This window comes from Lepisosteus oculatus, chromosome 20 (assembly GCF_040954835.1).
Source record: "Lepisosteus oculatus isolate fLepOcu1 chromosome 20, fLepOcu1.hap2, whole genome shotgun sequence".
In the NCBI taxonomy this organism is placed as follows: Eukaryota; Metazoa; Chordata; class Actinopteri; order Semionotiformes; family Lepisosteidae; genus Lepisosteus; species Lepisosteus oculatus.
Window position 1 is genome coordinate 4,850,646 of NC_090715.1, and position 221,059 is coordinate 5,071,704.

Here is a 221,059-nt window from a genome sequence, read left to right on the forward strand (position 1 = left end):
TTGCAAAAAAAAAAAGAAGACATTTTCCTACAAATGTGAAAGCGTCTTTGTTTTTCCCCTGACTGTATTTGAAGAAATCTGGTGAACCCCCTCTGTGTGGAAAGAAGCAGAACTTGGCCCTGAGACATTGTGAAATTTTCCTCCCATTACTTGTAACCACCTCATGACTCTGCTTTTGAAATTGAGCTGAATCATGTCGCTAGTACTGCTGATGGCTCTCTCCTCCCTTTGTTACAAACAGCACATTTACAGATGAAACATGACTCTGCAAAGGCAATAATATATATTTATTATTTAAAAAAACATTTGAGACACAAAAAACACTTAAATATTTATTGACCATTTTAATAGGAAAATACATCTATTATTACTAAGATACTTAGAGATAAATGCTTTATAAAGGATCCTGCAAAAGTTCATCTTAGGAAGACAAGAATACAAAATGTGAACTTTTAACAGAAAAAATATAACAATTTCTTAGCAACTATGGTAGCTAAAGATCAATTTACAGGACTTGGTTCCAGTTTGTGCCAGTTTTTTGGTTGTGATTGTAAAGCATAACTCATGAAGGTAAAAATAATTTCAGTTTAGCCTGGCAAAGCAGAAGGTGACACCAACACCACACTATTGAATTTGAAGACACCAGTGTTACTAACTTCTAGCTGAAGCGAGGCTGGGCCTAGTTAGTACTGGGATAGGACATCTCTAAGGAAGTCCAGGTTGCTGTTGTAAGTGGTGTTGGTGGACTGACAGAATGACTAAGAACACTTTGATTTTTGAAAACTTGAAGTCAGATTTGAAACCGGGCATTTGTGCTTATAATACAGCAGTTGAGCCCATTGAGCTGCCATGGAGAGGTGCTGTCCTTTGAATGAGAAATTAAACCGAGATCCTTACTACTTGCTCATTAAAGATTCTGTGACACTTTGTAAGAGTAGGGGTACAGTCCCAGTGTCCTGGCTAAAATGCATGCTGGGCTTGTGCAATCTTCTTTACTTAAAATTCCCTGCTAATCCAGTCGAACTCACTTCTTGCTTCTGCTGTGCTGTCGAGCGACTAGCCCCTTCACATCACCCAAGCGAATAATCTACAGTGGTGATGCTTAAAGTCAAGTGAAACTTCACATTTTTACTTAAGTGTCGGTTGCCACCTGGTGGTGACAGCTATATTTAAAAAATATTTTTTGAAACATCACTGCAAGCTCAAGAGGGCTTTTAAATAAAATCTTAGAAAATATCCTAGCATAAAAATATATATTTTTAAATACTCTAGAATTGCACTTGAAATTAAAAAAGCTGCATTTGAAGTAATATGAGTAGAAAACTACGACAAACACACAGGAAAAAAATAAAATTCAAATTCACAGGTTTCCAGAAATAGCTTGGTGAGCATGAATGGAATGCTATGCAAAATATTAGGCTGGAAATCTGTTTTTCTAGCCATTTCATTTCTTGTGCCAAGCTCCAGACTGCAAGTTATGTCTTCACCATATCCCTGAGATGCAGTCTTATTTTTCTCCACTCTTCCCCCAGAACGAGGCAGAAGAACTTGACACTGACTTGAACTGCTCTTTGAAGGCAGACTCTGCGGTGTCCTGTGGACATCACTCCCCAGTGGACTCTGGGCCTGACAGCATGCTTTGCTTCACAGATCCCGAGGTGCTGTCCTGTAACGAACGGGTCCTCATGGTGTGTCGTAACAAGAAGAATCGCACACAGAGGAAAAAACCTGAGGAACAAACAGGGGTGGGTCTTAACAAAGAGTCCTGCCAAAACATCATGCCGCTAAACGTTTTTAAAGATGAGCTCCTCAATGTTTTGCTTTCTAGTAGCGTTACAAAATCGTTTTCAAACAGACGGATGTGAAGCTAATAAAAGAGTCAATTTAGTCCATCTTGGACATTTGGCAGATCGCAATTTACTGATTCAAGGATCTCATCCCATCCAGCTTTTTTTCAACATGGATGAATCTCAAAAGTCATTGAAAGCCAAGATTGTAGATTTTCTCAGCACCACAGCCCCTCTAGTGTTTTCACAACCCAATCTACTTTCTCTTCTTGTACATGTAGTGGAGTAATGTCCATCCACCCCTTTTCTAACCACTTCATTCAATTCAGGGGCGCAGGGGAATCAGAGCTGTGAGGTAGCAATGCTTAATGTACTTGTACACTTCCTAATTAAAGGCTCGTTTCCAGAAGATCACTTTATTGGCCATATACAATTTCTTGTATTAGGAATTTGTCTTTTTTGCATACCTCAACTTGGTCTCCATGAGTCACACAGACAGGGAGAGAAGCTTGGGGTCAGAACACAGGGTCAGCCATTTACTGTATACAGCACCCCTGGAGCAATTGGGGTTAAGGGCCTTGCTCAGGGGCCCAAAGGAGTAGGATTCCTCTGCCGGCCGCATGATATGAACCAGCAACCTTCCAGCCACAGGCGCAGATCCTTAGCCACAGAGCCACCCGCCACCCCGATGGCAGGACCAGTTGAAGTTCGCTACTATAATGCATGTACTCTGCACCTACCTTGAAGGGAGTTTATTATACAAAACGCAATCTGGGCCAACACACGTAAGGCCCCAAAATTTAAGAAGGCCAGCCCCCAGGTGGTTCCAAACAGGCAGGTGAGCCCCCAGACGCTGATGAGCATGATCCGATTTTCCTTCCAGGGTCCCCTTTTCTGAATAGTATTAGTAATGTACACCAGCATGGCCAGGTTAAGGATGAAGATCACCAAGAAGAAGGAGACGTTTGTGATGTAGTGCACCAGAGGCGTCGTAATCCAGCACCTGCAGCAATACATTAAGACAGTATGTTTGTGTAAAACTGAAATAAAAGGAGGCACTTTTTTATAATGAGGGTTGTAGGAGAGATACCCAGCTATGCTAATGATGCAGCTACCCTGTCTTCTTTCAAGAAAGCTCTGGGTGAGTTCCTCCAATCAGGGCAGGTGGCACATCAGGTTGGTGGGGGTCTGGAACAAGCTGCCCAGCTACATTTGTTAAGCCAGTATCGTATTTCAAGAAAGATCTAGATAACATCCTTGTTTCCAATTCGCAACCAAGCCAGCTGGGTACAGCGACTTCTCCTTTGTAACCTGTCTTGTGTTTTTTATTTATATTGTATTTAATATTTAATGTATTTAATATTGTGCATTTCAAAGCCACTATAAACTGACACACTCGAGATAGAGCCTGAAGACAGCAAATAGACACTTTCATTTACAAAGTTAAATCTTAGCAAACTGTTATTTCCTGGGTCACAATGACAAGGTCTTAGGCCATACTGGCTTCCTCGAACTGAAGAATCTGGGATCCTCTTTCATTAGTGCTTTTGCACGGTGCTCCACTTACATCAGGGTTTCAGTGTTTTCAGCAGAACGGATGCGGTGCAGGCCATAGACATCCGGAATCGAAACGAGCACGAGAACCACCACCAATGGCAATCCTGAAAAGCACGGTACATTCAGAGTCTTGATACTCAAGAATTTGTTAAATTATAGCCCACAGCAGCAGAGCAGTAATATAAAGTGAAATTAATGCTTCCTTATGCAGAGGAAGGGTGAGTTAAGAGATCTACAGTATATCACATTAATTTGCTCAACACATCTTAAAGCCTTTTGCTTTGTACTTCTGAAGGTAACCTAGATAATATTTTACAAAGTTTTTTCGTATATGGCATATGGTTTGAAATACAGCACCCTTTTATGTGAACAGTACATACCGTATCCCACCAGGCAAAGTATTGGAATGTAGTTTTTTACGTAGAAGTTCAGCACATTATACACCAGCCTAAAGGCGTTGTAGGCCTCGATGCTCATCCAGGTGAAAGAACAGAGCAGGGAGTAATGCTGGGTAAAAGCCACAAAGGTGCACAAGCTCTTGTTCTCCAGCGTAGCTAATGGCCAGTTCAATAGGAAGAGCACGTTGAGAAGAAGCAGGGCCACTGTGAAATTACAGTGGACCAGTGCGGACGTGTCACTGGAACTTGTCCTGCAAACAAAAAGAGATCTTGGTGATTCTCGCAGCACTGGGTTTTTTTATTAAGGCTCAGTTTCCATGCAGGTGACAGGGGGGCTGGGCACAAGTACAGATAACAGAGACTCGAATTTGAAATGCATCAGTGCACTGCCGTTCATCTGTGACACTCAGCCTGTCGCTCAGAAACACTGGCCAGCGTACAGTACTAGCTGGTAACATGTGTTAACATGACACCAACAAAGACTACCTTTAATTTTTCTTTAAGTTGATCATTTTAAGCCAGCAGCCATATCACCCTGAAACTCACAGCTGGCAGCCCACTGAAGCTCAGCAGGTGTGAGCCTGGTCAGTACCTGGATGGGAGACCTCCTGGGAAAAGCTAAGGTTGCTGCTGGAAGAGGTGTGAGTGGGGCTGGCAGGGGGTGCTCACCCTGCGGTCTGTGTGGGTCCTAATGCCCCATTATAGGAACTGAAAAAAGGGATTGTCCTTTGGATGAGATGTAAAAGGGAGGTTCTGACTCTAATTAAAAATCCCAAGGTGTTTCTCAAAAGGAGTAGCGGTGTTACCCCAACATCTTGGCCAAATTTCCAATGAGCTGTACCAATCATGGCCTCCTAATAATCCCCATCTATGAACTGGCTTCATCACTCTGTTCTCCTCCCCAGTTATAGCTAGTGTGTGGTGAGCGTTCCGGAGCACTATGGCTGCCGTCCCATCATCCAGGTGGGGGGACACACTGGTGGTGGTGGTGGAGGGGATCCCCATTACCTGTAAAGTGCTTTGAGTGGAGTGTCCAGAAAAGTGCTATGTAAGTGTAAGTAATTATTATTATTGATATGGAAAGAAAAGAGTTAAAGAGGAAGACAGTAACAGTCAGCAGGGAGATATACCTTTGTCGTGCGTAGAGGACAATGAGGATGACACAGCTGATGGAGGTGACAGCACAGCCAAAGTACGTCACCCAAGTCAAGGCCACAAGATGCTGCACCGGCCCCTCGTTTATTTCCTGTCAGACATGAAAAAATGACAGTCGGAAAAGAAAATTGAATATTTTGTGCGGTTCGGGATGAGTGTTCATCCAGAGACCTCAAGATCCTTCTACTGTTACGGAAATTGTTGATTTGTTTTCAGACAAACAAACTCACATAAGGATGAAATCTCTTTAGAGATTTTAAGGAAGATCACTTTATTGGATATATATATAATTTCTTGAATAAGGAATTTGTCTTTTCGCATATCCCAGCTTGCTCTCCATGAGACACACAGACAGGGAGAGAAGCTTGGGGTCAGAGCGCAGGGTCAGCCATTTATAGGGTGTCCCTGGAGCAGTTGGGGTGAAGGGCTTTGCTCAGGGGCCCAAGACAGTAGGATTCCTCTGCCGGCTGCAAGATACGAACCAGCAACCTTCCAGCCACAGGCGCAGATCCTTAGCCACAGAGCCACCCCATTTTAAAGGGTCTTTCAGTGTTAGTGGGTTACACAGGTAAAGAACTGTGTACTGACCAGCAGAACTGCAAAATAGGTGAGATGATTGCAATGGCATTCAGTTTCCTCCTTGGACTTCTCTTTTGTTACACACCCAAAATCATTCCAGGTGTCTTCTTTTACTGTGTTAGGAAACAGAATTATTATTATTTATTATTAATATTATTATTATTATTATTATTATTATTATTACTACTACTACTACTACTTCAAACCTGAGTATCACATGCCTTTGAACCATTTCCATGGCTGAAGTGTCATGATCATTTTCTTTCATCTAAAATGAATAATGTGGTAAATAATTATTATTATTTAACTAACTCATTTTCTTTCATCTAAAATTAATAATGTGGTAAATAATTATTATTATTTAACTAAGCTCCCCACAATTGTGAGGCGCTCTAAGAGATTTGGTAGGAGCAGGCAGTGAAAGCCATTGATACTATATTGAATAGAATAGAAGTTTCACCTCAAATAATCTGCATTTTAAAATGTATTAGGTCCGATCAGGCCACCAGATTGTCATGAAGCACATACAGTATAATGCACTGCATAGCTCAGCACAATTCACTTTCCACATGAATCATGAGTAAATTCAAAATAAATGGAGAACTAAAAGACAAGATGACAGTCCCCAAAATTCCCAGAAAAAGACCTAAAAGGAAATTTGGCATGGCCAAGATATAAATAATTGCTTACAAAAATTAAATGCCATTTTATTTTTATTATTACAATGATTGTGATAATGATGCAGTATTTTAAAAAAATCAGTAATGTTACATTTGCTCTATCGAATCTCTTCAGCATCATTCCAACTTTTTATGGATTCTGGAATTCTATGTTTAATTCATATTATTAAATGATTATTAAATACGTTTTTTACCTTTCGTCATGTCCCAGAATACACATTTCCGTGACATATTTGTCTAGAAAAAAAAGTTTGTTAAAATAAGATTGACACCACTAGATGGCTGTCTGGTACTTGCAGTTTCAGCACAAAGCATCAACTGAGGGCCGAGCTTTTAAATGTTTTTAATTTATTTTTTTTGCAAAAATAAGTAAAATAAAACCAACTTGTTTATTTTGTTTTAAAAATGTCTTGTAAATAAAACTAAATGTTGAGCAATAGAAAAGATATGTAACGATATAACTCTTACACATAACAGTAGTGATCAATTGGTAAATCAGTTTATGCATAGACGGTAAGTCAGAAATGGTCACTGGGGGTCTTTGAGAACAACAAAGCATTGGTACTTTCATTTCAAATGAACTCTTAATCAACTAAAGTTTACAAAGAACCTAAATTAAATTGCTTGAAGTGCTTGACAGAAATCAGTGAGTTTATTGTGGCGGATCCAACCTGCTGGAGGGTGATTCTTCAGAACCGGGGTTCGTCGCTCACTTTTTAATCCTCATGCATGAAAATGATGTTTGTCATTCCGTCAACCAGAAAAAATATTTCTTTCCATAATGCATACTGACTGACTTTCTTTATTCTTGTTCTCAGCTCTCAGTTTATCATGATAGTGGGGGGTTTTACTGATAGTGCAGATGGCTGCATCTTATTTGCTAAGTCCAGTTAGTAGACTTTGATCCATAAATGATGTGGGAACATGGCCATTCCTCATAAAATGAGAGTTGCACTCTGGATGGTGATCTTAAGTAAAAGTTGCTTCAATGTTTCAGGAACTATGATGTTTCCAGTCGGCACCTGAAACCAGGACCAACTTAGCCCAGATCTGTACAATCGCTGGTGAAAGCTTAATCTGATAATGTCGCTTGTGAAGGTAGGAAAAGATGATGTTGGTATACAGTATGTCACTTCCTCCAAATAAAAAGATGTGCCAAGATTTCTCACGTGTAAGGGTTGCTGTAATAATTACACAAAAACACAAAAAGTGCTAATTTCACACAAGAGCTGAGGAAGTAGCATGAGTCTTTGTCATCAGAAACACATGTGTGAATCTCTTTAGTGAAAACACTAAAAGTCTTCAAAGAGTGTTGACCTAAAAACTCACGGGCACTGGCTCATAGTGATGAAAGGTGATGATAACCGGGTCATGTAGATCAGAGATGACTTCATTTTCCACTGTGATTCCCACAACCTCGCTGTTGAGAATCTTGCTCTTGTTGGTGCCCTGCAGAAAACAGAAATTGCACCTTTTATTTCCATATAAAATAGTGAATGATACAACAATCGTGAATGATAAGTTGAGAATTTAAGACTAAAAAGCCGTGGGGGTGTTTTTCTCAACATTCTGTTTCTGCTACTATTGCTGACAATAATCAACAGTACTACTCTAATTTTCATCAGTTAAGCCTAATGCAAGTAGAAATAAAAAAATAATTACCTGGAAAAGAGGAAAATCATTGTAGTATGTGCAGACCACCTTGGCAGACTTTCTGGATTTTGAGGCCATCAGAGATGGAGGGATGTAGATGGCAGGAGGCTTACAAGAGGGTGCCTGGCATTGAGCCTGCATCACAGAATAGTCCAGACAGACAAATCGACAAGAAACAGCTTGTCATCATAAGAAGAACATGGTGGTGTTTTGTCAGTGTGAAACAAACACAAGCATGCTTTAACCCTTATTAAAAATGTACATGATGTGCAAATCAGGTGGCTGAGCACACATATGTGCTATATTAACATAAATATTTGCATGAAGTTATTGAGTTGTATACTGTACAGTGAGACTTGAATGATATATTAGAAGCTCCTTGCCCTCGCTTAATGGTACAGTTTTACCTGACCTAAAATGAGCTACATGTGAAAGAAGAACCCTTTCCCACTCTCCCGCTGTGTTTACCACACAGAGCTCATCACAAGTTACACTGAAGCCCAAGGCCCAGCAAATACAATCATCTGGAGTGTCTCAAGTTAGAGCTCGGAAATGTTCAGTTCTTTATCTTTTAGTAAGGCCTCACTGTATCTGACAGCACAGAGTCTGTGGTAGTGTTTCTATTCATTCCAATGTCTTCTTTGTGATTCAGTGTTAGAAACTGTTCCTTTGCTAGAGAAAGAGAAGAAACGTCTTTGCTTCTTTAACTCAGTGAGATGTCATTGGGTGCCCACAGTGTGATGTAGATTGGCACGAATGGACCTCCTGTGTGCTTACGGGTATGCCGATGTTATAGCTTTTATCTTTCTCTATCTTCCTGACCACAGCTGTGGCACACTGTAAGTCCACAGCTCCAGAGATGTTTGCCTTCATTAGGGCTTCTTCTATCCTGCAGAGAGGGACACACAGAATCTCAGAGGTGTGAATTCTGTCTGAAGATGTCAGTCTGGCTCTATGCATTGCAACGTATATAACAAAGTCACTAGGGCACAGTTCTAAATGTAGTTTCAAAAAGAACTGCTCCTGCATCAGAAAACAAATGAGAAATTTCTAAAAAAAATAACTCAAGTAAAAAATAACATAGAATAACATATTTTGCAAGGCACAATATCAGACGCATCTTTACCTTATTATTTTTTCAAGATGTGGTTAATAATTTCAGATGGGATTTTTTTTGTGTACAGAGAGGATAATTCAAAGATCAGTTGGAAAACACACTTGACTGATTAATGATTTAGTTATCTATGAGGACATCCGTTCACGGTAATGCCCTGGAGACTTTGGGATGTCACCGTGAACAGCTGAACCATAGGTTCGCTGGACACAAACCCTTTTGAAAACTGATGGCAACCAAACTAGTCATAGTGACAGGTACTGTATGTCCATCTATCAACTTGGGGGCATTTTAACAGACAGTGTGGTGAAGCAAGTACTATAGAGAACAGTCTGTACATCACCCATAACAGAGCACAACCCAGGTCAAAAATCTCATCTGAAGAATATTTCACTAGTGAAGATATTACGTACAAGGATAGTATTAGCCATTGTAATGTATGGACAGATATTGTACTGTCACAATATCTATCCATGTTTGCTTGTCATGAAAACATAATGTAAAATACTGTACATAACGCAAGTAAAAAATATAATGCAACAATTGATTTTTTGCATCATGGTAACCAGAATTGTACACAAATGCGGTCATGTGGTGATTTCTTCTTAAGTTAGATAAGCTTGGAAAATTTGGGTTCATCTTTTTACACTGTATGACAGTGTGAGTCTGCGGTAATGTTTCTACTAATTTCAGCATTTTGTGTATGACTCAAACTTGAAACTGGATTTGCTCCTCTGTGTTTTCTGGGGCAGATTGAGTGAAGTTAAAATCCATAAACAATTCAATATGGCGCTTCTACTGTATATCTGATTAAGAATCTTGCTGCCTGTTTCAGAACAAAACAGATCCTTTTACTAATTTATTTAACTGACCCTTTCATCCAAAGCAACTTTCATTTTGCTCCCAGGTATGCAGCTTGCTATTTGACTGGAGAAGCTTGGGAGCTTTTCTAAAGAGAAGATACTTCTGTACTATTTTTACTGTCCAAAACTGCTCCTACCGGAGGAGCTCTGTTCCTCTGAAACAAAAGTCTTTAAGGACTTTTCGGGCAAAAACATAAAAGGAGCACATAATTTAAGAGACATTTGGTGGATATTTGTATTACTTCTTGGTAGTTGGTAGGAAGAAAAAGATCTGCAGATATGCAAACAGGTCTTCATAAATCCTCAAGAACAAGTTAGTTTTATTTTTTCCAAAGTAACCTTTGAATTACTACATAGGTTCTTACAAACAAGAGCTGGCAAATTACAGAAGAGCCAAATATGAGACCTTGGAATTCAAAATGTGTTTATGCTTATGAAGGTTTAGTAAAGTGCATTTCCGCAGTATTTTGATCTGTTTTGACTTGGACCCTCAACATTTGTATGCTTCTTTGCCTTACCACTTCATCCCCTGCTTTTCATTACTTCACTGTGCTTTATGACATTGCACTGTGATTATGCCGTGGCATATTACCAGAAACGTAAGTGAAGATGCAAGACATACCAAGGACCAGGAAAACTGGGTTAGTAGACCAGTAAGGGAATCTTTCCCCCTGGAGCAGAATGTCCAACCAGGGACACTGTGCTATGGGATGGGCCATCCCTTGGATCAGATGTTAAACCAAGGTCCTGACAGCTTGATCCTAATGACATACAGTAGCATTATCTCAAAGAGAAGGAATGTCAATCCTGGTGGGCTGGATAAATTCTACTTTGAGCTTGTAGTCTGGCCTGACATTCCCTATTAATTCAATCAGTTAATTATTCTGCTTGCCTGTATTTCAGCAGTTCACCTACAAAGGAATAGTTCATTTGGTGCAGTCACAAAGCGATTTTTAAACTGGTGCCACATTGGTGCCCAGCACTACAGCAGGTTAATAAGTTAAGCAGTTTCTCACTTCTTCACCTGATCTGCTGTGTAGTGGTGCAACACATTATGAGGAGTCCACTTCTTTGTGGTGGATAAATTGGTTCCCCTTCTACGCATAATGTACTTTGGGTTATACTTCAGGATGAAAAGCACAACAGGAATTCAAGGAATTTTTCTTCTTAGAATTATTGCACATGGCAGGTTTAACATCATGATGTTTTAAGACTATTACTAGTTTCTAACCTTGCTTTGATGATTTGACATTTAATTTGGAAACCGTAAGCTTTAACACTTTGCATACTGTTATCAGTTTAGGCGTTGAACACCAAATTGAAATCAGTAACACAGCTATAGTCAGACTTACACATCAACTCGATTTAATGTCTTCATATCCTGCCGCCTTGCCTCTTTGCAGACGTCTTTGACTGTGATAAAAATAAAAAAATTGAATGCATAGCTCTGAATCAGCCCAGTTTCTCATTTTAAATATTGATATTTGCATTGAGCAATACAGTATGTATTTGACACGCCATTTTGATGCATCTGCAATGATCCTCAGTACAACATCCATTTGTACAGTTAGACATCCATTTGCATGGCAATGACATGTTTTTCTCAGGCTTTGCTATACAGAACACAAATTTACTGCTTTTCAATACTGTAACAGAAGAGAGCTAATGTGAGTTCTGTGATGATGCTACAGGAGATAGTGGGTGTAAAAGAGACCTTTGGCACTGTGGCTGCATTCATATGAGTGTTTAATCCACTAATAGGGATGCTTTATTTCCATAAGAGGGTCTATGCTAGTGTAGGTGTAGTACTGCATATTGCATTAGATTGCACTGTGACATACAGTGCTGTATTTTGTTGTACACCCATGGCTTGTATTGTACTGCAAATTATTATGCACACTGCTAATATTCTCTAATTCTCATATATTTATTTTGCATAATGCTTTGAAAATACTTGTGTAACATGTCATTCCAGTTAAGCTCATTATTATTGCATTGGTATTGTTAAATATGCTGCAGAGAGCATTGAGGGGCACACCAGGGAAGAAATGTGCTAGTTGTTATTATTACTCTTACTACTATCATGATGTACAGTAGTTAAACACTGCAATAAAAAATCTGCTTACCACAATTAGATTGTTCTCCTCGGAAAGAGTATTTGTCTTGACGTTTTAACTCTATTACATCTCCACGAATACTCCCATTTGAAATCCCAAAGCTGCTAGATGAGCGTATATTGCTAGTTAGAGACAGTCCTGTGCAGCAGTCCTTTTGAAAACCCCCGGGTCCACACAGAGTGTAGTTAATATTGCTGAATTCAACCTGCAGAAGGTCAAGGAACCCATCCCAGTACACACAGAAATGCACGTCAGCAGCTTGTACTCCAGGCAGTGAAATGTTTCTTGAATTTTCGCAATGCCCCATGATCTCTCCACTGATTTCCAGGGTGCTACTGCCTGCAGTGATGTTAAGTTCGCTGCAGCCACGCCTCAAGTTAGACTGAAGATGCAGGGGTCCATTTCTGTGCTGCCACGTGCCACAAAACCTGAAGTCCCTCTCCCCCAGAACTATTGGATGCCATAAAGGTAAAAGCAAACAGACAGGTTAGAAATCAAGTCAAGCTGTGAAACATCCATGAATAGACCAGCGTGTTTGAAAGAAAAACATTGCATTATAACGTACAGTAGCTACATGGCTACAGGTAGAGTATAACCTAGAGTATATCAAGGCCATTATCCATAATTTCCTACTGTGACACCTGCAAACTGAGCATCCCAGCAAAACACAAATCTGTCCCTTGAAGATAAAGCAATCTTCCCAGTTACTCACAATCGACTCGCTTGAGTGCCTTGTTTTTAACAGGGAGAGGTCCCATTTATTTACTGGACAGCAAACAAACAAGAGGAAAAGAAATCTGTAGTTATTATGTTCTATCCTCAGATGTTATTTGCTGGGTTGAGTATTTGATTGAGTATTCTAGGATATATAAATGGTAAACCATCTGATGTTTCTGGACATGGTACTTTGCAGACAGACTCTTCAGTCAATCTGCCCTGGGAAACGCAAAAGAGGAAATCCAGTTTCTAACTGTTGTAGTGTCCTGTGAAAGAGGAGTTTTCTCTCTGATACAGCACATATACAGTACACTACCCAATGGGATACAGTCTTAAAACTCTACGTGTTCCAGTTCAACTACTTCAAAAAGGTCGAGAGATTGTCCCATACTTTAATTCCTCGATTGCAAATCCACCCACACTCCCTGTTTCTATCTCTGTACATAATTTACTGATCACAGTCTTGGAGGTATTTGTCACACATGGGATTTAAAGTAGTAGTAGGTGTTCTTGAACCTTACCCTGTATGAAGCACACAGAGAGAAGGAGAAGCCTTAGTATCCTCACCCAGTGTACATCATCCATTGTGTCCTCTGCTTTTTTTTTACAGCTGTGGGAGAGAAGAGGCGCAGGCAGTTTTTAAAAGGGGGATACCTGAAAAGTGCCTTATTGACACGCCATTTTTCATTTTCCTCTTTTTCCTAGTTGCCTGTGAGTTCTATTCCATGTGCCACATTGCTCACAGAGAAGATACCCCAGAATCCCAATACATTACAGATCAGACTTCCACCCACCAAAAACATCACTGTGGGTGAATGAAAATGCCTTCTCAGATCTAACATTTCTGAAATATTAAGCTTGTTTATACTGTTTAAAACAGAGACATGAAGCTGGTCTTTGTTCATTGGTTTGGTTCAGAAACCCAGGAAACCACACGATAAAAAATGTAGATGAATGCACTGATGCATGATAATGGTCCCTGTATCTGAAGTAGCAGTTTGCTTCTGTTGTCCCTGATCCAGATACTCACTACTGTAATACTGAAGTCTGGCACACAATCAAATATAATAAATGATTTCCAATGTATGAAAGAAAATATTTAACTGAATCAGCCAGGGCACACAATCCTGGGCTTGGTGCCCCACACAGATGCTGCTTTTCTTTGCATCTGAGCAATGAATGCTTCAAATGAAATTTGGAATTGAACAATTTCTTGGTTGAAACGTTTGCAAGTTTTTTTTTTACTACGAAGGGTTGGAGACCTTTCATGCACTACTTATGAAACACAGTAGTTAAAAGGAACTTCTTACATGTTTAGGAACTGAAAACAAAGAGTTCATATTACACCTTATGAGGGCTCCAGGCAGAACAAAAACTAGCAGGTGTGTGGGTTTTCAGGACCGGGACTGGCAGCTCCAGACCCAGTCCCAGTCACGCTTTGATGTAATATGGAAAAAAAGGTGCTGATGTCCTTTATTTAAGATCCTGAGCATTTTGCAGAGAGTATTCGTAATGATATGGCATGGGGATTCAGGTATGTGATCCCTGTGTTCAAATCTTTGAAGGCATAGACACAGACAACCTAAAAGTGTTCAACAATAGTACTGTAAGTAGTTAAAATCGAGCTTAATTATTAAAGGCTTGCAACAGCTCGTTCTGAAATCGCTAATATCATAATCTTCTTAATGCTGAAAAGGAAGGACCCGTCTAGAAACCACATCTCAATGGCTGCAGCCCTGTGCTCTTGAATCATTAAACCTCAGAGCGCCCGTTGAAACAGTAACATAATTGAATTGTTTTTTTTTCTTAAAAGTATTCTGAATAAATTAAGTGACAAATGAATTTCAATTGTATTAGCAATCGGTACAGAAAAGTAGATTCTAATTAATTTTGTCTGGGGTAAAATGTGCTATATCCTGATATCACAGTTTTTATCTGAAGTCTAAGCATTGGAGCCAATTCAGAATTTTGGGGGAGGGAAGCAGAAAGTGAATGTTTATTGGTTCATTTGCTCATTTGCATTCATTGAGAGTTATCAGTAGAAATCTCTACCTCTTCTTAGATTTATGACCAAGATGAAAAAGCACCTCTTCTTCACAATCTATTGATCAGCGAATCATGTATAGACAGTTCCGATCAAAACTGGAGACAGGGATGAGAACAGAAGACCTCACTTGAACGCCACACACAGTCAACTACACTATCTGTCAAAGTAAACAAAAATCACTTTTCCTACCTGTGTCTGTGCCCACAACCAAAAATATAGCAGGTGCAAACTCATGACACACTCAAGATTAAAGTTCATCCTTATCCGCCCTCATTCTCTGGTTGTTCCTCTTGTGTCTCTTTGTTAAAGGCACACCCACTAATCTGGTCTGGTCTAACTGAGGTGCGAATTATTTTTGGTGGTTAGCACAAACATTACTTTGAATAAACATTAAATGAAATAGAACCCGGGGATATTTCATTATTCTGTTTGCCTGTATTTCAGTTTTTTAGCTACAAAAGAACAGTTCAATTTGTACAGTACAGTCACACAGCAATTATTCAACCACTCCCCCCTTGCCATCACCAGCAGGTTAATAATCAAAGTGCCTCCTGGTGTTTATTTAACCCAAACAGTGCTGTCAATAACCTTTGTTCTCAGTAAATTATTCACACACTTTAATTAACCACACATGGAGTTTAACATGTAGTTCCCACTGGGTCTGCTTTAAATTGCTTACAGAAAAATAGAAAAGCTTCTTTAATAAACAAATAACAGTCAGTAACAGATCTTTGCATTTGCCCTGTGTTCTCAAGCAGTTTTTATTTTATCAGAAAAAAGCACTGTAATCCAAACCTTTGAATATTATTATGAATAATTTAAACAGCACTGAAGACTGAGCCTCCATTTAAAGTCTGCAGTAGACTGAAACATGCTGAAGTGGTCTGTTTTACTGCTAGAATGTCTGACTTTATGTCAATATAAGGCTTTTAGATGTCAAAAGAATTTGGAATAAACATTTTTAAAGTTTGGTTTGGGTTATGGATGACACTGTATTCCCTCCCTGTCAGTATGCTCCACATCTGTCTTGTACAACTCTTAGGCTTAACAAGGCACGTTTCTCATTTTCGTTCATCCTAAGTTCTGAATAACAAATTTGAGTCATTGTACACAGGTTCTAGTGATGAGCAGCTTCAGGGTGCAGGCTGCAAAGGAACGAGTAGAGGTTAAGTCCACATAAAAAATAGACAAGAAAAAACACAACATTTCAGTTGTGTAGTCTTCTTCTTGCTCAAACCTGAAGAAAGCTCTGCTTCCCAAATGATGCATTTTCCATATTGAAAATCCCTTCAAAACAGACCTTTGAAATATGAAAGGATACCCATGTTCAGAATATTAAATCATTGTGAGGCAGCTGAGATGACATATAAGGTATTTTTTGTTTCTTGGAGTGTCTTTGCTCCTTTAGCAGATTACACCATTTTAAAGAAGGGATGTTGAGGGATGTTTGCATTATTGCAAAACCTTCAATACACACACAATGTCTAATAGTGTAGATGTGAGGGAATTAAGAATCCACAGGAACTCATTGGCAGGATTAAGGAATGAGCACCAAGTGCACCATGTTACAACTGAGTGGATCAGTAAAAAACAGCTGCAAAATGATGCCAAGATCCTGCTAGAAATAGCAGCTTGAGAAGAACAGAGATCAGCAAGCCTGCACTGGGCAGTACTCCAGAAGAACCTGCAATAGCATCGCCGTGCTGTAATACCAACAGGCCATTCTGCAGACTGCCTGAACAAAGTCAGGCTTACATCTGATCACAGTAGCAGTAGAACCCAAAAAGCAAACTGAAAACCTAAAAAGAAGCAGACTGTGAACCCAAACAAAGCTTCCTGATGAGTTATGGTTTAGGAAAACCTTAGGGATTCAAAACCCTAAAAAAGAGTATCACACAAGCTGAAACCATCTGAAAAATAAACAGTGAGGTGTGAGGGAAGTCCTCATTTATATAAGTGAAATAAAAATACCTTGGTAGGTTTTATGTACTCCTAGAGTTTATGTAGCACCTAAAATAAGCCTTAACTGAAAATATTTCTGTTCAGGTCTTTAATGTCTTAAGATCAATATACTACATATATACATTACATTATCAATCCAATTTCAGAAAAGAATTCAGCTGTGAATTGTAATATTATTGTTAAAATGCATATAGAAATATGTCCAAAGCTGTCCAAACTACCTTAGAGAGCAATGCATGGTCACTAAGCAGATACTTCTGCATGCATAATTGCAAAATATACTATGATATAACAATGGTAATAATTATTACCATTAGAGTAGCTGCTGCAATGCAGTAACTGCAGTAGAAATCCACTCAAGAACATACGCTTTTTCCTTTAGGATTGAAAGACCTTGTCATTCATCAATCATTCCCATTCACTTACAGTACATATTTATCTTTATCTGCGAGCACTCGTGTTTGAAATTGGTTTTCAATGGTACTGAGATATTGAAATGGATGATTATCTGCCTCACTGCCATAGTTATGGTGCTACTAGGATCTTGGACAGACTTGATGGAGTTTTGTTTTGTTTGTAATTCCAATGGTTTTATTGCCCATGGCTCAGAGTGTAGCAGGTGTCACCAGATGTTGAAGTATGGGTCCAGTTTTAACTCCTCATTGGATACATAGCGATTTTAACAGTTTGTGCTTCAGAAGAGATAGTTGTTATTATTTTTTTCAGATTGCGATTCAATTGCATTTATACCACTGGTGTTGAATGTCTGTCGCTTTCTAAATACAGGATTGTCACGTCTTGAAAGTTGTTCTTAGATCTTGGACTGGGTGTATGGTCATCAAAACTTAAATAAAAAATAATTTACAAGCGAGTCTTGGGCTCTGGAAAATATACTGATTGCATCATCTAAATATGCCAGTTCTAAAATGAGTTTTTCGGGGAAAGGGGCAAAAATAACAAAAAGGTGAGAGTTCTTAAAATTAATTAACCAGCACAAATGATCACCATGATCCTCAGTACCTCACCCCACACTAGAAACAACAAGCGAAACTGTAGAAACACTGAGAATTTCACCACACCAGCGATCTTACAGAGGTCTTTTACTGCATTTATAACAGATGGACAATTACAATGGTTTATCATATCAGAGGGTTCTGTCTACACAGGGATTGTAGATGCCTATACTGAGTGTTAGGCTCTGAGTAGGTTACATTTGTTTTATTTTGCTGAAACTAGTCTGTGAAGTCAAGAAAATGAAAAACGAAAAATATTTGCACCAGGAATCGCGATCGACAAGGTCCGTCTGTTGTCCTCAGTCTTTTTGTTGTTGTCGAGTGCCGAAACACTATTCACACCTACTGGATGAGAATAAGGTCTATCACACGTCCACGACCGCTGACTCACTATTCCTGAAAGAGTACAACTTGTATGCAAATATATTAAACGAAGCATTTGCAAACCAACAGGCAAAGCGTTCGCATTGCTATGTAATACTAAATTAAACCTCAATTTTCTAGGAATAGACAACTGTCTTTTTACATATTTCTGCACAGGGCTTGACACATAAAAATAACGACTCCTTTAGCGCAACACTCCTTCTGTTTTTAGATGAGATTTCCTCTAGCAGTGAAGATCTCACTTGTGCTGTTGGTTTGCACGGTCAGGTTGACGTACTGTAATTAACATGTGGAGTTTGAAATAAAAGGTCAGAAGGAGGTTCAATCTTGTGTTCGCCCACGTCCACCCACAGGCGTGTAAATATCGTGCTTCTTGTTGACTCACTCGCGCGTTTCGCTTTCGTACCCCAGGGGTGTCCAGTCCTACTTGTGCAGTCTGCCGTATCTGCAGGTTTATGATCTTGATGAGCTCCGCACGACCTAAAACACTCAGTGTTTACTTACTTGGACCCGTTTAACAGCTTCTCCCAGCTCTTCAGGTGCTGCTGCGTTAGAGACACCTGGAAAAAAACGCAGACACCCCGGCTCTCCAGCACCAGGACTGGGGAGCTCTGTTACACCCGCGGTACATCGTCGCTCTTGCTTCGTTAAAGCGTGGAGTGGGGTTGGGGGGTTCCGACAGCCTTGTCCTTTATGGACGAGGGGGTGCCCCAGTAAAACTCCCTTCCTATCGCGCCTGTTCTCTGCCTAGAATTTGACTATAGGTAAGTCCAGCAGTGAGGAAGATACAAGGACTTCTATCCGTCCGTTTTACCTAGCTGCCAAAGTAGGGAAAGAGAGAAAATTAAGGGAAAGAGAGAATGGAAGTATTCTTTGCATTACCAAGTGCAACAGTGAAATGAATCAGAGGTGATCTTTTCTGGCTTTAGCTGGGTTAGACAAGTGTGAGCTTATTCATTTTCTAGCAATTGTAAAAAAAAAGCCTTAATAATTCATTTAGAATTTTGAAATTATTTAGAAATTATTGTTTAAAAATAGTTCAGGTGGGGAGCTGCGTCAGCATGCGTAGGCTGCAAAGGAACAAGTAATAGGTTTATTCCATGCTGAAAAAAAAGAAGAAAGAAACCACAACGTTTCGGCCGTGGAGCCTTCTTCAGGTGTGAGCCTTCTTCAGGTGTCAGAAGAAGGCTCCACGGCCGAAACGTTGTGTTTTCTTTCTTCTTTTTTTTCAGCATGGGATAAACCTATTACTTGTTTAAAAATATCATTTCTCTGTGCTTATCTAGTAATTTATTCAAAATTGCAATTGCAATACAGCAGGATTTCATAACATAACCTAGAAATGACCTTTCGATAACAATTTGAATAGAGCAGTGTGTTTCCCTCTATTTCATTCAATTGGCCACACCTAAGTACTTCCCCTTTAACTCCAACAATTACTGTTTTGCTTCAGTTTTTGTCTTAGTATTTTAGAGGATGTGAACTATTTAATTTCACATCTGACAATCCTTAACAAGTTTTTCCAATCTTTGGTGTTAAAGCTGTTTGTATTGATCTCTGTGTTTTTAGAATGCTTCCCTCCTTCTACTGGCGAGCTCCAAAGCATTGGAAGCAAGCTTGGGCTGAAACTGTTAAAACGATTAACTGGGACTGGGATCACGCAAGACACTTGATAACAGCACAAACACCTCCAGAGTTTCTCTCACTCGAGAATCCACATCCTCTTCAGAAGAGTCGTTTCTCCTTCTCTTTTCTTTAATTCCAGATTGAGTGAGTCCATTCCTGTCTGTAAAGAGTTTTAAGGTCCCTTGGGCTGAAATCTTTGTTCATCCATACATACCGTATACTGTAGGCTAGACAACAGGTTTCAATAGGATACTAGGTTGTACCAGGGAATCAAGAGATACATTTGTTAAGGCTGTAGAAATGATTAAATGACTGTACTGTATAATGCAGTACATACCGGATGACTAAAACTGAGAGAAAATTGCCTACACAATGTCTTTCACACCATCTCCAGCTGAGAAACTCCCCACAGCCCTTGAAAAAAGCACTCTGGGTTAATGACCTGATTCTTGACTGCCTCCTCTCTTAAACCCTTCTTGTTAAGGAGTTAGTGCCAAAGTAATTATCCTGCCGTTGTGAGCAATTAATTGACTTGAGAACTGATACTGTTCATGACGGGGAGAAAAAAACAACACAACCACCAAGGTGCCACTTTACATAATATTGGTGGGAACAATTGTACATGAGAGAAACCCTTTCTGGTGCCCCAATATCAGCTGCCCAAAAGGTGTATTTTTACAGAATACATGGGTTTGTTTCACAGATCTCAGTGGATCTCACCAGAAAAGCCAGCCCCCAAAACAGATTGGGTTTCTACATTTGCAATTTTCTTTGGTAATGTGACAGTCTGGGTGTGTACTGTTTTGTAGGGGAAATGAAAATAAAGTTCTTAAGTTTGCAATAACAGACTGCCACCGTACAGTATATCAGCAATAGTCACCTAATTATCTGTACTATTGTACAGTATATCTTTTAACTTACCGCATGAGGTTTATTGGTTTAATGGGCTTGGCGGCCCACACTTTCTATACCAGCACCATATGAACCTCAGTGGACCTTTGTGGGTACTACTGTATAAAGTCTTTCATCCTGCTCAACCCCCTGTTGGGGTAATTAAAAGGCAGGCTGTGCTACTGGCAGGGCGCATTAGCAATTTGCAGTAGCGGAAAGGGCACAGGTGTTACGGCTAACCAAACCGTGTGTGGCAGGAAAACCAAGTCAGCAGACGGCACAATTTGGTATCTGCAGGTTTGATTGCTATGCAACAGAAATTTGACAGCCAGGCTGCCTGACTGTGAATTAAGAAATGAATCATGTGCCGAATAAATGTAAGTCTCACGCTGGTTCAATGGAGATTCAGAGGAGCTTTAGAAGAGTTGCTAGGAAGCACATGGCAGTGTCTTGTGGGAAAGTGTTCGGTATATTTTTCAACCAGAAGCTGTCAAAACATGTGGAAAGATTGAGGGTATTTTCTTTTAAGACAGGTTTGATTGAATCATGAGTGTTGCACAATTACATTGAAGTGCCAAACATTCAAGTCATTGTTATCCAATGTTTTTTTTTATTAGAAGCATAATATTTATGCATTTAATGAACTACAAAAATAACAATAGGCTTTGAGAGGAGCTGAGACATCGGTTCTCTTTCTTAAAACAGGCCCAAACAGCTAAACCCTATAAACTCTCTTGAACTTCCTCATCTCATACATGTCCAGAATTGTGACAGACAACCACATATAATCATTTATCATTGAATATTCTCTCACATTATAATAATACAAACACCCTTATGGAAAATATATACAAATGATTACCTTTACCAGTCCAGCTTGTACAAGGCTTTGTATCAAAATCACATAATAATTTCATTATGTCACATCTAAGGCAGTAGAGAATTGCATTGGAACCTGAGATATTTAGGTCCTTGTTGTGTGGAAAAACATAGTGTCTACTGTTAGTCTCCTTACCTACATGATCCAATTATACTTATAATCTGTTTGATCTTCTCACAGCTTTCCTGCTTTCAGAAACAGGTAAAACAGGTTGAGATGTGAAAGTACTTGCCATAACATATCCATTTAAATCATAAGGACACAAGAGCACTCATAGCTGGGCTCAATACTATGCAGAATGAGTTGCCCACTTCCTTCTCTATGGCTGGTATTTCCCATGTACTCTGCGTTCTGCAGAGTAGGGTAATGACTTTTGTTTTCTCGCAACTGAACCGCCAAAGAACACACAAAGAACACAAGATTAACACACATCTCCCACCTGGAGCCCAAATGGTGACAAAAGAAAAGCACCATTAACTTAAACAGACGTCTTTGTCGCAGGGAAATGAAATTTCAGGAACAAAATACACAAAGGTGGTCAGAGACAAAAAGCTCTACTCTTTTTACGTTTATAATGCATCCGGAAACTACATTTACAAGGTAAAAGGTTTTCTGTCAAAGAACAGGTGCCTCCAGTCTCTGTGCTGAGTATATATATATCGCTCTTACCTCATCTAAAAAAAGTGTTACTACAAAATCCTCATGAGAGACGCAGGAAAACTTGCTGCTTGGGATTAACATTTGGTGTCATTCCCCTTTTACATCTCTTTGTCAGTTCTATAATAGTTACAGTATATATGTTATATACAATATTTTTGATTATGCTCAGAATTCCATTAAAAAGACCTAGAAAATATTAAAGACCTAGAAAATGACAGGATAAATCTTATTACATTACCAGATTGTAGTTACAGCAGCTTTCTTCTCACCCTTTTTCAAATAAAAAGCAACAAACGCAGTGAGCAGAGAATTTATGATCGTGCCCTACCTTTCGTTGCAAGCTTATCTGTCGGCTTTTCAGCAGTGCGTTCAGGAAGTGGCCGAGAGCCTGTGAAGAATATGATAGATGCTGGCAGCTGTTGGGCTCCAAGCCTGATATTCTGGTAATCAGCTACTGCCTTTCTTGAACACAGTCACAGAGCGGGAGAGAATGAAACTTGGAAGAAAAAACAGTTTCTCAAAAGCCCTAGCATGACGAATAACTTCGCGTGTACAGTAGATGAATTGACACTACATAGGGCAGCACATCTGCCAGCTCATGTCAAGACTGCAGAAACCTTCCTGTGGTCAAAGTGGTACGATCACAAGACAGGACTTTCCATTCCTCTTGAGTCACTGTGCCAGGACCGGAGGGCACTTGTCTGTGGCCGTGGGAGCCTCTGAGTGGAAGTAGGAGTGTGCGTGTTTGCATATGTGTGTGTGTGAGCGTGCTTTCAATTTCAATGAATGGCAAATGCGCTGGGGCGGTGAGGGAGAGTGATGTATTCTTTTACTGTGCTACGCAGCGTCTAAGCGGCTGGGTTTTTTTTTAAAAAAGGCCATTGTTCACTGCTTATCGCTGCCAAAGAGAAGGAAGGCATTGTGCAGTTCAGCTGTCCCTCTGTGCCTGAATGAGAACAGTGAAAACATACAGCTTGTGCAGCAGCTCGGCGTTGAAGTGTGGGGCAGCTCGAGATTATTTAAGAGCAGAAGACAGGTCACAAACAGGAGTCCCATCCAGCCAGTTTGGTCAGCAGTTAACTGATCCAAGGGTCCCATCCAGCTGTTTCTTTGAAAGAAAGCAGGGTATCAGCTTCAAAGACATGGCTAAGTAGGTTAGTCCATGCTCTCACAGTCATTCCACGGAATGAGTAGACAAGGAAGTGTAGTTTATTACTGTACAAATAGAATATAATAAGAAAGAATAAAGAATAAAATTTGTGTGTATTTTAATTGCTTTGAAGAGGCCTCCACTTCTCAGCTTTTTACATTTTCATTCTGTAAATTACCTTTCTTATTTCAAAGAATGCCAAAGCTGAGTTGGCTGTTATCTCGTTTGCCATACTTTCTACAGAACAATGCCCCCCTTGTTCTTTCCAAGGTTATCAACTGCGCTCATGGTCATATCCTCCCGTTTAGCCTATAAAATGGGCTAAAGTAATAAAAATAACAGCTCCATTCTCCGGAAAACATTATCATCAGCGCACAGAAATTTCACAACACTGGATTTTTAATGCAGAGTCCTGCCTTCATTTTTGAATAAGTAGTTTTTCCTTCCATATTATATTCATTACTGCATTAAAACCAGCTCATATCCACCCACTTTATTAAATACTGTGCATTCCTGTATTCATTTTTTGAATTATGTTTATGCTGTGTATTATATTCAGTAATGTGATAAAAGGCAGCTCATTTACACCTACTTAAAAGCCAAGTTGCATTTTACATTATGCGGCTTTCAGCAGCCTGTCCTGTCTTCGCCACCAGCACTCTCTAGGTGCCATTGCAGAATGGGTCTATAGTATTTATAGCACAGTGCAGGGTGTAACCTTTTCTCATGTATTTCAGCTGGAAACCACATTTGGTTTGACAAGTACCAAAGACTTCAAATAATGAAGTCTAGGTTTGCTATCTGGTGTCCAAGAGCTGTGTGCCATTCATTAAGTTTAAAAGAGGAGGGCAGAGAAAGCAGCTGACAGAGCATCTATTTTCTTGTTTTTCCATTCTTCTTTTTCTTTTTTATATCTGCCTGTCTTCAAAGTGTCAGTTGCCGGTCAACCTGACTTCCTGCTGCATAACTTTCCTTAGGTTTTTATATAGAGTGCCTGGCTGTGTGTGTTGAAAGAAATGGAAACTGGTGAGTTGACAATTGTATTTCTCCCAGCAGCCGCATGTGGTCTAATACTCTGACACCCTTATTAACTTCCAGATGTCAGCAGAAACTGTTGTAGTGTACTATGATAAGCAACTGTCCTCCTACTAATAGGCTTCATATAAAGATTCAATACCAAGCATTATACTGTAACATACAAATTCAAGTCTAATACTGGAGTTCAGAAACAAGCAGTTCTTCATATTTTATTTACTTTGTGAAGTATTCTTGTGATGTTGTTTCTTGTTTTCATACATACTACAAAACAAAATGATGTGGGTGTTTTGGCATTTTAAATCAAGTTTCATTTTCTGTTAACTTCAAGCTGAGACTTGCAGTTGTGAATGTTTTTGGCTCTTGTGCATACAGTGAATGAATGGTATTACACCTTTTTTCATGCAGAATTCAATCCCCTTTTCAACACTGGAATACAGTATGGTTCCAATATGAATTTCCACATTGAGTCTGTAAATATGCAACAAACTGCTTTGAATATCCAGCAGGATTCAGTAATACCCTGGTGTGATACATAATGCATCCTTAAAAAATTAAAAGATTTGGGCTTATGGCTGACTTGAGTTGTTTTCAAATGAGCTGTGATTGAGCATTTTTTTTTCTGGGTGTATCCAGGAGACATCAAAGATGTCTCGTACGAATAAGTGTTAACCACTTATGGAGTAATTTAGACCAGATGAAGATAGTGTCAATATAACAATGGCAGCAATACAGGACACAGATCAAATGATAAGGACAACGCCATGTATTATGGCAGAAGTGACAACCCATGTTATGGAATTCGGTTCAGAAGGGCAGTAGCATGTTTTGTCATTGGTTTCTGTTGCAGCCAGTCTAGCCCTGGAGCGGATATAGGCATGTTTCTTGCGTTTTCTTTGTTCCATTTATACATTAAGAACAGGAACATCAGCAGGAAGAAAATGTAGATGTGGGCTGCCATCTAGTGGATAAGACATGACATTTCCAACACAGAAAACCAGCTTGAGGCAGAACGTAGAACTTGCAAAATCCTCCAGGCAAGTGAGGAAGGCAATATAATGCCATTACTTCAATGTATCAACCATGAAAAAGAACATGGCTAGCTGCTAGTTTGCTTATTTGCTCCTGTGCACTGTGAAACTCAGGTGATGTGACCCCATTGCTTTCTAAAGGCGAATGCAAACACACATATTGGGGAAGATATCTTCAACACTCTATTTCTATATCGCTCTATTTCAGTGAAAGGGGTGGAGATGACAATGTCTGAAGCACAGATGTTTCCCAGCAAGACAAGCAGAAGTTGTTTACTTTAAAGATGTTCTAATCACAAAAATAGCATGCCTATCCTCAATTCGGAGACAAGCCAGTTTGAAAACTTAATCATACCTGAAGCCCAGGAAGGTAGACTGAGGAAAACAGCATTGTGCTAACAAAGGCAGATGTTGATCTATGATCAGATGATAGTTAATTCAGGAAAGGCAGTCACCATTTGATTTCAAATAACAAATGCTCAAATAACAAGATTTTCATTTATTACAGCAATGATCTCCTTTTTTCCAAGTACAAAACATTGTACTGTAGCCAGTGACTTTGGAGTTAAAACCCTTCCAGGCTTCTCTCTGCCTTTGAAGCTGTCTGAGAGAAGTACTGGGAATAAGAAACATATAAGATAGAATAGCTAAACAGAGATTCCCAGGGGATGTTGCTGATGTGCACAGAAAATTACAAACAGTGTGAAGAAATTCTGTGACACCACTTGAGAGCTCGATAAAGAGCAGGGGCACAAAGATACTTTAAATACTTCTAATTAAGACACTATTGCAATAATGCTATCAGCTTCTGAAAAGGTGTCACATATTTTGTGGTATAATTAAATAAACCACCTGTATTGTAATACTGTCATAAAATTTCCACACAGGCTGGGTTCTTGTGGTTCAGAAAATCAAGCTTGTTTTTTCTTGTGCAACTGGTGTTTCTGGTTGCACACATGTCTAGTCCCTTTCTGTGACCACGGTTTCAAAAGCAGACTGCAAATAATGAGGAAAATGCAAGGATTTGAGTAAAGACAGAGTTTGGTGGAGAGGTTTGGTTGGTTCCTTCCTGTGCTGATGGCTAAATACAAGAACCCAAAATGGAAGAGATGGTATATACAGTAAGCAGCCTTCAGGCATCTGCTTGGATTTGCTTTGGTCTTTTTGATGTTAGTGTTGTGTTCTCATCTGTGTGGACCTGGCGACAGGAGGTCATGATACCCCTAGAAACAGCTGTAGTGATCCTGGTGCCACGAGAAACATTTACAACCGAGAGGAGACCATTCTGCTTGTTTTGGTTGCTAGTAGCTAATTTAGCCAAAGATGTCACCCACTCAGGAAAAAGCCAAGATATCAACTTCAGCAATGTGATCCAAACATACCACCCTTTGTGCAAAATAGTTCCTCTTGTACTGAATGAGATTTCCAAACTCATTTCAGCCATTATCTGAAAGAATCTGATATATCAGCTTAACTGCTGATTGGTTACCTTGTTCCACACTCCCACAATCCTTTGGGAACCCTTCTCTTGGTTTTAAATGCACCAGCACACAGTATCCACTTGTGTCATCTGGTTTGTGTTTCACTGTTCTTTCTGAAGAAGTCCCAAGGCTGTGATGGGTTTTATCTCAGATCAGCCAATCAGTTTGTGCTTTTTTACTGTGATGCACTACATCTGACTGTCTCTTCATCTCTGATACCTGGCCATAAACACCACCAAGGGGAGTGCTAATTAGCTTGCTTTGCATCTCCTTGTTGCTCCTTAGATAATTTGATGAAAACAAAAGAAAAGGTGAGATGCAACAAAACAAATAATACTTTAATTCATCCTCATCCTCCCTCGGAATACATTAGTTGAATTAATACACACGTGATCAGCTAAATGACAATAACTCATAGAGCATGCAGATAACCTGGGGTGCATGTGTACTGTATCTACTTGTCAGAAATCAACGGGGATTACATTGCACCTTAAACTAAATGGTCATCTGTCCTGAAAAGCATTCCAAACTCCACAAATAGGCATTTGGACCAATGCAATAGAATTTGTTGCATTTTCTCAGCAGAAATAGTACTGTACAGTACAGACATGTACTGCATGAATCCCAAGGTCACTTTGCTTATGGTGAGCTGCAGTCGTCATAAGAGCAAAGAAACATTTCTGGCCCAAGGAACATTCCATGGTTGAATGTGATGCAGTTTTAATGTGTTATTGCTGGAAGAACCCAGTGTGTTTAGATCTGGACACAGGAAGCAGCGCGGTGTTCAATGACTTTTTTGCAGCAGGGCTTTGCCAGAGATATTCTCCACCTGATTCACAAGTTCACTTGACTCTCTTTTTTCCTTCACACATCTTAAACAGACATTCACTGTTGAACAGGGCCGAGATACAGTAAAGATCTAAGGCTCACGTGTTATCTGTTCATACCTTTGAAGTTGCAGTGATTCCTTTCCTAATCCGTATAATAAATTCAATGATATATAGTGAGAGGCATTAAAAAGCAAGAAATGCTAATGGTTCCAAAACTCATTTGTTGTGTTTTTAATCCCTATTAATATAAAATGAAATAGTTACTGTTCTTCTGTAATAATGAGCCTTATTTTCTAAAAGATAATTATCTACCAGAAGCTGCTAGTTGAAGGCTTTTGTGAAGACAGATTTCATCGAATCAGCTGAAATTTGTAAGTTGTGGTTATACTGTAGGTTTGAAGTTAAACAACGGTTTTCTTAACCACAGCTTGACTTGTTTTTTCATTTCCTCCTGTTGTACAAGAGAAGATCTGTCCCTGACTGCAGTCCACCGTCTGGGGGTGTCTGTTGTCTCGCCTTCCCGTCTGCAAAGTGATGGTGAAGCACTGAAAGCCTCAGAAGGTGAAGACTGTCTGCAGGTTGAATTGGCGGCGTTTTCCCTCTTTTGTGTGGGATTTGCACTGCAATGGCCTGTGTTTATGCTGGCATTTGTGCACTTTCCACCATGCCTGTATTTTGCGGTGCTGCCATTATTTTCTTTTGCAGAGCGGAGCCCTTCAATATGATGAAACTTGTGTCTCCTTCTACAGTATGCAGTTTTCATCAGTACACTTTTTTTGTGTGCAAAAGTGCTTACAGTAATGCTCTCTGCTGTTAACCACCAGCCTCAACACTATCAAAACCCACAGTTGTCCAGACTTCAAAAGACAGGCCTTTCATTGAAAGAACTCTGCGGAGTGCGTATGTTACACACACTTACAAACACCCCTAATTAAAGCAGTATCCTGGTGCTGGCAGGGTGAGCTGCCTCCCTGTTTCCAATTAGAGTCCCTTCTCAGCATCTCCAGGATCTTCTGATTTTCAGTGGGAAAGAATGACAAACAGGCATCTGGAGGCTCTGTCAGGGAAGCTGAGAGTGTTGGCAAGGATTTGCCAAGAGCTCGAGAGCTTTGATCCAAGCCGTACTAATAATCTCTTCAGACTAGGGGCTTCTTTTTTCCTCTGCAAATGAAGATGCAGCAATGCATCTCCCGGAAGGTGCTCCAATCATTTGAACTGCAAAAAAATATTATTTTATTTGTCCAGGACTCATTCGATGAACCCATATGTAATATTCTGCCTTAATGCCCGAAACTGCACCACTTCAAGTTAATAGCCTTGAGGAAAAAAAAACCGTGATTGCTCAATAAATAAAAATGTGTTACTTTCTTTGCTTATTTGTGCTGGCTTACGTATTTCTCTTGTGGAAATTAGTAAAATCTAGTGCCCGTAGGTGGCCATTTGGCAGACTACTGTTTCCTGTTTCACCGTAGAATACAGAAAAATAAAACAATGTATCCACGGAATCGCATATAATTCTTCACTGCTATATGGCAGTAAAATTATTTGTTCTAACCTTATATTGCTTTTTATAGAAATGCAAATTAAATTCCTTCTATTGAGAGACGACTAACCTGACCACTACCCTGGTCACTCGAGAAAATTAGGGATACAAATTAAGGTTGTTTGAAAAACGTTAAGGGCTGAAACACCCACATCCTCGTCCTTTTAAACCCGCCCACCCTACTGGAGGAGCTCACTTCGATTGGCTAATAGAGACCCCTCTCAACCAATCATTGCTTTCGATTCTCTCCGGCTCCGCCCCCAGCTGGGGCCCCACCTCCCTCTCGCTGTCTTTCCTAAGGAAATTCCTGCTGGAGAAGAAAAAAAAAACATTGGAGAACGAAGAGAAAGAGCCGTATAACAGAACAGGCAAAATCCGCTCACGTACACCGCAGAGACACTGCTGCATGTTTACAAGGTCGGTGCATATTTATATTTTTATTATGCCTTGGCTGGGTATGTTTAATAATATAAATGTTTATTTGAAAACAAGCGTTATCGAATGGCCACACTGGAGAGCTAGCAAGGATACATTGTAGTCGTTTGCACTGCCATCTAACTTCAGTATAGATACTTTGTTGCTGCACAAAGGGAAATATGTGGGATTGTAGATACAGCGCGATAAACGCCAACGTGTTGAGATACATTGATGGTGATTTGTACTCCTTTTTTTAATCCTGAAGTTCATGCACGGGCATGGATCACCCACGCTGAAGGCATTCCCCCCCGTATAGTGGCAGGATATTTATTCAGTTCCTCTCATTCCTGCTCGGCTTTCTCTGCCGTGCGGAGGTTTGCCCAAGTGTTATGGAGTCGTGCAAACATCTATGAAGGCAGTCGTTCAGGGTGCGCGCTGTGGGGCCCGCGCGTGTAAATTCTGAGAGGTCAAAGGTCGCTTCATGGCGTTTTGCTCGCTTTTTCCAGTCGGGGGACGGTGGGACCAAACTTGAAGCTTGAGGATGGGTAGTGGTGCCGTCCAATGGCAAACTAGAAATACAAATATACGACGGGGGTGTCATATCCAATCATTTTTGTCCGGGGGTAGAGGCGGGCTTATTCTTGTCAGAAACTTTAACACGATGGTATTTCTTTTTTTTTTTTGGAAGAGCTTGTGAACCACATTCGCTCTCCGTCTGTCTCCAGACTCCCGCACGATAACTCATTCCTGTTGCTATGAATCAGTGGACCTCAGTACGTTAAACACAAACAAGAGAGCAATCCACAAACTTCATATATTTAATCTTGTGTTATTTTTTATTCTATGTCAGGGATGCATTTATAATATTGCAAATGAGAAGTTATGAAGGCCAGAGGGCTGCTGCAGGAAACAGGCTTAGGCTCTAAAGTTTGATTTCTTTCTAGTGAATGTTGTGTAACTGCCTTGGTCTGTATTTCACCTTTCATTTCTAAAGTGTTAATCATGCATCTTTTCAGTTATGTAAAAAAAGGAGCTTTGTGGAAGAGGAAGACCTCATTGAAAATGTATGTTTATTCCCTTCCTTCAATGCACTTTAGCTCAAAGTACTGAGCAAAAGTAGAGTTGGAGAAAATCGATTTTCTCTACAAGATGTAATTCTTGCTGGTGTGTATTTTACAAGTCAAAACTATTAGCATGATTAGCATGATTTATATGAAGTGGGTCCCCTCTCATGTGTAAAATGCTTTGGGGTTCCTTCAAATGAAATGCACTACAGTGTATAAAGAGAGTAATTATGAATACTACCTCTAAAAGTAATACTCACATACATAAAGATCTTCCTTATTTCTTCTTAATAATAGTGGTAGTGTGTGCACTGTTTGTGGCAAGATTCTCAGAAATGTAAAGATGCTGGATGTGTTGTGAAGCTTTGATCAGTTCCCCAGAACTGTTAAGTACATAAGTACATAAGAAAGCTGTCGGTTGGACCTGTCATGTGGAGAGTGCCTGCTGACTGGCTGTTGACAGCATGTAAACTCCCACTAAACCGAACATCTGTTTTCTCCGAAACCATCAGCTTTGCACCCAGGTGCAATGCCAGAGCCTGGCACAGAGAATGGTGTTAATAGGAGGTCAGTGACTTTCATCAAGTTACGCTGAGCCTCAGATTTTCCATTTCTGGAGACGGACCACGAGAAGCATTCTGAACCGTTTTTTTTTTTCCAAAATAACCTTCCTCGGGATTGTCAAGGAAAGCTTGGGTCCTGATTTACTGCAATGAAAGGAGATTCCTGCAACGAGCAACAAAGCTGTAAATAATAGGTGGAAAGAATAATGCACTGTCCACTTTAGCTTGCACGATGTCCGGCTTTCTTCCAGCAAGTTTTTTTTGGTAAAAAACTGAAACATCTGGAAGCCCTTGCTCTACAGCACCTCCCATATACTCTCCCTGTCGCGGTCCACGCCTCTGCTGCCCGTCCTCCGATCATTTAGAGAAAAGCCCAGTAACGGAGGAGGAGGTGGGGTCCGTCCCTCTCACCTGCAGTGTTAAAGGCTGTGCTGTGTTCCTCTCCGAGTGACGGGAGGCGCTTTCTGGGCACTGTACGCTAGCCCTCTTCTTCGTCGTCCTGGGTCTGCGTGCCATGTCCGATCGGGCTGCCTGCTGGGCCTTGCTGTGGCGTTTCCTTCAAGCGCGGACACCGGAGGTGAATATCCTCTTCCTGCTTCTGGGCCTCTCGTTTGATGGAGAGCGAGGAGGTGCCAGCTCCAACCATGATTCTCTCATTTCATGCATGAATACCTTGCGTGCAACCATACGGGTGATTACAACACATAATAAGTCATGTGATTTTGCATTTGTGAGTTACATCTGTTGTTGTGTAGCTGATATCAAGATATGACATTGTCGTCAGTTCTCTTTTGTCATTGAATTGTCATAGTTTATCCTTCCTTGTTTTCAAAATACAGTGTCCCACTGGAATGCACTTTGTGAACGATATAACCTACTGTATGGCTACAAGTGTGTCTTTAGCTCTAGAGTGTGACGTGATCTTTGAATATTGAACATTATCTTCGCACTGCATGGATACCCACATAAAAAATAAAATATAACGGAAAAACTGATGATGATTGATTGATGTAAAAATAGGGGTTGTTACATCCCTCTCACCTTGTGCAATTGCAATGTCCTACATCGCACAAAGGTGTCTGTTTGCCTGTATTAGGTGTCTGCCGAAAAGAGAGGTTTGCCCCCACTCGCATACTTGTGATGATTCATGATGATTCGCGCTGTGGTCGCTATGGCGATGGAGTTTTTGGAGGGAGTAGGCCAGTGAATTATGATCCATCTGGTGTGTGCCGACACTTTACTGGGAAGGCAGTTTTGTAGCCCATTTATCATTTGTTTTTCCTCTTTAGGCTAAAACACAAATCGTTCCAAAAATAACCCAAAACAGCTGAGAAATTGTCATATTTGCAGAGCGCACGGACATCGCGTCATTTGTTGGAGATTTGGATATTTTAAAGTTGTACGTTTATCAGCCTACAATTAAACAATTAATACAAAACATGACAGGATTCTTCGAACTGTCCTATTGCACATCAGTGTAGGAGAGAATAAGAGTATGTAATAATACAACATTCATATATCCTTTAGCAGGAATCCTCTTATCTCTGGTAAGTGTCACAGCAACTCAGAGCTCCTCATACATTCATTACATTCATTAGGCACCAGACAGACCACCTCAGGGCACAGAGGGACAGTTTAGAGATGCCAGTATCGTAGCCTGTGCATGTTATGTAAGCTTACATTGATTTCATGGCTATTTAAAATTGTTTCTGCTACTGTAGTTATCTCTTGTGCCCAGATTATGGGCCCGAATGCATCCCTGGATTGTACTCATTAACCATCCTGTTGAATTCCAAACTCTGATTGCATTTTGTTGGCTTAGGTGTTATGCTAAATCCCTCTGTATGCGTTACAAGTAAGTCTCAGCTGGACTCTAATCTCAGTCAGTGGTAGGTTGCTCACAGGAGACACAGCTGAGGGTGTTGCTAGGAAATAGGTGTCCAATTCAGTGTTTCTGTGCACCTTCATCGCCGAGAGGCTTCTGATTCCTTTGTGCACAGTCTCTCCATTTTTAAAAATAAAAAGGCATTTTTTTTGTTTTCCTTGTGACTTTGTCTCTGAACAGAAGTCGATGAAGGACTTAAGGCAGAAATATATATAAAAAAAAACAACTGCGCTTTGAGCGAGAAAGCTGGCGAAGCCTGTTACTTTTAAATTACAAAAGCAAAAATGTTTAAGTAACCCGAACATTCTTGATTGAGTTCTGTGACCTGGTGCTTCTGGGCCATCATGCCTGGTTTGCCTGTAATTGAAACTTCAGTGAAGGAAAGCAGTGCGATCGCTTTGACCAGCCTCTGTGACTTTGTGTAGTTTTCAGAGCCTCCATCGGTCCTACCGATGGAAAGTGCTTCAAGCCCCCCTTCACATTTCAGTGTGACTTTGGAGTTTTGTTCAGATGAGCTGCTGCTGAGGCACAGATGCATTCTCAGAAGCAGTGGCATGGAGAGCTAGATCAGTAGAAGGCATGCTTTTTAGATTAGGGGAATTAAACAGAACTCATCTAATTACTTAGCAACTCACTAATGTGGTAGATTCCTGAAACACTCTTTTGCGCTTTAGTGGTGCTTAGTAACAGGCTTGGAAGGTTGACTTCAGTGACTCTCCTTGGTGGATAATTGAACTCGCAGATGGACACATTTCTGATTGCTAAATCCAGGACCAAGTTCTAATGACTCCCAGATACACAGTGCTGAAGAGGATATTAAGCCCACTGACTGGTTTTTATGATCTAACAGAGGTGACTGGCTTAAAAGTGCATTTTCAAGTTTCTGGTATATCAGTATAAGGGACCTATACAGGTAGCTGTTTGAAGATTTTAAAGCAGGTTGTAATGTTGGGCTTTTAACCTCCTTGTACTGGTGATCAGTAAATTTGTGACGGAGTAAAGTGGTTCACACTTGGCAACAGCAGATTTTGTCGCTCATTCCTTGCAGGACCTGGTCTGGGTGCCCAGAAATGTATTTGTACGTTGTCTGGCCTTAATGTCTTAATCTTTTCAAAAGCCATATTTTTTGTTGAGATTATTTGTGTCTGTAAGAGTGGGGATACTATGTTCAAAAGTTAAGAAAGAAGATTTGGAGAAACAGGGCTTGCGAAATGTTTGTCAAGGATGTTCCTACTAGAGATTGTTGGAATGCATGACAGCATAAAGTCACCGAAGCACAACGCCGATTTTCGCAGTGATTGATTCTTGTCTGTTTTTTTCTTTCGGAAAAAATGTCAGTTTCTACATCCCTTGCTGTTGTGTGGTGAAAGGAATTCAAATTTGGCGTGAACTCCGAGAAGGGACACACAACAGCCAGGGTTGCTCTTGACAAGAAACGGAGTCACAGCAGGTGATCGAATTTGATTCGGAAAGCTGGAAGAGAGATGATTTGTGATGCATCTGACAAATGGCATCCTTCATTGTGAAAAGGAATGCGATTGTGTTTTACAAAATAGCTTGGAGGTTAAATCCCACTTACCATTCTTAACGCATCTACAGTCCAAAACTTGTAATAAAACGTGCGTCATAAAATATTTCTGATTTTGAAAAATGCTATGGAGACAGCAGTTAAATAAGCTATGTAAGATGCCACAATTTATCTCATTATTAAACCCCAGCTAGTCAAAGCCTCTTAGTGTAATGTCTATGTATAGACCTTTTTTAACCTGAACTGCCAGGATAGTTCTATTTTATAAAATATGGCACATCTCTCCAGTTTTGTGCTGTTGTGGAGCAAGAATCTAATTTGGCTCCTGGGATTCTGGGACAGTAATAAAACACTCTGTGTGCTTTTTGGAAACCGGATCCTCAGTGGGAGCAGTGGAAAGTGGAATTGTGAGGTGGGACTGCGGGAAATGTGGGAGCGGTTGTGGGGGGGCCTGAGGGCGGTGTTGGGGGCAGTCCAGGAACCCCAGACCTCCAAACCTGGAAAACAATTCTGGCTGTGGGCAACAGCACAAACAACAGGACGAGCAATGGCGGTAATGAGGGACAGCCCCTGTTGTGAATGGCCATTTCCTTACTGTAAGGCAAAGAGCAGATGTGCAGTTTGTTTGTGGGTTGATTTGAAAAGAGCAGTATATCAATGACTTGATTATTAAAAAAGGTCTTTTGTTGGGTCTTGTAGTACTGTACTGCAGTGGAGGAGCAAAGCGATTAACTGTCCCTTGGGTGTTTCCCAGACTTTCTTTGCACTGAGTGCTTTGAGCCTCTGTGCTCTTAATGGACTCCAGATTGGACAGTGTTTTCTATCAGCTGGGTAATTCACATTGGCCTCAGTGATGACAGAGAGGGGAGTGAGCTTTCTGTGGTCACGACAATTCAAATGTCTCAGTGCTTTCTGCATTTATTTGTGTTATTTGTATGTCTGCTTTTGCTGCTTCAAGCAGCAGAAGAACCAGTCTAGAAGATTTTTAGCACATCAAAACTGCATCTACTGGATAAAGTTCCATTGATTTAGAAATGCTTTCCTCACACTACCACTGTACAGTTAAAAGACAAAAAAAATCTGTTTTGGCACATGTCCGCCTTTTTTAATGACATGCTATGGGGAGTGATCGTGATGAGATGTAATTGGTGCAGTTAAATGTTTCTCAACTCTGTTGGTGTTAGTCGTCTCCCCTCAGGAGACTGTGGAGGCCCTGATTAATAGGATAATACTGTTAAGGGTATTAATGAACAGATTGGTTCTTGCAAGGGATCATTGAATCCTCTTCACAGATGACAGAGGCTGCACAGAACACACTTGACATGCATATTATCCATTTAGGTTCCAATAATGGTTTACCAGAGAGAATCATGTTGGTCAGCCTGCGAGACTGTACAGTGGTCTCACTGAGGTTTGTCTTGGCAGCACTGTGACCATAAATTCCTCCTCCTGGGGATATAGCACACTTAATGTCATGATCTCTCTCTGTATCCCCCCGGCAGTGAGAATTAGGGGCTTTTCTGCTCAATTGCCCATGCTGGATAATAATTGTTGAGGATTCTAATGCCTGGTTAATGCATCCAAGTGCTTGACATCTGTAAAACCAGGCACCATCCAGAGTCTCCGTCAAAACCAACGATGAGCTCTTGAAATCGAGGACGACAGCTCCTCCTGCACAGGATGCTGAGAGGATGATTGAACCCCCAATCAAAATGCAAGATGTATTGCTCAGGCCTCTGTGGTTAAGCCCGAAGGCGACTCGCCCTCTTGTTAAAACAGGAAATACTGTAAGCATTACATGAGGGGAACGTCTCTTTAATCACTCTGGCAGACTGAAACATGTGGCAATTTAATCAGAATCAGCAGGATCCCTTTGCGGATGAGATTCGGGGGAATCGCGCCGGGACTGTGGGGCCACGACCTTTGTTCCGTCTTCATCGGGGTCAGTGCAGCCCTAACACTCTCTCAACCTGACGTCAGTTAAGATGTACTAAACACATCGTGTTCAGGGATGACGACTTCCTAAGCTCTTCCAGATGCCACTGATTTTATTAGTCGCAAGACAAATTGCAGAATGCAGCTCATTTTTATGGGGCAAACAATGTAGTGTTTAGATTAATGCATTGCTGTACAATTCATGGCATTTTTTGCAATGTATTGGTTTCCATTATTTTAGTGGGCATATAGTGATTAGCCGTATGAGCAGCACTTACTTTTTAGTTATTTTTTCTAAATATTTAAATGATGCACTGGCCATATTCATTCGGATGGATACAGATGCTATATAAGGACCTGTTTGTTTATACAGAGAAGTGAATAAATACTAAAAGAGCTTCAAAATGTCTTCAGCTTTTGTGAGTTGTGGATCCATTGACATTCCTTTAAAAATCTTTAATACAAGCTGAGCTCTTCTCTGGTCCTCCGTGAGTACAGGTGTGCACCCGGTGAAGCATTTCTGCATTGTGAGTCTGCAGACGTCTTTTTCACATGTAGAAACGAGTGAGGGAAATAGCTCTGTTTCCACAGATGCAATAAGAACGACCAATTCAGGGTGAAAGCTGTGTGCTCAGCAGCCCCATTCAAAGGCAGACGAAACCAGCAGGCGTTGTCAGTGCACTGCCAGAGCTGATGCATGCCATGTGCGGGGTTTGTGGATTTGTTCTGTCCGCCTTTTTTTTGCCTTCCCAAAATAGTTCGGGAGAGAGAGTGCATTCTGTGTTCGCCTGCAATTACTGTTCAGGGATGGAGTCTTAGAAAACAGCGTTTTGATTTTGCAGCATTTTACTTTTTTTCTGTGGTCACCTTTGTTTATTAAAAATGACAATCATAGAGCACACCTAAAAAAAAGATCATTGCTGGTGGTGGTGCAGGTTGAAGAGATGATATTGGAAACCTGCTGCGGCTTTTAGTGCTTATTATAGTTTATTGCAGAGGAAGGAATAAGACATCTGCCCAGTGGCATTTTTTTTTCTAAAATGGGAATGCCTGCATTTTAAAGTATGACATAAGCCGTGTCATGACGCGCTCTCTCTTGGTGGCTAGACTGCAGAAATCTTGTTCGAAGGGGGTTTCTCCATTCCTGAGCTTCTTAGCTGCAAGGCTGCTGCTGCTGGCCAAGAGGCGGGTCAGCAGTGTGTACGTCTCTCCTCGTGGGCGGGGTCGATTAACATGTGTCCGTCACCCAGATCCTCTTTAATAGGGATATTAAAGACCTGAAGATGCACAGCCTCTGTAGGAGCTCCAGCTGAGAGAGGCTGAACCCTTCTGTCAACTTGCTTGACTGGTAAAAGGCTTACATAAGGACCAGATGGCCTCTTACTCACTGGACCCCCGTAAAGGACACTTATTTCCTTGTTAAAGCCATTTAAGAGCCAAAGAATGGCTTGGATGCAACCTGTCCACACTGCACCCCCTGCTCTAATGAAACTATACAACATGACCTTTTGGCCTGAGGTCAGGGCATTTATTTTGCAGAAAATGGTCTGCAGAGAGGAGAACCTGCTGCACCAAAGTTGTAGCAGTTGCTTGACAGTACGACACATATGCTGAAATTGCAGAACTGTATCAGTGTCTGCTAATGAATAAATAATGTCCATTAATACCGTAGTGGTGCAGCTTGCTTAACGAGCATTGTGCTTCTATAGATTTCTTCCCTGAAGCAAACTACAAATGTCCTGATGTGGGCTTTTAGTGTTTTAACTTTCTTTTTGCCAACCCACAGCTCCTTTCTCCTCTTGTGGTTTAAGACTCTGTGTTTAAAAGCACAGGGCATGATATAGCCCTGGAGCGGATACAGAAATGGATCTTTATTAACAGTAGTGCTTGGAAATGAAAACTGTGTTTGAGTGGAAATTTTAAATACAGTTGTTAAGCATACTGTAGATTTTTCTAATTCACAGGATTTTTTGATATTGTAATAGTGCTGTGGATCCTGTCTTGTCTATTGTGTTTACGTTAGAATCTGTGGATGTACTTAGACTGTTAGTAATCTTGCGAAAGATAAAGGGTACTGTGTCTCTTCACTGTGGGTAGGATGCGCAGGTAAATGGTGACCCTTTTGATACTGTCCAGGGTCCTGGTGCTCTCTGGCTCTGCCTAGGCAGTCTTCCTACAGAACCCCTGAAGAGCAAGAGTAAGGCTGTCAGGAAGAGCATTTCCTTCCTTCCTTTCAGTATGCTGTTTGGAGTGGTAGAGGAGGACATTTCTGATTTGTGTGAGTACCTGTTCCTGGCTAAATTTACCCAACCACCCAAATACTGTAAGCAAAAATTGAAGCGCTTCCTGAAGAAGAGAATTAATTGTAAGGAATTAACAAAGTCTAACCTACTGTACAGCATGTATGGGTTCGAGCCCTTTCTTCTTCTGCTGAGGAGACCAAAGCTGCAGTCGGATATTCACACATTATCCTTTGCAGTTCATTTACTGGCTTTGTTTGGGGCTTTAATGGTTTTACAGTTACAGCAGGGGCTTCCCTGCAGTTCTACAAGTATAGGAATGGGATTGTTTTCTCAATTAAACACAAACTGGGCATCAGAAGAAACTGATCGCTCAGTTCCTAAACGTTTGGTTTTTAGGAAAAATAGGACACAGCATTTGATAAAATGCCCTTATCAAATTTGAGATTTTTGATTTTTGGGATCATTTTGATTAACCTATCGCTCATGACTCAAGACCATGAGTGACTTAAGGACTAAATCACATCATTAGTGTGAGAGCTAATTGGACACAGGTGCTGAGGTAATTGAACCAATGTTAAAACTGATGTAAATTAAAATCCAGAAAGGGATCAATACCCACTAAATAGTGCCAGGGGACAGAAAACAGAGCCTTTGTGCCATCTGATTAGAGTCTGGACTAAGCAAGTGCACCATTTCTTGCTGTCAGAGTCTGTCAATAATAGGCCACGATCTGGGAGAGCATGAGTTACAACACCTCACTGAGTGTCACTCCATGATCCTAGTGTGACGCTGCAGAACTCTACTTGGTGATCAATTTTAGCTGTTAGCCTGTGCCTTTCACAGTAGAACCCCTGCTGATCGGCCCTCTTAATGAAAAACATTAATCAGCATAATAAACTCACCCCTGTCATGTCTGTTCAATAAAATGTCAGGGTGTCAGCTGCAAAAACAGATTGTCATTTTCTTGATAGCTGGGTGAATGTGTTGCATTTAGAAGGGATAGGTCACTTCTGAAGCTCAGTGGATTAAAATGTCTTTGAAGAAAAAGTTCCCAGTGCCGTTTTAAAACCGACAGCCTTGCCTTTTCCTGATGCCTTTCTGCAGCCCCAAGACCGGGTACAACTGGTCAGGCTCACAGCATATTCGGTTTGTCTGATGAAAACCATGGCTCCCATAAGGCTGTCTGAACACAGCAGCTGTCAGTGCTCTTTGATTCAGAAAGCAGGAGAAGGACTGTGTTTTCTGAGGAGCCTATCTGCCGATTCATATGGAAGAATGAAGCATTTTTCCAAGAACTACACAGTCCTGTAAGCTGTTAAGCCCCAGTGCAGTGCAGCTTCACACACATTATTTTTTCACCAGCACGGGTAGTGATTTTGTGGTTTTCACACCCTCTTTTTATGTAGGCCTGTAGCTGTTGCCGTCTTCTTTGCCAGATAATATTTTCTTTCATAAAGGAGCACTATTGCAAAACTCCAGGGTCCAAAAAAAGTAGCCTTTGTTTTTGTTTCAGCTATTTTTAAAGCATGGGCCTGTGGTGGCAATCTGACTTCTTTATTGCATGCACACACTCTCAATAAACTGTCGTGTTTGTCTTCGCTCCTCAGAAGTGGATGGGTGGGAGGCATAAGGCAACAGTGTTCATTGTGGGATTTTTATTGCCTATATTCAGGGAATTAAGGGGGGGTTGGGGTGCCCTGGAAAAGTGGGAGAAGGAGCCAGCCAGAGACCAGCTGCGGCAGAAAGACTGGCGCTCAGAGGGAGCTGGATCGGCTGTGGAGGCGTTCATACACTGGTGCTGGGAAGGAAGCCCCTTCAGCAGATGTTCTCCTCAAAGAGTTTATTGCCCCAGTGTGGAGCTGGTTTATGGGCTGGGGTCAGGAAGGCCTGAGATTGGACAGAGACGGGGAGAAGAAGGGAAGGAGGGGATTTGTCACAAACGGAGCTCCGGCTCGAAGCACCTGCTCGGGCACTTTGAGACGGGGGAGGACACAGCAGGAGTAGAGAGCTTATCAGCACAAACCAGGTAAGATGGAAAAATGACTTTTCTGTTGGTGGGGGGGAGAAGATGTTTAGTTTCAGATGTTTCTACTTTCAGGCAGTCTTTCTTTGTCCTCAGCCCTGCTCCAAAGGTTTTCGGCTTGGCAATCACTGTGAGTCAGGAAATAAACAAGTTTCTCTCTGTATAGGAAGTCCACTAAAGCAGTGTGGCTTGGCGGGCCATGGCTGACATGCCTTAATGTGATAATGTGAGCACACGTGTCCCTGTGCACGAACAAGCTGCAATAGGATTTAGCACACCTTATCATGCTGATGCTACAGAACTGAGTCACAGCTATTTTAAGCATCCTAATACGGGATGACAGTGCAGATATAAAAGCAATAACTGCTTGATTAAAAGAAGGTCAAGACTTTTTCTGTTTTGTGCTTTACGGAGATACAACAAGGATAACCTCTCACCTACTGTATTTACACGCAGATAAATGTTTTCTTTTCGGCAGGTAATTGACTTGTGTTTTATCTTCTGAAGTGCTATTTGAATTCCACCAGAGAACAGATTTCATTTGGGTTGTTGCAGAGAGGATCCTTTTGCAGAAACGCTGGGGGCTCAGTGTTGTCTTTTTCTTAATTACTGAACTTACTCCTGGGTTGTTATTTTATTATTTCAGCAGCTGGTACTAATTTGCTGTGTTCATGCCATTTCAAGGCCACCTAGCGCCATAGCATAACTGGGTCTGTTTTGGTTTAATTTGAGAATTGCTTTAATTTGGAACCGTGGTTCCCCAAACAAATGGAATCTTTCATTTAACACTGTGTTCACATGTGGCCAGTTCACATGTAGACACACCCTGAAGGTTGATTTATTGTGCATTCTACACACTGGGCTTAGAATCCGATCTGATTTTAATTTGAAGAAATGGCTGTGGTGAATTGAAGGGTAGTAAGACATTCACTGCTTGCATAACTCGTCTCATCAATTTCTTATCCCCTGTTCATCTGATCTTCTTTTTTATAAAACCATGTGTTGCAAGTATTTTCTGATATTTCCTTTGATCTGCAAACGCAAGTATTTGTAGTGTGTACAGAGGGTAGTTTTTGTGTGTTCTTTTAGCAAGACTGCAGCTTATTCACTTATTAAGCTTATTAACAACACTTCATTATTTGCAACATGCATTTTAAGTATTTCTTTTAACTTAGTGTTTCCGTTATTAATAAACTTGGAGTGCTTAATTGTTTCAGACAGTAGTAAGTTCTCTAAAGTTCTCTAAAACCAGCCATTGTTTTTTACACTATAAAGTAGACTGTATTGTAAAAAGTAAGAAAAGTGCTCACAACCGGGGTTCGGAGGTTCTTAACTGAGCCGGTAAAGAACAGAGTTATATCCTGCAGGCCGGAATGGACTCGCGTGCGGGGGATTTCCTGTGGAGAGATGGGGTAGGTGCCCATCCGTGAGGACGGAGAGAGCACACTGTAAATCCGCTACCGGGCTGCAGCGTGGTGGGAGTTTCGGAGCTGGGCGGGAGGCAGGGGTTATTGGCTGACCCTCCAGCTGTAAATAACCTCTGTGCTGCCTGATTTACCGAGCCGGGCCTTTATCAATAGAGCCATCGCCTCTGCCATCTGCTGGGCCCACAAGGAGATCTGCCTCTCCCTCCCTCCTGCTGGACTCCCTCCCCCTCCTCCTCTTTTAAATCCCAGAATTTCCCCTCTCGCCTCTCTTCTCGTCTCACCTTCTGCTTGCCCGAGCGATGGCTTCTGGCTCCCGCAGAATGAAAGCCAGACAGTGCCAGGACCTTGGCTCCAGTTCAGCTGGTACTGTGGCTCGGCTCCCATAAAGATGTCATTCCGGCCCCCTGGCGCTGCCCATGTCTGGTGCGTGTTCAAGTGAGATCCGAGGGACCCTCAGAGAAAACAGTTTTATTCTGTGTTCACCCTTCAAAGGATTCACCTCTCATCTGCATTTGTCCTTTGTTTTGTTTTTTTTCAAACAACCAGGAAATGCAAATACTGTAGGCTGCACATTCAGATCACGAGAATATCTGTTAGGTCCACTGTCAGCAAATTCTATATCAAAAGTAGCAGAATGAAAAGGCTTGAGTGAAGCCTGTGGTGTTCTATAGCTGGAAAATCAATTAAATGGATTTGATTGTCATTCTGACAGCAGTCAGTCTTTGGCACGTTTTGTCTTTCCTTCAGATGCAAGTAAGTGAAATTGACTAGTGTAGAAAGAGCCCATAGTCCAGTTCTTTGGGCTCTGTTTGTAAATTAAGACGTTCTTTCTCTTTGAGCCTGGAAAATGTACGGCTGGGTTTTGACAGGTCTTCCCAGATGGCAGGGATCACAGTAACCCTGAGCACTGTCACAGGAAGTGGCCCTCTCATTGCTGTCTCTCCCTCGCACTGTTTCCTGTCTCTCTACCTCTGCAAGCTTTCTCTGTCCTACTGAACAGCCCTTTTCATTTCCTCTGTGCCCCCCCCCCTCTTGTTTTACTGATTCTCCCACTCCTCTCCTGGATCCTGTGTCTGACTGTTCATGCAGACCAGCATGCCATTCCCATTCACCAGCAAAGACCCAGCCGTGGGATGAGGGTGTGCTGATGGGTTTAACAGAACCATTTGCAACCCTATCATTACGAAGCAGCCCATTAGAGCTTGCACCTGCTCTTTTACAGCCCCCTGTTATAGTCAGGGCTTTATGTTCTTTTTTCCTTTTTCTTGTGATGAATTATTATGCTTTCAGCATCCAAATGAACGCTAGAAATTTGATAGCCTGTTGGCTGTCATAGTCCTGGCTGCTCTGCTAGAGCCGTTCTTGAGTCCAAAGAATGGGATAATCTGTTGTTTGTCCTCTCGGCTCAAACAGACCTGCGTCTGCCTGTTTGGAACTCGCTGTGATCCTAACAAGCCAAGTCTGAACTTAGCAGTTCTGGTGGGTAGCTGCATCAGCATGCGTAGGCTGCAAAGGAACAAGTAATAGGTTTATTCCATGCTGAAAAAAAGAAGAGAGAAAAAACACACCGTTTCGGCTGTGGAGCCTTCTTCAGGTGTAAGTCTGAACTTGGGCTATTTCAACAGATAAACTGTGCCTATTTTTATTTGGTAAAATATTGGGACCCCAACTAAATAACATTTCGGGACTACTAGCTCAAATGTGGATTGTCGTATTCATTGAAGTATTTGCGTGTCGGTCCCATTGCGTTCAACTAGTAAGGACGTCTTCAGCTGAGGTTGTGATGAGGGAAGTGGGGTGAAGGGTTGGACTGCGTGTCCACCGGTTTTCAGTAGGATTGTAAGCTAGTGATTGCTCTGGCCAGCGAAGGGTGAAACCAGCTGTGTGTTAGCTGCTGCCATGAGAGAGAACTCATGGGACAGGTGCTTTAAAATACTTTGGTCACTGTGTACATAGACAGAGCGGCTTGTTTTAGGATACAGAGTGCAGTTCAGGAATGCAGTACTGTGAGAAGTGCGGATCTGTTCTTGCTGGGATTCGATCGCAGTTGCCTGCAGACTTGAAAAAAGTGGAGAAGTCATCTATTCTAAAAGACTAAGTTCTTAGTCGTGGGAGGATTTGAGAAGGTTTTGGGTTGAAATGTGACGTTTTCACTTTTACAGCCACCTTAGTGCCACAGAGCCCTGTTGCACTAGCACATTGTAGGACTAGTTGCCTTGCTTGGCGTTATTTTCCACACCTCCCTTACTGCTCCTTAAAAACTGCTTCTCGTTCCTTCTTCCTACCCATTCCTCTTGCTTTCTCTCTTCTTCACTGAACGGCTGTTGGTTTAGTCTCTTGCTGTTGAGTGGTGCTTCACATTAGACACCCTTTGATATCCAAACAGATGTGCAGTGGGCTCCTGGTCAGGGTGGAGTCCGTATAGCTTTCGAGCTACTTCAGCCCTCACCATTGGCCTGCAGTGACCCGAGCTGACCTCCTGCTCTGCCTCTTATCTGACTATGGCCCTGTGCTATCTTCACTCCCTGCAGTCTCCCCTTCAGGGACGGACCCTTATCATTGCACAACACAGCTGTTACCAGCTGCAAGATGGGAGTGTACGAAGCACAGGGTGTATAACATGCCTTGGGACTGATTGTCTTCAAACAGCTCGCAACTTTGTATTTTATCATAGTCTTTGGTTCGCCATTTAGACGTTTTGATTGATTGAACAGTTCTTGTGAAGTTAGATACGGCACGAGATTTTTACGCAGGGCTTTGGAAAGGTTGTTCTGATACCCTTCGCTCAGAGGAGATCAGGTCTTTGCCCACTTGCAACTGCCAGGATGTTATTTTGCTTTCAGTACTGAACAGGTCAATATAAATAAACTTTCACAGGAATTTGAGATTGTCATGCTCTATGCTGTCGCAAATGAAATTTTAAGTTTTTTTTCTGCCATGTGGCAATGCATTGCAGTATAAAAAAGGGGAAAAAGGCCAGTCTCTCTGCAAACCTGTGAGCTTTGGCTGGAACTGGCACTTTTTAAGTTGCGAGGCAGTGACTGGTGAGAAACTAGCAGACTTGCTTTTTTTGGAAAGGAAGGAAAAGAATCAGCTACTCGTTTTTCTGTGCGACTGAGGTTTGTACCACAGACTAGCGCAAGAGTCAAAACACAACTGAAACATGATCTTGAGGTTGCCTCTTCTCTTTTATTTTTTCCTCCCAATGCCCTCTAATAGAAAAGCACTCTTTGTAATCAGTATAAAGCATGTTTAAAAACTTCACTCTTTACAATCTGCTGCAAAATACCTTGGAGGAGTTTTCCCAGTTCCAGAGATCTGTTCTGTCCTCATCACACAGTGTCGTTATGCATCCTTAATTCCTTGAATCTGAACTGTTAAAAAGTATATTGCGCTCCTGGAGCAGCTGGTCTCTGCAGCAGTTTCATAACGTTTGTAGCTCCCCGTGATGATTTCAGTTTCTTTGTGGAATTTCTGAAGTTTACATTTTGTGGCATTTATTTTCCGCCATGTGTGTAATACTTTAGTCTCTCAACTCCGACCCACAGCAAAAAAAATAACACTGATATAAATGTGTAACGATTTTTCACATCGTGGCCATGTGTTGCTAATCAGGAGCTGTGCTGCAGTTCATTTTCTCTGTTGCAGTACAGGGACTGTAGCTTTCAGCTACATCATTGGGTAATACAGTCAGTCCGAACTGAGATAGCCTTTTAAAGAAAAGAGGCCTCTTGCACATTTCTTCTGTGTGGGCTTGCCACGTTGCCAGTTGACTGAGCTGTCTGTGAGGGCTGAAACAATTCTCTCATTTGGGGGCTGGTGCCTTTGTGGTCACCCAGACAATGCTCCTGGCTAGGGAAGACTGAGCCCAGTTTTTCCGGTTGCTCCTTGATTGGCACCACAGTCTGTCCAGATTTCTCCAGATGGATTGAATATCGGAAGGAAATTCCCTCGTGAAAAACAGCTATTTTTAATCTTTCAATTCTGAATGCGCTCGACCGTGATACCGCTGTCTTGGAACGGAAATCCATCAGGAGATTCGGAACACATTTCTTTTCTTGCCTGGCTCTCGGCTTTTCCACATCTCAGTTTTTCCTCGGCTCTCCATTTATATATATACAGTATATAAAAAAAGAATTTATCTTGTGGGCAGCCTGATTGATCCCTGTTTAAACAAATTGTTCAACCCGAATGTGTCTGTCTTATTTCCCCTTTGTCTCTGATGCTCACCCTCGCTTCTGTAAAAGTCTGCTTTGTGAGCTCTGTTAAGTGTGGAATCTTGAACTGTCTTGTTTTAGGTGACCGTGGCATTGCAGTGACCTTGCTGTAATTTGTCTATTAATCTTCCTTCCTTCTTGTCGGTCTGTGCAAACTGTACGTGCAAAGTCATGCATTAACTTAAATTACATTCAATGTGAGAAGCTATAAAAACAGAAGAGAATGCCTGTCAGCTGCTTCCCCTGGTGGTGTTTAAGAAAATAAGTAAAACCACTTAATGATGCTCTCTTTATTGCAGTGCTTCATTTGCTGGTGTTTTTCTGTATTAAATGGACATTTTTTCCTTGTTGATAATGAAATAGACATCATTTATATTTTGCAGCAGCCTTCATGGTGGATGAAAAGTTGTCAAACGTAGTGTCTGTTTTGCACCAGAGCCTTCTCAGTAGTTTGTGAGAATTGTTAAGATATTCAGAGTCCTGCATGTTTAGATTACAGGCGTGTTTTATTTTCTTGAACTTTCTGCAGTAATGTTCACACAGCCACGATTTGCAAAGGATGCTTTAATCTAGAAGTTGCGGTGCTGTTGCTTAACTGTGAAGCACAGAGCTGCGTTAAAGTCCAAGAAAAGCCGGCAACAGACAACCGCAACCCACAGACCAAAAAGTGTCCTTGTTAAAACACAAAAAAAAGAACAAAACCTTTTTTTATTTTTCGTTTTACCTGTGGAGCAACTGGTAATATCCGGCGCAGCTGTGAGTTTGACCAAAGAGGGGTACGGAGGGGAGTGCAGAGCTGATAGCATCTTTATTACGAACTGTAGCCTAAATATTTGTGAGGCAGGGTCCATGGTGCTGAATGTCTGTGACCTTCCCTACCCCCATCTCGCTGGGATTTCAAATCTAGAGGGTTTATATCCCCTCTGAAGCAGAAGTGCTTCTGTAATTAGCTCTCTTATTTCATGGTGCCCCTTCCTCCTGCCCTCTCCTCTGTTGGTGCTTTCAGTATGACAGAGGAAAGAATTCCATTAATTACATTTTTACTTCCCTTTTCTTTAGTCCTTCATCCCTTGTGTCCTTCTCTCCCCTCTTACGCTGCAGAAAGAGACGGTTTGGTGATTTTATTTCTTGTTGCTGCATGTTGTTCCTTTCTCCCCCCTCTCCACGCCAGGGGAGAACGGAAACAGGAAAAAGTCTGGACCACAGATGGAAGACTTCATTATTAAGCTTGTGTGTGCTTGTGTTTATTTCGATTGAGAAGGTGGGGCGGGGGGAGGATGGGAGTTTGAGCGCATTTGTTCTTAAAATCTACACATCCCGTTTTCGGAACCACAGTGCGGCTTGAGAGTCTTAAGTCCGCAGCCGCAGTGGTGAGAAAAAGAAGCGATTCTTACAGCCGGTCAAGTACACACATTAAAAAAAACGGTGCGCTTGAGGGATAGAAGCGCCCAACACCTTCATATGGATTTGGTTATGAAACTTAGTGGCAGAGTCAATGGTGGCACAAAATAAAAACGTTTTGCTATTATCCAGTGTAGGGCCTACGCTTTTGGACACGTTATGAGCTTATTTGACGGACGCTTTTCTCCAAAGCAACATTTGTGGCCGTTTATACAGCTGGGTGTTTTACTGGCACAAGGTGCGTGAGGTACCTTGCTCAAGGTTGCAAAGTTAACCTTCCAGTTAGCAGTCCAGAGTCTTAACCTATTGCCCCATGCCCTTGCCTTTAAGTGCTAGAGATTATATAAACAGGGGGAATTCTCTTGGTTTGTACTTCAGCCCGATGTACTTCATCACCAAACAGTGGATCCTCTTTTATCCCCTCAAAAGTGTGTGAATTGTGAGGAGGCCTTTATAGAAAAAGATTTTCATCTGACCTTTCTCGCTTGGCACACTGTTGTCCGTGCCCTAACCTCGTAGATTCCAATTCACGAAGATTTTTCACAGGGGCTCATTGAGTTTGCCTGTTTGCAGGTCGCTCATGGAGTGCTGTGCCTGCTATAACAGGAAGCCATTTGCTTTTTCTGGTATTGCGGCCAGAGAGCCGGTGTGCACACAAGGTGCAAGACAAACACGAGTCAGCACGTTGAGAGTGCACCCCTTCACAAGCCACGAGCCTGAGGAAGCAAGGTTAGACTTTCAGTTCAGCGTTCATGACACTGCGCACACTATGGATACCTCGCTGCGACATTCATCTTCATTCCGGTCTCTGTCATTTATCCTTAAAGCAAACCATGAAACCCGGGAAAGCTCTGATATTTGGAAATTTGTTTTAGAGTTGCCCCAGCATTTACAGGGGATCCCTAAATTTAAGAAGTAGGAGGTCAGAATAAGCTCTGTCTGGAACCAGCACCTTTAATATGTGCAGTTTTTGTTCTGAATTTTTTTAATTAATGCTGTATTTGTAAAATCTAAAAAAGTACCTTATCTGAGGCACTGCACATCGAATGGCTTTGTTTAGCATTGGCAATTTTTCAGAAGGACTAATCAAAAGCCCCCTTGAAGCAGAGATATAAGACTTGTTGTTCAGTCATGCAGTGAATTAATTCCCCATACATTTCTTTCCTTTTACGAGCAGGGATATTTGATTAGGTAATGAAAAAATGGGCATGATGAAGGCTTTTGATGAAAATTAAAAGTGAACTGCTTCTTTCATAGATCTCACAGTGGCAAATGCGATTACTCCTTAATCATTTACACCAAAAGGGTAATTTTCTTGTATAGGTAAGGCCCTTAGGATTGCCTGCCATCCCCTGCATTTTGGTGATTAAGGGTTTAAATCTGCTCTTGTAGGAAATAGTTTTACCCCCCTTTGCTTTTTTTCCTCACCATATATTTTGAGAAAAAATGATTAACAACAAGAAGAGGCCCCGTAGTGCATCTACCCTGTTTGGTAATTAGTAATGAAATTGTAGTAGATCTTCAGCCACACAGAATGGCTTCTTCCATATTCATACATAAACTATATATTGCATTCAACTGTTATTTTTTATTAATTATTTATTATTATTTTCAGATATCAGTGTGCAATATCTTTAAGGCAAATCTTTTCACTGATTCTCGTATTTAGGTTTTAATCTCTTGTTGTGTAGGTTTATCTAATGGCTGTGCAGTTCAACTTCCTGACTATAAGCTAAACCTCCGCTACAGCCAACAAAGTCGGTCACCCTCTATTCATTAACTAGTAGGAGGTTTTTATTCTGAAACAATGGCAAAGGCAGAGTTGAGAAGACTGTGTAAAGTTCTGTCTGCTGAAGGTGTTGGAAACTGTGGTGTTGAAGCGAGGTATTTCTGACACTCAGGGTGATCAAATAAACAAGTTAAATAAAAGTCTAAACAAAGAAACAGGTTAATTAAGTTGTCAGTTAGCAATGGAGATTGAGCTAGAGCTCAGTTGGAATGAAAACCAGCAGACACAGTATTCCATTAGGACCAAGCTTAGGAACCATTGCTTTATAGTTCTCTGGAGTTGGAATAGGTTTATATAGCTTTCATAGTATAGACCTTAGTGTTGTTAGCCAGAAATAAAACAGGCTTCTGGCAGGGAATTTGGAGAGATCTCTGGTTTACACATCGCAGCTACGATCAGGCTTATTCTGGCTTGTGAAAATGTGAATAAAACTCTTAAAGTTGTCTTTAGTTCTTATTGAAAGGGGCAAAGGAGTTTCATAAAATTGTAACTTAAAATTCGTATCTTTAAGAAGGAGATGTTTATTAAGCCATTACAACAAAAAAGAACAGGATGTTTAGGCCATGATGGACCAGTTACAGTATATCTGTTAATGGAATCATTGTTTTTGGAGTGAGGATTGTTTGGGTTTTGAATGAGGATTGATTAAGTACTTTATGTGAACTACATCCACTCTTCAAACCTTGCAGAATTGCAGTAGTGGAGCATTTTGAGCGTCTGACGTTAAGAGAACTGTGCTGTTTGACTTTGAAAATTTCTTTTGGGGAAGAGGATGAGGAGAAGTGTCTGCAGACGTTCATCATGGTGTTACTCGTGAACACCATGAAACTACTGGAAGGGTTCAAAATACAACAGCTGTGTCTTTGCAGTTGAAGTTGAAGTTGTCTTAGTTAAAGACTGCAGACGCTTTACCCACCAAGAGGTCAAAAGTCTCTTACTCTCGTCTATTCCCAGGCTCCTTTGCGTGACGTCACAAGGGTTCAAAGGCTGTTGTTCATGTTCAGAAATGGATTGCTGGGGGTTGCCATAGTTTGTGAGAATTTAACGCAGTTCTGTCACCTGAAACGCAGGTCATTGTTTGCAAGGGCCTTGAGTGAGATTTCCTTCCCTCCACAGTTGCCCGAGGAACCTCCCGGATGCGGGAAATGGACTCCTAACGGCCGTTGCTCGTGCAGCAGCTCCCCGGCAGCCATGAACCACACACCTAGTCCCCACATGACTGAAGCTAGCAGGTCGGGGGGGAGTCTCCTGTCCGGCCTGGGCCCGCCTCCAGACCGCATGCGCTCCCCGGACAGCCTGACCACCTCCAGCCCCAAGAGCGGCACCCCCAACTCCAGCCCCCCCCTGCTGCTGTCGCCGGGGGTGTGCGTGGGCGAGGGGGGCGACTGGGAGAGCCGCGAGGAGCTGCGCCTGCGGGAGCTGGAGGAGGCCCGGGCCCGGGCCGCCCAGATGGAGAAGACGATGCGCTGGTGGTCCGACTGCACGGCCAACTGGAGGGAGAAGTGGAGCAAGGTGCGGGCCGAGCGCAACAAGGCCCGGGACGAGGTGCGCCAGCTGCGCCAGCGGCTGGACGCCCTGACCAAGGAGCTGACGGGCCTGCGCCGGGAGCGGCAGGAGCTGTCCAACGAGAACGAGCAGCTGCGGCAGGAGGCGGGGCGGCTGCGCGCTGGCCCCGCCCCCGCCGGCCCGGCGCCGCCCCCTGCCCCCTCGTCCTCGCCGCCCCTGGACAACAAGCTGGCCTTGGAGATGGAGAGGGAGGGCGAGGGCCTGGGCTCTCCCGAGCAGGAGCCCGTTCGGGACGTGGGCACGGAGAAGCCCGACAAGAACAAGGTGGGTTGTGGGGGCTGCGAATTGTCCAGTGTCCTCTGGAGAGTTACTGTTCCTACCTGCTCTAGCGCCGTCTTGAAATGTAAGCCTGGAAAGGGGAAGAGCCGGCCGTCGTGTTCCCAGGGGAGCCCAATTCTCATGTATCTGTAAATTGCTGCCTGCCACAAAATGGCTTGGCCATATTGCTTCATCTAGCATTTCGCTAAGAAACTGGAGACCAGAATTGGCGACCCTGCAAGTGGGAAAGGAGAATTTGTTTTTGCACATTAAAAGCTCCTTGTCCGTTTTTAGGACGGGTTTCCTTTGATGACTGTAGGGGTTATTCTGCTGGATAGGTTGGTAAGTACTTGAGAGGATGGGGTTAGGCTCCCAGAATCCATGGTACACTCGTTAACAGCTAACAACACCTAAAGCTTTCTGCCTTTATCATTACAAATACCATCAAGTGAATTGTAATTCAACTTGTAAACTTGATACCATTTGGTTTTACTATTATATGGTATGAACCTTGAATCCTGAGTATACTTAAGAGAGCACCTAAATCCCCTGCCCGTTTCCCGTGAAACTGAGCGTTCAGCAGGAGAGACAGTGTTACGGGAGGAAGAGGCCTGAGAGAGACAAGATGACAGCCCCCCGTCATGGGCGGATAGAGAATCTGCACTCTTTTTTAACGTTTCTGCAGGCAGAATCGTGTGTGATCAAGGGTTTGCTGTGGATGGGAAGACTGGTTCTCGATATCGAAACCGCTTCTGATCGAATTCAGGCGTTGGCGAAGGAGTCCTGTACTCGATTCCTGAAAGGCGACGCTGTCTGTCTGGCTTGAAAGTGTCAGACAGAGCGCTGGAACAGTATCTCAATCCAGCCCCAGCACACTGTGGGGGAGATGTAGAGACGGGCGCAGAAGGGCCAGTCATTTCTGAGTACAGTCCGCTGCTACAGGCAGTGCAAGCGTCTTGATCGGAGATAAGCAAGATGTGACATTCAGCAGACCGTGACTTTTAGAATGAAATGGATTGAAATTTTTGATAGCAAACAGTTCAAGGAGTTAGAATGGAAAAGATGCAAACGGGCCCTAACCAGATGCAGGAGCTTTGCAATCCCATCTTCGTGGCACTGTTTTTGAAACCATCCACATCTTTCATCAACATCCCCTGAAGTTTGTTTCTTGTTTCTCTTGAATAATGAACTTGTGTTAAATAAACAGAATTTGGGACAATAATCCTGCTCTAAGGGCTGAGTCCACTTTTATCCCATTTCCTTTCTCATCATGCTTGTTTTACAGGCACAGACTGAACGCTTCCACATGCCCTAACCAGAATTATTTGTTTACATGCAGAGGCCTCTTGTGGTTGCATGCTGTAACTGCAGGTGGTTTCAATCAGAGATAATTTGTCAAATTCCTTTTTTTGTGTGTGTGTAGGAATTTGGCACTGGAACGCTCCCTTTTGTCCTTTGAAAGCCAGAGCTTTGAAACTGTATCCGAGCAGAAAGACCTAAACTTGTATTACCAATGCAGTTGCTGGTTCTTCTTGTTTTTCATGACCTTTGGAAATTTCATTTTGGATAGGGGAAAAATGATACAAAAAAATTCCTTAATTCAAATCTTTTGTTTTGTTGCTTAAATTTTCATATTACTTTTTTTTTTTACAAAAGGAAAATCAAGTCAGGACTTCTGTTCACAGTGTTATTCATAGATATCCAAGAAAGCCAAGTTTAAAAGTTCACCCCTGTGGGCAGCATTAGAGAATGGCACTGTTTCAAGAGGTTCAGTAGTTCCCTTGCGTTTCCTGTCGCTAAATGAAGCCAAAACCTTTCTGGAATTTCATGTGGGTTGTAGTGCTTTTTTTTCTGGGACAGACTCCTCGGAGCCTATTTAACACTTTTAAAATCTGACACCTGTACCCGTTTTGCACACGGTAACAGCTCATCAAGCCTTTGCAGTACAAACTTAATCATTTTGAAGAAAATGAGAGATGCAGGGTGGCAGAGTGGCACAGCATTTGACGTTGCTTCCTCGCAGTGCTGGAACCTTGGGTTCAATTCCAGACCTGGGGTTCTGTCCGTGTGGAGTTTGTATTAATTCCCTGCATTTGCGTGAGTTTCCTGGTTGTCTCGGTTTCCTCCCACAGTGCAAAGACATACTGGTAGGTTAATTGGTTTATGAGAAAGTTGAAGTGAGTGTGTGTGTCTTTGTTTATGTCCTGTGATGGACTGGCATCCTGTCCAAGGTGTACCCTGCCTTTTGCCTGTTGTTTGCCAGGATAGGCCCTGCCACCCCCCCCACCCCCCCCCAGTGACCCCAAATTGGAAGAAGCAGTTAGAAAATGGATGGAGGATGAATGGAATGAGAGTTGAGCGAACGGCACACTGACCCAAGTAGCAGCTTGTGTAGTGAGCGAGCCGCCTAGAAGCAGCAAAGCTGACTCTGTCTTTCCGGCCTTCAGGAGATGGAGCTGCTGGAGTCCCTGCTGCGGGCGAAGGCAGAGGGACCGGACAGCTGGGATGGGCGCAGTGCCAGCAGCCTCCGTTCCGCCCTCAGCCGCCAGGACCGCAACCGCCTGCTCTGGGATGACATCACCATCCTAGAGGAAGACACCAGCAAGGTTACCGCCCTCCAGCTGCGCCTCGACGAATCACAGAAGGTCCTGCTCAAGGAAAGAGAGTAAGCAGAGGCTAAGATTGACGCATCTATGGCATTAGGTAGGATTGGGACAAGTGTGACAAGAGAGGATGGAGACAGCAATTAAGTAGGAAATGGTGACACAGGTAGCTGGACAGAGTGAAGGCATGTGTATTTCTCATTTGGGATTGTAAAAAACCACTTCGGTCAGATATGCCCAGCAGAATTAATGCACAATGTGTGTCCCCAGTTTTAGCCCTTGGTGAACACCAAAGGTCTTGCTCTTAGTCAAATGTAAAAATTGTTGTTCATGAAATGTCTCTAAAATTGTTATTGTAAGCCTACATTGGAGCTGTACGAGACTTCTATAGTGTTTTATAGCTTGTCTTGTGGGTATATGGTTATTGCTTTTTAGAATAATCTAAAAGGGGAAGATTGAATTAATTCCTTTTACAAACTGTAATGTGAATGTTCACATGAATTGCTTGTGAATTCTGTTTGCAGAGGGCAGATGTTGTCTTGTTATTTTTTGCAGTATTTTTGCAAATGAATGTCTCTTTGAGACAATACGTTGGGCTTGTACCATTTCACATTATTAGTGTTTCGAGTTTAATTTTTTTTGTCAGTGGACCAATTTTAATTTCCAGCCAAAAAAAGCTACACATAGAGACAGACTTCACTGGCGTCGTCTCCTGCTAGATGCGATGAACCGAAAAGAGTCTTGAAGGAAATGGGATGAATTAACAGCTTTCTGAGTTGCAAGAAAAGATCCAAGATTGGTCCCATAGTAAAAATAAACCATTAGAAATGTCAAATTCTAGAAATAAAAAATAACTAATAACGTTATAATTAACTAATTAGGTTAGCTAATAAAGGTAGTAATTAGAATCAAAATACTAGGATTTAATTGCAGCATTTTGCAAATGGTTAATTTCAGTACTTAAATCCTGTGGTATTTTAGTTCCATGAGGATCATTGATTTTCTTAAGGGGGTAGTTTGATGAGCACATTCTTAGGTAGAATTATACACCATGGTCACTTGGACTCCAGTGTGCTGTACAGCAGGCGTGGGCCTACAGCACAAGCATTGCTTGAAATGAGGCACAAACTGACATCCCTTCTTCTGGGGCTGTGTCCTGACGGGCGGACTTCAAGCAAAACAGATGGGGAAATATTGCCTTGATGAATGTGAAATACGGAGTCGGCCTTTGCAGCTTCTCTTCAGTCCCTGGCCTGCTCTTTTAATACTGTCTGACCAAGGAGACTCTTGAGTGAGGAATGAATGTGACTCCCTGAATGATATCGGCTGAGTTGAATGATACCAGGGCAGAGTTTTAGTGGTCACTGAAGTGGTGATGACACAAGAGCCGGGTGGGGGCTTCGCTGATCAGTAGTCTGTGCTGAGGCACGGTGGCTGTTTAAAACCAAAGTCTTCAATCCACAATACAGCCCTGGAGCTCTGTATACTTGCAACGGAAAATGAGCCTCTCAACTGATTAGTGAGCTTTGATGTGAAACGCAGTGGAAACCCATGTATACAGCACCAAGGGCGTGGTTCTTTTTTTACTGTTTTCCTTCTGTTCCGAGTCTGCAGTTTTTCTCTCAAGACGAAGGGATGAAAGGTTAGCCGTGCCAGTGAGGGAGGTCAAGATGGCCAGTCAGCTTGAATTGGAGCTTACTAATCAAACGAGAGACGGAGAGATTGGCTTTCTCGAGCTAAGCCGCTGTCTGTGTGCGACATCCCCTCGGAGAGTTTTTGGCGTCAGACACATCCTTACCAATCTGCCAGACTGAGATGCAGAGCAGCCTGACTGGAGGAGAAGGCACCCAAGGCTGCCATTTTTGCTTTTCTTAAAAAAAAAAAGTCATAACACGGAGAATGTGTAACAGTTTAAAACATGAGTACATCAGCAAAATAGAAGACGTCACCAGAGAGACTTCAAAACACCTTCCCGATTCATGAATTATTTAGGAATGCAAAGTCAATATGTCAGTGTTGTCGAGCATAAAAATCTCCTAGAGAACTAGAGTCCTCTGGCTTCATTCCAAGCTAAACCACTTCTTAGCTTAAGTAGCTGTTCCTGCTAAAGGTGATTCTATCTTCACTGGTCTAAATGGCCCAGTTTTTCTCTTCTCCACCTCATCTGCTGTGTAGTGGGGCTACAGGCAAGGCCACTTAACTCTGGCTGGGTCCTGCACTTCAGTGGTGGACAGGCTGAGTCCTTTCCTGTGTGTATCAGTATGAAACAAGCTACCCAGCACTGCGGCTGATCCTTGTATTGTGGCTTTCTTCCAGAAACTGGATGAGAACCTTCGATATCTTAACAACTCGCTACCAAACAGGCTGGATGGGCTGAATGCCTCCTCTCGTGTGCAAACTTTCTTATGTTCTGACAAGGGCACTCAAAGCACAGCTTTGTTCCAGCTTCACAGTAGAATAGTGAAGGTTTGCTAATGACATGCAAAAGATGCAAATGGAAATCTAACCTGCCATTGCTGCAGAGTTACATTGTGCACCTCTGTGCCATGTTCTCCCACATGTGCATCATCTTAGAAACTATGTCGTTTCTAACTACCTGGTGGGTAGTCTTGTTGCTTATGCCAGGCACGCTTGCATATAAAACGTTTGTGGCACATACCGCCTTTGTCCCCGCCCCCGACATGTCAGCAGCCCGACCACAATCCGATTAATATTAGAAAGCAAAAATAATCGATGCTTAAAATGTGCAGTTGCATCATCCCTACAGAAACTGGCAGAGATGTGTCTCGCTGGAACATTATTTACGTCCTTGAAACACCTCACGTGATTTCCAGGTCTTAGAACGTGACCTCCATCTCGGGTGTGTTGCCCTCCAGTAACAAACACATATCCCATAGAAACAGTATTTCATTTTATTTTTTTTATTTTTCTCATACCTCCAAAATACAAAATTCCATGGCTCACCTGTTGGTGTCTGAAGGCACGCCGCTGCTGTCACTGGTTATGGTAACCCATCTCTCCACGATATCTCTGCCACTTCTTTTCTCTGCAGTACGCCATTTTCACAACACAGCTGTCTGAATAGGCCACCTAGTTTTAAAAGGGCATGCCTATACTACAGAGTTTGTGTCTCTAAATATGGAATAAGTAACAAATGCCCATTACTGTGTACTTTCCCATTGGAATCTAATCCCGCTTTCTCAAGTGCTGTGGTCTGAGATACAAAAACAAGATGTGGTAGGACTTTCTTTAATGACGTTTAGGGCTCTCTGGATAAGTGCCCAGATTTTTCATGGAAATGAATTACCATGTTTTGGTGAGAAAAAAATGATCTAGTTGAAGATAAAGTTTGTGCAGTTTAGGCGTTCAAACTGCAGAAGTGATTTTTGTTTTGTAATGCTTTCCCTATTGATCTTATTCTTGTCTTTTGCAAATTGTGCAGGCTGCTGTACATCAACATATTGGGTGATAATAGTGTAGGCTTTCTTTGCAGAAATATGGAACCAGGTTGCTTTGATGGATGCAAACACTTGGTACACTAAGCCAAAAAAGAAAACGGCTCTTCAAAAGCCAGTTAATGTTGCCTCTGCTCATGGAGAATTCTGTTTAAAGGGCCTTTGCTGAGGCATGTAAAATAACACAGAGCTGCGAATGGACAGTACCTTCTATTCCAATTGAAGAGTAGCGCTTGAAAGACCTAGCTATACATCTTAAAAGGTAATTCCTGCATGGCTATAGGGTTAAAATACTCAGAGGTGACAACATAATTGAGTAAATTAATGGGATGATACCTTCTCAACAGATTTGAACTTTTGTTTTTGAAACATCAATTTATCCTCATGTGTCAGCGTGTGCTTTCTAGCCTTTTTGACACATGGATCCATATCGCTCACGTAGGCTGCCTGTCTATGATGAATGCAGACAGATGCTGTGCTAATTGCCTGCTTGAGGAGGGCTTTGAAGTGATTTATGAAAACGAGTCAAAACAGGAGCTTGATGGCCTTTGTTGTGAACTCGCCCCCTCCTGGTGGAACGCACAGATGAAATATAAACACATGCGTAGCTGGAGTCAGAACGTTTCCTCTTTTGCCTCATAGGCAGACATAAAAAGGCATTAGCCTGACACCTCAGTTATTTCCATTAACTGGAAGTGGATATTAAGTGACATTGATTCATTTGCAGCTCCTCGGCAACCTGACCTGTGGTGAGTGATTGAGGTGGAACAGTGATGGTTTTTTACATTAAAGCTCCCCATTTAATTTTCTCCAGCATCTCTTTTAAAGTGTCAGTCTGGCAGGTGCTTCCATAGTTGTGAAACAAGGAGTCATCAGGTGTAAACATTGACCTGCTCCGGTTTGCCCTATTGATCCACAGCCATGCAGCATGTACCTAAGGAAGTGGGGGTGTACTGTATGTATGTTTTTATATACAGGAGTCTTGAGCTCCTGTTCTGCATGCTAAATAGCGGGATCTGTATGTTCAGCTAAAGCCTGAGCAATGTGTTTGTCCTCGGCAGGGACAAGCTGTCTCTCAGCAAGAACATCGAGAAGCTGGAGACGGAGCTCAGCCAGTGGAAACTTAAATACGAAGAGCTTAATAAGTCCAAACAGGAGGCTCTGAAGCAGGTGAGAGAGTGAGCAGTTGGAGAATTAAAACCCCCCACACGTGCACTTAATCTTGGCAGCAGAGTTAAAACACACATGGAATTCGTAAACCTAAATCTGGAGCCCTGAGATATATTGACCGATGATGCAAAACAAAATTCTGCTGTGCCAGTCCAGGGTCCTGGGGTGTCAAACCCTGATCTTAGAGGGTTTGTATGTCTGCAGGTTTTCAGTCTTAATGGGACCAATTTAACAGCTTCTCCTGGAACCCTGCAGACACATCGGCCCTTCAGCACCAGGGTTGGATACAGATATACGTCCCTTTGCAGAGACTGCCACGGATCCTACTGGAAAATAAACATGCTTATTACAGTGAAAATGCTAAATTTCCAGTGCAGTATAAATGATCCAGCTAAAGTATCCAGTGCATTTTAATGTGTGAGGATGTTGTAATATCTTGGAGATAAAAATAGAACGCCTGTTTTCTAATTTCTTTGAAGTATGTTTTTGTTCCTCTATTCCTCTATTTGTATTTGGTTTTTTTCTTAAAGCATGATTGCTCACAAATTTTAAGCAATTAGTATTTAAAATCCTTTTGAAACAAAGCATAATATCCGAGCACAAATATTATGCATAAACTAGCATTAGACTTGCACTATAATTAATGATAGGGCGCATATCCATGTTGTGCCAGGATAATTATGCCATTAAACACAACAGTATAATTTTTTTTATTGCAAAATATATATTCTGGTCACCACTGTGGTGACCAGAAGAGGGCTCCCAAGTTTCAGGAAACTATGTCAAAGGGAGGCCTTAAAAATACAGGCCACTAGCAGCACTTACTTTACCACTGGGCTCAATATCAGGGATGATATTTCAAGAATGAAAGGAGACCCGATTTTCAGGAGCCAAATCATGCTTTTCTGTCAATTCAGTCTCCAACCACTTTAGATAATATGCTTCGTAAAGAAAACATATTCGAGGGCCATCTAAAATCCTGTGGTAAACTGTCTTTGATCAGCTAGAAGGAGAGTTTTTTTTAAATAACATTTTTTGTAACAGTGTAATGACTTTTAATGAACCCCTCCAAAAAAGAAAAAAAGAATAAACGGTTTTCTAGTTGCGCCTCTGGGAAGACTTGTCCTGCCATTTTGTGTTTCCATTGGGATGAAGGCCAAGTGATGTCGTGAGGCTGGATGTTTAGTCCGAGATGAAGTGCCCTTTTAGAACTGCAGTTAAAGATCTTTTCTCAGGTCCCAGTGGTATAATGGATTTGACAATGTGTCTATGCTTTATTAGTCTATTTTTGTCCCTCTTCCAGTGGGAATTGGTTGCACAGCTATGTGCAACGTATGGAGCAGACCAGGGCTTGTCCCCAGGAAAAGGACTTAGATATTCCTTTAACACTGACAGGTTGAAGGAATCGAACCTATTTAGCCTTGAACAGAGAGGATTATGAAGGGACCTGATCCAAGTATTCCAAGTCATCAAAGGCATTGTTCCATTGGACGTCTAAAGAATGAGTAGTGGAACATTAACCAGAAGACAGAAGTATTAACTGCATGGACCAAGATGCTCATCCAACCAGTACTAGGGCTTCCTTAAAGAAACAGCTGGATGAGTCTTTGGATGACTTATGTTCTCGCAACAAAATGGACTAGATGGGCAAATTAGCCCTGCCTTGTTTGTAACCTTCTGTTCTTCTGAAGAGTCTGGCTTTGTGACAGAAGGCAAAGCAGGGCAGGCCAGCATGGGACTGCAGGCCCTGGGTCTGCAACCTTTGTACCCCGGCGCTTTAACTGGTAGCTTTCTGGGGTGGCATTGGTTGTGGTTGCAAAGCTACTGTAATTAAATTACGTCTTGTGCTTCATATGAGATGACTCGGCCATTAAAAATCCCACGGCACTGTTTGTAAGAGTTGATGTGTTAACCCTGGTGTCCTGGCTAAATTCCACGCTGGACTTGTGCAATCTGGCCTTCCCGAGTTTCCCTCTTAATTCAGTTGGTGAAGCAATTTCTCGCTCCTCCACCTGATCTGCTTATTAGCAGGGCTGCTGGCGCAATATGGCCATAACGCATCACGCCTACAGTTGGGGGCTACTCTTCATGGCTAGAAGAGTGGGTCTCCTTATATATTTAAGGTGCTTTGGAATATTCCAAGACAAAAAAACACCATATATGCAAATGCACTTTATAGTTATTATTGATATAGACTTACTTTATAAGTACTATAAATCACCTGTTCTATTTCAAAAATTAAAATCCATTTGAATGCAACCTCGCATTCAAATGGATTCAGTTCTTTATTGGTCAGATGGAATCTAATTCCAAGCTTTATAGCCTACTTTTTTATTCCAAGGTTCTAGTCTTGAATACTAAAATCTCCAGAAGAAGAATCATTCAGTATTTATATATTCAGTCATATGTTCATATATTTTTTCTGCTTTTCCCTGACCACGTTTGAGGTTGGAGAAGTTATGATGTGTATATTTTGCCGTAGAGTGTTTTTGTAAGTTTCAAGGACTCCCAGGGAATGCGTGCGTGCAGAGACTGTGCTTAGTGTTCAGACTCAGTGCAGTGACGGGGTCCTCTTCTCTCTTGTATCCCCGCCCAGCTCAACCTGCTGAAGGAGGTGCACCAGGACGAGCTGGGCCGCATGTCGGAGGACCTGGAGGATGAGCTGGGGGCCCGCTCCAGCATGGACAAGAAACTGGCCGAGCTGCGTGTGGAGGTGAGGCCTGGAACTGGGTGGTGGGTGTCCTCATATCCTCCAAAAAGCCAAAATAAAAACTGATCTTCGGGAAGCATGCATATTCTCATTTGTTCAGGAACATGAAGTAGATCGCCCCAAGTTCAACTAAAAACCTGTGGTTCCATTGCTGTATATGCTGTTATCATGGGGCTCCCACTGTGTAGACAACTTTAAGGAATTGCATCATATGACACAAAAGCATTTGGGTCTTTATTTTCAGCCTTTGCAGGATGATCAGAATCAGCTGTGCTGGGAAGCAGCAGGAATAAAAGATGCAGCGGTCTACAGATTAAGGAGGGGAGGCAGAAGAAAATGGCGCTGTAAATGGCATTGTTATTTCCTCAGCGTCTCCTCCGCGCGGGGATCAGGCTGTTTTGCCAGATAGTTTTTCTCGGGGCTCCGGTTAGGAATAGGCAGGCCTGCCTATGGCTTTTTGCCGATGCCCCTCCCAGTGGCTCTCTTGCCTCGGCTGATAGGGACCTCTGCTCAGATGTCTTCCTGGTTCTCTTTCCAGCGTTCAGCTTGCAGCGTGTGCAGCGAACTGCTACAGATTTCAAAAGCATTGTGGTCTGAACGCTTCCTCCCAGTGTAAAACAATCATTTGTCAGACTGCGTGTTTTTTAAAATAATGACCAGTCGGCAAAATTGCCTAATACTGTGTATGCATACGGGACTATTGTACTCTTATTGTTTTGCTGATGTGCAGTCTGCATGTAAGAACTAAGGAACAACAACAGATTATAATAAAGCCAAGTACTGAAATGACCTGGACTCAGGCGTCGGCCTCTGATCCTTTCACTGTCATTTCTCCCTCCCTCGCATTCCTTCCAGGGCTGTAATTTGTGATGGGAAAATACATAAACAAACTCTGCACTCTGAAGCTCTGGGCACACTGAAATAGACGCACTCTTTGGGCTAACACCCTAGCAACAACCTGTTTCACACTGAGAGTGCGTTATCCATGTCAATGCGGATCGCAATAAAACCAAAACCTTTATTATTTTTATTGACAGAAAATGGCATTTTCCTCCCCCCATCCTAAGATCAGACATGCCCATGGGGGACACGACAACAGGCCCTTTCCTCTGGCATGATAAAAGCAGGCTTTTATCAACATTGCAAGCACAATGTTTGGCAACACAAGGTGTTTTTTTACCCATAATGCAGCCACTCACAATTTCAGTGTTGAAGGACAACAGAGCTGAAAGATGCCTCCACACAGACAGAGTGGGGGTGAATCTGGAGGCCATAGGGAGAGCGATGGGCGACTTTCCTGGGTTGGCCAGCAGGGTGTGTCAGCGCTGTGTAACCCCTCCCCCAGCAGGTGGGAGCCAACACGCTCCACTGCCTCTCCATTTTGTCCGGCGCAATACATCGCTGCCGGCACAGGCTGGATTACAACATGCAATCCTTTTACGCAAACTGCCTGGAAAAATCAGTGTCTGTGAAGGCCAGGGGGTGCGAGGGCCCCTGGGAGGGTTCAAGCTGCTGCTGCTGCCAGCTAGCCTTGCCAGTCTGCTGGAGTCTGGGGCAGCACTGGCTGCTGGTGCAGAACTGGGGCCCAGGCCTGCAGGTCTTCTGAATGAGCACTCAGCTCGGCTTCTCGGGCTGAGCTAGGGTTAGGGTTAGAATCACCGACACTCTTTGGTTTCACTTATCAGGGTTGCACTTCAAAAGTAATAAGTGTGTTTGACAAGTAGAATGGTATTTTTTCAATGCACTTTACGATAGGAGCAGTTTATTGTAAATGACCTTTTACATCTGCAAAGCAATGATAATAACAGTTAAACATTACTTTTTCTTTGTGTATGTTATGCCCTTGCACTTAGCCATAGCATCAACAAATGTTGAGTTTTTGTGGGAAAGCTAAGCGTAATCCTACTTCAAGCCTAGTTCCCAGCCATTTAGTAAGCTGTATGTCAATATATACCATTTGTTTGAGTTGAAAATGTGCCTCACTTAATCAAGCTATTACCCTGAAACAACCAAACATATTGGGCAGGAGTTTCTCACAAAGTCGCCATTCATCAGGGGCCTTGCTTCGCCTAAGAGACGAAGAGCCTAATTAAAGATTTTAATGTACAAGACATTAACGTCTGAATGAAGAGTCAGGAACATTTGCACAAATACACACCCTGTTCCAAGCCTGTGTTTATTTGATTGAACTGGGATTGATGTGTGGATCAATTTCAAAACAAAAATAGGTCTTATCACTCTTAAACTTTTGTTTTATAGCCTGAAAATCCTTAGTCTTTGAGTGAGTGTGTGTATGTCACACACAGCCAAAATGTTAATTGAATCTAACCCTCGCTGTGAGTTCATCTGTATCAGAGCCATTGCATGAAGCTCTGTCTGTCCATCTGGACCTCATCAAGGTCAGTCCCTCCATTATCACCCTCAAGTCTTATTAACCCTGTCTGATGTACAAATATCCTGCAGCATGATTCCACTCAAGCCAAAATAAATCTCTACAAGTGTCAGAGTAATAGTTATTATATTCTTTGAACGATGTTCAGCATACTAAATGAAGAAACCGTTTCCTTCAGTGGTAGCCAAAACATTACATACATTAACATTTTTGCAGTCACTGACATAAATATAATGTCAAGTTGAAAACGCTTTTAAATAAGGTGGTTTGGACACTTCGTGGTTGGTATTTTATTCAGAACTTGCTGGTTGTTATTTTTTGTGAGCACAGTGACACAAACAGAAATTCTCTTGGCTGAGCAACAGTGAAATATTGTCTTTCATCCACGCTGAAAGCGGTTTTTCCTCTCCTTTTTCGGTGTCTTCAAAAGATGCATCGCACATTTCCAAAGCCCTGAAGTAGGCCTGGCTCCTGAACGCTCGTCTCCAGTTTCCGAGAAAGTTTTATCTCGGATTTAACTTTCTAGCATGTGAGAGGGAGTCTGCCCCGCTGTGATCTAGGAAGTTATCTCTGGGAAACAGGACATACCTTCTGATGTCTTTGACTGCTTGCCAGACAGAGCAGAGAAAGGGGACGATTGCCCATCTTCTCTCTTAAACGTCTGAAACAACTTTCATGGCTTCCCTCGAGTTTTTTTTTTTATACATTTCCCATTTATAGTTTGTAATATTTTGGAACTAAAATTGAGGGCTTTTAATGACTTTACCACATCTTTCTTTAGAGCCGTCTTTCATGCAGTTTGTGAATTTTTGACAGCCGTCTGACTGGCAGTAGAATTCGACACGATGCGTGCTTCATACCTTCTTGTGATCATTTGTTCCTGTAGGCTGAGCAGCTTGGAGAGCCCAGACTGCTTAATTTTCCACTTCGTACCTTTAATGAGGCAGATCCATTAATCCTTCTCTCTCTCTCTCTGCTGGACCTCTGACTTCCTCCCTCCCTCGGCTCCTGGCTCTCTCTCCAACTGTGGCCCCTCCTGTGCTGCTGGCCCCCCAGATGGAGCGGCTCCAGGCGGAGAACGCGGCGGAGTGGGGCCGGCGGGAGCGCCTGGAGACGGAGAAGCTGACGCTGGAGCGCGACAACAAGAAGCTGAGGGGGCAGATCGAGGACCTGGAGGAGCAGCTGGCCCGCAAGCGCAGGCAGGCGGCCAGCGCCCTGGACACCGACCTCAAGAGCATCCAGAGCGAGCTCTTCGAGAGGAACAAGGTGAGGGCGGAGCGCTCTTCTGAATGGGTTTTCTAATGGTGTGGTGTAGCACTTTGAGAGACAAAGAGAAAGGAAGAAGCAAAGACCGTGACCTAGGGTCCCTTCCCACTGAAGGCCTTGTTAGGGCTGTTCAGTGGCGACCTTCGAAGACCTCGTTCAGCAGTCGATAATTCTGAATCACCCAGGCAGGTGTGGCAGTGAGAAAACAAAAGAGAAAACCGGCCAACCCGGCTTTGATTGCTTAAAATGGATGTTTCCCCCTGTCTTTTGTACTGCTAGAGAACCATATTGTACACCAGTAATGTATATAATGTACACATGTACACAGTGATGTTTTCATGAAGTACTCTGTTAGTACATTGCACAGGATTTTAAGCAGTTCCAGAACTGGTTTCAGTTCAGTTATCAGCATCCCCATTTATAGATTTCTTCTTGCTTGAAGACCATGTGCCGTAAATAGAGAAACGCTGTCAATGCACAGTCTGCTTTGAGAAAGGTGAAGCAGGGACGTGCAGACTCCATCTTAGGCCTCTCTGCCGGAGACATTAAGTGTCTGCTTTCACCAAAGGCCCCTATTTTTTTTTACTCTCTGTCCAGCTATATCTTCATGTCCAGTGAGTAATCTGCAAGACCAGGTGTGCCTTTATAAGAATCTATTAAAGAAATCTATTAGGAAATAAAAAACACTTACTGGCAGGGTTTATGAGTGCCATTAGGAGTTGAGCTGTTTCAGGAATGGGCGATTTATAGGCTTGGCTTAAAGCATTTTGTGGGGTAGGCTATAAATCTCCCAGCCCGCTTTTCTCCAAGTGCTCAGGGTGCGGCCAAGCATCTGACTTAAGGCCAGGCTTGGGGAGTTTGAGTTTCTGAAGCACAAGGAGACTCAAGAGAACATGCTGGCAAATGTCCTCTTATTGCCCCATCCTTCCTTCCATCAGTGGGCAGAAGGAATGAAGGGTCTTCAAGCTACTGAGGCTATAGAAGCAGGCTAGTGTAGAAGACCCCTCGGGGGGGGAGCAGAGATTAACGTGACCCGTAGCTGAGATTGATATATTGAGCAGGCTATGGAGGTTGCAACCGAGACAGAGATTAAGACGTAATCCAGGAGCCGAGACAAGAATAAAGTGAGATTAATAAAAGGGATCAATGAAATAAAATCGCAAAACTGCAAAACCCATCCAGAAATGTAGGCAGGATTTCTTTGATTTGAATTGCTTTTCCCAATTTAAATACAGAAGAAATAAAACCGCTGTTCTCTGCTCTGATAAAAGCCTTTTACAGATCTGTAGTGTTGGGATTGCCTCTTTCGAACAGGGTGTGCCTCTTCCAAATAGTTAAAAATGTGTAATACCAGCATAGGACTGTTCAGTCGTGAAAACAAACAAGAAATTAAAATCATTGTCATACAGAAGATAACATGAGATCCAGAGGTAAAAGAGATTAATGCGGGTTGCACTTGCTATTGAGACGGATGTATGGACTGAGCTATGAGGACGGAAACAGATGCGGAGATTAAGACGCAACACAGACTCTCAGGCAAAATGAAGTGAGATTGATAAAAAATGCATAAAGGTACGGAGTAAAGAAAACAGTCTGCGGCAGGTATATAGATTGATGTCTTCTGCAGGAATGCGCTTTGGGCAATGGGTAAAAAGTTTGGACACGGGCACGCCATTAGATAGAGATGGATGAGGGTCTGGCAGCAGACAGTGCGTGCAGAGATGTAGAAGCATCTTTAAGGAAAGCCAAGTGTGTGGGTCGAGGAGATGAAGAAAGATGGAGAAGGGAAGACCAGGTCGCATTATTTTTATGTACCTGAAAATGGATCAGCTTTAGGAAATTAGTAAAGGTCGAAAGGAGATAGCAATGACAAGGCTGTCCTTGCGCTGATGAATCGGTTTCGTTCCTACAGAAGTGACGGTTTCAAGTTGTATTGAGCCCTACTTGAGTTGGAGTGAGGGGCAGAAATGCATTAGAGCTAGTCCTGATGGGTGTGGGGACCCTGTCAGCCTTCTTCATGGAAATGGCTTTTAATTTTCAGTATACGAAGGCAGAGGTGTGAACGGGGAGCCGTGTCAGTGTACGGGCTGTGAAGGAACAAGCAGAGGTTGACTCCACTCTGAAAAGCAGAAAGAAAAAAATATTTCGGCTATCAGGCCTCCTTCAGGCCTCCTCCCTCAACTGCTTTGCTGCTTTCTTCTGAAATAGTGTTTTTGTCTTTTTTTACTTAAAAGAGAAAAGGGAAAAGCAGCACATCTAAAGCTGCTTGTGTGATATTTCATGGATAGATATAGATGGATGTTTTGACTTCAATTAGTCAATTGGTTACTCAAATTAATTTCCAATCACTTTCCTGTTGGGAAAACCTGCAGTCTCTGTATGTTGTGGCTGTCAGTAACACAGCTGTTTTGAGGTGTGTAGAAGTCCTGATGAATTGTTGTATGACACTGATTTGATCTTTATTTCATAGTCCTGTTAATTTCTATCATTAATTTTAGTTCTTACATGAAAGACAGTGTTAGTTGCCTTTCATTGAAGTACCTTTTGTGCTTAACATTCAAAGCATTAAGGGTCTAGGCTGCAGAAGGTGCTTCTACATTGTGGGAAGTTAGTAATTAAATGATCGGGCAGCCAGCGATTTCAATAAAAGATCTAATAGCTATGATGACTTAATCTGTATTTTATTTTTAAGGGGCAAGCTCAAATTATACGAAGAACAGTAAAAAAAGACACCCAGATAAACTGTTACAGCCTTTCTCAGTATTAATTGCTCGTCTTTTTATGTTGATATAAAAAGCTGCCAATTCCCTGGGCTATTTCCATTCCATTAAACCGAGCTTTAAAATTCAGATCATTCCATTTTCGTTTGTGGAACGTCGATGAGGATATGTCTGCACTTTAAACAGAGTGGTTCTTTGTGGGGGGAACAAACTAGGGGAGAAAATGTACTTTTCTTTTCTTAATGCTCTTGATGTAGACAGAGAACACCTAAATCATATAAAATGTTTGCCTACAAATTCAGTTAACAGAACGTGTGTGCAAAAGGCTGCAGTCTCCTCTTTGAATGAAACAGAGGCTGGATTCTCTCTTCTCTCCTGAACAGCCTTTATTTTATTTTATTTTTTGCTGGACAGGTATAATTCCATGGGGGGAGAATAAACTGTCTTCTTTTTGAAAGATATCATTTGATACAAATGCTTCTTTGATATCTGTCCGACTCGAGACAGGTTGTACAACCTCTTCTGAGCAATGATGTGTTTCCGTGAAGCATAACCGAAATGCAGAATCATTCCCAGACAGAACAGCAACATGAAAGCAATCCCGCTGAAGGTAACCTCAAGATTTTGGCATAATTTCTGTGTACCTGCCAAGGGAGCGTTTTGTTTTAATTATTTTGCAGAACAGGAGTGCTGTGTGTCCTTTTGATTTGTTTTAACACAGTGTAGCAAGGTGGGTATATCACAGAGCAGACAGTGTTACATCTGTCTGAAGAGAATTGGAACTTATCACATTGGACTCTGAATCCCAGGTAGCTTTGGCAGCACATATACTAAAATTGGAACAATACAGAGAAGATTAGCATGGCCCCTGCTCAAGGATGACACGTAAATTCGTGAAGCGTTCCATATATAATGAACATGACTACAAGGTTTAGGTATATTTCAGCTCAGAGGTGAGACCTTTTAAAAAGAGCTCTTTTATAAAAGTTACCTCTATTCCTGTTTTTTTTTTGACAAAAGATCTTGGCTTTAAATTGGGATTTAAGTCCAAAGCTATATCCTTCATTCTTGAAAGATTTTCTCATTGAAGATAATAAAATTGTGTTTTTATTTTAAACAAAATATTGTTTTAAATAGGTTATGTTTTTTCAGCTGTTGGGGGAACCCTGTGACATGGATGATAGACAAAGCATCTTGAAACAGGTTTTTGTTTAATTATTTACAGTTTATTCCATGGAGACTTTCCAAGGTCTTCTCATAATTCACTGCTTCAATGCTGCATAAAACAGTGACTTTGTGACCCCAATCTTTTTAACAGAAATCTTTCTCCCTTCATTGCCCTGCCTGCTCAGCCTGTTTCACATGCACGTATTGCTGCCTAGGAAAATACCGTTATTTCACCTGTGCTCCTTTTTTTATATAAAAACAGATCATTAGTTTTAAGAAAAAAAATGACTGAAGTATAATTACTGGTTTTAGGGCATCCCAGATTCTGGGAATGACACAAAAGTTGAATTCTCCAAGGTGGAGTCCATGATATTGAATACATTTCCATTTGTTTATTTTTTCCTCTGAGGTGTTTGTAGGAAGTGTGTTTTGGAGCCTGCAGAACGTTTGAATTAAGGCGCTTTCCTTCGTTCTGCCCTTAAACTCCAGCCCTTGCCTGTCTTTGCCACTCGTGCTGCTCAGGGCCGGTACCAGGAGGGAATTGTAGGTGCCGTAGCTACTTTGCAGACTGCACTGCTCCTCACACAGATGGTGTGCACGACACTGCAGTACTCTCTGCCAGGGAGCCTGATGTTCCTGCAAGGTGTGCATTTTTCAGACCGAGTGCTGTGAACAAAAGACACATTGCCTAACAAATGGGTGCTCAAGGAAATGGAAATGCTAAGCCTCATTAGTGAAGGATTTATTTCGGGGACATAATGTGTAGTCCACATAACTGCTTCTTCTGCCTATATGCATAGGTAAACATAGATTTTATTAACGCGTACTATAAAGTTTCACTGTCACAGACATCATTGATGTTCAGAATTAATGTGTTCTTAATGCTGTAAAATTAACAGCACAGTGAGAGCAGGGGTGAGCCATCTCAGAAACAAACTTACCAGCAGTATTTTATTTTAAATAAACTTGAGTTACCTGCAGGGAACGCACTCAGACCGCGCGCGCGCGAGAGAGAGAGAGTTTGTAGCTCTGACAGGAATAAAATATGTTAATAAAGCCAGTTGCTGTAAACAATTATAGGTTAATGGTCTTGATAAGTGAAGCCATTTCTGTTGTTTGCACTACCATCTGCTCGACTCCAGCAAGATCTGGGTCTCGTTTGGATTCAAGCTGCTGTTGCTGCTCGAACATTGTGTCCCCCCCTCCCACCAATTGTCTGCTCCTGCGGTGCTGTGCACTTACAAAACAAGCAAGTCTGGCTGTCAGCAGGGAAGTGCCTGTCCTCCTTTGATCAGATACCTGAATCCTGCTTGCTGCCCAAAAAATGGCTCACCGTGGTGTAAAACTGGGTTGCCAACTTTATTGTTCTCTAAATATTCTCCAGTTCTTATTAATAATCAATTTTCCTTATGATTATAACCAAAGGCTATATATTGACATTATAGATAAGTGTGTCATGAATATAGGAATAAGTTGTCCTTTACTGAATTGCTGTGCGCATTTTGTTTTGCAATTAAAGAAAAACAAAATGCAGCAGACTAAGAAAACCCCTTGTCTGGCACAAATAAAAACATACAGTACTATGTGAACGGTTAAAAAATGCTTTCAAAAACAAAAAGCTTTTTTTTTAAGTCGTATAAGCTATTTGTTGGTATACTGACAGTTTTCCTAAATGTTTTAAGTCCTTAAAAAATCTAGTATCTTTGTTCCAGGTTCTGTGACAGCTCCATCAGATTTGTTTTAAAAAATCGCTTAAATTGGGCATAAATAGAGCTGACTGTGTTCCCAGGCTTCTCTCTGCAATGTCAGTTTACTCTTCATGCAGTGCACATGCTCCTGTTTATTTTTAATTTAGCCAGAGTAATTTGTTTTGACCAAGGTCACAACCATCAGCAGTGTATTCCTTTTCAGTTCTTCAAAATTCAAACATAATTTAGGATCAGACATATTTTATTTGCATCTGGAGACTTAGTAAAATACAGAACGAAATAGTTGCCATGTCTGGTATTTTGAAAGTATGTAAAAAATGTAATGGGATTTGTAAACTGCATTAGTGCACAGTTGATGGATATTTACTGACCTTCTTATACTGTATTGGAGGTTTATTTATTTATCTACATAGATACAATACTGGATGTGTCTGTTATTTTGTGAAATAAATAGCCTTTATCATTTTTTTCAATGTACTGTATATAACATTTTTGGGAAAAAATAAACAGGACAGTTTTCTGTATCTGTTTTCCCAGCACAAGAACACTGAGGGGTTATTTAAGCATGGGGATCTCAACATGGAGTTGTATGGCTTTGTCTTTCCCACATTGTCTAGAATAAGAAAATGATATGTCAGCATAAAGTCTCTTTCATAAACCGCTTCTTCAGTTTCCCATCTTATATGTATAGTTTGTAACTGATCTTTTCAGGATGCTTCAGCATCTTCCTACCTTCTGAAAACATGCCGGATGCGTTAATGGGAATTTACAAATGGCTAACAAATGGTTACAAATGGTGGACATGCATCTTGTGGTAAACTGGACTTTCTTTTTATGCTTAACTAGATTGTCACATTAGGTATATGTAAACATTTTTGTTTAGAAATTATATAGGAGAATACATATTCTCAAGGCCTGCTGAGCAACTGCTGGAAAAGTCCAATAAACACAATGAATTTTAATGTTCGAAGGATGACTGCTCTAAAGTCTGCGGCATCGTATTTGATCCATACCATCTTCAGTGGGTGGATTTTGCCCATTAGGCCTTTCATAATGAAATTTCTGCTGGGATAGTTTCTTTCCATGAAATGATCCTAAGCCGTAATTTTGAAGTCTCCTAGCTGCACTGTTGCAACTCGGTGAAAGCCTAAGTGTACAGCCCAGTGGTCACAACTGCTGTTCATGGCCATGACAGCGTTAAAAATAAACTGCGTCCCTGCAGACTAGTGAAGAGGGACGGTTTCAATATTTTGGTAGAGGTTCCTTGCAAGTTTTCTTCATACATTGAAGTAATCCACTTACTGTGGCTATGTAATGTGTTCTTAACAAACTTTTTTTTCCCCCACTAGTCGGGTAGAGCAGACCTTAATCCTTGCTCTGCAAGATAACCAGCAGCCCCATTATGTTTATAGATGGTTGAAAATAAATGTAGTTAAAGGAATAGAAAGGTGATGTCAGAGACTTGCTTCACAAAAACATTATAGACCAATTACAGCGAATATGCAGATCAGCTGTCTTCCACCTGTCTGGAAACAAAGCTGTCGGTAAATGAGGAGACTGGGAGACAGCAGAGAAAGTGTGGGAAGAAGGCTATTCTGTGTACAACTCTTGGGACCTTGGGCCATCAAAGCGTCTTGTTAAAAAAAAACTTTTTAAGAAGCTTTTTAGGTTAGGTCCTAAATACCACAGGGTCTGGGAGTGGTGAATAGTATCTTCTCTTTTGGAACTATTCTTATTAGACCCACTGCATTTCCTGTGCTGTGCTAAACACAGGTAGAAGCTGTAGCTGCGTTCTCATTAAAATATCTCTCATTTTTACCACTCTCCAGGGAGACATCGGAAAATATGACCTGTTCTCCGGAGACGGTTTGTTTAAAACACAGAAGTCACGTCCAAAAAAAGAACATGCAGTGCATTCAAGCATAAGCTCAAGAGAGCACTGTAAAAAAGCATTGTTTATCAGCAAAATGCTTCTTTTCTCTGAGGCAGATACTTTTTGGGGGCCTAGGCTTGCCTTATGAAGGCCTGTATAGTATGTTGAAGTCTTTCCCGATTGTGTAGCTGACTAAGTACAGTGAGCAAGGACTACAAAAGAAAGCAGGTTCAGTTTTCAAGGGACTGGCAATCTTATCCTGTTTGGCACCAGATGTCTCCTCAGCAAAGGGGAAGGTGCAGCATCTTTTGGAAAAACTGGCTTGTGCTTTTTGTTTTTCCCCCAGAGCACAATCCTGTGTGCAAAGCAGAGCAGTTTCTCCAAAGCAGGAAGGGGGGGTCTCACAATAAACAGTCAAATTAAAGAGTTTTTCATTAGATACAAGACAAAGTCAAATTCGAACAGCCGTTTTATTTCCACCACATGCAGTTGCTCTGTGTTGCATTCTGTGGAACAACTGCCTGCACAACAATGATGAGTTCCTGTTTCTGACAGGCAGAGATTCATCCCTAAAGTGACAGGCTGGTGAAATGTACAGTAAGTAGGTAGGGCTGTCCTGTCAAACACTGTTTTAATGCAGATCTAAATAATAAAGAAAAGAAAGGAGCTACCTCTTGTTATTGAAAGGTTCTAAGAAAGCACACAATATGAACTCATAAGAATAACACTGGAAAGTTATTACTTGAGTTTTATGTCTGTGCACAAATACTGAGTGAGAAATTGATAAAGGGAGAGTTAACCCAAAAGTCTGTTTCATGCTCAGTAGTGATCAGTAGTGAATACATGATCAAAATTGGACACTAGTGGGGAATTAATTCTAGGACTGAGAAATCGAAACATGTCTTTACACAAAGATTTTCAGGTGCCTGGCTCCTTCACATAGCATCGGCATAAATGTTTAGATGCACTTTGCTGCTAACCTGCCTAACAAGCGGAAGAGATGGTGGCTTCCTCTTGTCTTCTGTTCTTGCACCCTTGATTAAAGAAAACAAACGGTTTTGAGGGGGCGTGGCATCGGTAACGCAGGTGGAGAGAAAAAATGAAGGGAGATGGTGTAAAAAGGCACTAATGTGTGTCTATCGTGCCGAGTGCTTTTCAAGGATCCATATGCTAATTACACTGTGTCCCTGGCCAGGTTAGAGAAGGGGCTTACCGCAGTGCTAGCCTCAGGCACCCCTGGAGCCTGGCTGCCTCGCTTTTAATCAGCGCAGGTTAGTGCTGCCGCTGTGTGCTTCTCTGCCCAAGGTCACGGCTGCAGGTCGCTCTCACGCGGCCGTACGGTGCGCACCAAGGAGCGGAGGCTCCGCGGACCTGTGGGGAAATGGCGGATGAGACGTGTGTGTGTGTGCGCAGGTGTGCTCCCATCTGGAGTCCTCTCGTTGCTCTGCCGGTTTTATCTTTTTTTCCCCCCATTGCACATTCAGAGCACGTGCTGGATTTTTCTTTTTGGGGCTGGGGGTCTTATTTTTGCCAGCAGATAACGCCTCAGCGCAGCCGGCTGCTCTGGTTACACAGAAGGGGAAGGCTGACAGCTGGCTGCCCGGAGGAAGGGCCAGACTGAGGTGTGTGACCGGCTCAGCGGCTTGTCTAGGAGTTACCTGGAAGGCCCTCTTGTATTACGGGAGGCTGATGTCCGTGTTGCGTTGGTGAGGACGGCCAGGGGTTTTGACTAGTCCACAGTACTGAGAGGCTGGGATCATCGAGTTAGCCTGGCGGACATGATCGTGCAGTCATTGTCACCGGTTTCTCTATCCCACGGTTTAGCCTTATTATTCCCTGGGACCTCGTTTTGCTGCCTAAGGGTAGTTTGCCTCATGATGCCCAATTAGATGTCAGAATTCAATAGCCCTTTTTGGAGAGCCCACAGTGCCACCTCACGGCCAATCATTCTAAATCTTTATGTGGTCGGCTGTGATAATTGGGCAGCGACGGGTTCGGAAAGGATAATTAGTTGGGGGGGGGGGGGGGATTAATTGCGTACCTCTGATTGAAGTCCCTGTGTAAAGGGGCATAGAGAGAATGGCGAATGGATCAGAGAGGCCGGTGGGCGGGCGCTGGAATTTTGAATCGAACGCAACACTATACTTCGCAGGTCCTGCCAGCAGCCGCTTTCTTCCTCCATGAAGAAAAGATGTATCCGAAGTTCGGGAACAACCTTGACGGTGAAGCCCGTTATCTTGACCCGCTCAAGGCTTCCCATTGGCAGCGTGTCAGTGGCAGTGACCCCCTCAGGCAGAGTCCCTCTCTTTGTTTCTGCGCAGTGTAATATATTCACCGACCGTGGTGTGGGTCTGAGACCCAGTCAAGGAGAAACATTTAACAGCCAATCTAGCGTGACTGGAAAGGCAGGTCATTTCTCATGCTGCAGCGATGCATCATTTATACTGTGTGTGTTATATATGCGTGTGTGTACTTATTGTTTTAGAATAAAAAATGAAATTGTGAAATGTGATTACTGGTATCAGTAAATAAACATGCAGTCTAAACATGGTTAACTAGAGACCATTGTAACCCTTACTGGAAATTAAGGATGCTCGAAATGAGGGTCCGTTAGACCCATCAATAAATCAATTGGGGACTCATCAGTGCAGTGTACTCTTGGGTGTTGCCTGGGGTCATTACTGTTTTGTCCTTCATTTCAACCGACAGCTCCAGTGGTGAAGACTAAAATACCCAACGATTAGTAAATGGGCGTCAAACAAGATGATATTTGAAGATCGTGCTTTTCGCCAACTTTCAAATCGTGCCAGGTTTTCAAGTCAGTTGGCTGCAAGCTTCTTTCCGCTTATAGGTACATAAGCACAGGACAGGTACAAGCTGTCAAAAGACAGAATTGAAATCACAAAAAGGTTGTTCTTTTTTTGTAGTCTCGCTAATAAACAGGCAGCAGAAACCAATTAATGTATGGTAAAAGATTTTGACAGCTTGTAAATTTGTGGTGTTCAGTTTATTTTAAAAGTTCTTGTTTGACTTGTTCCTTGGCTAAAATCCAGGCTTAAATACCCTTCAGTGTTCCATAGAAGGCAGTTCCTGAAATAAATCATTTGTATTTATTAGGACACTATATAAGCAATCAAACTTTTAAAATCCGCATTAGATAAAATTTAAACTTTCAATTTTCAGGATAGACTTTTCATGCTGCAGTGCAGAGTGTATAGTAATGTGACTGAACCCTGAAAGGTTTCGGAAAGAGAAATATCTGAAGGATTAATTAGTGCACCTTTTATTTTCAATTTATTTTTGCCACTGATTTCTTACATACAGTACTCACCCAGCACAGATTTGTCGATCACGTCCTTATATCCCCACTCCCAGTCCTCTTTGCCTACGTGGGAAGAAGGAGGAAGTGCCAACAGGCTCCGCCCACCTGCTCACCCATCAGGCACTGCAGCAAAGGTTTAGCATTGATTGGAGGAGAGTTACTGCCTTTAATGATGTCATCATCATAAGGCCGCAGGCGCCCATGGAAATGCAGAGGACATTGTCACGGTAACACAGGTGTCATTGTGTTGCTGGGCACCAGGAGAGCTCTGGCTGACTAATTGCAACGTCGTCCCCGGTGAAGGCAAACCAATTTGGTGCCAGTCACAGTAGGCTAGTAACATAACCTAGGCTCGAGTTCACAGCATCTGAAATATACCAACTAGCAAAAGATTGGAACAGTAAAAACTTACAGCTTTAAAAAACATTTTAAAAATGTGTTTGATTGCAGTGAGTCCAAAGGACCCGCATCAGTGGTGCTACAGAAGTGAGGGGTTGTGTTTCAGTGGGCTGAAGGCCTCTCACTGCCTGTCGCTGTTGGGTTGCTCTGGCGGTTTGCCATCCTGTCTTTTCCTCTTCAACGTTCTCTGTGACCCACATTTCCTTTGCAGTGTGCCAGGGGAGCCAAGGTACAGCCCCAGAGTCTGGCACCAGTCTCAGGAGACATCTGTGCCGATCACATCCTGGGCACCAGTGATTACAGCTGGTGAAGTTCCCCTGCCACTCCTGGTTCGAGAGTCGTCGTTTCTTTTTCTCAGTCTGTTTAAACCCTTCCCACTTCACAATTTGTTATTCTTGTCACATTCACAATTACTGAATGCTTGACGCGTTGGATTGGAATAGTGTTTGTTTTCCTCTTGCTCTTTTTTTGATGCCATTTTTCTCTTCCTTAGCTCATTGCAGCCTCCTAATCTGTACTTCTGTTTGGAGGGGAAAATTGCTCTCAGAAAATGTCACAATGCTTTAGAACAGCTATGTTTTTTTTTAATGTTGTCATTCCTATATTTTTTTTATTTTTTCATCCAACTATCTTTCTTACCCTCTTGGTATGAGACCTTTCCCACAGGGGCTTTATTCTTCTTTTGTTCCTTCTTCTGTTCTTCACCTCGGTGCTTTTTCGCCAGCCCTGCCCCCACCACGTTTGATGCTGTTGTGTCAGATCCTGAAAGTGAGGGGCGCACGTCAGGGGAGGGGGGTCATCTCTGTTTGGCTGTGACCTTCAGGAGTTCTCTCTGGGGGTCTGGTCCCCCCCCATCATTCTGCTGCCAGGCACCTAACAGAAATTCTGGAGTTTCTCCGGCTGTAATAGGGCAACGCAGGGCACTTTTTAAAGGTGGCAAGCAGGACTCCTGACACTTTCTCTCTGTAGGTAAGAATAACGTCTGTTTTGATCTACAAATCTGACATCACACTGAGGTTTAGACCAAAAAAACAAGAAAGACCAACAACAGCTACGCAATGGTACTAATAATACTGCACATTTTTCCTTTCCCTTCAGCTTTCAGCCAGGCTTAAGAGCCGAATGAATTGTCACGTTTTTCAGCAAGATGAACTTGCCTTCAAATAAATCTGTCATGTGCCCTTTCTCTCCACATTAGTAAGTGATACGAGAGAAAAGACACCCAATCATTCTCTCTCTTATTTTTCTGTCTGGCCCTCGCTGCCTCTTGTCCCCCGTGATGGCAGGGCGAGTGTCTCTTTATTAATGCATGTGTCTGGGGCTGGGTGTGAGCCATCCGCTCTGCTTAGCTTGGAGTCATGTACTAATTATTCATGACCTGAGTTCCCTCTGCATTCCTCCCCCCCAACACCACCGGTTTGCCAGTGACCATCTGAGTCAGCCCCTTCTGACTCCTTCAGTCTCACTCTGCGTCCCTCCACCTCCTTGTTTTGCAAACGTTTTCAATATGAAGTGGAGCAGAGCCTGCCTCAAGCTTCAGTCAGACAGAGACGTACATTGTGTGAGGTCAGTTCTCAGTTTCATTTATAATGCATAATGCTGCCTCCGTCCCTGCCTAAATGACTGAGCAAGTTAACTGGCATATCAATTATTAACTCTGATACAAAGCAGAGTTAAGACTCTGCCATCCTCTGAGTGTTATGCAGGCACCCGCTGGTCACCATCGACCTGCGGCTTGGAAGCAGAGCACACGTATATTGAAGTCTCTGTGACACATACCCAGCTGCTGTAAGCTCTGTTGATGTGTGTGGGCTCCTCTGTCTGTTCTGACGTATCTGAAGGACCATGTTCCAATTCTGCAGGAGTGCTTGAAGTGTCCCCTTAAAAATAAACTGGGCCAGTGGTGGATGGAAATCCTAGTCAAGAGTGATGGTATAAAATGCCAGTTTTGCCCAGACCAACACTCATCCTCATGTTGAGAAGTTACTGTATATCTCCTTGTCTCGTCTGTATTTAATTTTATGTCCTGGAAATAATCATTTCCCTGCTGGTGATCAGGAAGGCTTAACCCTGTCTCAAATTCTTTAACATCAAAGGTGCTAGGATTCTACTATGTGGTAACCTGTCATTTTTGAAAGTTTAAAGGCGTTTACTTTCATTTCCCTAAACCTCTCTACCTTTACCCTAGACCTTAAAAGCTCCATTTGCTTCATTTTTCTTTTCCTTTTTAAATCCACGCGATTAACACAGATCATCATTAATCTGTACAGAGCTTGGTGTGTCAAGTGTGCAGAGGCTGTACAGATTGATCAGCAGTGTATGAGAAGTGATGTGCAGCAGGGCTCAGTCTGCAGGCATGTGAAGTCTCGTGTTGTCTGCCTGCTGGCATTGTCTACTTGGGGAATTTGCAGAGCTGACATGTCTTTCTATGGCTTTTCTTTATTTGATTAACTACGAACGGACGGAAGTCAAAACGTTGACCGATGGGAACCTAATTCCATACATCTTTGTCAGCCATGACAGCAGATGTCATCAGAATCATAAAGTGGTTTTCTATTGCCTTTCGTTCTTCTGTGAAAACTGTACAGAAGGGGGAAGCTTTGAGAGGAGTATATCCCATTTTCAGTAAAGTAAAGCATCCACTTCTCAGCTTTAATTTATCCTGAAACAAAAGGATGCGTTTCAGTAGGATGTGTCTTCCATTTCAGTCATCTCAAAATTGTCTTCATGGAACAAACTGGACAAACATGTTTTACCTCTTGTGGTGTTGTCTGCCGAGTTGATTGTTGGCTTTCAACCTTAAATGCATATATACATGTACTGTACATAAGAACATAAGAAAGGTTCGAAATAAGAGAAGGCCGTTCAGCCATTTGGGTTGTTTGGTAGGTAATAGTAACTTGATCCAAAGATCTCATCCAGCTGTTTCTTCAATGAGGCCAAAGTCAATCATATGGTTGGGTAGCTTGTTCCATGTTCCCTCACCCCTTTGTGTAAAGATGTGCCTCCTATTCCTGCTTTTAAATGAACTTCCACGCAGTTTCTACTTGTTTGCCAACATCTGTATATAAACAGGTAATGTCAAATTTGTTCAGAGTAGGATTTCAAAGCGCCTGATTGCTAGAGTGGCGTTTTAGTGCAGTACATCACCTCTCTCTGGGCTGCTTTACAAAACAAGGATTGGCAAGGATTTGGGGGGGGGGCTTTTATACGGTCACAATCTACACTTCTGCACCATCTCCCACACAAAATGCTCAAGTGCAGGCAAACTTTCTAAACCTGTCATTCCATAACACGAGAAAAACAGTGCTTGGAAGAGCAGTAAGCGTGAAAAAAAACAGCACCGCTCATGTGCCTGTATGACTAATGTACAGTTCTTCTCTCAATGTAGACAGTTTGACCAACACTGATCCTAAGCAGGCAGTAGTAGTTATCAACTAGTAATGTGCACATGACAGAGAGGAATTAATATCGCTGAAGAACCCTTACTTCCTCTCTGCGTCTTGTGCTGCAGCTGCACAGCGAAGGAGCCTGCTGTTGGCGACTAAACAGCTGCCTTTCACCGTCCCCCTGCAGGAGCTGGCCGACATGCGCCACGTGCACTCCAAGCTGAAGAAGCAGTACCAGGAGAAGATGGCGGAGCTGGCCCATGCCAACCGGAGGGTGGAGCAGCACGAGGGCGAGGTGAAGAAGCTGAGGCTGCGGGTGGAGGAGCTGAAGAAGGAGCTGGCACAGGCCGAGGACGAGGTGAGCCCGCCAGGACCTGGGCCACATCCAGCCTGCATTACGGGTCCATGGTCGAGTATTGGACAACGTGCCAGTGAGGTCCATGGAGAATAGGTTCTAAAATTAGGTTTGCCATTGTTTTAGGATACTAAAGCCCAAAGCCCTAAAGTGTACTGAAATTTTACATGGCAAAGTGTCTCTCATGGCTCATTGGGCACAGATATGTACTTCCTGACATGTTTAATAGTGAGAAGGCGGGTTTGTTGATCGATTGTTCCCTGTGCTGGTGAGCGCAAAGCATGTCTTTTCTTTAAAAAGTTCAAAGTGTGATAGCTGAATTTAATTAAAATTTGAATGTGTTGAATAAGAATCAATGAAAACACCTGTTTAGAAAAAAAAACGTGATTTTAAGTAATTCAACAACAGTAAAAGATAAGACCACACCCCACTTGAGTGTTGAAGATGGCCGGGTTGCTGTCAATATAACTCGAGGAAGCTTGTTAATGAGAGAAGTTGCCAAGACAATGAGATTTTCTGCCTCAACCGTCAGCAGACTAAACCTGGAAAAGCAGGAAGCTGGCTCTGTAAGGGACCAGCTTTCCGGAAGTCAATTTTTATATTATTTTTCCATGTACACAGTGTATAACATTTTATTATGAAAGCATCTCATGATTATTTGATCTGTATATTAATTTACATTTTCAAATTTTGATTAATATAAATTATTAAAATATTTGCTAAAATCCCTCTGAGTATAGCATTTCAGTTTTGCATATATATATATAAAAGAGCTAGATCTCTGTGGTGCCAGTATAGCATTATCAAGCAGTGGTAAATGTACAGTGTATAAAGGTGTAGAGGTTGCTAAACAGAGTGGGAGTGTTTGTAGAAAGATGCCCCTGTGCCCTCCATCATGTTTTTGTGTGTTTCAGCTTGACGAGGCTCATAATCAGACCAGAAAGCTGCAGAGGTCTTTGGACGAGCAGGTAGAACAGACTGAGAACCTGCAGGTCCAGCTGGAGCACCTTCAATCCAGGTAAACCAGCACGCTCCTTGCAGGCGACATGTTTTACATCAGTGATGGATGTATAAGCTGTGCGTTTTTCTGCCATTACAGGTTTGCATAGTTTTAAAGCGGTTATTCTTACAATAGAATCACCAGTCACTGAAATATTTTACTGTGCCTTTCTTTCTAAAGAAACTACAGTTGCTGTAATGCATTGTGACGCGTCCCCAGAGCTCATCTGAACCCAGACTTTAATAGACATGGTGGCCATTGTGCTTGTCAGTTGCTTGACTGCTCTCCACCTCTGCTCATGACAGTCTGTCACCTGAAGTCCCAGCTCCAGTTCCTGCCATGTGACGTGACTTGAGCTCATCTCCTGACCTTCTCTCAACAGAACCCAGCTTTATTATCATTCCCTCTCCATTCCATCGCCGTCCATCAGCCAATATCACGAGGGCCCTCCCTTTTGCTAGCCACTGAAGTGCTAGTTACCGTAGTAACGGAGAGATGTTGTCCCACCTTAAAGCTCTAAAGAATGTTTCACTGTGCTAAAAGCACAGCTCCTGAAGAGAAATCTCACATGTGTCAATGCTTAGGATTCTTTAGAAAGCAAGAGGCTATGATTCAGGTTTTTATAATTAAGTGCTTCAGTTCTCATCTTCCCCACTTTTATTTGGCGACGGCAGAGATGAATGACCGAGGCAGTGATTTTAAAATTGAAATCCATTAATAGACTACACCCAGTCTTATCCACAACACAGTTTAACCCAATACAGCTGTGCTGTATTAATTGACTGTAGGTGACATTGAATTCTAAAACAGAGTTATCCAGCACTCTGCAGCGCTTTCTGTGAAACTGTTTGCTAGTGCCCCTTTCCTTGAAATTCCAATTACTGTTTAAAGTATGATCCATATTGTTAATGGAAAAAGCGAGAATAATGTCTCTTGACTTTGACTTTTGTAGCAGGGTTGTATAACTCACATTTCTTTTGAGCCTGTGTCTTTGTTTTTCCATGTCTTCCTGATTTTTAATAACTAAAATGAGCTATTCTTATTGACGAGATTTCAAAAGACCTCGTTTTAGATCATAATTGCTCATTGAAAAAAATACCGGTTAAAGCTGTAGTCATCTTTCTGTTCTTTATAGCCAAACGAGACAGATGTTTAAGCAGAATTGGCTTAATCTGTTTCATTTTGGGCACGTTGCTGGCTGTTGTTCGGCCTTTTTTCCAGGCTACAGTGTATGCAGATATGGAATTGTGGTGAAGCATGTGTTTAAGGCTTCTACGGGATTCTTGGTTATCTCTCGTCCCATTGGTGAGGATCATTGTGAAATGATAGGAGGACTGAATTATTTACTGACTGACATGGCTAGGTTGCATCAGGGTTGATTACAGCAGATGGCTGTTAGGAATTTCAGTCCTGGTGTTAGTTTCTGTGCAGCTAATAATTTTGCAAAAGGCTGGTTATAGACGCAACTCAATGGCCAATTCCTTAACTGAGTGGCTACCCCCTCCCCCTCGTTCTCCCACATATGAAACAAGGAGATGGGCGGCAGTGAAATTTGGAGAATGCCTGCAGAGATGTGCCACTGCCATTCCGGAAGGCTGTATTATTCAGCTAGAATACTCATTCTGTCACATAGTTCTTAAAATAGTCAGACACTTCTCAAAATGAAAAACTTCATCTATAAGTGCTGCACTCATGCTATTAATCACTAGCATTTACATGAAGAACAAGCAAATTACTGGTCCACAAACTGGCTATGGCTTAGAGGATCATTAGAGAGCACAGAACTGAATAAGGGAGAGAAATGAACCCCAGCTGCATTTGTAACACTTAATCTGGATGTTGACTTAATTAACCCATTAAAAATATTCACAAGGCATTTATCTCTATAGAACTTTGATGGTATAATTTGACTATTATGAAAATAAGTTTTGCGTTATTGGCATTTATGCTAAGGGCTAACTCGTGTGTCTTGCAACCAGACCTACTGAAAAGACAACCGTGTTTCTGTATAACTGGAAATAACCTTGAAGGAAAAATGTGTCTGCAGATGGGAAAGGCTGACGACCACCTCTGGCTCCTGCGATTTGCTGAAGAGCCCAACTCCCGGGCTGCCTCAGTATATCTGCACTGTCAGTCCCTGCCTGCACTCCCACCTTTATCTTCAGTGTCCTCTGCTCCTGCTGCTCCCTTATCTTGTATTTCAAGCAACGCTGAGGGAAAGCGCAGAAAGGAAGACAGTTTTCTTCAGTGAGAGTGGATGCCAAAAAACGCTTTTCCATAACTATCATTCACACTGCCTAGCGTTAAAGACATGGACAGTTTGAGAGATATCATATTGCCAATGTGTCTCTTTCACTTCAAACTCTTGCCACTGTAACTGTCCTTTAAAAGATAAATGAAATGACAAAATACCCCCAAATGCACTTAAACTTCAGTTTCCACTGTTTCTTTGTGAAACCTGCTGTTCACTCATCTGCCTGTGGAATTAGAAGCTCCAGATTCTGGGCTCTTAGTATTGATAATTTAATAACAAATCCTTGGCTACCTAAAGCATGTACAGTAAATAAGTTTGTTTCCAGGGCAGGGGACGAGCTCTGGCCTTAACCCTGAAGCTCTGTGCTGGTTTTCTGGCAGAGAGTTGTTGTCGGCTTTGCAGTCTGTCCTCTTGTGATTCGACAGTCCTGCCTCTGTGCTGAGACGAGACCTGGGTGTGTCTTGGCTCGTTTACTCCCTTCAGGAGAGTGCACTATTGAATGAGGCTTTATATTTTTTCACACTTGGGAGAAAATCATTTTATGACCCTACAAGCTCATTTCTGAATCAGTCTGAGGAAGGATATGAAGGCATGAGGAGGAGGAGCCAAGGGCAGTTTGAGAACACAACCTTAGTTCTCTTCCAGCCCCTCTTCTTTGATCAGGGTCCGGATCGATCTGCTCACAGTCTCCAGCCTGCTTATTTCCATGCAGACTAGGGATACTTTTAGTATTGATGCAGAAACCTTTTTAGATTTGTTTTTCTTTCCTAGAAAAAAAGAAGTGTACAGCAAATAACAGCAGCACTTTAAATAGGGAATTACATTAAATAGGAAATTGTATTTCTCATTTCATGTGTCCAGTGTCTAAAGCAGCAGTTTTATAGGGGTGCTGTGGCCACTGTCCTGAAGCCTTCATTGATCTCCGTGTGTCAGTTATTGAGAAATATTCACCTCAAGTAATATACAGCCGAGCTCACTGAGGAAACAATAGAGCATTTGGCTCTTTTTTGGTGGATATTATAGATAGAACTGCCTCAATAAATTCTAGCCTTGGCTAAAGCAGTAGACTTTGAAGAGACTTCTTATTCACTAGCAACTTTAATATATACGCTTGTGTTTATCCAGGATGTAACTTGGGGACATAAAATCATGGCAGTTATACAGCTCTTTTTGGAATGGCCTCATGCAAATAAAGCCAGTTCAATGAATCACAGGCTTCTAAAGATGGAAATTTTGTGTGTGGGCGCATGATCAGGAGAATGTTAACTGCTTCCAAATGCCCTCATGCTTAGCTGTGAAGTAAGAAAGAGGGGTAAAGTTTAGTTCTTTATCGATTTAACTCCAGAATTCAATTGAAACCCAGTTCACTCACCAGAAGGTCACAGAGGGATGAAGTTGCTCTTTATACTACAGTGCCATTTGCTTATTTAACAAATTAAAAACATCTGATTAGCATTATAAAGCTAAACAAAAGGAGGTGGTGTATTTAGTTATTTTGGGGGGGATGCCCTTTTAAGCAAACAAGATGGAGATCATTTTGATGTAGCCAGTGTTGTCTTAATCGATCACGAAAAGCAGTGACCCGATTTTCTAGTTGAATTTTAGGTGAGAGCTCCACTTGTCAAAGCTGTTAAACTTGATGACGTAGAGGGACAGAATGCTGGAAGATACTCGGCGCTTGTGCTGTTCAAATGAGCATCTGAGCTAAAGCTCTCTGAGACCGTGTTGTGTTTCTAAGAAATATTGTGAAATGAGAAACAACAAGGGAGTTTGAGTTGTATTTCTTTTGTTAGAGCGATTTGAAAATAAATCCATATTTGAAACAGGATGCTGGGGCAGTGAGCAATTGTCAGAAGAGTCTTGGATTTCAAGAGAGCTGATATTGTCAATAAATAGAAGCTGCATTTTCTATTGGTCAGTTGTCTCTCCACCTGTCCTTGCTGAATAAGAGTGAACATTTTCCAAAGCTTGGGAGCTGTGGTTTTTCATTTTCCTTCTTTTTCTATACAGCAACATGATATCCAAATTGCCCTGGCTCCTACATAAATTCCTGACAAACTTTTTGCAATTTTTCTTGCCTGTGGAGAAGATTTATGGCCATTCACCTTAATATGACCTAGCTAAGTGTCTGGGCTCAATATAAAAGCTTTTAGTGAGCGGGTGACTATGGTCAAAACACCATTATATGTAATTCAGCACCATTAAAAGCTCCAAATTCTCGTCAGCTTACCCAGTGCTCATTGAGGGAGGATATGATCATCTTCATATAGCTACTGTGCCGGGGGTCTGTGGGTTGGATACAGTTTCTGGCTGCAGGAGATGAATGCTTTCAATGCTCTCTGATGACAAAGGGCCAAAGTATAAGCCTTTTGTTAACCCCTTAATGCAGTGGCTGTGCTGCGTCTGTTTTCAGCTAAGAGAACTGCATCAATTTGGAGTTTTCATCCTGGATAATTTGACTTTTCAAATTTCTTTGACCATGTAGTACACCCATTGTTCCTCCATGTTCCATTTAGAAATATACAGATATAATATAAATAAGAAGAGAATAATAGGGAATGGGGATTGTCATCCTTGTCTTACGATTCTTGCAGATTTTCACAAAGCTGTCCACACTGTCCTGTTTTTTGGGGGGGAGGTTGAGATTTGTTTTTTCCTTTCCAGGACCGGATTTCATTTCTTCATTTTAGGTCTTTGCATCAGTCATTCCTGGTTATGCAGGGCCTGACTGGCAAGCGCGCTGAGGCTGGATGCCTGGTTCGATCGCGTTTCACACTTTGCTCTCAGGTGTCTGCAGAAGATGCATCATGTTCTCTGTTAAATAAATTAGACCAGACCTAATCAAATAAAGACGGTGAACGGACGCGCTGCACTGTAGGACTTCAAAGTACACCGCGAACCTGACAGTCCGCATTGCTTTTCTCAAGGCCTTTGCAGGTCTGGGACTAGGTATAAGGCTGCGGTCATTCGTAGAATCTGCCACAGATTTTATTTGGAAGCTCTGCGTTCAAAGTTAACAATTAAAAAAAAATGCTGCTACGATTGGGTGAAGAAATCACTTTGTAAATCATTCAAGTAGTAAAAAGGTGAATGAATAGATGTTTTTTCAACCCATCTGTAAGATACACATGTAAAACTATAGAATCCAGTGTTCCAGTGCCTTTGCTCCAATAATACACAAATGGAACAGAAGCAGGGATGTAACAAGGAAAGACTGAAAAGGAAATAACCGGATTCTGACGGCATATCTCAGATTATAAATAAATAACTTTGCAAATGCTCCAAATGCCATTGCCTTGCCCTGGGCTGTGTTCTAAACTGTGTGTGTATAATTTATCACCTTTCAGCCAGCACTGTAAAATCTGCACAAAAGGGAAAAGCTTTGGGAAGCAAGGCGATATCTCATTCTTCTTATAAACGCGTATTTACCTTGATGACTGATAAGTGTACGTCGTTATAATTTGCACATAAAGTCTTGTTTGAGGAATCATTCTCTGCAGGTAGGGTTATTCACTTGTAAATTATGACATATGACACTTAGGGCTACGAATGGGAAATTTGGTACTAAGAATCAAGCGCTTTCAAATGCTTTTTTGTTGTTTTGTCATTGCTGTCCCAGGTGTATTTTAATCTGTGATCATATGCATGTGTGTACAATGTAAATATAAGATGCATTTATCAAAGTCTGCTCCCAAACTTGAATTTGAACTGTCTAGCCACAGAACAGTAGATTGCAATATCAATAGGTAATACTGATACCTCCACTAAAGCACGATGACTCCCAGTAAGAGGCTGTGTTTTGTGGCTTTGTGAAATTGGCAGCTAACTGAGTGGTCCTGAGATTAGCTCCGGACGGACTGCTGTCCTCCGAGCCTCTGCTGCTTCCTGGTGTTTCTCATCTCTCGGCTGGCCCCGGTTGTTGTTTTCACCAGGCTGCGGCGACAGGTGAACCCCAGCCTCTTTGGAAAGATGAGGAGCTCCCTCTTCAGCCCCGAGGAGCCCGACGAGCTGCCCAGCGACCCGGACGAGGAAGAGGAGGCCCTGCAGATCCAGATTCCCTAGGAGAGAATCCGAGCAGCGGGAAGATAGGCAGGCGGAGGACCGGCGACCACAGCAGACGTGGCTAGCCCAGGTCTGTGTCGAACAAGCACACACTGCGCTTATTGTAGCCTTTAGCCTCACAGACACCCACAGGATCACCAGCACTGGGGCAGGAGGACTTTTTGTCTCCAAGACCCCAGTCCTAGAGGATCGGTGGCCAGAGAAGATCTGAGCTCTGCTGCCGGAGTGCCGATTCCAGAGCTCGGCTGTTGCAGAGGAAGAGCATTGCCCTGCCAGGGGCGGGGGGTCCATCTTCTCTTCTTAGCTACTCACTTCACTCCTAAGACTCTTGTGGGCCTTTCTGCTTACTTGGCTCCCTGGATCGTCTTTCTTTCTCCACTTCGGCACGGCTGGGGGAAGAGTTCTCTCTCCTTTCTTTTGTTTGTCCAAAAACTGTGAGGATGCCTGAAAATGTAAAAATGCTTGTGAGGGAATTTTAAAGAAGGCTCACAGTGTGCCCCCCCCACACCACCAAGCCTCACTCCCTTCATTTGACACGGGGACATTGGACTTGATTCTGCAGCGCCCCCTTGAGGAGAACGCCCGTCTTGCAACTCCGCACGTGTTTTTGTCATCACCAGGTTCTCTCAGGGGAATATTGGAAACAGTCAGATACAAGTATAATACGAGCAGCTCGCGTTTCAACAGATTTCAAATTTCCTAAACTTACAAAAAAAATGTAATCAAAAGAACGGGCAGACGTCTGAAGAAATGACGCGATATCCAAAAGCAATAAGACAATTCCTTCCCCCAGACACTGTAGTTAAAGCCATTCCTGGGGACCAAGCTATTTGCAATGGTTATAGCTGAAATTATTTATCTTTTTTTTTTTAATGAATTGTACTACATTTTTCTATTTAGCTTCATAAATATTGTATGTTAGCTGGTTTGTGTAGTACTGTAAAGTGCTGGTGTTATCTGCCGGGGGTGCTCTGATGCTCTGAAGCTGTGGTGTGACATCACTGAGGTCTTGCTAGGGGGGTCAGTGCCACACCCTTTTCAAGCACGTTTGTTTGTGCTAATTGTAGGGAATAGTACAATAGCTTTCTAAAAGTGCATTGTTTATGTAAACCATCCAGGCCAGGCAAGTTAGACCTGGTGAAGCGGATTTTATAGGGAGAGAAACTCTCTTCAGTATGGTTGTGGAGCAGGTTATCAAGTCCCCTCAGTCGCCAATGTGGAAAATGTCATCTCTGGTCTGGGAAGCAGGGTCATTGGCGACAGACCTCTTCACGCGATGGACGTTGCTATGGAAACGAACCAAAAAATCAGGCCAAGGAGGGCAGTGGAAAGCTTGAGAATCATCAAGAGCTGTCGTACTTTAAGATTTTCTTTAATGTATGTGGAAGTGATTTCTAAAGGACTCTAATTGGAATTGCCTTTTTTTCCTGTGGCAAAGATGGGCTGTTTTTCTCCTTTTTGTGATGTTTGTTTGTTGTTGGCCTTGTAATTTCCCCATCAGTGGTCGTCCAGCTGCTGTTGCAGCTGTGATCTCTCCTGTCGATTGTGTCCTACTAGGCAGTGGGTGCTATCCCACACCCTCTGGGGTGAAAGTCGCAGGGAGAGCGACTGTCAGCAGACTCCTTGTTCTTACCTCAGCCAGGCCGCTGGCACTGCAGTCGCACCCTGCCAGGCAGGTTGTAGGACAAAGAAGAGAATTCAGAGAAGTTATTCCCTAGTTTGTTTGTGCATTTTTCATCCTCTCCTAGTAAGTCTCTGGCTGTGGTCCCTCTAGGTGCTATTTTTTGCTCTCAGCTTTTTCAGTGGGGGTCACAACTGATAAGAGTGCTGTGTGTCATTCTCTTTAAGGCTTTTTCAGGCTGTGCTCAGTGTCTATGACAACGACGTCTTTCAGACACATTCTAGACTTTGACATTTCATGGGGTGCAGAATCACTACAAAGCCAGAAGCTACAAGGAACTCCAATCCCATAGCTGTTCAAGTTCACAAAGCTTTCATGTCCAGTCAGCATTTGTACTAAATTAATGGGCGAATGTTTTCCTTCTAAGGAATTAGAGGAGATGTGTTTTTACTCAGAGTACACAGGGAGTATGAAGCATCAGACCTGCTGGTCCTTGTTATAAGCACCATCAGTAAAAGAGCTTCAAATGAAGAAGAACTGGGGACCAGTCCCAGCTTTTCCAATTCTGTCTAGAAACCTTTCCTTCTTTAATGGACAGTTTGAGTGGGAGAAAACTGTTGCTGATCTTCACCCTGGACTCAAGGGCCAGGCTAACTCCCACCAGCTCTCTCCTGAACTGAATGAAATAATGTTGAAGATTTTAAGGAAAGCAAAGTGAATGAGTAAAATGAGAAAAAAGAAGTTGAAAAAGAAAATGGATATAGAAGAACCTACAGAAGGAGTTGGGATCCCCATTACCAATTCAGTCATCCTGTGGGTCATCCGCTGTGCAATTCGAGGTCAGCTTTCAGTTTCACAGTTGGTCACTTTCTAAGAAAAGCAATAATAAAAGCTGACCCCTCCGTTTGTCCGGTAGAAAATCTTTCCATTTCCCTGAATCTTCTTTGTAGGAGTCCTAATGCTGTTGTTTCATTAAAAGGTGAGGGTTCTTGTGGCTTTGTGAACGGAGCACTTTATAGGCCACAATGGAGGACTTGTATAGTTACACAGCATGGAGCAATGGGATCCCTCTGCGGACATAAGAAAATCTCAGGAGAAGCTGCATCTGCTTCCTCATGGCCATGCCAATGGCTAACCCATTTTCTTCTCCTCAGTCCACTGGTACAGATACTCACAAGGACGGGCAGTACGAGATGACAGATTAGGCAGCAGGAGTTGAGAGACTGCTGGCAACCCAAACTGATAGGAAGAAACTGAAATGAGATTTTCAGTTGTGTGTGCGGTTAAATGAAAAAAACAAGTGACAAGCTCCACTTCTTGTGGTAAAAATAAGCAAGGATTGCTGAAGTACATCGATATAAGTCGTGATGGTTTAAATGGTTCCCTGAATCTTCCAAGTCAGACTTCATCACATCATATTACTCAGAATGTGTCACTGTGCACAATTGAGCTCTTATTTACACCTGTGGTTCATCTCCCCCTTCCTCCCAGATTCAAGGTTGGTGGTATTTTTGATTTGTCCCTTGGTGGCTGTTTTGATACATTTTGGGGAAGGTCCAAGCTTTAGAACTGGACCTGAATCCACCAAGATAATTATAAGACAAGAAGCTGCGATTTGAAAAGTTGAATGTTTTCATTGTTACTGTTAATATTTACATAGCTCTTCTTTATTTTAATAAATTCCTTTTGTAGGTTTGTACTTAAAAAAAGGGTGTAAAAGATACGTTTTACCAAGTCCTGTTTATTTATATTTTAGCCCTGGATCTCCTCAGTGGATCTTGAAATGCTGAGTATTTTATTTTATACATAGTTGGGGTGTGCTTTTTGTAAAATGTGCTCTTGAAAGGGAATCCTTTGTGTCAGCAAAGCAGGTTCTGGGAAATTTGCAAGCTCACAGGTGCTGGAGCACAGTGTGGTCTTGGGATTATTGTGGAAGCTGAAAGCCAAAACTGGGGTTCTGTCAAAATTTGGAATGTTTCAAGATGCTCTCCGATCCTGGTGTCCAGCATATGATTCTGTATTTAATCCTTCAACAGAAAATGAAATCAAAATGCTTTTGTTTGGTTGAGAGCTAATAGTTTTCTTTAACCATCAAGAAGGAGCTCTCTGTGTATTTTTCAGTAGTGCTTTTTGAGTGGTTTGACGAGTACAATGTTTTCCAACAAAATAAGACCCTAACTCATCCCATTTCATGTACCACATGGTGCTTATTTCTTAGACATACTGTAGCACGTTTTATGAGATCATCTCAAGGCTTTTTAAAATAACAAAACAAAGTCTAAACATTAGATGCACTTTGTACTATATTAAACACCAAAATTAGCAGAATTCCCAATACGGGCATTACAGGTAAAATAGCACAGTTACATTTTGTAACATTGACCATAAGGCAGTTTAAGCAAGAGTCTGAATACAGATAAATGGACACCCCTGGCTTTTTTCCCACAAGTTGTCTTTCTAAATGATGACATCAGATCTTGGGTCTACTCACCCAGTGCATTCCCTAGACGTGTGAAGTCCTGCTTTATGCCATGCTTTATCCCTGGTGTCCCAGTGTTTAACAGAAGCATTGTTTAATTGATTACTTTCTAACCCCAGAATGGTCATTTATTGCATTACAGGCTAGTGTTTTGGGAAAAATATTTTTTTTAATATAATTTGATCCATTACATGTAAAAGTTACTTGTGGTAAGGGATTACTTTTTAAAATGAATAAGATGGGGGGGGGGATTATTGTAAAAAGTCATCTGTAATATCAGTGTATGTCTATGTGAATTGTTAATTTAATATAATCCCTTGTATACATTACAAGTGTAGTGGATTACATTTTAAAGTTACTTTGCCCAGCACTGGTCTTGTACCACAGGTCACTAACTTGTTAAAAACGGACATGCTAAGACACTTCATACATCTTCAGTTTTGGCTCAAATCAGCGTTTTTAAAGCAGTGCTTCATTAGATGCACTGTCTTTGTTTCCATTCCACGGCTATTGACAACCAGTGCCAGAATTTGTACCTGGAGGGATATTTGTAGCAGGTAAAGCTGCAAAAGAAAGATGATCCAAAAAGAAGGTGATCTTTAGGCTCTGTAGGTGACACTTATACATTTATAAGCAGCATGTGGCTTAATCATTCCTCAAACTTTTGAAAGGTTTCTGTCATTAGTTTTGAGCGACTGACATTTTGCTTCTGCTGGGGTGCATGCAGAGAGGGCCTGAACACCGTGATTTAACCTCTTGTCACTTGATTTCAATAATTTCAATTATTTGGCCTTCCCTACTGGAAGACTGCTGTGTAGAATATCCTTAAATGAGTGTGTAATGGCCTCATGTGCTATTATTTCAGTCCTGTTCCAAGGACTGCAAAATGGTAAAATTAACACTTGTAGAATCCTATTCCTTCTCCTAATCTCCATGTGCTTTTTAGGAATCTTTTCAAAAGCACCAGGCAGTACCTTGGAGATTGTTTTGTAGCCCTTTTGCTGAAGGATAGAATCACCACTTACAAAGCTTAGGCTAAAGAACCAGGAAGTCTATAATCATTGCCTCTTAAGTGTTCTTTTTTTTTTTTCAACCTGGGCAGGTGCTATTTTCCCCTCTTCATACGGTAATTGCCCCCACCCCTCCATTTTGGAGTACAAATATTGTTAGTTAATTCTTTTAGTTAACTGAGTTAGTTAACTGAGCTTTTAACGAAAAGACCTGTTTTCCTGACACAAGCTTTCCTTTTTACAGAGCGTGATACTAAAAATTACTAATCCCTTATACTATGGTGTGTTACATACAGTACCTTTGGGGAAAAAATATATTTTTACAATTTTTACATGGTGTTTTGAATTCATGTATCATTCTCTAAATAAAAATCATGTCCCTGAATCACAGTAGTCTGCCATCAGTTACTTCTGCAGTTCTGTCCCTTTTCTCTAGCAGACCCAAATGCTCACAATGAGCGACAACAAGGAGTCTGTTTCATGCATTATGAATGAGAGGAAATGTTCCAGATAAGCTATTAGCACTGCTTTTCTACCATCAAGAACGGCATCAGTTTAGACCTTGGTGGTTTTCTTCCAGTTCATTTGTTTGAAATGTTTATCTTGTTTCAATGATCTGCTATAACAGTTACATTTATGTATATAGGCAGAAATCTGGAATTGGGTATAAAAAAACTCAGCTTCTTGCCCTGCATTTTTTAACAAGTATTTAGTTCTTAAAAAAACATATACTCTCTTCCGATACACAGCCAATTTCATTGTCTGGGTCCACTCTTTTTTTAAGAAGAAAATTGCAGGCCCTGCTATAAATACGGTCTGTTTCTCCCACTACATTCTTAAAATAGTGCCTCCAAATGAAATGAATGTTTGTTAGAGTTGTCAATAAGAACAAAAATTAAATTTAAACATTATTCATATTCTAGGACGGAGGTGTCCAATCCACTCCTTGCAGGACCTGCTCAGCTCTTAATACTCCAGTTCAATCAGCTCATTACTGGTTTCATGAGATCAATGTAATGGCTTAAAAAACTTGTTGCCCACCCCTGTTCTAGGACATACTGTACTTGGGTAAATACAATACAAAGTGCACTAAAAAGGCTAAGCAGTCCCCAAGCACTTCCAAGCATGGAGATCTTTGAACCTGGAAGCATTAAGCAATTATCCCTTCAGGAGTCAGTTTGTGGTTTATTCTGTGAATCCTTAGGGGTGCTTTTATTGCAAAATGGCACGCAATGGCCATAATCTGCAAACAAAGAGAAGACCATGCTGCTGTTCTTTAAACAGATTTCAATACAGGGTGTGCTCAGGCCTAATAACAGACCAGGCTATTGTAACCAGTAATATAGAGCACTCTGTGACATTTTTAAAGCTTTCTTTTTCCAGAGTTCAGGCAAATGGATTAACAGAGTATACAATTTGACGTTTAATGTGGACTTTTTTTTTAATAAGAGCTTCAAATTGATATTTAACTTTTCAACAGATAGCAACACTTTTGGTTTTCATATAAACTTGTAGGAATCTTTGTTCGGTCAAGCTGGGTAAACATTGTTTTGCTTCTGTACAGTTTTATGCATTTGTGTTTGTGGGATATAAACTGAATTGTATGCCCCTAGCTTTATTCATGTTATACGAGTAAATCTCTTGGTTTTGAGTGTGATCTGCTGCAGCTAATTAAAGCGTTTGGGGAGGCGGCTGATGTAACAACAGCTTGAGTAGCTGTGAAGTTCCTCAGGTGAGCTCCAGATGGTGGGAACACAGGGGCTGCTGGCTGCAGACTGAGCTCTGCTCTTCAGCAGGGGGTGCTGGGAAACTGATGCCGGAGGTCTGGAACATCTGATCATTAGCACATGTGCCGTCAGCGCCGGCGCTGCGGGCTGGAGCTAGAGGAGAGACGACCAGAAGATTTCTGGAGGTTATGGTACAAGAAAGATAAGACCGTCGCCACTCCACTCCACAGGGTTTACTTAATTCTCTGCAGGCGTACTGAACTTTCTTTGGATCACCCATATACCTCAGCACAAAATCTGCTGCAATATTTTCTTTCCACTAATGGAGGCAGATAATCTTTTAGTTGGTGAACAAAGTGAGTGTTTATTACATACCTTTAGTACATGCTTGCCATTTAACAAATGGACGCAGTTAAAGGGTTTGATTGATTTTATCATTCGTGGCTAGGGGGGGATTGGCGTCTCTTTTCGAAATATGTTGAGATCCCAAAGAAACGACAGGTGTGCAGTATAAACAGCTGAAGCACACATGCAGATTGAGAATGGCATAATGTAAAGTAAACTGTCGCCTAGTCATATTCTCCTTCTCCATCTTTTAGAGAATCCAGGCTGCAGTGCTGCCTTTTCATTAAATGTAAAAATGCTATGACACTGAATATAGAGATGTCACATCTATGATGCAGTAGATATTGCTCTTAATTACAATCTGTTTCTCAGTCTATCCCCCTCCCCCACCTCACTTTACTCAGTTTAATATTCCCTGCCTTTCCCATTGCCTTCATCGGCTTTATTCCATCATTCTCTCGGCTCAGGCCGTGCAGATATTCGAGTTTCCACCAGGGTCGATTTCCAGAGGTGCCCACCAGCCCTTCCAAAGCCGATACACGTCGCCATTTAACTGGCGTGGAAGCGGACGTGCTGCCCTGAAGGCCTCTCCTTCCCTTATTAGAATTGTTATAATACTCCCGTCATTAGGAATCGGATGTCCAGCACAGAGAGTTCCGCAGTGCGTCCTGGTAGTCCGTGCCTTTCTGCGCTTCCTAAGGGAAAAAAGGATGGAGATCATGGCTGCTCTCTCGTCCCTCCTCCTCATCTCTATTCCTTCTTGACTCTCCGCTTGTGTTATTCATTCTCTCTGTCTTACTGCCCTGGCGCCCTGGAGTCTGGGGTGTAACTTTCACAACTTTTCCCTTTTTCATGATTAAATCGAGAAAGGCGGGGGCGGGTGGGCTGGGTGGGTGGGGGTGGGTGTATTGTACTGTATGTGTGTGGCAAGGTTTTGCGGGAGGAGGTCTTTGGGATGGGAATTGCAGAGCTGAGGCTAGGAGACGCGACGCCAACCGGAATGAAACGCGAGGGCCGCTCCAGTAATCGAGATCTGCCTGGCTCCCGTGCCAGGGGGCTGCAGCGGAGCAACCAGATCTCCGCTCGTGCTCCAGCCCTCATCTGCTGACTCTGGGAAAGTCATTCATCTGACCCCCTTCCCCTGCTCCCTTTGTTTACAGAATAGTAAGGGGGTGGTTAGCGCTGACGGTGTGGGGAGGCTGCGAGGTCACGGGTTCGGTCCTGCGGCCTCAGATGACTCCGCTCAGCGCCCTCACGGAAGATGCAAGGAATTCAGAGGCTGCTTGCGCTGGTTGGCAGGCAGAGTGGTTTGGGTGCTGTCCAACTGGAAAAAAAAAACATACATTCTTTAAAAATACCTCTCTACTAATGCATCTGTGCCGTGTTTGTCTGTATGTAAGTGTAGATGTCTAAAACCAATGCAGGAAGTCTTAGGAATATTTCATGTGAATCATGTATTATAAAACATGGTTGGTTTGGTTTAGTTCTGTGGTTTGTTTGTTTTTTTCTGCTGTTTTTTTGCCTACAGGCAGGTACCGTTTTCCTGAGGTTTGTAACTATCTGCCAAATGCACGAGGTGGTATTTGCGCATATGCTGTGCTGTGGTATGAAAGCATATACCATGAAACGCACACCACAGGTATGGCCAGTTCTTGAACAGTCCTACAGGGCTGTGTGTTTTACATTCATCGGTGTTCGGAAAAGTCGCTCTTTCATGGTCAAGTCCGTGGCAGCGCAGAGTCTATCCTGGAAGCTGTGGTCACGAGGCCGGACGACTCCCTGCCTGGGCTGCCAGTCCTGTGTAGGACATACCAATATGCTCAGGGACACTGCAACAACGTAACCTGGCCAGCTTGTCTTTGAATGCCAGGAGAAAGCCTCCACATTGAAGGTCTCTCGGTTCGCAATCGAAACCCTGGACCCCAGAACTGGGAGAAAGCAATGCTAAACATTAGCATTGCTTTACTACTGCTCGCATCTGAAATCATCAGGGTCCAAATGACTGAAGAAAGAGCAGTGACCGGTCGAAGGTTCAGCAGCAAGATAAGGAATGAAAGACATAGATAAGGAGACATATAAACCCTGTGACAGGCTTTATCCATTGTTTAAACTGACAGGGATTAGTTTAGTCTATGGCCCTTTTCTTTCTTACAGCCATCCTTTCCACTGCTATGTGAAGCGCCTGTCCTTTTACGCAATATTTATAATAAAAAGGTGTAAAGTTACCTGTCATCATTTTCTTTTGTTACTGGTTTTGGGAGCATTTGAGTTTTAGATAATCCTGAAATAACTGGATGTGCTAAAGCTCTATAGAGATCAATGCTGCATATTGTATTTTTTTTTCTTGACCTTGCAAAACCTTAAACTACATTTCAGAGGGGCTAAACAAAAAGATGGGAATGGAATAGGTGGCATGTAAGTGCTCTGGCTTCCAATTCATTCATCATTCTGTCTGAAGGGTTGCATTGGCAGCCTTTTTCTGTTTTGAATATTTAAGTAATGCAGAATTTGATAAAGGCAGCTTTCACAAACACATTACATCTCAATTTGGCCCGCAGTGCTGCAGAAAATGGAACTCCTAAGTTAGCAGGGCCCACGGATTTGCAGATAATGATGGTGATTTGTCTGGTAATGACTCAAGATGTGAAATGATGCACAGAAGTGGCCTGCACCTCTGCATCAATTTCTGCATCAGTCTCTGTGACATATGCCGTGTCATTAATAGAAGAGAAAAGAATTATCTTCCGCTCAGTGCCTGTTGCTTACTGAATGGATAGGGCCTTCCACAGACAGCACTGGCCTCTCAGGAAAAACTTGCTGGTGAGATGCATTTAGAAAGCAATGGGGAAAAAACCTATCTCTGTGCTGTGAACAAAGATTGATTTGACTACCTTTAGATCCAAGATGTCCCTTTTACTAATGTATTTGTGTGTACGTTTTCCCTCAGTACAGTCAATTACAACTTTGCTAAACACTGCAGGACGGGTTAGCATGACAGCTGAAGATTATTGTAATTGGGGACACTGCATTCGTTTTCTAGCGAGTCTCTACATTTACCTAAATGCACAGTAAATTCCACCTACCTTAAAGGACTATAAATCCATGATTTGACTTTGGAAAGCTAAGGCACCTCAGAGTTCAAGTCATTCTGGTGTCTAGGTTTTTAACCTGAGGGTATGCAGTGCTTGTTTTTGTTGGCAACGTAAGAGAATGTTTGCCTGTGGCAAAATTATGCCTTCTTTTTGTACATTACTGTTTCTCAATTGGAAAACAAGAGCAGCAACAACACCAATTGTGTATTCAAAGTTTTGTCTCCCTGTTGCGCTTCAAACTCAAGAAGCTTTAAATAAACCTTTAAAGCTTGCTCATTTGATGCCCAGACCTCTGTAAAAATCTAAACTGTGATTGTCTGAGAGGCTACGGCTGTTTCTTCTGGGCCGAGCTGAAGAGATTTGCATTCAGGGAGGTGCTGCGATTGTGCCTTGTTTGCCACACCCTGAGGTAAGTTTGTCCATAGGACAGAGAACAAAGATGGGCATGCCTCTGCTGTTCTCTTGGCTCTGCGGTGTCTGTCTGGGATTGAAAGTGCCTGGCACGCTCAAGAATGTCACATGATGGCAAGAAGCCAATTAGATGAAAGGTTTCAGATGTTCCCCAGAAGACGCTGTGTCTGGCCACATGGAGATAATTACAAGGCCTGTCACCTGACTCCCCACCTCCTCTTATTATGTCACAACTCGAAAGTGCTGAGACGCATCTGAGTTTCCTGGAGCCCTGCCTTTCAGCCCTGTCGAAAAACAGGCGCACAGCCTGTCCCATATACCATGTGCCAGTCAAAGGAGAGCCTCAAAACAGATCTGTACCACGAATGTGAAATTTAGCAGTGAAAAGCTTTCCACTTTGCTGCGACGTCTGTTGCAAATGAACATTTTTCCTATTTCACACAGCCACTTTGGACAGGGACCAAGCAAGAGAACAAGGTCAATAGACGCGGGTTGCTGGTGCCTCAGTCATAGATAATTCCCTGCTTGTGGCAGAGATAGGATTTTTTTTATCATAACTCACCCTATCTTTTGAGCAGGGCTTCAAGACCGCATTAGAGTATCTGATCTGGGTAAAAGAAGACTAGGAGTATTCTTTCCAAAGAGACAGAATATTAGCTTGTAAACAACAGCTTCTTGCCTTCAGCTGTACAGTCTTTAGTATGTCTGAATCTTCTTTCCATGACTGCTTTCTAGAATAAACAGCCCTTTCCTGCTACTTATTTTCACACCTGCAAAATGACAACCTGATGCTTTGGAATCCTAAATGTAAGAAATCCAGTCATGGGGTGACAAAATCTAAAGTGTTAGGAAACGTTTTTCACTTTTTTAAATTCTGTGGAGATGTTTATTTTATCCCTATTAAGAAAACATTGTAGCCCCTAACCAGTTCCTGTCTACAGTGAAACACAAATGGTTTTAGAAGTGTCTTTTAAAAAACAGCACATTATCTTCTTATTCTGGTTCAGTTTGATTGAATAATAAATTCCAGTAAATTATTCAACGTCCAGCAGCTCTTCATGGGTAATACAATGTAATTAACATATTTCAAGCCGTAGGGAGATTAGTCCTCAACTGCCATGACATCTCCAAATATGAAGCTTGAAATTCCTTCTAATAAAAAATGTCAGATTTTCTCCCTGCACTTCAGAAAGACGAATAACTGAGAGCACTATGTTGAACCAGCCTGTAACAAGGTATATCTCTACCCAGTTCTTTGTCATCAGCCTCTGGTTCTCTACAGACAAATATGGTTATTTCTACATGTACATATACAGTTATATGTATTTAGCTTAAATTACAAAATAAAAGTTACAGTTCTATATACAGTAGATATACTGTCAATGCAGGTACATATACAGTTATATATAGCTTTACAGTTACATATACAGGTAAAATACACACATCTACGGGTTTTGCTGAGTGACAGATCCCACGGGTGGGGGCTTAGATGTCAGCGCTCCTGTCTGACAGTTCTAGATTCTGGGTTTGTACATGCCTGGGGTGCATTGTTTTGTTTGCATGCTCCCCTACCTCCACTGTCTCCCAAAGGCATTCGGGTTTGGGCCGATGGATGTTTCTAAACTCCCCCTGTGTGTGCGTAGGCACTCACTCTGTCCTGTCCATAGTCCTGCCTTGCACCCTGTTCTTCAGGGATGCTACTGTGATCTTAATGAGGAATCAACAGCTAAATCGTGATGGCTGGTTACTGTAGAAAGGTGACTATATTGTAGAACATAGCATGATGCATAAGAAAGTATATCCCAACCTTATTTCTAGTTGCCAGTGGTAAAAAAAATTAAAGGCTGTTAAAATCAACTTCATTTGATTTCACACATTCTACAAAACAGGTATCAGGTCTGAGACCAGACCACACTGATGAAGAATCTCCTAATGTATGTACAAAGAGAGGTAAGTGCTGTTTCTTTATGCCTTTTGAATCTGTAAAATTGTCCTTTTTGAATTTAATGAATTTTTATTAATGAATCTCTTTCCAAAGAGTGGTGTGATTTTAGATATGGAATTGTATAGTTTAACACATAACCCATTGTAAGTAAAAATGTAGGGAATTGATAGTGATGAAATAATTTGCTTTTGATATACCCTTATACATACGTTGTGTAGTAATTGCTATATACACATATATGTACCAAGGTATGGAGCTAAATTTGTATCGATCACAAAACTCTTACTACCTAAGATAACACCAAACCTTACAATTCGTGTACCCTTCTATTTTCATGCGAAACGAAAGCAGAAATTTGAGGCAAGCCCTGAGGTAACCTGATGGCCTGATGTTGACTATGACTATCACAGCTCCTTAGTCCTGGGTTCACTTCTGAGGTGGAGCAGCTGTTTGTGTGGAGTGTGCATGTTCAGGGTGCCGGGGGGGTTTTGCGAGCTGCTGTTTTTTTCACTCCTCCAGAGGACATACAGGTGAAGGTTAATTAGCTCCCTGCCCTGAGGAGTTTAAAAGGGATTTTGTCCTTCTTCCCTCTGCCAGTGGTAGAGTATCTGATGGGCCTCATGAAGCTGAATAGCCTCTTCTCTCCAGTGGCTTTTCTGTTGTTCCATTAGAAGTATCAGTTTGGTTGACTTCAATCCAATTCTGAAACAGAAAAATTATTTTCCTGTCTCAGTTGAACATGGTCTGGATAGTTTTCTTTCTTTATAAGGACTTATTTTAGAAACATGCCTTTAAAGCCTGTGTTTTTACAGGCTGTTTGTCAGTGGAATATTCTTCATACTGAAGAAAACAGTTGGGCAGAGCTGAAGAGCATATAAATACAGTTACAATCCCAATTGTCCAACGTGGTCTTCTTATCTGTGGCTTTAAAAGAAATTCATACAGTAAGTGTTTACTCAATTCTTAGAAGGGCAGAGTGTGATTGATCCCAGAGTTCTCTGTGCTGAGAACTGTAATGTTAGCAGACATTTCTCTCATGTTTCTGATGAAACCCTCTGCTCTGACATTATCATGGAGGGGAGGGTGAGAGAGAGACTGTGAAGGAGAGCACACCAAGGTGCCCTCCACTCATGCATATTCTATCAAGTTTTTTATGCTTGATTGGCTGTTACTTTGTGGAACGAGATGCTGTGTCTTCTCTGTGAGAATATTTGCAGTTTTTATCATTGAATGACTCTCTGTACAGGTGCTTCTGCTTGTGAATGAGTTTTCTGCTAAGAGGAATACAGCACAAATGAGGGGAATGCAGATTTACTGTTTATAGTTATTACTGAGTGTTTAACAAAAATTGTTTAAGATATATAGACGTGTGTCGGATTTAATTATAGTGCTGCACAGAAATTATAGAAAACCTCCATCTGTATCAAGGAATGCACTTCTAAGATGCTAAAGGCTGTTAACTTTTATTTTACCACCAAGATTGCTTGGCAAACAAATTTATTTTTATGTTTATTTCTCCTTATACTGTTATTGCCTCTTAACTGAACGGGGGCTGACTTGATTCCCAGGAAATGATAACAGTTTGTGCTTGTGATTCCTTTTTACACATGAAGCGTTTGAATGTTGCTGCTGCTCCTATGTTCTAGAGAAAGCCTTGTTATGAATGAGATTATATAATCTCGAGAGCTTTCCCTTTGGAAAAGTAAAACGGAATTGAATTGAATCGAGTTAATTAAATAGTGCCCTGTCTTTTGAGTATGATTGGATCAATCTCTCTAGCAAGGGAAGCCAAGAACAGACAGGTCCTCAGAGCTTCCTTCCTGGCTGTCCATCTTTTATTGAATGTTTTTATAGGCTAAAGCTCCTCCACATTTATCTTCTACATAAACATACGGTTTCCATGTAGGACTTGTGAAAAAGCATGCTAATCTCAGACAGCTGTGACAGTGCTAAACAATTTTCTGGTTAGATTGCACCTGCTATAATGTATTGTATTTGGCTCTGGTCACACTAAAATACAAAATAGAGAACATCTGTAGGACTGCTTACCATGGCTATCAGAGCTACATGTATTTTTCCAGGACAGGAGGAGGGGGAAAGGCAATATTGAAAGTGTGGGAGAACAAAGTGTCAGGCACTTTAGGCAATGTGAACAAAAACTGTATACTTCTTAAAGGTCATATAATTGAACCTGTTGCACTGGGCAGGAGAAGAATTAGAAGCAGTAATGGGACAGCTGAAGTTACATGACTTTTATTTTGGCTGTCCATACATAACCTAGGCTCCAGTGAAGGAGTGTAGCTTTGTAGTCATTAAGCTTTGCCTCAACCACAGGAGCTGAAATATTGCAAAAATATTTGGATCTCAGATAGACAGTGATGGTTAATATTTATCACAAAACAAAAAATATTCTATTTTAGCTGTCAGGGGCATTACTGCTATTTGTCTTCTTGTGTTGATTTCAATTCATAAACCAGTGTTATTCATGCAAGAAGTCTGATGTTTAATTTCCAGAATTCACTATGTGTGTATTACAGGTAATGGGGACTCCCCTCCACCACCAGCAGTGTGCAGCATCCACCTTAGCAGGATATTGCTGTTATAGGTTTCTCTTCAAAGCAAAATAAAAGTTCAGAATGGAAAATGGTGATACATTACTCAAAAACATGCATAAAGGCAGAAGGTGTCTTGGTTCTTTTTATCTGTGGATCTCTCTATAGACTCTCCACCAGATGCTGAATTAGTTCCAACAAAACTAAAACGTAAGTGGGGTTAGTCATTTAAACTTGCCTCTTTTTGCCTGCAATTTCCCCCCATTTCTGGTGTATTCTGAGTGCACTGAGGAAAAGTCCACATGATTATGGTACTGAAACAGACACCTTCATGTCTACCAGTTTGGCGGATCAGGGGTTAAAACAGTATTTCATGCCTTTCATGTGATCTGCAAGCAAGATTCTTGAAGCGATTAGAAAGACACGTTAGGGCCTGAAGCCAGCAGACATAGCAATAGCAAAGGGGAGAGAATAGAAAGTTGATTGGCTCTCTGTCAGTGAAATCAAGGCAATTATTTAGTAGCCCTGAGGCAGAGATTTGTACGAGAAATTGGAGAATCCAGACACAGTAGTATAATATTGTTCAATATTTAAAAAGGAGGAGGAAACACCCGCTGCAAAAACAATACAAGGAGTTCAAAGAACATCTAGGATGGCTGTTAAGCTTGGCCCGTCTCTTATTGGCTTTCAGACCACTGTCTGTGTTCGCATCTCCTCCATTCTCACTCATCTTCCCACATTAGAGTGCCTGTGTTTACTGTTATTAATTAAAGTGGGGAGTGAGGTGCACTTCACAGTATGTCATCTTCAGGGATATGTCCTTCTCTGGCTGTCCCTGGACTCAACGTGTCATAAATAAGATTGCTGTCGAGTCAAACTCACCTCGGCCATGCCAAACTCTCACTGATGGGTAGGCAAGATGCTTGTTGCACAGCGCTTGAGAGCCCTGTTAGTGATGTTATTTTTACATCAGCTCCTGGTAGCATTTTAGTCGCGATAATTTTAGAGTCAGAGTGCTGTATCAAGAGACAAGTGCGTTGCAGAAACAAAGGTCAATTTAAGCAGCAAATAATTCTCTACCTCTTGCAGAACACTTAAAAAGGCCCCCCTGGGTCAACATTCAAGGGGAATAACATCTTAGATGGATTGTTTTGTCCAGACACTTTCTCTGCAACATGTTAACAAATGTTTGTTTTGATTACCTTCCTTAATTTTTTTTTCTCAGAACTCCATGTTTAATTAAATAAACAGACCATGCAGCGAAGAGTTCCTAATAGGAGCATGGTTTTGTATCGACCTCCAGTTTGAGTATCAAAGGAATTACAAGGTGTGCTTTGAAGATGGCTGGATTTCTAAACAGCAGTTAACATGTTTTGGTTTTTATTTTTAATTCCAAAACTGCTTTTATGTGCTTTATGTGAAGTGTATGGTTTTTCCTCAGTTCATTTATTTAAAAGGAATTGAAAGTAATGTGGATGATTCATTTTGGTTTTTAAATAAGAATGCAACATATTCAGAATAGGTTCCCACGTTTCCATAATTCATCTGGAATTGCCCCAGTAAGTCCCAGGGCTGTGTCCCTCAGGTTCAAACCCCTTTTATTGCTCTTATTTAAGCTAGCAGCCATATCACCCTGCAACTCACAATTGGCAACCCACTGAAGCTCAGCAGGTGTGAGCCTGGCCAGTACCTGGATGGGAGACCTCCTGGGAAAGCTTAGGCTGCTGCTGGAAGAGGTGTTAGTGGGACTAGTAGGGGCCGCTCACCCTGTGATCTGTGTGAGTCCTAATGCCCCAGTATAGTGACGGGGACACTATATTGTAAAAAGCCTCCGTCCTGACTCTCAGTGGTCTTTATAAAATCCCAGGGTGTTCCTTGAGAAGAGTAGGGGTGTAACCCCGGTGTCCTGGCCAAATTTCCTATTGGCCTTTACCAATCATGGCCTCTTAATAATCCCCATCTATGAATTGGCTTCATTACTCTGCTCTCCTTCCCACTGATAGCTGATGTGTGGTGAGCGTTCTGGTGCACTATGGCTGCCATCGCATCATCTAACTGGGGCTACAGATTGGTGGTGGTGGAGGAAAGTCCCCATTACCTGTAAAGCACTTTGAATGGAGCGTACAGAAAAGTGCTATATAAGTGTAAGCAATTATTATTATTTTTTAGGGTTAGTTAATAGCAGACTCGCTGTTGTGCCACCTACCACTTATCGAGTAACAACCCATGACAAATACCTAGATGTTCATATGTACCATAGGCTTTATTAGATACACATTTGTGCGTAAGTGTGTAGCCATCACACCAACCACCTGGATCCTTGCCTGTTTCCCACCGTTAACCCAAGTGACAGTGCTGTTGTGTCCAGAGAGATTCAACAGCGCTCTACAAATACTACCGTGTTTTGTATTTCTGTACCGGTGAAGATAATTTCCTGTGACAGCAGATTTCCAAGTAGGGCAGGCCGCCCTCACAGGCATTGCTGAATTTGGAACTGAACCTGCACATCAAAGCGATTCTGACCAAGAGGAATTTTTGTTTTGCTTTGTTTGGGGTTTTTTTTTTAAAAGGCCTGATTGTTATCTGTTAAACTTGACTCAGACATCCAAGTGAGCTTTAATGAGTCCCATGTGCCACACCGTCTGCCAGGTCCTGCCCACCTGGCGAGCTGGTCTCTGGTGGGTAGGTGCCCGTCTGGATAAGCATGGCTCGACTCTGCCCGCTGTGCTCTGTCTGCTACCTTTAGGGATAATTACAGGGCGTCTGAACACAGGACTGCAGGCCGGGTCTGTAACTTTCTCAACAACTGCAAGCACTCACTGTGGTGCCCTCACACTGGGAGTGAGCTTTAGGTCAGTTCCAGATTAGAGGCCAGACATGATAAGAACCATTTTTTTTTGCTCTTTGTCGTCTTTATTGGTCACAAAGAGTTATTTTTATTCTTCCATCCCAGAAATGTGGATTCCTCGCATATGCCACACAGGCAGAATTGGAAAAATGTTGCCGATCGACCAGTGCTAGTTCTGAAACAAGGTGTTGCAATAAATCATGACTCCTGTATCTTCACAGCCTTCCAATTCCAAATCAATGCTTGCTTCAATAGGCTATGGGGCATCAGAAACACAAATGGTCTTTGTTCCAATATTTGTTTGCTGGCCTTTTCTTACCTCTCACAATATATTTATGCTTGGTTTTTCAAAGGCAGACTACGACAAGAAATAAAAATGTTTTGAAATAAAGATATTACTCAAATCAGGGATGAAACCTATGGTCCGAATGTAAACCACACACCTTTTGCAATATTTTAACAGATGGCTGAAAGTATTCTCTTTCATTTTATTATAGTACTAAAAATATTACTGCGACAATGCAGCAAATTTAGTGCTCTAAAACTGTGCCTATAAAGCTGCAATTATTTGGAAAAACTTGGTGTCATTGCTAGAAAACCTAGTAATGCATTACCGACTTTGAATTTATTGGCAAATCCATCAGTATCCAACTGCCTCTAAAGAAATACTTACATGATGATCATTAATAGAATGAGAAGCATCAGTAATATTATGCTTTATATAATATTATATTATATTAGTAGCAGCAGTAATTGGGTAGTAATCAATATTGTGGTTGTTGGTGTAACAATAGTCGTTTTTGGTTTCTTATTATTTTTATTCAATCATAGATTTGGAAGAAATACATACATCCTGTAGTTTTCCAAAATCCCTCTTATAAATATTTGTGTGTCTGAGGTTTCTGAAGCCACTTATGTTGTCTATGTAATTCAAGTTCAAATAGCCAAGCATGCAGCAGAAGTGACTTTGCACGTAAATGAAATCTCTTGTCTGTTTTATGCGTGTGTTTGCTGGTCAAAATGAGACGAGTATTATTAGTTTTTTTTTTCCCCCAGTGGATTTTTGGCAGGTCATTAAATAAAAACCAGAGTCAGAGAAAACAGTCCTGTCCCTGTCCTACTTAAAAAAAAATGTATTTTCTGCATTTGATGCTCCTGCAGTATCCAGAGGCTATGAGACAAAAAAACAATGTGTCCCACTGTCTCTTTAAATCCGATGCCTGACTTAATTAAAGCTGTCTCTTTCTCTGTGTACTTTTCAGACAGCTGGTGTCGATTAGGCTTTATTTTTGCAGCATGGGTATGTTTTTCCATTTATACAAATGCCAGCCCCTCCTCGCCAGTTCCCTCCCCAGCATTGCCCTCTCCCTGCACAGACACACACACACAGCCTGTACTCATACTGAGAGAGAGGGATCAGCGCTCTTTGGAAACAGTATCAAATGACTGAGAGATTGTCATATTTCCTGTGGCTTTTTCCATATTTTAATCTCCGTGTTTATAGAAGTCAGTTTGTGTGTGGGAGGGAAGTTTATTTCTGTTACAGGATGGTCAGACACAGTAACAAGGCTCCTGGTTTCACAATGTTTCTCTCAGTCTTCCGGCTTTTTTTCCTCTCTACAGTATTGGAGGGTGAGGGCTCCCGGCATTCCTCTTTGTATATTGGGAGCTCTGCCAGCCTGCAGCCTTGTTCAAGCCTTTCATTTACGTTTGCTGGTTTCCAACCCTCTTGCTTGTCAAGGGGTCATTCAGTTTCATGTATGGGGGGAAACAAAAGAAATTGTTTGTATGATATTGATATTTTTTGTTATTATGCCTTTGTATAAAGATGGAACAGCTCTCGCTTTGTGTTCACTGGACTGTTGAATTGGCTTTTAAGCTCTATAGGAAAGCCAGTCAGTCCAGCGAATAGAGGGCTCAGAGAGTGTATGGAGGTGCTAAACCAAGCCCAGTTCTTTACTTAGTGGAAGCCACTGTTCATGCTGTGCTGCACACCACATTTGTATATGACAGATGGTTCTCTTAGGTTGCAATTTGAGAGAAGAATAACAGAACCTGGCCACTAAATGATTCACAGAAAGCAACTTGGCTACTGTCTTTCTGTTTAGGAAAGGGAGGGATGTGTCAGAGGATTTTGGGGATTCAATTTTCAAATCAAAATTTGATTGAACCATCCAAGGTAGTTTGATTCCCCTTTTCACTAACATCCAGCTCTCCATCTTCTCCCCACTTCATCCAGTTCAGGGTGGCCTGGGAGTCGGAGCCTATCCTGGCAAGCAATGTATTTCCATCATTTTATACAGAACATATAGTAGAACACTACAGATGGAATGCTTCGGTTCTTTATGACAATGTCTTTCCCCAGGTTAAAGAATTATATATCTTCTCATTATGCATAAGGGTTCCTGGAGTATCTCAATTACTGATTGTGATGTTGGTGTTTTCTTTTTCCTTAAAAAAGGAAGAAGTATAAAATAACACAGTGATGCTTTGGAGATCTTGTTGAGTTTATACTTCAGGACACATTTGAAAATAGTACAGTATATGAGTGATGGAATGCTATAAGCTCCCAGGCCTTTCTATTGAGAGATAGGAGCTTTTTTTATGTGGCTTGCCTGTGCATCTATAATAATTTGGATGTTTTGTCTTAGCTCGCTGTTCCCTCATTTGAGCATCTGGAGTACACAAAGGGGTGTCATGATATTAGCTCTTTGATTGGTTTCTCTTCTCTCCTCACCCTGACAGAGAGATGCACCAGGCCACATAGTCGCAGATCAGCACAGAAACTACAGTAGCTTGTTTCTCTGCTTCTCAACATGCTTGGCTTTTCCTTGATGCTCTGGTGTTGTATGCCATTCATATACCAGCTGGTTCCCCAGCTATTGTGTGTATAAGTATACACATATACAAGTATACATATAAGTATTCTCTTTGTGTGGTTGTGTTTCTTAGGTTCTGTTTTGACCTATGACTGAAAATCCAAGGACAAGGGCAAATCCTGTGAAAGAAATAGAATAAACATCTTTAATTGCAGAAAAAGCTGCTTGTTATGAAGACTTTAAAGATTCTGAAGGCTTTGTCTGAAAACTCCTGAGGATCTTTTTCTTTTCCTTGTCATTAACATTTTGTAAAGGTATGTATAAAAAACCGTACTTGCGTGCTATTTGTCCTTCTATTGAAATGCTGGTTTATTGAAGACTACCCTGAGGTGAAGATTCCGTAGATCTCTTTGTATTGCCTCTTCCTGGAGGAAGGGGTTAATCCTTGAAATTTCTCTTCCTCCTCCTTGTAATTTACCAGATGTGGTCCTAGCTCCCTCTTTCAACCCAAGACTCACTCTGTCCCAGCATCTGCCCTGACAGCTTCATTCTCACCCATGGCTGTTATGTCACCCTGCCAATCTCAAGGATTTCTAAACGTAATCTGCTTACATAATTGACTCGTACAGGCAATCACTTTCAACTCGATTGAAATGTCAGTGTATTGTTACCCTTGTGTTTTCCTCTCCACTCAGTCCCTGGTGCGCACATGATCTGCATCGAAACCGATTTATGATGTCCCTCTTCCAGGATCCCTTTAGGTAAAAGTCATTTCAGTTCAAGAGGGCCCATCGATAAATCAATCAATCAGTTAATCAATTGACCGAGCACATCAATTGATCAAGCTCTGTTAAATACAACAGGCTGGGATAATGGTGTAAATGAGTTTGTGCTCCACAGTTGCGGCAATTCAGGAATCAATCTGTTGAAGCAGGAATGAAACAGCCCAGTGCTCTTGTCCACACTTAGAAGGATCGATCAGCTTCAGCAGAACATGTTCAAAACGGTATCAGCGATGTCCAAAAATCCAATATTCTGTGGCACTGGTCCAGGATTTTTTGTGCTGGTGTTTACTACCTTGCAAATGAGGAAAACTGGGGGGATCCGAAAAGTGTTAAATCATTCGTGGAAACATCAGAGAAGTCCTGTTCTCTGATGATGGTATAAACTGCAGTTTGCTTTGCACAATATGTATGTAGACAGTATGTTTATTTACGATCCACTAAGTGTAGCTTCTTTCCAAACAGCTGTTGCCCACTCCCTACAAGCTGGCTGCACTGGGAGTTTCCACAGGCAAGCAGTGGAAGGATCAGAACTGGGGGGTGAGAAATCTCCTAACGAGGGGGGGGGTGTCCTAACAAGCTGCACTGACGTGTTCTGTCGCTTTTTACCCCTAATGGCTGTTTCACAAGGCTCAGCGCTGTTTTCTGTCAGAGCAGGCCCAAAGGGACCTGTTAGTAAGTCCAAATAACTTCTGTGATTTTCTTTTCGTAATAGCTGCAAGCTCACATTTACTCTGCCCTCGTTTCTGTGTTTGCTAATTGGAAATCGGAATTAATAACAATTCAGAGCGGGTAGAGGAAATTCTTACTGAAAGCAGCCCTATCAAACAAAATCATGGCATAGCTTCTGTTCATCATCATTTTGTTGATAATACTTTTAAATTTATTTAGGCAGGATGCTGACCAATACTAACACTAATGATACTACTATTCAAATACTGCTATTATGACTACAGTCCTACTATTGCTGATTATTATTCCAATATGCATTCCTCATCCTCACTGTAATGAAATAGCTAACCACATATAGAACAGTGAGTCACTGTACTAAGCAAACCTATCCTATCTTCACTGATGCATAGCTTTTATACCATGTACACTTTCATAACATAAGCTGATTTAAAAGATTACTGCATTTCATCTATCCTACTGTAAACACGGCCTTAATACTTTAATCCAGCTGTTTTTGTGGTTGTACCTTCAGCAGATCAGCTTTTGAAATGGCGTAACTCAGACCAAGCCTGCAATCTGTATGTGCCTTTTGCCTCTGATAACATGACTCATATCTAATGCATGTTGCACACGCGATACATGCAGGTCAGTGTAAAGGCTTCTGTATAAAGCAAGCTGATAAGGCTAAATGAGCAGTGCCAGTTTTCACTCAGCTGTCCAAATAGGACATATTTAAAAATGGCTTGCAGCATCTAACATGTGAAACAAAACACGGAGCAAGTGCTCCAGCAATGGGTTTAAAGGAACATTTATGTGTTGAATGCATTTTATGTGAAATGGAAATAGTTTACATTTGTTTTTCTGTTTGGAAGGACTTGGAATAGTGGGAAATGTTTTTAGGGAAGGCGAGTGTACGACATAGCACTGTATCAATGCTATCAGTCAGAGAGATGGAAACATATAAGAGGCTGATGTACCAAGGGTTGTGGCGGTGTGGAACAAGCTACACCAGCCATATTGGTGAAGCTGATAGTCTGGTGTTTTTCAAGAAACAGCTGGATGAGATCCTTGCATCAATTAACTACTAATTCAAGAATAGGCTAGAAGGGTCTAATGGACCCTCTCATGTGTAACCTTTCTTACGACTTTATGTTCTAATGTATACCTTTTGCATGACAGAGTTTTAACTTTGACTTGTATTTCAGTGCCTCGTTTCTCCTGGTTTTGTGCAGGACAGGGATTTCTTTTGTTTGCACAGCCGATTCATGACATCTCCCTGTTTCCTGTGCTGGGGCAGGCCGGCCTGAGTTTGTAAACACTGTTTAGCATGGGTAAGCAGTGACATCCCTTCTCCTCCCCTCACCCCCAGGGTATCTCTGCCCCTGTTCTCCGCTGAAACAGGAGGTAAATAAACTGTGTTTGAGGAGACGTGTACTGTAGAGACAGTCAAATTGAAACTCATTGAGAAAAAGAGCAACACTAAATCTTTCCTGCCAGGATGTTGTGACAGATAGCACACTCTTTGTTTGGTAAAGGTGTCAGTTTCACTTAAAACACACCGATTTCCCCAAGCCAACCCTTCAAACAGCATCAAACACAAGGAGGAGAAAGACAGGCGGAGTCTCTTCATCGGATGAAGTGCAACATAAGTCAAAGCTAGAGCCCTCTGAAGCAGAATGCTTTTGGTCTGTGGACCAATGTGCAAACCTGAGTTTTTCAAAAAAGCTTAGCCATTTCACACAGAACCCAATGTATTCGTTTTTTTTAAGTGTCCTCTTTCTAGGTAATGATATTGTACAAAACTTAAATACGAAAATACAGGAAAAAAGAGCTTGTAGCAAAATGTATGTTTTTTTTAAAAAAAAAACAAGTAGCAGCAAATAGAATTAACATCCATTCCGTTATTACCATGAATGCAAGGTCACACTATTTATCCAGGCCCTACGTAGTTTGGGAAATAAAATTCAGATAGGATCAAGAAACCACTTGTCTTAAACCTGATTTGGGCCCCAAAATCCAACCTTTAGATGAAAAATTCTGAAAGTAGTGTGTAAATGCTGATCCTTATCTTACCTGGGGTGTCCACTGAGCATTTCCGCGAACTCTATCTGACCTTCTCTGGGCATAGGATTTTGACATGTTCCCTACACCAAAATAAATGAGTGGGAAACAATCAAGACCACGGACAGAAGTCATTGTTTACAGTTATTAAATATGGAAGTTTCATCATGAAACATTTTTTATTTGGCAAAATATTGACACGTATTACCGTTAGCAGACTGGATATATCTTCAAATTTATAAGGTAGTGCAACACACAATAAACACACAATAATTAAATGCATTTAGAAACTTTTTTGAAGCTCTAGCCTGCTTGGTGAAGGGTGACCAGCTGGCTGTAGGACGAGGATGTTGGGACCCTCATGCAGAGGGAGGAGTGAACCAAGGTGCAGCTGTGAAGGTGGAGGAGGGATGCAGAGAGATGAATGCAAAGAGGAGAAGAGCTTACTATGGTATTTACAATGGCATGGAGAATTCCGAATTAGGAAAACACAGGTGAAGGAGAATCATATCTCTGTCCTCCATCCCAAACATCCGTTAAAAACCATATTTAACATGTACAGTGATTTTAGGCTTCCTCCATCTTTGCAGATGGAATTATGCTATCTAATTAATCAAAAGCCTGAATTTTCTGCACAACACAGAACTCAGCACCACCCACTCAGTTTACCTCTTCAAAGGCCAGCGCTGAGCTCCTTAAAACAACCGTTGAGATTAAAAAAATAATTCTAGGAGACCCGCTATCGATTAGCAATACTGCCGCCTAAACAACAGGGGGCATGTTGCTTTGGTTTTTGGCAAATCGTTTAATTGAAATCTGACACCACTCTGATATCACTGATTGCCACTGGTTTAAATTGACATTAAACAAAAAAATAAAAGGCTAGAGGCAAAGAATCTAAAAGGGAATAAAAAAGAATTTTGAAGAACTACAAGCGCCAATCCTAATATGTATGAGTTTGGAGTGTTACAAAAAGTAGGAACTGGGCACTGGCAGTGAGAAGCCCAGAAACTTGTTATCTAACAGTAAGGACTCAGGAGATGGCACCTTATGAGCTGCTCCTACTTTAAAGACTTTGTCAACACCACTTTGGTAATGCACTGCCAGGTCAGAGGTCACTCTAAACACCTCACAAATTTCCCTGGCCTGGTGACAGGGAGTCAGAGCTGGTGATATGATGGCTGGATCTCCTCACATAGAAACTAAATAGGTCACAGCTGTTAGGAGTTTCCTGCATTCTTACAGGGACTGTGGATGTCCTTGAGGTTTATTTGTGAGGTTTATTGCTTTATCACTGCGTTCTTTCTCGGGAGGCATTGTTTTTCTATGTGTATGTGGCTGAGACTTTTATTTGAAGCGACTTACTGTACATTTGCACATATTCCTAAAGCTGGGTTTTTCACTGAAACAATGAGGGTGAAGTACTTTGCTCAAGGGTACAATGGGAATGTTTCACCTGGAGGTTTGAACCCACAACCTTCCAGTTAGGAGTTCAGAGCCCTAATCATTGCTTCCCACTCCTGCCCCAAGAATTCTTTATTCCTTAATTGAACTAATTACCAAAGCTGTGTCAAAGAAGCCAAAAGCTACCAGCAGCTGCTTTCTGCTCTATTTCAAATGAGCAGAAAAGTCTTGCATTTTTCACACTTTTTAGTGTTCTTAAAATCATAATTATAGGCTTTGCTCTACATTTAATATATAATCAAAAGCAGTGTGTTGTTATGCTAACAATTAGGCTACACACAAGAATGGTATTTGAATACCATTACCTGTTCTTTATACGTTACAAGTGTTACAATGTTTTTATTAGTAGTTTGAAATACCATTGCCCTGTTGGAAAGAGTACTCACTACCCCCCACCTGACACACACACATTCTCATGAGGATCACTTACAGCTACTTTCCAGAGCTATAAAAGACCTTATTGGTTTCTTCAAAACAGCTTGTCTGACAAATATATGACTTTTCCAATACAATGAGCCACTTAACACACCCTCTATTTCTCTAATAAATACTCTCCCCTCCCTTCACTGATGTTACAAGTTATATGTTCTTATCTAGGCTAATGCTGGTGTTTCTCAGTGAAGCCCTGGAGTGGTCTGCTGGCTACTGTTTGCTGTTTGGTTCTTTGATTTCCATCCAAAGTACGGACTGGAATGAGATGTTCTACCTTTCCAGAGCATTAATTATTCACCTGGGTGAGTCATTCCCATTGGGAAGTCCTCCAGGAGAAGTTTTTACAGCTGCGCGGAGCTCACAGCAAAGGAGGAGAAAGAAAAAGAAAACTTGTGCTGTCATCCTACACAAACAGTGTTGCCTTTCTTTGACGAGAGCCTTGTCTGAGGTGACAGACAGTGAGAGCCAAATGTCATGAGTCATGGAATCAAAACCAAACAGGTCATTCCTTTTGTCCAATGGGCAAAACAGGTTTGCTTTAACTTACATTACTGATCTTTATTTAGACAATATAATGTGCCAAGTGTTCGTTCCCTTAATAGCAGTGAGTCTTGGGGAGATTTTCCCCTTTGTGCTATCAGATCTGTAACTACCTAAAATATAAAAAAACCTTTATTTCTGAGATACTGATATTTCTATGCAACAATAACCTTCCATAAATCTGTAGTATAGGTCACATACTAAAATTTCACTGAGCATCTTACTTGATATTCAGCAAAAAGACCAGTGTTTCGTGAGTGCATTTTTCACTTTTTGTAGTCATCATTTATCATTGCATACAGTATGTGGGATGTAACTTTTCTGTATTTATATATTCAATGCAGCATATGTCTATAAGAAGAACTTTGGTCATCCACATCTAATTTGGAAAAGAACTGCAATTCGGCAGTTGTTCTTTTATTCGAACATTTTACGTGATTCTTTTACAAACAAGTTAACCTATTTCAAAATGCACACCATCATTCACAGTCCATGTAATCACTTCAGCTAAGTTACTGAAATTTTAGTGCGCTCTTGTGGTGTGTAAATAATCACAAATTAGCTACATGCACATATATTAGAACCCTCTCCAGCTGTATAGCTCTATAGTTTTTATACTGGTACTAGAGAAATCTCAACAATGTAACATTTAAAATGTTGATATAATACAGTATGTGCTTTAGTTATGATCCAGTAGTCTGTAAAGTTATTTCACAAAGATTTGCAGTCCTTGCCTGTTCACTGTGTGTACAGTCCTTGCCCTTTTTGTTGTTGGTATTGCCTTCCCATGAGTTCTGGCAATCCAGAAGCCAGTCTCAGTAGGCATTCCAAAAAACAGGGACTAACTGAATCTTAAAACACTGGGGAATGTGTTTATACCCCAGTGACACCAGCATACATCCATAACACACACGAAAACCCTGAAATACAGGCTGGAGTGGCTCAGATTAAAGCTAAGCCGACAGTCCTGCGTACCTCCCCTACTGAGTCAATACGTGGATTCTCTTATTACTTCTTAGCCTGGGACGCTTTGATCATGGAGGGAATTAACGTCTCGGTAGGCATTATGCCCTCCTGAGCTGTGGGCCTCGGCTTTCAGCCCTGTGCCTTTTAGCCACAACTCAGCTCATCTGCTAACATCCCCACAACACAGGCAACCGGAGGACGCTGTTCAGTGTTATCAGGGCAGAGGCCTGTACAGCATTTGTGATAAGGTACATTATTGAGATTTGCATGGAGACATTTAACTTGCTAAATAAATCCCACAGCTGAAACACTGACAAGAGCAGCAGCATGAATTCCTACGGGAATTCTTTTTGCAGAAAAGCGTTTAATTATACTTTCCTCGGAAATCTTCACTGTAATCAAACAGCCCTGGGGGGGGGGTGTGTGGGGAGATTTCGCTGAGGAGGAGCATTAAGTATTGCACCGTCTAGACTGCTTGGATTAATCAATTATTAAGGAAAACAAAGAAAAGCACGTTAAAAAAGTTGCTCGTGCGTGTTTGACCAAGCTGAGGACTGCTTTTTGACTGCCAAAAGCTTGTGATTCCATATGGATTTGTTTGCCTGTTTCAGGCACCGATACCCTGAATCCAGTGTCATTTGCAATTCAGCCCTTCAAAAATAACGCAAAGGGAAAGTTGCAGGTCTTATATTAATCTAGCGTTTAGCATCTCAAATTGCAATTTCTCTCCTAGATGGAAACATTAAGAATTCGGCGAAAAACTATTACACTCCGGCAAACTCCCACCCACTTATTTGCCTTTTTAGAATCAGGATTAGCCTGGAATAAAGTAAAATAAATAAAATAAACATGCAAGCATGCCAATTAGATGGAAGCACACTGTGATTAGCAGAGGGAGCAGTGGAAGGCCTCTGAAAGTCATAGGGAGTACTTGATTTGATTCACCCTCCTGAAGCACACAGTGTACTTACCGGGAGGAGATACATGTCTCTTGGGTCCCATTCAATTAGCCTCCAGCTGGGGAAAAATGATTTAGAAAAATATAAACTCACATGGCAAATAGCTTGAACGAGAAGTGATTTTCATTTCCAATAAAGTTGACAAGAAGAACTCTGGGAAACGGAGGATAACCCTGAAATTAACCCATTCGTTTCAAACACTTGGTAGCTTGATTTGATGAAATTAGGACGCACTCAGTAGACAATCATTCTGTTTATGCATCTGGCCCAGGTCGAAATAGCTCATCTCCAACAGGAAAGTCATCAGATTACATTGAGGTGTATTAGTGAGTAATACCACCCACGAATCCCGTTTAGAAATGCAATCGTCACTCGGAATGCTAGCCGATCCCTATCGTCTATCGTCCAGCTGTTGCTGGTTCAAGCTCTGAGCAAGTCCTTGGCGTGCTGTGATGGGCATCATCAAGAGAGGGTGTGACCTGGAAGAGGTTTCTTGTGTGCAGTAATGGTGTCTGGCACCTGAGAGGCACCTGTAAGCTCGCAGAAAGAGGGGACCGTCCTCCAGCTGGTGCCATCTCTGCCGCCAGACAGCGTGGAGCCTGTAGTGTATCACGTCACATGATGAACTGGCCTGACAGGCGAGTGTTAGAGGAGCGCTGCATGGGCACTGATTAACAATTAGAAATGCCACACCGGGTGGGGATTTAAGTGGGTAATAACTGGTGATTCCAAATTGTAGAAAAAACGTTCAAATGCATGACTCATACTCTACCTATTAAAGAAATTCCGTCTCTGAATAATTGGGCTCCATGTAATCAAAGTGCTGCCTAAGATACTTTTCTGAAATGCTCATCTGATGCACTCAGTTAGGTTTATAGCTTTCATTGTGGGAGCAGTGGTTAGGGTTTCTGGGCTTAAAACTAGAAAGTTGTGGGTTCAAGTCCCAGTTGTGACATTGCTGTTACAAATTAGGTACTTTGTCAGGATTGTTCCAATAAAGTACCTAGATGTCTAGATGTTTACATGAGTGCACATGTAATTTGCTTGGAATATTTGCAATAGCCAAATTATAGAAGTTGTAAACATTAAAAAGGGCAATGTTGGAACATGGCTGATGTATAGGCTTGCTTTAATGCAGATTGAATAATATAGCCTTGTCTATTTTAAAGATGTTTGGTTTCATATCTGTTAAAAAAGAAAAGGCTGGCTGACATTTTTCAGTATCAAGTCCTGCTGAAGTCAAAGCTTTTATCAGGCTTTCGACTCAGATGTATCCCAGTCTATCAACCTATAACAAGAGTGGCTCCATTTAGGAGTGTAAGTACTATTGGAATCTTAAAAGGCTTCATTAAAATGCTTTCTGGGGGCACATGGGGTCACAAAAACTCAAGAATGTCATGTGGCAGCTCAGTGTAAGTGCTGTTAGCGTACTGTGCACTGCTGCCCTGCTGCCCTGCTGCTCAGATATCTTGGTGTCTGTTTCCAGTTCCACACCAGCCTCATCTGTCACCATTATCACAAGAGCCTATCTGCTGGCTGGCTCCAGAATGCTACAGTGCAGATTCCTCTGTCCTGAGGCCCTGCTGCCTCAAGATTCTGTTTTGGAATTGAAATCACGTGAAGATTCTGCCCGTTTGGAACTTGGCGATCTGTCCCTTTTCTGTTTCCATTGGGCAGGGCAGTGTTTAACAGGCTGTGTGGTGCTGGGCTGTGGACTCACACTGTCCCGTTTCTGGAGGCTGAAAATCAGCTTGTTCTGTACCTGCATCTCTGGGGGCTTGATTGCATTACAACACAGCAATCGAAACGTCGACCGCAGTCTAAAAAGGAACATGAACTCTAACCCTAATCTAGATATTGTCTGAAATGTAAAATTAATGGAAATCCAAAAGTTAATTGAACTAATAAAAGATATGGCTAGGCCTGCACTAGAGATGGGTTCCTGTCTATTTCTAGACTTAATGACTTGGGAGGATATTTGACATACAAACTTTCCAAAAAATATTCAGTGGATGGATGAAACAATACGATGACTCATATCCAATTCCAAACTGAATTCAGTCCATCACAATCACACAAGCCCCCCTCCTCCCCTACAATGACAAGTGATGTTGTAACCACCACATTCACTTCTCTCAACTGCCGGGAGTATCCGATCTTTTAACATGTAAACTATGGAAGACAGAAATAACTACTTTGAAATATTGCAGCCATACCAATTTTAGGAATAGTATCCATGAAAAATGAATAAAATAAGATGCAACCTCTTTTTATATATCATTCTTTATCACAGTTAATTCTATTTAGATAGAATGGTTTAGATTTAGTGTAGATTGTTTTTTGTTGTTGTTGTTGTTGCAGATTTTAGTATCCTTCAGTGATTCAGAAGTTTGGTGTGGCCAGGATTTTATGAAGGCTGTTACAGCAACATCTCTCTTGGAACATTGTGCGCTCATTATAATTCACTCCGTCGTAAACAGGCCGCGTTTCGTCTCGGGCTGGGGCTCCGAGCTCGGCTTCCCGGGAGGGAACGCTAGCTGAAAATTCTGCCGTGTCACGAAAACTCCATCCGCACGGAGCTCCAGCCGAGCGCCCCTCGGGGAACTGGCGCGCCTCTCTCAGCCGCGACAGCCCCCAGCGGGAGGCCAGAACTGGAGCAGGGCTCGTCTCTGTGTTCCGGCGGTCTGTCCCGACTCTCCAGAGGGCTGCTCTTGGGAGAGGGTGCACGCATTGTCATTTAAACGGAGCCGCTTTTCCTTTTGCATTCTGAGAGGCTGGCATCGCCGCTCTGCTTCTCTCGAGTGAAGGAAAGGACCGAGGGCTTGTTTTGGAGAATATAAATGTGGTTGGACTGATTGTCAACAGAAGCATGAAATAAAATTAAGTGGCTGGGATATACGAGACGAAAGTCCTTTCTGTACTATTCCTGGGGTATTTTAATAAAGCCTTCTGCCATGGTTGCATGTTTTTGTTGTCTCTGGAAAGTTGTCTAGTTTTTTTAAGAAAGCATTCCATTCATACCGTCTGCCTGATGGCTCTGTATACGGCGTAAAGCAAAATGCAGACGCTTTGTTTTTCAGTAGTGATGTCTGACTGCACGCAGTGCATTTCCATGCGTTTGGCTTCAGTGACAGAAAACCTACTTTTTGCATTGTCTGTATGGGCGCTACACACTGAATGTGTGCGATTGAAGGCCTTTAAACAAGGATCGTTGGAATATCGCGACAGCACAGAAGTTGCGTTTCTGACTCGGAGACGGCCTAGAAAACATTTTAATGCTCCTTTATATTGGGGGAAACTGAGGTCTTGAGGCATGCAGATTCAATTTGCAAGTCCACATATATAGATATGAATTTTTTTAAAAATAATAATTTGGCAAACACGTGGTTCTCAGAAGATTACAGTGAACTCTTGGGTCCACCCAGAAACAATTACTTTCCATTTTAACTGTAGGTCCAGGTTGCAGAGGTGATTTTCTAATTAACCATATCAGCTCCACCTCTGGTGTCACTGTGCTTTCTCACAGGTTAACTCCGACAGCACACAGTAATATCCATCATAATAGTGTGCTATTTGAACTGCATCCCTCCTCCTCATCATTCATCCTATAATTCGTGTTTTTTCCAGACAGGTGACTGACAGCCTTCAAAAAGTAAATATATTTATGTTTTTAATCATACACGGCGTTGTAAACTTGCGTATGTCTTTATTGCGTGCATTACTTCCCTATAATCTATTTTAGAGATGAAATGGTCCCAAAATCTTTCTTATCAGCAAAACCAGTAGCCGGTTTTCGGCTTTTGTATGGTTCACTTTTGGGACTGTGCCCATTTGACACGAACCAACTAGCCTGTTAGCAGTCTTTTAAGAAGCAGGAGCCTCACAGGGTGCGTTTAAAGGGATTATGCGAATATCTGCAGGTCTTTATCACAAACCTTCCTGCCGGAGATAATTACACTCCGAGGGAGGAGTTCAATCACTGGCCTTCCAAGTACCGTAATCATTCGATTACGAGGTAATCAGAATAACCGTGAGTCCGTGGCATTAAACGGTACACCTCCCTCCCCTTCTCCCTTCGTTTGATGTCGTGTAGATTTAAGGGAATAATAATTGTAAGGTAAGGATCACTTCAAGATAGGAACCTCTTTCATTTATTTTGACTTGTATTATTATTGAAACAATCATGAAAATATAAAACATATCTTGGCATTATATGGGTTACTATGAATGAAGTAACGGAACATAATGTTTCACGTCATATATAAACATGTTTAAAATTGGATAAAGGACTATTGCTGTGCAAGGAGTTTTCTTTTCTTTCGTAAATATGACGCTGTAAGATTATGAAACGTGTTGTGGAGAATACTCGTATATCTTTAATTAGGTGCTCTTAGCAGATATTTTTCTTGAAGAAAATTCCTTATTTCCTAGGTTCTTAAGACGAAAGCCAAGGACAGTTACCCGAAACCAAGAACACAATCTAAACGTGTTGTACGAATGATTTTGGACTGGACTCGAGGAGAATGAGCAAAACCCATGTGCGCACACATACTGTGATGTGCGGTAGAATGGGACTGTGCTGAAACTTGTCTCGCTAAATTATAGCTTGGCTCCGAGAAGCTACACTGAATACAGCTCCGAGCCATCAAGCTGGGCTGGAGCCTGCCGTCGGCTTACAGGCAAGGATCTGCCTCTGCCTTCTGCAAATACAGACAGTCGTACATGCTCACAGCACCCTAGCCTTCATGGGATTATTGAACAACTTGCATTTCATTTTCCCCCGGCAGCCGTACTGCACCTGAAGGTCACAGACGCATCCGCTGGGCTGGGGAGCGACGGAACTTGTCAGGGTCGCCTGCATCAAGCCGCGCCTGTGACGACTGCCCGTCTCCCAGGTAGGCTGCCAGTTTGGTGGGGACTCGGAACCACATAGCAGGATGTGTCGTTCCTATGCGTTTGCGCACGTATTGGAGGTCTATTAGTAGCTACAGTACCTGCCTTTGATGTGGTGATTTTCTCCTTGAATTCATCTAATTGTGTGTGCAGAAAACGATTGCCAGTGAATCGTTTATCACCTTTTCCGTTTCCTCCGCACTTTGTCATTTTTGCAGCCTACCAAAGATAATTAACGGGGTTTACACACTTCATCTGATCGTTATTGCTATATCTGTTTCTAAGGAAGATTTGGTTCCGATTTGTCTTTTGATCCAGCAGTCCTTTATTGAGAAGCAAACGGTGAAAGACACCTTTTATTGTCAGATACATTTAGAGTTGTATTATATAGCTTCTTTACGGTTCTGATGCTTATGGCTATATTTGAACGCATTTTCTCAGGGGGCAGATAATACAAATATTAAAGGAGTATATTTAGAAAGTTTACTTTATAATATAGGCTGAACAGTATTATTGAGCATTAAACGCCCATTCACGACTTTTATCGTTATACTTTGCTCGGCTGATCTAAACAGCTTGTGTGTAGGTGTTATAGCTTTGTCCTGTAACCTTTGACGTGTGTAGTACCCCCAGGAACCTGAACTTTGTCACTCAGGACCAAAGCTTACATCAAGTTAAAAATGCCAAATATGTTCTCTCAAATACATCTGGCAAATAATTGCATGCAGGTATGATGCTGTTTCCATTCATCGTTCTGGTGACTTCATCCACTTTGCTAAAAAGAGGTTCCGCACGCAGAATTACAGGTGATCGATCGACCTTCTTCCATTCATGAACACGTTTTAATTTATACGGGCGCGTAAGCGTAATTTGAAGACAGAATTGCTTTCTTATTGACGAGACTGGTATCTAGTATTACAGCTGTTTATCTTACGTGGTAAACAAAGATTTGGTAATCCAGACCTGTCCTGAATATTTTATAAGGATGTTACAGCTGGGGTGGGGTTAGATCTTTTTTTTTTAAAAAAAAACTATTTGTAGTCAGAGTGAAGTCTGAATTCAGCTAGGGCTTAACTGAAAACAATCTTGACAGTTTAAAATTATTTCTAGCAAACCCATGATCTTATCTTTGTCTTAGATGATATGAATGAGAAATGTGGATCATAAATTCAAGCGAGATCTTTAGTGCTGCGCGAATCGTTTCGTGGAGAATCTCGCTGACAGATCTATTCTGCAGATTCCAAAACAGCAATATTGACATCTGATACATTTTCACAACATTCAAAATACAAATGCCCAGAACGTCTATACTAAACGGCTATTGATCTGTTCTGCGGATGAGAGAAAACAAAGAGGGCTCAACTCTGAAATCGTAAATTCCGTTTTAAAATAGATTAGATATATACGTTTTCCCTTCAAGATGAAGTACCGCTAATAATTGCTTCTATTGTGTCTTCCAAGACAATTAATTCTAACTAAATCTTTTGTTTTTGCAAACGAGAATCGTTCACTGACGAAAGTGTTCTGCTTTATCTGCTTTGTTGTAGACATTCATTTAGGGATATAATTAATCTCAGCGGCAAAATCTGCGTGATAAAAAACAATATTGTTTAATAATCCAGCCGGTGTTTGTGAGATCATGGTTATTTCCCCATATAAAGTTGAACATGCTGTGCTACCTTGAATCAGAAACATGGACTATTGTACATTTTTAAACACAAAAATTAAAATAACATGCAGAATTAGCCCATACATTTCCCAAACGGTAACATTTTTCAGAATACCAGGCTTAGAAGTGTCTTCTAAAATAGTTATTAAATGACCTGTTCCTGATTAGAATGATTTGTACATATCACATATACCTTTAGTTATATAGAAGTATTGTGAACGTGTCATACTTTTAAAAATGGATTTTCCCCTCTACAACTGGATCCCCAAGATAGGGATTATTGGTGCTTCATGAATGATTCAGTAGTATCATTACTGTGATTATTTGATGCTCTTTGAAAAGAAGCATTGCACCTTACAAAGCTAACCTGGCGTGACAGTGTTTGATAAGCAAACACTGACTTTACAATTTATATCTAAAGTAAGGCTGCAGATCTGCTGTTATTGCACAAGCATATTGAGACTGACACACAGAGCCGTGAGTGAAAAACAATTCTCCCTCCTCTTTGAAATGAATGAATTCTACAAATTTGAATGCACGGTTCGCCCAGTGGATGTTCTGCTATTATTTTCTAGAGAGAGGCATTTCCATTTTTATTATCTTTCATGTAAACTGTACTTGGGGGAGGTTAAAAGAGGAAGCAAAGAAGAAAATTGTGCACTAAAGGAACCCCCTGCGGTGTATTTAAACAAGAGTTTTTCACTCTTTCAACATTTATCAGGAGCGGTGTGTCATTCTCACTATAAAGGAGGTGATGGTTGCTTTCATTAAAAATTGAGAATGCCAACTATGTAGCATCATGGTTCTTGTGTACAGTGTCTCCACCCTCTCCCTGGTTGCACCGGAGTTGTAGGGATTTTTCCCAACTGTTTTGGGCGAAGGTGAACGGAGAACATCCAAAAAGTGTGTGGAGCACTGATCCGAGCTGCTCTTTTCAAGCTCGGCAGACGGCCTAGCTGAATTCGGAGCACTTGATCTCGTAACACTGTGTTAGTATTGGCAGTTTGGTCCTGAACTCCTGACAGTCAGTCACTGAAGAGCATGTGTGTTAACTGAGAAGCCGAGGTAAGGGATCAGACAGAGTCAGACCCTCACAGCCGTCTTTTGCCCGATGCCCAACCTGTATTTAAAACCTAGTGAGCCCAGATGCACACGGAAGCATTTTGTTCAGCACCTTCAGCAGACCATTCATTAAACAGCTTGGAGGGAAAAATGAACAAGCGTTGCTAAAGGGACATCTGTTCTTTCTCCTCTGCACACCCATTTTTTAAAAAGTCATTCCCTCTGCCGGTGTGCTCTGGTGCAGTCCATCATGGGCCGCTATGCTGGTGAAAGAGAAAAGAATCCCCAGCTCCCACTGGTACTTTGTTTCAAAGCTCTTTTACAACACCCGATCGATACATTTGTTTCGCTGTCAATGACTGATATACAATATTACTGTACATGCGCCATGTCCTGTTGCTGTCAGGTTATAAGAATTAAACAAGATCTGTCCTGGAAAATCATATTCTGTCATTGGGTGCCTGTGGATACATAAATCGTGCACTGTGGGAGCTGAACAAAGAGGGCTACTGTGATTAATTGCAATACCTTTGTGATAATTGGAGAGTTTTAAGGTGGAGAATAGGAAGGATACAGTGAGTATATTGTCGTGCTGTGCAAGGGAAAGCTTGTATAGTTAGGATATATCTGTGTTTTGAATTATACGGATGTTACAAATGTCTTTTAGTGTCTCGTTTGATGGAGGTGCTGTTAAGTTGACTGCTAGCCTGCTTTAAATGCCTCACTGAAAGAATGGCTGTACTGAACGAAGGAAGCTAGCAAGATAAAGTAGGTGTATATTCGATCAGTGATTCCCAGCCCTTGTCCTGGAAGAAGGTTGTCTTTTTATCTTTACCAAGTTCTTAATCAGAGATCAGTTGATTTCGGTTTACAATGTGGGACCTATCTGTGAATTTGCAAAGGGGTCAAAGGGGATTTGTAATTAGTATCACCCCTGTACCAATTTCTGAGTTCCAGAACTGTCCTCATTTACTGTAGGTGCGTTGCCTGGAAAATAACCTCTGCAGAAGGAAAAACACTTATCGTGGGGTGTGTCTGATGCACTGTCATTCCCACTTGTGTCTGTTTATCATTAATTGATCAGCTGGTAAGGGCTGTTGACAAATAAAGGCAAGCAAGTGAGGTATTTTTTCCATACTCGGGAATAGCCAAGGTAAATAAAAGTCTGAACAAGCAAGCAGCTCCATTAAGTCATCAATTAGCACTGGAGATTTAGAGCTCAACCAAGACCAGGACCAGGGTGGAGACCCACTGTAGGAGACATCAGGTGTGATTTTAAAGTGAAGTGGCAGACAGGTCTGAAGAGAAGAAGGAGTGTTTCTGGAAACCCATTCTCTACTGAGCAAAATCAAGCTGGGGAAAGTGCAACAAACTTCCCGCGGGCCTAGGATTGTCCCCCTTCGCACCCTCTCTGCTTTAAGCATCTCCCAGTTTGAAATTATAGAGCCAGAGACATAGTCTGGGCATTCGCCCCAGCCCTTCAGCACTCCTGCAGCTCTCCATGGCAGAATAACACAGCTGAGCACGAAGAGATCACCAGTACAAGGGATTATGGGAGTTGTTTCCTGACGCCATGGAACCAACCAGCCTGACCTCACACACCCTGAGAAAACCCTCTAATCACCACCTAGATTTCAGTGCAGCATTTCTTGCCTGTGAAACGACAGACTCGCCTGTCGATTGGTGGTAAGGATTGTTCAAGGCATATCAGACTTTTTAAAGGAGTTTTAATTGTTTAATGACAATTTGTTAAGGTGTGGTTAATATATTTGGCAGGTTGTCCTGTCTTTTTTTGTCCACCCCATTATATTTATCTTTTACAGTATGATTCAATTGCTAAATAGCTTTTTCCATTCTCAGTGCTTTTTTATGTTTCTGTAACCATAGTACCCTTAAGAAGGCTTCAACTTAAGTACTATAATTTCTTTTGATTGAAGAGGAGCCTTCAATTAGTCTGTAACGTCTTGTTCTTTTTTTTTAATTTTCCAAGGCAACTGTCTCTTAGACAGCAGAGAGCCGAACATTTTTCTACATCCTGGAATGAACTCAAGGATGTAGTCTTGTCCCAAGGACAGAATTCCTAACAGTAGAATGGTTTGGGCTCTTTTCCTGTGTAGCTCGAGAACTCTCTTTCATCTGGGTGCCTGAGTCCTGTTTTGCTCCCAACATTTAATGAGTAACTGCTGTAGGTGCATGACAGAAGAAAAAGAGGAAAAACATCCATGTGAAATATCAATAGACGTGGAAGTCAATGCATACTGCAGATAGGAAGCATTTTTCTAGTGGAGTAGTGGAAGAGAGATTTTTTGTTTCAGAGTGGGGAGCCGTGGTTAATTTCCTGCACACATAACTGGACGGATTTGGGTTTGAATCCAGGTGAGACACCGCTATTGTACCACTGAGGAAATTGATTCACCAGGATTGTTCCCGTAAAATACCCACCTGTGTAAATGGGTGCAAATCTCATTCACGTTGGATAAAAGCAGCATTCACTAGGAATAACAATATCCAAAAATTGAGTGTACTGAAAGGCTTATGCAATGTTTTAGTCATTTGGCTCAACCTGCTTGGCTGAGAGCTGTCCTCCGGGCCCCAGGACGAGGAGGCTGGGACCCCTGCAGAGGGAGGAGTGACCAAGGGGCAGCTTAGGAAGTGGAGATGGGGTGGAGAAGGGAGGCAAAAGACGTATATGAGGGAGATAAGGGGGTCACAAACAGTACTTATCATGTTTTAGGAGAGGAAATGACATCAGGAGTGATTGCGGATTACTGACAGCCGAGTCTCATTGAACTTGCCTGTTGTCATCCCTCCCTCTTTTGTTATAAACCTTACAGGCTCTGGGAAGAACTTGTGAACTTCTCAGCAGGCTGAGTGCCAGAAGCTCAAAGCTATGTGGAGGCTGTCCTTCAGTGTACCGTGATTGTGTCTCGCTGAAGGTGGCCTGCCACATCGTGGTGTCCTTGGTGTGAGTGTGGAACTTAAAATGTTTCTTTTTTTTTACTAGACTGTAAAAGAAAATGACATAAAGCAACAATAAAAAACAGCACAGATATTGACTCTTCCTTTAACGTTAAAATCATTTGACAGCCTTTAATCCCTGAAGGCTACTCAGTTTAAATGTCAGTGGAAGACGGTTATAAATTCTTTATGGATTGTCTGTGTCAGTAAGTTTCGGGTAGTTATTAAACCAAACTGCACTGGCAGACTTATCTAGCAAGCAATAATGGTAGCTACTTCATGTGTTTATACCTCAAATTGAAGGCATCTGCCTTCAGTCAGTGCCTGGATATTCTTTGTTAGAAAGCACAAATAACAAGCACCTAATGTTCTATCATTGTACTTTAGTATAATGATAATTTAGTTTTCCTCGTGCTGTTCTCCACGGCAGTATTTTAAGGTCACACTTGCTTTGCAGGACAGTTTTGCTTCTGTTCGTTATTCACACGTCATTCAAGTTCAAGTGAAGAACATTTTGCCTTAAAGTGTGCAGAACATCGGACCTTTTAGTGCTGTTGTGGTCTGGTCTTAAGTGCGTTAGCCTGAAAAGCGTAAGGCAGTAGGCAGTATACAATAGAATACCTCAGCAGTATGGATTTTATTCCTTTATTTTACCAGGTAAGTCAATTGAGATCAAATTTGCATTGGCAGTGACAACCTGTGTACAGGAGGGCTTTTCCTGAAATGACTAAGTGAAGTACAGTACTTTGCTTGAGACTACAATGGCAGCTTCCTGCCTGGGATTTCTAACCCCCCAGCCCAGAATGCTCACCACTTCTTCAAGATCCTTGTTATTATTACTAGCAAACATATTGTAGCTTATACACTGAGCAATGAGGAACCGAATAACAGTTCAAACAGTTTGATGAAAGTGACTGGTAGCTGTGTCAGAAATCACCAGTGAAGTGAGAGTCTAGGCTTATAGTGACACAACAACTTAACATACTCAACCCCTACGCTCCACTAAGTGTAGTCTGAATGTTTTGTGATCGTTTCAGTGGCCTCTCATTTTAATAATTTTGTTTACCATTTGTACAAATCACAGAATAAAGAAATAGGATTATTGATTGATAGCAGGGCAAGAATTCCCCTCTTCTTTCTGAGATGTCTCCCCCTTTCAGAAATCCGCCTGTTATTGGGGAGTGGAAATGTTGGTGCTGTGTGTGTTGGACAATGGTGTTTGGAAGATTCCAGTGTGTCAGCTCAGTCTTTTGGAGCCCAGGGGGGCCCGACACTGTCCAGCTTCCTTTTAAAGCTGCAACCGAGTGATACTTTTCATCTTATAAATGATACAGGTCATGGTCTTCCAAACTGGTACCCAGTTACCTCCTGAAAGCCGTAGGGACATTCTGGAGGTTCCCAAATAAGGTAAAGACTATTAATACTCACTTTTCTTCTCTGTAATGGAAAAGCCTTGAAATGAGTTGAAGGCTGTGCCTGAGGGCTCGTACACGGCCTTGTCACATGACCTCCCCTGAGGTCTTTCAGGTTCATGTATTCATTGTTCATTCACCTATTTGTTATCTTCGACATCTGAGCTCATCATCCCAGAACACATAGAAAAGGACATTTTATTTGGCATATACATACTCATTGTTATTATTAGTGTTGCTATTCTAAGAGTTGTTGTCTTTTGTTCTTATATATTTGCGTTCATTTTTTCTTGTTTTTGTTTCGGTCCACTGTGTGTGTTTCTTGTCTTGCCTCTGTTGTGCTATTTTGTGTGAGGTTACAGCCCTTGACTCTCTGGTTCACACAGATTCTTACCTGTCCATCAGGAGGAGCCAGGAGGGAGCTGAGGGTCTTTATTTAGAAGGAGCTCAGTCTTTGTTTAGATCTAGTTTTAATTGGAAGCTTGTGCTGTTCCACTTCTTGCTTTGTCTTAAGCCTGGTTTCTTTTTTAGTTGCTAGTGGTGCGTTCCCTGTAAAACCACGGTTTGGCTATTTTTGTGTTGTCGGTATTGTCTGCTTTTCAGATATTTTTCTTGCCCTAGTGCACTTTGTAAATGGACATTTGTTTTGAATTGCGTGTTGGTTTCTTTGTTATTTTTGATGACTTCTGCGAAACCCCAAGACATCTGGTCATCTGGTTCTGGGCAGCTACTGCTCTGAAATTACAGCTACCGTATGGTATAGTCAGTTATTTGATTTTTAAATATTATCAGCGTCTAAATGTTACAATTTGGTTTGATGTTTAAAGTGGAAGGTCGTTGTTGAAAGTTGCTGACTGTCAATTTGTCGTCCGGGCAGAGGGGTATGAGACAGTCTGATATATACAAACCCTTTGCTACATCTTTGCCACATTTCTGCAACATGAACCAGTGGGCACAAGTGGAAACTGTGTACAAACGCTTTTAAAACTGAGAACTGGAGACAGTTCTTTACCCAAAGGGTTGTGGGAGCATGGAACAAGCTACTCAGCCATGCTGTTGAAGCTGAAAACTTGGTTTCTTTCAAGGAACAGCAAGATGAGACCCTTGGAGATCAATTAACTACAAACAGCAAAACAGGGTTGATGGGCCAGAATACCTCCCCTTGTTTGTAAATAATATGTTCCTCTTCATCCTCTGTCTTGCAATGCCATGCTTTTTTTCTGAAACTGAAGTGCATTTAAGAGGATTTTCCAAAGAATGGCTCCTTTGCTGTTTTGTTTTTCTGTCGAGCAGGTATTTGGATAACGTTTGTGAAAATAAGCTTTGACAAGATAAACAATTGTGTGATTGAGACCTTGGGCATTATTACACCTACAGAGCTGAGTTTTTGAGAGCAGAGAACCTCCTACAGGCTGTAAACACAAGTATAGGTTGGAATGTTACAGTATCATATTGCAGTTTTAATATTTTACACAAAGTTTGCCTGTGAGGAACCAGATGTCAGTCACTGTTTAATTGTTTCTGGCATTTCCTGTGTTTGCAACATTTTTTTTTGCTTGGTTTCGGTTGAGTTTCTTACATTCAAGGGGGAGAGTTTGCTCAGGTATTTCAGAAATTTGTTGGGTTTTTTTTTTTGGCCGTTGGCTGTTTATGTAGAGCTGTCTAGTTTGACTTGGTGATCTCAAACAGCCCTTTAGGCCAGCCGGAGTCCCAAGTATATTGGCTGAGATTGAGTGGTGGGAGAGTGACACACTGATATAACCAAGCAGTGGTGCGCACTGGACCTGTCATTAGTGCTGTGTGATGCCAACACGGTGAAGGAACTGCTAAACAGTCATGTCTTACAGAAGCAACTGAAAAAGTATTTTGCTATGGAACCTAACTGATACCCCTTGAGAATTTTTCGTTACTACAGCATGCTCTTGATCTTCTTAACATCTTAATATTTTTTTTCCCAAACATGTTACTGTACCTACCTTTTGCTGTAGGTTGTTAGAAAGAGATTCCTGGGGGAATTTATTTAGAAGGCTATTCCAGGACTGTGTAAGATGTAGGCAGCCCATCAAGTATGAAGGCAAATATTTTGAGCTACATACTTCTCCAGGAATAATTTCATTTGTTTATACAGAAAGATGAACCTTTTTATTTCTCATCTTCCCAAATATTCAAAACTTTCCCAACACCCCTGCAGTCTCCAGAGAGTTTCTTACAAGACTTTGGGTTGTATATGTTGCGTGCTAGATTATTTTTTCCATGTCTGGCAATAATTTCTCCTGTTGCTCACTTGTATTGATTTGTGGAAAACAAGCCCTTGTTCAAGTATTAGCATTTGAAGGATAATGTCATATCTGCAGTGAAGTGAAATTCAGAACTGTTGCTCGCAAGCACGAAGTGTCTGACATTAATGAATCCCCTGTAGCCCTCCTCTGCCCTCTTCGAAAGGAATCTGCCATATATTTCCTCCTTCATGCTCTCAGGCTTACCAAGGCTATATGAAAATGCGTCATAAAACTCTGTTTTGTCACATTTTTTCTCTACAATATGTGATAACTCCCTAAACTATTATTGATTTTTTAAAAGGGGCATCACAATATACTACAGCTTCTTGAATTGCTCACTTTTTAAATTTTATTTATAACAACAATTTTGACTTTAGCTTTGAAGGTAAAGATAAAAAAACTCCAGAAGGGAGGTGGCCTCCGACAGCTGAAAGTGCGCAGGCCATGAAAAAAAGGAAATGTGAACTACAGCACCAGGAATATCTCTGAAATGCTAAAAATGCTTGGTGTTAGACTAAATGAGAAGAATTGCAGCTATTCATTTTGAGTGATGTGGACCGCACCAAAAGTAAGTATTGAATAATTAGAAAATATAAATCAGACATGAAATGACATATAGTAGCAGAGAATTGCATTTGGATCTTAATTCTGCTGAAGGCAGAGATAAATGAAGTATAGCACTTCTTATTTACCCAGAGGTTTAACAAAAATTCAGGCAGATCTTATTTCAAGTGCTGCTCGTTTTTCAGCATTTTATTTTGCCAGTTTTGCTAGAAATGTTTTGGATTCACCATGACTAAAAGCCCTTAGAAGAGGGGAAAAGATTCTGTTGTTTCAGAGAGCTTCTCCTTTTTACCTACTGTACATGCAGAGACCAAAATGACATCCAAACTGTTTTTCTTTTAATACCAAAACAGCTACTGTGAAGCAACAATAAAGTGATTGAGAGGGTTTCCAGATAAAATATTGTGTCAATCTTCTCTCTCTGGGGCTGTCTAAATAGAAGGGTTATTTCACTAACTTTACAATGTTATTTTGAGTTTTCTCTGTAGCAAGTCCATATTGTTTTGTCTCATAGAACAGGTAGCATTTAAACCACCAGTGCAGTCAGAGTTGATGATCAGCTGTGGCTGAGGATTTCTCTTGATTTTGAGCATCTGCTAAACTTCATTCATGAGCATCATTGCAGTCTTGTCCTACTTTGTAATGTGGTAAATAATGCTGTGTATGTACAATCCTATTGTGCATGCTTGTAATGGATATCTAAAAAGTTCTGTCCTCCCCCATAGCACAAACATAAAAGCTTGTGTAAATAAAAAGAGCTGTGTTTACTTAAAGTCATTAACTGGTTTTCTCCCCTTCAATGAAATAGCCAAAGCTATTTGTGCTTTATTTCTTGGGAAAAACATTTTCATTGTTGTTCTGCCTTAATGTCGCCCACTAAATTGCAGAAGACAAAATTTTCTTTCATTTAGTTCAACTCTTGACTCCGGACTGAATTAGAATGTGGTTGCTCATAAAAACTGCTGATAAATTGGCATCCAGCATCCTGGCTCTCAGATTTGCAGTGTTGCACAAATAAGCATGTTATGGACCCAGATTTAAAGTGCCGAAGCACTCTTCCCACTCTTTTCCTGATAGCTGCTATTCAGGATGTACAAAACGAAGGATTAGGCTCCAATTCGGAGTTGAAAAACCGGACCTTGGAGAGAATCTCTGGCTAATTCTCGTTGAGCAGGAGTTTCTTTGTAATGACTGTAAATGGCTTTCAGTTTCTGATAGCCTGTTTTGGGTTTCAGATCAAGCCCAGAGGAGAAAATATCCTGATTGGTGTTATGAGCTGCCTATGAATTTTATGTCCAAGTCTTTTTTTATTATTGAAGTGTCTCACAAACCTGTAGAACACATGATGTCATCATGGACATGTACTGTGTGCACAAATTATAAGGCAGATGCCTTATAATAACTCAGCAACTTGCTGTGAAGAAAGACTTTGAACAAGCTGAGAATTTAAATGTTTTGGAGCATGTGCTTTCTGATTATCATCTTGACACAGATCTTGATCTGACCTGGTTATGTTTCCTGGGTTCTGTTGCTTATCTTCATGTGAGATTACTTCTGTTGCCAAGACTCCGTGTACCTTTCCATTGTCACGTACTCTCTTGAGTGTGGGGTTTTAAAGAAACATATTCTGCCTCAGAATATTCAGTTTCATTTTTTTTCCCCTTTGGCAGCTGAGGTAGGGGAATTCAGCTAATGCCTGAATCTAGCCTCCAAAACAGGCATTTTCATTACAGTTTGATTCTCTAACAGAAAGGTAAGCCTTTCATGAATGTCTAGGTCCATGTGAATTGCTTGTTCAATGCAGACAATAACGAAGCATCTGCAAGAAAACATCTTGTAAAGAGAGAAGAGACTGAGGTCATGAAGAGTTCTTAGAGACCTTGTCTGGACTTTATGTTGAAAAAGGGCTGTCACTCTGATATTCTAACCACAATGATCCTTAACATATTTTATGCATTGTGAAACCTAGCATATTCACATTTTATTAATTTCAGTTCTAATAAAGTTCCTTGCTGCTGATTGCTTCCTGTTATGTGCACAAAATGAACCTTAGGACAGCCTCAGTGAAAGCTTTAGTCATCTCTTGATCTTTTGAAATAGTGCTTTGGCTCTAGTTTATTTTTCATGAATAGGTTTAAGAATTCAGGTCCCTTGACTCTGCTATGATTTTAATTCTCTGAATTTAAATGACTCAAGATTGTTTTTTAGTTTGCTTAAAAAGGCATTGTGGAGAACACAGAACCTAGGGCCAGCCCACTGGTTTGTTAGACCTTTTTTATTTTAATGGAGGAATTACAAAAAAGAACAAGAGGAAATATTTATAAAACCGCCTGTAACATTCCAATGCAAAGGGAAGGTTAAAGTGTATTGAATTTTAAAAAAGCAAACCAAAAGAGCAAACAATTGCTTCACTGTATTTATGTGGAAATTGCATTTCTTTCCTTTGCCTTTAGGCATGTGATGAATAAATGATTATATTTTTTCATAGTAGAATGTCAGACTCTTTAGTCAATATTGTAGGATGTGTATTTGTGTTCTTGTGTCATATGAAAGGCTGTTGTGGGGTTTGCGATATTCAGAGGTGTGGGACACGCAGTGCAGGAAGAATACAACAGGTATTTTCCAGGGAGAGGCTGATGTGGACGAGGAGAGGTGGCATTGTTTGGGGGTGAAGTCCTGGGGGGTGAGGATGCTTCACTGTGAAGGTCTTCATCTCTGTTCTTCAGGTGCTTCACTGTGAAGGTCTTCATCTCTGTTCTTCAGGTGCTTCACCATGAAGGTCTAAATCTCTGTTCTTCAGGTGCTTCACTGTGAAGGTCTAAATCTCTGTTCTTCAGCTGCTTCACTGTGAAGGTCTAAATCTCTGTTCTTCAGGTGCTTCACTGTGAAGGTCTTCATCTCTTCTCCAAGCTATTCTGTTTCCTGCTTTTTTAAGATCATAATAATTGTGCCCATTTACTCTGTTAGCAACCTATTAGCCTGTCAGTAAAGTGGCAGTACTTGTACTTTGATCACAGCAAAGCTTATTTTCCGCAGGAGCAGGGCCATCTTCCCATTTTGATTAAAGATTAATTCTTAAATTTTAGGAGGTATGCCTTAACTTGAATGTCTATCTGTGATTTAGGAACTGGTTAATGAATAAGAAGAAGTCCAGTTAAGGGGTGAATGCTCATATTGGGAGGATGTAAGTAGTGGAGTACCACAGGGATCTGTATTTGGACCTCTGCTCTACCTAACTTTTACCAGTGATCAAGATTATGATTTAGCTCGTAAGCTTGTTAGATTTGTATATGATCCTATAATTGGATGGATAGTATAAGCTGTAGAAGCTGCAATGGAAATTAAAAAATGACCAAATTAAACAGTTGGCCTGTACCTCACAGTTTACATTTCTTTATAACCAGAACCAACAGTTCAACAGTGAACCATGAAACACAGAGATAAAAACGACAGGACACTACATGCCGAGCTGAGAACAGGAGGTGCCCTTTCATACTAAGGATTCTGGGAGGGTGGAACAAGCCATATACACATGTATAATCCCTGATTTATGTGGAGCAGTGGCCAGATGAGATCCTTATATCAATCGAGCTGGATGGAGGAATGGCATCTCCTTGTCTGTACCTTTTTTTTACAAGATTTACGTATTTATCTGAAGTGACAGAAATTTGGGGCAGGTGTGGTAAAATCAAAAGGCAGGTTTAGAAACCTTAAAAAAAAGGACTCTGACTCTCGGTCAGGGCTGGATAGTGAAAGGGTTAACCCCCATCTGATAAGATCGTCCAACAAAAGAGGTGCTACTAATCCAGTTTACAGCTCTTTTTTTTGCTAGAGGCGGCTGTCTGCACTAAGCCTAAAGGTTAATGCTGAGGGTCAGGCAAGCCAATCCCAGGAGGCTATTAACACATCATGAGCAATGTAGGCACGACTCTGAGGAGGAGAGCTGAGGGGCTGCACTGGGACCAGCCTGAAGGGACAACTTAGATTGAACGCTTTCATTAACTTGGCTGCGCTGCATTAAGTATTGACGCGTTAAAGATTTAGCATTGAACCTTTAGATCCTGACCCACCCCAATTTACATCTATTTTTTTTATCTATGTAATTGAATTTCTAAAAGGATTTTAGTTTTTTTGTGTTTTAGGCTGTCAGATGAGACCTAGGCCATTAAAAATCCCCTGCTGCTGTTTTTAAGAGTCGCGATGTCCTGGCCTAATTCCACTCTGGTCTTATACGTTCTGACCTCCCTGGAGTTTTCCCCTTTTCAACGGGGTTATCTGTTATCGAGAGGTGCTGCATGACAGTGGATGAACTGGGCCTCTTCCTATCTTTTGAAAGTGAAAAAGTGCCTTGAGATCCATAACATGCACAGTAGAAATGCACAACAATTGTTATTAGTCATTCCTTTTTGACAGTGTTATATACTGTAATCTTTATCCGATAATATTTGCCACATACAAAATCCTGCACTTCCATCTGGTTCTTTTAAGCAGTTTTAAAATCCCCAGCCCCGATAAAGAATAAGGATTCATCATTTTGAAAAGCGAAATGCTCTGGAGTACATTGTCCAGTATATGTGGATCATATTGTCTCTCAGCCATTAAATCAAAATTATGCATAAAGCACACTGGTGTAAAACAGAGTATGATAGCCAAGCAAACCCTTTTGCAATGTGTGTATTTCTCCCAATTCTCTGTTAAAAATAGTCTTGCTAGTCTTGTAAAAAGCAGGATTCTTACAGCAGGATCTGTAGGCATTTATTTTCCTTCCAGTCTGAAGTAGGTTTCACCTCAGTACTTAAGGGCATCCTGCTGCACCTACAGAACATCAGAAGAACATGCATGGTTGTTTGTACAACTCAGTTATTGAAAGGCATGTCTTTGACTTATGAGTATAAGCTATGTATAAGCTTAAATTATATAAGTCATGCATGTGTTTTATTCTGTAGTATAAGTATCTTCATATTTATTGTAGACACCATTGCCTAATAAAGTGCAAAAGCTTTGAAAATCAGACTGCTTGTCCTGGATCATTGATTACCAATAGACACTTCTCTGCAAATGGAAGGCTTAAATGTTCTTTTCAAAAACATGTTTTTTTTCACTCTCTTTATCCTGCTGTAGAATGAGAACTAGCTCAGGCATTTGTAGGGTATTTTCATTTCATTGAGAAATCTTTAAAGACAGCCTGTCTGTTGGGAAAATGTTTCTTATCTATTTGTCGTTCTTACTAGACTTGCTTCAAGTGTTTAAATTAAAGAAGAACATTGTTAACATGCGGCTATAATCCATTTTGTGCACTGCAAGTTCATGTTGATGCTAATTAAATATTCCTACAAATAGATGTGCTTGTATAAAAGCTGCTAAAAGTAAATATAAAACCTAAGTGGGTTGCAAATGCAAAAGCCACCCATTCTATATTAAAAATGTTTTGCATTTTGTTTTATGTTGTAATGAAAGTGAGCAGTGGAAAATATTTTTAACTGTTTTAGCTGATTCCCTCTGATAAAACGCACACTTGCACATCTGTTATTCCTGGTGAGACTCCCATCCTTTGTGTGTGCTTGTGGATTGACAGTAATGACCCGTCTGTTTGTTTTGATAACTGGAACAGGGTCATAGATTATTTTGCTGTGCGTGCCCCTGCAGTTGCTAAACAGGATTCCTTCCCCTTTTACAAGAGATAAAGACCTCCAGTTCTTGCATTATTTGCATGGGGTGGGAGAGGCTTGTAGTCAATGTTGACTTTAAGCAGTCTGTCATGGTGTTGGGACTGTACGCGTGTCAGGATACACGCTGAAGACAGCACCTCTGACTGCTACCATTTCAAATACCGCCCTACCAGAAAATCGGTGAATACCCCTAACAGTGGATCACTTCACACACAGAGGTGATTATGTTGCAAAGCTTGCATGTTCATAAATGACTGTGGAGACACTCCATCACTCAGCCTACTCAACAGTTGATTCAGCTCTGCATTTGATGTGGGGATTAGTTCTGTAGCTGAGGGTGGCCTGAATTTTGCTTCCTTATTTGCTTTGCTTTCTTATTAGTTTTTCTTACTGCTTGCAAACCCTTGAGGCTGGTTGAACTGATGCATTAGCCAGGTCTGCCTTTGCCCTCATTGAGGTACCAGAAGCATGTGTACCAACAGTAGTGCCTCTAAGTCGTGTGGCTTGGATACAGGCTTTCTAGTGCTCCAGTCTCACAGCTCATAGATCACTGGTTCACTTTCAGCCAGGGTGCCTTCTGTGTGGCATGTTTTTACTTCGGTTGTTGTCTCTGAGTATGTGTGCTCTGTGAGGGATTGGCATCCTGTCCAATTTGCTGTCCTATTTTGTGCTCTGAGTTTCTGTTAGAACTGTTGTCTATACTGTTTGTTAGATCTGTGACCCTTTAGAAGAGGTTAATTTGAAAAATGTAATGCATTAGAGTTGGAAGTTACTTGTGTGGTTTTTAAATGTACAGCAAGTTATTTTTTAAAGCAATCAATTGCAGCGATCTGTGCAGTTACCAAAGTAATACTACTGTAAAAACTGAAGTAATAGGTCATATCTAAAAGTATTTTCCCCTGCTTCTTATCAATTTAATAAAAACAAATCCCTTACATGTAACTTGTAACGATAATGCATTAATTTTCAAAATAAACTTTCAACTGCACTGTGAAATTCATTCTGGTCCCTGTGAAGTTCAGTGTGTGTTTCGACAGTGTTCTTTCACATATAGTTTATGATACAATATGTAGCTATTAAGTTCATCACTGACTCTCGCACCAATAGTAATTTCCTTTTTTAAAAAAACCTTTTGGGAGAAGCGAAGTTTCAGGTGAACCGGGGTGAAATGATCATGCATGTGGGAGCTGTTTCACAGTCTACATGCTGTACCCCTCAGAACGCCCGATCGCATTCTGAATGCCTGTCCTTGGGAAGATGCTGTGCCTCTGAATAGCTGTGAAATCAGTTAATCTGTAGCTCAGTTGTTAAGCGTTCTGTTAGGGTTTGCTTAAACTGGAAAAGCCAAGGCGCTCTGTTAATTAAAGAACAAATCTTTTGTTTAAACAATTAATACTTAATGCAAACCCTGCAGATTGATTCGATGTGGGTCTATAGGGAATAAATGCCAATTAAACACTATAGTACCGTGCTAACTGGATGGGGAGGCGGGTGGAGGGGGGTGTTGCGAGCTTTTGTCCTTTCCTGTCCTGTGCTTATTTTTTTGGAGGACAAGCAATTATATCTGGTGAATATACCAGCCTCAGTGGCCAGATGTGCAGCATAATGAAGACTGAAACATGGATTATGTGCAGGATTTCATCTAATCAGCTTGGCCAAAGATACAGTTGGAGAGTGGCAGAACAAGGATGGGTGTTACGGATATGCTGGAGAGTGCGTTTGGCACTCATGATTGCAGAGGGTGGCATAATAAGACCCTTTCTGGTGCTCCTTCAGCAACAAAAGAGCTTAATTCGGTGTAAAATTGGGTTTGACAATAGGAAACTGAAGCTTTAATGTTCTCTACTCCAGCTCTCCTTCACTTGCTGAGTGTGGGAGATGTTTGGCATCCATACACCCACAAAAACATGCCCACGCTTGCTCAGGGGGTTTGATCTGCTGGTGGTAATGGCAGAGTTGCAGGATGCCAGCTGAACCTCGATAGAAGCAGTGAAGCAGCCTTTCTCTAGATCTGTCTCTCTCTCTTCCCTCTCGCTCTCTCTCCCTCTCAGAAGGCTTGTAAAGTCGAGGCTGCTCCCGGAGTCACTCAAGGCCAACGCAACTGACAGGTTTATCAGGGTCAGAAGAAAGCACCAGGTGATTCCCTTGTACATTCGCTTTCAGACGAACATGGATATCCTTAACCGAATGCGTGAGCAAATCTGCTAATGACAGAAATCGGTCATTTCTAGCTTTCAGATGCATTGACAACATAAAGTGTATTCTTCCTCTGCTGTGTACCCTGTGTTTTGGAGAGCCTTCCAAAGACCTCTGCTTTGGGTTTCACTATGGAAACAAAAAGGAAGGACATGTCATTCAACAAAAGAGACAAATTTGCTTATTTTTGTTGTTTATGTAAACCTTTTCAAGAAGCGTTTATCTGCTGCTGCTCATCTTACCATCCCACTTTGAAAACGTACCGTATAGCATCAGATATCCATGCAAATGGTGCAGAGATCTTTCATTCTTACTAAATCTAAGATTTGGTTTCTGGTGGGGGACAAAAATATGGACATTTTTTTTTTCAATGGATGTGTGCCTTGAGAATACTCTTGTGCTGAAAGGCGCTACGTACAAACAGAAATTGATTGAAATTGGAAAAAAACAGTATATAGTCTCCAGTATATACTAACAGTAAGAAAGGACATAATACAATTGCTGCAAATATTGTTTTAAAATGTATTCAACATTTGAAGATAATGGACAGTTGTTTTTTATGTTTACGTAATGGGGTGTTATTATTTTGCTATATTTCCTACATTTTTACCTAAAAAATAAGTGCACTTATTTTTCTCCTCAGTTTTGCTGCGCTCAAGTAGGAGACGAGGATATTCATCAATAAATATCCTTCAACATCCCAATATATCTCCTTACATATCTCCTAAGAGCCCAGAAGATGTTGCAATATTTAAACACAGCTTTATCCTTAGTACTGTAGCTCTGCCTCAAACTATCAGCCTGGTTGATTTCACACACCGACTGGTTCTCACTGGGTGAGAGAACTGCTCTGTGAGCCTTATTTCACTGGAGCGTTGGTTTGGCATCAGCGCTGCCCCTCCTATTCACCTCCCTGGTGGGTTATTAGTCAAGTCTGAGTATTAATTGGGTGAGAGGATTTGTTTTTGTGCACAAATTGAGGGTGGGGGAGAGGGAAGGGGAGGGGGGGTCTTTTGGGATTTCAGGCTGACGCAGACGCTGGTTGTTAATCTGTCTCCATTAATTGCATCAAGATGAAAAACTAGAAGTCTGCTAAATCCAGCAGTTTATTACAGCCTGCCTATAATGCATAATTAACCTTCAGAGTTCAAAAATCTTAATTTACCTCTCTCTTTTCAAGGGCATCTATACAAATAGTTCACTTCATTTGATCTTTGTTCCATTAACACCTTGTAGGCCTTTAGCTTAGGAACCTGTAGAGAGCAACACCTTTCCCTGACAAGTTGATATTGTGTGGCTGAACTTGCAGCTATAAGTACATTTCTGTCAGGTGCATGCAATGATAAAGGAGTTACAACCACACAGATGTAACACACTCTTCACAAGGAAGTGATAAAATAACCAGCCCTCCACATGTAGGTTTAGTGGAAAAGCTTGCATTGCGGAAATAGGCAGCAGTAGGACTAAAACTTGAACTTGCTACTGATTGGGTATTGCAAGATCAACATATTAATGTGACCCAAACACATTTCCTAGTTTGATGGAAACAAAGCCAAACCCATTCAGAATGGTTAATCCCCAGTCCTGTTTTTCAGAAGTCGAGGCTGTTCGACATTTCTTTCCCCCTGAACTCATCAAGCTGAAATGACTACCTTCTCTAGCGTCATTTTCAATGCATCGTTTTGTTTCATCAATGCGCAGAGTTTTGTTTTGGCACACAGTAACTACTCTTTGGGAATTAGAGTGAAGTGGTTCATGAAATTGACCTGAAACTGACAATCAGTCTCTTGTTTCCCTTTCACACAGAAAATAAATGTCTGTCCTTTCTCCCAGATTAATGTACCATAAGATTATTTGATTCCATTGTCTCGGCTTCACCTGCCCTCAGCAGGCTATGTTACCTTCTGAGAGCACCTAGCTGTCATGTCTGGTCAGCACAGGGCTCTTGTACCCAGTCTTTAACGTTACTCTACATGGAGTTTAGCTTATAAGGCAATAGGCTGGTTCATAAAAGATCCCCATGCACCTGACCTCTGAGTGGGTGTGGGTGAGATAATAGTTATCTAGGCGGCACTTGTCTCTCATCAATCTCAGGACTACAGCACAGAGAAAAACATGCAATAGTGGTTTTCAATGCTGCATTTCTGAGTGCATACTTTCTGTTGCCTTCCAGTCTGATTCTCTTGATTTATCTTGTGTGTCTTGTGTCTCCTTGATGAAAATCTTTATATGGATGTTGTTTACTAGAAATTCTAGACCAAACCTTTGAGGAAATTTGCACGGAAATGAATTACCGGTGTTTTAGTTACCAAAGCAGCTGGGCCAAAATCTTGCAGTGGAATACAAACTAAGATACTTGTTGACTCTCTCCCTTACCTTTCAGTATGGTCGTAATGGACTGGTTGGCTGTGTTTCTGCTGTGGCCTTTTGTAAACAGAGTGTGGAAAAAAAAACCTCATGAGTAGGAAGAAGAAATTCCTCTGTTTAATGGTATAGAGAGGACGATTTATTTCTAAATAAGGCAAATGTAGCTCTTTTAGCTCGCCGAGCTGAATCATTACCCAGTGAAAACCCTGTTTGTTAAAGCCCTTCAGGTGTGTGCACCTCATCTAAATAGAGCAGCGAAAAGCTGGCCATCTTTCCTTCTGAAGGCGTGAAAATCAAATCTCTGCTGCTGTTTTTCAGGTATGAGAATGTTGTAGTGATTAATGCTTTCTCCCACTCCTGTAGCAGCACCAGTGTTCTCACCTCTGTCATGCAAGGCTGGGAGTTCAAACTCTGCTGTGGGGAGTCTCATTACATAATCCATCTCCTCCTAACAAGACTCACAGTCTGTGAGCACCCTAGATTGCTGCTCTAGCTCCTGGACTGCACTGGATTTCATACATTTCCAATGTGGGTAACAAGTAGAATAGGAAAAATGAGAGGCAAGGGAGGTTGATTATGACATGATTTTGTGAGGCCATGTGCTGCTGCACTATTTCACAGTCTTTTTAGTGCCCAGCAGTTCCATTTCATTTTTTTTCCCCCATGAAATGCAGCAGACCACTGCTTGATTTGAATTTAAGCACTCTTGATCTGAAGAAATGAGTTTGGAAATCACGCGTGTGTAGGCTGCTTCTGTAAACAGCTTGAGATCAATCAAATTGCACTTTCCCTAGATAAGCTCCCAAGCTGGGTATTGATGGTTATTGAACAGGAGATGGTCAATCACTACATCACCATAATCTTCAGAGGCATCCGGCCATATAATTATGTGGGAGGCACAGCAAAATCAATTTGGGTTTGTTCATACCTTTATTTTAGAGTTTTAGAGTTCAGCTAGATCGATTTGCATAATTCAGAAGCTTCTGATTTTTTAACTTTTTTTGTATGCTGCCTCCATTTACATATCTTAAAGCCTTTCAAGAGGTAAGGTCTCTTCACCCATGATCTAAGTCATAATCATATTGTGATCCCAATATGTGGCATGATATAAGTAATTAAGAAGATGTTTCCAGTCCTGTGTATGCCAAGAACAGCAGCAGCATGTGTTTAAAAAAGTGGAAGCAGGAAAATCACTCTCAGCATCTCTCATCTCTTGATGCTGGTGTGTGTTGTTTTGTAGTGAAAACAATTATGGGAAAATCACCTTATGTGGGGCCTTAATTTTTTTTATATTTTCAGCTGTCGTGAAACATGCTTATAAGTCTGAAAACCCTGTATTTCCTCCTTTAACGCAAATGGCCCTATGTTAGATTTACTTTTATCATACAATTGCAGGTAAAACGATCTACCCCAAAATGCACCTTGGTCTTTATTTAGAGAGGTATGGCTATCACTGTAAAAAAGCATCAGGCTGTTCCAGTGCCTTTGCTTAAGTAACCTTGTATTAGTCCATCAGTTGAAGACTGCTTACGTTTTGGAACAATTCTAGCCCTCCTTGTCAAAGTTTCTCAAATGGACCACTTAAAGTAATTATAGCTCTTTAGAGTTTATTTAGTTTAATTGAAAAACATCAGTTTACATTAGTGAGTTTCTCCCAGTTTGGAAATGCAATAGAATTTGTCATTGTCTGACTTCATTTTCTTCCAATTAGCATCATGACTGGAACACAGCGCTCTAACATATCTGTACAGAAAACTAAGGACCAGGTGCCAATAGGTTTTCAAACTTGTTTAGAGTCAGCAATTGGAGTTCAGGCTGTTATTGCAGGCATTATGAGCCTGTTTGAGGACTACAGACACAGGTAAATGCTAACCACTTCCTATCTGATAGCCCAGGTATAGAAATTCTCAAAGAGTCAATATAGCAGAGTGTGCAAATATTAATTTAGAGAAGAATAAGCAGTCTCACACCATCAATTGAAGAAAACGGCTATTGATCTGTATCGATTTTTAAACGGTCAGTTGGTAGAATCTTAAACTTTATTAAAAGAGCCCAGGCATTTAGCTGAGAGCAAGGTATTGGAAGAGAAAATTCGAATAAATGTTTTTTTAAGGTTTTGTTTTACATTTTTCTCTGTGTGTTCCACCTTTCCGTATTGAACGTTTTTTTTTTCCTTTTGAAGCCCAAAGCAGTGGACAGTGTGAGCCCTGACACTTGATTAAATCATTTTACCACAGGGCTTGTTTCCACCACTAAGTTGGTGATATAATCCCTTGACAACAAACCAAGAATTCTAATGTGGTCATATTTGGGCGGTGTAGCTCAGAAGGCAGGCAGCTCTTTTGATCGATTACTTCTTAATGTGTTTTTAGTTATCCAGGGTACAGTAAAGGGCCTGTAAACTCCCACTATATAGCTTTTTCTGAGCATTTCTTTCCATGCAAATGCTCTAATGGAGTTTACAATGAATGTTTTGGGGGTGGATGACAGCAGCCAGGTTCCATTTGCCTCTGCTGTTGTAAATCGTAATGCTTCTTGATGTCATTTTCTCACTTAAAAAAAAAACAATAAATCCCACTGATGAGACTTTTCTCCTTTGCATGTGACTTTTGCATCCCCCCTCCACGCCCATTCCCACCCGTGCAGCTCCCCTCCGGCCCCTCCTTACTCTGAAGGGGGGTCCCATCTCCTTGTCCTGTGGCCAAGGTGCTCATACTCAGCCAAGCCGATTAAGCCAAATTTGCTATGAATGAAGGCTCAGTAAACATTTTCAATACTTTTAACTCTTGGGAGTTGTTATTTCTTGTTAATTATTACTTAGGCGACCCTGTACCCGGTGTGCGGTTTGGTTTACAAAGCTAAATTATTTGGGATTAACTTTCTGGTGCTGAAAAACTGTGTGTGCATGATCTAAATAGTAGTGCAGATGTGTTGATGCTTTGATTTACATGCTGTTGATAGTTCAGACGTTAGAAGGGATTGAGTAAGCAGACTGTTTTGCTCTGAGAGGTTCTGCTCATTTTTAATTTTCAGTTTTGTTAAATGTCGGGTCACGTCTTTTGTTTAAATGTTTAATTTTAATTGTTGTTTTTTTGAGTTTGTGAGTCTTTAAGTTAGATGTGCCGTTGTTCGGTACAGCCTTCATATTTGGGGGTTCAAAATGTAGTAAGAAAAAGCATTTTACCTTGAGTGAGGCCCTGCTCTACATTTCCTCCTCTGATCTCTTTAGATGTGGGAATTCGAGGTTGAGCTCAGACAGTATCGTCATTTCTTATCTGTAGAGTGAGACGGATCAGAATGTGTTTTATTGTGTATCGTCTTCACTTCACAGCCTGCCACCTTTTTAGAGCGTTCATTCACAAGAAACTACTGTTTCATGTGTGTGGGTTAGTTCTAATTTCACATAAAATGAGCGTTGGCAGAGGCATTTAGTCTCATTATTTTGTCTGGTAAATGAAGTCCCTATGAAAATTTAATTCTCTCCTCTTTTCTCCCAAAAGGAAGATTTACAATGCTGTATTCTGAGAATATACTAAGCGCCTGTAGGAAGACATTATCACATCTAGCTCTTTAAAGAAAGCCAATGTCTGCTAGCAGTATGCTTGAAGATAAAATTGCACATTGTAACTGCTTGAAGTATGATTAGGATTTGATCTTGTTCAAATCTTGTAGCCCAGTTTTGTTAGCTCCAACACTTTTTCCTTTTCTTCAAGGGGTTTGTTCTCTTGCTGTAAAAAAGATAACTGTCCTTTGTGAAATGTGTTTGGGGGGGGTCCATCCTTGCCTCCTACAGTCTTCTTGTTTTGAAGCAGAGTTGCGTATTTTTCTTTCAGAAAGGAAGGAAGGACGGCGGTGATGGAGAGGGAGTGAGAGGAGGTCGTGTTCGGGGAAGACGGAGGGAGGAGACGGGAGAAGGGAGGACAGGAGGAGAATCGCTCCAGACAGGAGGACTGGATGATAAAAACCCAAGGCCTACAGACATGGCTTCAAACTTCAACGATATTGTCAAGCAGGGCTACGTTCGGATGAGAAGCAGAAAATTAGGGGTAAGTCAAGTGCGACTGCATTTCAGGCTTGCCTGGGTCTGGGATTTTGGCTGCTCTCCCACTGCTTCACAGTTGCTATTTTCCAGTTATCTGAAATTCCACGTGTGTCTCTCTCCATGACCTTTGATAACGCAGCTGCGACAGGACTCAATTGGGTAGCTGCGCAAGGCCTAGTTGATTTCAGTGTGACACAGTGAGAAGCAGAAGCTGTTTCATGAAACTTCTGATGTGTGTGGGTTACACCACAGTGCCTTCCAGGGCAGTGAAGGTGGCTGTAAAGGACTTGAAGAGTCGGAGGCAGTGGTGGGTGGCATGATATTGCACAGAGCACGTAGACTTATATTTAAACTGCTGCATTAATATTCCATCAATTATAGATTTGAGTAGTTCAGTTTTCAAGATGTACTGAAGTGGGAGGATGCTGTGCATTTGAGCTGAGTCCCCTTAGGACTGATGTTACACTTCGTTTTACCAGGCATATATACTGACTGATTGATACATCAGTTTTCCACCTTGTTTCGGCTTGTTGTAGACCCTCCCAGAATTTCTATCATTTCTGTTTTCTGTTTCAGTGCCTATCTGTTGGTTCTGCCTGTTTACTTGTTAGTAACAGAGCTCTGGGACTGAGCCTTCACCCAGTGAGGTTGTTGCTGAGTTCTGTGTTAGTCTCCAGCATGGAATTTTCTGCCCGTCACTGTGCACAGGATCATAAATCCTGACAGATTAATCTCGACAACATGAGACTGTTTCATTGTCAGTTTTATTCTGCAGGCGGTCACTGCACTCAGCATCAGGTGCAAGGTTATTTGTATTGGGGCTTCAGAATACCCTAATGCAATTGTTTTTCAGTCTGCCTGGACATTTAGGCCCTAATTATCAGGATTTGGGGACACAGATTGCTCCATAGCTCCTGGGCTACAGATTATCGCGCCTAAAGTGGGTTTCTTTTCAGCCTCTCGATTTTTTCAGAAGACATGATTGCAAATGTGCTGTCAGTAGGTCTGTTTTTTTCTGTTCCAAGTAGCGTGTGATGCTCCTTTTAGAATTGGAACAAACTGGGCTTGTTTCTTGTTTGATTTTTTTAGCTGATACTATGTAGCAGACCTCTGTTTGCTTATCTACAGTAGATTTAAAAAAGTTGACAACTGACTGTCACATTTAATGTGAAAGAAATACAATTCTAATCATGGAAACAAAACATGATAATGTTCCTTATTATACAATATAGCAACCTCAAACTATAAAATGCAGCATGTACTGTATTCCTACTCCTGAAGTTTCTTTTATGCTATTGCTTTGACTTGCCCTAATACAATGTAAATGCAGCTAATCCTATGATCTCATTGAAAAATCTATATTGTTGAAGAGCACAACAGCAAAACATTAATCTCTTAATTAAAACCCAGAGAAGCCTCAGCCTTTTCATGGAAACTACTGTTTTGTTGTTATCTGTGCTGGGACACACAGGCTTGAGATCATCTGAGTCGGGACACGTGAGGGCTTCAGGGACAGAGCGTCCACAGTGCAGAGCATCTGGCCTGACAGAGCAGGTTTAATTGAGCCTCAGGCTGTGCTAAAGTGAGGAGGGATTACCTGTTAAACCTGCCTTGTTCTTTGGCAGTGACGAGAAACAAGAGGATAAGCAGCAAAAGACATCTGAAGCTCACTTAAGGACCCTTTTTGTCCCTCTATTCGCAATAAGTGGTTATTTTCACATTTAAAGAATTTCAGAGAATTTCTCATGAAACTTTATTTCAGATTGATTTATGGGGGTATTTTAGAAGCTCTCTCTCCTTAATCATGCAAACAACAAAAACCTTGTCACTCTGACGTCCTCCTCAGTTGACATACAGAAACATTTTAATTTTAATCAAGGGCGAAAGCTCCTTGTAATAATAATAATTCTTTCCACTTATATCGTGTTTTTCTGGACACTCCACTCAAAGTGCTTCACAGTTAAGGGGGACTCCCCTCCACCACCACCAGTGGATGATGTGACGGCAGCCATAGTGGGCCAGTACTCTCACCACACACCATCTATCAGTGGGGAGGAGAACAGAGTGATGAAGCCAATTCAGAGATGGGGATTGTAAGGAGGCCATGAGTGGTAAAGGCCAATGGGACATTTGGCCAGGACACCGGGTGTAACACCACTACACTTTGAGTAACACCCTGGGATTTTTAATGACCACTGAGAGACAGGACCTTGGATGGTGCCTTTTTTTCAGTATAGTGTCCCCGTCACTATACTGGGGTATTAGGACCCACACAGACCGCAGGGTGTGCACCCCCTTCTGGCCCCACTGACACCTCTTCAGCTCCTTGATTAAAGCTTCTTCCTATCCTGTTGTCTTGAGCGCATTTCTATTCAAGTGTGGTGTGTTTGTCAGCTTCAACTCCTTATTCCTGTTTCTGTAGAGCACTCAGGTCTATTGATTAATGACAGCAGATCTGTATAGGGCAGGCTTTCTGCTGGACAGGTCAGTCGCCTGCTTGAGGTTTGTTACATGATGGGTCTTTGACATACGCCCCTTTGGTCCTGCAGGGACTGTCCACACTCTGAAGGGACAGCATGTGGTGCATGCAGCTCCATCCCTCAGCCCATCTGAGCCCCTGCCAATTACTGGTGGTTTTCAGCTGTGACACTGCAAGGCTCCACCTGCTAGTCTCCCATGGGCCTTCAGTGCAGCTCCTAGACCTGGGGCTAATAACATCATACATGCCCGTTTTCTTCAGGTTCAATTAAGACAAAGAATTCCTTTGAGTAATAGTGTTGTGATATTAGAATTCACGCTTGCATTTCATTGTTGCCTTGCTCAGTAGGACAGTATTTGTAGCTTGTCTAAAATGTTTATTTTACTTTGTGTGCTTCCTGCTTTGTTTTGATTGTATTGAGGCTCTGAGACTAGCAATCGGGATAAATGAACCCTCCTTTTTGTTTCCAGCTGCAACACGCCGACTTACTCTGCTGCTCAGGTTTATTACACTGCTGTGTACGATTAGAGTTTTCTCGCGCTTCAGAACAACGGCGATTATCTGTATTTATTCCGTGCGACTTCCCAGAATGCTTGTAGTGACCGTGGAAAAAGATCAGCTACCAGGGGACCTTCATGGTACAATCTCGCATTAATTGCAACCGAGGCTGTAACGAGCAATGCTTTATGCGCTCACAAGCATCAGGCTATGCCACTGGCCTTCTTCTTTTGTGCGGCTTATAACACTGTTGCAGCACTTCTGTTATTAAATTATCCTCTGATAACAAACCCCAGGCAAACTGTTACGGTACTAATAATGCCTGATGGCAGGCCGCTTATTAGGTTCCAGCAAGAGCTGCTGCTGTTACTGTATGTCTGTCCATCTGTCTGGCTGCACACAGAGCCGTTGGCAAGTGCAGGGCTGGATTTCGGTGTTCGTAGGCCCCAGGCACTTTCACTCCGAAATGTGCAAAAAGAGGGGTCAACGCCAATTGAATGACGTCGATTGACATGATGCACTTTAAACTATTTTAACGCTAAACCATGTGATTGATGGAGCGAGTCAAACGGCCATCACTTTGATACTTCTAGTTTCTAGAAGTATTGATTTGGAGCACCGGGAGTCGATCGCAAGCATGTTCTTTCAGTTCGTTTTTCGTTAGTCACTAGTGTTTCCCTCCTTCGTAGGCCCTAGGTGCTGTGCCCTACCATGCCTAATGGGAAATCCAGCACTGGGCAAGCGGAGCCCTCATATTTGCTAACTGAGCCTGTCCTCTGAGCTCCAGGTCTCTAATTTAGAAGCGTGGAAGCCGAAATTTGAAAGTGCTACTCGCCGCAGTCGTCCTGCACTGCACTCTCAGCTTCCCCGCGCTGTTGGTGAGCGGTCCCAGTGAGATGTCGTTGCAGTTTCGGGATCGTACCATCATACCCCTCCCTCATTCCCCTTTAGTATTCGTTTTGTGGTCCCGTGAAAAAAGAGGAGAAGAAAAAAGAGGGGGACGGGCTGGAGGAACAAATCAAAGGCCCCCATTTCGACATCGAACAGGCTTCCCCTTTCAGCTACTTTGCTTTTCAAAATCTATGAAAAGCACTTCTGTTGCTTCTCCGGGATTTGATCACTGTCATTTGGCTTTCTTTCTACTCCCTGTCCCTCATGTGAAGATCTGCCATGCGCAGGGCAGGCCCGGCGAGGGAAGATCGGGGGCTTTGATTGTTTCTGATGGCTTGCTGCTTTCATAAAGTCATTTGCCGTTTGGAGCAAAACATTATAGCTCTTAGTGCGGCTGTCTCCCGGCAAACTCTGAGTTTGATTCTAATGCCAATGAATTAAACCCGATTTTCTTAAATATTCTGCTTCTAAAGTGTTTTGGGTGTCAGTTTCTCCAGTAGGGTGTAATGAGATATTAAAGCAAGGATGTGACAGCCATCACAGAGAACCGCTCTTTCCTAGTGGGCTGTGCTGTGTGATCTGTAACAAGATGAAACGTTTGTTAATTAAGTTAGTATTTTGCCAGAGCTTAAACATGGTTTTTAGTACGTTTTTTTTTTCCCCACCAAGCGCTTAATCTGCAATTCAGCGAACCTTTGTTCCACAGCAAACAGCTCTGCGTTTCTGTAGTTGAGCATATCCCGTGAGAAAAATGTAACTCTATGGAAATAATTATTTTTCTGTTGCTCTACATCGCCCCACCTCCCAGAGATTAGTGACTGCCTGTTGTTTCCTTTGATGTGGGAAATCTTCATTGAAAACGTCCATAAGCTTCAAGCTACAGCTAGGTTTTAATATGTTTTTTTGGGGGGGTGGGAGTTTTTTCTCCATTAACAGTCAAACACAAAGCAGAGGACACAAGTAGAAACTACATGGAACGATAAGGTCATTAAGTGACCTTGACTCTGGACTGAACTCCTGACTGACTTATTATTGATAATGGTCAGCAAATGAGAACAGGGACATTTCTTTATCCAAAGGTTTGAGAGGACAGGTCAAGCTGTCCATCCATGTTGTTGAAGCTGGGTGAGATCCTAGGATCAGTTACCTACTGCCGAATGGGCTTCTCAGTTTTCTCCTCACTGCCCTCTGGTAAGCATTATAGGAGCATAAAGGCACAAACGTCCAGATTCAGAGGCAGATTCTTCCCACAAGCTGTCAGATTACTGAACTCTACCCTTACCACCGGCTCACACTGATGTTTTTTTTTTCTCACCCTGCTTGTGTTTTGTAATTGCACTTGTGCATATTACAAATGAACTGGGTGGGCCAAATAGCCTCCTTTTGTTTGTAACCTTTATTATGTTATGTTATATGTAGTAGATATCTCAGCCTGTCCTGATAAACAAGGATAGGTGTTCCTGTAGTTTAGCTGTTTGTGTATTGGTTGCCTTACTATGTTATTATAATGCTATGTTATTTCATGTATATATACAGTATGTCAAAATATAGTACCGCTGGCACAGCCAGAAGACTTCCAGACATATTGAGACTCCTCCATTCACAGAGCTATTCAAAACACACTGTGTTACAGATCCAGCATTTTCTGGGCAGCCAGGATCCTCATTACATGCAAGCATATTGTTAAAAACAGGGACTTCTCCAGATCCTTGCTGAGGCCGACAGGTTGTGCAGACTTAATTGAGCAGTGCCAGTGGCTGCTTTGCTTTGACTCATTCGCCTCACCATGGGAAAGCAGGAGAGGGGAATTAAAACACCTCCCTCCATTCCCTTCCAATAGCCTCTCTGCCCCACTGAAAGAAAATTAAACATCTGTTTCACAAAAGAGTCTCTCTCTCTCCTTCTGATAGCGACTTGGGTCTCTTCCAGTGAGCTGCTACATGCATGTTTGTAATATGAATGTGACGATGGACAGCAATATCCTGCACGCCTCCCCCATCCTGATCCAAAGCCAAAGTCTCTTTCCTGACCTTGACTCTGGACTGAGCTAACCAGGAAAGATGCATAGTGGGCTCCCCTCACTTCACTTCACTTATTATTGATAATGGTCAGCAAATTGCCTCTGTAACTACAGATCAGCAAAAAAAAAACTTTGAAATGTAGCTTCTGAAGATATTGAAATTAGGGAGCACAGAAAAGAATATGCAATACTTAAAACCAAATAATTTGCTATATGCATGCTATAGTGGATGCTTTCTGGAAAAGGTCGCTATTAATCTGGGTACTGTCAGGGTTGTATAATATGAACATTTTATATATATGTCGTTTTCTAGAGTTAAAATAAAAATAATACCTTAAAATAATAAGCAGTGGGTCAGCTGTGATCCACTGTGCTCATGGTTTAATGGAAAACCTCCTCAGTGATCAACATTCTTGCATTGCTCTGCTTGGAGAAACTGCTGCACTCTGGTGTTTGTGGTACATAGGATGCAAATTAATTGTGACATAATTATCAGCACTTGTAAGTCAGCCAGCTTGCAGTATACGGTATGCTGCCTGTTATTTGAATTTGATCTGTTTAATGTTATTTACCGTTATAATGCTGTAACCAGGGCTGTGGGAACTGACTAAATCCTGCTGTTGTGACAAACAAACTCTAGGAAAAAAAGGATTAATGTAAATATTTAAGCAATGGCATGTCTTCTAGCCGTGGCTGTGAGCCTAACCCCAGTCTCCGAAATCACCTCGGAGAGAGCTGGGACTTCAGTCTGCTGCTTGGTGGCTTCAGCAAGGACCCCATCGATATGGGGGTGAAGACCTGGAAGTCAGCAGCCTGTCCCGTCTCTGCTGGGGTATGTTTATGGAGCAAATAAGCAGAGGAGACCTAAAAAAAAAGCTCCCCTTTGCTCTGTGCTGGCTTATGACTGCTGGCTGCCCCCCCCTCACTCCCCCAGCTTCAGCTGAATGAATATGCTCATCAGCCAGGCAATTTCTGCTTCATTCTTTTGTTGACAATGCTCCCAAGGGGGTGTTCAGTTGTCTGGAAGAAGAGGCCGCGTGCTGACAGGATCGTTCTGACTCTCTAAGCCACCATCTGAACAGCACTCCTGGACAGCAGCAGTTCCCAGCAGTCCCCTGACTCTGCTGGAGCTCATTCCAGCTCAGCTCCACACCTCCGGCGCTCACTGATGACTCAACTGATCTGCTCGATCCTTCCCCTTTGTGCGCCATGCACTGAAGGGGTTTCTTAGTTCGGCATCTGAAACCGAATCTGCTCCTGAGCGCTGTCCTGAGCTGTAAGACAAGTCTGAGAGAGCTGGCTTCTGGATCCTGCATCCTTGCGAAAATCCAGAATCTATTCTCATCCTCCTTAGTTGCCTGTCAATTAGTGCTGATTCACTTTTAGGTGAGCAGCTTCTTATGCTTTGTCTACTAAATGCCTGTCAGTGATGAGCATTACATTTTGTACCTTGCTGTGGGGATTGCAGTGTACTCAGTATACAGTCTGTACGTGTGTGGACATATACTGTAATTAAATTGTTGATATCTAACAACTGAAAAGAGAATACCAATGGGTTTGGTAACTATACAGTAATATTTCATTATGCTTCATATAGGATCAATAAAAATATCTCTAGTGACTGATGGAACTGCAATATTGTAGTGTGTAATTATTGGAGATCCATAAAACACGTGTTTTCGTCCAAAGCAGATCTTCTCTGTTTCTCAAACATATAGACTACACACCATTGTTTTAAATATAGAAACATAACCAGCAATAAATATGTGGCTAAACCTCTTTCTAAGGGTAGTACTAAAGAAATCCTCCCTTTTGCTCTGAATACACATTAGCAGGGCTATGCTAAACAAAGAAACCCAAAATGTTCGTGTTAAAAGATTACAGATGGAGAGATCAATGTAAGAGACAATTACAAACACAAACTTTCCAGTCAGTTGTTTATAAAAGGAACGGTTAATGGTTTTATATACTCCCTGTGGCTGGTAATTGAAATCACATGTGTGTGTATTTGCATAGGGAGGTCTATGAGGCAATTATACAGCCCAGAGACAATCTTTCGGGAGAACAGTGTCTGGACTGAGACTTCATGACACAAACTGGCACAAGCACATAAGCTACAGAAATATGTTGTCAATCTTATTATGAAACATACCTCCTAACTGTAGTCATTGGTTTAAACTTATTTTTTTATAGTTCATGGATTGAATTGGTCCTCCTGGGATGAGTAATGATGAATTGACTCCCAATTCCATAGCTACAAGAGCATTTAGAAAAAGGGGAAAAAAATGTGGTGCGGCAAAAATGTGGTGAAATTAAATTAAATACTTGATTTTGCAAACCTCATTTAAATTAAACTGAATTTAATATGTTAAAAGGGGAGAATTTACTTCAGGTAAGTACAAAAGATCAAATGTTCTTTGTAACAGCAACTAAGGACTAAATAGGCACAATAGTTATACCTCAGTATATAATCATGGGCCTGATGGTCCATTTCAGGAGATTCTCAGTATCCTGCAGCATTTCAACCTATCAGCTGACTTAATAGATCTACATATACAAGTGAGATTTGATTGGAGGCATTCTAACACTTTGCAATAGACCTGGAAAGTTTTTCTTGGATTTTTGTCTTCATGCCGGTGATTATTTTGGTCATTATCTTAAAAAGAGCATTTACTGATCAAAGTATTTAAAGGCCTACTTGAGCCCATTAACAGACTGAAGTGAACACCCCAGTGATCCTCTGGGATGAGATTCTTGAGAATGCCAGCAGTATTGTTCAGGTGTGGCTAGGATATCTACAGGTTTTGCCCAGGGAACAGTAATGAGAATGAATCAGAAGCAGGCATCTCGTCGTATACTTGGCTTTGAAATGAAGTCTCAATGCTTGGGTTATGTTTTAGGAAGAATGGTCATTTGGGATGAAACACTTCCATACAGAAATCGGCTGGTGATGTTTTTTTTTAAAGAGAAAACCACAGGGATAGGAGTGGAGAGCGTTTGAGAGGGCGCAAGACTTTCCATGAGCTGAATGCAGGATATTTCCACATCAAGAAGGCTTAAGCCTTCTCTAGAGCGTGGCTGCCCCAAAGCAGGCCTCCGAGTGATAGCATGTCCAGCGGTGGCTCAAGAGAGGCATGTATCGGCACCGGAGGCTGAGAGAGAGGCTGTCGGTTGCAGCACACTCAGTTTACTTTGGCTCCAAGCTGAAGGTCCCTGTTCAGATCCAGCAGTTCCACAACAAGACTTTATTAATTCCTAACATGGATCATGGCTTTGTAAGATGTGCTGCATCGGTTCCGGCTGCCACATTGATCTTCTTTCCTCCTCTTTTTGTATCATTTTTTGTTCATGGCTGCTTCTTAGCATGCAAGGTGTCAGTGCTGGAGAGCTGACAGCAGTGTTTTAGCGATTATTATGGAAAGTGGAGGTGACAGGGTGCTGAGAATTGAGCGTTCTAGTGCTTGTTGATGAAAGGGGCTTGATATTACTGGAGGGGTGCTGAAGTCGATAATTGTTGTATACACGTAAGAAAGAAAACAATCAGAGTGGTTTTGCCAGTGCAGCAAATGTGATGTGATTTGTGCTTGTGTTGCGATTACAGAAGCTCCGCACCACCTGTTTGACAAAAATGGTAGGATTGATAAATGTTTCCCAGGGACTGAGAAATCCAGTTCTCTCTGCTCTAATTGTCTTCAAAGAGTCCTGTAAAGCAGACTGTGGGAGAGATAAAGTGCACATTAACAGGCCTTGTCTCCTGTAAGGTATGCAGAAGATCTGTGTGGTTTATGGTGCAGGCATATTTGGCACAAATTTATTTTTGTTGCCAGATCCCTTCTGCTCTCCTCCAGACCCTTAGATAAATGTGCACGACCACAGCCACCACTGGAGAGGAGCCGGAGCCTGCAGGTTTTTATCTTATTCATGTGGATCAATGGCAGCCCTATGGCTGGAGAGCGGGACATAATTACCTCTTTCACAAAATCAATGCAGCCCCCTGTCCATGGGCAAGGAGAGAACACTCAATTAGGTGATGGCGGGAGGCATTGTTCGACAAAAAAACCCCAACTCTCCGCAGAGAAAAACAGAGCAGCACGCTCGTGCGCTGTAGCCTGTCCTTTCAGAGCACAAGAATGGTATTCCTGAGCCGAGGTTACAGTACGTCTAATTGAAGCTTAAGCGCACTTGCTTCTCGGGGACGTAGTGCATCTTCTTTCAGAGAACACAAAGCCCCTTTTAATTGACATTCATCGAGGCTCAATTCACTCTGCCCCTCCTGTGTCCTTGGTCTGATGGAGTACAGGGCTGAGAAAGCTTTCCTGCTTGTGAAAGTGAACTGAATATCCCAGCAACATGTGACTCTGGCAAGCAGTGTGGATTGGAGAGCTATTTTTAAGGGGTTCTGGAGTGCTCTGCCTACAGAGAGAAAAACAGCTGATTTTTTTTTCACACAGCAGTGTATTGGGTATGTCAGTATTTTTATGCAGGTATTCATTTTTACTGTTGCTTATTAATTATTTATATTGCATACATATGGTATTAATTATATAATGGTAGATGTATGTACATATATATATATACACCCGAAGAAGGCTCCACAGCCAAAACATTGTGTTTTCTTTTTTCTCTTTTCAGCATGGAATAAACCTATTACTTGTTCCTATGTATGCATATATGCAAGTATAGATAAAAGATGTCATGCGTGCCCTTTTAAGTTGGAATTTGTATACTAATGTTAAGACCCAGGTAGAAAAAAGGTAAAAAAGAAGCGATTAATGGCGAGATATACATAAGACACACCAGTATTTATGTGGAAAAATCACATCTAGACACTCATCTAAGGGTGAAAAAAGATGGCTGGCACATTGAGGGTTTACATTGAAATGTGCTTCCTTTGTTTCCTGTGAGGCAGGGCATCAGATGGCCTTTGACTGATAGGGCTAGATACTTACATACCTTCAGGATCTGAAATCTACGTGCAAACATGGATGAAAACCAGAAGCTGGTGTACAGGGAGAATGTGCCGCAGGAGGGTGGAATTGTACAACAGACATAACCTCAGCTCTGCTGAAGTGTTGTTTCCACAGTGCTGTGCCCTTGTTATTCATTAAAGCAGTTCACTGGAAGAGCCCCAGTGGGGCACCCGCAGAGCAGAGATCAACATTAAAGTCACGCTAAATCTGCTCCTTGATTATTTTGGTGATATACAATACTGCTCATCTGGCACCCCATGATTCTCCTACAAAGGATCACACGTTGAGGATTCATTTTCAAAATGAGCTGTTAGCTGCGGTCGGTTAATATTTTTAAACAATCCCCAGAGACCGTCAGATCGCAACTTAAAGTACCGTGCTGCTGCGCAACATTTCAGTGTTTGCTTTTCTGCAAATGCTTAGGACCAGGAGACTACATATTGCCTTGCAGTTACCAGAGATCTTGATTCTTAAGGGGGAGAATGCAGAAAAGCTGGCTATAGTGCCAATCTGAAAAGGCCAGAAAGTGTATATTTTAGGTCATCCTCACACAGAGTGACATTTAAAAAAATACATTTTATCCTGCTGAATTGCTCTCGGCAATGAAGATGAACAATTTGAAGGAATCAATTTGTATAATTTTATTCTGGGCACATGAAGCACCCCCTAGCATGCGTAGATGACTATGTGAGTCAATAGCTCCTGATTAAATTGTAAAGGCCCCACAAAGAATGGATGGGGCTGTGAGATTGGTTTCGGGCCAATATAGGTACAATGCCTTGCAGCGAGTTACAATGGGAAAGTGTTGTACTGTGATAAGCCTACTGAGACTACATCTCATTAACTATTCCAATATGAGACAAAAAATATATATATATAAATAACACTTTTGTCTTATGAAAAAGAATTGCCTTACAGCTGGGGAAAAGGAAAAAAAAGTGCTAATAAAAAAGGAAAAAAGGAATCAATGCATTAAGTTTCAGGAGCAGATGGTCCTTAACTTCAGTGTTATCATGGAATGTGTGCTATTCTCCCAGATTGCCCTGTTGAGAATAAAGCTGGGGTACTCTCAATGCAATACTGATTTTTTATTCAGATAGGTAAACTGATTTAATCTCACTTTCCCTTACCACTAAAACAGCATATCTGTTTTTATTTCGTTTTGGAGGTAGCTACTTAGTGGTGTTTTTGTTTTTCTTGTTTGGCCTGGGCAAACAGATTTGACTCCAGTGGCTCAAGGTGAAAGGTTAATGGTATTATTAGAAGCTTCTGTTGGAAAGATATTTAGATGAGGCAATGATCAGCTTCATCTAGGAGCAAAGCCCAGCAAGCATAGACCTGTCTTCTACAGCTGTAATTAACTGCCTTCAAAGTGAGTTTGTCTTTCAGGGCAGGATTGTTCGGAGGGCTGTGCAGAGGCAGGCAAGTAGGGAGAGATGGTCAGCATGCTAATAAAAACACAAGGCAGATGAAAAACCGAGGCAATTGATTTTGAATTGCATTGTTCAGTAGCGTGCTCGACAGAAACGACCGAGGAATAAATCTGCGTTACCTGTACAACACTGAATCCCATACAATTAGTCGTGATGAAGCGTGATGCATAAATACATTTGAAGTTACAGGAAAGGTAAAATGTAATCAAACAGAATCTCCTTTTGCAGGATCAGGACTGCAGCAGATTTAAAAACACCAGCTTAAAATTGTGCTGTCTTTTAAGACTAGCTTCTATGTCGGTTTGGAGACGGTTTATAATTGCCAAGCAAAGTAATATTCCAGCAGCAACTGCTTTACATTTTTCTGCTTGTCTTTTTATTCCATGCACAAAGTTTGTTTTTCTTTTTCTTGTATTTTTGCAAGTTGTTTCTCTGTTCTATAAAAGAAGGAAAAAGCCAGAAATTATATGCTCTATTGACACTGTTCTTTTATTTGTTATTGGGCAGAGGAATCAAATCCCTGAAGTTTTCTGCCTGCAGTCATGCTGCACTGCTGTATTTTATAATAGCCAGTAAACAAATAAAAAAAAGCCAGGTATAAAGTTACATCATTCTGTTTTGACAAAAACAGTTTACATGTTATTGAGGTTATGACACGTTATCACATGGTTATCATATGTTTTTTTTAGTTTTTAAAGTTAAATTGTACAATAATAAAATTGTTGAGACCGATAGTATTTTGTCTGATTGTGGAGTCTTCTCATGAATTTCCCAGCATTCATATGTTTAGCCTGTGTACGTATAATTTTTTTTTGAAAAAAGATGGAAAACCAAGGGCAAAGTTATGAATGGATAATAAGAAATGTATTCCTACTTGAGTTATGAAGACTAAGAGGCGTCAGTAGGGGGCAGCAGAGCGCTCGGCACACTGGGGAGTGTTTGCACAGTAGTGTGTGTGTGGCAGGGCTGCACAGTTTTAGCAGGTGCAGTTACAGGTGCAGGTTTCCCTGGAAACGAGAGGTCTGGTTCTGAACTTCAACGTAAATAAATAAAAGGATGGGTCTTTTTATCTTACAGGAGCGGAAAACAAATGGATTGATGTGATTAAAGCAGTGGCAGAAAGAATTCATAGCAATCTTTTTTGTGTCCATTCTATTTGGGACCGAATATTTCATACTTCATATTTAATTTTTAGACAAACTGGTGGTTCTGTTGGGCTTTGCATTACTGTGTGGGGGTAAGGCAAGGCAAGCTGAGAACTCGGTGTCCGTGATACTGGAACCTAGTGTTTGATCAGGAAAGGTAGGGAAGGTTGGTCAGACCTTTGCCACAGAGGCAGATCAGTTATATTGATCCCTTTTCCTTTCAGATCTATCGCCGCTGCTGGCTAGTGTTCAAGAAATCTTCCAGTAAAGGCCCTAGGAGGTTGGAGAAATATCCAGATGAGAAGTCGGCCTATATCCGAGCCTGTCCAAAGGTATTGTTTTCATTTAGAATTGTCTCTGAGTGATTAGGGACTGGTTTTCGGCACACCCAGCACTCTGCTCTGGGTATTATTGACTAGGAATGTTTTTTTTCTTTAAATAATTCTATTTCAAAGAGAACCACACATTGTTTAGTTTTGTGTGATCTTTTCTAACTGAGCTGAGCGGGAGCCAGCAGTGGCTGACCAAGGCCGTCATGGAGGAGAAGAACCAGTGCAGGTCCTTCAGCAAGAAAAAAGGAGACCAGCCCACTGGACAGCAGAGACACTACAATAGTTCAGTAATACCAGTAGCCAGTTAATGTTTGGGCAACAATTCTGTATCATTGAATGCAAAACTGCTTCATCAGAAGGCAGAAGTGACGTGTGAAAGGCTGTCAGACTGTCAGCATAGTCAGCTGGAGTTGGATCCAGCGGTCTGAAATCTAATTTATACTTCCTGAGCAGGAAGCTCCTCTGCCGCACAGAAAGGGCCAACTCTCGAAGGAGCACATCTGAAAAAAAAAGCTGGATCTGTCTGTAAAATCCTCAATCAGAACTACCTTTAAAAAAAGGAAAATCTTAATAAAGTCAGCTTCTTGTTGTCTTGGATACCAGAAGGTTTGACATGACAAAGGTTGCCTCCCGATTCCCAAGTCCCCAGAGTTCACCGCTTGGTCCATTTTTTAAATCCCAGGTGACGGAGATCAGTAACGTGAAGAACGTGACCAGGCTTCCTCGGGACACCAAAAGGCAGGCGGTAGCCATCGTCTTCACCGACGACACCTCGCGGACATTCACCTGCGAGTCAGGTCAGTCCTGACCCTGGTCACCCCGCGCCCAACCGGGGTCTCTGCTGTCTCCAGGAGACTTCTGGTCTCGCCACATTCCACTCTGCATGTTTGTGTCAGCCACTCTCCTTGGCCTCAGCGTGGAGCAGTGGACAGGGCTCTGGGCTCCTACCTGGAAGGTTGTGGGTTCAAATCCCAATTAGGTCATTGCTGTTGCCAGCTGAATATGTCAGTTATAGTCGCCCAAGTCAGATTCTCACACTGTTAGGCAAATGGACGTTAGTTCAAGGAAGGGATTTAGGGGAAGAACTCTATGTAATATGCATTTTAAAATCAGTTAAAAAAAGAATGGATGAGTCATTACTCCTACAGTGGAATAATGACTGTATAGTGGAACTGTATGTATTATCCCCTGAATCATATCTCACATGGTCCCAGAGCTTAAAGACTTGTTCTAATAGACCAGCTTGGCTATAGGTTGTTCAAGCACAGTCAGCAAGCAGGGCTGTCTGCAGTGTGGAGTATCAGGAAGAGGTGTGAGTGGCATTGTCAGAAGTCAAGACCATGCTAGACCATGTGCTAAAATCTGTAGACCCCCACATCCGCTGTAGTTCCATTTTTAAAAAACCTCTCTGCAAATCGAAGCCCATAGTCAGTCAGCAAGTAAGCGCTTCTCTTTAGAAGAGCGCAGCCCCTTGGCCGACAGCATCTTTCCAGACACTGACCTGCTCTGCCTGCGTTCCCTGCCAGAGCTGGAAGCGGAGGAGTGGTATAAGATTCTGTCCATCGAGTGCCTGGGGGCCCGACTGAATGACATCAGTCTCGGGGAGCCTGATCTGTTGGCGGCGGGGGTGCAGTGCGAGCACACAGGTAAGGAACATGCACAGGTGCCCCTCCAGGGCATTCGCTGTTGTGTACCCATGGGGTAAGAGCGACAAGCTAATTGAATAACATGGGAATGAGATGGGAAATGCTTGAGCAAGTAAAACACAGACTCTGTCCCCCTTTTCTCTGCATGGCTGTTCTGAATTACTTGGCTCCTGACTGGCGCCCCCCTCCCCCCCGTTTCCTCTCCTTGGCAGAGCGCTTCAACGTCTTCCTGCTCCCCTGTCCCAACCTCGACATCTACGGAGAGTGCATGATGCAGATCACCCACGAGAACATCTACCTCTGGGACATCCACAACCCCCGCACCAAGCTGGTCACCTGGCCCCTCTGCTCCCTGCGCCGCTACGGGAGGGACGCCACCCGGTTCACCTTCGAGGCGGGGAGGTAAGAGCCGGGCAGGGGAACACAGACAGGTCAGCCTGCCCCACTTTCCCTAATGCGGTGTTCAAATAGGCATTGATGTCGTAGAGGTAAGACAGTGTGCAGGTCTCCCTTCCTGCAACTCAGAAGAACATGTGCCACTCTGTCAATGCTAATTCATAAAGCAGTTGAACATATGGAAGAAGTATAAATCACTTTGTCTATGTGGTTTATTCTCTTAACCAAAATCAGGCTCTTCCTGTTGTAACTGATTTTGTTTTTTGAAAATATTAAACAAAATGTATTTTTAGGCACTAGTTTAAAGAGGGCTTTTTCTGCAAGACAGAGCTGCGCTGCAAGAATTATTCCTTTGCAAAGATTTCCACCTGGTGGCAGTGAAGAGGCAGTGCAACCATTAGTTCACTGGACAGTGCTGGACAGTGCATTGTAACTGTGCTAGCTTGCACAGATCGAGGTCTTCAGCTGTGCTTCACGATTAATTGGCATTAACTCATTTCTGTTATCATTTGACCAAACTGTCTTTGATTGCACTGTTTTTTTAAAAAAGAAATTACTCTTACTGTCTGTGAAAAGAAGTGATCAGTGCGTTAAACGAAGTGGTACACCTAAGCTAAGAGAACACACATTTGCAATCAGAAGATTCTGAAAGCTAAATTAAAGAAGACTGCTTTGATGTGTCCTACAACATGTAAAGCACAGAAATTCTCTACAACAGCTGTTCATATAATGTCTGAGTAAGGGACAGTTCCCCTGTCGGTCTGACAGACTGTGCCCCTGTCTGTTACAGGATGTGTGACAGTGGTGAGGGACTCTACACCTTCCAAACGCGTGAAGGAGAGCAGATCTACCAGCGTGTGCACTCTGCCACACTGGCCATCGCTGAGCAGCACAAGAGGGTCCTTCTGGAGATGGAGAAGAGCAGCAGGGTCAGTCAGAGTGGCTTCTTACAGGCTAAGCATAGATAGATACTTTATTGATCCCCTGAGGGAAATTGCAGGCATGATATCAGACGGCTTCCAATACATGCTGATAGGATTTAAAGTGAAAAAAAGGGAAATGGAACCATTCTGTCTGTGCAATCTTTATCAGATAGTTTAGAAAACTCTCACGGAGGCAAAAAATAAAACCTAATGAATGTCCCAGTGGGCAGACATGTTTGTTTCTCGCTAAACTGACTTTATTTTTCAGGCATTCAGGCTCATATGGCTCTCACCCCAGAAATTCCCTTCCTTCACCGTCTAGTCATTCAGTGCAGTTGAGCCAAAACTTCAATTAAAATGTGGATTTGTTTCCTTATATGTACTTTCATAAAATAAACACAGGTATATATGTATTTGCTATAGCTGATAGTTAATACTGATGCTATTAATATATATTTTTTAATATGTAATGTCTTTTGACCCTGAACATGCTCCGTTTGAGCCTTCAGCTATTGTTTAAAAATATGCACTAAAATTCAAGAAAAATGGGACATCACTAGAGGGCAATACTTTGGAAGAGACAATGTGCTTATGCATATATACAGTCAGTCATGGAGAGATGTCACCTGGTAAGCAACTAAATGAATGTATTCATAACCTGGCAAACCCGTGGCCAACATGAAGAATGCACTTTCCTTCCAGCTAAAAAGCTGTTTCTCTTTTTCCGGTGTTAGGTGCTGTCGAAAGGCTCAGAGCCAGGGTCCTACCCATGCACGCCAACAGCCATCCTGCCACGCAGTGCCTTTTGGCACCACATCACTGGCACGCAGGGTGGCGTAGACACTGGCAATGGTAAGGCCGATGGCCCGTGTGAACTGTGTGTGTGAATACAGCCGTCCCGTTGAGTAGCTGGTTTTCCTTAGGAATCTCTGCTGTGCCGGCCAGTGCGAGGAGATGATGCCCAGGCCTTGGAAAGGCTCACCCCTGCGCTCTCTCTTTCTGTGTGCAGGCGACATGTTCTCCAGCTCCCAGACAGACTCTGACTCGGACCTGCTTCCGGCTCGCCTGCCGTCTGAGCGCCGCAGCGCCACAGCCCTCAGCCGCCACCCCAGCTCCTTCCCCACTTACCCCGGCCAGTGAGGGGCGCTGCAGATGCAGACTCCTTGCCTTCCCCCCCTTTAGCCCTCCACATCCACTGAGACTGGACTTCAGAGGCCCACCCCTCTGCCAGGGGGAGGGGGGGGGGGCAGTCCTGTGGGAGACAGGATATGGAGGGGTGCGGGCTCAGGCGCTCAAGGAAGGATGCCCCCTTCTCGAACAAGGAGACCCCAAAAGCTTTAGCTCAGAAAAGAACAACAGCCAGAGTCTGAGGAGTGGGAGGGGAAGCTGAGAAAGATGCTCTCTTGTCCGTTGAAGAAGACCTGAGATCTCGACAGCCTTCATTTGAAAATAAAGAAGTTTGAAGCTGTATTTGTGCATTTATGCCTAAAGACTCATTGAGATTTTTTTATTTGCCTTGGTTTTTCTTAGGACTTTTTTTGTACCACAGACACTTTATAAAGAGTGCGTCTCTGTGCATGATCTTCCAGCCATCTGGAACAGAGTCCTTTTGAAGTTTTGGGAAAGCTGTCTTTGAGCATGTCTCGTGGAGGAATTTTGTTAGTTGGATGCTGAGCTGGAATTTTTTCTTCAGCTTCCACTGGTGATCGGAGACGATGTGACCAATCAGGCTGACTGCACTGGATTTGAAAGTCCACAAAAGATGCCTGCATAGACTTCTGTGTACAGCAATGGAGTGCCTGGTGTGGTTTTATTTTTGGTTGTGGATTAAAATGTTCCATTTCTGAAAAAGAGGAAAGCGGTAATACAGCACAGAGCAAGCTAAGGCCATGTTGTGTAGCAGCACAATATAATTCATTGCATTCTTTAATCCATAACCTCTGTTTTCTTAAGAATAAAGTCTGTATGGTCACAGTTTTTCCTGGATATGCACAATGACCTAGGTCACTCTTGCCTGTCTGTGTATTCATTGTGACTTACAATTCCTTACCTGTTTGTGTTTCAGGAAAGGATGGGTATTTAGTGGATTTCCTACTGCTGAAGATCATGGGGAAGCATATCTGAATCCATGCTTTATTTCTGTTTCTTGTAGCTGCAGAAACAAGCAGAGAAAGTCTTGGCTTTTAATCTGTGGAATCTTAAAAGTGATGACAAGCCCACTCAAGGCACAGGGCTAAGACCTGGTATTGCCAGTTCAGAAGTCTTGCTGAGTGCCAAGAGAGAACAGAAACATTTGGTTGTTTTACTAATTTCCTCTGTACTGTACACTTGAGTGTGTGTTGGATCACAGAAGTGACATTCCCAGGGATGACCTCCCAGAGTGTCTCTTTATTTTTGTGGTTAAACTCATGTGCAGTTTAACTTTCACACACACACACACACACACGCAACAGAGACATGGAAGTGGCTCCACCCGAGTCCCCAAAACACTGGGCTCCCAGTGTTCAGGTCTCATTTGGAATTTCAAGACAACATGCTCATTCCCTGCAAGGAAGTCATTGGACCCTTCAGGGAAGTCATTATAACCTACAGGAAAGTCATTAGATAAGGTATGAAAGCAGCTTCAATGAAAAGCTGGGAAGGTTGTCATAAAAAGGAATAGGGTAACTCCAAACCTTCATTCTCTCTTGACTCATTTTCACACTAAATTCATTCCTGACTAAACAAGGAATAATTTAATCTTGGATTTGGTGGGTCTATATATTTGTCATCTTATTAGTATTGATTTTATTTGCGGCTGTTTTTCTTTTTTGCTTTCTTTTAAATGTTAACATTAGGTCTTGTTCTAGACCTTCATGTTCTTGAAGTAACATTTTGCACTTGGAAATGATTTTAAACAAAGTGTTTAGACAACTCAGGAGATAATCTCTTTATATTTTAAGCATTTTCGTACTATCGAGTGATATGCACAAATCTCGCAGCCTGTCTTAGGGGCAATTAACTTGTAGAGGTGCAAATGATAAGGGCTCTCCTTGTCCCAGCTACCTGCATAGGAGAATTTCAGACCAAATACTTTCTTAGGGCTAAGGTGTTCCACTTCCCTTGGATTCTACTCGAAACCATAAACTACTGATTCCTTAGAGTCAATGTAGGTGGCTCAGAATTGGAGAACTGTAGTAAACTTTATTTCATTATTATCTGAAAGCAAATATTTAATGAGCTCTACTCTTACTTATCCCATCCAATTCAAGTTAGCATGATCTGTTGACTTTCACGTGATGCTGTTCCCATGTAATTTTTATGTTGTTGTTGCAAATCTGGAATATTTATTACTTACAGATTGAATTATGTGAATGCAGATTCAGTTATGATGCTACCAGGACATGGTTTTTGCGGTGTTGTTTTTGTTGTCCACACAGAGTGTGGCATCACCACCTCTTTTAATTTGACAACCAGCATGGTAGGTGATTTGAAAATCGGAAAAGGTTGTTCATGTTATTTTTAAGGAAGAGGGGGTATCCTCCGCCTGCATGAAACTATATATATACAGTATATTTCAGACTTCATTTTGGTAAGCAGGACATTCAATCTCCTGAATGAAAATATGAAATAAAAATTGTGCATACTGTGGCTTTTGTAAAAAGCATGAACAAGTATCACAAATATTAGACATAGTTAAGCCCAAGACTAGGTATAAATGAAAACAGGAAAGGTAGGCACCACTTTAATTTAAGAGCCACTCTTAATGAAAATCAAGACACTTTTCTACATTTAAAAACCTTCCCTGTGTGTTGGCCTGTACCAGTGTCATCCCTGTAGCATTTGTTTGGAAAGCGACAAACGAAGGACTCATAAGTCAAAGGTGGTTAGTGAGTTTAAGGAGACACTGTCTTTAATTGTGTTGAGGGAGTGAATGTATTTAACAGTGGAACACCTACATTTCTAAGGCTAGTTATATACAGTAATGCTGGAGTCCAGTAAAAAAAATAAATTATTTATTTCGCATTGTCATTGAGAAGGGCTAAGATATTGCTCAATATCTCTTCCCTCTGTAAGATGTATATAACCTGGGGTATTGTTGTCTCTGGGTTCTGTGTACATAACACTATTTATTTTATATGGGTTGCACTGTATCCTTTAGGCAGTGGATATTCTTATGAATGTGTGTTCCTGAATCTGTACATGTGTGTAAGCTTAGAGAAGTGAGAGAAATAACATTCAGATGTCTTATCACTTTTATTTCTGTAGAGAACCTGCACACAACCCAGCTGTGTGTGTTTTGAACTGGCAAACCTTTTGTAGATTCTCGGCCTCGGTTTTGATTTGCTCTGACAGAGCTGAAACAGCAGCCTCCTGGAAAAGATGCAGCTGCAGAAAACCTGTGTCAAAACCTATCAGCCTAGTGATACCGAAGAACAGTGTCAAAACATTTGCTGTTAGACTGAAACTGCTGAGAGGGGTATCAGATTGATTACCAGGCTAATAACACTGAACGTGACAGGTGTCAAAATGTTTTCTCGCAGGATGGCTTCAGTTAATGTTGCACATCACGCGAGTTGATGTCTGAGGTTTTACTGCAGTCTTCCAAAAGGTTACATTGCGTCCCTGTTGCCAGGCCCATACAGAAATGTTACTGCCTCTTCTCAGTCTTTCCGTTACAAAGAGCTCACCTGCAGCAGATGTGTACTGCAGGTACCTCATTCTCTTCTAGGACTTGAATTTTCTGCCTTAAGACCATTTTTCTCTTCCTTTGTTAGAACTATACCTCACTGTAACAGGTAATGTTTTTTTTCTTTTTTGGTGAGTGAAGCCGATGTTTTCTGGGATGGCATTGCTGGTGCATGTCGAGCCATCCTGATAAGTATTCTGTGTGCCCTGTGTATGTAATAAAGGGATGGGGGAGACAGGGCTGTGGTCGATCATTTCGGATTCATAGTCTAATGACCAGAGGCCGGTCATACACACAATATTTGCCTCGAAGGAAAAAAATGAAGAATTTCATTTGAATCCAGAATTTCAGAATAGCAGAGAACATCAGTGCAGTTTTAGAAACTCGTAGTGGACTACAACCTGACCTGCAGCAAGATTTGTTAAGGATTGTTACCTTGGGAGGAAGCACATTTTAATTAATTGTACTGTAGACCTTAGTGCACTTCTTATATCGTAGTCTCAGTTAACTCCTCTGACAGCACTCACTCTATAAAAGACAATTAATGTTCCCTCATTTTCAGGCAACTTCCCAGCAAGGATCTGGTAACAGATAAGTGAGCACTTCCTTGAGAAATGTGGTTGGGAATAGCCAAAGTAATGACTTTCCAAGTAAAAAACAATAGAACAAGAACAACAGGAAACAAGAGTGTTGAAAAAAAGAAGCAACATTTTGCAAAGGAAATGCTTTTTTGATCAGTTATGAATACACTGTCATTCGACTGTATCTGAAATGTTCAAGAATATTAGAAAGAATTAGGGCCCCAGTGCCACAACCAAACAAGATGGGGGTGGAGGAAGGGGGAAATACATTTAATCTTTGTGATAGTGCATGAGGAGAAGGGATTTGAAAACCACCTTGAAATTGCTAGGTCACTGGTCTTGATGATGGAAAATTCAGATGCAAGCCCCCAGAAATCAGTGTGTAGTCTTCCTAACCAAGTAAACACTGTACCCACAAGTAATTAAAAAGCAAAAACATCTTTAGAGTTCTCAGTGCAGAAAATGAACTACTTTACTTTCGACAGTACAGCATCTGGTAATCTGTTATACCTAGATACTGTAGGTATAAAAATGTGTTGAGTGTTCTTCCCCTCACCTGCTGCAGACGAGTTAGAATATTGTTGAGATGTGCTCTGCAGTTTGTACTGTATGATGCGAAAAGGCGATTTTTGGACTATGGAGTTTTGCAATCTGAATTGAGACAGACTGAACCGGATGAATTAACAAAGGTATATTTGAGCAAATAAACCAAACCACTTTAAAATGCATTTAATTTCATTTTTATTTCACTTTAAACCAGTAGCCTATGTTTTTGTAACTGATTCTTCTGAAACACATTAAAATGAGCAGGATAGCCTACCTTACTTATTGACTAACTAATATAGATGCTTATTATTTTTATTGCAGTTATGACTAAATTATGTATATAAAGTAAGGGCCATCAAGCTGAGAATACTTGAGTGCCAGTCTTTCATTTTACACTCTTATTTTTAATAACTACATTCTGTACAGTGTGAACTTTGTATTTATTTATACAACTGTGTGAAGAACATGCCTACAGCATGGTTTTGTGTAGATTTCATTTTGAAGTAGGCCTGTGTTTTCTTTCACTGACAGTATAAATAAAAATCCATAGTTCCACAATAAATTGCAAAAAGAAGCACCTTATTTTTCCACTAAATGCCCTTTTAGTGATAAAATGTGATAAAACTGTGGCCCTGCATGTAATAGATTATATTTTAACCTTTATCTGTAATCTTATAACCAATCTGTCCCACAGCACTTTGAAACACGTGAATCCAATTTTCTGTATAACCATATAACCGAGCAGACATATTACAAAGATGAGAGATATTAGACTCAACAACTAGAGAGCTCTAATGTTCTATTCCACCCATTTCCTTTCTTCTTATTTTATGTACTGTAGATCACCCTTTTCCTGTGTTTCTGCTTATGGTAATGTCTGGTGTTCTCAATACCCTGATATATCTGCATCACAAATTGTTTAATGCAACGCTCAACTTGGAGACCAAATTTGCAAGTTCATCAGTGATCTGCTGGGCTGGTGCAACAGCTGCAGGGATCTTTTTTAGTTCCTCAAAGAGCATGTTGCCATGGAACACACACTTGCATGAATTCTGTTCTGATGTGCCATGTGTCCTGTAATGTTTGTGGTTGAACATTTTGCAGTTTTACAATAAAAAAGATAAAATGCTTTAAAGGGGGGTTTCACTTGCTGTTACTGACTTACATTTAGCTGCCCACCGCTGAATAAAAGCATTGCCGGTGAAAGACCCAAGCAATGACCCCAGGAGCAGACTTGCATTGCACTGTCCGCCACATTTAAGGCAACACAGAATTCTAACAGGGCCTATGAACAAAAATCACCCTGCGTGTTAAACAGTGGCAAACACTGTAGAGTTCTAGACCAGCAGGAGAACCTTCTGAATTATTTTTTTGTGACAAACATTACACTCCTGGAAGTGTATCATATTTTGTCATGAATGGTGCTTCCAATGATTTTCAAAGAAGTCTTTAGATATTCTTCTATGCTCAGGGACACATATCAGTCAAGCCAATCAGGACTTAAAAAGTCACATTTCTGATACATTTGTTTTGTTGGAAACTCCTCTGAGCTGGCCTGGATGTGTTTTAAGGATGCGCTGTCCATCGCACTCGAGATGTCTTCGTTTCCTGCAGTTCACTGGTACATTAGGACTGGTGTGTCCATTTTTCTAGAGCCTTTTGTTCTAGCCTTGGTTACAGCTTGTTTCTTTAAGAATAAAAAGAAGCCGAAATGAACAAAGTGTTTTGAGTATGCTTACAGTTCAAATATGCTTATCCTGAGATCATGTACATAATCTGTAAAGCATTGAAGGCATAACAAATGAATAATAGAACCTCAGTATATATATACATGCTTGTAAATGCTTATTCTGGGTACACCTGAAATGGAATCTGTCTAGCTGGTGTATGAGATAACTTTCTTACACTTAGGATCACAATGCCAGTATTCCTATAAAAAGTCAATGTGCATGTCAGGTATTGGTGTGACTGAGCTGAACCCATGGTGGTCATCTCCTCAGTGTTGAAACACTGCACATCCAACATACCCCAGCCAAATGGTCTCAGTTTAAGGCGATATCATTGGATGTAAGTTTTGAAGGCCCTGATGATCAGCAGGTGCAGGTAAAAGCCTTTGATTCCAAACCAGGTGAGTGAGCAGAGGAGGCTATTGAGTGCAGGCGGTGTTTTAAAACATAGAGATCTCTAGGGAGGCTCAGAAGGAACCTCAGATTGAGCAAGAGCATTGCAGCACACAGGCTCATTCTGAATGCATTTCCTGATCAAGGGGACTTAAAAATTGGAGAAAGAGCTGAATGTGTTCTTCATTTTTCCTGCAAGAAAGGCTAGTGCCGTGTACTGCACAATGTCACTTTTTACTAAAACTATTTTAAACTCAGTTTAAGTTGTTTAAAGTGTTTCATGCATGTTATATTCTACAGTTCTGCAATGGTCTACATCATGTCTACACTGGGGTTCAACAAAGATACAAAGAAAGCTGCTTACTGTATTTCTCTCCAGTTAAGTGAATAGAATGCATTCATGGTCTTGTTGGTAGGCAAGCTGTGTACAGTATGTGTGTCTGTAAAGGAAATGCAAACAGGATGAAATCTTAACCAACTTAATCAGGTTTCCCCGTGTTTGTGTGTGCAAGGAAGACACAAAAAATGTCTGGTGAATGACAATCAGCCTCATTTCAAACATGACCTGAACAATCTCACTGCCAAAGTCATACAGAACCTGAACAAAGCATGCAGGAACAGCCTGGAAGATCTCACAGGCAGTAGAAGAGATGTTTTTCAGAATAGTGAAAGCTGCAGTGATCAGTGTCAGTATTTTGGGAGTCGGTGGATACAAGTGTTTCTATTCAATGCACTGGAAATACTCAATGTGGCATTGTATAATTTTGTCAAAGTTGTGTTTTTGTGCATTTCTGTGATAAAATGCCATGATCATATTATTACATAAGAAAAATGTTTTTATTCTCTTCGATATCTGTTGAATACAAATAAATAGCCCTTTCTTCCCATTTCATATGAAGGGTGACAAAATTACAATTTTCACTACCTGGACATTATTATATAGTACACACTGCTTTTTGGATACCATACATAAGCCTTCAAGATATATGCATGTAAAAAATCAGATTTTCAGAAAGTGTTCAGCTAATGTCAGCTTTTTAGTTTTTTCTCAATTAAAAGAAACAGAAAATGAAGCTGTAGTTGGGGCTTTGAACACTCGGAAGTACAGCAATCTCTCAAACAGACCTGGCCATATGTTTGAGAATAGGGTCCCTGATTGCATACAGCTGGAGCCCTGTGTGGTTCTCATTTCAAATGCCTTTATTAAGGTGGAATTTTTCCATTTAATCTCAATTCTGTGATGCTGGAGATGGACACAAGGCAAATTTGTAGAGCCGAATAGATGCACCGCAGGACAACAGGGTAAGCACTGTGACCGTGAAACTTATCTGTATGGATCAACAGACCTGTGCGAGTCTGCTTTCTCCGACTCGAACTTAATCGGGATGAAGTTCCTACTGCGTCTGTCTGAAGAGAACCTGAAATAAGGAATACCACATATCCCATACACCAGCTAATGAAATTAATAAAATAGTATGTGTGGATGAAATGGATCCTATTCTATTTATAAAACGATAAATAGATACAATTTGGATACAAGCACTGTAAAAATACAAATAATCATTATTATTATCATTATTACTGCCATTAGTAGCAAAGTTGACATTACATTTTTTAGGTTCTTGAAAGGTTTGTATATTCTTCCCCTTTTTAACAATGACAAAAAAATTTTCAGACTCAAAATAATGTTGATACTTATATACTTATTGCCTTTTATTTATAATATAATACCCTTACACTTTTATAGCACTTTTCTGGACACTCCACTCAAAGTGCTTTACAGGTAATGGGGACTCCCCTCCACCAATGTGCAGCATCCACCTGGAAAATGCGACAGCAGCCATAGTGCACCAGTACTCTCACCACACACCAGCTCTCAGTGGGGACGAGAACAGAGTGATGAAGCCAGTTCACAGATGGGGGATCAGTAGGAGGCCATGATTGGTAAAGGCCAGGGGGAAATTCGGCCAGGACACCAAGGTTACACCCCTACTCTTTTCAAGAAACACCCTGGGATTTTTAATGACTACACAGGGTCAGGACCTTGATTTCACATCTCATATGAAGGACAGCACCATTTTTACACTGTAGTGTCAACATATTAGGACATATACAAACCACAGGGTGAATGCCCCCTACTGGCCCCACTAACACCTCTTCCAGCAGCAACCTTTGGTTTCTCAGGAAGTCTCCCATCCAGGTACTAGCCAGGCACACACCTGCTTAGCAGCAGTGGATTGTGAGTTGTGTATTGCAGGAGCTGCTGGTACTAGTAATTATAAACACTAAAATGCAGTGAAAAAGCAATTATCAGAAATAATAAATACTTAAACTGTCCCTCACATAAAATCACAGAAATCATTAAAAGACACTATCTTTACATCACAACTTCCTTTATGTCTTCTTCAGTTTGGGAAAACCACTAATGAATGAATCCCTGACTCCTCGCTCGACTATACAGCCTTTCGGGGAGTGGTGAAGAGTCATGTGACCCGGTCAATATGGCTACCATGAGCTAGCTTGTTTTGAAGCTGGTCTGTCAGTATAGCCATCTACCTGAACTGCATCTTTGCTCTATATCTTCAAACACCCGGGGGCAAACGCTGAATCGATTCAGGTTGAAGGGAGCAGGTTATCCGAGAATACCTCGATGGTTGTCATTTGAGGTTGACACTGAAATCCGTCGGTTCTGCTAGTTTGTGATCATCACCAGTCTGTCATTTAGAAAATTAAAATAATTACTTGATGTACTGTAATACTTTTATCAATATTTTTGAGGAAATGTTTTTTTGGTGATGTTAACAGGACCTATGTTCTGCAGTCTACATGTGCATGCATACTGTAGTTTTTAAGCGAACAGTTGTCTTTTTTTGAATATAACGTATAATTGTGGCAGTTATTTGAAGTTCGGTTTATCTAATTGCTGCTCAGGGGCGATTTTTTCCCCCAAATCACTTGACGTTTTTCGTTTCTTCCACCGCACAACAGTGTGTCACCTGTGGAGAAACTGAAAGAACATTTTTTCTTTACCTAGTACTTAACATGAGTTAACTCATCAAAGATCAAAGCTTCTGTCAAGTAACTAACTCGGAGAGTTTACTTGGTGAATTTACATTTTATTAAGTATTTTTATTTTATTTTTCAAAAACCTTAGAAGATATATTATCTGAAACGGGTAAGAAAACGAAAGTCCTTACGGAGAAATTAACATCGTAGCATTAAAACAGCTGAATTGGTGACGAAAAGGAAAGGCTACACGTTTTTTTTATTTCTTTTTGTTTGCGAATTGCGAATTTTGCGAAAATGAATACGGAAAAGGATTTCTCACCTTTGACTCCCAACATCGTACGAGCCCTCAACGATAAACTGTACGAAAAGAGGAAGGTGGCTGCCCTGGAGATCGAGAAGTAAGAATGTGCATAACTTTATGTGTGTCTTTATTAACATGCACCTAATCATAGCCAGTGTATAATGAGAGATGTGAAAGACGACGGGTGCAGGTTTCCCATGGTATGTAACGGGGGACTGTAATTTGTCACTCCTTATTAGTGAAGTTAAACTGGTTCTTTTACATTGAATAATATTCGTGTTATTGTAGCAGTGACGAGCAGCTGTCTCCTTTTATCAAATCTGAAGAAATATAATGGGAAAACTATAGTAGCTTAGTTGCAATATGAAGTGGTCGATATACCTAATGGCAGAATATGCACTAACGCTAGCTGGAAAGGTTTTAAGGCATGGCGGTTTCTATGCAAAGATCAAGTGGAAAACCACATGATTCCAAACTAATTAGGAAGCGTGGTTAATAGGATGCACGTTGCTTTCTATTTTCACTTTGGGTTTATCTTTTTTTATGAAAACCATCAGACAGGTCCAAACGGGAAATGGGTTAATTTGTTCACAGCAATCGCGATTGCTTATTTTAATATTGCCCTGCAAAGTCGATGTTGATTCGCGGAGCTAGTGAATATGTTCCAGACATTCACTAAAGAGCACATTATATAGTCTGTCCCCTCAAGATAGTGACGCACCATTGACCATAAACAGTGAAAGAGAGAGTTATGAGTTTGATCAGTGTCATATGACTGGAGTCAGAGGGTGAGAGGCTGAGAGTTATGATGCAGAATTTTTGAATCACGTGTCTCCAGATACAGCAAGCAGGAAGAGGGGGCTTTCTGGCTAACCATGATTGTAGGCGGTTCAGTGTAGACGTAGGCAGGAATGTGATTGCAGCAGAAAATGTATCAATCTTAAATTGCTTACAAGAGTCAGTCTAAAATCTCTGTTATATCAGATTTTTTCCAGAGTTTGTTTTGTTCTGCTTCTAAATCCAAAATCAGTGTGTCAAGTGAATGGTCGTATCATTATTCTGTGTAACTACTAACATTTTGTCTCTGGCAAAAATTCCATCTGAATGCCGTTATCTTGTGCTTCAGTGTGAAGTGAAGCAGATGAAAGCTGTTATCTTCTGAAATCTGAGATAACGGATCTTGACCAAGATACCTTGTGTGGGAGGCTGGTCTTGGAAGGGACTGTCATCGCAGCTGACTTGTCCCTAGGAGCTATCAGTAGACATTAAGAGTGCTAATTGGGTAATTAGAGTAACATTGGTGGTTAATTCCACATTCTCACAGGGCAGTTAATTAGTAAAATGTCTGGTTTTAATTAATATTTTCACTAAATTGGTGGCGCTTAGTTTTTGGTCGCTGTCTGGGGAGGCTGCTATTGATTGAACTTGCTGGAAAGAACTGTGGAAGTGCTCTTGCAGTGTCCTGTATTGTGTGTTCAGATCTCTGAGGGTGGGAACTGTCATATCTTGACAAAGAGAACTGATAACAGAAAACAACAGGTTCTCCCTCCACCAGATGAACACAACTCTTCTTTTATTTATCCTGCAAATTATCCAACTTTGGGTCACTTTCAGAAGTGTACAGCATACCATCACTATATTGAGAAGGTCTTCTTGACACTGCAAAGCTTTGTAGTTGAGTTCCTTGGCCTGTACTGGATCTTGATCCCGTTGGGTCGAATGTTGCATATTTTTCTTAACTTCCTGCTTTGGTCCCTGTGGATCAGAAGTTGGTGAAGGTTAGCATTTTTCTTGTCTTGACAAATGTAACTTCTAATTTAACATTTTTTAGGTAAAACCATGGTAGCAGGCCAACGTCTTGATCCTCTCAGTAGTTATAAGTTTATAGGAAAGTTTTAATCGTGGTTGCTTGCAAATCACTGCAATGAAGGACTTTTGGTATTCTTCATATGGAGACAGATGCTAACTATTTATCTACGAGTATTTTTGTTAGATCTTTTAGATACATTTTAACACTGCTTATCGTATGGGTGAATATGCATAAGTGTTCTCTGAATCCTCTGTTATTTAGTATGTTGACTAAAGGCTGCTTCTAATAACATAATTAGAAACATTGTCTTGATTTTCATATTTATGCCGTTGATACTCAGACTTGATGTACAGTATCACTTCCATGACTAGCCCATTCATGGTCTTATGGAAAGCTTAAGCGAGATACAGACAAGGAAGGCTACAGGTCAAGTCATTTTAGTTTTAATGAGGTGCATGATAGATGTGAGAAGGCAAAGGTTTTGTATGCTTTGTTTTGCCTCTGGCAGGCTGGTGCGGGAGTTTGTGTTGCAGAACAACTCCACCCAGATCAGGCATGTCATCCAGATCTTGGCTGCAGAGTTTGCCCTGTCTCAGCACCCTCACAGCCGGAAAGGTGGGCTCATCGGGCTGGCAGCCTGCTCGATTGCACTGGGGAAGGTAAGCACTGCTTTCCAAACAGGTAGGCTTTTCTGAAGCCTTAAGCTACAGGTCTTTAATGGGGGTACCCGCTGCACACATATGGTGGAAGTTAATTTCTAGCGGTTTACCAAGTTTTCATCTACTGTCAGATAGTGTTTGCAGTTTCCTGGCATTGCAGTTTCCAGTTTTTAGCCTGGGAAAGAGTTTGCAGTTTTTCAATTTTCCCTCAATATAATGAGGATTTTTTAATACAGTACATACTATTGGAGCAGTTCCCAGGTGTTAAGCCATATTTACTGATAGCCAAAGAGCTTTCTTTGGGAAATCACAATGTAACTCTGAAGAGTATGTTGCACTTTTGTTGAATTTGGTCTGTCCTGCTTTGTATCCAGAATTATATATATATATTTCTTAATTGTTTGAAGTGGAGAGAAAAAGAGTAGAAGACAAAAATACAAAGTGAGTTTCCTTGCGATGTCTTCTAGCATGGTGTCCAGCCTTTTCTCAATCCTGATCAATCGCTAAGTTCCACTTGTTTTAATTTTTAATGATTGATTTTTAAAAAGTTAGGTGCTTTTTCAGGCTGAGCTCTAGCTCAGTGGGCTTCATGAATCATGCACGGCAAATGTGTACCAGGAGAGAAACAGCCGTGAGAAGTAGTAGTTGACGGAGCTCTCGGATTGACTGCTTGTTTGTCCCGTGCAGGACTCTGGGCTGTATCTGAAGGAGCTGATCGAGCCTGTCCTCACCTGCTTCAATGACTCTGACAGCCGGCTGCGATACTACGCCTGCGAGGCCCTCTATAACATTGTGAAGGTTGCGCGGGGAGCAGTTCTGCCTCACTTTAATGTGCTGTTCGACGGTCTCAGCAAGGTACTGCCGCACCACACAAAACAATTGGGAGGTGATCAGAAGAGATCCAGTGCTTCTACTGCATGCTTACAGCCACGCCAAGCCAGTTGGCTCTTGTGGTCTAATGGGAATGCATGTGTGCTGATGCCCTGATGACCTGGTTTCTGGACTCAGACCAGTGTTTAGTATAACTATAGAGTGAGGAACACTCTCTAGATGTATTTCAGTACAGTACCATACAATGCATGTCTGTATGCAGGCCTGTTTGTACCAATAGGTTTTATAAATATGTGTGTTCGAGAAGACAGTGTTAGAGTATTCTCTCATAAAAACATCCAGTTGCAATCATGATTAAGAAGCAGAAATTGCACAAGAGCTCTGTTATGAAAGCCCCTCAAGGTTATTCTGTAGATTTAGCCAATAGTTGTAGAACTTGCTTTACTAAAGATACACTTTGTATCTTTGTAGCACTATGAAAATGCATTCAATGTTCTTTCGAATTAATAGTAATCTCATTTTGTTTTAACTTGTGTGGTCCTGATGGGTAAATGTTTTTCCTAGAAATGTTTATCACTGTTTAAAATTGTTACTTAAATAGTCCAACTAATGATTATTGGTAGCTAATGTATTAAATCATTGTGATATTGTTCTGTAAATCAAAAGTACAGTACTACTATTTTATCCCCTAGTCACTGTCACTGATCTTAAAATCCCTAATTATTTAGATATTAAAGGGTAACAAGTCATAGCTATTATTTTTTTTTAAATATTTGATTATGTAGCTAGCAGCAGATCCAGATCCTAATGTGAAGAGTGGTTCAGAGCTCCTGGATCGTCTTTTGAAGGTGAGTGACAGCACGTTTAATTTAATCAGGATCTCACATGATTTTGTCAAGTTATCAAACCATGAAAACATAAAGTATTCATTTTATCAGGTTTAGTATTACTATATATTGTTCTTTTAATGGTGTGCAGATTGACTGATTAAGGAATTAATCAGGTCACACATAGCAAGGAACAAATATCTGTATTTGAAAATGTGCAGAAGCTATGAAAAAACAAGCCCCATTGATAATGAGAAGTGAAACAGTGCCGAGGGCAGTGGTTTATGTAAATAGTATCAGAAAATAGTTTCTACAGCTGCTCTTGTCTTGAAAGAAAACATATGCCCAACATTTATCGAAATAGTGAATTTACCTTAATATTTTTTGTTCTGTATGTTTGTGTGGGAAAGAGCACCATTGTGGCATTGCAGAAGGATTTGAAATGTTTCTTTTGTTCCTCAGGACATTGTGACCGAGAGCAACAAGTTTGACTTGGTGGCCTTTGTTCCTCTTCTGAGGGAGAGAATATATTCCAACAACCAGTATGCCCGCCAGTTCATAATCTCTTGGGTGAGTTCTGCATCCACAGCTCTCAACAATGAAGACATGAAAGAAGTGCTGGTGCACTAGGAGTGAGTTCATTCAGATATACTTGCAGCTTCATAGGCATGATTCTTGAATCTTTTCACCAAAAGGTTTCCTTCAGTTATAGTACTGTGGTTATGTGTTGTTCAAGCAAAGGACACGTCAGTTTCAGAAGGTGTCTCTGTAATTAAAGTGGTGTGGGTGATAGTTTGTGGTTCGTTTGCTCATCTGTCTCTCAGTGTTTATAAGGCATTTCTGCGCATCGGTCCTGATCCTGACCATGTCCTGCTCCTAGATCCTTGTTCTGGAGTCGGTTCCAGACATCAACCTGCTGGATTACCTGCCTGAGATCTTGGATGGGCTCTTCCAAATCCTGGGGGACAGCAGCAAGGAGATTCGCAGGACGTGAGTGATCCTTTGGGTGTTTCAGAGGGACGGTATAGTTTTTTTAGTTAGTGGGCGAAAAAAAAATTAAACACTTTGGTAAGCGAGGACAACCAAGTATATTGAAAACAAGGGCTTCCACATGGGTAGGGCTTATGTGTTAATTAAGCAGCTAACATTCCAGCATGCTCAGAGTCAGGTATGAAAATGCTGGACAGGCCTGTCTGCCTGTAGTTATGGTTAACAAGTGTAAGAGTTGGACCTCAATGACTTTGAAAGAGGGGGGGATTATTGGTGTGCATTTGGAAAGATCCTGAACTGGAAAGATCCTGAAGATCATTAGCAAAGGGCAAAAGTCTGTGGAAACCAATATTGCGGGCTTTAATGATATTCAAGGCAGAGGAGCAACTGCAGATCAATTGACTACAAATTTCAATCTGGGAAGAAAGTAGTTTAGTCAAGAACTGATCAAAATCTTTCATCAAAAACAGTTGCTAAAGAACTCTGCAGAGGGAGATACCACAGTTAGATTGCAAATCTTTCACCGCATCGGGCAAAACATTGTTTGTGAGTCCAGTGGTGCAAAGAGCACAGGCAGTGGACTACCAAGCAGTGGAGAAATGTGATACAGTATGCTGAGATGATTTGTTGAGAACATGGTAAAGGACAATCTGAGTACACCTGTGGCATCAAGCTAAAGAACCAATCTATAGATCATGAGTGTGTTTTGGGACAACACCTGAGACGGCTTTATCCACCTCTATCAACTAGCCTTGAGTTCACTTTATTGTGGAAGAATGGTGCAGCATCCCTCCTGCAGAATTTCCAAAGCTGGTAGATTCAGTGCCACAGTACATACAGACGTACTGGTTGTCCAATGCCTCATTAAGTCAATTAAGTGACTTTATCTGCTGTTTCCATTTTTTGCCTACTAGCTGTAGTTCACAAAATAATCAGAGGTTGTTGAAATAATTTTTTCTGGCTTGGCCACCTGTGTCCAGAATAAATTATTGTATAATGTATTGTGTACCAAAATGACCATTTTATACCTAGATTAAGCTAAGCATTTATTTTTGTAAAAACAAGACATTATTTACTTATCTTACAGAATAAGGCTTGCAAAGCTTTTTAGTCAGCTTGTGTGAGCCTTTCTGAAGTTACCCTTATCCTTCTATATTGCTGTATTACGAGAGGGATCACAGGTACCTTTTTTAAAACCAGTCATTTTTTTTCTATTTTGAACAGTTTCTATTCTGCATTGTTTTGCATCTTCATGGAAAATTAAAATGGGTGTGTCTGCTTTTTTCCAGTTGCGAGGTGGTTTTGGGGGAATTCCTCAAGGAGATCAAGAAAACACCATCCAGTGTCAAATTTGCTGATATGGCCAACATCCTAGTCATCCACTGCCAGGTGTCAGATGAGTCCAAACTGAGTAAGGCATCCATTTCTAAGCTCATGACATTTCCCTTGTGCAAGTCATCAGCTGGTTGCAGATACTAGCAGTGTTATTCATCACAATCAATGGTGAAAGCACAAAAAAAAAACAATTTAGAATTTGATTTCCAGACATTAATTATAATGTTTTCAAGGGTAAAAAGCATCTACTTTTGTGCAATATATTCCAACTGGAAAGGTGATAGAAACATTGCTTGCAATCTCTCGTGGTGTTTGATGTTTAGGCAGGTGTTGTCACTCTTTTCTCAGAATTGTACTATTTCATATTCCTTATATCTAAAGTCATATGTGTCCTAATTGCCTCTTTTACTTACTTGGGAACATACACCTTCAGAGATAGCGAGCTATTGCCTCTTGTGTTTCTGGTGATAATACCTGTTTTTTTTTTTTAAGCGAATGATCTAATCCAGCTCACGGCCATGACGTGGATGCGTGAGTTTATCCAGCTCGCCGGGCGTGTAGTGCTGCCCTACTCCTCTGGCATCCTGACGGCTGTGCTTCCCTGTCTATCCTATGATGACCGCAAGAAGAGTATCCTCCAGGAGTCCCTGTGAGCATCTTAACTGAGAGTCTAATGAGAAGGATTAGTTCAGGGAAAGGTCCTGGACCTTCTTATCAGTGGCAAAGACAGCTTCACAGGCGGTGTGGTGGCTCTGTGGGTAAGGATCTGCGCATGTGGCTGGAAGGTTGCTGGTTCGTATCCCGCGGCCGGCAGAGAAATTCTGAGCAAGGCCCTTAAGCCCAGCTGCTCCACGGGCGCCGTATATGGCTGACCCTGTGCTCTGTCCCCTAGCTTCTCTCCCTGTATGTGTGTCTCATGGAGAGCAAGCTGGGGTATGCAAAAATAGAAATTCCTAATGCAAGAAATTGTATATGGCCAATAAAGTGATCTGTTAGTTTGCTTGATTAGTTGATCATTTTGATTCTCACATTTACCAAAATCTAGTACTACAGTGTGCTAATGGGTCTTATCTCTGTTAATTGGTGGTTTCATTATATAGGTGTGATAGGCAGAATGGGGTCTTTATTGTTTGAACAGTAGGGCTAGCATAGAGAAAGGCAGACAATTCCCTTTCTGTGTTGAAGGTGGGAGATTGATGAGGTGTCCCCCACAGTTTTAGAGTTAATCTGACATACCTCACTTACATGTGCAATTAGTATTAATTGCATCCTCACTAGATATCAATTTTGCAAAAAAGAAAAGCAGCTTGCTTTATTCTCTAATAAGCAGAGTTGTTAGTTTTTAACTGAGAAACTGAATCAAGTGCAAAATGTCCAAGCAATAAAGCTGGTGAACTTCAAAACCCTTTTTTTCAACACTATAAATGGAGAGGTGGAAAGCAAAGTGGTACTACTGAGAGATATGTCAACACTTGAGACAACTCAATCACGGCAACACAGAGTTACCTAAAAGACTGGGATCACTTGTCTTTTTTCTTATTACTGCCTTCAAAATGACAGCGGACACATGCATGCAGCCTACCACATGTGGAAATCAAAACTACTGTCCTTGTGGTAGATGCGTTCAGATTCATTTAAACTGTATATATTTTGTTTTTGTTTTAAATGTTGTGACAAAGGACTGTGGTTAAGTGTGAAGGAAAGACCTTGGAATCTGAAGGTGTGTGACTTGAGATGTGTGGTTTGAGTGCTCCGCTGCTTTGTTTAAGAAGGTGTTAAATAGGAATTGAGCAGGAGCCCATCCTAGACTTGGCCTTGCCCCTTAACTCTTAACACACCAGGCACCAAAGAGGCTGCCAGCGCCTGCAACCAGAGCCTGATGAAGCTGGTGACTCCAGAAGATGATGACGAGGAGGAGGTGGTCCAGCCAGGTGACAGCCAGCTGCAGGAGGACTCTCTGCCCAAGGTGCAGGACAGCCTGGACAGTGAGTGCTCGCTTTTTGAGGTTGGACAGTTACCTGGTCAAACTATTTGGCGGCTTGTGCACATTCAAGCTTTGAAGACAAGGTTCGGTACTTATTTGCTGCTAATTCTTTTAATAACAGCTGGTGTTTGTGCAAAGGACCTGTGAGTGAATTACAAATATGAGAGGACCCACTTCATCCACCCACTGGAGTGCGGGACGCACCTGTGTAGTGTGTGGCAGCCCCTCGGCACAGCAGATCCAGTGGAGAGCTGAGAAATTACCTCTGTTGAATTAAAGGGGAGCTGCACTCCCAATTTTCAGACCATTTATTAAATCTCGGTTACAAAATAAATTAATTGACAGTGTCGCAAAATTTTACACATTTTAGATTAAGAACAAAATCGTGAACGTTTTGAAAGTACTGTGTGGTTGCCATGTTGTAGGGAGTTCTATGTTCTGTGATGTAGAGAGTTATGAGTGATCACAAAACTAGCTGCTCCATTAATTGTACTGTTCCAGATTGGCATGTTATTTTTAGAAGCAAATTGTCAGTTTTCAGGTTTGCACCTAAATAAGGCTCCACAGCCAAAGCGATTTACTTTCTTTCTTAAATAGGAATCTACCTTTAACTTGTTTCTTTGCCTCTCTTGCCAACATGCAACTCCCTGCTCTACGCTTTTCTTAATCTGGTTTGCTTTTAAGAGTTTGCTATTGCATCTAGCATATACTCTACCATAGATAACAGTACAACTGTTCTGTGGTATCAGCTATAGGCAATTTAAAATAAATTGACATAAAAAAAAAGAGTTTCTTTCTGCATTGGCCGGGAATCGAACCCGGGCCTCCCGCGTGGCAGGCGAGAATTCTACCACTGAACCACCAATGCTGAAGTGAGTGCAGGACTCTTGCACTGCTTCTTAGAGAGAGGGAGAGCAGAACTGCCACATCAGCAGGGGAGGGGCCGGGAATGGAAGAGTGTGATTCCAAACCAGGGAAGAGCTCAGAAATGCTTTTTGGTGTGTTAGAAAAAAAAATATCTTTCGTTTTGTTTCGTTGTAGACTTTACATTTCCCCAAGGTGGTGAGGCAAAAGCTGAATTTAATTTTTGTTGCAGATAAGTTGTTTATCCAATGATGTTTTTTTTTTAATTATTAAAAGAAAGCCTCAGTTAGGGAAAAAGTTCAGCAGCTGGAAGAAAAGTGGAAGTTGAAAAAGCAGATGTGTAGTACAAAAAGAAAAGGGGGAAAAATGTTTTGTTTGCATTGGCCGGGAATCGAACCCAGGCCTCCCGCGTGGCAGGCGAGAATTCTACCACTGAACCACCAATGCTGAGCTGGGGAGGCTGGTTTTCAAAGAGGCTCAGTTCCTATGCAGTTAGAGGTGGGTGTCCCCTGCTCCTTCCACATACTCACATCACACAGTTCACTTGCTTTCCCTCCTGCCTGCTGGCAACTTGGTATTCTGCTCTCGAGATGGTCGTGTCTTCAGCCGTTTGCTGTGTGGATCTAGGAATTGCAGCTCAGAGGAGGAGCTCCGCAGCTCCGCGTGGGTGCTGCCGCGCACGAGGCCCAGGTTCGATTCCTGGCCAATGCAATTGCTTTGTTTTCCCAAAAATGAACCTGTAAAATTTCAGAGTCTCACACTTCTGCTCCCTGCACCTGGAAACTGTGAGATGCCTGGGGATTGTGAGATTAATATGTTTAATGCAATTAGAATAAAGCAAAATAACGAACTTTGGCTTGCTCCTGAACAAACCCTGTTCCTTTTTTGACAAATGTGAACAAAAACCCAATTAATGCTAAATTAGTACCAAATGTAAACATGCAGAGTTTTTCATTTATTTGATATGGGAATAACTAACTGTATGGTGTCATGATTCTTAACAGGAAGAAGTGGATGGAAAAAAACACCCATAATAAAGTATGAAGAATTTTAAATTAAGAAATTATGAAGGCCAATTTTTAAACCCTTTTGTTAACCTATTCTTTTCTATGCACCTAGTTTAGCCTCCTTCAAACCATCCCAATACATCCCAGTTCAGGACTGGTGAGACTGCCTTATGTCTTTTGGAATGTAACAAACAGTCTTGCCTGTTTCCTTTAGTGGAAGCTCATGCATACTCAGTGTCAGTCCCTCCCTCTCTTGTTGATGTGGCATTCATGTTCTCCCTTCACCTCTAGGCTGCAGTTTGGAATCACCCTGTCAGCTCAGCATTGGTGGTTCAGTGGTAGAATTCTCGCCTGCCACGCGGGAGGCCCGGGTTCGATTCCCGGCCAATGCAAGCCTTCCCTTTTTTCAATTTAAAACTAAAGAGATGATGCAGGAAGGGCAGGAGAAAACTCTTTATTACCGATGTTGATTCTAACAGAATGCTGAGTTCCTCATTTCTGTAATTCTTTACGTACACTTTTTTTCCTAATTCATCAATACAATACTCTGCTGGTGCAAAGGATCACCCTACACAGGTATTCAGAACTGTTAAATTGAACCATCCTAAGTCTAAAAAAAGTGTGTGAGTGAGAATGCAACTGCTAGCCTCCTTTGTTTCCCATACTTTGGCATGTTTTATACGTTTGGCTGTTTTGTTCTGTTTAGATGCTTTATGTTCTGTGTTGTGGGCAAGTGTATTATTTCAATAGATCACTATTTATTATTACTTATTTTTTTTAAAAGATCAGTAGATGTTTGAACTAGCACTGCCAATCTAATGTTCATTATATCATCATTCAGTCAGGTTTTATTTTATTCAATACCTTTTCAAGGTGATCTTTGTATCAGAAAGATTTAGTAGGTCTGTTCAGACTGGGTTAACTCGGTATCCAGTCCTACGGAAAGAAAGTTTAACAAATATTTTTTTGGGCTTGGAACTGTTTGCTTTTTGTAATAACAGAAATTAAAGCAACATTGGTTTAGATGAACCTTTTAATTCTAGAAATCAAATGTAGCACTGGCAAAATAAGGGTGACACCCTTTTTCTTATACAATGGAACGTGGTTTCGGACTGTTTTTTTAAAGGAATAGATTAATAATCCAAGTGTAGAGGATCTTGCTCAAATTCTGTTTGAAAAATCTAGAAAGTTTCACTTACTAGGACAGGAATGCATAGTATTTTCTTGTTTTTTTTGCAAGTCCAGGGGTCGCTTTTCCCCTTGTTAGTTTGCCATTGAATCTGTTCCTCTGATGTGAGCTGACAGTGGTCTTCCCCCTCCTACTGGCATGCATGCTGACTCTTCTGGCTGTTGGCTACCTGGTGTGTCTTACATTACGTCTGTGGTGAACTAGTAACTGTGGCTCTGCAAAAGAGTTCTTCGCCTCAGCATTGGTGGTTCAGTGGTAGAATTCTCGCCTGCCACGCGGGGGGCCCGGGTTCGATTCCCGGCCAATGCAAGTGTAGTTATTTTTTTCTTTCTGTTCCACAAATGATTTTATGACGTTTTCATGTATAGTCATGTTTCTTTCTTTAATTTATTTTGTGTTTTTCTTGCACAAAGCACACATTCCTACTGTATACAAAATCTTAAAAACAAGCATTCTCCTTATAGCCTAATCAAGAATTGCGTTAGGTTGACGTTCTCCTTAATTTAACCTTGTGCTTTACTTTCCAAAATACAGGATGAGATTTGTCCTGAGCTCAGACTTGAACCTTTTCTGCTGTTTTTAATATGTATCAAGTACTGTAATAGAGGTGAAACAACTACATGGAAAAGCATTGTAATGCAGTAGACCATTAATGAGACATTTATGTACTAGTTGCCTTGTTAAAATGACACTATTAGTAGCTGTCACTGCAAAATTAAATAGTTTTTATAAATATAAAATCTAGCATTTATTTTCACCAGGGGAGGAGGGGGGCTGGGAATGGGGGAAGCCGCACAAGAGAACTGAATCCAGTAAAATGGCTGTAGGCTGCCAGCCAGCCAGGGGTGCAAGATATTGCTTTCCAAAAGATAAGAAAAGAGATCGTGTGCCCTCACCATAGGACCCTTACCTGACACTTAACAGCTTAGCAGCTATGAAGGTAACTGGGTTGAATGTTGTTTTATTTAATGATATCACAAGTTTTCGTCCATACTTCCAAAGAATATTTGTCTCGTGGATTTCTCATCACTTTTTGTGCAGTGTGCAGCCAGACATGTATGTGTTTGTCTTGCATAGGTCATAAGTTGATGTTCCTTATGTTTGTTGTGGAAAAAAAATTGTTTTGCATTGGCCGGGAATCGAACCCGGGCCTCCCGCGTGGCAGGCGAGAATTCTACCACTGAACCACCAATGCTGAGCTGAGAGCATATCTTTAAACAGCAGCCTGTGTAAGCAGAGAGAGCAGCACCACCATATCATAACATAAAGTGAATAACAGTGCTGTCACAGATTTAACAATTAGAAAAACATTTACAGTATTTACAACAAAAACATTTTTAGACTTAAACATTTCCAGCATGTAGCATTATTATTCGAGAGGCTTGTTCTCTGTTCCTCAAGCTGTGACAGGAGATCCTGCAGTGCAACAGTAAGTGCTGTCCCCTCTTCCTTCATAAGCATAACAAAGTCTTTTTTATGGTGTGCCGAGGAGATTACACTGAGGGGTCTGGTGCCCTTAAGGCGACTGGCTTTCACAAACTGTAGCAATGAGGGATTGTATGACAAAGGTGAGCCTTCAGAACTTTCTTTGTTTTGCAGATTCACTTAATGCTTCACAAGACTCTGTGGGCTTCAGCACTATCAGCTTCTTTGCTTCTACAAAGTAAGTACATTTCCACATTTGTTTTAATTAAAAACTTTAAAACTTTAATTGAAATAAAATTTAAAAGCGTTGTTTAGGATTTACCATTTCTTACCAGGGGGCGGGCACAGAATATAATGGAAATTACTCCATAGTGACTGAGGGTTCATTTTGTATTTCAAAACAGCATTTACATCATGTGTTTTTGCCACTGCTTTTTGATAAGGTGAAACAAGAATCTTTGTCAGTGTACCTGTGAAATTTCTGAAATAGACACTAATTCCAACTTGGCTAAATTTGTCAGACTCCATTTCTCATTAAATTACAACGAACCCAGCTCTGAACAGAATATATTTAACATGACTATGACACCTCATGGTTTCTTCAGCCTTGCTCTAAGTGGAAACTGTGCTCCCTCATCTGGCTGTAGGAAGGTGCTGCAGGGTAAAGCTGTCTACAAATTGAATGAAAATGGGAAGACTGACTGTATTTCCAGGTTTTTCCCTTCTGATTATTTCCTCTTTGGCTTTACAGCAGATGGCTGTCTTATAACTGTAGAGGAAGAATTGAGGCCTAAATTTTATTTTTTATTTTCAATATCAACCCTTCATTCTTGCCAGCCATAGCAATGCACGTCCTTAAAGCTGGTCTGCAGAGAGTGGGCTGTGAGTGTGCTCCGAGTGACTGCAATTCGGGGGTGCAGGGGTTAGTCTTGTCCTGTGTTAACAGAAGAGCTGCATGGCTCAGTATCTTCTCCCTGGTTTCATACAGGTTGGTTTCATACAGGTTCATACAGGTTTCATACTGGTTTCCACTGGATTTGGGAGAGAAACATTATTCTAATGCTCTCCTATGCCCACTCCCACCAACAACATTGCTCCATCTTTCCTTTGCCCATTAACTTCTCTGTCCTGCTTTTATTTCTTGCCACTGTATGTCCTTCAAATTGTAATGATTAATTTGTAATGGGACTGTGTCTTTTTCTTAAAATAAAAGACACGATTCAGGGTTTATCTACCTACAGCATTAATTGCAGGGCATTTTACTGATTGACCTGCTGTCAAGGTTTTTTTGGTAAGTTGGTAAATTGAAAGATGTTTCAAATTATAAGAATAAAAATAGTCTTGTCAGCAGTTTTTTGTATACCTCTGGTGTTCCTCTGAGTTTCAGTTTTTCTCAAAGGTTTTATTAGTCCCTGAGGTGGTATACTCTTAATTCGTACTCAGTAGTATTTCTTTTTAAAGAAAAGAGGGCCAGTTGATCAAAGGATTTTCAATTTAGGATTGCTATACTAATTAAAATAAGAAAACTAACTTCTTTCCTGAAAGCACCTAATCACAAGCTCATTCCTCTGATGTTTAATTTTTTAGAATGCAGGATAAAACAAGTAACACCTTCAACATCTTGCAGGAACATTCATAGTATTTGGTGATGCCTTCTTGATTGAGCAATGGATTTACTGTAAAGAACAGCTCTTAAAGTTGGTTACTGACCAAAGACTAAGTATAATAAATACAAGTTCTAAGCATTTGTATAACACTTTTCAACCAGAAGAGCTTCACACCTGGGAACAGACCCACTTCAGCCACCCCTGCATTGTAGCCCCTACCTACAGTAGTTGACTCACCCTTATACACAAGGTGGAGGATGTTTTAAATGAAGACCTCAAGTTAAATAGAAGAAAATCCTTTTCCTCCATTATGCCATTATGTGCATAGCAAAAATGGACATACTCTATGGTGGTTGTGCTGTGTATGGATGATGAAAGAAGAAAAAAGAATATTATTTTGTCAGAAAATAACCATGTAAAGCCGGGGTTTTTTTTACTATGTATACAAATGGTTGCAGAATGTAAAAGATTTTGAGAAAATTGACATTGTAATTTTAAAAATGTCTATACTTCAACAGGAAAATGCAACAGTGGGATCACTTTGTACTTGTACTGTTGTTCTAAAGAGGCGCCCGTTAATGGTAGATAAATCAACCATAGGCAATGTGAAAACAAATGCAGTGTCTGGAATATTGTGAACAATGTGTTTATTTCTAAATAAAATACCGTATTCTGTTTTAGCTGCAGACAAGCTTCATTAGGCGATTTTCAGCCTGTGTTCAGTGGACTAGCATTTTTTGCTACTAAGCTATCACAAGATGCTTAAACGTTTAAAATGTGAAAGCACATCAAAATGTAAATTCTTCAATTCTGTTTTTTATATTTGTAGCAGTGCTTAAAATTTGCATGATTGTAAAAAAAAGTTCATTTTAAGTGTGCAAATACATCCACATATTGCATCAAACTGGAAATGTTCATGCTACAGCAGTGACAGCAGTCTCCAAGCAGTGCAAAACAACTGCAGCAATTCGCTTTCTTTCAGCAGTCCATCTCGGAGCAGCTGTTGGATAATCTGCAGTTACATTCCAGCCACCAGAAGATTTTTTTTACCCCACAGTGACGCACATAAAAAAAAACAGTTATTCCTAATATTTAGTTTTCCCGCGTATGTGGCCTTGGGAGGGAATTTCTTTTGCTGAGAAGAAGGCATATAGTCGTGTGTTCATTGTTGATGCTTCAGGGTATTATCTGTTCTTTAAGCACATGACATGCAACTCAGCTGCCACAACCTTTGCCTGTGGACTTGGAAGCTCCAACTGTGCTTCTTAGCTCCTTCAGTGCATCACTGAGCGACGCTGAGACAGTGGTACAGGACACTCCAGCCCTCGCCTGTGTCCTGTGTCGCTCCTGGCAGTCTGTCTCTTAGCTGTTGCTGGTCCTCCCACAGGGGGGCAGTGGGTGCACGCGAGGATCCTCTCCACACTGCTCAGCAAGATGCGGCGTCTTATGAGATGTTGTATCTTTGTCAGATCGCTCTACTGCTGCACCTGACTTTCATAAAATCATTGGCCTCCAGGAACAAAGACAAATCCACTAAGAATGGGTCATGCCTCCATGCTTTTTAATGTATAACTATTTCTACTTTGCATGTACTGTATCCCTATCAATTTATGTACCAACCACCCTCAAACAACAAAAACATCCAAAATAGTTTGTGAGTGCTCTGGAATTAATTGGAAATGAATTAAACTTACACCACAGTATATTGGGTTTCAGAGAAATGTAAGGAGTCTGTTTCTTAATGACTAGGGTTTAGTAAATGAAGGCATGCTTACACATTCCTTAGGCTGTTTTGCTGTATGAGTTGCTTTAATTCAGTGTATTCACTTGTAATGAGTCAGATTTTCCTTTATTTGTGGTAATTGCTACCCACATTCCTTACAATTAGCGTGATCTCCCTGCTGTAGTATGGGATTATTATGCAAAAGAATTCATTTCCAGATATGAGTACTGGAAACACTGAATTATTGATTTACCCATTTTACAAGACAAAAATGTACATATTGGATATACTGTCCGTTTCTGTGTTGCATTGTTGCTAGAATAATTTAAGATAGTGTTTGCTGTCTTGTTTCATTAATATAATATTAATATAAGGCAACAGCATAATACCTAATTCTAACATTCAGAATAATGCCACAACATTTAAAAATGGGTTGTGGATAAGAAGAATGCTAATCAGTAGTCAGAAACATCCCCCTGTTACCCCTTTTCAAGTTGAATAGGGTTAAAAATCACTTTTGTTCACCGGCTGATTCCAAAATAGGTCACAATGCCAGTGTTAAAAGCAGGTTGTTGTGCGGAGAAAGACCTTGTGCTGTTGTAGGATAGCCTGCACAGATCGCGGCTGAATATCTTACCCGTTGTGTATGCCAGTAATGACCGGCCCCAGGTGACCATGGACCTGGATGGTATAGTGCAGGTCCTGGACAGGCACCTCCACGAGTCCTCGACTGGCATGATGACCCGCATCGCGGTGCTCAAATGGCTCTACCACCTGTACATCAAGACCCCGCGTAAGGTGAGTGCTGCACGGACTGCCTCCTTATACTCCATTTCTGCTTTTTTCTATTCCTTAGATATTTATCATATATATTCTTACAGTATGTGTGATAAATTATATCTGCTTTATGTTTTTATTTCTTGTATTTCTGACCGTTTTCTTAAATTTCTTTAATCTGTTTTTTTTTGGTTTCTGGTTGTTATTTGGCAAGAGGTTGGTTCATGGCCGTTTGACATTCTGGGATGTGACTTTCAAATTCCATCTTGCACTGTTCTCTGAAAGACTTTGGTTGTTTTTGGCAAATTCTTTCTGTATTCAATGCTTGATATAGACAATGCATAGACAATGGATCCTTTTATTGTTACGTGGTTTTTCTCAGCATTTTATTTGGAGTGCATCACTGGTTTTGGATATTTGTGTTATCCGCACTGCAGACGTACCACTGTAACCAGTACGTCAGTCTTTCAATTCAATTCAGTTTATTTTTATATAGCGCCTTTGACAACAAGGTTGCCCCAAGGCACTTGACAAAGCTGTGTGACAATACATGACGTTACAATACAGAAAGAGAAAGCGAAAAAGCCAGAAGAAAACAGAGGAGAGGAGCCAAAAACTGCTCTCTAAGGAGAAAACAAACCTCTAGGGGTCCAAGGTCAACTGGCTGCCCAAGCCCTCTGGGCACGCTAAGCTTTTACAATTCTAAAAAAGTACTAAATGTGGAGTATTAGGTCTTCCATCATGTCCTTCTGCGTGCCAGTACTCCATCCAGATCTCTGTAGACCAGCAAATCCACCTAAATGATAGCTAATCCTCCTAAACGATAGCTCTTTCACGCTCGCACGGTTCAAATGATAAGCTACGCTACTTGATGATTTTAAACTCTTCCTCTTTTTTCCCCTTTGCAGATGTTCCGCCACACTGACAGCCTCTTCCCCATGCTGCTCAAGACTCTCTCTGATGAATCAGATGAGGTAAGCAGAGTTTGCCAACTGGTCACAAGCAGTGACTATGCCCAAGCATAACTCTCTTTATCTCCTTGGCCCGACCTTTTGCACTCCACCCAATCTGATTTCAATCCATCTCTGCACTGCTATTATTCTTTCTGAGATTTATGACAGCACCATCTTTTTGAGCTAATCCAGAGCCCTACTGTCATCTTCTCTACTTTCAGGGAGTCAATAAAGAGACGAATTTAAAAACGGGGAATGACTCCACTATGTCTAATGTCTGTAGATTGTCAGATTTGCAGATTTCCATGTTGACTCTGTGCACTCTTGCTTCATTCATAGGCAAGCAAAACTGTCCCCATCTCTAAGTTACCATAGCTGGACAGAATGACAGCGTTGGTCTAAATCAATCCTTTGTTTCCGTTTCCTGGCCCTAGCCCAAGCCAGCTGATTTGATGTACTGTTCTGAAGCGAAAGGGGTCTTCAGAATGAGCTGAAAAGAGGCTGTGTCTCATTTCTTTGTCAGTGGAGATAGAAAAAGGAAATTGTGCCTTGTGGGGTTTTAAAAAAGGATTTACTTCATCTCATAAACGCGGCATTTTGGCTGTGAGAGAGCGGGGTTGGCGCTCACTCCAGTTCCCTTCCTGTGGCACGGATCGCCCACAGCATCGCGGCTCTCTGTGCTCTGCCACCACACTTCCGCGCACAGCTCTATTTTTAGGAAAGTCAAGCAGGGCTTGTGCTTCTGGTGCATTTTCCACTTGTTCAATTTAAATATTTATGGAACATCTTTGAGCAGTAGGAAGTTTGATTTTTAAAGAGGTCCTGTCCTGGGGTGGGTCTTTTTTAAAAGTGCTCAAGATAGCTTCTTGAGCACGTTCTCAGTGCTGAATTTAAAACCGTGCTTCTCTGTGCGCTGGCTGTGGGATTGTCCTGTAGGCAGACATCGCCCATCTGAAACGTATATACAGTTTGTTCATAATCATGGTTTGGGGAGTACTGGTAATAAAAGACTTTAAAGAGCACTTAATAACGGTGCTCAGAACAGGTTTGTTTGCTCCCCTGAAAACGATTGGCTGAGTTTATTTAGTGCCCGAGGCTTGTCATTTTTAATTCAGACACTTTAGAATGTTAATTTTATCTTTGCTATCTGAGACTTTGTGCCTGAAGGAGTATTGTTGATAAATATTGTTTTTCCTTTAAGAGCCTCCAAGTAAATGAACCACCAAATTCGGACTTATCTATGAAAGTTTTTGATTTTCTGTAAGTGCAAGTTTCATTTCTCAGTTTTAGCTGTCGTGCCCTGAGACCTTGGGATTTGATTGCAAATTTGATTTTTTGTCTGCTATGGTGAACCAGGCCTATTTTCATTGAAAGTGAAAGCCTTAAATACTGAGGGCTTGGGGTTAAACAAGGAAACTTACTGTACAAATCAAAACTTGAAATATAATTACACTGGAAATGCACAGTACACTGTACTAAATCTTTGCAAGCAAAAATAGCCATGGATTGCATGCAATCTGGGATGGGTGGTTCCTTGTTTGAGAAAAAAAAATGACTGTGATTATGAAAAGCTAAAAATTGTGCATTCCACTGCGAATCTTCAGGGCCAGTGGATAGGGAGTGTCTTTTGAAACTAGGAAAAAGAGCCGGTAAAAAAAAAAGAGTTCATTATTCATTAACAAAAAAGATAGGTCTATACATCTTTTTTTAATTTGAAATAACTGCATCTGTTTATTTCATGGACAAGTACACAGAAATAGTCATTTTGTGTTGAAGAAGATCCTTTTAGTAAATGTAAGCAGGAATACTGTATTTGAGATGTTATCTAAATGAGTCTGTAGCATTTAATTTGTGCTGTATAAGAAAATATTTACAGCATTGTAAATGATAGGTATTTTTCTCTTGGTGTCAAACACCTGTAAGAATCTTGACTCAGCTTTGAGGAAAATTCCCACAGGTGCTGCAGGTAGATCTTTCTGTGAGCATTTTTTTAATGTACCTGACTGGAATTTAATACAAACTTAAGGTGTTGGAAAGATTTAATAATTTCACAGAAATAATGTTACTCAGCTATAACAGTTTATGTGCATTCTAATTAACGGATATGACCAAATCTGAAAACAAGACTTTGCTTTTCAAAAGAGTAGTAGTCAAAAACCCTTTTGCTGTGCTGTCAGATCTTATGCTTTGAAGTTCTTGAAAGCTGAATAAGAAAATAAACAGATTCAAGGGTGTGCTGCATAAAAAAGTATTTGTATTGTTTATAATAATAACAATAACACTTACTGTATATTGTGCTTTTCTGGACAGTCCAGTCAAAGCACTGTCCAGGTAATTGAGACTCCTCTCCAACACCAATGTGCAGCACTTACCTGTTTTAGGTCTGTGCCTGTTACTGCTCTTTAAAGTAACTCCCACATGAGAAAAACAGCCCATCTGATAAGATTTACCACGTCAACTGTCTCGTTATTTTGCACTGAGAGTTATTGAAAGAACGCCGAACAAGCACAGAGAAATTGACATCCAGGAAACGGTACCGGAGGTGATGCTTTATCATGGTATGGACAGGGTTCAGTAGGATAAAGCCTAATAATGGGAAACGGCATCGAACAGTGCTGATATTTACAAGAAGACTACTGTATGTCTTAAGGGTATTCTGAGTAGATTAAGATCTTGCTAGCAGACGGTGGGGAATGGAGATAATCTTGTTGAAGAGATTGCAGGTGCTGAGATATACTGTAGCTCAGAGTTAAACCGAACAGTTAAAAATGCTACTGTGCTGCAAAGTTGCTCTAACACACCCTCTACAGCACTACAGCCTGTTTTGCTGTAGTGCTGCAGTTTAGTCTTCAATTCGAAAGCCCCGAACTTCACTCTCTGGACATGTATGGAGGCATGGTTGGATGATTCGTAATAAAGTACATGCTGTGAAACTTGCACTTTTTCAGTAGCTCCTATAGTCTTTGAAAAACTAAAAGTGTTCAAAAATCATTTTAAAAATAACATTTAAAATACACTAGTTCAGAGAAAAAGATGCTTTAATATTTAGCCTAGTCTTCCGCAAAGGCTAATACAACTAGATGAAATGTTGCCCAAAAGGGAAGCATTACTCTGTGCTGTAAAAGTATCATCAGACACCCTTTGGTGGGGATGACGTGGATGACTTTTTATTGGCCTGCTGTTAAATCAAAGAGATCTGAGGTTTAGAAACGAGTGCATCCCACAGCACGCCAGTAAGCAGTCAGGTGTCAGTCAAGTGCCTGCTCTGATGAGTAATGGGACAGGAAATTGATTGTATTCTACTGAGAGACGTTTTGCCTTGGGATTAATTGTGGAGGAAGAGCAGGGAAGGTGTAACAGTTAGATGGAAATTGTTTGGTTTTGGGTTGATTAAGAAGGAAGCGATTTCATCTTGTGTAGAGATCCATTCCCAGGCACTGTAGCACGAAGTTAGGGTATAGCTCTGGAGTTTTTGCTGAAGACTCTGCAAATAATTGATGCCCTTCTTTAGGGTATGGCTTTGTTTGTAGATGTGCTTGATGAGGTGCACAAGACTGGGATAAGAGGAGATGAGGATCTCCTTTCAGGACGTTGCAGGGTCACTTCCAGGATCCCAAGGGAGTAGATTAGATTCTGTCTTGATGGCCGAAGGGAATTGCGGTTCATCTTCCATCTTCCATGTGGGAGGGACAGCTGACTAACCTAACAGTCTCCCAGGCAGCAAGAAATCACATCTTCAGAGCTGCAGAGAATTGGGTATTTCAGAATGGCTTATGTAAGAATCTTCTGTTTTTCCCATAAGATCCATTGAGGATTTCCTGTACATCAGGCAAGCTCTAAATGTTAAAAAAGCAAAGGGAAAAAAGGACCTGAGTTTTTAGACAACTAGGAAACAAAGTTTTATTTTTAGACTGTATCCATTGTATGAGGGAAGATGAGCACAAAAAGGACAAAAATGAGAGAGGAATGGAGATATAAATGTGAAGATGAACAACGTGAGGGAGATGTTAAAATATTAATTTCTATTTCTTTTGTTATTACAGATATTGTTATCAGTACTTAAAGCTTTGAATTAATCTGTTCTTTCAGATTCTTATCGCTTTTCTTTCTTTGTTTCTTCTGGGATGTGATAATTGCAGTTACACTCGATGACAAGTAGTTATAATTGTAACACTTCACACATTAGATTTAAATTGTAATTTCATTCACAATACCATAGCTGGAAAAAAAAAAGACTTGTAACTGAACTGAAATTATTCAGAGCTAAAGGCTTGAATATTTCACACCACTTGCATGTGAATTTCTCTGTTTCCTTTTGTTTTCCAATTACAGTATTTTGCCGGTATTTAAACTGGACTTTATTGCAAAACCTGGATTTCTCCCACATGGCGTGGGGCAGCTCACGTTCAGCAAGGATAGACTGTTCATCTTGAAAAGTAATTGTGATGTAGGAGGCTTTTCACGAGACAGCCTCCAATTAGCAGACGGGAAGTATAAAAAAAAGAAAAATGATGGACTGTATCTTCTCTGCAGTGATCTTCCAGAGGAGACGTACACTGCGGCTGCCCTCCCACAGCTGGCACCTAAACAAGGGAAGCAGGCTGCTCTGCACCTAACAGCTGGGGCCAAGCGTGTGCTAATTCACAGCTTAGCTAGGGGGCCAGGCAACAGGGGCAGTAGCAGGGGTAGGCCTTGTCCAATACTGCGGAGAAAAAGGGATTGTGGGCCTGGTGTAGGGATCACAACTTGTATTTAAGGAAAAAAAGATAGAAACTTTATTGGCAAGATCAGTGAAGTGGGAATCGGAGCAGTGTTTTGTTTTCCTACGCTACGTTTGTGGAGGGAACTGTGTTGTGAACACAAAGAGTTTGCACTATCAAAATTCCTTTTCTGCACCGGAACTCATATGCTATAATATAACTCTGCCTACAGTAAATCTACATTTACATCTACAAAATACACATCTGATGACCCCATATGTCCTGGGTCTATTTATTTACTCAGCGAGTGTAGCCTTTTTTGAAAAGGTTTTCATGGCCGTGGGGACAGACTGTGTGACGTTTGTATCCCAGCTCCTCCAGCTGAGTAGCACATAGCTAATCTACGTCACCAATAGGATCGCACCCAGAATGTGTGATGGAGATCAAAATAACACAGTGAGGAGCTAAAAGGTCATCACAGCAGCTTCTTCACCTGAAGACACTCTCCTCTCCTGTTTGTAGGACAGCACTCCAGCTATTGTGCAGTTGGCAGTGTTATGCATTTTCACTTAATGCTTTTGGGTGTGCAATTTCTCAGTCCCATTCAAGCAGATACATCAGATTAAAAAAATACCGTGTTTCAAAAGACTGGAGGAAACATGACATTTACAGTTATTTTTATATAGGTTTTGTATTTTTCTTGTGTTCCAATATTAAAAGATTTAAGCTCTCTGTGCAACTTAAAGCATTTTGTGTTCTTAATGCCACTGATGTTAGAGATTCTTTCTTTAGCTAGGCAGTGAAGAGGTTTGCCTCGAGCTCTGGCTTCATATCTTGCCTTTGATACAGCATGATCATTTATGCATGAGCTGTCTGACTTGTAGAGCATCCTAAGTCATTGTTCGTTATATAGTATAACTTTGTTTTCTGGGCTACAAGGGTTCATTTTTAGGCAACTACCAATTTTATATACTATACTTGAATTTATCCCAGTAATATTCCCCAGGACATACTGAATTATAAAGTCAAGTGACTGTCTTTACGTTACAGTCCACCTTCTGATTGGGAATTTCAATATTTATTCCTAGTTCTAGTATGATTTCCCAGGATTTCTTTGCTTTCCTGCATTTCAGAACCCTGGGATTGTATTTACAGCATGTATCCGGAAAGCCTGGGAATGACATTGCGAGGCTTAACCCCTGCTGCAGCACACAGACATGGTCGCTAGCCAAAAGGAAGCTGTCGGGTTCCTGAACGTGCAGTTAATTCAAAACAAGATCGTTCTTCACTGGTAGAAAGTGTAAATAAGTAGTAGGAAGATGTCAGGGAGTGGCTCAACACACAGTAGCCTGGGAAGATATGAAACAGAGGATAATTAACCCACCGTGCCTGCTGTAAACAGGAAGTGGCCACACCATAAAACAGACATCGTGAGATGGGCTTTTCACATGACATCTCTCAACCATGAGTGGATCACATGATTCCCTCCTCTGTAAGTCTTGGGATCGATAGACAGAATTGTACTGTAGTTAAGTTTATACAGTATTGGGTAAGTCATGAGTCATACATGTGTGCCATCGCAATTCAGTAAGTGTGTTTTTCAGGAGAGCAGCAAACACAAGCCTGTGGACCAGGGGCATGTTCTTGAACATCCCTGCCTGGTCTGGATGAGATGCTTTGAGGAGAGTATGTGTAGTGATGACACTGTTGTGTGCCTTGCAGTTACAATCTTAAACTTCTGTGTTTTCATTTTGGGGGTGGGGGGGGGGGGAGGTTATGTCAAATCAACTGCTGCAGAGGCAATCATTTTTCCCCACTTAGCATTTGAAGTTGTTGGATTTGCAAACAGTTTGGAATAGATATAAAAAAGATTGGCATTAGTAGCAGTTTTTAGTCAATGTATATACTTCACATTTATGTTTTTAAACTAGTGGGTACACATTGTGTTTAAAAACCTTCCCTAGAGATTTAAATGACTCATTTGAGTTTTGTGGCTGGAACCTCACAAGTTCTATCTGCAGTGTGATGTCCCTTTCAGGGAAAAAACAGGCTACTTTCGAGGGAATGACGCTGTGTTTGTGTTTATTTTTCTGTGAGGGTCATGGTTTGTGTGGGGCGAGTTGCCGTGTGATTTGAGAAAGGCCTGATTGAAGGAGGGCGAGGGAATGTCGAAGTGTCTTCCCCAGAGTTTGCAAACTTCATTCACTGAGGAAATGGCTGAGTGAAAGGTCACTCGTGTTTTCATTGACAGGGCCCTGGAGCTGAGAATAGAAAGGGCTGACTGATCGTGGGAATGGGGATGGAGAGGGGTTGAGTGGGGCTCCTGTATGCTTCCTCTGCAAGGCTGAGGATATTTGTTTACCCTGCAAAAAAAAAAGGTCCAATGACTGGCTCAAAATATAGATTATATAATTAAAAAAATAAAAACTAATTTTCTGCTTTTAGATCAAATGGTCTGTTGAATTACACACCAAAACCTGCTCTTAAATTAAAAAAAAATCACTCTCCCAATTCAATCTCTGCTTCTAAATGTAAACAAACACTCATGTTTAAGTTCATAACATCGCATATTAAGGACATGGCTTTTTGCTCTCCGTTTCTAGTTCTACAATGGTTTTGAGGGTGTCGTTGTAGAAGTTTCTACAACTGTACTGATTTCTCTGTACTTCTGATCTGAGCAATGTCCCATTCACTGCATTCTGGGACTTCCCATACTGAAGACATCATGCAAGTCCTTTTGGTAGTGAAAGGTGCTGTAATTTGCCATGTTTTTTTTAAGACCCATCCAAAATAAGAGTTGGTATGCTATTCTTAACTGATTAGTTGACAGAGGAAATCTTTGAAAGATATGTTATTTTGACAGTGGTAATTTGGTCCCCTAGCTATGAGTTTAGTACAGGGCTTGAGTCTGTATGTTTGAAAGTTACTGTAGATTAATTTATTTGGCTGACACTCTTATCCAGAGCAATTTAAATGTGTACCCATTTATACAGCTGGGCATTTTACTGGAGCAATCTGAGAGCTGTACTTGGTTCAGGAGTGCCTGAACCCTCCTTGTGCTTGAATCCCCTTCCATTCAGTCATCACTGCAAGTCCACACTGCTGCCTGTAGCTCATGGAAGTGTTTGTCTTTATTTAAAATTATTTTGTTTGGAGGGCGGATAAGACGACACGCAACATTGTCCTTCCTCAGAGCCGTGGGCCGGCGGGTTTTTGGATGAATGAAGAGATCGCACGCTGTTCTCTCCCGCTGACCCCATCCTTTTGTTCCCAGGTCATTCTCAAGGACCTGGAGGTTCTGGCTGAGATCGCCTCCTCCCCCGCTGGTCAGACAGACGCTCCAGGGTCATGTGACAATGCCGAGAGCAAAGCAGAGCTCCAGGTCCCTGCATCAGCCAAGCCCGTCCAGCCAGGTGTGGGTGAGTGTGAACCTCTGCCCTTCTGACGCTGACAGCAGAGGCCAGCCTTTCTCTTTCACATCTTTCTAATAATAGGTAACAGCTCAGTTGTTTATCAGAGTGATGGCTCCTTCTTATACTTTGACTGAGCTGCAAATCTTTTATCTTAAACTTCAGTTGCTCTGCAATGTTCATAGCACAACTGGTTAGTAAGATACTTTAAGAATACATTTTTGGATTTTCCTTTCTGGACAGTTTTTTTTTCTTTTGTTTTTTTTCTGTGCATGATTATCAGGTCTATACCTTTTAAGTGTTCATGATTAGGCTTCATATAAATACCATCATATGATTTATACAACAGTACAGGATGGTTGAATGAAAGGTCATTTACCCCCTAAATGACAAAGCCTTTAACCTTTTGACCCCTTACTTGATTTGTAGCTCTGGAACTTCAGACAGTGCTATGAACTAACCCTTGACCAGGCATAAATACGGGAGAATTAGGAATACTACAGTATGTGGGAGTAAGTTAAGAACCATAAACACTTGACGCAAAAGATTGTAGAAACAATCTACCCTGTCCTGCTCTGGAAACCAGTACTCTGGCTTCCTTCAAGACGTGGCTGGAGAAGATCCATGGATAAATGAAGCACTAATGACCAAACAGACATGACTGGACCAATGGCCTCCCCTTGTATGCAACCTTTCTTATGTTCTAGGTAACAAACACTCTCTTTTCTGTGTCTTCATTTGGTGCCCTAGTGGGGATTTCTGATTACTCTATTTTCAAAGGCATGTGGATTAATGCTGTTTCTTGATCTCACCCACTGAATCAGCGACTCTTAGTCCAAAGCAATTGTGCCATGATTAACATATTTTTCATTGCTTGTTTGTATATATATATATTCATGTGTCTCTCTCTGGAGTCCCTTTCCCCCCTGTCTGTTCCCATTTCCTTTGTTGCTCCCCCTTCTCCTCTCATTGTCTCTAATTGGATTTATTGCCTTTTCCTGTTTCTTTGGGGGCTTTGCATTGGGGCTCCTCAGCTCTGGTTCACTCTCAGGTCGTCAGGATTTACTCCTCTCATGAGGAGGACACTGTTACCGAAAGAAGTTGAAACAATTATCATCCACTTCTTCCATTTGGTTTTAAAGAAAATGTGAACAACGGTATCTGTCACCCTGTACTTGGGTGTTATTTCACGATATTCCTGACAGAGGCACAAGAAGGCCAGAGGGCTTTTCGATCAACATCGCAATCATAGCAAACGTCCATCAGAGTATGTTTTCACAACCTCTTGATACCCTCATTGACCACAGCATTTTAAAAAATAATTTGAATGAATGTGTAAGGTGGAGCTGACATACAGTACCACAGCACACAAACACCACTCATCTCGATGCCTTGTCTCGAGACTTGTAATCTGCCATTGTGTAGATATTAGTCTGGATGTGGAAGTGCATGCTGATGGCCCCCCATTCCCAGCAGTTGTCATGACGACGTACTCCCTTCCTCCTTGGCCCCAGAGCACTCTGGGATGCGTGTGTGTGCTGGATGGAATGATAAACGGTGCATTGTGTGGCACAGAGGAGAGGAAGCTGCTTATTGTCATGGAAATGACTGCCCATGTTTCTCTGAAATGGATCAAATCACTCTTTGGCTCACCAGGAGACTGCGAAGTAGCTTTTTCCTCAGAAGGTTTGTCTTGTGAGGGAGTGAGGTCGACGAAAGAAAGAAAGAAAATACTGTCTTCAGTTTAGCCACTCACTGTGTGACCTCCTTGACCTTGCTGTGTTGATTTCGAAGTCGGTAATAAAAAAATAAGGAGCAGGAGGGTATTAAAATATATTACCCAGCTCCACAGAATGTCTGCAATTGTAACCACCATTTTCCTTTAAATAAAAAATATGTTTAAGTATTATTGTATAAACATTTACTTTTCAAACAGAGCTAGTGTTCAGCAGCGTCTAGAGTGAAGCAGTTTGAAGTGTAAGGTGATAGGTGTTACAGAAACAGAACAGAAACTAATTGAAAATTTCCACAGGCCACAGATTCCTTTTATAGGCATAGCACGGGTTGCCTGCAACAGGGCACACAGAGTCAGATTTCATTTTATAGCCAAGTTCTGTTCTGCACATCTGGCAACAGCAGCCTGCTTGCCTGTGATGCTGATGGGCAGATGGAGATGTTGTAAAACATCAGAGGGGAACAAAGGTCAAGAAAATCCCACCTTGACCCATGGCCCATCTTGAGTTTGTCTGTTCTTAAACACTTCGGTGAGAAATTAAGAACACTCATCTTTTGCCTCATAGAGGAAATCCCATGTCGGTAAGTATTTCGAAAAGAAACAATGGGCCCAAGTTTTAAAAATAAAAAAGCCTAATCTAATATGTAGTGGAAAATAGACTGTATGTTTACAAGCTCTACATAACTGGGTCACTGCGTGCAGCAATTTAAAGTTATTTTAATTCCACAAAGTCAGTCATTTTCTGAATAACTTAACAATTGATAAGTATTGAGCTCAAAAGAAAAGTTCTCAAGCATTAGTGAATTGTATCTGTGCTGGACAACTTTTAAAATGTCCATGAGTGTTTGTTAAAATCTGTAAACTTTCATGGTAGCATTCCTGCATTTTAGGAAAAGACGCAGAGAGGCTTAGATCAGTGATCATTCAGCCCAGCTATAACTTGGTTTTGATGCATACTGTCTTGTTGAATACAGGGAAAAGAAGTACATGACCGCAGTTTGCAATGTCTTTTCCTCTTCTGAGTATGTAGAGGAAAGGACTTTTGTATTTTTCTTTGACTCCCTCTGTCCCCTCAAGGCTGCCTTTCCCCAGTGTTGGGATTTCAAATGCGTCTTTTCTCACCTTTGACCCACAAAGATGTTTTCCAGTCCCCAGGGAAAGCTTCCAAGTCCTTTTTTTCCACATTAAACAGATTCCCAGAAATTCCTGCAGCCCTCTGTCGCTGGGATTTCAGAGAGGACCAGACCCCAGCTGTCTCTCGTTAGTGGGCGAGTAAGGAGTGTGCTGGGACAACAATGTGATTCAGAAGCCATTTATTTATTGGCATTCCTGTTTGGATTAAGAGATGAAAGCTAGGGCACATTATGGAATAGTGCAATGCAGATGTCCACAAAAAATCTCAAATACATTCTGTATGCATGTGTGTTTATGTGTATATACACAAAGGCAAATGTCTAGTCAGGAACAATATCCATGTAATTCTTTTTCAATGTATTTTAACATTAATTTCAGGAATTATTATATATGGCATTTCCCTTTTAATTGCAGGGGCAGTTCTTTCATAAGTACTGTTTTTTATCTTATAGTCACTGTCTCACATATGCCTAGAGATACAGTAATGTATCCTTGTGAGACTCCATTCTTTTTTACACTGCTGTCCACAGTCTGCTCTATTGCAGTTCATAGGTCGTATTTTAAAATGATCATACAATCAAGTAATTAATAAGTCAATAAGTGAGTCCTGTTTATCTGCAGTTACTAATTTTATCTTCTTATTAGTTATTACATTAGTGATTTTGTAACACAAAATTAAAGGCTTGTATGCTCCTGAGCCATTATACACACATCTGGTCTGCTTTTTGCTTTGACATCATTGTAGAAAGATTGAGACTTGAAGGATTTAAATCCGTTTCAGCCCAAATCGGTTTCTTGCCCTTGGTGATTGCATCGTACTACAGTGATGATGTTCTACAAAGTCCCCATTTTATGTCATTGGAGGTACTGATAAAAGTTCCAGTGTATCTGACATCTATCCTGGTCCTGTGCTGCAGGTTCGAAAGGTACAGATTGTTCCCCCTCCACCCCCAGCATGAACTCTTACTTCTACAAGTTCATGATCAACCTGCTCAACAGATTCAGCATGGAGAGGAAACTACTGGAGATCAGGGGTGCCTTCATTATCAGGTAGGACATGCTGTTAGCACAACATCAGCTGAGGCTTATTAATACCATGAATATAATAATCGTAGTTATTGACGTACAACTTGAGACTTTTGTGATTTTGAACTATTAGATTATCTGACTGTGTTTTCCAACTGCGATGCTCTGTTCAACAACCGGGAAGCACATGGTTTCCTGACCAGTCACTATGACTCTCCTTTGCACCTGACTACTGATGCTGTAGAATGTTTCACAGGGGATGTAGTGACCTCCACATTCAGGAGAGTGTTTTTCATTGCTTGCATCTGATAATGCGACATACTATTAATACTGTGCAGGTGAAAACAAGTAAGATGATCCTGTTAATATTTGTTTTTGCTGTTATAATAATATATGAATGAAATCCTTACACTTATATAAGTGGTTTTCTGGACACACCACTCAAACCACTTTACAGGTAATGGGGTTTCCCCTTCTCCACCACCACAGTATACACTGAACATAAACACTACACAGAAAGGAAATAAAGTGAAGGTAATCTATGTTAAACAAAGGGCCAAACATGGACCCTAACACCTTTTATTTCCACCTCTCCATACTTAGGTTGGGCTATCAGAGAAAGATACATGTTACGCAATTACCTTGTATTCTTGGAACAGCCATGGCACACGTTACACTTTTGCATATATTTAGAAAATAAGTAGAATTTCAGTGTTTTCAAAGGTAATAGTCAGAAAGTAAGCTTCCTGCAACAAAAAAGTAGTATTTTTGAAAAATGGGACAATGTATAACTATATTGGACTTTATCATTAATTTTTCTTATATTTTTAGACATATATTTTGTCTAAAGAAATATTCATCAGCAACATGGGTGATTTGTATTTGATTTCTTTAACAAAGCAACATTACAGTCCTCGAGAGGTGGGTTATAAAACATTTTAAGTCTATATATATATGACTTGTCATTGCCTTTGGTGTCGCTCCTATTTCAATGCACTGGAACTTAATCTACCTTAATGTATATTTCATTTGCCCTTGTTGTTCAATGTCTAACATTCTGGTGGGGGGGGAGTCTGCTCTGTGTGGTTTTACACTTCCGTTACATTTTCTTGTAATTGATGTTTGATCACCACACACAATACAATTGCATTTTAATTCTACCATTAATATGATATTGCATTATGATTATAATAATTCCCTTTTAGCTTGGCAGATAGAGGGCTACCTGTGCCGGGTGGTGTGCCTGAAAATACAGTCCTGTTTGGCCTGTGTTTCTAGGTATATTAAGTCATGCAGAAAACCCTTGCAATTCATGGATTTGTAGTTCTTGGCTTTGAATATTCAATACAATTCATTCTCTTCCCCCAGCTGCATAACGACACTTTGTTACTGTGCTCTAATGAAATTTTAACATTCAGTACGTTACAGTATTTCAGCATTAATCTAGACTCTTAATCATAGCAACTAAAAGAGAATGGAACAATAGTGCAGCGAGTGGATGACAGGCTAAAAGGGAAAGAAGGGATGATGTTGAGCATGAAAGTTGAATTATTGAGCAAGCTTGCTGTGAGCTCACTGCACTCGTTCTGTAGGTACAGTGCAAAGCTTAAGAGTATTTCATTTAGAAGAAGAGGAAAACATAAAGAATGGTACATTAAATGCAAGTCTGGTGAAAGACTTTTAGTTCTATGTATCTTGCATTTGCGATAAACTTCCATTTATAGCAAATATACATATTGATCACTTGTTTATTTTTTGATTACATAGTTATTATACCAAAAATGTGGTTGCTTTTGTGTCTGTAGCCAATCCCCCATATTACTGTTAGATGATGGTATTTGCAAGGTTGTTCATTCCCTACAATATCTCTCTAGTGTGTACATAGCAAATAATGAATTATTTTGCTATAGGCCAGTTAAATTCTATTGAATATTGAGTTGGTGCTTGAAACCCAGACCTGTTTATCATGCAAAAGGATTGCCACACTGCAGTTACCACACTGTTCCTACCATGTCTCAGATTTAAAACGCTCTGTGAAGCCGTTCCAACCTTTTGTACTTTTATAACTGAGCACATATTTTGTTGGGTGCTTTTCCTTTGCGTTGCAAGGACCAAATAAAAGGCGGCTATGACCCCTCTCCCAGAAGGTCCTGTGGCAGGGTGTCATAAACGGGTCCGCTGGTCAATATTTCTGCTGTGATGTCTGGTTTCCTTTGAAAAGAAGGGAGCTTAAGTATGACTGTAAAAGAAAAAAATGCATTTTTTCGTGACTTTTCAAGAGTTCTTAAATGGGAACATTAACCGCATGTTGTGTTACTTTCTTATTGGAGTTTGGGTGCTGAAACACATCTGTAGTAGAGAGATTTCCTGCCAAGTATGTGTGGAATGAGTGCAATGGTGCACACTGACTCGCACTGGGATGCACACTGGGGCTCTTAAAGGGGCAGGTTCTCTTCCCCAGATGTTTTCCTTCAACATCACCATGGCAACTGCATCAGGCCTGTGGATCAGCCGTATTCAGAGAGAGTCAATACACATCCGTCCTGGGGGAAAAAAGCTTGTGTCAGGAGAGAAGAGCTGTGAAATGGCAGGGTGTTATTTCTTATAAGAATAAAACGCACCCCGCTTTGTAATCTCAAATGATAAAATTGTGAATTTTTAGATTTTAAGTGTTGCATAGAGTCAGTGTAGATGCTTTAAATTTGTTTAAAAAAGCATACGTTCTTTTCTGTTTGGTTCCTTATCTGTGCATGTGGGAAGGACTGAGGCTCCTAGCAGTCATTTAACTATGATTAGAAGGATTCCCAGCAAAAGTGGCTGCCTTTTGCCTTTGGTGGACACAGTCAACATTAAGTCCCAGTTGAAATACTGGACTTTTGGTGGATCAGTCGCAATAGTTTATATTCCCATTGTTACTGTCTCTCAACATTCAGGTGGCATAGTGGTTCAGTAGGTGCCGCTGCATCACAGCTCCTGGTTCTTCTGTGTTGATTCTAGGCAGGAGTTTGCACGTCCTCCCCCTGTCCTCCTTAGTTTTCTCCTGGAGTTCCAGTTTCCTCTCCCTTCCCACATGTCTGCAGGTTAGGTTCAACTGGCTATACTAAATTGTCCCTCCAGGCTTTGAAAGGTTTCCCATTAGTCGACCGAACTACAGCTTGAAATGCCGTGTAACCATCACCCGTGGCACATGTGATAGGACGTTTCCTGGTTCAATCCTCCCTTGTGAAGAAAGTGCAAAGTGATCCCTTCCTGTGTGGGAGGACGAGGCCGTCAGCTATACGTCTGTATGCTCGGGTCCCCTGTTTCTTACTGTTTCAGTCACAGTGAAGAAACACAGTGCCACCCTGTCCCTGGCATCAGTCCTTGATGGAGCCGTGAAGAGGTCCCAGACCACTGCCCTCAGTCGTAACGGGCAGCATAGTAGAGCTGATGCACTGAAGTGCACATTTAATAGTAGTGAGATCATTTATATGGGCATTATTTTTTTTAAACTATGAGAATATTTCCTTAACACTTGTGGCGTACATATAATTAATGCAGTATTTAAAAAGGTTATTAAAGACAGCTTTACCTTCCATTCATTTTTTCCTGATGACATTTTCCATGTGTTTCTAAATAAAGCACCTGCTGTCAAGGTTATGCTTTAAAATTTAATTTGAAACAGGAGATACATCTGTTAATGAGAGATTTAATTGGAAGTTTTACTGGCAGCAAAAGAGCCATTTTACTCTGAAACCCCCATAGACTGTTAAGCAAATCAGAGCACAGTTTTACTTTAGTGTCATATAGGTTTAGACAGTCTTCTCTGGTACAGAATTAAGTTATTTTGACTTTCCACTTTTAACCCACAGAACTTTTAATTAGTTGTCTTGCGTGTTTAAAAAAAGTTTTGTTTTTTATTTTTTTAATGCTATCTTCTATTTTAATTGTCTGAGCAAACCACATCATTTAAAATAGTCACTTTTCTAAATTTCAAAAATACATTTGTTGTTTTCTCTAGGCATGCCACATGTGTTTTTTATATACAGTATATTCTGTATGAATTACTCTGAAATATGTTGGGACTGCTTCTTGGACATTATGTCCTGTAGTATTTTTTTTTTAATTTAGGCTCTCACTCCTTGCTCATTACTCCTCACTCCTTTAGGCTCTCACTCCTTACCGTGATAAAGAAGACATCTTTACGAAGACGAGTTTATTCTTTATAGGAGTTCCGAAAGCAGCTTTTTTGGCTTGTTATGGAGGTCACCAAGTGCATCAGGAATATTGTACAAGGCTGTAGCAGTGTCTTTGTTCTCAGTATCTCAGCAGTGTCTCAGGTTACAGGCCCAGAAACTTTCAGGCCTAAACGACTTTTGTACAAGAAAACAAATCTATTTCAGTAGATTTCTGGCTTACATCAAAGAATCCACTACTGTACACGGGTATCTTGAAGAGAGGTGTGCTGTTCAAATCTAGTATCTGTTGGGTCTGTCTCTCTGAAGGTTTCATGGGCATTCAGGTTCGTGGAACACAATCACTTGACAGCACTGACTGACAAACTGCTTGATATGGCTACTAAGTGTCTCGAAAGGACTATCATTTTTCTGATGGTTATACAATTGTGGGAAATAATCTGTCCACAGGGACACTGAATTCCTCTTGACAGATGGTGCCCTTCAATTAGTACTAATGGTTGTTTCATGCCTTTGTGCTCCCTGAGTATTTGAAAAGCATGAAATAATTATTCATACATATTTAGGATCAATCTAGAAACTAGTCTTCATTATATTTGTAACCACTGTATTTCAAAAACATAAATGAAGAATTAGAAAAATATTCCTTTGAAATTCCTGTTCTATTATATTCTTGCAAATATAAGGATTTTTAAATTGATGTATGGTGGGCGTCACTTATTTGTAGCTCCAGTTATGAGGGATTTAAATTGTTTTTAGTGGACAGGGCATATTGAGAAATACTGGGTCTTGTAGTACTGCAAGGGACCACCTCTCTTACTAGTTTATTTCAGAGTGAAGGCCAAAACATAAGGGTAAATGTTGGGGGAAAAAAAACTCTGACCTTCAACAGTCTCGCACTCATATGTGTTTGTCTCTTTGTTTTTTTTGCTTTAAAGGTTGATCACTGTCTTACCATTATCTTTGTTATCCTGTGGCAAGAGGATGTAGGTTTCTGTGTGCAGCAAGAAGACTAGAAGTGCTTTTATAGACAAAGGGCTGCAACACAGAGGGATATATGCGAAAATGTTGAGGTTTGTTAAGAGTACATTTTGATTCTGTCACATGAAACGTTCTAAGACATCACCCTGGAGCAGTCAGTGTAGGCGAAAACAAAGATAACGTAAGCCGTAGCATCTCTTACTTGTTGCCTACAAGTCCTTGGAGGACTGCCACAGCACATTTGTTGGTAACAGAGAGTGGAGAAGAGATGAATGGGTGTGCAGTTGATGTCTGTAAGAAGGAGAGGCAATGATGAGAGCCCTAGAGAGCTGCAGATGAGAGATCCTTGGGTGGAATGTGGGGGTGTACTGTATTTCACCCTGATGAAGCCTTCATTGCGCACAGAGCTATGGATTGTTCACCTATTAATAGGGCACATGAGCTGGGATTAGACCTTTGGGAGACAGGTTAGTTTGACTCTACTGGTGAAGTGATGTTGCAATAGGTACTTAGTTGTCCAAAGTAGCAGAACAAAAGAAACAAACTGCAGCACCAGAGAAATACAGTGGTTAAACATGGAATTTGCATATGCCTGAATCACTGTAAAATCTCTGGGTGACAGCAGCAGGGAAGGTTCTGGCTGTGTGTCACTCTGGCCTAATTTCTACTGGTTATGTCCCCCCCCCAAGTCAAGAACAAAAAGCATGTGTTAACGCGCTGGTTTGGATGTACTTCTGCCCACAGACACGGAAAAGGATGGGAGGGAGTCGCAGAAACCCATCATCGTCCTACACTGTTATCGTGACCTTTCATAACATGCACCTCTTGCCATTAACAAAACTACACTCAGGCTCCCACAAGTATGTCACTAGCATCAGTGGGAGGCCAGCATGAGTAGGTGGCATTCATTCCACTTTGTTCGTACAAAAGTCTAACGCCAGATTGTCCACTTTGCTGAAAATAACCCACTTAAGCTATTTCTGCATTCAGAACATCCTGCAATCAGAAAGCATTACTGTTCCCTTGTCATTTATGTACAGTTATGGTCAGTCCTGCAATGACGGCAGTATCGCCCCCAACTAAATAACCATTCTGTATGCTGATGGCAAAGTAAAAAAGTGTGAAAGACCTGAGCCGTCGACATGTGGGAAGTCCAATGGTTTATTTAACTTATGAAGGTGCAGCAGGAGTGTGAGGCCCAGCTACCCCAGTAATGGAAGAATGCATTGCACTAGTCAATAAGCACAAATTCATATTTCTGAAAGATTCCCTGAAGAGATGCATCAGTGAAACTGTGGTAGGCTGTTGCTCTCCCCTTGTTGTGAATTGCCTAATTCATGGTCCAGATGATCTTCATTGACCCTTCAAACTCTTCATCCTAAGATGAAGAACCTCTCGGTTGCTGTCAGCTGGATTTACCAAAGCTGCTGCTGATCCGAATGCCTTCGTAGGGCAGCAGCGCGATGGGGTTTGTCAGCGAGAGAGCGAAGGCTGCAGGCTGAGTTATGTGAGGGAGGCAGTCTGGCTCTGCTGACTTGGCTCTTTGTTTTATCTTCCCAGGCAGCTGTGCCTCCTCTTGAATGCAGAGAATATTTTTCACTCCATGGCTGACATCCTTCTGAAAGAAGAAGACCTCAAGTTTGCATCCACTATGGTCCAGACCCTCAACACTATCCTTCTAACCTCCGCTGAACTCTTCCAGCTGCGCAACCAGCTCAAGGACCTTCACACACAGGTACACACAGATTCAACCTGCTAACTGGTTATAAGTGTAGCACAATCCTTGCCACATCTTTAAAAGTATACAGCCCACAGATGCAGCAGATATCTCCTTATGTGCAGACCAGAAAAGCATAGTTTTGCATTTGAAGTAGAGCCTTTTCCCTCTTCAGTGATTTCCCAGCTGTCATCTACCTGTACACTTGTATTGCATGATTTCAGTTCTGCACTTTCAGAAAACTATTTTGTGTTATGAAAATAGAAATTTCTTGCTCTTTCTATATGCAAGTAAAGAACTGTTCATAACCTTGTTTCCGTCCTGCACTTATATAATTACAAGCCTTCTATTGCCAGTATGCTGATACTTCAAAACCTCACGTGATACATGAAAACCATTTATAATTTTAAGTGGTGAAATGTCTTGTGCCTTGCTGTCCCCCCACTTGTGTTTGACTTTGTTATGCCCTGGTCACTGTCCCAGGGTGCAGAGCAGCTGGTGCATACATGCTGCTGTGACTTGGTATAGCTCTCGGTTGCTCTCTCATTGTGGGTGTGCATTTGTTCCCCCAGGAGAGCTGCACCCTGTTCTGCTGTCTGTACCGGTCCTGGTGTCACAACCCCGTTGCTACCGTCTCCCTCTGCTTCCTGACACAAAACTACAAGCACGCCTATGATCTCATCCAGAAGTTGTATCCTCTTGAGTTGAGTTGGGTCTACAAGATGAGACAAAACGCTTTTCACACAGTTACTGCAGGAATTTGGTATACTGAACATTAAACAGCTCTTCAGCTATGTGCTGAAAGGCCATATAAAACAGTAAGTTAATGCAGAATCTTAGGCAGAAAATGAATTTATAAAAGTATTGGGTATAGTTTAATGCCTGCCTCAATGTCAAAACATAGCATTGGAAATTCCAACACTTTACACAACCATGTATGCAGAGCAGCATTATTGTAGGAATTTGAATACACTATGACCTCTCTCAGGTTTGCAGAGCAACATCCTGCATGCTAAGAATGAAGTCTGCCTTATCTGCACTTTGGCTGGGTGTGTGTGAAGTTTGGCAAGGTTAGATATGACTCCACTTGCTTAGCTTTAAGGCAGGATTTCAGATTAAGGTGGCAAAACACTTTTGTCCCCATTTCTAGCGCTTGTGCATCACCATTGTAATTAAAGGGTACTCTCTTTACCCCTTGCTGTGATCAATGAAAACCTAATGCAGAAGGCTTCACAATTTTGCTTACAGGATTGATTGAATGTTTTGTACTTCTCAGAACAGCTGGAGATTATGGCATTTAAAACTAGGCAGGATTCAAACATGAGATTTAGATAAAATGCATCCCCTAAAACACTTTACTAAATAAGGAGAAAAATGCTTGCCTTTCTTATATCTCTTTTTTAAAAATAAGAAGCAACCTAATTTGGAGTGGGCTGGTTCATTATCGTTCCCGAGCAAGATTAAATACAACTAACATCCAGGGTGAAATGTTTTTCAAGGGCTCTAAAGTTTTCTTATTTCTCTGATTGTTCTGTGTTTCTCTTTTGAGAATGAGAGGTGTGTAACTCTGAAAAAGCTTTGATCAAGCCATCACCTACTGGTTGATGCACAGACGAATGTATTATTTTGGAAACGTTGGTGTGTTTGCTTTTCTTGATTGAACAGCAATGTTCCAAGGTATCGGTTACACTTGTCCAGAATGAATAATTTCGAATGGCTCTGTGTCCCTCTGACCCTGACTTTACTGCATGGTTTGGAACACAAAAACATTTGCTGTATTATAAAGCAATCTGTGGTTCTTATGCTGATTTTAGTCTCCCAGTTATAGCCTTTTTGCTATTGGAATATTTTCATGTAACCAGACTGGTTCCTTCAGTAAAAAAGCATATTGCATCCTTGCAGCATGATATTTGTCCATAGACTTCTATCTCAAAGCCATTTTGTTAAGTTTTGACTTGACAGGTTTAAAATCTGAAAATCTCTGCCTTGCATGTCAGTGGTGAAAACAAAAAGAAGCTATTATCTGCCTCGCCAAATAAAAGGCTGTACAGTTTTATATTTGTGCAGTGCTGGCAAGATTCTGTGCAGTCTTCTACTCACACTGTCACAGTAAACTCACCAGCCACCCTGTTCCTCCTCACTTCTCCATTTATAGAAGGCAGAAGGAGCTGTTTATACATCATGATGGGAGTGGCTCTGGCTGCCTGTTTCTACTCATCAGTGCATAGTCCCTTTATCCAACCAAAATAAAAGGGACAGCAATCTGAACTGAAAAACCAGGCCGCATTGGACCACTGTAATTATTGTTCTCTCTACAGCTGGGTTTCTGGATAAGTTGGGCGTGGATACGGTTCTTCAACATGGGATCAGATGTAGTGAAAGCTGAGTGTTGCCATAAATCAGTCAGGGAATGAGGTGTTATTAAGGTCAAGTTGGTTGTAGCTTTTATGTGGTGTGTCAGCCCATTTTGCTGGGACAGCATATTAGAAGCCCTGCTCAGAGTGAGGTGACCTCTGCAACCCCTTGAGAAACATTTAGGGAGAGGTGATCTGAAGGTTGTACTTTAATACTGAGACTACTGGCTGCAGCATAAAAAACCTGTTTAAATAATTCAGATTGAGCAAATTTGAAATATTAATGATTGTGTTTCTTAATACCTCTTTCCTCCTCCTCTTATCTCTATTGTTTGCTTGTTTAGGGCATGGCAGCTTGAGAGATTTGCAGCTCCTTTCACATTAGCACTCCTGGCACAGCTGTGACGTGCACACAGAGTTGGTATACTGTATGTTATGTTTATAAACATTGTGGACGATAATGTACTGCTTTGGAAATGTTGCTAATGGACTCCACTGGGGACACTATTGTTTGAGCATGGCAGGTGAAACTTGGTCATTATAGAGAGGAAGTAAGCTGTGCAGATTTCTAATGAGGATGCTTCAGTTTACTGTAGGGCTCATGGTAGATGTCTGGAATGTTAAATGTCAGCAGTGTTTTAAACTTTTTTTTTCCAGAGCCCAGTAAGTCTCCTGAACATTCTTATTAATTTCTTTTGTTTTTAATGAAGCCTTTTTTCCAAAGAGTTGTAGGTCGGCCCAAATTGGAAAGGGGGAATTCCAAACGTGCTTAATCACTTCTTGCTTCCTGAAGTGCGGTGAACCAAGTAAACGGAGGTTCTGCTGGAGACAAAAAAGGCCAGCTAGTTTTAGGACTTTTCTGTGTTAGATAAAGGGTATAAGTGAGAAAAACCAAGCATTACTGGTAATCCTTCTTATATCATTTCATACATCATTTCTTTAAATCTGTTCGGTGTGATACTCTATTCTGTAGTGTGACAAAGCTTTCTCCTTGACATCAACAATCAGCGGAGACCTGGAAGTGACAGTGGACTTCCTGATGGAAGTGGACAAACTGGTGCAGCTCATCGAGAGCCCCATCTTTACATGTGAGTCTCGGCACACCTCGCCATATGTAACACCTGCCCAACCCACTCCACTTTCATCGCATACTGTCTGGGGATCTCACTCCACTCAGCATTGGTCCGGCATGCTCTCCTGTTCATCGCCCGTCCACAAACTTTAAGTCATATTATGCTTCCATGACTTTGAAAGCATAGATAACCACATCGTATATCTTAAGGTCTGTTTTTTCTTTAGCAGACATCTTCTCTTTGGTCTGCAGTGATGTTGAATGTGGGTCTGTGTTTCTGTTGGCCTGTGTGCGTGCGCATTTGGTTGTTATCCTGCCAATGCCGTATCAGTAACTGGGGCAGAACTGATTGCTGATGGCTGTAGGCAAGCACAGACCTACATTCAGCTGTGTGGGCAGGAAGATGGATAACGGCGGAAGGAGGGGGTGGGGACGGGTGAAAACTGGCACGGCAATATCGCAACCCCTTCCAATCCCATACATCCCCACCAATACTGCTCTGGTCATCTCACTGTTCGTCACTTTGAAAGAGACCGTTAACAGAAAGAAGCAGGACAAAAACCAGACAGGAGATTGAATAATATACTGTACACCAAGGGGCAGCACAAGGGAATAGGAACAGTCATATTTGCTATTTACTGTACATGAGACAGAATTATGCATGTGTTTGGATGTGCAGAATGGTAGCGGTTTTTAGATGAAAACTGATGGGAAGGATGACAATGTGGCTGCAGGGAGAAAGGAAATGAAAAGTGAAGAAAATTTCGTCGTCACTTTATTCGTGCACTGGTGTGTCCAGTCATGAAAATTCATTGGCAAGAGCAGCAATCATTTTTGTACCCGCCATATTGAAGATGTCATTTTCTAACATGAGGTGAAAATGGCCATGAATCTTTTTTGCTCACCCTTCAAAATGGAGGCTGAACTTGATAGGGAAGCTTAGGCAGCTCAGAATGGTCAGAAGTATGGTCTCCATTGCAGGGCACGTCTTCTCCAGTACCCAGCTCATTGTGGAGCCTTTTCCTGTAGGCTGTTGTATATGTGGAAGGGGAGTGTGTTGGGTGTTTCACACCGGATAAGATCTTTCGTTATTTACAGTTTTAGATTTCTGTTCCCTCTCTAAGTATAACTCCAAACATAGCACAGATTTTGTTTTATTTTTCACTACTTTCAAAAAATAAAATTGGCTTTGCTGAGCAGATGTTTGTTTTTAAGATGCGCTTTGCTCCGCCTCTAACTTTCTGGCACTCCTTAGACCTGCGGCTGCAGCTCCTGGATGTGGAGAACAACCCCTACCTGATCAAGGCTCTGTATGGCCTCCTCATGCTCCTGCCACAGAGCCATGCGTTCCAGCTGCTATCCCACCGTCTGCGCTGTGTACCCAACCCAGAGCTCATGCGAGCTGCGTAAGTTTTCTGTACCCAGAACTACCTCCATCTCCATCTGTAAATGAGTTATTGTGCCAAACATCAACTCGCTTCCATGAGTCACAATATAAACTTGTGTAAATGTCTCATTAACATTCCTTGGCTGTTTTATTTTTTTTTCCTGTTTGCCTAAAGCTCAAAGATCATCTTTCTCATGCAACCTGCTGTTCTGTAAGACTTTTTTGGAGTTAGAGAAGATCACAAAAGGCAATGTGACCCAACATGGCTAATAAGAGTGGCACAAGCTTCAGTCTCCTGTGCGTTATGGATTTATCAAGATCCTTTGCAGTTCGTAGGACTAATCTTTTCCAAGCTCAGTGGTTGGGGTCAGAGGGTCAGAGCAGAGTAATGTTCCAGAGCTGAAAGGTGGCAGTCTGTTGGGTTCAAGGCCAAGCTGACTTATTTGTGATTATCACTAATGTGTATTTGTTTGTTTTTACCTTAACTACATAAGAATGTAAAAATGGACAAAAGAGAGGCCATTAAGTCAATTTAGCTTAAGTAGCTAATCGATCTGTGATCTCTCCCAGTTGTTTCTTCATGGAAGCTAGAGTATCAGCTTAACCAGTATGGCTGGACAGCTTGCTCCATAGTCCCACAATGCTTTGGCTATAGAACTGCCTCCTGTTCTCATTTTTAAATGTACTTCCATGTTGTCTGCAATGTTCTCTTGTTCCATATTTCACTGTTTATTCTGAAGAGAACTTTATCCGTGCGTTTGAGAATGACAAATACCTGTATCTGGTCGCCAGGCTAACATATCCATAACCAAGTCAGCTCAGGTCCTCATGCAAAGCAGGAGAAAAAAACTTGATCACTTGAGTTAAAATGACACGAACGTGTAGCACCGGTTATGTATTAAAATGCGTGTCATTTTAAGCACTGGAAGTTTTAGTACATTTGCAACTGTAATGTTCAATTCCTTATTTTTAAATTTGGATTTGGGTTTTTTTTTTCTTTAGGAAGTTTAGAGAAAACAAAACCAATTTCTTCTCCAAGCCACTTGTGAATATTTTTAGAAGGATGATTCAGTTCCCCTAGGGGAACTTTGCTCTGTTGAAAGGGGAAGATTTGTTGTTGGAGAGGGGGAGGGGATGGATTATCATCTGGGGAGGATTTGGGGTGAAAATGGGTTCATTTTTTTAAATACATTGTTCTATTATATTGTTCATTTGTGCTCCTAAAAACTAAACAAAAAAAATGGTAAAAACTGAGGTGATCCTTGTAAAGTATCAGCTGGAAATTAAATGAATTCAACCCTGTCTTATTACAAAACTTACCAAGAATGTGTTAGTTTAGTATCCAGCTTTATGGAGCTGACGAAACTGTTTATCCTAGAGCAAGCCTCACCGTCTTGCGTGTTTGGGATAAATGATTTGTTTCAGTGCAGTGTCCTTTAGGGTAGTAAAAGACTTTGAGACTAGGCAATTCAAGTTCATTATCCAAATCACTTTTGCTTTGCTGAATAAAGCAGGCACAGAAACTGTGAGCAGGACATCAGAGATTATTTTTTCCGTTGTCTATTTTTTCTTGATAATTGTGTTTGTGCTATGCCAGTACATTTGGGGAAGCACAACAACTTTCTGCATTGCATATTGTAGGTTCATACAGTATGGTGTGAAAACAGTCAGTGACCACTGTCTGGGCATTTACCACCATTTACCATATGAGTTAATCAAGCATGTATAAAACTTTGTTTAGGAAATGTAAAAATGGTTCGGGGGGGTTGGCAGGGTAGTGTGAGAGTTGGGTGAGGTTGACGAAGCAGTGTTGAAGTTGACATTTTTCTTGGGAAGGTCGGACCTTTAGGAAAAGGTGACATTGATGAAGAGCAGATTATTTTGTGAACCTCTGCAAAGGCCACATCTTCAATGTGATGCAAAAGCCATTCTAGAAATATGAGCATCACCTTTTCATTTTGTCAGTGTGTTGTACATTTCCCCTCAGTGTGTACCCAGTTAACTTCATTCACAAGTTAACACCAAAATGCCAAAACGAATGCCTTTTGGCCAAATGATGTTATTTTCACTTTGTTTAGCACATTGTGTTAGTTGTGTGCCTTCTGACGTTCACACATGGGAACATCACTTGATATTGATCTTAAACTGTTTATTAAAATCCTATCATCTTTCCAACCTATCTAGTATCCTCAGGCCATGAAAAGCGTCCTGGAATGAGCATAACAATTGTGGCATTATATTATATCTGGCACACTTCACCAATTTTCCCCCTTTTTTTAGTTTTGCTCTTGTTTTATTGTGAATAGAAAAAATAAAGGCTGCTTACAAAATGAGTGCTGTAAAAGCTGAGGGAATGGCAGTCTTTGTGCCAGCGTATGTCCTCCAGAGAGCATGGGTCAGGTAATAATACACATCAGTAATCCTGATGTGTGAGGCAACACCACTGACACTTGATCTTGGTGCAGAAGTAACCCCAGACTCTGTCTCCGATTTTAAGGCTCAGAACCTGTAGAAACATTAGCTGTTCTCATTTAGAATTTCCTGAAAATCTGAATTTGAGTGACAGATGGAGAGTTTAAATAGTACCACACATATGATAGTGGCTTTTGTTGTCAGTAATGTTCATCGGCTTAGGAAAAATCATTCTTAAGGAAGGACCGCAGCTAAGTGTTCATGACATTTTTATCAGCTCAATTATTTTTTTACTCTTATATTTTATTCTCCATTAACCATTAAGTTAAATATGCTAAATCTATGTTTGTAATCCTTTTCTCTTCTTTTTGAATCGCCTCCATTCATGTCATGTGAACTCTTTGGTTTGTAGGGCTCATCTGGAGTATGCCACACTGAGATCATCATAGCATGACATCAATTCTGACCTAGTTAGAGGAGATATTGAAGCTGGGATTGATTCATCCTCTCTGAACTCTTTTTACAATATAAACGGGTTTTTATCATCTGCAGGAAGTGAACATTTACACTGATTTCATTTTCAGTTCTAATTCTTAGCCTTTTCAGTTTATAAATTATCATTTAACTCTAATTTGTTTTACATATTAGAAATAAAGAATCATGCTGCTTTTGACAAGCTTTTTGATCAAGCTTGAATCCTTGAAGTGATTAAACTCCCTTTTCAGTTGGTTATAGAAAAGCCATCCATTCTACTACACTAGAAATAATATATAAATCATTTCCAAAACTTTGTGATTATACTGAACTTGTGGCGTTTGACACCTTTCTTTTACTTCCTTTGAAAGCTGAACTAAGTTTAAAAAAGCAGTTCTTTTTAACCTAATACCAATCCCATTTAGGTATAGTTAATTCTAAAGTCTGTTTACCACTACTGGGACTGTAATCATTGCAGCTGTGATACAACTGTACAAAACCATGCTTGTTCTGTATGCCTGTTTGGGACTGTCCTGCAAAATGTGCATCATGATGTCTAGCAGAGGTGTTGGTGTTAGTCATGCTATTGTCTTGGGACACAGGGTTTGATTTATGCTGACTTAGCCAGCCTGATCCACACTGAGAGAGAAGTAAGCTCATTAACCAGGGAAGACGTCTGTAGGGCTGAATTAAATTAAAAGGGTTCCCTAGAGATGGTAAAGCAGTTCATGGACCCTAAACAACAGTTATTACCTGCCCCCTTGTTCCTCAGGGTCACTGGACAGAGGGCTGTAAGCAGGCTGCTCGGGTAGCCTGGCTAAGTTTGTAATCTGCAGCTCAGCGTCTTCTCACAACATCAGTCTCCTGCATGAGGCCAATAACAAGAGGATCATAATGAACGAGACAAGAGCAACCTGGCATCTAGCGAAGCATTCCAATACAGCCGTGAATGCTTCTCCTACAGCACTAATTTGCTTTGCGTTTAAGACATTTGTCACTGCTTGAGGGATACTGTACTATTAAGAGATGTTTATGAATATTGTGTAGTTCGTAATTGTTTCAAAAATGAATTCTGATTTACTGTATGGTGTGCATCTTATGAATATTTTAGTTTATCAAGGAAAATAACACAGAAAATCATATCCATACGAAGAATGGAATTTAGAAGGTAAAGGCTTTAGGTAGTCATTTGGGTTGAACTAGGTGAATGCAGTGACACAAAGTTGCAGATAAAGAAATATTGAGTTCTTTCATGAATTAGGTTTGATTTGTTATAATCCAAAGTAATATCCTCAGAACAGTGGAAATCTCTTTCTGCTCTTTGCATTTGTCTCAGGAATCATATCTGTCAAATTAACATAAGGGCCTAACAGTGACGAAAAAATATTTTCTATAAGTACACATTAGGTTTGAGTTATTGAAAATCAATTACGTTTTGGGCAAATGCACTTTAGTTTTGCCTTAAAAAAAAAAACAGTGCTGCAATTTGTTGTTTTTTTTAATGTTTGTATACTGCAGCTGAGCTTCTTCTCAGGATATAAATCCCTTTTTTTCAGGCCCCAGACAAGACCTTCTGGTTCAGTGAGACCTGCCCCATGTCATGTTGACTACGGAGAGCTGCTGGAGCACTTCGACAGAGTCCAGAGCAAACACCTGGAGGTTCGCCATCAGAGGGCTGTGCGAGCAGAGCAGCCGGACAGGAAGCTGGTGCTGTGATGGGAGCCCACAGCAACATTGCCATGCCCCCCATCCATCCCAAGGGCCATCACAGCTGGAGGGGACGAGACTGGGCTGTGCTCAGGATCTTAAGACTGGCTGAATAAACTGGACACTTTTTTTTTGGACCAAAACCTAATCATTTATCTTATTTTAAAATATAACAATAGGTATGAAGAAAGTAAAGTCTTTTTTATACTAGATGTTTGTTTTTAGTGCTTGTAGTGAAGTTGTAGTTCTGCAGAGGTGACACTGGGGTGTGTGCAAACTTCAGAGTGCAGCGAATACTCTTCAGCGTTGGGGTTTTGCTCCGCACTCTGCTTTCAGATGGTGTCAAATCATGTGCTAATCGGGGATCAGCTTGATCCGTTCTCCGGCCGAGCTTCTCTTACTCCTCAATGGAAAGAAAAAAGATTGGCAAAGCTTACATTTTGGAGATGGGAGTTCTGCAATTGAATTGTGTAACTTATCTTACACAGCCTGTTATCTTTCTGATAAGCCATTGGGTTGTCAGAGTCTTCTTACAATCAAGCGTGCATTGTTTCATGCTCACTTGTAACAAAAACATAATCAGGACATGGCGTAGCTGAAAGAGACTTCTCACATTCAGATCCCCACGGGTAAAATGAGAAAAAGGAGCAATTTCCTTTTATAAATATTCCAGTAGCGTAACAGTCTTTGCCGCTTCGGTTCACAGGAACGTGGCAAGGACTGTCGCTCTGCAAATTCAAGTTGTACCGCAGAAGCTCGCTGCTGGAACAGTACCTCTTTATGTCTTCTCACTCTTCTCCCACCTCCACACCTCTCTCTCTCTCTCTTCCTTTGCTCTACTTTTGTGCTTTCCTTCTCCTTTTGTTCCCTTTCCTCACCTTTTCCGTCCCGGAAACCATTTCTCCAGCGTGCCGTCTCAGAACAGCCTGATCGCCTTGTGAAAGAGACCTCCCTCTGCCGAAGAGAGCAGCTTGAAATAAAAAGTGACCCTGGCGTTACCACTTTATCGAGACCGCTTTTTCCCCCCCCGTTTCCTTCTTTGAAGGCTTTTTAAAAATTGTATCCCTACTATAGAACAAAAATAAAGTCAGGGGGGATGATTGTGATCTAGTGTTAGTGGGTTTTTAGTGCGTATTCCAGTATGGTTCTAATGCCATCCAGCATTCTAAGTTGCTCATTTCATTCTGGTTTATAGGCTTCCTGTGGCGAGATGTGGTAAAGATTAGCACTTGCATGAAGCCAGTCATTCGATGTGTGAGTTCCCATCTGCTCCAGCCCCTCCCTTCCCTGCGTAGTCATCTCTATCTTAGCAGAAGAGCAGGAGGTGAGAGTTGGGAAAGGGCTTCAGGAAAAAGGCTAGGAGAGAGGCCTGCCAGCTTCACCAAGGGCTGGAGTAGAAATCCATGAACTGGCAGGACCTTTTCATGGCAGCTGCCCGTGAGGCTGAAACTGCAACAGCTCTGTAGAAAGAATTCAGACCTGCTTAAACCTCTCCTGGGGAGAGCAGGCCCTGCATTTTCATCCTGTCACACTGACTAAGGCTCTTTGACTTCTCCGTCGGCATGAGTGATTCAGTGGCAAGCTATTTAAAATGTCATTATCTGCTTTCATACCGTTTTGCTTCCGTTACACTTTTATAGCATATGATTCAAATTAATTTTAAGGAGCATGGTGGTGCAGTGGT

At 41.4% G+C, this 221,059-nt stretch overlaps 4 protein-coding genes, 1 long non-coding RNA gene and 6 other non-coding genes across 17 annotated transcripts; 6 read left to right on the forward strand and 5 right to left on the reverse strand.

Annotated features, from left to right (window-relative positions):
- Nucleotides 1–293: 293 nt before the first annotated feature.
- LOC102696417 (adhesion G-protein coupled receptor G5-like) lies at nucleotides 294–22,814 on the reverse strand. 2 transcript variants are annotated; one of them, XM_069181286.1, is made up of 14 exons: nucleotides 22,412–22,814; nucleotides 13,142–13,230; nucleotides 11,913–12,353; nucleotides 11,139–11,199; nucleotides 8,587–8,698; nucleotides 7,819–7,944; nucleotides 7,486–7,605; nucleotides 6,351–6,393; nucleotides 5,486–5,589; nucleotides 4,873–4,988; nucleotides 3,725–3,993; nucleotides 3,355–3,448; nucleotides 2,528–2,790; nucleotides 294–1,728 (listed from the first exon to the last, which is right to left on the reverse strand). In XM_069181286.1, the coding sequence occupies exons 2-14, from the start codon at nucleotides 13,203–13,205 to the stop codon at nucleotides 1,604–1,606; spliced, it is 1,938 nt and encodes a 645-aa protein (XP_069037387.1). In that variant the 5' UTR covers nucleotides 13,206–13,230; nucleotides 22,412–22,814; the 3' UTR covers nucleotides 294–1,603. The 2 variants fall into 2 exon arrangements, with proteins under 2 accessions (XP_069037387.1, XP_069037388.1); XM_069181287.1 differs by lacking the exon at nucleotides 22,412–22,814 and adding an exon at nucleotides 22,322–22,401.
- A 6,602-nt stretch (nucleotides 22,815–29,416) lies between these two features.
- On the forward strand, nucleotides 29,417–92,810 carry ccdc102a (coiled-coil domain containing 102A). Of its 2 annotated transcripts, none has more exons than XM_069181368.1 (9): nucleotides 29,417–29,570; nucleotides 50,762–51,475; nucleotides 53,917–54,134; nucleotides 58,589–58,697; nucleotides 61,294–61,410; nucleotides 64,856–65,065; nucleotides 79,832–80,002; nucleotides 80,914–81,017; nucleotides 87,186–92,810. In XM_069181368.1, the coding sequence occupies exons 2-9, from the start codon at nucleotides 50,837–50,839 to the stop codon at nucleotides 87,313–87,315; spliced, it is 1,698 nt and encodes a 565-aa protein (XP_069037469.1). In that variant the 5' UTR covers nucleotides 29,417–29,570; nucleotides 50,762–50,836; the 3' UTR covers nucleotides 87,316–92,810. The 2 variants fall into 2 exon arrangements, with proteins under 2 accessions (XP_069037469.1, XP_069037468.1); XM_069181367.1 differs by lacking the exon at nucleotides 29,417–29,570 and adding an exon at nucleotides 41,204–41,289.
- LOC138224388 (U6 spliceosomal RNA) lies at nucleotides 68,595–68,698 on the forward strand. Its single transcript, XR_011182869.1, has one exon. It is a non-coding gene; the product is annotated as a U6 spliceosomal RNA (small nuclear RNA).
- A 1,037-nt stretch (nucleotides 92,811–93,847) lies between the features above and the next one.
- LOC107080059 (uncharacterized) lies at nucleotides 93,848–116,658 on the reverse strand. Of its 4 annotated transcripts, none has more exons than XR_011182854.1 (5): nucleotides 116,571–116,658; nucleotides 116,053–116,098; nucleotides 111,692–111,762; nucleotides 96,130–96,294; nucleotides 93,848–95,821 (listed from the first exon to the last, which is right to left on the reverse strand). It is a non-coding gene; the product is annotated as an uncharacterized lncRNA (long non-coding RNA). The 4 variants fall into 4 exon arrangements; XR_011182855.1 differs by having other exon boundaries at nucleotides 96,118–96,294; XR_011182856.1 differs by lacking the exon at nucleotides 96,130–96,294.
- Nucleotides 116,659–120,628: 3,970 nt separating this feature from the next.
- On the forward strand, nucleotides 120,629–168,815 carry dok4 (docking protein 4). Its single transcript, XM_069181369.1, has 10 exons — nucleotides 120,629–120,719; nucleotides 120,828–120,935; nucleotides 144,943–145,155; nucleotides 158,812–158,919; nucleotides 159,602–159,716; nucleotides 160,446–160,565; nucleotides 160,778–160,967; nucleotides 161,752–161,890; nucleotides 162,619–162,736; nucleotides 162,894–168,815. The coding sequence occupies exons 3-10, from the start codon at nucleotides 145,090–145,092 to the stop codon at nucleotides 163,022–163,024; spliced, it is 987 nt and encodes a 328-aa protein (XP_069037470.1). The 5' UTR covers nucleotides 120,629–120,719; nucleotides 120,828–120,935; nucleotides 144,943–145,089; the 3' UTR covers nucleotides 163,025–168,815.
- Nucleotides 168,816–172,291: 3,476 nt separating this feature from the next.
- On the forward strand, nucleotides 172,292–219,585 carry vac14 (vac14 homolog (S. cerevisiae)). Of its 2 annotated transcripts, none has more exons than XM_015368635.2 (19): nucleotides 172,292–173,207; nucleotides 175,429–175,579; nucleotides 176,267–176,434; nucleotides 177,196–177,258; nucleotides 177,700–177,807; nucleotides 178,118–178,227; nucleotides 179,517–179,638; nucleotides 180,055–180,192; nucleotides 181,404–181,547; nucleotides 186,206–186,269; nucleotides 190,015–190,159; nucleotides 191,047–191,112; nucleotides 199,066–199,210; nucleotides 202,988–203,120; nucleotides 209,813–209,987; nucleotides 210,542–210,660; nucleotides 213,332–213,411; nucleotides 214,651–214,801; nucleotides 219,225–219,585. In XM_015368635.2, the coding sequence occupies exons 1-19, from the start codon at nucleotides 173,104–173,106 to the stop codon at nucleotides 219,382–219,384; spliced, it is 2,346 nt and encodes a 781-aa protein (XP_015224121.1). In that variant the 5' UTR covers nucleotides 172,292–173,103; the 3' UTR covers nucleotides 219,385–219,585. The 2 variants fall into 2 exon arrangements, with proteins under 2 accessions (XP_015224121.1, XP_015224122.1); XM_015368636.2 differs by having other exon boundaries at nucleotides 199,066–199,204.
- trnag-gcc (transfer RNA glycine (anticodon GCC)) lies at nucleotides 182,344–182,414 on the reverse strand. The gene has a single exon. It is a non-coding gene; the product is annotated as a tRNA-Gly (tRNA).
- trnag-gcc (transfer RNA glycine (anticodon GCC)) lies at nucleotides 182,787–182,857 on the reverse strand. The gene has a single exon. It is a non-coding gene; the product is annotated as a tRNA-Gly (tRNA).
- Nucleotides 183,739–183,809, forward strand: trnag-gcc (transfer RNA glycine (anticodon GCC)). The gene has a single exon. It is a non-coding gene; the product is annotated as a tRNA-Gly (tRNA).
- trnag-gcc (transfer RNA glycine (anticodon GCC)) lies at nucleotides 184,845–184,915 on the forward strand. The gene has a single exon. It is a non-coding gene; the product is annotated as a tRNA-Gly (tRNA).
- trnag-gcc (transfer RNA glycine (anticodon GCC)) lies at nucleotides 185,731–185,801 on the reverse strand. Its single transcript has one exon. It is a non-coding gene; the product is annotated as a tRNA-Gly (tRNA).
- Nucleotides 219,586–221,059: the final 1,474 nt, after the last annotated feature.

Excerpts from the sequence above, each read along its gene's own strand:
- LOC102696417 (XM_069181286.1), bottom strand. The coding sequence starts at position 13,205 with ATGGATGATGTACACTGGGTGAGGATACTAAGGCTTCTCCTTCTCTCT. Across the intron at positions 5,590-6,350 it reads ATTCTGGGACATGACGAAAG|TAAAAGAAGACACCTGGAAT; the intron begins GTAAAAAACGTA and ends TTCCTAACACAG. Across the intron at positions 4,989-5,485 it reads CCTATTTTGCAGTTCTGCTG|GAAATAAACGAGGGGCCGGT; the intron begins GTCAGTACACAG and ends CATGTCTGACAG.
- dok4 (XM_069181369.1), top strand. The coding sequence starts at position 145,090 with ATGGCTTCAAACTTCAACGATATTGTCAAGCAGGGCTACGTTCGGATG. Across the intron at positions 145,156-158,811 it reads TGAGAAGCAGAAAATTAGGG|ATCTATCGCCGCTGCTGGCT; the intron begins GTAAGTCAAGTG and ends TTTTCCTTTCAG. Across the intron at positions 160,566-160,777 it reads GGTGCAGTGCGAGCACACAG|AGCGCTTCAACGTCTTCCTG; the intron begins GTAAGGAACATG and ends TCTCCTTGGCAG.
- vac14 (XM_015368635.2), top strand. The coding sequence starts at position 173,104 with ATGAATACGGAAAAGGATTTCTCACCTTTGACTCCCAACATCGTACGA. Across the intron at positions 180,193-181,403 it reads CTATGATGACCGCAAGAAGA|GCACCAAAGAGGCTGCCAGC; the intron begins GTATCCTCCAGG and ends TTAACACACCAG. Across the intron at positions 191,113-199,065 it reads TCTCTGATGAATCAGATGAG|GTCATTCTCAAGGACCTGGA; the intron begins GTAAGCAGAGTT and ends TTTTGTTCCCAG.
- ccdc102a (XM_069181367.1), top strand. Across the intron at positions 54,135-58,588 it reads GTCCTGCTCAAGGAAAGAGA|GGACAAGCTGTCTCTCAGCA; the intron begins GTAAGCAGAGGC and ends TGTCCTCGGCAG. Across the intron at positions 80,003-80,913 it reads TGGCACAGGCCGAGGACGAG|CTTGACGAGGCTCATAATCA; the intron begins GTGAGCCCGCCA and ends TGTGTGTTTCAG.